A 262,048-nucleotide genomic window follows, 5' to 3' on the forward strand; every position below is an offset into this window, starting at 1 on the left:
GCAATTTCTTGTATGTGTGTATGTGTGTGTGTGTATTCGTTCCTGTGAATAATTGCCATAGTGTGTTGGTTCTTCACCATGGAGTCCTTGTGAGTCCATTTCTCGCTAGTTAATGAAACAGTGTGTTCGCATTATCCCCTGTAGTTCCACATAGAAAACATCCTCTGGAAAAGAGGTGCAGTCCGACTGAAAAACGAGACAAACCACGTCCAGGAACCTGCTGTACCTCCATGACTAGCTGCCGGAGCCATACGAATCCAAATGCTTTTTTGCCGTAATCACAACCTCGAACTGCGTTCCTAAGAACTGCCAGACTGTAACCTCGTCATGTCTGACGCTGACTGATCTTCCTAAAGCTGGCGCCGAGTCTGCTTGCCATTACCAGATGACGCTGGAGATGCTGGTTTCCCTGGGCAGCAGAGGGAGCATGGCGTTGTTGGCGTGCCCCTCCTCCAGGCTGTGCTCTCGGCTCTTCCCGGGTGGCCTCTGTCCGTTCAGCAGTGTCAGTGGGATGTTGCAGTAGGTGTGCTGGTTTCCCAGAGATGAGAGAGGTGGCAAGGTCCCTCCTGGGGGCATGTCATACTCGTAACTGCGGTAGTAGTGTTTCTGCCTCATGGTGGTGTGGTAGGTGCTGTGGAACGAGGAGCGCAGCTCTGGGTGGGCGGTGGCCATGGCCGTGGAAGTGGCCGCCGCCATGGACATGGCAGAAACAGTCTGCAGCTCTCCAAATGGGCCCTGCTCGCTGACGTCTAGTGCCGCCTCATGCGTGAGCATGGGCTCCGTGCGTCTGAAGGGCATCTCATACTGCAGCTGCTTCCAGAACTTGGAGTTGAGCTTGTTGCTCTTGGTTCCACGCCATTTGATGACAGTAAGGGTCTTAATGGTGTGTTTAAGTGCCTCCACTTCCTGGTAGTTCATGATTCCGCGCAACTCGGCACATTCGATCAGGATGACTTTGATCTCACCCGTCACCAGCATGTTGCGCAGTCGCGTCTCCAGCTCAAAGATGCTCCAGCCTCGCCGCACTACGTAGTTGGGTGTCATAACTATGATGAGGCGTTTGCTCTGGTCTACACAGCGGGCCACGTCCTCTATGTAGGCTGCGGGAAAGAAGCGGTAAGGAAAGAGAAGAGCAAAAATTTATGTGGCACAAGTCTGGCAAAACATTGCAGTGAGCATTGTTTTCACCTAATGAGAACAGGGCCACAACACGGTGATGGATGAACACACAAACAGCATCAGACACAAAACACAAGACAGTGACAGGTATCTGGTCTACTAACACCCGTTTAATATGGAGCTTTAAGTGTGCACAAAGGTGCAGCTTATAAATTAACATTTTATGCACATAGAGCAGATCCATATGGCTCTAACTGCAAACCAGTGATTGATAAAGCTGCACACTCTATAGGATTAGGGCTGAGCTCGCTATTGAATCGGGCCTGATGTTTCAGATCACACAATGGTGCCACTCTAAGCATGAAAGCAGCTGATGCAAGAGGAAAAGACCGAAGGCGAGTACCTCTAAAGAGCCGCGTGTCATCCTGGTAATGCTCATTGGTGAGACCTAAACATAAACATTTTAACATTCAGGTCACAGGCAGAACACATTACAGACACAGAAACATGCTCAACACTGTCAGAAGCGTGGCTGCGTCCCCTCTCAGTCATCTTTTTATTTCACATACGATTAATCACATACCATGTTTCCCTGATTGGACATTCATCTGCAATGATTTTACTTGGCAGTGGTGCTGGCGGCAATTTTCTTTTGATTAAAGGATAGAAGCGGCTCAGTCAGCAGGGCTCAGAGCCTTCACACATTACCCACTGATGTTTAATTCTGTCTGGACCAACTAGGACGTGTTTGCGTTTTATCTTTTTCACATGAAGCCTACAGTAGAAACACACAGCATCGCTACTAACTAGAGCACACTGTGTACCGCTGGCAAAGACAGACTGCTAAACAGAGTTAGCACGCATGAGAATATGTTCAGACAGAATTTTCATGGATTTATTAATGCATGGATAAAAACCAGCGAGGATGATAAATTTGTTCAATATATCGGCTCCCAGTACACACCGCATACTGTATTCCCATATCTGTAGTACACAGTATGGGAACAGCTAGTGAGAAATGCTATGATCTAGTGCTTTAATCCAGAGAGGTTTGAGAGGATACAAGAAAAAAAAGGGTTCTTGTTGACAGTATTGCATTGAATATTGCATTTCCCTCCTTTTCCCTTATTTTAACTTTGAAATATGCATCTATTCATCACTTGTGAGCGTGGATATCCTCTGCTTGAATCTGCCCTGACAGCACCAGACATTGAAACACAAGACAGTGACAGTGGAAAAACAATGGTGAAAACAAACAACACAGACCAAAGAGACTGTGACAATCTATGTATATGTATATATATATACATATACCCTGCTTCCAAAGAAATGACCAATCTCCAATTATGGTAATTTAATTTTAATGAAAAGACAGAACATCAACCAAATTCCAGAAAAAAGACATTATATAAAAGTCACAGATTGAAAGAAGTATTTGATGCCCAAGCAAAACATGATTTGGTGCTCTGTAGAGAAAGCCTTGTTGGTAAGCACCAGAGAGATGTGGGATGGATATTGGCCCGCTCCTCTTTATAGAAACTTTAAATCCTTTACATTTCTTGGCTGCTGCTTGGCAACTCTAAGCTCCCTCCACAGTTTGTTTATAGGTCTGGAGATTGGCTAGGCCTCTCCATGACCTTAATGTGCTTCTTCTTTAGCTCCATTGTTGCCTTGGTGGCATGTTTTGGGTCATTCTCATGCTGGAAGACCCATCCATGACCCACCTTCAGTGTTCTGGCTGAGCAGGCAAACAGCCCCAAAGTATAATGTTTCCACTTTAGTGGAGGATGGTGATCCTTTGGTTATACTCAGTATTTCTCTTCCTCCAAACACGGCGGGTCGAGTTGATACCAAAGAGCTTGATTTAGGTTTCATCTGACCACAGCACTTTCATGCATGCCTTCTCTGAATTATTTAGATGCTCAGTAGCAAACTCATTACAATGTCGTATGCTATCAGTGATGTTCTTGGTGACTTTGGTCCCAACTGCCTTCAGGTCATTAACAAGCACCTCCTGTGTATTTTGACTTGATCTATCACCTTTCTCATGATCATCCTCACCCAATGAGGGAAGATCTTGTATAGACTGAGGTTGACACATGGTTTTGTATTTCTTCCATTTCTGAATCACGCCAGCAGCTGTCACCTTGTCACCAAGATTCTTGCTGATGGTCTTGTCGCCCATTGTGGCCTTGTGCAGGTCTACAGGCTGCTCCCTGACATCCTTTAACAGCTGTTTGTCTTAGCAAATTTCTTGATCTTTCCAAGAAATTGATTCTGTGCTTTATGCACATAATCGTTTGATATCACAAGTATCTGTAATTGATTGATTGTAATCTGTGTGCCATGTGGGCACACAGCCAGTCTGTGGGAGCCAGAATTCTAGCGTGTTGGTCTGGAATCAAATACTTATTTCACTCAGTGTCACTCAATATTTCAATGTCTTTCTCCATTAAAATGAGACTATCATAAAATTAGAGACTGGTCATTTCTTTGTAAGTGAGCAAATGTACAAATTCAGCAGGGTATAGTAGAAACAAACAAACACCTATACAACTGTTTACAGTATGGCACAAACATTTCAGACGTGTGCAAGCATGCATACATACAAACACACACAGTCTTACTTCCTGATGGGATGAGGTCTCGATCTGGGATGAAGAGTTTGTAGCCATAATGTTTCTCCAGAACATCAGGGAGGATCTCCAAGGCAAAGCGCTCCTCTTCCCGGGTCTCCTGACTCCACTGGTCAGGGTCCACTTTGGTGTAAGACAAATATGCATCATAGTCTTTATTTTCTGAAGAACAGGAAGAAAGAGTGGAGAGTCAGTCATGAAATATGCAGACTAAATGCCATGGCATTTTCACTGAACACTGCACGCATATTCTCTGATGAACATTTTATTCCAAACAACTGACTTTACACATTTCTTGCAATTGCGTTGGCTAACTTCTACTATAGTTACAACTTTTAAAGCTACTTCTAAAACCAAAATTACACACTCCTTATTATAGTTTCAAAATAATAAAATAACTTTGGCTTTTCTTACACTTATTGGCTCTATCCATAAACATTCACATTTAATGTCATGTGATGTCATAGTTATGACAGTGCCATTTAACCCTTATGCACGGCGCCTGAAATAGTTACCAGTTATTTTCATCCAAACAGAATATGCATCAGAAATTTCTGCAAATTTATAGACAAAAGGCATGAAAGTAAAATGGTGAAAGTCAGAAGTTATACCTTTTGTGTAATTCTTATACAGTGTTTAACACAATTATTAGACCACCTGCCATAAAAACAGGAAAACACAAATATTGTAGAAATTTGTCAAAAACTTTTTGAAAGCTAGAAACTACTGAATTTACTGAACTGACCATTTAACCACTAAAACATTTTTTTCTGTTCAGGAATACATGTAAGCAACTTAATCAAATAATAATAATAATGATGTGATTTATTATTTTTTATAGTTTTTTTGTAAAACAGCAAATGTGAAGATTCATAGGTAACATTAATTATAAAACTGAAAAATAGAATTTTGATTAAAATGTTTGTTCATGCTGGAGGATTTATCATTATAGAAACATAATTTTTTTGATGATTACCAATACTGGTAACTTAGGGCAGCTGTGGGAAAAAAACTTGCACTTAATGGTGTTTTAATAAATTTGTTAAGCACTGTAGTATGTTGTAGAACTGTAAACACGGGTAATAGAGTCTATAGTCTAATTTGAAACTATAGTGTAACTTTCTACAGGACACATGATTGTGCTTTGCTGTGTCAGTTTACATTTTCTGTTCGGTACTTTGTTTTCTATAAAAAACTGTTAAATTTTATAATTTGCCTACATGGATTTCCTTCCAGTGAGTCACAAGATTGTTCATGAAGTTAGCTACTTATGATTAAGTAGAAGGCCTTTCTTGCAAATGCTGTTCCCAATAACTGTCTCTGGTACGCAGTCAAATTCTTCCACACCAAACTCAGAAAACCATTTCTTTTCTTGTCTATTGTATGTATTTTTTGCTTATCATTCTTGTTTGGAAAAGTACGGAAGAGGATTAGGGCCACTGGAAAAAAAAAAAGTGGGCACGTCTTTTTTTTTTCTTCTTTTCCTGAATTCTGATGAAAAAGTCAGAATTCTGAGAAAAAAGTAAGAATTCTGAGATTAAAGTCAGAATTATTTTTTTCTCAGAATTCTGACTTTAAACTCAGAATTCTGAGAAAAAAAAGTCAGAATTCTGAGATTAAAGTCAGAATTATGAGAAAAAAGTCAGAATTCTGACTTTTTCATCAGAATTATTTTTTCTCAGAATTCTGACTTTAAACTCAGAAATCTGAGAAAAAAGTCAGAATTCTGTGTTTAATCTCAGAATTCTTACTTTAATTTCAGAATTCTGACTTTTTTCTCAGAATTCTGGAAAAGAAGAAAAAAAAAGATGTGCCCACTGGTTTTTTCCCAGTGGCCCCAATCCTCTTCTGTAGAAAAGAGAAGAACACTTTTCTAGTGGTGTCAAATTTTTTTGGCCATGTAGTGTATACAAGAAATAAATTAGGGTAGATACAAAAATACCCAAAACAATGCCGAAGCAATACTCTCTTCCCACCTCAAAATGATTTCCCAGAAGAGAGTGGGAAGAACTGAGAAGGTAGAAAATAGATAACAGGGAAAAGAACAGTGCTGGTGACATGTTTGCTAAGTCCTACTCATTATGCTCTGTGGAAACCGGAATGTGGGCCAGTCAGAAAGTGAAGAAGGGTTGCTTCAGAAACTCTTTTGAGGAGCATGCGCAGCTTTGAAACTTACTGGAAGGGCCATGGCTGTGCTCGATAGGATCCAAACATCAAACAAAGCTTTCAAATTAGCAACCAACCTCGCAAATTAACCACCTAGCAAAGTTGGAAAAATCAAAAACAGCTTGTATCAGCGGTCCCTGACGGCATGACTTAATCATGTAGAAGTTTGAGTCTACAGTCTTGGGCGTAATGGATAATTTATGCTACTGTAGAAACAATCCGGTGACTTCTGTCTTTCCAGAATTCTTGAAAAGAGAGCAAAAATGCAAAACACAGAGGAATCACACTGGGACACAAACAGACAAATCCTTAAGTGAAGTACAAGTTAACTATGTTCTGTAGAGAAAGCAGAAAGTTGCTTTCCAATTTGAGGATTGTTACGCTCCTATTTGTTGCTCAGGGATGGTGCTTCAAGCCTGCCTTGTTGTTGTGGATCACTATCTGGCAGCAGAGGGTGGGCTTCATTCCATGACATACTGAGATTGATCTCTTTTTAAATGGGCAACAAATTGAAAAACTGTCTCCTCCTTTCCCGGTAAAGTCACTGCATCATGCACCTCTTTACCAACAGCAGCGGAAATGCTGTCACTGAGATAGCAAACATCTGTAACTACTAGTGAGTAGTTACTTTTAAACAAAATAGCACGTTCATTGGATCTATGAAAACAAGCCCGCAAAGGCACATATAGAGTCATCGTGGCTTGCTTGATTTTGAGTTTTTGGATAAAAAAGTCCTGGTGAAAAAAAGTGTGAAGAAGATAATGGTTAAAAGGCTAAAAGACAATTTTTTAGACGCATTCTTCTGTCTTTACCTCCGTCTACATCTTCACTGCCAAAGTGCCTCCTGTAGAAAAGCATCAGCTCAATCTTGTAGCATTTGTAGAGTGAGATGAGAAAGATGAGTAGCAGCAGGATTGCTCCCAGCCCTCCTGCCAGCTCCACAGTGTACATGAGCTCTGCTGAGGACAACACATACAGACAAGAAAATAAGCAAAACTGCTGAGACAGTCGTGGTTAAAACGCCAGTTACAGTTTTGTCTGGCCACTTACAGTCACTGCAAATAGATAAACATCCTCACATCTCTAAGGTTTTACTTATTGGGATAAAATAAAAAAATGATCTAGTCCCTACCAGGTCTAACAAAAACACATGAAATATTACACTGAGTCATTTTTTTATTCAATAGAAACTAAGACAAACCCCAGAAACAGTGTGTAAGTACACCACATAATTCAATAGTTTGTTGAAATACCTTTAGCTGCAATAACTTGAAGTAATAATTTTTTGTATGACTTTATCAATCGCTTACATCACTGTAGAGGAATTTGGGCCTTTCTTCTTTACAACATTGCTCTAGTTTATTGAGGTCTGCAGGCATTTGTTGATGTTCAGATCTCCAATGGTTCCTCCACAACATATTCAGCCAGTTTGAGGTTTGATTATTTTCTTTTTCAGCCATCCTGTTGTAGATTTGCTGCTGTGCTTGGGGCCATTGTTCTGATGTAAAACCCAGTTTGGGGCAAGCGTTAGCTATGGGACACATTGCTTTACATTCGACTCTAGAATACTTTGGTATACAGAGGAGTTCATAGGCAAGTCAAACACTGCATGGTGTCCAGGTCCTGTGCCTACAAAAGAAACTCAAATCATCACTCCTCCACCACCGTGCCTGAAAGTTGGTATGAAGTTTTTGCTAATATGCTCTGTTTTTTAATTAAGCTACATTGGATTATAGCCAAACATCACCACTCCAAAGGACATTGCTCTAGAAGTCTTATGGTTCATTCAAATGCAACTTTGCAAATCTTAACCATGCTACCAGATTATTATTAACCAGGTATTTTTTTAAACTAGCTACAGATATTCAGTCTATCACTAATTGTACTGTAATGAACTTAGCCTGTAGAGCCTGAACTGTCACTTTTTGGGTGTTTCTTTGCAGATTACACATTCTGAACTTGTAAGTTTGCTGGTATATTCACTGCTAAGAAGGAATGGGAACTGTCGTCCCAGTTTTCCAATACTCTTTCTGTAGGATGATGGAAATCTTCCCAATTGCTTCTCTAAGGTCATTGATGAAGTTTTTCTCCTAGTCATTGCATTAAAACACACCTAAATGCTCCAGACCTGCAAACAGTCAAAAACATATGCTTTTATAGAGGTGCTCAGACTTGCTGATTATCAGTTAATTAGCTGCATTTGATTAGCAGCACCTCTTACCCTCTTAACTGTTATGGAAGCAGTAGGGTGTACTCAGTTTTCACACACTGATTCTGCAACTTGGTTAATTTATTTCTTAAATAAATAATGACACAGTGTACTACGTCATGTATTGTTGTTCATCTGAGTTTGTATTGCGTTAAAGGCCAGACTTTTAAGGACTAGATTATTTTTATTATGTCCTGATGTGTCAAACTTTAGAAAAAAAAAGTGTTTGCTTTCTTTTTACACACACTCTTATGACGGTATTCATCAGGCTGGCCTCAAACACTGGCCTCTTTGTTTCATTATTTCAGGTAAACTCACAGAATGAGGCACTTTTACACGTTTACATTTGCCTAAAATCTGCACGATCATCAGCATTTTCAGTGCTCGGCTCAGAGCGGAGCAGAATCAATCTTCAGAGACACGAGTCTCATAATGAGTTTGAGAAAAATGAGAGGGCACATAGCAGAGAGACACAGGGAAAAAAAGGAGATAATGAGAAACTGGGTTCATTTCTTTGGAGCAGTGCAGCAATGACACAGCTTTGCACTTTGGCTGTCATCCATAGCGGGACTGGGACAATTCTGGACATGGATGGAGGCTTTTTCAAAACAAGAGGCTTTAGTTTACTCATCACACTGTCACTCACCTCGCCATCATAACCCACTCTCTTCAGAGTTCTCTTACTTCTCCTTGCCCACTTTTCTTGCTGTCTCTCCATTCATTTCTCCTCTCCATTATCTCCTTCTCATCTCCCCAGAGACCTAGCTTGGGGAAGGATGAATTATGGTGTGTATTAAAGCCGCATTTACCTGGTAGGCTCAGCTAGAGCAGGTTCACTTTATTTCTCTGTCACACTGTGGGCTGTAATGCTGCACAGTGGCCCTACGTTCTCTAGGCTGCATGCCAATTTACTCTCTATATAACCCCACACACAGCAAAGGTACATATTAAAGTCATAACAGAAATACTGTGAAGTTATAAAATCTTATTTTTATTAAAAGTCACTTAACTTTAGCTACACTTTCTGGATCTAATGATTATTTATTCTAAAATAGGTTTAACCGAAGATATAGTAGGTTATGAGAAATTACAAAATGATTACTAATTAAATATGTGTTGGTGAGAGTAAAAGAAAAAGACCAACACTCATGATCAGCAGCCAGTTAGCTTAGCTTAGCCAAACAGCTAAAAACAGGAAAAGATGCTTTCTGAGAGTAACAAAATCTGCCCTCAAGCACATCTAAACATTCATTTACCAGTCATGTCTTGTTTTCTAATAAATACAAGAAACAAAATGTAAAAGTTATAAAAGAAGCTATGTGGGTGGATATGATTTGGCTAATTTTCAACAATTTTCAACTCACTGTTTCCAGTCTTTATGCTAAGCTTTGTATTTACCTTAGAGCCATGGGAATTAAGAGTATATGGCAAATCTCAAAACAGCTCTTTAACTTGTAAAGACAGATCTTTGATGTTGGCTTGTGCATTATATTTGATGTTTTTTCATTTCAGCAGCAGTCGACAGTGTGTTGCAGGAAAACAGCTATGTTTTCCCGGGCTTCTAATTGGCTATTTACCGGCCTTTTCCAACTGTAACCAAATGTAATGCTTTTAACTCATTATCAGCAATAATCTTCACTCTTGAAGTTGTTTATGTTTCACTGACCCCCACTTCCTTTCTGCCTTCTCTGTTTTCATGTCTCTCTTTCTTTCGAGATGGAAGGAAAGGGAGCCTGCAGAGATATTAGACCTGCTGCAGGGCTTGTGAGTGATGCATTCTTGGAGCAGAGAACATGAAATAAACATCAGATGTGGATGAGAAGCAAGAGAGTGAGAGAGAGAGAGAGAGAGAAGGAGGGGGGTGTTGCCTTGAAGTCTTTTTGTAGCATCCTTTTTTTTTGCAACTGCTTTTACAAAGAGAGCTAAATGAAGTTGTCTGCAGTCTGTGAAAACTGCTAAAATGGCTGTCTACAAAAGATGATTGCAGAGACAGAGATTAAAGTGGGGAAACAGACATATAACGGCATAAAATGTAATTGTATGCTGGACTTATTGGCCTGTTGGGAGAAGCTGAGGACCAATTTGCTGTTTAAACAACCATCAAATTACCTCTCTTTTAGGATGACAACCAGTGCGTGAAAAGAGCTTCTGACAAGTCATACTAGAGCACCAAAATAGCTACACAGCCGATGGGAAACATGAAAAAAACAAACATACAAATCAATTAGAATATTTCTGTTTGATGAAATGATGTAGCTAGGCTTCGATTATTTCATATGTCACGAGGCTTTACTGTCAGGGAAACAGAAAAAAATAATATCATGCTTTCTAATGTAAAGCGACTAGATATAAAGAAAAAAGAAAAAAGGATGATTTTCCCCCAAATCTAACACACATTTTCCTTCAGCCTACAGGGATTTTAACCAATCAAGATTATTTTAATACCCAGTTTTGGGTTAAGTGTAGAAATATCTGCATACTCTTGACTATAATAAAACTACATGGCACTGATCTAATGCTCAAACTGATATAAACAACGAGAAACCTAGAAGAGGCATAAAGGTGTATCATGTTCAGCTGTAACGTTGGAAAATTAAATTAAAAAAGTAAGAAATAAACCCATCTAACAGACCAGCATGCCACCGTATGCCTTTTACTGTCCTCCCAACTCTCTACCATACAAATGACAAACTGGACAAACACAGGTTAAGAACTTTGGGACAATCTGTGACACAAATTTGAAATTTGACAGACAAATAAATGCCGTGGTCAAGAGCAGTTTCTTCCAACAATCTCCAGACTAAAAACATAACCCAAACCCCTTTGTTATGTCTAAAGCAGGCTACTGGAATGCACTGTATAGTGGAGTTACTCATCTCTTGCCCACTTACAATTAGTCCAGTGTTAGCAGCCTTGCACTAAGCTCCCTGTGCATTGCATAATCTAGTACAAAGCGGCACTGTTTGTGTTTGAAGCTTTAAATGGTCTTGCACCTGCATATGTGGTAGATATATTGCGTCCATGTACTCAGATCATTATGACCTGATTCTCACTCCCGATTATCCCACAGTTGAACCTTAGTTCCAAAGTGACCCTGGACAAGCATCAACTCTAACTGTTTTTCAATTTAAACTTAAAAATTGCTAATTTCTGGAACTTTGTTGGATTGGTTGCCGATAGGAACCTGTTTATTCTATTTTATTTTAGTGTAAAGCACTTTAGTTTTAAATGTGCTATAGAAATAAAATGCACTTACTTACTTCTGTCCCATCACACAGCCATTTAACCAACAAATTGGATTTCAATCTGTCAGTTAAACGGCTGGTATGTTAGTATTTGTGTAATGTTAGAGAGGACTGTGCAAACACCCCAGCTCAGCAAGAGGAAACATTTCTACAACTGCAAGATCTGAAAAGAATTAAGAAAACTTCTATAGGACTCATCGTTATAAGTAGGAAGAGACAGCGAATACCAATATGACTCTTAATATGCTGTTGCTGGACCTCATTTCTATCTTTCTTAAAAGCACACACACACACACACACACGCGCACACACACACACACACTGGAGATATCACTCATGTTTCAATCAGAAATATGAGTGCACACCAGGAGTAGACAAATTGCATTCTTCTTACTCAAGACAACTTTTCATATGAAGTGTTAATAGACTTGTTCACTGAATGTAATTACTTGTTCATTGTGAAACTTGTTAGATGTTAATATTATATAATCCATTCAGGCTTGTTAAACTTTAATTATCACAATGCCTGAAACTCCTGACTTAAAAATGAGTTAATTGAGGAATATGAAATTTAATAATCAAACCAGTATTTCACTTCTTGTTGTAAATGTTGGAAGTGATGTTATGTTGATTAGTCATCCATATAATACACTCTGCTGATGCTGTCTATAAACCTTCGAAATACGCTTCCTGTTTTAATCCCATTTTCTCTTCATATACACCTGAACACGTCCATATTTCTGAACAAACTCTATTGCCTTTATTTATGTGGTTGGAAGGAAGATTGTTGTTGGATCTGTCCAAATAAAAGTTGAACAAAATTCATTATTTAAACAACAATTGTGGCCCCAGAATTCATAGCGGTGCAAATAATCTTGGCCACACCTTAGAGGACATCCCAGTGAGACTCACACCATATTCAACTCTATTTACATCTTTTATAATATTCAGTTTCATTTAGCTCACCAAGTTGTTTTTTTCAGTCAGGTGTAATTTTTATTTTGGTAATTGCATATGGAAAGCCGTTCCTTATTCTAAAATGAATGTTAAAGCCATAAAACTTGCTATTTCAGAATCCAGTCGACATCAGCTCTAAAAGACTGAGGGCCAACATCAGCTGCTGAGGTCTGTTTGCATCACATGCTCAAGATTTCACGGCTGCGCCCTTCTGAACCTACTCCGTTATTAGGCTGTTGGATGACCTGAAAAGTCCCGCTTGTGAACTGAACGGACCCAGCCTGTAACTACAATCAATAGGAAATCAAGCTTAAGTTCAACTGCCTCAGAGTTAATGTCTCCCATTCATCATTACCCATTTGTTCATCAATTCTGATTCTGGTATTATCTTTATTTAAAGCATTCTTGCTCCTGCTACTTCTAGCTATAGCTGTTCACTAAGGATTTGAAGTGTGTTCCTTTCCTTGCAGCAAGCCCCTAAATTAGCAAAGAACCCTGTCCGGAGACATGGAAGCAGATACTTTGAGCTACACATGCTTCTTTTCATTCTGAAGTAAATAAAAACATAGTTTAACAATAACCTGATCATAGCAACATTTGTAGTCATCATTTTTGAAAAGCTATATTGCTTTGAAATGTGTTCTTTCTTTGGACCACAAGGCGAATCCTGTTTACTTCAGTTACACTGAAGGGAAGGCAGACATCTTTACAGCCAATATGTGAAAAGTTAGGAAAGTCATACCATAATGATGTACATGGATGAACAACACTACATGCCAGAGGAAAAATCAGTATTTTTATTTTTTTATTTGGGGGGGGGGGGGGGTGGTTGAACTGTCCCTTTAAGTTTGTAGTGGGAAATGTAAAAAAGCACTTACCCCGCCTGAAAAGCTGGATGGTAGCTTGGCGACGGCCGTTGCCATTTTCCACATAACAGGAATAATTTCCCAGGTCTTCCTCCTCTAAAGAGTCAATAGTTAGTGAAATGGCTACTTCCTGTTCTCCAAGATGCTCCTTGATGACCCTGCAAGACAAACAATGCAAACGGTACTGAACAGTTCCTCTCCATATCAAAAACAATAGGTGGATGGGGAGTGACTTGCAGTTGATGGAATTAAAAAAACTAAAAAAACTCTCATGTTCAGATTGTGATGGGGCTTCAGGAGTAATGACCCGAAGCACATCAGTCAGCGCTGTTAACCAGATACCGTGTTATTACAAATCCCAAGGGTTAAGCTATACAAAATAGTGTTCCTGTGGCACAAATGTATCTTGATCAAGGCCCTTTTGCGTTACATTAAGTACTTCATGGTATGTTAATTTCTTTCTTTGCACTCAAACATATGAGAAATGAAAATCAATAAGGGATCTTCCTCAGCTTGTGCGGGAGGAAATCAAATAATAGCGATGAGGAGAAAATCTTTTTATAGCAGCTGCCATGGTAACGGCGAGAAGGAGAGAAAGTAATATTCCATAAAGTAAATGAGTGTCCCCCGCTGGGCTGGTTGAGCCTGATGGAGGAGAGAATAGGGAGATAATGCTCCCTCATACCTTGGACACACTACTTAGCCTACTTTTACAGCACCCTCAGCACAAATGACTCTTTGGAGGAAACAAAGTGCAAATGAGAAAAAGATCCCTTCTGTTTGTATGTGAGTGTGTTTATCATTACTCTGCTGAGAAGGAGTGGGACGAGGAAAAAGGAGAGAGAGTGTTTGCATGTGTGAGTTTGTGTTTAAATATGTAGGGGGGGGATAATGACTCTCAAGCATCTCACTTCTCTCTCACCTTCAAACTGATAAACTGCACATAGGAAAGCTTGTTGGGAGAATTGGCATCGGTAATTGAAAGTGCATCATGGGCTGTGTGCGAAGAGGCAGCGGCAGCACTGATGATTCAGAGTTTGTTTTGTTGTAGGATAGGCGCAGTGAGAAGGAGGCATGAGAATAAATCAGGTCTATCCAGAAAGCAGTGGTGACCCTAACCATAACTGTGTATTGTTTACTCAAGCAGTGTACTGTGGGACTGTGGCTCAACACTTAGGGTGGATCATCCACTTTGCATGCCAAAACGTCCTCGGTTAAGATGCTGAAGTCCCAAAATCATGTTTCCTGAATGCATTTTACTATTTACTTTGCAAGTCAAGACTTTTGCATAAAAAAAAAAATCCATGAAAAAAAAAAAAGGTAACTATTTTGATTATTGTTCAGAGCACTTGTGAAAACATTACTCACTATTCTAAAAATTATTTATTAACCACTCACCTAATGGAAAAAATAATCAGATCAGTTCAGTAGGAAATAATCTTTAATTTGACGTGGAAATGAAATGTTCACAATGAGCACCACCTCTACCAAGTACAACAGCAGAATTCTGCTTCAATGGATTAATGTTACACGAAGTCACATGGCAGCTGAGTGAATATAGGCAAGTAGGCACGGTCAAAACGAGGTGCTAAAATTTAAACTGAGATTCATAATTGTGAAGAAAAGTGATTCTGAATGTGGTGTGGTTGGTCTACTGGGATTTTCCCACACAATCATGTCGATGGTTTACAAAGACTGGTCTGAAAAAGAGAAAATATCCAGTAAGGGGCAGTTCTCTGGGCAAAAATATCTTTTTCATGCCAGATGTCAGATAAAATCACCAGAGTGTTGCGTTCCAGCTGATAGGAGGGCAACAGTAACTCAAATAATGACTCATTACAACCAAAGAAGAGCATCTGTGAATACACAACATGCCCAACCTTGATGCAGATGGGCTACAGCAGGAGAAGAGAACACCTGATGCCACTCTTGTTAACTAAGAAAAGGAAATTGAGGCTATATTTTACATGGGATCACCAAAATTGGACAATAGTCTTGATTTCTGCTGTGACATTTAGATGTTAGGGTCAGAATTTGGTGTAAACAACATGAAAGCATAGCTCCATCCTGTTATGTTCATATTTACTTGCACACTTAGGGCCACTTAATACCAACTGAGCATTGCTTAAACACCACAGCCTGAGTATTGTTACTGACCTTGCCCATTCCTTTATAACTAAAGTCACTGCCAGGGGTGCATGTGAAGAAATAAATGGGATCGGACATTAAATGTTCTTTAACACGCCAACTCCCTGGTCAAGGTCTTAATGTCTGGTAGCATGTGCATGAGAATAGCTCAGATAATAGTCAGGTGAATTCACAGCAAGCCCGTGTCTCCTGCATGCTCCGTCTGGGCAGCACCAGTATTTCCTGAAGTGAGAATGTGACTGAAGTCGACCGTCTCCTGCTGCGTGCCCCTTGTGGGAAAGTGCAAACTCAGACTCCAGACAGCATCTCAACCCAGCTTACCCCCAACACTGTCTGGGGTTCATGTGAAAACAGTAATAGTGGGCATATTTCTCCAATCAGTACTTCTAGCTTTAACACTTGCAGTTTTACAGAGCAGTTTTACAGCGTAGTGTTATTCATTTTTAAGTGTAGCGTGTGAGTGGTGCCTTCTGTTTCACAAAACATGACTATGTGAACCTTGAATGGAGTTCACACTTGGTTTTAAAATGTGGACAATGATAAATAAACAACATTGTGAAAGGGGCTGCTTTGATCCGGTCATTCAGGCCACTTTGCTGAGGTGATTTTAAATGCACTTGGCCTCATATCACTGTACTGTAAATGCTAATGTGTCCTAACATGAGCGACGTATCAGGATGTAGTAGTAAATATGCCAACACTGAAGGACAAACATGTTTGTTCTCTTTGCTAGCTGATCTTGCGCTTGAATGGCAACAGACAGACAAAATAATGCTGTCCCTTCACCTTCTAGTGGAATTTGCACTGACAGTAACAAAGTCTGAACTTGTGGTTAGCTGGAAACCTTAGAGGCTAATGAAATGATGACACATCTTGGCTCTCTATTTGTGACCCAGTCACCCAGCATACATTTTAAAACCAAGTGTAAAGAGGGTCATAGTCACAAATGTGAGCTGAAGGACACATAACGGCTGGGATACAGATACACAGGAAGTTATTCCTACTTTGGTACATCAGGGTTGGATTTGCAGGATGCCCTCTGCTTTTTCATGAGTGATCGAGTTTATTGATGTAGCCTCAGCAGAAGGAGTAAACTGCAAACTTCTTCTCAAGCTATGGCTTTTTCTTTATCCCTTATACATCCACTCCCCTCCTCATTGATAAAACCTCCGTGTTTGCTCATTTAGTGATCAATTTCCAGCATATTCATTTCTTTCATATATTCAAGTGCACGTACACCTGCAAAACATCAACTGAAGCCACTCAATAACATATTGATCACCTATTTTTTTTATGCTGAGACGCGTTTGTTTTGTTAATTTATTAATCTCTGCATACAATGCTGATGTCTAGTCATCCATGCCATGATAACAGCAACAGCCCAGTCCCAATGGCGCAAATGAGAATTTATGGGCTTTGCCACAGAAATGAACTCCACCAAATCAATAGGCTGAGAGTTGGGTAAATAAAAGCCTGCAGTAAGTCTGTTCTCAAGGTATGAGTGCTCTTCTCTAAGCTTAAGTTTGGCTGCTGATGCATTAGTTATAAAAGTATGTGGGTGGCAGGCTGACAAAGCGAGGTAACCCTGAGAAAACATGCCCAGTGTATCATTTAAAGGGGAGCAAGAGCTTGACTGCAGGGGAAGGACTGATTAGTTTGTGTTTAGTTTCTTGTATACTTGTTTTTTTCCCGTCATTTTTTGTGCCTCGTCCATGTCTGGCTGTGTGCGTAAAGTAAAGTAAAATCAAGTCGTTTGCTGAATCCTTCGAGAGCAGCACCAGTAGAAGAAAGTGGATAATCGAATATATTATTGATCTGCTGCATGAAATATGTTTTAAATTATTAAAATGATCACCCCTCAGCCAGCGAGTGGAGGAATCCTGGTGACAAAGGGAGGGGCAGAGAGGGGTTGGTTAAACAGCGATCCGTTTCTTTTGCATGCTCATACCAGTGTGCGAAACAACTCATGATAACATCCCTCTTCACTTTACTCTTCATTGATTTGTGAATATTTCTCGACTCGTTCCACTCGTCTTTCCTGTTTGCTTCCTCCCTATTTTCTCCCGCTCTTTCTCTCTTTCCCTTCTAGCCCTCCTCCTCAGCTCCCCATGGCCCATCTGCATGCTGCTATAGGTGGGTGCAGCGGGGGAGATAGCATAGTGGTGGCGGTGTGAAAAATGGCAGTTGTTAACCATCTGACAGGGCTGTCTCCCAGGAGCTGCAGCCTCTCCAAACAGCTCTAATGGGAAACATGCACATGGACCAGAGAATGGACTTGTTTAAATGTGCTACACCACTAGGAGGGGAGCGACACGAAGATGGGCTTGTTTTAAATGTCTGAAAGCCTCCGGAGCGAGGCTCGTCAGTGGAGTCTTTGCAATGTTGCACAAAGCCTTAAGCGAGGTGAAGGTACAAAAACTGCTTTTTACAAATGTGTTCAGTATCATCTAAATCTATTCTCAGGGCATGAGCTGCATCCTGCTCTGTCAGAGATAAGCAGAGGGAAAAGCGCTGGTCATGGAGAGAAAGCAGCTCCCAGTAAGACACAGGCAACCATTTTAATACTCCACGATTTCTTTCCAGATTTCAAATCAAAACTTTTTTCTTCTTCTTCTTTTTTGTTCTTTTTTTTCTAAACTAACAGAAAGAGTTTATAACTGCACATTTCTATTATGAGGAACCTTTAAATGTTGGATGTTTCAGTCATACATTTTTATTACTATTCATAATTATCATAAATAACACCCCAATTACAATAAGAGAGATCAAGATGAAGCTGCATGGCTGCATGGCTGAGAGCCATGAGAGTCATCGTACCAAATATCGATTTGATCAGGGTTGCTTTTTTCTTTTTGTAGCACTTTGACTGAAATTACTTGATTCATAGGCCAACTTTTGAAGGTGTCCTCACATTGGTTTTTACATTCATCTACATTTTTTTTGTACAGCAGTGTTTGTGTCCACAGGACAATAATGTATTTTAACTGACAAAAAAATATATCACAGGTGATAAAACAAATAAATGATAGTTTATTTCAAATTTCAAGCCTCTGCATCGTGTTCATACTGTAGCGTAATTAATTGAAAAGAGCAGCTGCTTAGAAGGCAGGGAATACATCTCTGGAAAATGGTTGGTTTAGTGTATGCAATTTGGAGTTAATGGGCTAAGAGATGCAAAACCATTTTGATCGTCCTTTAATATTATGGGGTAAATTTATCTACATCTGCTATTAATTCCTCATTACTGCCAAGTCCAGGGAAGTGATTTGTAGCCCTGTGTTCCTTACTTGATGTCGCTCTCCTGGACTCTCTCTTCATCCAGGTCCTCTATGAATTTCTCCCCCCTTCATCCAGTAGATGAGGGGGCTGACATCGCCGCTGTAGCCAAAAAATGCCCGGCAGGTAAGGTTCAGGGCGCTTCCTGCAAAAAACCCCAAAACAAAACAGGAGATGACACGCTGTCATGCTCGATAGTCCTGCTGTTTGTGTTAAAGGCATACAGCTCACATGCACAACCTGAAACAATATTGTGTCAAATCCTATGCAGGGCTTTAAAGTCAGTGATATCGCACAGATACTCCAATTCTACCAATTCTTTTTATTTTATGCATCATACACACATAGACTGCGACACACACTTCGCACATTCATAGACTCACAAATGCACACTTTGCAAATCTGCACACAAATGTCGTCTGATGAGAGAAAGTGAAAATACGCCCATCCTCAACTACTTTGGGGGATGTGCGTCTGCTATTTAAGGAGACAGTCTTTGCTTTCAACGTCAGCTTTAAATGCTCATTTGGCCGCACAAAAAGCACACTGATCATAAAGCAAGTAATGAACACATGAGGGCACTCAAGAGCTTTCCAGAATCCCCCTGGAGACAGTGCAATGGAGAAAATAAGGCAAAAGGAAGTGAGCGGAGACAGACACATTATTTTATTTAGAGCTGCTGCTGGGTATGAAGGGAGGTCAGGAGTCAACAACTACAGTTTGCAGCGGGTTGATATGTGGAGGGAAGAAGTAATTGTCACTGGGGAGCTGATGGATTCTTGGTTCTGTGAATGAAAGGATTATCTCTGTGGTTCAACACAGAGGGCAAGTATTTGCATGGAAGAAAAGGTGATACTTCACTACCAATTAAAAAAGTTTCCGTTGAAATCTACCGCACTAAAGCTGCTGGCAGCATTTTTATAATTTGAGAAAGCCCAGAGATAAATCATAAATGAATCAGAGATAAAAAGCAAAAAATAAATAAATTAAATAAAAAAATATATATATGCATATATACATAATGAATCAAATATTACAAGCAGCACAACTGTGAGCTGATAAAAAGTGGCAACACATCACCCCTCATGCAAGAACTTCAGTGTCCATGAGCTTTGCATGTATTAAGCTAAAGCTAAAGCGTGGCTGGCATACACTGTAAATGCATCTGTTTTTCGTTCCAGCGAAGTGGCATTCACTAAACGCCTAGAGTGCAGTAATCTTGGCAACGTGTAAATAATATACATATGATTTGATCCCGTAGCACATACTGTAAACTGGGTGGAGACTCCTCTGGGGAGAGTCGGTGCCGTGATTTGGGAAGCGCTGGGAGAAAGACGTGAAGAGGCTGGGGGGATGACGGAGATGCTTTTTGCCTGTTTCGCAGCAGGATTTACAAGCCGCAGTGCAAGGTTTGCATTTGTTAATCCTGATTAGTATGTTACAGCACTTGTGTTGGGAATCCAAGGGAAACTCTGCTACTTAACACCAACTTCAAAAGCAACTACGTCTAAGTCAGATCTTTTTTGTAAGAGTCAAAACTAAATATTTAAGGATTTACTGCAAGGCTGTTCTCTTGCATTACACAAGGATTTTTTTTCTGCTCCCTTACTGCTGTGATCTTTGAACCCACTGCACACCACTGTGTAGCCCAGCACCTTTTTCTGGGATGCCCCGGCTGTGCCACCGGTCACACATCTTCAGAGCTGTGCCGGCAAGGGTTATTCTTTAAAAGATTGTTTGTGTTTGAACTAAGAGCTCGTTTTCTCTGTGCTCCTCCTGTCAACAACCGAGACACAGCTACAAAAGATTTCAGCGGGTCTCTCTCTCTCACCATAAGGAAAGTTTTGTGGCGTGCAGGGAAGGAGGATGGGAGGACACCCAGGAATGAACTGATAGCGCTGTCTGTGAGGAGCCGTGTCTGACATTTCCAAAGTTCAACAGCCTCTCTCAGCTTGGTATTTGTGCACAGCCGGGCTCTACAAAGGCTACACGCTTTACCTACAAAATAGGAACCTCCTGCGTGCAACGCACACACACAAACACAACCACGCACATGCACATGTACAGAGAACTTGGTACAAAAATACTTTGCCATATAATCAGATCCGATTTTTTAACATGCACATTACACATTACAGGCAACTCCGTGTCTCTGTGTGTCACCCAGATGCAGTATCTACCTTTTCCTCTGTTTATAAATCTGCCCCCTGCTGTTCGTATATCCCTCAGATCAATTGTAAACTAGGAATGTCAAGCGGCCAGCAGCCGCTGCCTGGAGAGGAAGTCTCCACTGAGCTGCCTGGGAATCACAGGAAACACTTGAAGGCCTCCTGCTGTCTTATTCTAATCCAAATGCAGCACTCCCTGAAACGCTCTCACAGCCACCTTTGTTACTTCCAGAATGCTGGTGGGTGGTGTTGCACCTGCAACATCATCGTCACAGTCGATACAGTGTAAAGCTGGACATTTTGTTACAGGATGGTGGCCAATTATTCTGAGAAAGTGCTCATACGGCACATGTGTGGCCTCTTGCATTATCAGCTCATCCTGTACATTTAAGTAATACATAAAAAAATTGCTTTTCTAAGGCTCTGTGCACTACACAGCTTTTTGGAGCTTTTGATGATATATGATTTTTGTTAACTGATGGAGTTCTTCTAGTTTATTTTGGCTTAAAAGTCAAGACTGAAAGTTTATCCTTTAATATGAATAAAGATTTACAAATCTTTATTATCATTATTATTAAAAATAAAGAAGATTGGTTAATAAATCATAAACTAAAGATCGTCTGCGCCATTTAAAACATCTGATTTGTACGCATGTTTGAAGTTGGATATTTGAATATAATTTCATCCCGACTGATTATTACGTGGCGTTCAGCACTGTCTGCAGGGTCACACGCACCACCTTCTCTGCCTGCATTGAACACTGAACAGCTTTTTTTTATACCTTTAGAGGCTTATTTTCTTCCCAGAGCACTTCAGTGTGCAGCTGAAATAACACCCAAGTTATTTGAAATGACACTTACTCTCCCCTGGTGCTACATGTGCAATGCATACCTCCAGCTGTGTTTTAATTGGCAAGGTGAAGAGAAAGGTGGATGACTCTTAGCAAGGCAGCAGAGAAATGTATATAAGTATTACCCAGGCATATATATATATATATATATATATATATATATATATATATATGGAGAGAGGGTCCTGATTAAGCTAGGCAAGATTGGCATAACTATTATGATGCTAAGCCAGCCAGACTTGGAGCAGATGGTAGGAAGACTATTAACCAGAACTGGAACAATGAGGTTGATCATTTGTACTAGCTGCAAAGAAGAAGGAACAGCTTTTTAAAATCTCTCCCATGCTGTCAAACCCCATAGCAGTATCATTATTATTCTAATCTGTTATTAGTCTCAGAGAGGTTTGTAACATTTGGAAACTTCCATTAATGATCTCTGTGTTGACTTTGACCTTGAGGATGAATTTTTAGGCAAAAGATAAGTGCAGGAAAACACTCCAAAGTTAAATTTGGCTTCAGAAAAGCTTTTAAGGGAACAGGTCGGGCAACAGAATTGTTTGGTCTAAAAATGTTCAAATAACGAAAGTGCTGATTATAAAAAAAGCATCACTTTCCTAATATAAGAAACAGATAGAAATCAGATACCTGTGACCAACCACCACCATCCATGTCTCCTGAATAATAAGCATTCTAGCTTTTGGTGAAAACTCAAAAATTCAAATCTCTTTTTAATTTATTGGAGTTCACAAATAAGTGTGCCATTACAAGACTTGGCAAGATTAGGCGTGAAAAATATCCCCCGCTGAGTGGATGCGCGTCTTGTACAGCACAAGAGCGTGATTAAGTGTTTGCCTGAGTGTGCGTTTCTATGTGCATGTCTTTGTGTGTTGTTTCTGCCTTCACACATGCGTGGGTGTGGAACAAATCCATGTAATCTGAGTGATTGACATCCTCCCCTCGGCTGAGAGTTGGTCACGGCGCTTGATGGAAATTAGACTTAAGAACCACCCCTTTTTTTTCACTTCTGCCCAATGTCTTCCACACAGACTACATCTTTGGTCCTCCTATAGCAACAAATAAATATTTGGTGGGGAATAGTATGATATAAGAATACATTTTGACCCTATTTATTACTATAGCTGGGTATATACTTGAGGCGATGGGATGTAGTTATACAAAGTGGACCCAGTGCCTTTATTAATCTAGCCTAATCTGGCTTTCTCAGAGATGGCTTCATTTATTTGTCTGTCTGAAAAACTTAAAATATGATGTTTTAAGCGGTCCTAGAATGTAGCCAAACCAGCAAACAGCTTAAATAAAGAAACAGTTGTACAAAACTTTTTAAGTTTGCATACACAATGTCTACTTTTCATTACTTTGGGTGTTGGTAATTCTTGTAGTCATGTCATCAGTAAAATTGGTACTGGTAAGAAGTTACCACTAAAATAACAAACCAGTTGTTTCTTTTTATTTTTGGGTTTCATTCAAACCTTTTATCAAGAGAATGGCTGCATTTATCATCCTTTTAAGAAGCTATTCTAACTATTCTAAACAGAGCCAATATAGGATGTTCTGAACTTATACTGATACGTCAACTCATATTTTTTTCTTTCAAACACACAAAACATTTGCCTAACATTTGGTATGTTTAGTTATTTAGGAATTCTTCCTAACAATGGAGTTTAAAAATAATCTTTAGTTCTGGCTTGACTCTCTGTTTAGCTGGCTGTTGTATTTGTTGTGTTTGAAACGCGTGTTGCTGATGTAACATATGTGTTAAATACTTGTGAATTTCACCCAAAACACCTTTTCTTTTTGGATTATATATGTCATTTTGCATCTCACTCTCCTACCTGTGTGACCTGAGTCTGTGTGCGTTCGTGTGTGTGTGCGCTGCGTAGTGACGTAGGCGCGTGCATGTGTGCCCCGGTCACAGCTCCTTTCAGCATGGCCGGAGGAAAGTCACTGCCACGTTGCTCTCTGCTAATTAAAGAGAGGTGCACTGGCAGACACATGACACACACGAAGATCACATCCTTATTTCTGTGTTGCAGATGTACAGTAAAGAGCCAAAGACCCAGTACTGTCTCCTGCCTCTTACTTTTACGCCAGAACACAACGCAAGAACAACAGGCGTAACACTTGAACGGGTTACATTGGTGCCGTGACCCTTTGGATTCATCAAGCATCGACGTCATCTCGATCACCGTGGGGAGCTCTTCGCGATTTCCTTTGTTCCAAGTTGGTTGCTTTTCCTAACTTGTGTGGGACTTTTTGAATGAGCTTGGACATTTAATCTGCTCAATTCTGATCCTGATTAACATTAAGTTTTTGCTTTTGTACAGTTACACTGTTTTGAATCTTGTGTTTTTTTGAGATTGTGCTTTATTCATCATTATGGAGTCGGCATCTGGTTCAGAGGCAACTGGTGTTCCTGATGGGGAGGTTTCCTCTAATGTTGGTTTGGGGCGAGGGTGGTTTCTTGGGGATGGGTTTCAGACACCTAAAGTTGGTGTGTCATTTGCTCCCAAGTTTTGTTCCACTCGTCTCCAGGTTCCTCCCTGTGACATTCAGACCCCGCAGACAGCTGCCAATGCTGAGTTGAGTACGCTGATCTCAGATTTGGCCAATCAGATTGGTCAGTCCATTGTAGCCCAGCTGCAAGGTGATAAGGGGACCAGTATGCCTACTGAAGCCTCTAAGGCTGAGCAGGGACCTCCTGAGCTGAATTTGTCTGGGGTGAAACTTGTCTTGCAATCAGACGTCAAGGAGCCGCCAGTTTTCAGGGGTGACGGCAGTGATAAATTCTCTATTCATGAATGGGTGGAAATGATGGAAATGTACTTTGTAAAACGCAACACACCAACAGATCAGCAATCACGTGACATATTGGCTAGGTTGATGGGGAGGGCTAAGGATGTAGTGAAGGTCACCCTACGTCACAACCCCTCACTTGACCATGTCCAGGTTCCTGAACTGATCTTTGACATTCTGAAACAGCACTTTAGTGTGTTGACTTACTCTTCTATGCCTATGGCTGACTTCTATAACACTAAACCATTACAACATGAGGGAGTGATGGAATATTGGATAAGGTTAAACAATGCTATTGACGTTGCTGACGAGTGCTTGCGTAGGCAGGGGCGTAATGTTGAGGATCCGGGACGTGAGGTCTCGATGATGTTCATCAAGTATTGCCCTGACCCCATCCTCTTGAACAGGCTCAGCATCAAAGCAGCTGAGGAGTGGACAACCACTGAGGTTCAAGAACGCATTGATAGCTTCCAGCGTGAACTCAGGGCACGCAGTCAGGGCAGTTTCCACAGCTCACAGAGGCAAGAGGTTAGCCACAACTGCTCTATTGTGCCTCAAGAAGTGATGGCATCACAGCCTGTGCAGGCCAGTTTCGCCTTGCAGTCTCAGCCTACAGCACCAGTCTCAAACCTTGCTTGTCAGCTTTCGCCCACAGCAGCTTGCTTCACTCCTGTTCTAACTGATGTTTCGACAACCTGTCTCTCTGGGACATCAGTGTCTTCTTGCCCGGTGTCTACGCCTACTCCTCAGTTCCAGCAGTCTCCAACATGTCCTGTGACCACTCAGTCTATTCAGCAGTCAGTTGGTTGCGAGCTTGGTTCGACTAACACCCAAGCTTTTGATGTGACTGGCATGCGCGCTCTGATCAGCCTCTTGGATCGCGTGATGGCATGTCAGAATGTGCAGTCTGCAGCCCCGGCGTCTGCACCTTCGCAGCGTTTTAACCGCGGGCCCTTCCTTAAGAAGAGTTGTCAGGTCTGTGGCAACACTGGTCATTCCACTCACATGCACTGCAGGAGAGAGAATCTCTGTCTTGCATGCTTTGCTCCTGGTCATTGGAAAAAGGACTGTCACAGTCGTCGTGAGGGACGGGAGGCCGGAGCTGCCGCGAGGCAGAGTTGGCCTTCGGAAAACTGAGTCACCCACACTTGGAGAGGGGCAGTGTGGGGGATGAACCTAATACCCTCAATCCTGATGAATCGGATCTTGAACTTCTTTATGTCAACACCTGTTCGACAACGCCAGAGGGATACCGTGTCGTAGTTCAGGGACCAGCAGTAGTGCCTACATTCAGTGAATTATTCTACACCCAAGTTGCCGTGAATGACAAGGTTAACTTGAGGGGCATGATGGATTCCGGGTCCATGGCTTGCACTATGAGTGAGGAGGCTGAGAAGTCGCTTAGAGAAGCTGGAGCTCTTGTGAGTGAACCGCAGTCGGCAGAACGTATTGTGCTGGTTGGCTGTGGTGGGAAGCAGACCCACCCAAAGTGCGTTTATGACTTGACACTTACTGTCCACAGTGTGAAATGCATTGTGCCAGTTTTGGTGGTGTCGGGCCAGCGTGATGAGCTCATCATTGGCTCCAATGTCCTGAAGTACCTGATGCGAGTTATGAAACATTCTGGTGACTATTGGAAGCTTGTGTCTATGGGGAGCAAGCACTCACTCCTTGACTATGAGCACCTCTTGGACATGATGTCGTGCACCACCAGATGGAGGGGTGAGGAGGTTCCTGACAAAATTGGCACTGTGAAACTGCCTCGTGCTGTGACACTACTCCCACAGTGTGAGCATCTGGTATGGGGCAGGCTGCCCAGCAATGTGCCAGTCTCTCCAGGCAGCACGGTCATTGTGGAACCTTGCACCTCTGGGTCTGGGCCGAGAGACGTTCTTGTTGGCCGGGTGATCACATCCATGTGGGGTGATCGGTGGGTGCCGTTGAAGATGACCAATCTCTCCGCAAAACCAGTGACCTTGAAACGCAACTCAAGGGTTGCTGTTGTTTCGTCTTGCCTTGCGGTGGAGGACCTTGATTTCCCACAGGACTCCTGCAAGATGGCGAGTATGGCCCAGATACCAGTCAGTGGGCCAGCCGCTACCGAGGCTGACTTGAATGGCAGGTTGTGTTCCCTCGGTTTGGGTGATCTTGACATTGACTCATGCCATGCCAGCTTACATTCAAAGAGAGAGCTTGTTGAGCTAGTTGAGCAGTATGAGGACATCTTCTCTAGACACCCGCTTGACTGTGGCGAAGCTAAGCGCTTTGTACATCGGATCCACCTGACTGATGAACGCCCATTCCGCATGCCTTACAGAAGAGTGCCCCCTGCTCATTACCAACAACTAAGGCAGGTACTCACTGACATGGAGGAGAGAGGGATTATTCGCAAATCCATCAGCGAGTATGCATCCCCCCTCGTCATGGTCTGGAAGAAGGACGGTGGATTGCGGATTTGTACAGACTTCAGGTGGTTGAATGCACGAACTCTTAAGGATGCGCACCCACTCCCTCACCAAGCGGATTGCCTTGCCGCGCTTGGGGGCAATGCCTTCTTCAGCACGATGGATCTAACTTCCGGGTTTTACAACATTTCAATGTGTGAGGAGGATAAGAAGTACACCGCTTTCACGACGCCTGTTGGCCTGTACGAATACAACCGGATGCCACAAGGGCTCTGCAATAGCCCGGCTTCATTTATGCGCATGATGCTGAACATCTTTGGTGACCTCAACTTCACCAGTCTGCTCTGCTACTTGGATGACCTTCTGGTCTTTGCTCCCACTGAAGAGGAAGCCCTGTGCCGGCTCCGAGCTGTTTTTCAAAGGTTGAGAGACAACAATCTCAAGCTGAGTCCAAAGAAGTGTCATCTGCTGCGGAAGTCAGTCAAGTTTCTTGGTCATGTCATCGACCAGACCGGAGTCGCTGTGGACCCAGCTAAGGTGGAAGTGATTTCTAAGATGCCAAAGGAAGCTCTGATGGAAAAGGATGGTTGCACTCCTTCTGTGAAAAGGATTAAGTCCTTTTTAGGAATGGTCTTTTTCTATCAGTGCTTCATTCCTGGTTGCTCAGCCATTGCCAAGCCTCTGTTTGCTCTGACGGCTGGCCAGAAGAGGAAGGGACGGACTAGTCAGGCTGGGAGGGGTGCTGGCATGTTCAGGAAGTTGACTGCTGCAGATTGGAGCCCTGCGTGTGACAAGGCCTTTCACAAACTGAAGGACGACCTCCTTAACTGTGCCGTGTTGGCTCATCCTGACTTTTCACGACCGTTCATTCTGTCTGTGGATGCTTCTCTGGATGGACTGGGAGCGGTTTTATCACAATTGCCTATCGACGGGGATAAGGCACGCCCTATTGCTTTCGCGAGCAAAGCGTTAAGCAGGTCACAGCAGAGATACCCAGCCCATCGCCTAGAGTTCATGGCCCTGAAGTGGAGCATCTCTGAAAAGTTCAGCCACTGGTTGAAGGGGCACGAGTTCACAGTGTGGACTGACAACAACCCGCTCGTTCATATATTGACCAAGCCCAAGCTGGACGCTTATGAACAAAGGTGGGTGGCCAAGCTGTCATCCTACAACTTTGATTTGAGGTACATCCCAGGTCGAAAGAATGTTGTAGCGGATGCACTCAGTCGTGACCCCTTCACCTATTCTATTGGTGGGCGCTTACTTCAAGAGCCCTATGAGCACTTGGTGCGGAATGCAGAAGGTGCGGCGGCTCATGAGGTGCAGGACGCTTTCAGGTTTGGTGTCCAAAATCTTCAGGTTGCCCAACAACCTGCTCCAGCTCTGACCTCAGAAGATTCCTACAGCTTGTCGGAAGTCAAGGCTACCTTGGTTCACCATGATTACTGGGAAACCGCTGCGGAGAATAGAGCTGTCTTCCTTCTCCACCTTGCTCAGCAGTTGCAACCAGTTGGCAACGATGTACTGCCATCACTTACCTTGCATGAGCTGGAAGACCACCAACTTCAAGATCCTGTCATCTCCGCTGTCCTGCCACTCATAGCCCGCAGGAGGCGCCCTTCCAGGCGTGAGAGACATGATATGGATTCCAGGGCACTGGCCTTATTGAAGCACTGGGAGAGGTTCAAGATTCGGGATGGCATTCTCTACAGGGAGACGAGAGACCCTGTGAGCAAAACAAAGAGACTCCAGTTGGTGTTGCCAGCGAATTTACGGGCGCAGGCCTTGAAAGGTGTCCACGATTTGGCAGGGCACCAGGGTCAAGTTCGGACCCTCCACCTAGCAAGGCAACGTTTTTTCTGGCCCAATATGGAGAGGGATGTGAAGGAGCATGTTCGGTGTTGTGGAAGGTGCATACTCGCCAAGACTCCAGAGCCTGCAGCACGAGCCCCATTAGAGAGCATTAAGACCTCTGCTCCCATGGAGCTCATCTGCATTGACTTTTGGTCAGCAGAGGACAAAAAGAAGCGCTCTGTCGATGTGCTTGTGGCGACTGACCACTTCACGAAGATGGCCTTTGCTTTCCCGTGCAAGAATCAGACTGCCAAGCAGGTTGCCAGAAAGTTGTGGGACTTTGTTTTTTGTGTATATGGTTTCCCTGAGCGTATTCACTCAGACCAAGGTCCCAGCTTTGAAAGTGAATTGTTTTCTGAGCTTCTGCAGATTTCGGGCGTTGCCAAGTCTCACACTACTGCTTATCACCCTATGGGCAATGGTGGCACGGAGCGGTTCAACCGCACACTTGGCAATATGCTGCGAGCTCTCCCTCTCAGAGCCAAACAGGAATGGCCGCAGCAGATTCAGACATTGACCTTTGCCTATAACGCAACTGTTCACGAGACTACTGGATATGCCCCATTCTACTTGATGTTCGGCCGTGTCCCAAGACTACCGGTCGACGTTATGTTCAAGTCTGTTTTGCATGATCCCATTGTGGTGGACTTTGACAGCTACTCCAAGCTTCTTATGTCATACTTGTCTGAGGCTGCCAAGATCGCCCAGGAGCACACCGGCAATGAGCAGGAGCATCAGGCTCGTCAGTACAATAAGAAAATCAAGGGTGTGTCTCTGAAGGTTGGGGATCGCGTGCTGCTTGCCAATAAAGGTGAGCGGGGCAAGAAGAAGCTTGCAGACAAGTGGGAACCTCGGGTTTATACTGTTGTGGAGAGGCATCCCAGGACCCACATTTACAGGATCAGTGACTCTTCAGGCCAGAGTAAGGTTGTACACAGAAACCTTCTGTTGGACGTGAGTTTCCTTCCTGTTCAGGATTCATTGGGAAGTCAGTCTCTGGACGTTTTCTCCAGTGAGGGGGATCTCAGTGCTTGTGGGGATCTGGAGGACCCTGGCAGTCTAGAGACGGAGTCTACCGCAACAAGGACTTCCTTGTGGGTCCTTTCGGATTTGAGCCATGGGGTGGATGTGGATTCTGTGGCAGGAGAGCATGCCTCACAGTCTACGGATCGTCAGCACGGTTCATGTGATGGTGCAGACGTGGACAATACCTTACCTGACTCTCAGACTTGCACGACTCACACTTCAGCGAGCCCTTCTGGTCAGGCCCAGCACTTTGCTCTTCCTACTCCGGTTGACTGTTCCGCTACCTCTGATGTGACACAGTCTGGCACAGTTTCTGCTCTAGGTGCCTGTCATGGGGACGCTGTTGTTCCGCAGACTGTTCCTGTTTCTGGCTCGGACATGAATCAGACCTCTGGTCGGCCGTATCCTGGGCAGCCATCCAACTTGCCAAGACATGACCCTGACCGTGCCAGTGTTCGAGGCAGAGTGGTTACCAGAGCAGGTCGGGTGGTAAAGTCAGTCAACAGGCTGATAGAAAACATGGTCCAGAAGCCTATTACATGGGGCCTGCTACTGCCACGGGAGGCTCGGCCTCTGGCATAGACTGTTTTTTGGTCATCCCATTGCGTATTATGAATGTGTATTTCCTTGAGGCATCATGACGCACTCACTGTGCGTGTTTAATGGGACCACGTTTGATGAGGTGTAGGCTGCACCTTTGTGTTCTGAAAGAGTTGGAGGCCTGATCAACCTATCCAACTTCTTTTAATCCGTCTTACGGATAGTTTTTTAACTGAACTATGGATAAGATCCTTGGGTTGCCTGGTCCGGAGGTGATGGTAGTTCAGCATCGTTGTGCCTCTTGGTATTGCAGTACCATTCAGATGTGTAGTGATTTTGGTGAAATTCAGGGGGGGTGAATGTAACATATGTGTTAAATACTTGTGAATTTCACCCAAAACACCTTTTCTTTTTGGATTATATATGTCATTTTGCATCTCACTCTCCTACCTGTGTGACCTGAGTCTGTGTGCGTTCGTGTGTGTGTGCGCTGCGTAGTGACGTAGGCGCGTGCATGTGTGCCCCGGTCACAGCTCCTTTCAGCATGGCCGGAGGAAAGTCACTGCCACGTTGCTCTCTGCTAATTAAAGAGAGGTGCACTGGCAGACACATGACACACACGAAGATCACATCCTTATTTCTGTGTTGCAGATGTACAGTAAAGAGCCAAAGACCCAGTACTGTCTCCTGCCTCTTACTTTTACGCCAGAACACAACGCAAGAACAACAGGCGTAACACTTGAACGGGTTACACTGACAGGGAAATTGCAGAGCGCTCTCTGGTGGACAAACTATGCAACATGAAAACAAAACACGAATGAAGAGTGTTTCTACCAACTTTTCTTTACTTTTTTAAATGTTGATTTATTGGGCGTTGTCAATGCTGATACTGATATGGCAAATAGCTAATAATGGCCAGTATATATGCTATACAACTGCAATTAAACAGTTTGGGTTCAAACTACAAATTATTCTTCTGGAGAAATTAAATCAATTTTCATTTGATCTAAATGTTTAATTTTATATGGTAGCTGGCATAGGCTCCACACCCCTGTGACCCTGAACTGTATAAGCGAAAGTGGATGGATGGATGCATAGTGCCAATTTGTGAAAACATCGGCGCTTTATATCACAGGGTAAAGACCCTAAAATATCAAAACCCCAACAATCACGTGACCCCCTACGAGCAAGCACTTGGCAACAGGGAAAAAGAAAAACTCCCATTTAACAGGAAGAAAACTTCGGCAGAATTGGGGTCAGTGAGGGGCCGCCATCTGCCGTGACTGGTTCGGGGTGAGGGAATTAATAGCAGCTTTAATTTTTCGTTTTCTGTCTTCTGTGGTTTAAATATCTACTTTATCGGCACATTGTGACAAAACCTCTGTAAAGTAACAAGCTGTTCAGTTTTTACCAGCCACTAGAATTTATAATGCCCATTATACTACATTACATTTATTTGGGAAACACTTATGTCTACAGCAACTTGAATGAATGTGCTTTTTGAATGCTTTTAGAGCACACTAAACATATTCATGCCAAATAAGGATAGGTACACATTTTACTTTTCAAAGGGATCACAAAAGAAGCTCTTTATTAGACAATATAGTGGAATGAAACCTAGCAGCCAAAAAACAAGCCAAGCCTCATGCTGGGCAGGCCTTTAGTGTGAAATGCAGTAAATGATTGAGTGAGACCAGAAATGGTGATCGAATTTTTAAAGACTATAAAATAATGTGTGCTGCACAGGGTCATAAATTTGATTTGCATCAACTCTTGGTGCATGTTTAGCTGATTTCACAGTATTTGGGATAATTAGGCCTCACAGAGCTGGCACTCAGATTCACACAGAGGAATACTTTCCAAGCCAGAGGAGAGGAAAACAAACCTTGCACAGAAAACACTCCACAGATGCTGTCCAAACTCAGCACAGATGCACAGAGCACACAGCGAGATTGACAGATACGCCGACAGAGGGGCAGATGAATGAACAGACAGACAGACAGAAAACCCCCCAACAATAACACTATGCATACACGAACATGATTAGAAACTAACAGACACACGCATGCACATCGTGTCAGTTCTTTCTTTTCTGTCTCAACTCTTTCTCCTTGAATACACTTGTCGTTCTCGTGCCACTGCTTAGAGCAGAGTTGTGTGCTGTTACTGCGTGTGACAGCCACCATCATGTTTTATTTGTAGGATAAGAAACAATCTGGAGAGCCTTTTGAAAAAGTCATAGTCAGAGTGGGTTTGATGTTTCATAACACACTCTAGTCCTCAGCACAATTGTTCTCTCGGTACTTCGTTTTCAAGGTAAGGCACAGTCTTGCACATCACACGTGAGTGTTTTTTCTCACCCTGAAGATGCACTTTGCCCATTTTTTTGGAAGGGGTGGCCCTAAAATAATAAATAGAGTATCTGTGTAGGGCAAACAAGAAAAAGGAAACAGCTACATGTATAATTTTCTTTCATACATCTTGTTCACTGGAAGGAGGACTTTTAATTACAATGTTATACAAGAACTGCTATAAAGCTCAGCTGCTCCGTTATTCACAAGGGGTCCACAGCGGGTAGCTCCACATATTTGATTTGGCAGCTTTTTACACCAGATGCCCTTCCTGACGCAACCCCAAAGGGGCACGCTGTCCATAACAGGTTCCCAACAAATATTATTCACTTAAAAACAGAAGAGCACTCTCAAACACACCTGCTCATTCTCTCGCATAAAAAAATAAAGGGCCCTACGCATTGTATTGCGCACTAAAGATTTCAATTTTACACTTGCGCTTGTGTAATTTGTTTTTTTGGGTAGCCATCACTGGCTTTCACGTCGGTTGTGATGTCACAAGCACTGGCCCATATGTGCATGTGGAGCAGATGAACGTGAAAACAGCTTTCTACAAACTCAACATACTGTCGATCAATCTGTACAGTGAAAGTCAAGGATCCAAAAGAAGAAGCCGCATCAACACTTTGGCAATATTTGCTGCTATATTCGAACCCACCCGACCTAAATACAGCCTTAATAAGCTGCGCACCTTCCAGGGGTTAAATATCATAGCACACGTGTTGTTTGATTGCCACCACAGGCTGATATTTAATTCTTGTCAGACCCTCGATGAAGATTTAGAGCGCATACACACTAGTCTGTTTTCCCTCAAAGAATAAACTTGAACTATATCATTTTACCTGAAATAAGAGGGCCTCTACAACCGTTTTTTTTTTAAAGATTTCACCTGCTGCCCTGAAAAGCACCTGTCAGATAAGCCCTCTGAGCCATGCAGTGTTTCCCATCTTTTCTTTTTGCTGTACAATATCATTGTTGCAATATATTTTTCTCCTGAGATATTAATAGTATTGTTCTGCTTTCCACTGTTATATAGGTCCTTGTAATCCATCCGAATGGACAAACCACCAAAAGCTGAGTTATTGTACAAGGTCTTTATGGCAAACAGCAATATCCCACAGCCTAGTTTTAGACACAGACTTAAATTTCAGAGTCTGGGTATTTTAAGCTTTCAATAAAATGGCCAAGAAGAAAGTGTTAGTGTGTGCATATGCATATATGAGGGGGAGGGAGGGAAGGGGAGAGAGAGCGCGAGAGAGAGCGGGAGAAAGAGAGAGAGAGAAATAAGGGTTTGTGAAGATTTCCTGTGGATAACTCTGCAGGAGAATCTGATACAAGTCCTGTCAGTCATGATTCTTCCCCCACAAGGTGTGAAACAAGCATGAAAAAGTGCACACAGTACTGTGTAATCCTTTTTTGCACACAGAGAGGATAAGAGAGTGAACAAGTTGGAAAACAACAAAACTACGATACATGTCAAACCTTCTTTGGCTGGTGCATTGTGATGTATATGTGTATCGTGTGTGTGCACGTGTTGCACGTGTAATAACGTCCTTTTGAGTAGTTAAAAATGGATAGGCCATACATTTTCTGAGCGCTCCTGCTCTGTAAACTATATCCAGCTTCAGATTCACCCCACACTCACATTGTAGAATGCCTTAAACACGTGCTTTTTTCAAGGCTAGGACGGGAGACAGAGGAAGAGTAAGGGGAGCCGGAAAGTAACGACAACAGCGGCATTGAGAAAAGAAGGTGAATGACAGCTATTCAGCATTCCCGGGTGACTCCTTGAAATTCTCATTCCAGTTCCCTTTGCTAAAAATACCTGATCCCGCTTCTTGTCCGTGCTCATCTCTCGATGCAGGAGGTGAAATCTCTAGAGAACCGTAAGCAGGCAGGTGTGTTTACTGTTTCAGGAGTGGGGAGTTGGAGCACAGGAAAGTCCAAATCTGTCTGTCAACATTTCTATTCTTTAGCTGCCTGCAGGTTACCATGACTACACCTACCGTGCGAGGTAGCAGCAGCTCTGCAGGCTCTGTCAGGACAGAGAATACAGTAAAGATACGTACTGTAATGACATCAGGATGCTGGTGGATATATTGACAGCGAGCAGCAATCAAAGTTGGCTCTGCTTGGAGGAGGGTCAAAACAAAATTCTGACTGCCGACAAACTGAAAAGTCCTCCGCTTGTTTGTGCAGCTTTTCGGAGATCTTGGAATCTGTGAAAAAAACCCCCACTGTATGTAAAGATGTGGCTTTTTTTCCGTAGTACACTGGTGAGCTGATGTGGAACGATGACGTTGGCTGAACTGATTACTTTTGCTCTGCATTGCGGAAGTCGGTGTGAGGTGGGGGATATCGAGGGGTGAGAAGTACAGTAAAAAGGTGGATTGGAGGATTTGGGGCAGAATAAGTGGAGGAATGAGTAAGGGCAATGAGAACATAAAAGAGTTAGGGCCCACCCCTCCGCCACCTCAGCTTCTCTGCAGCTCTAATATCGTCCCCTCTCCAGAGACAAGCCCTTAATTACCATTACAAGCCTGAGAGCTTTTAACAGAGGAGAATCCTGCGTCTTTCCCTCTCTGTTGCTCCTTCTCCTCGTTTGTTCTGTGGCCCCCGACGATCCATCAGGGAAATGTAAGCCTTTAATTACCGGTAAAAATTACGGCCTTTGTGAACAGGTAGTTGGTGCCCTCGCTTTCATCTCCCCTTTCGTCTGCTAAGCGTCCCTTTTTGATGACATAATAGGTGCTCTGTCCGCAACCTGTCCGAGGAAGGGGAACACAGAGGCCCATTATACCACAAGAGGCACTGTGGGGGATTATATGATTATGTGATAGCGAACTTAATAAATGTTCTTTTATCTTTCTCCAAATTCACACTGAATGAGGGATCAGTGTGGCAACAAGTGCCCGTGCCCCAACTTTTTCTCAAAAATCAGCTTCTTCAATGTTCTGATGATCCAGTATGAAACTGTCCACCGTGGGAACAGACATAAAATTTCACAAAACACGCCGACTCACCCACGTTTTGAACCTTTGGTCTTCTAACCTTTCTGCACACTCGATTTTGAATTGCTTTCTCACAAAGTGCCTTTATTACCCATGTCTTATTATTTCTAACGGCCCCACATCTCCCCTTTAGATTTTACGCCAGAGGGTTTTTGGAATCGCTTTTCCTACTAATCTGAGTTCATGTAAAATCTCCTTTTATAGTCAAAAAGAGACCAAAATAAATGCAATTTTCATTCAGTGTCAGTGGGTGTCATAAACTGCCTTCTAGATACCTCGAGAAAGCTTTCCTTCGTTTATTTTTAAAGATAAAATTGAAGGTGTTGGGACGACAATAATGTAAAGAAACAAAAGGAAGAAAGGGGCAGGAAGGAAAATGATAGCAAGAACTTTGCAGCTAATGGACAAGCACAGAGATACAGAGTCAAAGATAGAGGGATCTGTAATTGGCTCCTATCCAGGGAACTGGAGGCCAATTAAATGGTGTGATTTGAACACTTGACGAAGAACATCACTTTAACGAATGGCCCAAGAGGGGCCTGGCTGCAGGCACTGACCCACTGACCGGAATACCAACCGGGGTCTGACTAACTCAATTAAAACCGGAGCTCAGTATCCAAGGCTAGGTCACACCAGCACAGACCATCACTGTTAACCAACCGTATCCCGGTGGACTTGATCAAATCCTATTCAAACATTTGTGTCATCCAACTTATGTCAACAGAAAAGCCCTCTATTCCCGTACTGACATCCATATATCCAGCCTGAAATAAAAAGCACTGCCTCAAGAAAGTTTAGAATGTATAAAAATGTATTTTAAACAGACTAAAGAAAGCTTAATTTTTATATGATCACATTTTTAAAAATATGTTTTAAGTGAAAGGCTGTCTGGGCTTTGAGAAAGCTCAATAAGAATCATCGAAGGCGTGTAAAATGATTGCAAAACATGGTTATTCTACTCTTGTACAAACCAGCTATAAGAGCTCTGTTTGGAATTAATGACAGCTATAAGAAATAATCTGTAACACAGTAGGTGTACTACAGTAGTTTAAAGTTAAGACAAGTGCGTGTGTGTGGAGGAGGGGGGTAAAATTCTGTGTGCGTGGGAAGGGTAGTAAACCTGCTGAGGTATTAATGGGACAGGAAAGGCACGTGTTAATGAGTTAAAACAAGAAAAAACTAAATATGGATAAAGTGCAGAAAAAAAAGAACCATTCTGTAACAGTGTAAATTTTTATTTTAACAGAAATGATCAAACAAATTGAGGCCTAAATTTAAATGTAAGGTTTGCTGTGCTGAGTCCAGATTGCTTTTAGGGATTTTGAAGAGACAAGTGGAAGACCAAAGTCGGGGAATAGATGCAATGTTAAATGCCTCTTCACCAAAGTCCACAGTAATGCAGCAGTGGATTTTTCAGTGGGTAGCAGGACATATACAGAAAAGGTCACTGAGTTAGAAATAACTCTATTAGGACTCTCAGGCTATTCAGCAAACCAAGAAAGTACACCATTATAGCATATTTTCAAGACGCACACATCCTAAAAGAAAAGCAGGGTAGAGAAGAAAGTGACTGTAATGGCTGAAACATTGTTCAGAGTCCATAAAAGTAAGACAAATTATTTTTAGCAGTTGCAGATATGCAACTTTGTGCTGACCCCGTGGTAAGGAGAGTTCACTCTTTTCTGCAGATGTAATTATATGACCAGGTGCAAATGATTTTCAGTATAGTGTTGTGAACTCAAACTTTTCAGTATAAAGCCTGTGTAAAAACATGCAGATTATACACCTGCAAAAAGAAATATAACACATTTCCAAAACCTGAAACAGGCCATAAACATAAAAATACTTTCACTGATCCACTCTGAAAATATCCACTTTATTTTTGGTCAGTTTTTATTCACACGAATGTCATGAAATCAACATTCATAGCAAGAATAACAGATGAAAGACCCGGAGGTATTTATGCATGCTCCAAATTTCCATTTTAAATTTTTGTTTTAATTATAGCTGAACACAGTAAAACAGAATAATGTAATGATCCCCAAGAACATCTGCTGCTATATCAGATGAGTTGAAGCTAGTTAGGAAATCAAAGCTTTGTAATGTTGCTATAGAAAAAAAGGGTTTGTTGCCTTGACACAAAAAGAGGTTAATACTATTTCTTTTATTTCCCACATGTCCACTTCCTGAAGAAATAAACCTTCTGTTTGTCATTCTTTTGTAGTCTTTCTCTGAGTTTTCTTCTAAAGCTTTCACTCATCTTCTCAACATCACCAAAATCCCATTTTTCCTTTACCTGCCCTCTTTTTATGCACCTGTCAAAGCACATCCACACACATCCACAAATATACATTCACGCACACACACACACACACACACACACACACACACACACACACACACACTCCTTCCTATAACAAAGCAGTGCCCTCCTCTCGTCACTTCCACACCTCTGCCTCTTATCACACCTCTAGCACTCCATACTCTTTCTCACCCTCTCATTTTGTAGCCTAACCCTGAAATCTCAACGTACCACTTGAGTCAAAACCACCGCACAGACTTCACTACCCCTCCTCACTTTCTTCGCCCCCCCCTCACGCTTCTCTCTATTGTCCACTCTTTCTCTGTGTTTCAATTTATGACTCATCATCCAGCTCTTCACACCAACCCTCCCCTGCCTCGCCAAGACCATGTCCGGTAAATTTTGGGCTTTCGAGTAGGAGTGCAGATTGAGCTTCGGCCGCAGGAGGCCTATGTGTTGAGAAATCTAAATCAAGGCTGACAAATGACTTGTGCCGTGTGGGCTGGAGACACTGGGACAGGGGCACTGGGGAAAACAGAAATGTTTACACACTAACACAGGCTGATGGTGTCCCATGGTACTTGGCAAGCACTGGGATAATTTCACTCTTGCAAAATACCTGAGGGATCTGTGCCGAGCTGCTTCTTAGCCAATCAGAATCGCAATGAGGGAGCGCGCTAGGACGTTAATTACTGCAATGATTTCCTGTGAGAGGCAGGATGTGTTTGATTTGTGTGTGTATTTGCATGTGTGTGTGTGTGTGTCTACCTACAAGAATACACATGCTCCATCACACGATGGGGTGAGCACAGCATCAATCAGTGCCTCCTTTTCTCTAAAAGAGATTAAATGACTTGCACTGCATAAATCCTTATCATGATGGCTCATCAGTCATTCTTCTTCAGTTTCTGTCAATTTGACCATGACCTTTAACTGTAACAATGTCACTTGTTCACTGTCAGAAATCTAACAGATTATTCTCTCGACGATCCAAACTACAAGTCCTTGCCAGGACTTTGTTTGGAAGGCATCTAAACACATTGTATGATATCCTATTTTCACTTTTTAGGTCCTTGGGGATCAATACTTTTGAAGAATGCAACTGGGATCTGGTTTCTATAGTAACAGCAGAGTGCACTTTGCTTATCCACAATCTGGGAAAAAAAAAGTCTTTCAATTATCACCAAAAAATGAACATTGTTTGCTTGCATGAGTGCTCATCCGCATGCAAATAAATGCGTGTAAATTAGGTCAACTGGTTAAGCAAACTAAACAGCATATTGCATGCATTCATGCTCTGCATGTGCTTGGAACAACTGTTTATTTCATAAAGATACAAATTTACAATGCATAAAATAGACAACGTAGATTAACATCGTGTCCTATATTTCTAAAATCTGGCTTAGAGTCGGGCTGTTAATCAGAAATTACCCATGTTCCGGTTATATTTTGATTAAACACATTACACCACAGCAAGTGCAATTCATGCTCATATCTAGAAAATCTTTATTTAAAAAGCACCTTTCTTTCTATTAATCTAATAGTGATACTCATCTGTTTCCTGACTATGTGAATATGTGTTTTAACTCTAAGACAGGCATGTTTATACTGGAGCACTGTAACCAAAAATAATTTCCCCTAGGGATCAATAAAGTATTCTGATTCTGATTCTGGTTATATGATCTAAATATTTGCTAACTACATAGAGATTTTAGTTGTCATGAAGATGCTCAGCACAAAGGTCAAGCAGCCAACCTAACAATAATGAGAATGCAGTGCCACAGCCCAATGAAATACACTAAATATAATATAGTTAAGCTTTTTAATTGTTTTTATGTGCAATGACTCTAGTTAATGGATTAGAGTCGTTAAAGCTGGGAAGCTGTCATCATTTTTACTGTATGCTGTCAAACAAAAAAGTCATTTGTTTTGTATTCAACACCCAAATAAATGCTTTTCCAAAGAAAAATTCAACACATAGTTTGTATATCACAAAGTTTTTGCTATGAACCAACAGGCAGCCAGTCATAAACAAACACATGAACAGCAGATTAAAAAAATGTAGATTTTTTTGCCATGCTGATGTGGACGTGCAAACTACTATCTGGGATCATGTGGCAACAAATCAACTGTTACTTACTGCGTTTGTGTAATTTGAAGCTCAGGTGCTTTTGATACCTTTGTCCTGATATCGGTGGCTAATGCTAACCATTTATTTGACAAATTAACTTTACGTGCTACTATTTTAAACAGCATATATGATTAAAACATCCAATAAATGGTTAATTTACTGGATATTTTATCAGCTTTCCCCCCAAATATATTTGTTTTTTTAAATACTTTTGTTTTTTTTTATAGTGAATAGAGCATTTTAAATGAGGCTGTGAGCTTTACTGTTAATAAAAACTCATGGCTTGGTTTATTCAGAAAAAGTCCAGAGTGATTTAATGTGTTTATCAATATTCAAACAATATCATGTTGTTGTTTTTTCAACATTAACCCAAAAGCTTTGTCACCTAAATTTTATCCAAGCACAGTTAAGACGTGAACGCCGGTTTATGGTTCTGCTGTACATAAAAACTGTCGTCTCTGAATGTTGCTAAAACAAATAATGTCACAACTTGGAAAACTATTTAGTAATAAGGTAAATACACTTACAATACAAGTGTATGTAATATAATTTATATAATACGAAGTAATTAATACTGGTAAAGTAAGCTAGAGCAGAACTGAATAATATTTTTTTCATCAGTTAGGGAAATATTGTTAAGAGGTAGACATACACTTCAACCTTTTTATTGAGATGGAATTTTGTATTTCATATTTTGTGTCCTACACCTCCTACACTCCCTTTAAAAAAAATTATAATATAGAGCCAAGCAAGAATTACTAAGCACATTATTCATTAACCTTTTTGGGTAACACTATTTATTTGCACTGAATTTGCACTGTGTGATTTGCTTCAAATTGCTAAAGGACGTTGTTTTATTTTAAAGTTATTTAACTTTAATTACCTACATTTATAAAGTAAGTACTCGCTGATTTATAAGGCAAAGTTTCTTTGATTCCAAATGAGTCACCCCAGAAGTTTGGCAACAACCACTGCAATGCAGATCTGCGTGATGGATGACCTGTTGTACCTTCGTTATTCATGAGTGCACACAGTTTTGTTTGTAGTACTGTGGGGAAAAAAGTAAAAGAAAATGTAAGAGGAATTAAGGCGGAGCTGGGAATGGGACATCGAAAGTCAAAAGGACGTTTAAAAAGAAAGCACAGGACGTAAAGTTTGTGTATGATGCTGGTCTGCAAAATGCATGGTCGACCCAGCTATTCACATGAAATAATATGAATAATAAATAAGACACTGGGAACAGGTTAATTTCTGGATGCTACTCTTAGCAGACACTCTAGTCTGCAGTGTCATATCATAGTGTGACTCAGTGAATCAGTGCTTTACAGAAAATATGGTTAATGTGTCTTTTCTTCTTCTGTTAATATAAAGACTGACTGCTGAAGTCCACTGATTAAACATCTATACATGTTTAATTAATTGTAATCCTTAATGTGGATGTATATTAACCTCATATTCAGTCCAAATCAGGAGGTGAGTCCTAAAAGATGGCTTGCATCATAGTTAGATCACATGTTTTTAACCACTTCTGGCTTGTGCCCAATGCATGAGTTCTTATCACTCTATCAAACAATGTCATCACCCCTGTTAGGAAAATGTTAGAAATCTGTGGGTGCTGCACATTCATGAAGGCCTAGAACATGCACAAGGAAAAAAAACAAAAGAAAAAGAAAAGACAATAAATGCTGCAGCATGTTTACTATTTTTAGAAAAGGTTAGAACTGAGGCTAAACAATTCTAAGGTTGTGTAGGTTTGATGTCATATCTGTCGCTTTCACAATTCATTAATTTCTTTGTTTTATTATCAGAACTGACTGCAGCGATGGTCAAAATGATTAAACTCTCGATGGAAAAAACAACAACAACAAAAAAACCAAAACAATTTTCCCTTAATAGTTTTGAGTGGGCCAGTCGTTCAATGTTGTCATTATTTCCAACAAACCATCTGCTGCTTGCTCACACCCACAGCAAATGTAAATCTGAGTGAAAGATTCAAGACGGAGGCCCACTAAAAAGCTGCTCGCTAAACTTCGTAATTACTAGAAGATGCTGCACTTTCAAATCCTCCATCACGTAAATGACAACTGGAGGCGTTTTAGCGTTTGAAACTTCAGACAATATCATAGATCAAAGAGTCTACCATCATTGAAAATAGAAACAGGTGAAAAGTACCATGAAGCAGGATCTACACTCGATTTAAAAAAAAAGAAATGGTTAGAGGCACTTCTCGTGTGCAATAAGGAGAGCATAAAACCTCTGCTTATGTGTTTGTGTTTTTGTGATTCGCGCTGCGGGCAGTGCAGGGCCATCTGCATTGAAATGCCAGTGGCTTTAAAAAGAAAGAAAATCAATAAAATTACATAAAGTTCAGTGGAACTTTAATATCAGCCACCCAGTGTAGCTGTGGTGCAGGGAATGTCACTTACATTTCTTTCAATGGAGAAGATGCAAATCAGTTCCTAGCATGCGGTTTCAAACACAGGCTTGCAGAGAGAAGGATTCTATAACGCACGCCAGAAAACACGCATGCAGCAAACGTGGAAATCCTGACACAAGAAAGAAGCAGCCTTTCACACATATTCAGTCTTTTTTGCTTCTTTCCTGTCCACCAGTCCTATTTTCTTCCTCTTTCCCATCCTATGAACTGCAGGGATTTACTTGGTATGGAATCTTGCCGCAGTGCTTTCTCAGAATGCTAATATGCTCAGCTGATGTGGGTCAGGACTTAATCCTGTAGAAGTGATTATCACTGCACGACTGGAACTTCTCTATCATTACCACTTGGTACTTTTCAGTCATGTCATTACCATTCCCAGAAAGACAAACACATCACTTTGGCAAAACTGGAACAATTAAAGGGAAAATTATACGTTGTAGAACTGCACCCAGCAAGATTACTTTTTAAATCTGTGTGTATTCATTACCAAAGTGTGTGTAAAACAACTTTTGTGTCCCAGTTTAAGAATCATTTTAAGCTTTCTTTTAACACTCTATCTGATTAGTCCAGGACAAGACCACTTATTTATGTGAATATTAAAAAAAAGAAAAACAAAGCCAGCTAAGGCCCCGAGTGGATTCCTCCTTCTGCAAAAAGTAACGCCCAGAAAGAAGATGCCAAGATGCAATATCAGAGGAACTGGCCCTCACCTGCATCGGGTTGACGTAAGGGGGACCTGAGACCCTACCACACCAAAACAACAACAGTGCTATACAATAGCACTGAATATGAAAGACACACACAGGCCAGAAGGTAAATGACAAAGAAACACAAAAGTAAAAAGTAACTTGAGATCACAGACAACATCTTGTCATGAAATGTCTAATCTTGCCTTCCTCTTCTTGAGCGTAACCAGTGGTTTCCACCATGTTGTAAACACACTGTGTTTTAATCCATGAAGCTACGTCTTGACTTTTAGACTTTGACAGTGATGCAGCAGCCTCCTCAACAGTGTTCCTAAGTTGAAGGGATTTTTCTTAACCAAGGAAGGAATTCTGTAATATATAGTTCAGCTTTCTTCTTTGGTTGTTCAGGTATCTTTGGTGTTACTGAGCTGGTGAGAGCATTAAAAATGCACTGGATTGTAGATTTGGTCACTGCATTAATTTCTGCAGTCTCTTTGATTGGTTTATTTTTATTTTATTGATGTATTTTTTGCCTAATGATGGCACTCTTCATTTGCACTGACATCTCTTTGGACCTCATATTGAGAGCGCCAAATGGAAGTTTAGTTTTTGGAATCAGCTCCACATCTTTCATATGCTTAATTTGTCATGGACTAATGAGGGAACAGGAACTACTTTTCAGTCAACTTCCAATTACTTTTCAGCCTCTGAAAATGGGGGACTGGGTATAAAAAATGGCTTTAATTCCTCAACAGTTAATCCAGTACTTCTGTTAAATCCCTTGAATTAAAGCTCAAAGTCTGTACCTCAATCACACATTTACTATTTGATTTAAGATCCACTGTGGTGGTGTACAGAAGTAAAATTACAAATTTTGTAAATTCTGTCACTGTCCAAAAATCTACCTGGCAGGGTTGGAAATATATTATGGTGTTACCTATACATTTAGAGCCTGAATTTTTCACTAGGGACAGACTATCAGGTAAAAATATATGTGGGATGAACTTCAGAAGAGAACTCCACACACACAGAAAAGGGTGAATGTAAATCTACAATACAATTCTGCAATCATGCACGGCAGTTTTGCTCAATTACATGCTTGCGTGTATGTATTTTGTTTGTTCACCAGTGCGTGTACATGCTGCTCATTCACACAGGTGAAAAGCCAAGTTACCTGCAGAGCATGGGGAATTTAAGTAATGGAAAAGTTATATGTTTCCCAAACAGAGTTAAAGCCAAAAGGGAATACTGTTGTTCTGCTGGAAATAACATTAGTGCATGCTTGAGCAACCACATTCACAAAGAAACAGGGAGCCTGATTGAGGGAAAGACACCATTTGATAGCACTGTGTGGATGCAGTGCCCATATATATTGAAATTCAGCTTTTTCCGCTGCTATTTCTAACCAGCTGCTGAATATTAACTATAATAACAAAAAGATGTGTGCCAAAAGGCGAAAACATATGCTTCTTACTAAAGTACTTTTAATATTATTTACTCAGTCCTTGAGAAAATTATATACAAGGGGGGTGACAAAGAAAGGATAACTAACAATGAGTTACAAATAATGAGCATTTCCATTTCCAAAAAATCAATTCAAAAATTTCCTTTAAGAACAGGACTCACATAGGAAAGAGATAAACTAAAGAGTGATGGCACCGGAGATACAAAACAGATACAGGAGTTCAAAACCAATGAGTGGTAAAGAAAGTGATGAGGAGGAACACCGCAAAAGAGTGAAAGTGACAGATTACTTGGGAAACATGGCCTGATAAGGTGGGTCTGTTCTACTAAAGGGAACAAGGCCAGAGAAGTCCTTGTACGCTTGGCTACACTTGCACGTACGTAAAGGTGACTAATTTTCTCATTTTACAGTTGAGGACAAAATGTTGTAATGGCCTATTTTGGCTGAATCAGTGATGGAATCCACTTTAGCTACACATTACGTTCCACTCGATCCACATCTGTTCTCAGTCTGCCTTATTCTTAAAGGTCACACAGGAAACTGCCAACACACAAAAGGTCATGTTATCTCTAATAGGGCAGCGCATGCGATTAGAAAAGCCACTGAGTGGAGAAGAAATTAAGTAAGAAGAGGTCAAAAAGGTTATTAGCAGGTAGCAAACCAGCAGTGCGAAGTTGTTAGCTTTATAATAACTGCCAGCCACACTTCATATAGAAAAAAAAGCTGGAGCTATGTAATGACACAGTAAATAGGTGCATGAATAACAGAAAGAACAGTTCAGACAGACAACAAAAATCTAGTAGGACTATAACAAGCTGTTATAGTGTTAAAACAAGCTGTTTCTACAATAAACAATAGGATCTAATCCTGGCAGCATGGGATAGAAGAACTCTATAAGAAATTAAAGAACACATGTCCTGACTATTAAAAAAGTTTAAAGTAAAAAAAACAAAACAAAAAAACCCAACTTGATGTTATAATAAAAAATGAGAAATTGCAGGCCAGGAAACTTGTATTATGTTCATTGTCAGGCCTGGTTATTACGCAACTAAGACTAGTACAAAAGAAATGCTGCTTATAGGGTTAAAGGAAAGGATTTCATAGGTAACTAAATTGGACTAAATGTAATATTTTATTGCAATGAAAGCTGTTTTCTTACATAACACCATACTACAGCACCATGATCCAGTAGAAGAGTAGTTGGACACCTATTGGAGGTTCCAATAGTTATGAAAAAGTAAGCCATTTCTGGTTTGGTTTGAATCACATATTGCACAGCTAATGTGCTTCTGAGATGAAATGGGGGGAATGTATTCAAATAATCCTGGAGACAAAATTGCTTCTTTTGCTGTGTTCGGCAAAAAACAGAGACAAAAAAATTCTACTATAGTAATTTTGTAATATGTTGTGTTGTTCATCTGATGTGGTATTTAGATCATTTTAAGACCTGGAAGGACCAAATGATTTTTAAAACCTTGTGAAACCTTGAATTGAAAGCGGGTGTATTTTCTTTTTACTATGGCTGTAAATGATGCTAGTCTGGCTTTAAATGTGCACGAGAGACACTTGAGTAACTTCCAGCAGCACCACGTTATTTCTTTTGTTTACTTTAATGTTTAATATTAGTAAAAAATAGCTAGCATGCATTGCCTAGCATTAACATGGCCTTTTCCAGTTGAAGACTAATGTTTTAGCCATTGTTTGATAGATCTGTTGTTCTTGGTGTTTTGTCAGATTTATAACATACTGAATGCTAATTGGAAGAATTTTTGCCAAGGTTTCCGACAGACCCTAAAACTGCCCCTGGAAATGAGCACACAATGTCCCTAGTTTTTCCACCTGTCTTTATCTTTGTAGGAGTTGCTTTGAGTCAGTTGCTAGTCACTAGCCTTGTTCTGTTCAATAAGTTAGCACTAGCTGCTTTACAGTTGTTAAAAAAGGGGTTTGTAAAATTAAGTCCCATTCATCCTGCGATGTTGTAATTTTCTTTTTCATATGCTTAACACAATAACAAAATTCACAACTTTTATCATGTGCAGAAGTGCATTACACTGCAAAACACACATGCAAATGCAAAATGATTGTTTCGTTTTGTTCCATTCGGTTCTTTGGCCTAATAAATCAAGCTAGCTGTCACTGAAGAGGATAACAACGCCAACAACAAAAAAGAGAGTGAGTAAAAAAGTGTGATATCTTTAACGATGTGCTATATACAGTATGCAACAGTAAACAGGCACCCCCACAAATACATAAAACAGTTGCAGCTGCATGCTAACTGCCTAGTAACGCAAGAAGAATTTTTCCTTTTGTTTCAAAGGGGGCAATTATTACCATAGAGGGTGGTTATTAAGGAAAGGAAAGCTACTACTTAGCATGCCTATTCTTCCATTGTTTAATACTAATAACACTTTTCAGAGGTTGAAGGGAGCAGTTAAGGCAGGAAGAAGAGAATCTGGGAGGAGGAAAGTGCAGAAAAGAAGGCAAGAGCAGGCTAAAATAGTTAAAGGAAATGAGGCTCGGTCTCATCCCATGAATGGATAAATTACAGTTAAAAAAAGATTTGTCAGTTTTTTTTTTATTTCAAATTTACAAACTTCAATTTCATCTTAGACACTTCCTTGAACAGTAGCAAGAATAGCCTCAGTAAATTTTAGCTGACTGTACTCTGCCCTAATTTTCCCCCACCTCTCCAGACTAGCGCCGGCTAGCACCCGTTAACGCCAATTTTACAGAATAAAACAAGCCAATCACAGTCAGTCTGACAGCGTTTATGGTAATGGAAAAAAATCGAAGATAATTATCTGACTATGTGTTTATTCATAAAATTATGCAAATCATACACAAACCACTTTTATAACGTCTTCGTTCTGCTGCTCTGCAATATATTTTGAGCTGCATGTGTGACTGTGGAGAGAAAAAGAGAAAGGGACACCCGAAAGACAAAGACAGAGAAAGTCCATTAACACACTTGTAAATGAGTCTCAGCTATTTACCACATGCTGGGCCTCTTGAATTACTGACTGTGTTCAGGATACAGATTGCAGATGGCAATTAAAGATGAACCGTGTGTGCACAGACAGAAAGATGCACACACGCGCAAACAGAAGACGCGCGCGCACACGCACACACGAACGCATGCACTAATGTAAGCCTGCATACGCTCTCCCTAAGGCAGTAGTTCAGTGCAGATCTACTGATCTCCATAGCAACATTCACTGCCATGGGCGATGGTGACATCATGAAGATTGATTGTCATAAAAAAGCAAAACTGGAGCTGGTATAAAGGTGTTAGCTAAAGTGCAAAACTGCTCCTGATTGCCGGGTGAAGTTGTGGCCTCCAGCCAGAGGTCTTCTTTAGTTAACAGAGAACAGACATACGTGAAGTGCCTCATCTGGTCTCCAAAGAGATCTGCTTATGTAACACAGAAACAGAGAAGAAGAAGAAGAAGAAGAAAGAGAGTTACTGTAGCTAGATCTCTCGGGTTGAAACGCTCAGTGTGGTCCTTCTCCTCTGCTTTCTGTTTATACCTCCTCCTCCTCCTCTTTCTCTCCTCTCCCTCCTTATCGTTTTCTGTCCGACCGCCTCCTCTCAAGCCTCCTTTCTTGTCTCTCTTCACACCACCGACTGATCTCCCTCTTTTTCTGCTAACTCTTTTACCCCTCACTCAACACCAAGGCTTGGTGCAGCACGGTGACTAACCCCATCGTCCGAATACAGCCACTCGCCTGCCGGAAACATCAGAGCGCTGAAGTTTAGAAGTTCTGTCTTGCCTTCTTCGTCTTTTTTTCCCCTCCCTCTCTCACCACCCTGCCTAGTTTTTTGGCACTTGTTTTTCTTCATTTTTCTGTTACATAACACAGACAGAAGTGGAGCAAGCTTCAAAGTGAATGGCAAAGCCGCCTTTTCCCCTGCTCGCTTTGCTGTTCATGCATGTCATTCCAGTGCCAGCTCCCTCCCCACTTCCCCCCGCCTATCTCTCCCCATCCTTGTCATTATTTTTTTTTCTCCACTACTTCATCCTTGCTCCATCCTTTCTTGTTAGCCTACATCACTTTCTTTCTGGCTAATTCTTTTTTAGTCACATTTTGTTGATGTAGTCTGTATTTCAAGTTCCTCTCTTACATCATGCCCCCTGACCTTGCCATTGGTGCTTTGACCAAATAGAGGAGGCAGTGACTGGAAGAGGATGAAAGGGCAATTTCTGAAAGAAGAGACCCTCTAATAAGGAGACAGGTCTCATTATGTCTGCCTCCTCACCCTGTCTACCCTTGTTGTGTCAAATACAGAGTGATGCCGGGATGAGTGGGGTGCTTCTTTCCTTTGATTACCTGTCACTGAACTTGAGCATCAGCAGCCCGATGAGGTAAAAGCCACCATTATCTAAATAGTCTCTCTTTAAAGACATCTTTGGGCTTAAATGTGGAGAAACTCTTACTGGTGACTGACTTAGCACGAGTGCTTGGGATTGCCTGGATAATGATTGTGCTTTAGTCCTAGCAGACACACATGCACAAACACAAACACATGACTGACTGCCTGAGTGAATACGCACACTGACAGTAAGCAGAAAGTTGAGCTCACGGCAGGCAGTGAAGGCAATCTGTGGCTCTCGTCAGGGCTAGACCCGGTGGACGTGGCACGCCGAGTTGAAACTAAAGCTGACTGAAGCGTCAAGTCACAATGCCTCACGTCTTCTAAGCAGCGCTTTACAAGACCACAACAGAGGGTCACCTGTCAGCTGACATGAAAGCACATGGTGAAAGTAACAGAAAATAACACGCTAGTTCGTGTATTCTGCTCCAGAAAGTAACACAGACAAACACCTTAGCGATTGAGCCAAAACTCTTTTCACAGCCATATTTTGCCTTTTATTAAGGTTCACACAACCATTACTATATCGTATATTTTGAGTAGTGCATAACAGATGGACTCTAGTGAGGTCATATTTGTATTTGCTTTTATTCTGTCTCGTAAGCTATATATAACAGTTGGACTTGAAGCCTTGAGGTGAGTGTTTTAACCATCATCATGTTGGTGTTTTGAAACTGACTGTGACAAGCAAGGTAGAGATCTGACTGAGAACCTGAGGGGCAGTGTTCGCTCACACAACAGTGATTTATGAATCACAAGGTTACCATGCTCTGAAACATATACTGCTTAAGAGTCTTTTTTCCACATAAAAGTACATCATATAGTATCATATAAGATGTGAAACAAGTGACTGAGAGCATAAATTTATTAGGAAGGTTTTTGCTGAGGCCACAGATCGGTGCAGCAGAAGGGTCCCTTTCACACCGACAATCAGACACATTCATGCACTTTTCATATGCCTATCCCCTATATCCAGTCTCGCTTTTAGAAAATACATGGAGTTCATAGAATATAGATAAGTCTGCATATTTTGGATGGGTATATGTGGTGTTACATAATGAAACACCCCATTGCAGCCAGCCTAGGTAGGACCTGACCTGAGAAAAGTATTGATTAAAAGAGCTGTTTCATGCTCTTCTACCATCATAGAAAGAGAATACAAAATTAAGGGGACACTGCATTAAATAGGCAGGCGGTCAGATAGCCTCTTCTCACACCAATTCAGCATGCTGAATTAGCTGCTGAGATTGGTACCTCAGCAGCCGGGTATGAATCAAGAGTGTGTCCACACCTTTCTCGCGACTCTTGGCCTCGCTTCAGCCGTGGTGAGCAATTGAAAGTCAGCAGTAAACAAACCCCTGTGTATGATGCACAGTAGGGTGTTGTGTTTGACTTTCTAGCATAAGTGTGTGGCGCTGCTTATGGCTATGTCTCTGTACAGTTTCGCGTTTGTCTGCTCACCCTCCCTCTCCCTTTACGGTTAGGCATGAGAGAAGCAGTTAGTTCATTTATCATACTGCAGTCTCCTGCTCTGTGCCCCAGACTTGGTGATTAATGACGACCGTTCACACACTTAAACATTCAGCTTTGTTTCGCTGACACACTACTTACCATACCGGTCACCATGGGTTACTTAACACTGGGTCACTGTGGGGCTACAACCAAATATAATGACATATCTGCGGGGTGACCTTTAAGGGTTCTCAGTGTGTGATTTTTATCTCTGTGCTGTAATATAAATATGTCATTTATCACAAAACATTAACATAACTAAAGGGGCATCTTTAGAAAGTGCTGCATAGTCCTTTTCTTTACTCAAAAGCTGCACTTAAAAGTTTTGACGTGCTATTTACACGAGCATTTGCTTTTCTGCTGCTACTGTATGTCTCCTCACACATCATTTCAGGAGGATTGCAACCCCCTTTTTTCTTCACTACATTTATTTGATAACTATCGTTACTCTAGATACAATAAATGCAATATTGCAAAAATGTAATATTATTTTCTCTAAATAAGATGAGATTAGGACACGACTTTATTGATCTCTAGGGAAATACAAAAAATTATTACTTCATCAGGTGAAAAAGTTAAAGTAATCTACCCACAAATGGTACAGGAATGATAATAAAACATCATTCTGAAATGGTTCATTATAAAGACTATTCTTAATGTAAATGCATTTTAATAACAATATTTTACACTTAAAAAAATAAAGAAAGAATTTAATTCAGTTTTTTACTTTAAATTAGTTAAAAGATTTCAATACTTCTTCTTTGCATTATTATAGTGATGCAATTGAAACATAACAACATGTCGGGTGATCACGAATGCTGGAGCTGAAAATCAGAAAAGTGGCACGAACAGAGGTAAAAGGGAGCAAAGAAACTGTCAAAGATGTATCATTTAAGTCCGGAAATTAAAGTGTGTGTATGTGTGTGTTTGTAAGACACGGACAAAAAAAAGAAGCAGACAGAGACAGAAAGTAATTTAATGAAGTGAATCTCCTTTGACCTCCAGTAACTCTCCAGAGCAATGTCAACTTCAATTTCACCCTCTCCGAGGAAAAGCGGCATGTTTGTTGTCAAGGCTAGGTGTCGAAGCTTAAGAATGTCCTCACTAATGTGGAGTTCTGTACAATCCTCAAATCTCCGAGCAAGCAGAGGTCAACAGGTGAGGCCGCGAGGACAGAAGAGATGTAATGGATGAAAAGATGTAGAAATAGACATAGACGGAAGGGAGAGGTGAGCAGAACACGGATGAGATAAAGCATGAACTCGGAAGAAAAGGATGCTATATGTTATGTTTTATATATAAAGACATTAAAGAAAAAACTAACATTTTTTACGGAACATCATTTTAACTTTGAGTGTTCAATCTAGCCCTAAAAGGTTTGATAAATTTTGGTTCCCTCTATCTGTTGTTATGGATAGAGGAACATGAATATTTAATCTATCAAGACCCAATATGGGATTTTCCTTGTTTTTTGGTTTTTTTGGCAGTATATACTGCCTTTGGAAATTGGTCACATTTCTGATGACTTCATTGTTTGCTTTACAACCCAAAAGATTAAGGATACTGTGTAAAATGTGTAAAATGTATACATGGAATGATGAGCAAATCATTTAAGCTTGAGAGATCCAGAAAACACAACTTTATTTCTGCTGGGCCCACCTCATTACAAGATGGACTGAACTGAAGTGGATAATTGTCTTGTGGCCTGACCAAAATATTAAATTCTTGGAAAAAATTGCAGACACTGCACCCTCTGGGCTAAAGTGGAGAGGTGTGCTTTGGCTTTTGGTACATAAATTAAAATGCGGGACCTGCGATGGAGACCTGCAGTAGCCTTGCAACCTGTTCAAACCATACCCACCTCTTGCCACATGACAGCTTGGATGGGCTCCAGCTCTCCATGACCCTAAATTGGGTACGCAGCTATGAAATGTATGAATAGTGGTGCTGTTTGTTGAACTAGTGGCATCTGGAAGGGTAACCTGTATAATCACAATTCAGTATTACAAGTGCAAGCTAGCTGAATGCCAGATCATGTGTTTTATGGCCACGTCAACAGCATTACAACGAGCTAACATGGGTTTTCAAGATTAATATTTACCCTCAGTTCTTTCTCGGCTCACAACAACAAAACATGATGTATCTCTTTCAGTCAGTGCATTTAAACTAAACATAACCAGCTGTTTCCAAAAGGTCACGAAAGAAGCTGAACATCCACGCTGGCTTTTTCTTTGAGCTTTTCAAAATTGCATTGCTGAATTACTTGCTAAATTGGGAACGTCAGCATTTTGAGTGTCAGTCTATTACAGCTCTAAACACCCCTGAGGGTGTACAGCGTGAGAAGATGTGCGCACACATACAGGTGCATGGATGTGCGTGCATGTGTGTAGACTCGTCTCTGTTTAAATGAAGTAGGTAGAAGAGCCTTCTCCCTCTTGCTGCCCATCCTCTGCTCTTGGTTCCTGCTCTCTGAAATAATGGATTCTAATTCCTTTCCACAAGAGTGCACCCATCTGCTGGCTTTGGGGGATAGTAAAATCCTCTATCAGTTACAATTATCCCACGGTTGCAGAGGTCTGCGCTGCAAGCGTGTGTGTGACCTATCCACCTCAAGTAGTGCCGGGTTGTTTGAATATTTGCAAGTGCATGTTTGTACGTATTGCGATGAAGAGGGTGAGCTGGGGAGACAGAAAAATGCTCTCACTGAAGTGCTGTCTAAGCGTGAGCTGAATCTTTAACCCCCACCCTCTGAACTCCATGACAAATCATCCCAAGGGAGTCAACACCAATCCTGCATGTGAGTCTGTGTGTGTGTGTTTCTGCTAGGCTATGTGTAATGTGTCATATTACTGTACTGTGATTATATGTATTTTGTGCATTTCCCTCTCACCAACCCCAGCACCTACACAGATTTAAACCCATTAATGTAATGAATCATCCTCCTAATTCTGGAAGAACTGGGAGTGGACTTCACCAACTCACCACTGGGGGACAGTAGTAAATCTGGCAAAAGAATAGCTGTGTGGCTAATGGTAAAAATCCAACATTATACACAGACTGAAAATGTCAAGTTGTCCAAAAGTAATGTTTCTGATGCAGTGCAGGCCGGCTTTCAGCAGATGCACAGTCACATATCCCTGAGGATTCCTGATGCCCTAAAGAAGAGATTTGTGAATCTGTGAGCAACACACACACACGCACACACACACACACACACATTTGGTGGTAGAATTGGGGCTTAATGTATGTAGTCCTGAGTGACAGAATCTGTAGCTGTGGGATTTCGGTCCATCAGCAGAAAGGGATGTAGTGGCAGAAACATCCAGGAAGAGGGAACCTGAAGAGAGAAGGGGAAGGCACGCTCTGACAAAACCCCCTTTGGACGAAAACAGTTTCTAATCCCGCGTGTGTATTCCCTCTCAACCATCCTGTCTTGTCTCTGAGTCCCCACTTGCCTATGATGATTCTGAGGCCTGAGTTTCTCACATTCATCTTCTTAGACTTTCCAGAACACCTCTGCTGCAGGTCTTCTGTGAGAGTTTATGTAACATATGTGTTTTATTTATGCCTGCCAGTGTGTGCGCCGTGTAAAGCTAGCTGGGATGTAGGATGTCTAAGATCTGCACTGGTTGCAACAGCAGAGGAGATAAAGTTGGTCTGTGTTTCCCGGCAGTGTTGCAGATTTATCTCTCTGCTTACAGCTCCGGTTTTACTGCCCATCCACCGGCTTCCACTGGCTCCTGTGTCTTTTTTCCTCTCCCTCTCTATTTCGCGCTTGCCATAAGAGACCGGCCTCTTTCTGTGCACGTTCTAGCTACCATAAATCTGCCACAATGCCCCATAAAGCTGCTTAGGGCATGGCTCAACAAATATTAAGGAAGAAGAGAATAAATAAATAAAACTAAATAAAAGAGAAACTCTCGTCTAGAGGGAGAGACAACTATTCTGCACACAAAATGGAGCCAGACTGTAAAATATTTACATCAGTGTCTCTCTGTTTTAGATACTCCTCTGGGAGTCTGTGGGGTCTTACTGCAAGACACTAGACTTAATTGTTATTTTTTTTCTCTGTCTTGCTTAGATATCTCACAGTGTTCCCTATTTATACTTTCATTTATTTGTAGATGTACCAAACCTTTGGTTACCATGTTATTAAAAGTAATTCCCCCTTATTTTGTGCATCTAGATAGATTAGAGTTAGTTTATAACTAGCCGAGCAACCTTGCTTTTACTTAGTTATGATAACTAGATAAAAGCAAGCTTTCAGAGTGCCTTTGTGACTGTGCAGTTAAATTATATTCCTGCACTCTTTGCAGAGGAAATTCTGAATTGTTATGTCAAGTTCATGAGGTTCTGGCTGTGCTCTAAAAGTCCATCCATTTCTTCCAATTATCCAATTCAGGGGTCACCCAGGGGCTTCAGCCTATCCCGGCTGCCAAAGGGTACACTCTGGACAGGTTGCCAAACTGTTGCAGGGTTTACACAGAGATATTTTACGTTTACACTTACACCTAGAGCCAAATTCGAATGACCAATGAAGCTAACCCAAATAATTGCATGTGTTTGGACCGGGAGTACCCGGAGAGAACCCGTGCAGACATTAGAGAACTCAGGACCTTCTTGCTGTGGGGCAACAGTCCTAACCACCGTGCTGCCCCCTGAATGTCAGGGGCAGATTTGCAATTTTTGACAATTTATCACAGTTAATTTCAGTATCATTGCAAACAGATTGTATGTAATTACTAACAACTGAATGGGGTCAATTACTAACTTGAGCCCATTCATTCGCAAACTGTAAGCAGACTGTCTTCATCGTATTGGCTTTTTAGTGTTTCAATTCAATTCAATTTTATTTACATAGCACAGAATCACAACAAAAGTTGCCTCAAAGTGCTTCCCATCAACAAAGTTGCTCTAAAAGGTGGTAACTGACTGTTAGTGGTTGCAGACTACAGTGACCCTGGTCTTCAAAGCAACAATTACAAAAGGAACGAGATCTCATGTTCATTGAGCTAAGTTTCGTCACACTACTGTCTCCAACCACCATTTTCTCCAGTGTGACTGTGACATTAAAGTTGCACTGCATTTCAGACAAGAGGTATGGGTGCATGTATTTACCAGCCATAGAAGGATTACCAAAGAGATGAATCATAAAATAGGAGTAAGGACCCAGATCTTTTCTAGCTTAAGGCATAGCAGAGCCTAAAATCATGATATTTCAATCTGTTATCCAATAATTTACACCATTCTTCTTTTAAAGGATTTTCTTTCAAAGTCTCTCTCTCTCACACACCCACACACAAACACACACACACACACACACACACACTGTACAGTACTCACACAGCAAATGCAAGAAGGAACTGACGTGAGGCTATAAATATGAGTGAGTCACTTCTGAGGGTGAAGTCTTTCCTCACAATCTCACTGGAATCAAGATAGAGACAAATGAGACAAATAGCTGAAGGGCCAACATTGTGCAACCTGTTCATGCATGGGTGTGAGTAGACTGACATGTGAGGCTGTGCCTGTCAGTTTATCAACAGCAGCAATTTTTCACTCTTGATCAGCCAACCGTGGAGGCATTTTTAAATTAACTACCTGCATTCCAGTAGCATCAGATGGAAGACAAAAGGCAAGCACTCAATGAATCATTGCAACTCTTTGTCTTTGTCCTCACCCTGTCTTTCTGTCAAATACTCTTCCAATCCTTTTCTGCTTTTCAGACCCCTCCGTCTTGTCTGACCGGCTTCAGCATGACAGACACATTAGCCATTCATAGAGCGGCAAGCACCATGTGGACAACGGACTGTGCCCAGAAATCAAGCAATATGCTGCTGTAGAAAAAAACAAACAAACAAACAACCCAAACCATACTCCCTCGTGCACACACGCGCACACGCTTGGTCCATCGTGACCCCACGTCAAAGAAGACAAACAACGGCAACAGAAAGTGGCTGCGTCTCCATGCGGCAAGCCAGTGTATGGATCTCTGGCAGCATATGGGCTCTCCATTGTTGACAAAACAGCCTAAGGGACATTAGTGGCGACTATTTGCATATATGGCAAACACTTTTACAGTTTTTTTTTCTGTTTTGCTGTTTTCCCAGCGAGAGAGAACCATCATCAATCTGCGATCAGTGCCTGTAGGTGTGCTGGGCGGGATTGGTACAGTTATCCATTTGCTTTCATTTAAAAATGACACAGATAACACTGAGTGCAGAGGGAAGAAATCCCACAAAGGTCTTACCGAGCTGAAGCTCCATATTGCTAATCTTGTTTTCCGAGGGGAACAGGATCTTTGGTGGCTTGTCCGTCAAAGGAGCTGAAAAGGAAAAAAAAAGGGATGATTCATTTTTGGATAAAGCAGAAATACAGACAAATAACTTTTTAATGAAGTACTTCTGTAGTTTTCAGTGGGACAAACACTATAAACGCTACGTCCAGATGAACATAATCCACTTTTTGGTACTTCTGAATGTTGAAAATTTAGTTGTATGCCATGCCATTACAGAGATTTATCATCTGGTTTTTTATTCATTTATTTTTTTAATATTTATTTTATATTTTTATTAAATACATGCCCATTCCATTTTGTATATTAACCCCCATTCTTCTTCACTCTTTGCTTTTTTGTGGCCACATTGCTTTTAAGTGCTTATCGACCTTGGGCTTCATTTATATTGTTTAACTCATCATAATGGAATGACTACATAGCCTAGAACATTTCACAATTTAATCTGTATGCATGATAGATAGATATCAGAAAAACCACAATCCAATGATTAATTTGTTCAGGATAGACTGACAGTTGGTTGATCAGCTGCCCAGATATTATTAAAATGAATAAACTACAATCTTTCAGCTATATATGTTTGTGCCTCAATACAACCCTGGAACTCAAGAAGGGATATATAGGTACCTTAAGCACCTCCACAGAATAATGTGTTCATTGGTGTGACCTAAAATGAATATTTAATTTGACAGGTAAACGGCTACTCTTTGACCTTTACCGAAGCAGCTATGTGCTAACCTGCCTAAGATCCACTGCAAAGTAAGTAAACACAGATGTCAAAAAGTCCAGTTAGCATCAATAGCTGCATCACAAACTCTGATACGCAACTTCACACAGGCATAGCAGTGTAGCTTGTTAGCGTCAAAAGACTTGATCTGTAAGGAAAATGCAGGAATGACCAATTTTTCTTAAGAACATAAAATAGAAAAGACTGTATTCAACACTGGAATCACAGTTCTTCACAGCTTGGCTCAGTGATGTCCATGTTGTAGTGGAAGCACAGGTGATAAAGCAGCACACCAAGAACCCTCTTCTCTGACAATATTTTATATCGTATATACTTTGTACTGTGTAAAGCCTTTTTCTTGGGTATGTCAGAACATGTGTCACTTTGTCTCATTTGTGTCTTCTCGTTTCTCTTTAGTGTTTTTTTAAAGTGTCACAATGAAGGAGTGGGGAAAGCTAAAGAAATGCCTATAAATATAAATGCCCACTGTCATTATGCTGAGAGATGCCCAGTAAACACAGTTTGATGTTTTGTACTTGGTTAAAAAAATGTTTAAATTCACAACTTTAAAGGTCATTGGCAATTGCACAATGAAGGGAATTTTTCATTGTAGTTATGGTTACTTTGACGCTTACTCCTCCAGTATGGGACAATACACATTTACCTTCGTAAGCATTCTCCTATGCTACAACTATTCTTTCTGTAAAGTTCAAGTCAATTCAATTTTATTTATACAGCACCTCAGCACCTCAAGGTAAGGTAAACCCACAATAATACATACAGAGAAAACCCAACAATCATATGACCCCCTATGAGCAAGCACTTTGGTGACAGTGGGAAGGAAGAACTCCCTTTTAACAGGAAGAAACCTCTGGCAGAAACAGGCTCAGGGAGAGAAGGAAGACAGGTTAGGAAGTTCACAAATCTCCAAGTTCATGGCACAGTATGTGTTACTATTTAGGAATAGGTGCCAATATATTTTTCAGTGTTTGAGATTTGCTAGTTTACTGTAATTAAATATGGTCACATTCTTAAACCTGGAGTTTCCACCTTTTGTGCATCCTGGATGTGAGATACTTGGACTCTACCATTTTACACAATATGCTAAGCCACCATTCTGCTTTATTTAATGCATGTAGTGTGAGTCAAATCATAAATTATGTATTGAGTCACACCTTACATTAAATGTAATTTACTTGGAATGTGCAGAAAATTCTTGCATTAAGGCCACAGCAAATGCTAATCTGTGACCAGCTACTTTTAAACTTACATGCAACAATTCTTTAGCAGTTGTGTAACTACCTTTCTGTTTGTGCTCCCCTGTAGAGAAAACGGACACTCTCAAGTTTTGGACACATTCTTTCCATCCTAATTTTGACAAATGAAAGTTCTGTGTGGTTGGTAATCCAGTCACAACTCTGACACATTTAGTTGTTGCTGTGGCATTACATCATGAGAAAAAAACGGTGGCATATTAAGCGCATTATAACCCACGTTTCTCTGCTAGCAAGCATGACATGTTTGATATCATCCCAGACTCTAACATTTCTTTTTCTGTAGTGAGATGAGTGCAGAGCTCTACTGGGTTTATATTATTCCTGATGCTAATGATAAAAATGCGGTTATCTGGAATAAAAAGGTTTGATATACATGATCGGCCACAACATTAAAACTGACAGGTGAAACTGATAACATTGTTCTCCTCATTGCAACTCCATGTTCTGTGGGAAACCTTCGGTCTTGATATTCATGTGGAGACTTTTCTGACATGTACCGCTTAAGTACATGCTGTCGCAGACCAAGCACACCTAAGAACAGTGTTATATTATGAGTGCAGTGGACTCAAACAGCAAAACACCATGCCCACAGTAAAATAAATTGCTTAGGAATTGTGCAAGGTACATGACAAAGAGCCTAAGATGATGACCTGACCTCAAAAGCCTCAAGATGCCAACTTGATTAACCATCTCTGGGCTAAACTGGATTGTGTCCCACAGGACATCCTTACTGATAGGTATGTTGTTGTAATATTGTGGCTGATTGGTCTATATTGTAAATCTCCATGTGCAGTGATCTAATTGTATTCATTCATGTATTACATTTTGCAGTAAGTCAGACAGAAAAACACAATGTTTGACCATATTAAACAACTCTGCACACAGATGCAGAGCCAAATCAAGCATATTTTGTACAATCAAATGAACTAAAGAGAATTCTTCATTTTCTAAATCAGATGAAAAAAAAAAAATCAACATAATACCTCCAACTACCAGCAGCTTTTCAGGCATTCCTAATTATTTCGCTGTGAATTTGTAAAGCTGTAGTGATGTGTATTCATTAAGATGTTTCCTTAGAGTGTGCACACTTGACTTCTTTTTTTAGTCTTATGATGAGGTTTCCAGCAAGCTGTTTGAAAGCCCTATTCTGTTTTTGGGAGCAACATAATGTTGCTGCATTGACTAAATTGTTGGGCAAGACTGAAGTACTGAAGTAAAGCTTTGTGTTAACATGTTCAGCAGTTACTGAAAGAACTACTCATGTGATCATACAAAGACCAAAATGTAAACATCGGCTCTATTTTGTTCTGATTTTGTATTTATTTTTTGCTCAGCTATAACACCTGCTGATACGTAAATACTGACAGAAAAGCACATTGACATCTGTGAGAGGGGCGGTCACGGGCTTTTAGGCACGACTGTTTGCACTGTTAATAGGTAATCACACAGCACAAATTACACTGGATACTGATACAGTTTTAATTACATATCAAACTGCTATACATAATTACACAATGGGTGATCCTATAGCTAATTATACACTGGGCAAACAAATGAGGACGAGCTGTGTATGGGAGACAAAAGGGAAAGCAGATGTGGTAAGGACTGTAGACAGAGAGGTAATGCTGGTAAGACAAAAGAGGGAAAATTTAGAAAGCTAAAATAAAAAAGATATGAAACGTGCCCCCCCTCCCTCTTCATTTTGGCATGCTACACTTGGTTCTGAAAATCTCATTATCTTAATTACCATTCCTTCATGGGAAATACATCAATTATCATGGGTTGGGAGGGGGGGACACCATTTAAAATATGGAAGAGAGGGAGCAAACAAAGGAAAGAGTCTCTGTTTGCCAGTAAAAAGGAAACGTATGAAATCAAGCAATCAAAGCTATAAAAGGTAATTAAACATGCAAATACATTAAGCGATGGGTTGTTAATGCAATGACAGATTGTGTGAGCATCATGACAAAAGAATCAGATGATTTATGTATTTGTTATATAAAAAAGGGTTTATTTTTTTGGTTAATTTCAAGGTTACAATAAGCTTGGATTTCAACCTAAGTATGCACATCTGCTACTTGAAAATCCACTTGAAAAATAATCCAAATGAAAAATAACTCCTGGTCCAAGAACAAATGGGCAAACTTTTGGTCAGATTTGTACTATAATGGTTTGTGGTGGTTGCAGATTGTTAAGTGTAGAAGCCCAAAATCACCATGTGGCGCTTTGGCGTGCTTGCAGGATTCTTTTGATCTGGCGCATTCACAAAACAATGAAGTATCACACATGCAAATGAATTATATGCTACGCACTCAAATCAAATAGGCCATACTATACCTTCAGTAATACACTTATTGAAACGTAATTTTGTTAAGAAGAAAAATTTTCAGTCAACTTTCCCAAAAAACACCATAGCCACGTCCACCCAATGAGAACAAATGTTTTTCTTTTCACTAAAAGACACTTAAACATGTAGGAAGGAGAAATTTGAGACCACACTATCAATCCTAAAGCTACTGCACATCTCTCTTCACCTTTCGAGCCACAGCTGCCCCACAGAATCACACTCTGAGAGGAACTTCTTTTAAGTTTACATAAAACGTTAAATGGCCTGTTTGTGTATGAGCAGAGCAAGTGTCTCCAGGGTGAATTTGTGTCTTTAGGGGACCTGAATGGCTTGCCCGGTATGCCTGTGCAAGTTTTACTCTCTGAAATCGATGAGTCACTATAAAACATTGATGTCCCAGGGCAGAAAGGTTGTCTGTTCTCAGCAGCAAATCAGGCTGAATTAATTTTCGGAGGAGACACAAAGCATCTGTAATAAAACTTTTCAACAACACGACACTAGCATTGTGGTCCATTTAGTTTGTGTATACTTTACAACTTCTAATGTGCGATTTACAAAAATGACTGTGTGAAAATGTATGATGTAGTGTCTAATATGCAAAGTAATTAAAAACATTGCTGGATTTGTGTTTTAGTTCCTTTAACACTAGATAGTCAGACTGCATACCTGCAAGCAAGTATTAAGCTCTACTGAAGAGGACTGAATCAACCTTTGTGTGTCAGTGTGTGGTGGCCTACATGTGAATATATTAACGTAGCACAGGACTTTGTGGATGTAAGCTTTGTGATCAGTCATCCACAATCCCATTTGTGCTTGGTGGTAGAAAAGCTCACTGGACTTTCCAGATGGATTATTCTGGGTGACTGACTGTAGGCAAACAGCAAATTAACGAATTACAGATGGAGCTGAGATTCTTGGATCACTGGGCTTTTTCTGTTCTGTCCCATTTGTAAGAAAAAATATGCTGTTGGCACATTAGTAGCAAAGGTGAAAATGAGAAGAAATCAATGTACAAATGACTGCCATATGCTTTACACGGGCGCACGTGCTTGTGCAGGCGTAGCCACGGACATTCACGAACACGAAAAGACTTTGTTAGAGCGTGTCCGTGCATGGACGCGCTCTCGCGCACGCAAAGTTGCGAGCAGAGCCCGGCGTTCTCCTTCGGTTTAACAAAATTAGCTCCCAAAGGTTTTAGTTTTAACCAACAAAGGCAGTCACGCTGAAGAAGAAAAGCAAAAAAAAACTGAAGGAAAGAGGCTTGAAAAATATGAAGTCCCTGTGAGTCTCCCAACACTGCTAAGCTTCACTAGAGAAGTCTCAGTTCTCCGCTACAGCTGGCAGAATCCTATATGGTACTGCAGGAGATCACTATATATTACCATTGACCTTCCTCTGCAGTGTGGTCACCTTTGAGCCAGTTTCATTTCATTCCTAATGGTGCAATAACCAGTGTGTATGACTCTCTTATAAAGTCACCTCAGAGTATACAGAATTCACTTCCTGATCTGACCATTTCCCACATGAGAGAAGCTGTATGGGGAGCTTGTCTGTGTCATCCAGAGGAAGCTAATAAAAGCATCCAAAACCACTTCATGCTCCCCCGCTGTGCACCAGTGTTGTGCTCTCTAAAAGCCCTGCCTCTGGCAAAGCTGAAATACTTCAACATCAAAGCAACAGGAGTGCGCATTCTGTCCAGCAAATAAGGCCAGACAGGTTCCTACATCATTGTCACTGGCACAGTCAAATGGCTATCATCGCAAAAAGTGAAAACAATTGGCCTCTTGTGGCCAAGTAGGCAGTCGAGCTTTTCTGACTAAGCAGCTCTCTAAGAGAGACAATGTGATGATGCAACATGGCAGTGACCAAGCTGTTCAAAGCAGGGCTCCAGCTGCGAGGCCTCAATAATCCATATCTTTGTTAAATAAGAAGAAAGAGCAAATTAAAAGTGCCCGCCTGTCAGTTCCCTGCTTGTTTGAAGAATATACGAGCCATTAGAAACTACATTCAGCGATTTATTACCTATTAGGTACAGCATTGCTTAAAAAATGCATTGCTGATTTCTAGTTTCACCTCCTCTCTGCTCTCTCAGCAGGTGTGTTTATGCGTAGTGGGTTACACATGTATACTCATGTGTGTGGCCACAGATCTGTGGCCCCTTATAGAAGCTGTTCCTTATTTCAATGATCTTCCCATTAACTCCTTGTGCAGGAGAGCTACTCACACACTTCATCAGGTTTTTTTTACTTAACATCACTTAACTAAAGCACCTTCTTGAGTAAAAAAAGGATGCTCAGCAAGTCTCAAGTATCCACCTCCACACAATATCATATTGTTTTCCCTCAAACTTTATCTACTATTTAAAGAGCACCCTAATTAAGACTTTGTCTTTTCATTCTCTCAGCACAGGATTTATGGAGGCTGATAGAATAATGTGTGTTTCACACTAAGAGATACAGTTAAGCATTCAGGGAATATGAAGAGTACTTGAAATGAACGAGGAGGATTTTTATTGGCCTATTGTTTGCAGAACAAACAGTGAGCAGAAAGTGAAGATGCTAAGGTGAGGGGAGAAGAGAGTCAGAGGTAACCACAATGTTTAATTGTCTCCCTTGTGTGTGACAGAGCAGGAAAAAAAGGAGAACGCTCAATAAAATTCTTGTGTTTATAAATGTAAGTTCTCAGATACAGAAAAAACATAATTCATCTTCAAATTCTTGAACCACATAGAAAGAAACATTTTGAACGGGACTTGCTTCACTGTTGAACTGACAACACTTACTTCGTTTGTAGATCTAATTAAATTAAGCAGAAGTAATTACACTGATAAAGCAGGTACTGTACGGGCAAAACTAGTGCAACAAATGCAGTCACTCTTTCCCACCTCTCACTTGCATGTGCACAAAAATAAAATACCACCAAACACACACACACACGTGTGCAGCCTGCCCAATCCACTTTCCACACGTTCCTTAGGGATGTGTGACACATATGGTGTGCCGAACTCTGCTGTGTTACAGTTTGAGATATGACTGTTTCAGCGCTACACAGATGCTCTGTGTCAAACTAACTTGGACTTGGAGCAAAGACTAACAAGGCAGAGTTCGATCCATTTTGATAATCTTTAAATGAAACATTGAGTTATACAACGAAGGCAACAAGGTAAATCCTAATAAACTGACCACAGTGAATACAGGAGGAGGGAATTTTGTTTGTGTGCAAACTTTATCCATGCTCTTCTGTAAAACCCATGCAAGTGTGCCCTTCAACGCACTCATGTTTATTTGAACTTACTGGTAAAGAGGACAGGCAACTACTACTAGCAAGAAAAAGTTAGTATAGAGTTATGCAAGTGCTTCTGTGATATGAAAAGTTTAAATGAGTATGAATAAAATGGAGGGCACATAAAAAGTGCGTGTGCATGCCTGTGCTTACTTAATACGTTTCTGCTGAACTGTTGTTGAAACCTTTATCAGGTATGAAGTAGAAAGGGACAAAGATGAAGAAAAACAAAGAATGACAACACCAAGATCGAGGAGAATTGAGCGGAAGAGGTGAAAGTAGGAGATGGCGAAAATAAAGAGGGTAGAAAGAAGTCACACTTGATGAAGAGACTGCCAAGATGCTGGTTTCAGTCATGCAGTACTGCTGATGAAGTATCAACACACCAGAAATCTATGTGGGTGTTGCTTAGCATAGTCTGCTTTGTGCCCCCCTCTCAGCTCACATTCCTGCTCTTTTCATCTCTGTCTGATCTTCTGCGCTCTTAACCTCTGTCGCTGTAGCACGGCGTTATTTTCCTTTATTCCACCTCACTAAGGAGCGTGGCCCTTTCTTCCCCCACTGTCATCTTTTCATCCATTTGTCACTGTCCCACAATTGGCCCCCACCCCACTCTTTTTACCCTTTCAGCAAGCCTTGTCAGTTCTTTTCTTAGCTCCTCTGCACTCAACTCAGCTTGTGCCTGTACCTCTGCCTCTCCCCGCAGCATGTATAGGACCTGTGTGCCCGTGCAGTGTATCTTGGATGATATCAGTGTGAACTTTAACGTTTCCCAATGGGTAAGAGTACACTGTACTGTTCTTCTATTAGTGCGCGGCTCACAGACAGTGTTTATGTATTCAATATTGCAAGTCAGCGCATACGTCTGCCATTATGCAACCTAAACACGCACTAATTAACACACAGAAACACACGCACATGCACACACAACTGCCTATGTACCTCAAATGGTACATACACCTTCCTGCTAGCCTCAGATAACAAAACCCAGTGGGTGACCTGTGATAAAGGAGCCATTTTTATTAAATGACAGAGCAAAATGTACAAAATACACCTGTGTGGAGCTTATGCAGATAGGCAGAGGAGGGATTCAACAAGGGAGACATGTGACAACACAAAGAGAGAGAGATGAAACATTGTCAGCCAAGACAGATACTGACCATCAAAACATCCGGCAGCTTCTCCTAGTAGGCAGTGACAGAGGATTAGCTTCTAATCAGTGGCGATCTCTGTGGGTGATTCAGAGGGAAACCCTAGTGGTCTGGTATCCATTCTGTTATTCTGTTAGAGCAGAAGGACAAGGCTAACCCAGTCAACTGCAGGGGAGGGCCAGTGCAGGTTGATATACACCTGAGGGACAGGATTAACACAGTCCTGGCACATTACAAGCAGCATGCACAGAGCAAAATCCCAATGGAAGGATGCGTTTTTGCCACGCAGTACACCAACCTCAGGTCTGTCCAGGTGTGTAAACACATTGGTAGTGCCAACAGGCTACCTGCGACGACACATATAGACCTGAGATTTACATGAAGTAACAGAGGAACAGACAGGCAGCCTGCAGGGTCGCCTCGCTGCCATCTGCTTCATCAACTCCCTTTGACCCATCTCCACGGCATACTCGGCAGCTCCCAGAATCTACTGTTGCCCCTAATCTGTGTATTTTAACACAGCCACAAATGTGCACAATTACTGCATAGCACCCTGCTTCAAAAAAAAATTGCGAGGTCGCATTACATATAAATATACACATAATTTAATTCATTTGCAAATCATTTAAATCTTATATTTAACTGAAAACTGTTCAGTTGAGAAAGTACACATTTTTTACAGTTGGTACATAATAAGTGACTGAAAATGTTGTGTAATAACATGTAATAACATAAAAAAATATTCATGTGGTTTTGTGGTCAGTTAATTTAAGGTGAAGAGGTTATTTGGAACCATTCAGCAGTCCTGCATTTTCATTAAACTTTGCTTAAACGGACACGGCCCTCATGTTTTCATTTGTTTAATTTTATTCTTGCCTGTTACATCAGTTATGGTGGCTCCATAGTATAGTGCTTTACACATTTCCCTAACATATGAAAGGTGCCCTGTTTGAGACCAGGAGGAGAGACAAACACCTTTGGGGTTGCGTCAGGAAGGGCATCTGGTGTAAAAATCTGCCAAATCAAATATGTAGAGCTATCAGCTGCGCTGAAAGAAGCTTCTTGCAGTACTATTTAGTCATCTAAATTTGTGGCAAAAATAAAAAGACAGGAGGCAGAGCTGAAGATGTTAAGATTTTCACTGGGAGTGGCCAGAATAGAAACATTTAGAAACTGGAATGTCAGACTGACGCTCAGGTCGAGAACTTTGGAGCCAGCTAGAGAAGCAAGGCTGAGATGGTTTGGACATGTGCTGAAGAGTTAAAGTAGATATATTGGACAAAGGGTGCTGAACACAGAGCTGCCAGGCAGGAGTAAAAGCAGAAGGCCACAGACAAGATTAGAGAGGTGTAGTAAAGGACATGCATAGGGTTGGTGTTACAGAGGAGGATGTTAGGAATAGGGTCAGATGGAGGCAGACAGTCCACTGTTGTGAAAACCTCTAAAAGGAGCAGACGAAAGAAAAAGAGGACTTAGCCATCTAAATTTTTTAGTGCTAGATGCCCAGTTTTAAAGACATTTGCTGAGATGTTGCCATCCTTTGAGTATAATGGAAACTTGTAGTGCTCAATGCACTAAAATAATATAAATGATACTCATAACGAAAAAAGAAACAAACATAAAAAAACCTTTTTGTTGGCAGTTTCTTGTAGGCACTATTTTATTTGAAACTACACTCATCAAATGTATCGCTCTTACTCACAGGAGTGGACCTTTTGTCTGCTAGTGATGAACGGCCCATGCAGGTGACTCCATGATGAGATATAAACATTAAGGGCCTCTTCATCAGCTTAGCTGTAACGCTAGATAGCTGCTATTTCTGACTGGGACACCAGCAGGCTGGTCATCTGGCCATCTGGTTTCATTATATTCAAAAGAAGGACATGTCTACAGCCAGGCCAGATTTACTAACAGTCTGTGCCAAGACAAAAGCCTATTATATTAATAAAAAACTATTCTCTTCACAGTGTCCGTTTTAAAAATGAAAGGCCAGGACATTTCAGCAGCTGGCCTTATTGTAATTTCCTTTAAGAGTGTAAAAGTTTCAGAGAAGCATATTTGAAAGCATGACTGTTCATTTATTTGGAGTTTATCGGAACGAGTGCCTAATTAGTGTGGGTGAACGGCTCAAAGGGTGTGTTCCATAACTCTTCTGTGTAGAGTTTACCTTGACGTATTGCTGCTCCTCAGAAACACTGGTATTTTGACAAAACATCCACATTGTACTGGTCATTTGACACACAGATTCAGGTTTCTCTGTTGGAACAGTTTGTAATGATGCATCCCTCTTTTCTCTGACTCCTGTGCTCCACCTTCGCTGTCCAGAGCATGGCTGTCTCCACCTACAATCCACACACAGTCCAATTTCTAACAGAAGAGTTTGCCTTTATATCAAAAAATATTGATTCTTCTCCAGCTGCCTCACACTGCCACACTGTTTCCAGACAGAAAGGTTTCACAGGTGTGTGAAACCTGTGCTTATATTGTATTATTTTAGCTAGCAACAGTACTCTATCTCCCTCCTCCTTGGGTTTGCCTGTTTTTCACCTGCTGATTTGCACTGGTCTCAGTCAAACTTACTTTGATTATAAAATTGCACATTGTAAATCTGACTCCAAATCTCTTGACTATTGCCATGACTGGTTTGTCTCCACGGGTTTTTGTGAGCTGGTCGTATTTTTTTAGAACCAAGTTTCAATTTACTTTCCAACCAAAAGCAACATTTTTCTTAACTAATGCCAGTTGATTTCCTATTGTCACAGCTGCCGTGAATTCACGGGTTACTGTCAAGATATAATTTAAAATGGTGTGTGCGCAGCACCCCGATGATGTAGTTTGCCATAGACTTGGCATATTAAAGTCGCATGTTTGTTGTTCACACACTGTTCAAGTGATAAGAAAAGACAAGCGGAGATGAGTAGAAAGCAGCCACTCAAATCAAAAACATGAATATTTAATTTCAACCTGTCCATATGTTTATTTGAGAGTGTCCCTTTGATGAAAGTCCACATTGTTATTCATCCTGACAGAAGTGTTTGTCAGCAGAACCAATTGTCTCAGAGGAATAAGTGATTTTTACATCTCTCTCCAAGCGCTCAACTATTTATCAGCATCCTGCTCTTTCTTGATAGGGCAGGCATGCAAAATGGATTCTGCTTAGGTGGAAACAGGTGATGATGTTAGACTAGCTGATGAGTACATGCGGACAAAGGGGAGAGAAGCTGAGCAGCTGGAAGGGGAGAGAGAGACAACTTGCCAGGCTCTCAGATTCTTTTGACTCTGCACACCACACAACTTAAAAGAAGTATGTCTCTGAAAAATTGCTTGACACACAGAACAGCAGCAGAGCAATATCCCAAAATATGCCAAGGTACTATTCCCATGGAATACTGAATACTTTGTTGATAGAACTGATGATTCTTACCACACATCTGTCTTCTTTCTTTTTTCTATTCTACTGCAGAGAGGTTTCAAAATGTAACACCTACACGCCAAGAGATGTTTGCCGAAGTAAAACTGACTTAAAGGAACAGTCCTCCTAAGAGGAATGATAGCATGGGTTGTTGCAATAAGTCCCCTCCAAAAGCAACTAGATATATAGTACCTCCTCAACTATCTAGTGTTTGTCAGCTAATCACATGGCAGTAACTCAATGCATTTAGGCATGTAGATATGGATGAAAATACTGACTGGAAAAAATGCTGCCTGGTCTGACGAGTTTCATTTCCTGCTGTGACATTTGGATGGTAGGGTCTTAATTTGACATAAACAACATGAAAACATCCATCCTGCCTTGTATCAACAGTGCAGGCTGATAGACTAGTGGTGCTGTTTTCTTGGCAGAGTTTGGGCTCATTTATACCAATTAAGAATCATTTAAACTCCACAGCCTACCTGAGTATTGTTTTTGATCTAGTCCATCCGTTTATTGACCACAGTGTACCCATCTACTGATGACTGTTTCCAGCACAATAATGCACCATTTCACAAAGTTCAAATTATTCGAACTGCTGTCTTGAATATGACAATCAGTTCTCAAATGACCTCCACAGTCTCCAGGTGCCACTGCAACATAGCACCTTTGGTATATGGTAGAGTGACTGACTGACTTCTATGATGCATGTGCTGCAAGTTTGTTTACAGGACAATCAAGACTGCCAACGTGCTCATATGTCACTGCCTGATCTGCACTTCATACCTACAGTATGTTCTGTGCATGTGCAAAAATGCATGCACTTCTGGTCATTTTTAGTCTTTGTATTTCCAATCTAGCATTGATGTTAATGTCATCTGACATCTGTGTTTAATGTAAGTAATGTGGAGGCTATATAGTTTTGTTTGCTTCTGCAAAGAGGTCTTCTACACTTACTTCGTGTTTACTAGCAGGACACACAATTGAAACTGCCACAGAAAAACAAAACAAATGAAAGCCTAACTGGACGAAGCAGAAGTAAGAGAATAAAACACATAGGCTGGAGGATGAGTGGCTCCTCTAATGCTGCACAAACTCCCTCTCCATGATGTTTGAGTCACTGTGGAGTGGCTGTGCCAGATTCTAATTAGAGCTTCATTAGTTTCGTCTGTGTTCACAAGCACAAGATGCGCACATAGATGCACTTTCAATACGGCTGAACATATATTAACATGGACACACAGACAAAAGCTGAAAACTCACAGTGGCTTGGCATTTATACAGTAAACACACATACTGTTACACAAACACTCCGACTGGAGAGCGCCGATCATTACCATGACACATGTTTCTGAGTTATGTTTCACCAGCTGACACAAATAAAAACACTCATATAATACAGTGCAAATCATGCATTTGCTTGCTTCCCCTTATTCAAAAAGCCCAATAAAGGTCTTCTCGCCTAGTCTTCTAAGACATATGGGATCATTACCCCCCCCACCCACTCTCTTGTTTGTCATGTCTACATCCACAGGTGATTTTTATGTCTTTCCTTTTCACTCATTCGCTTGTCTGTCTGCCACTCACTCAATGTCTCTAACCATCTCCCTCTACATAGATTTATATCTATAGGTTTTCAACTCCAGCACAATCTTACAACTTTAACAAGTGCTTCATCACTCTTGTCAGAAGTAGTTACAGGAGTCATGACACACACTTCCCTAGACAGGAGGAATTGATGGGAAGCCATTAGACTCTGCTGATCCTAGAGTGAACAGAAAGGCCTACATCACTGCATTCATCTGCTCCTTGACATTGGAAGCATGGCCACCAGTGGCTGTTTAGACAATAATCGAATGCACATTTCTTTACAGGCATCGCTTTATATGTTTTTAGTGCTTTGAGCAGTTGTTAAAGGAGCAAATGTTAATGATGAACTTAACAGCTGTGACTGCCTCAACATCTGCCCACAGTTTTAATTTACAATCAGAAAATCTGCCAAAAGGCATGCAGACTCTAAAATTTGTTAATGAAGTTCTGTCATTAATGGCATTATTAGGAGATGCATATGGCTACGTAAACACCAGAATGGATCTATAGCTTTATTGTTGGTAGTGTTACAGTTTTAGCTGTGCGCCTGTTTGTAGTAGTGTTGAAATGTGTTAACAGAGCTCCTGCTGTCCTGCCTGCACTGGTGACCATCTGGACTGAATCCATTACTTCGTTCTGCACTTCCTTTGTGGCCCTGACTCCTAATTTCTCATTATGGCACCACGGTTGTGAGACCAGGAATCGGAGAGGCAACTGTGCCAAAAGTCAATACCATTTCCAGGTTGTGTTTCCTGTACATAAAATACTTTATTTTTTAATTGCATATCATTCTTTTCCATGTGAAAAGAGTATACTTTGCAGTAAACAAAGTTATAAAACCTAATCTAATGTTTGTTGATATGGTAGTATCTTTTATAAAGGAAACTATTTCTCATAAAAGTACAGTATTTATGAAGTGGAAAAAACAAACTGTTAAGTTACTTTAAAGAAATATTCTATCACTATTTTTAATAATATCATTTAATGTGTTTTAATAAGCCATGTGGCTTTACGGCAGTTGATGACTGTCTTTATAGTTTCGCCCTTAGAATATTATTGGTACAATGACAGGGAAGGAACATCTGTTGCACGCTGTCATTTTGGCGTGCTATTTGGATGAATTATGGCACAGGGTCACTGTTCTTGAACTTCCATTCATAAAAACGTCTGAGCAGTCTTCTGCACTCAGTGCTCTACATAATGTTTCAGTACTCTGAATCAGGGTTGAATTAGGTCACTTTTGAGGCAACAAGTCTATTTGTTATTCCAAAACAAAACATCTGAACTGAAAAATTACAGAATTTTACTGTAGAACTGTTTAAAACAGTGGTGTGGTAACCTTAATGAGACTTGGAAAAGGTGTCTTTAATTTAGTCCACTTTGCAGTCTTCAGTAACCGAACACAAACAAGGCTAAAATGACTGAGACTGTTATGTGAACATCACTGAAAATTCCAATTAGAAAGCTAGGATCAAAATTTGTGATATTGAGCCCTACTCCCAGCCTTTGTATCTCTAATGAAATCTCGCAAGCTGTGCTCTTGATCTTTTGCAATTAAAGCCAAACTATGTAACATTCTGTTGTGATTTTTTTCCCCACAAAAACAACATTTTTATTCCAAGAAATAAAAAGGATGTATCATTCATCGTGAGGTTTATTGTTATATTTTCTAAAATTGGCTGGATAAAACAGCATGTAGCAGCTGAAAGAAAGCATGATGTGTGTCATCAGAAGATTTCAGTTATATTTTACGACCAGTGAGAATTCATAACTTCATAACAGACACCAGCAAACACACTGTAAATAATACTGTTAGTTTCCTGACCTTTTATGGCTTTCCTTATTTTCTGTCATATATAAAATATCACAAAGGTGGACAGTCATATTAAACATCTCCAACAACTCTTTATAAGCCAATTGATGGATCTAAATGCTTTTCTTTATTTTGTCATAATCTGGTCCTCACAAAAAATAGACTTAAAGCTAGAGGAGCTAAAACACTTGGTTTCAGACAAATGATGAACTAAGGGCCTGCACTAAGGCCCAGTATAAATATATAGGGATTATTTTAGACTTTGTACTAGCTTTGCATAATTCAGAGTACACAAATAAATATATGGAGTCAGAAAAAAGCATTAAAAAGTCCCATTTAAGGTTTTGCCCCACTGAAGGAAGGTAGTACAGTAGTGTTACAGCTCGCCTCTTAGGCTGCATCATAATGCTGGTTTGCATAAGGCATTTTTTTATTTTGTTGCATGCATGACTGATGTTCCTTTCCACACTCTTTCATAGAACCCAACTGAATTCCACAGTGTGCGATTATCATGCTAAGGCTGCTGTTGTTGCTGCTCATAAAAGGTAAGTCTCAAGGTAAGTAATGGCTAATGCAAATGTCAAACACTACATGCATTCACAAACGCATACAAACAACCAAGTGCATACATGCACTAGATCAAGAGTCACCCTCCTGTTAGCATTTTTACACTGAATTCAAAGCTAATAAAGGTAGAAGTGCTGATTGAGTGCTTTGCCCTCCCTGGAGGTTAAATGGTTGCAAGCTGGAGTCTTTTTCTCTGCTTTTAAAGACCTGACATGTTCCCTGCAGGATGTCTGATGCTCTGTGACCACAAATCAACCATCAATTACAATCGAACAAAAACTCATGCACACACCATTACCAACACCACAGTGCTAAAAATCTGGGACAATATATTTGTGCAAAGAGGGTAACGTTAGCAGAAGCTCAACAAGGCATACTGTTAAGCAGAAAGTAGAACAAGAGAAGGAAAAATATGCGCGCAAATGGGAGTCGTGTGCTTGACATGTGAGCAAAGGAGACTGCAAGCATGTTTGAAGAGCTACTCATCTCTGCAGTCCTTCAACAAATGCATTTATTAGCAAGCAAAAGCTCTGAAGATTTAAAACACGAGTGGCAATTGCGTTTAGCTGTTTAATTCTATAGCCTCGTACGGCTTTACTTCGAGATTAAAGGACCTTTTTTGTCCACTCAGAATAACTTGTTACAGCATAGCTGGAACCAAGGTGCCACCCTCACTTACAAAGGCAAAACTGTTGGTGAAACTGGCAAATGTATAAAAAGGAGGATGGTTGGCAGTTTTTTGGGGATAAATGATTCTCTGATGTTCAAATGCAAAAAAGGAAAAATCTATTGGTGAATGCAACACTTTATACAAACTATATATACATATATACAAAGATTTAATGGTGGCATATGAAGTCCCAAGGCAAAAGGTTTGTTCTCTTCAAAACACAACCAGTCATTCAGAAGCACATGTTGGGATTTTGAGCTAAACACTTACTGAATATTGTCTTTAATACTGAGGCTTTCAGAACTTTTATCAGTGTTTATTTAGGCATTATTATAGTACATAAATACAGATTTTAAGACCACATTTTTAGGGCTTTTCATCTTACCTCATCGAAAAATATTAAAAGCCAAATTACCCTCCTTTTTTGTATATATAATTCACAAAACTCTTGTGTCAAAGACAACAAATTATTCAGCTTTGATAAAAGGGAATAATCTGGCAGCCACTCCATACAGTGACGTCTCCTAGAGAAGCACCATCGACATCACATTCCCTAAAAATGAGGCGACATGAGATATCGATAGCTGCATTATTTGCATTTTGAATATGCCCACCTTCAAAGCATAGCAACAGAGGGGAACACTGAGGATTTGACAGTAATGACTAATCATGGACCAGTGATACAAAGCGGGCCTCTTCACAGGGAGCCTTTGATGCAGGTGAATCACATCCTAAACATACTTATTAGCAAGAGTGAGGGAGGAAGGGTGAGGTGGGGAGAGAGAAATTTGTTCCGCACGTTAGCTGGCATGCTTGGGTGCACGAGAACAGAAGGTTGGCATAATGAATTTTGGCGTGCAAGCGGCTGTTAATGAAATAAAGAACCCCACCCCAACAGAGGCGTGAATGTGTGTGTGTGGGTGCCTGAGACTCTATTCATGTTTGTATAAAGTGAGGGCTGGTGAGAGCTGTGTGAGTTTACTACAGAGGAGAAGATGAAGAGGGAGGTAGAAGAGTGAAGGAGCAAAGTTTACTACTATACAGAACATAGAGGGGCAGGTTGTTGGACTTGTGTGGGCTGTGCAAAGAAAAAAATCTGCATGAACATTCAAGTACAAGTACTGTGGCTCAAGGCCTGCTGCGTTTTGCCTCACAGCAAGCTGGTCCTGGGTTCAAAACCCAGGCAGGCCCTCTTTGTGAAGTTTATGAATGTTCTTGAGGCTACCTATTATAAAACAATATAGTGCTGAAGCAATATCATGATGCAAGCACTGAATGTGGATGTGTGCCACAATGTGAAGGCGTTGAAGTTGCAAACACAAACAAGTGATGACAGGTGGATGAAAGGAAGACACTGGCTGATCACATATGGCAGTTTTTACAGCCTGGAAGACCCAGAGGTGAGATGCTTTAGCTTAGGGCGCTAACATGTCAGTGAATTTCCCTACAATATATGCTAGAATGGCCTTCCAGACAGTGGGAGGATTGTCACCGGGGAGCAAAAGTATCATAATGTACCTGGTTTGAAGTGGCTCAGTTTATGAATCAAAGATTTTTGCTGAAACAGCATAAAATACATCCTACTCATACCGGCCCATTTCCATTCCAGGTCATCAAACACTACGGTTTTGTCAAAGCCGTTAGCCACTCTGATATGCACAGGGTTTGCTTAGTAGTAGTGAGAGCGGGTCTGTCATTCCCATTTTGTCACATACAGCTTGTAAAGGACCACTTTGCGCCACATTTAAATGCACGAGATAAGCATTATATTTCAGCATGCAGGGTTCATGTATTCTAACCCAAACCTTGATCTTCTTCTCTTTAAGCAGTATTTTGTACTTACAGCTTAATACAAAAGTGAAAAGTTGGTGCACACAAGAAATTAGTGAGTGAAAACAAAGTAAAACACAAAGATTCAACAACAGAATATTAATCCCAGTATCCCCAAGCTAGAGACTTGCGCAAGTGTGCAAAGTACACCACCCCCGCACTTCTAACCACCTGATGTCGCTGAATATTGCAGCATAGCTGTTTAAATAGTTAGGATATATTTAGGATATTGTAGTTTTATATTCATGTGGCATATAGTGCGTTCTCAGTAGGCCAGGTGGTGGTGGCTCTGATGTGATTTTGAAACTCTCTGAAGATAGTCTGTCCCCACCCTCTCAACACGGGTTCTCTAATTGAGTGTTAATTTGGTGCTAATTATGTAACATGTTATCCCAGTGAGACGCCCCAGATGCCACGAGACGAAGGCGTGTGGAAGAGTGTGCAGAACTGCAAAGAAAAGCATTTAGGGAGACGCGATATGATGCCGGTTCTGCATCTGCTTCGTGAACTCAGTAAATCACAATGCAGAAAAAAACAAAACAAATACACACACTCATACATCCCACATAAGGAAGCATTCAATCAATCCAGTAGTGAAAAGTGTGCTCTTTAAAAAGGCCATCCTCACACGAACTGCAGCTGCTTGTTAAACAAATATTCTTCTCTCTACAAGCGAGGGTTTGAATAAATCATTCAGCAAACATTTCCCTGTGAAAATGTGGATCTTTAAACACTTTTTCTTTTCTTTCACTATGAAAGTAATAAACACTGATTCTGGGCTGTTTTTTTGAGTGGTCGGGCCCGGGGTTGCACTTTTCTCCCTCTGTTCTGTTTGCTCTTCAGCATACAGTAAATATAACATGATTAGGAAGAAGATCTTTCTGGTCTTTTATTCATCAAAGTTGGAGAGCTTCATGCAACATACACCACTGAATATTCTGCACGGGCACCGATGGAGGCTGTTATGATTTAGGAATATGTGTGTAGTGCTTGCTTATTACATGAGAATGCAAAGGTATGCACTTGACTGTGAGCCTGCTGCTTTGATCAAAGGATAATGCTATCATATTTTAACCAGCTCTGGGAAAAGACCAAAAACATCTATACATTTCTCAGTGCTTATAAAATAGTCTGCCTTACACTATCTCTAGAACTCTACAGACCTAAATCTTTAAGAGAGGTAATTTTAGATCTAGTCAATTTAGTTTATTGTAAACATTCTTTGAACAACATTAACTGTTATATTTACAGGAAACTAAATTAGGAACAGAAAAATACATGTTTAATAGGGTATTGAATTTTTAATCTATTTTGAGGACTGTTAGTGTAATTGACTCAAACTAAGCTATGTTGTGGTAAATCAATTGAGGTCAACTAGAGATGCACTGTACTTTTTATAACTATTCCCTGTTTCTTATTAATGATTTTCTTGCAGTAAGAAGAAGGATTTATCCTCTAGTGGGCTTTTTCTTTTTTCTTTTTTTGGTACAGTCTAATGATGCAGTCACATATGGAACTCGCCCAGATACACTATTACTAAACTCCACTAATGATGCTATGCATCTTAACTCAGTGTCATGGCTTACTGCAACTTTGCTATTAGTAACGTGAGTATACCCACTGCCCATAAAGACCCTTTTCCATAAGTACGTACTTGGATCGACTCTGCACGTTTCACCATGGTTTTCAGGGTTTTCCATTAGTTTAGTTACACCTTGACAAGTTACACCTTACTAGTACTGGGTTGGATCACTGTTGCCTCCAGAAATGGCTTGGTTCTACATGACAGTGATGGAAATATTGCTCAGCATTTGGGATATACTGACATCATAGCATCAAGCAGTTTTTGCAGATTTGTTGGCTATACTGATCTGCAGGCTTTTGTGGTCATTTGGGTAAAGTGAATTCATTACTATGTTCAAGAAACCAACTTAAGATGCTTTGGGCTCTGTGACCCAAAGAGAATATGACCACCTCATTACACCACCACAACCAGCCTAAAGTATTAATGCAAGGCAGGATGGATCCATGTGTTCGTGCTGTTTACACCACATCCTGATCTTACCATCTAAATGTTGCAGCAAAAATCATGGCTCATCTTCTATTGTCCAATTTTGGTGAGCCGGTGTGAATTTTAGCCTCAGTTTCCTGTTTTTAGCTGACAGGAGTGACACCCGATGTGGTCTTCTGAAGCATTCCTCTTAAACCCTTGAGATGGCATATAGGGATATCCCAGTGCACAAGCAGTTTCTGGAATGCTCAAACAAGCCCATCTGGCTCCAACAATCACTTCAACAGGTTACCTTGACGATGTCTGCATATCTAAATGCATTTTGATGCAGCAATGTGACTGGCTGATATTTGCATAAACCAGTAATTGAATGGGAGGACCTAATGAAGTGGCCAGTGAGTGCAAGTCTTTTAAAATGACAAGTCAGAAAAGGTAACTTGCCAAAAAAGGTATGGCTGCAATTAGTGTTACAATACTGATGTACCATTAGCTTTATTAATTTGCTGCAAGTTATTTATCTGCAACAATATAGCAAACTGATAATGTGGATTTATTTTCACCAAATATGGAACACATCTCTTAGAGAAAGAAAGAGAGCACATCACCCATTTCCTTTTGAATGCAATAATGGCAGGGGAGATGACTGTAGTTAGTTTAGCACTAACAGAACTCAGCAATCCCTCATTCAGCACTCAGCCTTGTCTGCATTCACTAATAGATTTCCTATTCTTGTCTAATTAATAAGGGAAGCCTTTTCCCCCTGAAAGGCTCCCAGAGCTATATTGAGGGGTGGAGAGGTCGCTGGGAATCCATCAGATGTGATGCAGTTAATCAGCATAAAGCCTGCTTCAGTGCACTGCTAAACAACGACTGTAGGAATGGACCCAGCCTTCATAATGCACCACACCGGGACAGGGAAGTACAGAGATAATTCATAAACAGTATTGTGCACTGTCAAGTTTTTAGAGAAACTGCACTTACTTACTTTCTTTATTATCTGTTAAGCAGTTTTTCTAGTCAGAATTTAAAATGACTAGCTGAGGAAAAGCAGCATTGTAAGAGGGAGTGAATGCTAAAGTATTTGTAGGAGAGAATATAAAAAATTTAGAATGTGGGGGAAAAAGCCCACAAAACCACTCGCATCCTACCTTTCTGAGCAACAACAACAGCAGCAGAGAGAAAATGCACAACTCAGGGAGAGAGGAATAAAGGAGACCAGAGAGCAGGACCATATACAGGACAAGAAAAAAATGCTATGACACTCCTCACACCCACATCATTCTGCAGCAAACTGGCAAGTCAGTAATAAAAGCTGACTCAGTCTCCTTCTGCAGTGCACATTTTACTTCATTGTTCCACGCATTTGATTAAAGTACAAAAAAAAATATCTGTTCCTGACACAGTGGGGAGCAGAGATGGTCATAAAGACAACAGATGAGTCAGGGAGGGCACTTCCTATTGATGTTGAGCATCTGACTAGATAGACAGAAGTGCCAGATTGTAATCTCACTAAGGTCAATCTAAAGCGTTAATCAGCATAATATCACCTGCACCTACAGCCCACATATCTGCTGGCTACCTGGAGCCTGGCAACATCCGTCAAAGAAAACTGCCATTTGGGTGCTGCTGGCACCCGCTACCATCATCTAATCAGTCTCATTGGTACCTGATTCAGAGAAATCAGCTCTTCTTTACCTGATACAAGCAAGGAGACTTGGACTGTGTGTCCAAGTGGCAATTGGTTTATGCAAGGAACAGGTGGATCAGAAACGCATTCATTTGCAGTTACTGCAGCTGGGCATGTATTCATGAGTGGGAATATGCAGTTCACACGTAGGGATGTGCAGCAGTTACATGGATGCAGTGATGTGCACAAACACACTGTACTGGTGTACAAAGTATGCACACATACACACACTGTAGATGCTGACACTGGCATCTTGGACAGCCTCTCAAACTGTGTAGTGATGCCAGAAGAGGAGGAGAGCGAGAGAGCAGGAAAAACATCAGTGCTGCTGTAAAGACATCATTTTCATTGTGTAGCAGGGAAAGTGGTGGCACCATAAAATGGTAATGACAGTTAAGGCGTTTAGTCACGGACTTACTGAAAGGTGCTGAAAAAACCCACACACCCATATTTTGACATACATAACATTCTTTGAAGCGTCAATCCTTAAAAACCTTATGACCTCATTAGTCGGCATCCGTATACCTTCACCTGTCAAGATGGAGTGAATAAAATTGATCTCTTCATTACAATGCAACGTTCAGCTGGAAAACCTTGGGTCATGGCATTCATATGGATGGTACTTTGACACCTACCGCCCACATAAAAACATAGCAGTGCTCACGCCAAGTGGGAAAATGAATCCTACCACCCTTGCAAGGCTTTGATGTGGCCTCCAAACCCCACTGATCCCAATCTGATCGATCATCTGAAAGATGCTCTGGAACGAGCCTGATACACAGAGGCCCAGAGGACTCGATGCCAACTTCCCAGCGCCAGACACCACAAGACACCAGCAGAGACACAATGATTAGCAGTTCCACATCTGATACATAGCTCTTTGTGTGTGTGTCTATGGAGACAGAGATGCTTTGATTGGGCACTGTGTGTGTGTGTGTGTGTGTGTGTCAAAGGTGTATAGGTCAAGGGAGACATAAATCTTATGAAGATCATTAACTCCAGGGAGGTAAAAAAAGGTGATGGTAGTTACAAAAGATACACACAGATTATTTACCCTTGTATTTTTGCTATTTTTTAGCTTGGTTTGTACCGTATTGACAAGAAAATCATTTCACTCAAAATGACATTGTCATACTGCCAAACTCTCTGAATAACGGAAAATTTTAAGCTTCCAGATTTTTCTTGGAGCAACCTACAAGGTCTTTTGGCACCCTGAAATGTTGCATTATCAGATTTACCTGCAGGCTTGTAAATTCACAGACAGTCTCTCCACTCACTTTTTAACTGTTCTTTGTCCTGCATCTGTATGCAGTTGGGTAGATGTGCATATTAATCACATTAAGTGTTTGAAAATATGCCAACAGATGCTCAAAAACACCTTTCTTATCCCCTTATTACTGACATCAGGGCGTGTCCATGAAGGCGTCCACAGTCACTGCGAAGTTTAGATCAAGTGTGTGGTGATTTCTCTGTTTTGTATTGTCAGCGTTCCCTGTGGTTGTTAATGGTCATACTTCCTATCATTTAATTGGACCAAAGCCTTTCTTGAGTTTCTTTTCTTGAGGACAGTGTATAATGAGAGGGTTATTCAGAGTCCTCTAACTGACCTTCAGCCATTACATACTCTGTCATAAGAACTGTGCTGCAGCTCTTCTTGAATATAAAAGAACTGTGAGCACTTTCCTTTTTTCTCACAAGGACAAGAAAGGAACATGTCTGCAAACTAAAAGGTCTGCAACATCAAAAGTCACAACATAATCAAATCAAAATACTGTTGCCTACATAGCAATGAAATGTCATTAGTGAACACATAAAAGGGAGGAAGACAGAGAATTTAAAAAAAAAATGACACTAATCTAAGTACAACATTATACTATAAGCAAGATGCTAACCGACAAAACTTCCCTGCTAGTTGTTCAAATTAAACTTCACACTGAGGCCATTTGCACTGCTGCAGCTACTGCTGGGTTTAAAAATGAAACTACAGGAGCTCCAACCTTGCTGTAAGGTATGAAATTGTACAATAATTCACATGTAGACTTCAAAATTGAGAAAGGAGCACGCTATCTCAGTGTTCAGTTCAAAAGGACATTGTCTTTCATAGCAGGGCAGGACACAAAATGGAAGAAAAATTATAGCTTTGGAGTGACTGCGCGAACATGCACATTGTAAGGTACAAAAAAGAGAGAGAGAAAGTGTCAAAGAGCGAGAGAAAGCCTAGATCTGTCTTCTGGAGAAAGCGAGGATTAAACAAACAAACATGTGATTTGCATCCGGAGGAGAGTGCGTGACAGCAGAGCTTTGTTTTTCTATTCCCCAACAGTTCACGTACAGTGCCGGGCATAGCAGCAGCCTTGTAAGGACAGCAATTTCATTCTTGAGAAGTAAACTTCAAAATAGAGCCAGCTGCGGTAACATTTCTAGATTCCTGAAGAGTTTCATGCATTTTAAGCACCAAAAGGCCTTCGTTCTCATCCTTGATGAACAAAAGGTGGTTCTGGATGAAATTGAAATGTTTGTGCTCTGTCTTTCACCAAAATGATTTTGTGGTTTAAGTGAACTATCCAAGAAATTACTGCAAAAATAAATAATGAAATGTTCTGATAAAAAGCACAAAAAGGCCAAATACACTTTATAAGTACTTCTCATCCAACTCCTAACAAGAGTTTGATGACAAGATTGTTACCACTTATATATGTGACTACCTGTAACTATCTGTAGGTTAGCCAGGCTATTGCTTGACCCTGTAAGAGTAGAAGCCATTATACTCAATAATGACGATCATCATCATTAGACTTGTCATTAATTTGTAGGGCAAACTGCTACACAAAAGACATTAAATGTTCTGTGTTGTTTGATGACTTCTTAAAGGTGACAGCAGGTCCTTCACCTCAGACATCTGACAAGGTGATAAACTGCAGACAAGTTGTACAAACACACAGTTTGTGCCAACACCAGATCAGTTCAAGCCTTATAGACAAGAAGCTCAACCTCAAGAACTGGAGGACTTGATAAAATGTTGTTGTAGTCAACCTGGGAACAACTCTGATAGAAAGGATCATACTTTGGACTTTATGTGATATAAGGGGAATTTGCTCTAGTTGGTTTTGTATTCATTCTATCTATCTATCTATCTATCTATCTATCTATCGATCTATCCATCTATCCATCCATCCATCCATCCTAGTCTGAAGTACTCATGTTATTAGGAGGAGCTATATAAGTTCAGTGTCATTCATCTTGCTATTTTAAGTAATATCAGTGTTATGAACGTTATCACCGGCTGAATGACTTATCCTTACCATAGAGGACACTTTCAGTGAAAGGAGACCATTTCACTGGACTCAAAAATATAACAGTAACAGGTCTTTTTAGACGTACTTCATCAGCCACTACATAACACTGTTTAATTATTGACCCAGACTTCAAAAGGCTTCAAAAGACAGAATAATAATTTTAATTTCACTCATGCTCTTGTACTTACCCTATAGGCCTAGATAATGATAATAACCACAGACAGAGGGTGTGTATGTGGGTAGTGTGGGGTAGGTCAGGCAAGATTAATTGTGTAGTATGTAAATTTCATTCGTCACATGCAGACTGATGTCGATTTTAATTGAATTAAAACAATGTGAACTCTGGCCTGCTCAGACTCTAAGAGGACAGCTGGTGAATAGTGATGAAGTGAGTTGGAGAGACAGGAGGAGGAGAGGGCGGGGAGGTGAGGGGTGAGGTAGATATGGCAAGGGGCACAGATTAGTTAATGATGAGAGTGATAGTTGACCCTAAACTAATGAGCCATTCTCTTCCATCCTATACAGTGTTATTGTTTCACTAGTAACTGAGCTGCTCTGTAAATTTATAGGCTCTGAAAAGCATGTGGATTTATCTGTATCAGCAGGTTGTGACAGATAGTAGGTTGCACTGCACATCTCACATATAAAGCAATTTTATATTGGGTGTGCCATCCCCTCATGGGTGTGATTGATGTAAGTGTGTGTGTACACAAGTGCACTGGTGTGTAAGTGAAGTTGGGAAAAGTCAACTGCTGGCGTAACACTTATCTCAGGTGTGATTTTATCATCTCGTCTCCAAGGACATGTACAGTAACCGAGGCTGAGAGTCGATCATGGCAGGCCAGCACACAACAGGCATCAGAGTTACAACGTATTCACGCAAGCACATAGACTCGGAGATGGAGAAGGTTTCAGCTGAGGCTAAACCCATCTCTTTTTCTCACCCCACACCTCTTATCTCTCACCACTCATTCCTCATATTCCCACTCTATGGGATAATATCATAGCTAATCGCTGCCTCTCCATCCATCTATCCTCCTTCGGCCTGATAGATGAGGACAGAAAACAGACGGAGGAGGTGTGGATACCACACTCCTCTTTCACGTCTCTGCTGACTGCTTCTGCCTCCGCTTTTTTTTCCCTTGCTGCATCCACGGAGGCAACATCCAGCTGGCAAAGTAAAAGTCAAGTCATCGCCTTGATAAATAAATATATAAATACATCACACAGTCATGCTCACACATGTGCGTGTCGCCAGTTACATTTTATAAGGCTGTGAAGTGCACGCGCTTCTGAAGGTGACCCTGTGGTGGAAGAACGGTAAGAAACCTTTTACTGCAATGAGACAATGTCCCAGCTCACCTCTCCCCACCTCAGCTCCTCATTACACACACAAATACACTCGGTTTCTGTGAACTCTGATGGAGGAATCTTAGGTATAACACTGCCTGCTGAGTGAATAAAAATCAGACACAATGCATGCCTATACAGCGAGCACACAAACAGTCACATATTTTATCCTCACAAATAAATATATTCATTCACTGTACATAAAGTGAGTTTTCCAAGCATCGCCCCTCTCGCGCTGTGGACATTCTACAAGCGGTAATGTAAGGTAGACGATTCCTCTCCTCCCCTCGATTTCCTCTTGCCCTCTGCACCTCCAATTCACTGTGCCAAATGGTACATTTACATTGGCCATAACCTCAATCACCATGCTTGCAGGCTATGCTGAATGTGCAGGCAGACATTTCTACAGTGAAGGGATGCAGACAGTGGTATAATGGGAGCAATAGATAGAAACCCACGCCCGAGGCATCCATCAAACCAAACGACTCCATTACAGTAAGTCCGACAGAGGCAAACGGTAATGTGCACTGTGATAAACACTAGGATAATAGTCTGTTTATAGTCCTGGACACACTGTTTCTGCTGGGAAACACTGGCTAGGAATACAGATAAGATACACGAGCACCAACCTCTATCTTTTTCACTCTGTTCTATCGCTTTTCCCTCTCCCTCTTTTTGCTGTTATCAGTCACTTTCGCTCCCTTGTTCTCTTTATCCTTTTCTGCTCTCCCTGTATAATATTTTCCTTCCTGCAGAACACAGAGCAGGCTGCATACATCAGCTGAACCGAGCTTTATCTGGTGTTTTACTGTTGTAGCATTACCATCACAGTACTGGAATGAGGCCTAAGAGAGCCATAAAAATTTAACAGAAATGATTCAGACGTAGAATGAAACATCACACAAAATTCCCACAAGTATGTATGTTTAACGTAAAAAGACAAACTCGCAGGCACGCACAGATAAAGTGGCCTGTGCTCGTATCGGTTCATATCATAGGTGGGTTGCAGTTTCGGCTCGGAGACTGCTTCGTGTGTCTGTGAAAGTGGGAAGGGGTAAACACAGTTGTAGACAAATCTGACCACACTCAGCATTCCCCAGAGGAACCGGGGAATGGCCAACCTGCTGCTGCTATGAATCAATTATAACAGTACACAAAAAGGCACTCTCTTTTAAAGATGGGAGGTGGAGGTGAAGGCCTACGGGGGGGCGGGGAAAAGGAAAATCTTTCCATCTGTTGATAATGGTGCATTTGCACGGGCTGTACCTCCCTGCGTCTGCACGCTCAGAATGAGATAAGAAAATTTCAATGCACCGTGACATAAACATAAAATGAGGCGAGGGGCTGTTGTTTGTTTTACATTTCGATTAACCCGAAGAGCATCAGAGCTTGATTAAGGGGCTCCTGGATCAGCCTGATCTGTGAGGGCCTGTGTTTATGCTCATAGTTAACCTCTATTACACGACTTACTTTATTCCAGATAGCAGCTCCTCTACTGCTTCTAATGGAAGTCATTACATAGTGGAGTAGGGTCAGAACACACACACACACACACACACACACACACACACACACACACACACACACACAGTCTGCAGTGAGGCAGGGTCACAGCAAAGGCCAGTATCTATTGCGCTATATTTAAGATCAGTTAAACTTAATGACCTCCTTCGTCCTCTTGGCCTATCAAATAAACTACAACATTAGCCCTTGGACGTAGTTTGGCCTTTTATGTTTGCTGTCCAGGCAATGTCGGTTTTAACAGGATGTGATAAAATGTGGATAATCGCACACCCACTTGAGGGGATGATGGTGTAGGTTTATTAAAGGAAATGAGCCCATGGTGAGAGGGAGCTAATCTGATTCTAACAGGAGACTACGGCTTTAAAAGAGGAGGTATCCCACTAAGGCTAAATCAAGTGGTACTACAGTATTTAGAGTATCTCCATATTTTTTTCTTTTACAACAGAACAATCAGAGTAGAGAATAGAGAAGAGGACACAGGCATTTACATTACTGCATTTTCCTGTCAAAAGAATCTCGCTAAACTGTTGTCATGGTTGATAGTTTTCTGCTGCATTAATGCTGAAAAGCATCGTGTCCCGAGTGTAAACTTTCTCTGTTTTCATGACAAATGCTGGCACTTTATGTTCTGATGAATGTGATTAAGTGTAAAATAGGTTCAGAGTGAGAAAAAAATGATTCATTTTTATCCTCTTGCACTCACTGGCTCATTATTGTTATTCACTGTTACTTTACCCTAAAAGCTTGCTCTTCCCAGTGATTTACCATTTCTCTTGTACTGACTCTCATACCTCACTCTGCATGGAGGCAACATGTTGAGTTCACATATGGAAAGATAAGGGAAAGTAAATATGAATTTCACATGACTGTTGTTTCTTCTTTTTCTTTCTACCTCTGTTCAAATCTCACCCTCTCCTTTCTGTTGTCTCTTTTGTTGATTTACAGTTCAGTAAAGGTATTATGACATCATCATTACAGAACATGAAGGTCACCTGACAACACACAAAGATATTGCTAAAGTACTTAGAGTGCACAACCAGCATGGGATTCACTCATGAAGCCTACACATTTTATAGCATTCAATTAAACACACCAACAGTATTATTAGACCATATACTCACTGGGCAGTTTATTAGGTACACCTTTCTAGTACTGGGGTTGACCCCCTTTTGTATTTGGAAATGCTTTAATTCTTTGTGGCATAGACTAAACAAGGTGCTGGAAACTTTTCTCAGATATTTAGGTCCATATTAACATAGCAGCATCAAACAGTTGCTGCAGATTTGACCACATCTGTGACGTGAATCTGAACTCTTGGACATGGTGCACCTTTCAGATCATGGGTGGCAGTGGTCATAAAGGGATGGATGTGATCAGCAACAACACTCAAGTAGGTTGTGGTGTCCAAACAATGCTCCGCTGGTACTAATGTGCCCAAAGTGTGGCAAGAAAATATCCCCCACACCATTACACCACTACCAGCAGCCTGAACAAGGCAGGATGGATCCATGCTTTCATGTTGTTTACGCCAGATTCTGGCCCTATCATCTCAATGTTGCAGCAGTAATCAGCACTCATTTTTCCAGTCTTATACTGTAGTGCATCTGGAAAGTATTCACAGCGCTTCACTTGTCCCACATTTTTCACCACAAAATTTTACACTCAGTCCCCCATTATGACAAAATGAAATAGGTTTGCTTGAAATTCTGGCAAATTTGTTAATTGTACATAAGTATTTATAGGCTTTGCTCAGTACTTTATTGAAGCACCTTTGGCAGCAAGTACAGCCTCAAGCCTTTTTGAGTATGATGCTACAAGCTTGGCACACTTCTTTCGCCTGTTTGGGGCTTTCTCCCATTCTTCTACAAAGAAGAATGGGAGAAAGCCCCATCAGGTTGGATGGAAAGCATTGGTGCACAGTCATTTTCAGAGTTGTTGCTGCCATGTGATTGGATAATTAGAGGGTTTTTTTTTAATGTGCACTTGAACAGGTATGCTAAACAAAGTGGCTAAGTGCACTATGAATTCAAAACAACTTAAAACAAAATCTATCAAAAACAATTTAAAAAGTAAATCTAGCCAAGGTGAATTTTTGTGGCACCAAAAGGTGAAGAGATTTAATTCATCTTTCACTGGCAAGGTAAAGTCCTCAGAGTTTGCTATTACTTTTTCTCCAAAAAGTTGAATAAATAAATAAATAGTTCTCAGCATGCCACATTACCTTGAACTTTCTTTTGGATTGCTCCAAAATTATTTAAATGTATTCAATTTATTATCTAAATGCTTAGAGAACCTGTAAATTCTGCTCATATCAATTGTAGATACCACAATATCTAGGGAGGGGAAAAAAGTTACTTTCAGCACTGGTGATGTGACCTTGGAGCTATGGAACAAAAACCCAAACTGGTTAACAAACTACATGACCCACAACTGAGGGGTACTCACGTACTAGAGTAATGAGCCTACCAAGCTGGGAAGGCTCTCCCAGCGATAGTAATGGCGATAATGCCAAATCTAATGTGTCTGCCTGTTGAACCCTGCCGTGCATAAAATGATAGCCCATCAGTCACAACCACAGCCAATCTCAAAACCACACCTCCAGGATCACTTTTAATCTTATCCAACAGCACACTCTGCTCAGGTTAAGACATGTAGCTTTATCTCTATCTCTGCCAGACAACAGTCTGTGCACTTCAAATGCATAAACGCCTTCATATTACATAACAACAATGACCAATCACTCAAAGAAGTGCCACTAAAGATATCACAAATATTCAGTGTGGGGAAAAAATCCAAACATGCCCATGAAAAATATATGTGGACACCTTTAATAAGGAAATCATCTGAAATATTTGTATTTATCATACCACTATCCTAAGCATCATCAAAAAGATGTGCTGAGTAATTGCTTGTAATTGCTACATCACAACTGAAAACAAAGAAACCACTCAATATAGCAGTGTTAGTACACCATATACTGTAGCAGTCAGTATCAGACAGATCAGTATTCTTTAGGCGGGAACATTGAGTATAAAAGGGCAAGGGAAAAACTAGATTCACCCTCAATCCTCATCAGAGCAGTTAACCTGGCAGAACACACAAGCCAGAGCATCCAATTCCCAGGTTTCAACAGATGAATGCGTTTATTTGTCACACGCTCACCTTGCAGCTGTGCAAGGTAAAGAGAAAAAAAAGGAGTGAGAGATGGATAGAAACAAAGAGTAAGTGCACTGTAAATCTACTGACCTTGGTCGTGGCTCTTTAGCTCTCTGTGTGAACGAGTTTAGCCTATAGCCTTAAATATTTCAACACTGCTTAGCTGACTGGAAAGTGCTGAGTTAGAAGGAGGGATAGATGCCAGGCCACAGCATTCAACCTCCCTCCAACAATTAACACAACAGCAGGACATCATTGCCATACCCTGTGGTATTTGTGTGTGCGTGTGTGTGTGTCTGTGTGTGTGTGTGTGTGTGTGTGTGTGTGCCTACGTGTGTATCTTTGTTACAATCCGCTCCTTTTATTCAACTGTCTACTATAATTACTACTCTGCTCATTCTTAAAACATGTGCTACTATGTGGAGAATTTGTATAAATGGTGCCTCAACACGCAGAAAAACACATCTTCAGTTTCCCTGAGAACTTACCAGTTACTGTGAGTTCAGTCGTCCTTCTGACCACAAAACCACCAAACTGGACTTCGCAGGTGTAATTCCCAATGTCGTCTTCTGTTACCTCTTGGATAGACAGAATGTCTCTCTTCTGGATGATGCTTGCACGCCACTGCTTTGGACGGCACTCCTGTGTACCAAAAAACAGGCAGGTCAGAACTGTAAAAATCTATTTACTGATATATCATGTGAGGTGTCAGATGTCATATAAGTAACAAATGTAAAGATGCTGTGGAGTCTGTTTGGCCAGAGATGCAATATTCTGGGAAAGCAAGGCCTTGAGAAATTTAAGACCTCCACAGTGCCTTTTAACAAATATACATTCATGAGATTTCAAACACTTTAACAATGCTGAGTGTAAAAAAAGTGAATGAAGTGGTAAAAACACATAGCTCGCCACTCTGATATAATAATTTTATAGGCTAAAATGATAAAACTAAGCTATTGTCCTACTTATCTGATCAAGATTTATTGCACTGAACGGAATATTCTCCATTCAATATTCTACAAAGGCCACAGAGAGACAGAGAATTTTATTTACACTACTCTCTGCTGACAAAATAAGTGCGTTTGTGCTACATCCGTGCGAATGCGAGTATACGTGAGCAGGCAAAGTGAGTGACTTCATGACATGATACTTTCTTCAGCTCCTTGGTGCTCAGCCAGGGACAGCGGTGGCTCGGTGGATTCTATTCTACCATTGCTCTCGGCAACCTTCGAATTCAATCACGGAGGCTCCGCAGTGGTCCAAATAACTCTGGGTTCCAGCACTCCCAGTCATTACCAAGATCGTAATTGAATTCTGGAAAAACCTAGAGGTCAAGCCCGGCCAGCTAATCTACTGCTGATCTGCCTGTGATTAGTCTGGCATGAGCCTTTCTCCGGGATGCACTCCGTTGTCCGCAGGCCATGCCTGACCTAGGAAAGGCAAGAACCCAGGTGATGGAGGCGGAGGTGCATGCTGAATAAAGATCAGGGACCAGGAGCATTTGGAGGGTATCCACTCTTTCCACAGGGCACAGAATGACATTGCACAATTTTCTTCTCATAGAGGTTTTGTGTTCATTATAAAAGCCATCTCTGTGGCTGCCCTCTGCTCCCTCCTCACTCTCTTTCGACGACTCTCAAAATGGTGTGGCACACTGCGAATGTAGCTTAAGGATTTCATTGTCATCATTTGCCTTTATACATAATCTGCCTAAGTAATCTGGAACCACAATTCCAATAAGGCTTTAAACATAAACAGATGAGAAATTAGATGAAAACAAACCAATGAAGCACTGAAGAATATTTCTCGGTTGTATAATTACAAAGACAGACGCCCCCTTCTTTCTGACAAATAAGAGGATTCAGGAAACAAAAATATCACTGAGCCTCCAGGCAAGGATAAAATAATGATGCAAAGATCATATGGCAGAAGAAACATAATCACATATTAACAAGCACGCTCAGTCGAACAGCGAGCTCACCTTGGACCAGGTGATGTCTGGCTCTTTGCCAGGTTCAACATAGTCATCTATGTCAGGGCAGAGGATGTCTTTACTCTTGCTGAGCTCAGCCTTCTCCATTCGTCTCATTTTAGAGTTGTAGCACAGGTTTGTGTCATTTTCCGCCACAGTCAGAGACATGGAAACCTTCATGCAGTATGTAGAGTTTCTGTCGGCACAGAAGAACAGTGCAAGGAGTTTAAGAATGAGTTTGATTATAATAACGCTCTTATTTAGTCTTCTTTTATTGTCAGCTCAATAAAAACATATCTGCAAAGAATAAGAAAGAAAAAGGAAACTTTTTATATGATTTTTCTTTTTCACGAACCAAAAATGAACCATGTTTTTTTTCCTTTGATACCTTTGTAGTTATTATTCTTTTCCTTTTTACCCCCCTCTGCCTCACTTGCCCTCTTTTTGTGTTTGTAGTGCTAGCAATAATGGAAAATCAGTGGAAAACTGATGACTACATTCTGAAATGTTTTTTTTTTGGGGGGGGGGACGACTGACAGTTAATCTGAAAAAACGAGAAATGCAAAAATGGTCTCACAACAGGACAGTGAAAGATTCATGGTCTCGCAAGGACTCAACCCTCCCCCTTTTTCTCAGCAACCACCTGAGCTACGACCCGAGCTTTGATATTCGAGAAAGAAAGATGACTCTGTCTTTAAATTAATGTTATAAAAACGATCATCAAAGCCACATTCATTACAGTCCCCATCACCACTGACACATTGCTAAGAACTGACTGTAACAAAGTGTTCCCTGGTAAGCCTATGATACATGGCCGAAAATCTGTGGACACCCTTGCCGCTGTAATAGTTTCTACTATTTTTGGAGGTCTCTCCACAAGATTTTGGACCTCAATCGCAGGAATTTTCCGGCATTCAGCTTCAGTGCTCCGGTTCCTTTCAGACTTTAGGAGGGCTGTGAGGTTGTAAAAAGTTGTAAAAATATGTTTCTAGTTTGAAAGCACTTTGTATAGATACTTACATGAAATCATCTCTAAAAACATATATCTGTTTGTGAATATGCAGTCTTTGAAAGGGATAAGACTGATAATCTTATCCCTTAATTCTGTCCTGAAGCTTTGTAGCTTGGTGCAGTTTGCTTGTAGTCTGATTACTACATTGCGAATACTTTATAAACAGAGGAATAAAGAGAAAGAGAAAAAGGGGGAAATCATTTGATGAAATGCAATTTCCAAAATACTGTCTATCAATTAAATACAGTTTAAGACAGTGATGCAGTTCTCAATGTATCTGGGGAAGGAGCTCAGGGCAGGAGGAGGGAGTATGGTGACGGTTGTGTAGGGGTCTGTGCCTGAAAAAATGAAAGACACTTTTCCACATAAGTTGCAAACAATGTTGGGAAAATCAAAGTGGGATATTTCTGCAGGTGCCTTTCTCACCTGTAGAACACAACAGGAAGTAGCCTGGATCAGACAAACTATCATTACTCCACTTGATTTAGGTGACCTTCTTATCTGGGCAGAGTGTGAAGGAGACATAGCACATGATGTCCACTTGCTCTGTGTGAATTCACCACACAATTACCTGAGCTACTCTCATAAGGGCGCAAGTACTTTGTACTAGGAAGCTGGTAAAAGACTGCTAAATGTCCAATCCGACTGATTTAGACATTCAGGTTCTCTAGCTAATGGAAAGTTAAAGGCTACGTGCATGTACCAAAAGGGCTGTAGCTTCACTTAATGTGGAACAGCAAGCCAGGAGAGGTGCTTGTGGTCAAGAAAAAGTGCGCGAATGAGTGAGTAAACCAGTAAACACATCAAGAGTTTGTTAGGAACTTCCGATGACATAAAGAATGGCATTGCAGTAATTGAGTCTGGGGGTCACGAAGGCATGGATCCACGTGTCTGTGAGACTAGCCTGATCCAAACCATGACAAATGGCCTCACCCCAAAAGTCCACATTCTTTTTAATGTGTGTCTGTCTGGGATAGCTCTCACTTGGTCAGTCACCTTGTTGGAAGGCTGGTTGTACAGGCCATATGGGCTTTTATTTCATTACATTACATTTATGGCTGGCCAGATGCTCCCATTCACTGTAAATGACGGAGTTTCATATGATCTACTCAGGTTATGGAAGCAATAAGGGAGTCCCCTCTCTCATATAAACACCTCTGACCCCCTGGTGCCATAAAACACAGACGCAGACATGCACGTGTGCACCCACGCATCCATGTATGCTTAAAAGACATGTGTGGCTACGTGCTGCTATGGAAGGCTAGCAACAGATAGTACTAAGAGGGACAAAATGAGAATACACTGTAACTACTCCGAATCAGAGAAAAAAAAAAAACACTGCATATTTCTCCTACATAAAAATGACCAAAAGGGCATCTAGAAGACGCTGTAGGAAGCTAAAGCAAGATGCAAGATAGCCCCACAGAGCTATGCCCTCTTGGTGCAGAAAACTAACATTATTGACTCAATATCTCCTATCTGGAGGGAACAGAGTGGGAAGATGTGTTGCTCGAGGCTTACAGAGTACACACGAACAATACGCTGTATTTGTCTGCTGTACAAATACAACTATGCAAACATATACTCAATGGCACAAACACGAGCGTGTACATCACATTTGCATGTAAGCAAATTTATACATATACAAAGTCAAGCCAGAACCTGTATCAACCATTGAAGTGCCCAAGAAGCCAACAGAAGACATCTCTGCATGTTAAATATTCACAGCAGGCACCCTGTGGCATTGTGGGAAGGTGTTGGTGCTTACGCTTGATTGATGGACAGCCGGAGGTCGATGCACACTCCTATGGTGTCGTTCACGTCTGTCACATTCTATTTAAGTATAGCAGCTTTAGATATTTGTCTGCAGCTCGTGGTAGCTGTAATTCTCCACATATTATTATCTAACATGTTGGACAGCGTAATCATGGGAAGTAAATGCACCATTTTTCACGTACTCTAGAACACAGGTTCATTACTGGAATTATTATAAAATACTTTATCCACCAAAAGTAGAGAGACTGTGGCAGTGAGAAAGTGAAAAAGAGTGGGAAAAAAAAGCCTGTTGGCTCAGTGACTCTGACGATGATATGCAGAGGAAAGAGAGGCGGAGAAAGAGCAAAGGAATAAAAGAGAGAGAGTCAAAGAGAGAACATGGAGATTGGTATGTAAATTAAGTCACCTTGACATGAAAACTGGCAATTGGACTTAAATTTCCAGACAGAGAAGGACAAATAATCATTCACACACACACACACAGACACACACACACACACGCACACAATAAATGTACGCACAATCTATCCACAGAGACACAGTGTGGTGTGCCTCAGTATCTCTTTCTGAGAAAAACACCTGGAGGGCTTTAGCGAAAAGCTGGACTTAGAACAAATTTACCTACATTTATAGACATTACACAACATACACATAGCTATAGGATAATGTGTTATGTATACAGTACAGGAAGGGGGTGTTAGGACAGTGACACATTTTTGTTGTGTCAGCTTTAGCCCGTTAAATTACAACACTGACTTTGAACTTTACAATGACAAGGACTTAAAAGTACTGACCAACAGTTTTGACAAGAGAGTGGTCATTATAGGATATATAATCATCAGTGGTTTCATGTTATAAAACTTGTCCTGACTGCAGATAACAACCCAGCCTGACCAATTTCAGTCATTTTGGTATAAAAGCTTATATATGTATCATAAATATGTAATATTTATACTATAATAAAAATAATTTTCCATCTCTCTCTCCATAATCAGCTTTCTGCGTGATCTAAAGCTGAGCACGCAAACTTGGCATACAGGTACAGCTAAGGTCCTTAAAGGTTCTCATCTATATCTCACAACAGGAGGTTAGCGTCATTATGTTGCCTGGCAAATGGGCTAAAATGACCCAGTTATACCATTTATGCACCTTATAAAAGATTGTATCATATTAATTAATAATAAATAACATTTAATTTTTATAAATGTTGCAAATACTTATATTGCCTAGTAAATACCTAACAATGGACTAACTCTCAGACTAAACAATCCTGTAGCATGGGCATGTGTTATACTATACAAATAGTCTTAAGAGACCCCTCATTACGTCTGCCAAGGAGGTTATGTTTTGGTAGAATACGCATGCATGTCATCATTCTGTCTGCAAACACAATAGCTCGAAAAGATTTGAATGAATTCTTATAAAATTTTGTAAGAGTGTACAGTGGATTCATGTTGGCTTATATCCAACAAGTTCTTCAAGGCCCGTGTAATGATTTATTGGTAGAAAAATGACAAAACCCTTAACATAAAGAGAACGATATACACATTGAGATTATACTGTAATTTATTTTATTATCTACATTACAGTAAAAGGTTATAACTGGTTAAACACGTAACAATTTGTATACATAAGGTTTTTTTTGGAAAGCAACATATACTAAATGTGTATTACTAAATATTTAGTTCTATAGTAGATGTGTAATTCTACACATCTACTAAAGCCGCATAAATAAAAAGTTATTAAGTTAAGTTATTATTAGTAGTTATTTTAAAGTAAACTACTAAAAAACTACAAAGTCAGTATTTAATATGACCACCTTATACTTCAACACGACCTGAACTCTCTTAGGGAAGACTTTTTGTAATTTTTTATGATTTTCTGTACATTTGTTTAAGTATTCTTCAGGATAGCTTTCCAAGCTTCTTGCAGGACGTTTAAAACTGTTCTTGGGATGTTGGCTGCCTTTGCTCTGTTCTCTTTTAAGATGATGCAATGTTAAGGTATATCTTTGCTACATTGTGTGGCAGTGTGCTTGGGAACACTGTCATGCTGATAAATGAAGCCAGTGATTGAAGTTTTCAATCAGAGGTTTTCCAGTTAGTAGTGGATGGTGGATCAAAATATGTACATTACAATATATGCCCTCTAATTGTCTATTTTTGATAACATTTTTTAAAAATCGTAGTTAACCCAAGTGTACATGAATATAACCTTACAAGTGCTAACTGTTCAGTAGATACTAGCGTCTCCATTAACAACTATTTTCTATCAAGGACGTTACTGATATAGCACTGACACACTGTAAGTTGAAAACTTTCCATGTTGTAGAAAAAAAAGAAATTCTCTTTGAGCAAGCACTTTGTGCAAACACTAAAAATTAATTATTTGCTATTAATTAATGGCTAAATACAGATTTTGGAAAAAGCAAATAATCTAAGAGAAAATAAAACAGAGAAGCAAAGCTCTGTCTACAATAAATTATAAATGCCATACTGTACCAGTGGCACATATTGTGATTTTAATTGAATACATTAATTATAAGAGTCAACAAACCAAGCAAATCATTATGGTTTATTAGCCAGATTATTAACTTTATATATTATATATAGAAAGCCAAACTATAAATCTAACCTTATATATTCTATTTTCGAAAATGTTAGAGAAGTTGTTTCTAATATACAGTTGCATGGTTATGTCATTTTTTATTCATCCCAAAGAAAATCAGTTTGGCTTATTATGATAATAGGGTTGTTTGAGATGTCTCCAGATAAATTAAGGTATACTGAAACTCCTATTTGTAATCTAGAGGGGGTGAAGAAAAGACTCCTCTTTGCCTGCAGGGAGTTTTAGGGGAGAATGTTTGGGTCATATGTGCTACAGTGTGTGACTCAAAAGCTTACACTCTAACAAAAAGACAATTGATTTCAGCTCTGAGGCAAATCTCTTGCAGTGTTCTGATTAGGGTATCTGAGAAGTTCGAAATCCTCTCAGCTCAACACAAGCAGAGAGGAAAACACAGCTGGGGGCACTTTGTTACGATTGCACTATTCTGCAGAATTATAGCATTCGCAGAATTTCAGACACAGTGTATACAGTTGTGGCCAGAAGTTTATCAACAGTCATCATGGACATGATTGTTTTGACCTGTTCTTTATCCAAGGTGCAATGATTATACAGCATCCATCTTAAATCACTTTAAAAAGCATGGCTCAGATATATACATACACTCACTTTAATCTTTTAATAAGTGGTGCTGAAGGTTTACAATGTCTTCACATGGCCAAGGCCCATTAACTTCTCATTAGTGAGCATGATTGACTACAACTGGTAGTTTCTCTTTGTTGTTTGACAGCATTCATTGAATTGAATAATACTCAGAACAATGGGGAAGTTGGGAAAGAACTCAGGGAAGATCTAAGGAGAATATAGATTAGCACAAGTTGGGAAGGTCTCTTGGAGGCATTTCTGAATGACTAATGATTCCAAAATGATCAGTTCAAACAACTGTACATAAGTACGAGTTCTACAAGATAAATCACCACTTTGACAAAGTCTGGAAAAATTGGCAAAGAAAACAGTTTTGAATGCTCAGAAAGCATTTGTGCTCAAGTTTGCCAGGAACTGGTAACCAGTGGAACACCAGCATGACTGTCCACAGTGAAGTGAGTTTTAAATCGCCATTAACTAAGAAGGTTCCAAGCAAGAAAGAAGCCTTTGCTTCCAAAATCAACACCTTCAAACTTAATTGAAATTTGCGGTTGCCTACATGGACAAGACAATTACATTCTGGGGAAAAGTTTCTTGGTTAGACAAGATAAAGATTGAGCTGTTTGGCCACGATAACAAGAGGTATATTTGGAGGAGTAAAGATGGAGCTTTCAAACATAATAACACTTTGTCAGCTGTTTAGCATGGTGGTGGTAGCATCGTGCCTTGGGGCTGTTTTGTTGTCAGTGGTGCTGGAATATTGCACAAAGTATAATAATTAAGAAGGAGGACTACCTCCAAATTCTTCAACTTCATCTCACATCAAGAGCTAAACAGTCAGACTTTCAGTCTGTGAAGGTTCTCAGTCATCCAGGTCATCATAGTCAAAGGAGTTTGCAAAGAAAAGCGTCTGGACTTCTTTAAGTTGCTTGAAGACGTTTCACCTCTCATCCGAGAAGCTTCTTCAGTTCTAGGGTCAAATGGACGAGAGTCCCAGATTTAAACCAAGTGGGAGTATCCCCCCAAAGAGGGACAAAGGACCCCCTGGTGATCCTCTAATCACATGAGCCAAGGTGTGAAAGCGGGTGTGGGACCTAATCAGCCAGGGTTTCGGGTGTGCTCATTGTGACACCTGGCCCCACCTTGTCATGTGAATTCCTGAGGTCAGATGGCCCAGGATGTGAGTGGGCATTAAGGCGTCTGGGGAGGGAACTCAAAACTGGATTATAAATGGCAGACAGTTGGTGTCGTAAACCACCGCCTCTGTTCAAAGAGGCGGTGATATGATATGATATGATATGATATGAAAAATTTGAGATTATGTTCTAGGGTCCATTTGACCCTAGAACTGAAGAAGCTTCTCGGATGAGAGGTGAAACGTCTTCAAGCAACTTAAAGAAGTCCAGACGCTTTTCTTTGCAAACTCCTTTGACCAGTCAGACTTTCAGCACAACTGAATGCTTCAACAGGTCAAACACACATTGGTTTTGGAATGAGCAAAGCAGACAAACATTAAACTTTAGGAATGGTCTCACCAAACCACTCAACCCTATTGAAAACATGGTCTATGCTGGGTCAAAGCCAGGAAAAAACTCATTTAAATTGCACGTCGGCCAAAAAGAGGGGGAAATATCCAACAAGAGTCATGCTAGAATTTTGTTAATGGCTACCAAGCATCTAGTTTCTAAGGTACATGTAACCAAATATTAGTGGGGTTGTAAAAATTTACTTAAGCTTGTATATATGCTTTTGAACCCGTGTAGATTGAATTTATTTTGGGTTTTCTCAAAACTTGTGCACCAAATTCTTGTTTTTTAAAATAATTAAAGATATATAAGATGTAAAGTTCCGATTGCAACTATAAATAAGAGCATGTACTAAATTGTTAATAATAAAAGACGATATTAACTGAGAGTAAAACAGCACTTGAAAGTGTCTGTGCAAAACTGTAACTACAGCATGCAATAATGAAATGCAGGTATAGCTCAGGGTATCATTGCACACAAAAACACTCCCCCTGGTCACACTCCATGTATCCTGCCTCTTTGGGTCTTTATGAGGCCTTTAACGGGGTTTATTAAAATCTCTCTGAAATGAAGAACTGCAATGAGGCGTTTATTGAGGGATGTTCTCCACTGTAAAGGTTAATAAGTTACTGCCACATGATTATGCATCTTGTATTATGAAAAGTCTCTATGTAACAACCCACTGAAGTCTGACTGTGGGATTTATTTATTTATTTATGTTTTTGCCTATATTCGGTTGCATCTCTGTGTCTGTAAATGTTCATATGCAAAACCAAATGGAGAATTTGGTATTTTAATTTTAAGTGAAAACAAAGTATGTATACCTCCTCTACTAAACACACAAATACAACTCCATTTTGCCTCTGTCACAAGTTGATAAAGTTGATAATGTGGTCAATGACAAACTTCCATTTACTTACATTTAATGGTTACAGAACTTGATTTTAAAAGAGAGTCACTCTACCTTATCTAAATGTAACCTTTAGAGATGAGCGTGCATGCAGACCTTTGCCTGCGTTTTCACACTGATTTATAGTTCACTGCACTTCTTGTCCCCCAACACTCATACAAAGACAGCTATATAAGAGTCATGTCATGTAATCTTTGAGATGTTTTAGGATTTAAGACATATTTGCTCATGAAAAGAGACAGTTTAATTTGACTTGATATGAAAAATTTGAGATTATGTCGCCTTTGAGTATATGCCCTGCCACTTATTCTTAAGTGTGAAAATGAATATGTGCTGATTTAATTTGAAATATTAATATTTCTGAACAAACCGTTTCTGTTCTATTTGGATAATATTAGCTTAGTATATAAACTAAATCATTTCAGGTACATTTGAATTTAATCAGTCATAGAGTTTTGAGTTTTTTTATTCTAAATAAACCCTGTCAGTAATAATCAACCTTTAAGTATGTCTCGACAAATATGTTTTGTAGGTGCTTTTTTTAATGCTCCAGTGATTTAGAGGTTGACACACTCCTTGTTGAGTGCTTCACCAAACAAACAAACAAACAAAAATTCTTCTGAAATTGGTGAGGTACAAGGACTGAAAATGGGTAAAACTGCAGCAAATGTCCAAAGAAAAACTTTTAAAGACCTTCAGAAGGCCTGCTCAAAACCGCTTGAAAAAACAAACAAGTCTGGTTCTTCGGAAACAAAATATTTTTAAAATAATGAGGAGTCGAGTCATATGGTCGTGGCAGGCACAGTACAGAAATAGACTCTGCAGCTTTGACTACTTTTATCACTGCATGTGCATAACAGATTTGCATCTATCTAGGTATGTAACCCTTGAAGTCCTCTCCTCTTCTGCAGTAGCTACATTGTATTTAGTGTAATATTATTATTGTTGGATACTAAGATTTATAGAGCACTGCATTTTCCCGGTGCTGCTAGTCCTGTGCGCTCTCCAGGAGCACCATCATGCACAGTATGTCTGGGAAATGAAATGGCTATAACATGCTTATTATTTCCCTTGACAACACTTATAGGTATCACAATACAAAAACTTCTATCAATATGGTTCGTATGATTCTAAGCATAATGCAATCTCACCTCAATGGTAGAGATTTGTGGAAATGTTAAGTTGCCAATTAATCTAACCACATGCATGATAATCTGCACTTTTAACCACATTTAAAGAGACGGTAGTTCATTTTGATAGATGTTTCCTACTTGAAACATCTCTACTGTCATAGAGATAGAAGTCCATTCTGGTAGATACTTTCTGCTAAAAAGAATAAGAACCCCATTTCTTTTTCTTAATCACATTTAGAAGTTGTAGTTTCAATTCACAGAATGACCTACCCTACTTTTAAAAACATAATTAAAGGAAGCTTCTCACTCTTACTGTATGTGACCTTGGTAGCTTCTAGATAATGTTTTTCAAAGGTAGTTCGTTGTAAGTAAGAGGCTTAGTTCATCTGCCTTACTGTAGGAACAGGTTCTTCCATATTTCCATGTTCCATATTTCCATATGCCTCTCCATATGAATAGACATCACTCAAACTTACCGTAAGACACAAGAGTAAAGGCCCACATCCTGAAGGTCAGCAGGTCTGAACCAAATTGCGTCCTCCTCTTTGCTCATGCGCACACCATCAAAAGAGATGGGCTCCTCAAAGTCACTGTGGCCAAGGCCAGAGCTGCGGTACCACATGAGGCTAAGGCCCACACTCTGTGCCTGGCTGTAGTTGGCTCGGATGTAACCATAAAACAGTGCACATTTTATCCGTACCGGCTCACCCTGAAGGACCCGGTACTTCAGGTAGTCCACTGACCAGTCTGTACAGCCATCCACTACAAAGAAGCAGAAAGAGAAGGAACAAGACATGCATCATTACCAAAGTGAATTCATAAAATTAGTCATAAAATCATAAATCATGCATAAGCATTAGTACTGCAATTGCAGTATGCAGTATATTCAAAGATCTATTATGTAACAACAAGCAACACATCGGTATTTTGCATTCTCGCATTGCTTTAGGACAGGAGGGAAGATTGCTGGGTCATAAACAACAATGTCCTGTGTGTATTTGGAAACACTCTCTCAAATAGCTCTATTAGTAATGAGACAATAAGCTATGTATACAGTATGCAAGTATACCATTATTTCATTGTGTATGCTGAATAGATAGTCATATAGCAGAGGACTTTTACCTCCATAGTGTGTGTGTATGTCTGTGTGTTTTTTGAAGATTGCAATTAAATTTGTTACGTCAGTGCTAGACAACTCTTCCCTCCTCACCTGCTATGTTGACATTGCTCATCCAGGGCACATGTGCTACGATGTCCTCTGCAAAGGAAGCTTTGACTATCTCATATAAACACTGTGACATTTGGAATTAACCATAAAATATCTTCATAAATGATGTCATGCACCTTCAAGTGCTGTGGGTGCACCACAGCTCCAGTGCAACACAGTACAAGACTAGCTCGTTGTTGGGAATAAACCCTTCAACACGTTTTGTGCCTTGTTCAACAGTTCTACAGCCCTGCTATCTGACTAAGTTTGTGTATATAGTGCAATTCAGAAGAAAACAGTTTAAAAAATTAAACCTAACATGTGCAGCACAGATGAGAACTGGACCTTAAAGCCTTATCTATGAAATGTATAGGGCAACTCAACTCGCAACAAAATCAAAGAAACTGGCACAGCCTACCAGGCACGCTGGTCTGTTCTACTTCTGGCAAGCACATCTCTCCTAGTTCCCAAGCTTCTGGATTTTAACCTATGGCCAGCTATCCGTCTCTGACTAATTAGGTAACATTTGTTTATCCAGCAGGTGTATATTTGAAAGCATGTGTGTGCATGTGTAACCAGCGACTGAGAGAAAGAGACAGAGAGAAGTAGTGATGGTGTGGTGAGATAAAGTAATAAGAACCCTGCTGCGTGCCAGTCTGTGAGTGATACGGAGCCTCACAGGGACAGCTATGCTTGTAATTAATACTCTTAATTACCAGGGAAGTAATGTGTGTCTTTCTGTGGGCGCGCGCGTGTGTGTGTAGGTGTGTGCGTGTGTGTGTTTTTATGAGTGTGCATTCCCTATACGAATGGTTGTCTACCTAATTATGTCAGTAATTAGCAGCGTGCTTAGCCACAAATGTGTGTGCACTTACGTACATTTGAATGTGAGAGAATTAGAAGGTGTGTGCATGGAATAAAATGCGAAGCCCTGTCTAATTATCACTCTGCCCACATGCCCTAATACATGCAAACAGGCATAACTGTACTCTCATATGTGTTTACGTACACACCTCAGAACTTCAGACTTGATTACTTTAACTGTCAAGCATCTTAATGATGAGCACAGTTAAGGTTACACTAAATCTTTTTGTTGAAGATTTCGATACACTATTAGATACTTTAATAATTCTAAAAAGCCACAAGACATTATAATTTAAGAAAAAAAGGATAAAAACCTCAGAGAAAAACTAAACAATAGACTGGGGTGAATCTCCTCTACGTTTGTTATGACATAAATATCATTCCATAGAAGTACAAAGTAGATCTTCTCCCTTCTCTGAATATCAATCTACTAATCAACAGGGACAGCAGAGGCTTCATTTATCCTTATTTTTATGCACCTTCTACACCTCTAATGGATATGACCTCTGCATTGCTCTCACAATATCCATTTCTGCCCCCTGTGCCACAACAAAAACTGTTTACTCTAACAAGCTTGCCTGAATGAAGCAATGAAAGAAAACACTTTATTCAGAAGCACCATGCCTGTCTTTTCCTTTCACCGTGCAGACATGAGCTGTCTGAGAAACAAACTCCACATGCATAAAAGTATGTATATGTAAACACACACACGCGCACGCACACACACACACACACAAGGAGACCTTTCATTCCTTACAGACATCCCAATGGGAGTTGTCTAATGCGGTGGCCTTTTGTGGGGGAAACCATATTTACGTCTGAGACTCAAAACGGTTTTATCAACTCAATTAGAGGCTGACATTTCCCACATCCCCACGCTGGGCCGGAAAATCAATGCTTCCCGCTGGAGGAATACTGCAGTCCCCACCTCTCACTCTCTCACACTGACAGCACCACACATATCTACACGCACATACAGAAGCTCTCTCTTTTCTTCACTGCTCCTCTGGGACGTCGCGCATTTGTACTGATTCTGTTCGGCCACTCTTAAACAAGCCCATACTGTAAAGGATCTTTCCATATGGACACATTCCCACATGGCTGTCAGTCTGAAGAAAGGTGGCCTCTGCTCCTCCTTTACTGCAATACCACGAGCTGCAGTACTCCTTTACTGGCTAGTGCTAGTCTGCTGCTGTTGCCCTAGCACTACTACAGCACATGATATAGAGGGTATAGGTATGGCTGGTGCAAGAAAATAGCAAGGGGGAGGGATGTCAGGCTGTGGGATGTGTGTCGTGTATGTGTGTGCGTCTCAGAGAAACCTTATTACATTCTGTGTTGAGGTCCAGACCTGTCCGTCTTCATGTGACACTAAAGCAAGGCAATAAATACAGACCCCTGAGCTAGAATAAATTTACTGGCACTCATGCATACACACTCCTGGAGCCACACAAACAAGCAAACGCACACTTGGAAACCAAACCCAACCTCCTAACATAAAATCACAGATTGGGCTACGTGCAACCCGAGTCAACTCCTGCTTTGTTTCTCCCATAATCAAATTCCTGTGATCCTTTCACAACATCATATTCCTCCAGTGGGCTTCCATGTTTCTCACTCGCTCTCACATTGCTCTCAGTTATCGGACTCGCTTCTCTCATCACTACCTGCTCTCTTAATGAAGTGTAATTATCAAACGTTAGGTGGGCGGCAGGGTTCTTGCAGGCCAGAAAGACATTCAGTGATCATATGTGGATAAGGATACTTAATAACTTTCTGTCTCTCTCATTCTCTTTCTCTTTTTCTCAGTTTACACCCACGCCACATGGATGACTCCATTCCTATCTCCCTATGCACCTATGACTTGTAGCTTGGCCTGCTCGTTTTTCCTCCTCCACTGGTGATTTGGGACTTTTTTCTTTTTCTTTATAACAATAAATAATTGCTTCGTTGTTTAACCGGTGACTGAAAAGGGAAACAGATGACCAACAAAGTCTCCTAAATTCGCCTATATCTAAGGATAATTATGAACTACAGTATCTCTCGATGGCTTTCAGGCCCTACAAATGTTTGTGTGTGTGTCTCTGTTTGTGTGTGTGGAGGGGAGTGGGGGGTGTAATGGTGCATAATCTATAATAAAACATGCACTATTCTATAAAGCATCCATAAGCTTTCTTCAAATGACTTAAATCTACTGTGTTGCACACATTAGTACTATAAGTCCTTTATATTCAGCTAATGGGATGAATAAATATACAGAGTAGTAAATACAGAGAAAACATTCACACATTAGTCTTTAAAATGGGCTTAGGTACCAATCACAATGTGTCCTTTAGGCTCATTACTGGGCCTTAATTCTCTATCTCCCCATCTAGCCTCCAGATTATTAAATCAAGGAACAATATAGTCAGCCACTACCCGAGTCTTAACCTGTGGTGATAGAATCCCAGCTGTCTCTGTAAATCACTGACTTTGTCTTTTTAGCCAACTGTTCCTCTGCGTGTCCCTGAATGTGCCCTGAATCTGAATGCTTCTTCCAGGCTTGCCGGCCTTGAATCAGAGGTAGGTTAACATTGGATCTCCACATAAATAAAAAGCCCAGAATGAGGGACATACTGTGTTGGAGGGATGGCATAAATGTATAACCCAAGTAATAGCAAGATATTTGCAGTTATTATCGTTCTTCTGTACACCTGCATGAATATGATTGGATATAACAAGTCAGATAATAGCTGAGAGCTGTGAGTAAGCGTGTTTGTGAAGTATGAATGCAGGAGCTGGTGCCAGTACACTAATGCAGTCAGTGCTCTGCTTAAAATAACACAGTCCTTTTTAATGTTGTTATGTGCAATGTTTGTTCTGATTCTTTGCTATAAAAATGTACTCTAAGAACTGAACCTCTTATAAGTAGGGGACCCACATCAACCAGGTCTGCATATGTTAACTGTCAGCTGATTAGCTTCTGCCATCTGTCTTAATTATTTAGTATTTACAGAACAAGAACATCTTCAAATAATGCAGCTTGGTTTTGTTTTGATCCTCCGCTATTGCAGTGAAACAAGCTACTTTCTAACAGCACCTCACATAGCCTCAGTTGGCATTTGCATTGTACATACTGCAGTACACACCTCCCCTATTTCTGTGAATAATACAAAATTCTAAGTTTTATAAATTTGTCTGTCGGAAGCTATTCCAACGTGAGCTAATTTTGCAACCTGCAATTACAAACAGATCATTTATACTGAAACCTTTGCAATTATGCAATTGAGGCCAGTACCCATAGACCCAGTGTCAACATTTTTAAACATCCAGTTGTGCAACCACTAAACACACACGGTTCCTATTATTTGTAGGAAAACCCGTCCGATTCCTTGTCCCTCTCCTGTTAAAACTCCACAAAAACCTCCAGCATGGACAAATAACGTGATGTCTGCTTTTTTTTTTTGGCTTATCTCTCCCCCTTGTGCTGTGCCACTCTGTTTTTCTCTGTCTCTAAATCGTTCTCTTTCACTACCAGTTTACCATTGTTCATTTATATGCAAATGTGAAGAAATACTGATAATTTCTCTCTTAAGATGGCGAACTGCATTTGCTCTGAAAAAAGTTAGATGAACATCACTCTTCTTTGAATAAATCTGCCTCCGTGCTCTTTCTGTCACGACTGAATTAAAAAACAACCCAGTTGCAACAACAAAGATTTCATTTTAAATAAATAATAGTCTAAATCGCACATAACGCATTATCAACCTGTTATACACTAATTTACAGACTAAAATGATGAAGAAAATGTTTTCACTGTTAGTCAATCTATACCAACTGGCTATTGTTTTTAAACCCCTTTAATCACTCTCAGCGTATGTCACATCCAGATTCTCTTCTATCATTAATCTGATTTTTCCACAGTCCACCATTTAACTTGTATAAAGTTGCTACTGGGTACCAGAGAAAACCTGTTATCATCTTCCTAATTGGCTGCACCATTAGGTTCCACTTTTCCTGGACGACTCTGTAACCAATCGCAAAGAGAACTGCATGATTCACGTTTGCGGTCCTGAACTGTGCAGCACTTAACTGATAATGATACTGAAAAAGTAAAAAAAAAAAAAAAATCACCACTATCACAACTGTCCGGTTTCTTCAAATAAATATCGCTACAATTCCTGATTATGTTACAAATGTTGCATCTGCAGTAACAAATCGTTCAAACGTAAACTATTTTCTTATTTCGTGGTTTCCAGTTGAAGGTTTAAATTTATGTGTTATAACTTATTTATCTCATTAGATTTAGAAAATGGGCCTTTTATTCTAACAAACATTGGAGTCTGAACATTGGAGTCTCTTTTCAAAACCACCTTAAGACTGTAAATGGCCACCATTATTGCAAACCAACCTTATGTAACCTTATATGTGACTCTGAGATAATGACCTTCCTTAATCTCTGCCGCAATAGCTGAAATAGCTATTATCCATTATTTGTTATTGAATTACATTTTTTCTGTGTTATTTTATATGGTTACTGTTCTGTGGAAAATTGTATACACATTATCACAAGCATAGGAGATCATCCCCTGTAAACTGAGACAATTACACACATTAATGGACTGCTAAAAGGTGACCACACCTATACTTCACATGTGTCTTCACATAAGCATAAGCAAAATATAATACTGTATGTGAAATACACTGGGTGTAGCATTTTTCTGCAGCTTATTTCTGTAGTTTTTTTTCTCTATGTGATAATATTTGCAGCGCTTGCTCTGTAAAATGTGATGTAATAAACAGCAGTGCAGCATTAAACTACTGAAGCTTCACCTGAGGACCACAGGAAGAATAGTGAAATTAAGTAAATCTAATTTATAACAGTAGATGTTTGCATTTGCATATATATTGGCAGAGATGTTTCAAAGGCAACGTGGATTTTTGAGAGATAAACAAAAAATAAGATCCTCAAAAATGAGATTTACCCCACAGAATCTGCTCCGAAAGAAACAAATACATCTGTGGATGAAATAATGACAGTAGGCTAGAATCTGAAAGTAAACATACTTACAGTATTCAGTAATGTATCAAAAGTGTTTTATGGGTGAATCACAGAAACTTTCAAGTTTGCCTGAAGGTGAGTCCTGTTTCTATTGTTCATACAGAAACCAGGGTGGGTTTGTTGCCCTTGACCAAGTTCAGCACAGCTCACTCAGATCCTTTTAATAACTCTCCAATTGACTTCAAATTAACCAGAACCCTTTATAGAACAGAAATTTCCCCTGTTGTGTGCAAAAGGGTGTCACTGAGACATTAGCTTTTTGACTTTCTCTCTCTCTCTCTCTCTCTCTCCCGCTCTCGCCTTTCCTCTCTCATCCTTTCTTCCTTTCTCTTGATGATAAAGGGGCTCTTTTTAAGGAGAACAGAAAGCTTGTCAGGATTTGGCCAGCTGGAGAAAGTCATTTGAGGCCCAAATTGATGTGGCCGGGACTCTCAATAGTATCTCTCCAATAGTGGGGGCAGGATAGAGGGAGATGTGGTGGCCGGGACATTGTTCCTCGTAAATGGCTCTTTATTTCATAGGCGAACTTGGGAAATGAGCAGCACCGTTCACCGTTTCTGCTGGGGGAGGACGGCCATGCGTAAAATAGAACACTAAGAAACAGGAGGCCCTAATATCTTAACAACTAAGAAGTCGGTGGCTCTCCTACATCATGTGCAGTTTTACTGGCAATGAGAGTACATGCAAATAAAGTCCCTATAAGATATAAAGTCAAGGCTGTGTGTGAACACCATCCATCATGCTGACAGGGTGTGGGCAGCCCACATGGACATGAATCCATACACAGGCTGACTGACTGAGCCAGGTCCCTTGGACCATAACTAGGAAAAAAGGCCAAGGAAGAGAAGCACTTCAAATAACACAATCCTCAAATGCAAACCTTGTGTGCAGACTTGCTTTTTTTCCTTCTGTGGGGAAGTCTTTGTGTTTGTCTATGCAGGTGTCAGTCTGCAGTGTTGTATTAAAATGCCAGCTATTTCTTCACTCTCTGTCTCTGTGTGTGTGTATGTGTATGTGTGTGCCGGCGCTCTCCATTGTGCAGCTGTGATCCATGTGATTCAGGCTGAGCTGTCACTCTGCTAATCTTCCCCAGTAGAAATACAGCTTGGAAAATGTCATCTGAACATTCCGAATTGTGTTTACACTCGCTGCAGGTTCCATCGCTTCTAATTTGACAAGTCATTATCACCCATGCTCCTCTCCCTCTTCCCTCTTGCGGCCCGAGACACAAAAATAAAGAGGAGGTGGAAGAACGGAGGGAGCAAAACAAGGCAATAAATTCCACTCACAGGCAAACAACTGTGCTCTCGGTAATCAGTTAACACAAAAACCTTAGCTAAAATGGTGAGCATTATTGTTATTTTCAGTCATTTACATCGGCTATTCGGCTTCAGATCTGTGTAAACTCCACATCATTCCCTTAGGCCTGTTTATATTTATAAAATGCAAAAACTAGACAGAAAGCCCTGACGGAGAAGTTTCTTGGCTGTCTCGTGAAAAAGAAGCAGCTGGTGGATATGTGCGCTGGGAAAAGCACATGGCTTTCCACACCCTCAGGCCCACAGCAAAGCTAGCTTTGACAAGGGCTGCACAATGGGAATTCAGTATTAAAGAAAACAAGGTGAAAAGCCTCATACAGCAAGTCCTAGAAATAAAACAAGAAAATACGTTGTTATTCCAACACCCCATATGAGCAATGCATCATCTGACGTCTCTATCAACAGGACAGGCTTTCAAAGATACAAATGTTCTGAGCTTACTGCTACCTTTAGGGAAATGACTGCACATATACTGCAGCTCTAGATCTTAAACTCCCATCAATTGCATAGTGATGTCTAGGTTAGATAATAAATCTGCAAACAAAACTGTAGAGCCCCCTCCTCCCCTTTCCAAAAACTTTGTGAATCTGGGTTAGACATGTCTCTAGACATTTTGTGGACCATTGGACTTTGTATCCTCAGGCTGTGTGAAGCAGCATTTTTTGAGACCTCTATTACCGGAAGGAGGGAGCTGGGGTGGAGGCCAACAAAATCCACAGACATTCCCACTAATAATTGAGAGAAGTTAACTGTGCCTATACTTGAAGATAAGCCCTTCAGTGTAGATTTGTACTCCAGTCATGTGCACGAGGTAATCTAAAGCAGATCACAGAGTACAGCTTTTGTGGCCACTGTACCAGTCTTACTCGATTGTCAAGTTGTGTTACTCAGGTGCGCTTATTAAATTTTGGGCCACTTGTAGCTACAACATGGCATAAATAACAAATCAAAACACTAAATAGCATGATAATTATGGAGGAGTAATAAATGTGACGTTAAATCAAGGTGACAGCAGAAGAACTGATAATGACAAAGCAGGTGGGAGAGGAAAGGAAGCAATGATCCATCCATCCATCCATCTGTAAGTCTGTCCAGTCGTTAAACAGACATCTCCAGTGAGAGCTGGCACTCGGGGCCATGGGAGTTAATGACACACTGCCTTAGGCCTAGATCCAGGCACTGTTCCTCTGACAAACTCATACAAACACAAGAGCTGAAATTATTTTAACGTAAATGTGTGTATTTCACCATCAAAAGACAGAAGCTTGCCATTTAGTGCTGTTATGCTACAAGAGCAAGGTCTATACATCATCAGCCAATAGCATCTGATCCTGGTTGTTGACTGATGGCACAAAGTAGAACGAGTCAATAGAAACCTGTTTTTGATATCATCACTCCTGCTGAAGTGTGATCAGCGCTCTGTCTGCACATGTCCTTAAATATTTACCCCTGTTTAATCTTCTGTCCTCTCTGCCCCCAACTTTCGATCTACTCCTCATGCTAAGATGTGATGCCTGTCCTCCTACCATGTTTTTCTCCCCCCAACTATATTGAAGTTACACCTCCTGGATTTTACCCAGCCCCTTTGATCACTGTGCTTTTGGCTCTACTTAACATTTGAAATGTACCGGCATATGATATTCTCTAACTTTCTCTCAGTTATTACTCGTTCCCTGGTTAACCCCCACCTTTCCTGAGTTGTAGTTAGTCATTTAAATTAATATGTTTGCAGAAAAGAGCACACAACAAACAATCCAAATCACAATACAAAGCCAGCAAAAAGTCTTCAGTGAGAGAAAAGGTGAATTGGGAGATAAAAAAGCTCATATATTACAGGACTTTCAGCATGGAGAGGACAAACGAGCATGTGCTGAAGATAAAAGAACATTTTCAATTAAGATGAGTATGAAGCTTGGTTCATTAATAATGCAAAAATCATTACCCCAATTATCTTAGCGTCCCAGTTTAAAGACACCGTATACGTGCGTGTGTGTTTGCTTGCCCGTTTTTTGCATGCAAGAGTTTGTCTAGTGTGTAAGTAAAATGGATTTCTTAAGTGAGCTGAAGCCAAAAATGTGTTCCTTTTAATGACCACAAGAAAAAAGAAGAGAACTATAACTTTTACAAAACTTGTGCAAGCATATACATCCAGAGAGTGCTTTCAGGTGCACCTGTATGCATGCACAGCACAAAGGGAATGACAAAGACAGAGACTAGCGACAGAGATAGGAGCGACTGTTTGATGCGTTCCTCTAAAATATTTATGCAGCTGGAGATTTGTGTCCCTGATTCTGTGTCCAATTAAGTGTTTTTTTTCCCCTCCAAATGGATGGGAATTAGATGGGAAAGTCTATGAGAAACACCATGCAGTAAATGCATACACAATAAGAATAAATGCTCATGAATGGAATGCAATCCAATACAACAAAATCATGCCCCTTTCTTTGCTTCTTGCATTGACTGACCTGACATTACAAATTACTGCATCCATTTAATGCAACAGCAGACTCCCAACATTAACCTGCTAGCCAGAAGCGAAAGCAATCCCATTCACGTTTCAAACTTCTGAATTATTCAGTGGCTTGCCAATAAGGAGTGGTGCTTGTGAGGATTGGGCTTTTGGGTGTTCACTTCCACGACAAATGACACAGATGCTAACATGCATCGCTCCCTAGTGACACTCACACATTAGTCTCATGAACTTAATATCCAGAAAAAATAGTAGAGTGATTTATGAGGACTTCACAGATGAAATCACTGACACAAATTAACAGAAATGATTCTGACTAACAAAACGTGGATTCGTCCTCGCTCTGTCTCTGAGCTGCCTGCTCTCCCTCGGCCTGGAGAGTAGGGAGGGCAGTGGCTCTGCGCGAGCTTTAAATAGGAATTAGCAGCATTTCATTGTGATAGTGATTGAGTATGGGTCCCTGGGGTGGGTCTACTCATTGTTACCAGGCCTTGTAAATCTACAGTAATCCTCTCAGTGGAGGAGAAAAACAAACACACACACAAATATTATACATATACACATGCATATAAACGTGTGTGCACATGCATGCTTATTTTTCACTGGCAGAACAATATATGCATAAAAAGTATCTGCTGGCACTCAAACCCAGTACTTGTAAGGTTTGAATGTCAATCAAAACAATCATATCCCTCCTCAAGATTTTCCGAGAATGATTTAAAAAACTTTGTTGCCGAGACACTGGTTCCTTATATGAACTACTGCCCATGCTGCTTACTCCTCTAACATTTGTCCTCCGCCCACTCAATCACCCACACAGACCCACGGACACATGGTTGGGAAGACACGGTGAGAGTGCAAAAACTAGCTCACAGCTTGCTGACTCTTGCTTTTGAAAGCTTCCCACAGTCAGGGTTCACCTGTCCCTGCACTTTACATATTTTCAAATCTTGCACCATTTTGCGAACTTCACTTTGCCGTGCACAAAATAACCCTAGTCGAGACTATTAAGCATTTCAGACTAAGCTGGAGAGGCTAGAAGAGGCAGCTCTGTGTGGTCCTTGTTCAAAGAAGATGTCACTTTAAGAGGTACAAAAACCCTTTTAATTAATCCTTAGAGGTTTGGACATGCAATGATTATTCCAAGTTTAAATACTAAATTCCTCAGGTATACCACCTTAAATCAAGTTGGCACCTTGTGATGTTGAAGTGACTTGTGTCATTAGTGAATTTTGTCATTTTAAATTCGGGTTGCCAACTCTAACAAGAAATCCATTTCTCCACAAAATAGAAAACAGGAATGTACAAAATTAGACACACATATGCAACATGGACACCATAAGATAAAAAATAAAGTAAATCCAATGCGATCAGTAGTGGAAGAAGCATTAATAGAACCACTTATATGCTCTGCTATAAATAACTATAACTATTATATTGATATAGTAATAAATTGTTATTACTACAATTTTGATGTTGCAGCAGGTAGAGGCAAACAGTTATTGTGTAACAATGTGCATCTATGATAAATTGAAAGAACTCTTTCAGATTGTGGTAAAGCAGTGGGGATTCCAGTATCACTTACTAAATGGCAGCGGGGTGAACAGGCTATGATTAGGGTGGGTATTGACTTTTGGTATCCTTTGGGCTTTGATCAGACACCTCACCGATTATGTTCTGGCAGTTTCAATCACTCGCTGCAGAGACCTCTGGTCTTGGTCTTATACATTTCCAGATGTTTCCAGACATTTCCGATTGCACTTAGGGCTGTAGGATTATTTGAGTTTTAATCTCAATCATGATTTTGGCTTCCCACAATTAAATGAGCATGATCGTGCAATATTTAAAATGCAAGCTCCACCAATTGGAACGCAAATTAAAAGCAAATAAGGCGCTCCCTTAAATTGACGTTTGAACATGTGCCTGCATGTGCCAATCACAGCTGTTCCCTGCATCATGTAGCTTGAAGTTTGAAGGGTTTATTGGGTAATATTATCTTAAAAGATACAATTACAATAAAATTCAAATGTCTGGAATAGCAAAAAGCAAAGAAACTGTCCTTAAAAGCAGGTCATCATCCGTTGCTTGGAAATACTTTGGATTTAGAACATGTGATGTTAGCCAAGGACAAATCATATGTAAAGAGTGCTGTGCCTCTGAACTGCAAAGCAACACAACTCATTAAACCACATGAAAACACACCATAAAGTGCAGTACAATTAAAGCATGAAGGCCAACGAAAATAATGAAATGCTGGAGCAGTTTCCCTTTGACTTCACTTTATTAAGTCAACAGGACTGTCATTAAGAGATGTGCTTTAAGTGAATAATATGTCAATGCAAAGATTTGTACAGATGTGAAAAAGTAAAAACAGTAAATATTGCACTCTTATTTAAACAATGCAATAAAAATTGTCTTAGTAAAATCAATGAATAATGTTACAAATAATCCCAATCTCAACATTGAACAAACTAGCATGGTTAGCATTGTGGATATAATTGTGCAGCCGTTCTTATACTATTAAAGTTTGTTATGCTACAGTAAATCTGAAAATGCTATCACATATGGAACTTTCTCAGAAGTGTATTTAAAATCTGTTAAAGTTCAGTCATGTATATAATGCAGTAAACACAACAACTACGTGAGTTCTGTTAGACAGGTAAACACATAGTTTCCTAACCTCACATTATACCTGTCATTCTGTTAGACAATACCTCAAACATTGCTTTCACTAAAGTGAAATCAAGTGAATAATAAAGAAATGCATACAGCAATATGTAGACCAGTGTCATTTCGCCCCAGCTGGATTAATGTATTATACTGTGTTAACTTCAAGTATATAAGAAAGTAACAAACCAAGCAGTCATATGTTGCCCTGCCCTCAGTATTATTTGCATGTACTCATCTGTGCCCACAGCACAGGAGCCCACACTGAGAAATAGTATCTGCTGCTCTCTCAGGCATGTACTTTATAGACTATTTTCATATTTAAGCACGCTGTGAGTAAAGGCTCCTCTAGTGCACAGTAGGTGTTGTGGAAATAAATATTTTATACTAGAATCTAATTGCATTTTGTGGCCTTGAGCACCCTACAAGACAATCTGCAGCGCTGGTCTAATGGCTATCTTCCGTACTGTCTGCTGGGGGACCACTGACACACATGCACACTTTTTATGATGTAGTTTATAGACTCAGATTTGTGAAGCTCTCACACATCTGTGTTTAACGTATGTACACTAGAAACTACAGAAGATACAATATGTATTCTAACTACATGGGGTTCTATAAAATATTAAAGGATGAAGGAATATCATAAATCTATGGCAAAATCTGTGATGCATGCCGTCATGTCACAGAGGACTGTGTGTACCCTTTCTGTTTCTGCCCATTGACCATAAAATCCCACATGAAGGGCTTTTAAGGGTAAGGCGTATGCACATAAAAACACACAGACATGCACAAAAATTCAATAATGAACGTCAATATGCTTTGAACATCATACAAAATGAGGTTACAGTATTTGTGCATTAGTAAGAGATATCTCTATAGCCCAAAAATCTCTACCATTTAGCTTGAGAAGCCACAAAAATATAAAAAATATAGAAATATCTAAATACCGATTGGGCTACAGGCCACAGAGTTAAGTGTTGTACTAAATGATGGCTTTATTGAAGATCAGCATCGCCAGAAATGTATAATCTGACAGGAAGACCAAATCAATATCAGCGCAGGATCCAGCACCTACCACTCTGATGAGGGTTTAGCACTCAAACAGAAGCCCACTAGGTCAACTACCAGACAAATCCCAATAAGGGAATCAACATAATCATGAGGGTCCGGGCCAGCCTTAGCTTTGTTTCCTATCCTTTTAGTCTGTGCTGATGGATAGTATACAAAGAGGATGCGGGACCAGCATCCCTCTCTATACAGAGAGAGCAAACACGCAGATGGTCATAGTTCTAAAAGTTGGCTTTTAAAACAAAAGAACTCAAAATACTTAAAAAATGCAGTCTCCTGCAGTCTCCTGCATCCCTGCCTACTGCAGGGCTGCAGAGGTTCACAGAAATCTCTTTAGGATTAACCGGTGCGGCTGTGTGTATTGGTGATGCACATTCACAGGGTGAAGCTCAGAAAGCCTGATGTGGTTTTCTGCTGGCACACAGCCAGAATTTACATATGAATAAATATGAGGGAAAATCAAATAAATAAAAGGACAGCAGGGAAAAAAATAATCCTGTTAAAGATCAAACAGCAGGCTCCCTTTCCCCTCCTCCTGCCATTCTCTCTTGCCTTGATTTTTCTCCAATTTATACCTATATTCCTCGGGTCATCTGTGCTTCCACCGTGCCCTCTCACTTTCCTCACTTTTCTCACCCGTCTTCTCGGCAACTACACCTTAACTCGCTATATAAATTTCAGGTTCCCGTCATCTTCTTTTTCTCCATCTTTTCTCCATCTCCCCCATCCGCCATCTCCTTTTCGATTTCATGGCCGGTCATATCTTTAATCTTGCTCCTCTTTCCCCCCTGTCCGATGCTCCCTTGCTGGCTTCGCTCCCTCCTCCCCCCCTCTCCTTCCCTCACTCCCTCCAGTGCAGAACTAAATGGAGATTAATGAAGGGAGGAAGATGTGTCTGTCATCCAGACAGTCTGATGCAGCCACCACAGCAAGTAAAGTACTGGATCTATTCAAAACACACTAGACATAGCTCTAATACTGCTCCAGCTGAGAAGAACGACAGATTAGCATGCCGCTTCTATTTAGATAATTTGTAAATACTAACCGTACCGCTGGAGCATGCATTCCTTTCTATAGTGATATAAAGTATTTAGTGTGTGGGTTTTCTTTCCCTTCTCTCTCTCATTTCTTTCCTATCATTAAAGGATATTCAAAGCACACCCCAGCATCTCATTTCCTCCCCAAGTTTAAATCCTGACAACTGACGGCCACTCGCTGCTCACACGCCAGTCAAGCAGCTCTGATAAGCCTCGCAGGAAATTGACTCGTATTTTAGAGCTACATCTCCCATATCATATCCGTCTACCACCCATCACGCCCTTGGTTAGAGGTCAAGCAGCTTTCACTAATCTCACATGCAAATTTGTGCATGCTACAGTGTGAACGTGAGGGTGATATATGAACCATGTCTATAATTCATGGTTCATTACCGGCGACAAGTCACGCTTACGTCCGCACACAACTTCATACTGATATTAGGTTAGTGCTGGGTTAAAGCATAAAAACTGTTTTAAAAATAAGCTGTCATTTGAATACAGAGCATCTGTGTCAGTCTGTGCGTACATTTCTTATTCCTTCATTCCCCTGGTGCATTCAGAAACAGAAGGGCAGGAGCATGCTGAATGCTGTGTGAAATATTTAGCACAAGTAGCGATAAAATTCTCCGAACTTGGTTGGTTGTCTTCTTAAATATCCAAACCTTTCCCCTTTTATAGTCCCTTGATATTACTATGCTTTTTTTAATACTGAAATGATGCAAGACTGCAGTATGTGTGTGTTTGTGCGTATGCTTACCAGCACAGGGAGCGCTCTCATCTCTAAACACTAGACAAACACATTCGATTAAAAGCAAACATTCTGATTAAGATGATGCATTAGCTCACGAGGTTACAAGCACCAAAACCCATCTATAAAGAAAAAAGGGCCTCTGTATGCCACATTTAACACTAGACTCAGCTGCTTATACCCACACACTTAGGCACTCGTCAAGACTCGCACAGCCATGTGTGGATTAGCTGCTGTTTATGTGTGGCATATATTCATCTATCTGTTGTGTTCCTTCTCTCAGCCCGGCTGGATGTTGCTTTCAAAGCGCAGACATTTCCTCTAGTTTTTCTGTAGCACTGTGCACAGCAGCCAGGGGAACACAGCAGGGGGGAACAGGGCTCATGTGACTCTACTACTGGTGAGAAGGAGGCTGAAAACTAACAGGCTGGCATACACGACTGGGACTGCAGTTAAGTCGACTGGAAGACTCCTGCGAGGCCATTGCAGATATGGTTGGAGGAACTGCATTAAATGAGAGCATCTGCCCAGTTAAAATTGATTCCAATTTCTGCATCTGTTTCTCGGATCACAACAAAAGCAGTCCCGTACTGGGTGGACTGAAATGACCTGAAATCAAAGACAAAGCTTTATTGAACAGCTCAGCTAAGCTTAGATAGATAAGATACTGACCTAAAAAAGCTACAGGACGGTTAGTGCTTCAAGGCAGGAGATGGCTGTAATTGTCCTCCTAACCTTCTATCTGTAATTAAAAAAAACAGCTCTGACATTCACGAGCATTTGAACAGCTGGTTTTGACCTTCCTTACTGCCCACGTTATTGAAAATGACAAACAATGAATATTTCAGCTTTGAGGGAAGGACTGTTTTCAGCATCACTTTATTTTCCAACATCAGCACCCCACCACACTTACCAACACTAATACACGTGAACCTTTTTCTCATAAATTTCTCCTAACCCGCCTCCTAATACCTTGCCTCCAAAATGCATCGACAAACCACATCAGTAACATTGACATCATTGATTACTCTGGTTACTTAACAGTATGTTTTTTAAAGAAGCACAAATAATGGAACTAATTCATAGGGAATTTCTGTAACTATAAATAATAAAATGTAATGTTTTTTTAAACATCCAATTCCTGTATATAACTGTTATACTCCTATCACTATTGTTGATTCTCTAATAATGGATTAATCATTACTAACAATGGGTTGTAAGGATGCTGAGAGGAAGACTAAAATTGGCATTAATACCACACACAGGGACGGCTAGTTAAACACTGGATGTTTTTTTATGAGCGTTATCTGTGGGAACCCGATCTTCCCATTCAGCTTCACATAAGTATTTACCTTATTTGTTTTTGCTCATTGTGCAGTCGTAGTGCTCTCTGTCTGTCAGTTTCTGCATCATAATGCTGCACTATTTTGTCTGTCACTCTGCATATACTTCTACCTCATTCACATGCTAATATTCTCATTTTAATTCTTTTTGCCCTCCCCTTTACTTGCAGTGTTCACTTTCTCATTCACTGCGTTAATATCGGCATTCTTCTTATTTCCCTCCCCCCCATCCTCTTTTTTTCTCTTCTTCCCCTCCTCTTTTGATCTGTGTGCTGAATTATTCAATCTTACCCGGGCTTTTAATTCTCTTGATTGAGCCAATTACCTTCTGGCTGGATCAATGTGGGGAAGGTAATGATTTAAATGGCTGCCGCATAAAGCCACATAACCACTTCAACTGGTGCAGAAGGGAAAAAGGAGGGAGAGGGGGAAGAGCACATGGAGGAGGAGGAGGACTGAGCAAAGGAAGGTGGTTTAACTGAGGTAGGGAAATGAATATCCTCTCTTTAACACAACCGTGCATGATTCAGCATGTACGTTTAAGTGCTTCATTTTGTGTCCCTGACTCTACCTGCTGTATGCTACAATGTGAAATCATGCAGGGGAGGCAGACTGTGCAAACCCAGTTTCCTTAGGGATTATCTAAAATGTATGGGCTCTGTGGAAACTGGGTCAGTCTGATCCTAAATGGTGCCATCGTAGCAGAAATCCACTAAGTCGATACCGCCCAGTATCCGACAGACCTTCTCTCTCTCTTGTCATCTCATCTCTCACATGCGCCTCTTGTTCGTGTAGCATGTCCAGTCCTATGCACATACAAACACACACTTTCCCCCCCATCATTGCAACTCGTCATCTCCTGTTGAGTGAGCTGTCCCATCCTATTTGGCCTGCCTCCTTCATCCTCCTATCTATTATTGATGTAATGGAGCATTGTATCTAAATGCAGCTCTGCTTGTGACAAGCTCTTCAGCCAGGAGGGAATCAGGGAAGCAGGCCAGCGGCGGTGTGCTCCTACTGGGTTTGCTTTAGGGGCAAGTCAGAGAGGAGACAGATGAATGATTGGGCAGGTAGTTATCTTGGTCTTGGACTTGGACTGACATAGATATCTGTGGCAGTCCATGGATAATGCCACTAGCTGCACCAGACAGTGATCAAGCATGAAGTGATAACAGTCCTCTTTGCGAAATATGTAAAGAATTGTGGTTGCAGCCATGCAGTTGACATAATTGAAAGCTGAAAATATGAGCATGAAAACTCTATGTTCCATCTCAATAGCAATTTATGTCCTTCTTTTATCATCCAACAGACACCACATTAACAGTATCACTCTAGAATTGTCTTTTGTCTCTAATTCAGATTTATTAGGAACTAAGACTTGAATCCTGTCCCTGTTTTTGAATGCACACTAGTTAAAGTACATCCTCTTTGTGGGCCATTTGAAGTCCATATGAAGCACTTAACTAAAAACAAAGAGACCAGCATTAGATTTCGTTACCACAGCAACTACAATTGGGTTCTGGTGGAGGGGTCAGTGGTGATCAGTTCCCTTTAAGAATGATAATGTTGAAGAAGCAGCAGAGACTCAGGATGAACCACAGCATAGCTGCCTCTCTAAACCAGTTTCTCCCTCTACCTCTGTTGAACGGGACTTGCTTCTTATACAATGATAGAATCTGCTTTATATATCTATGCCTGTCACAGGAAACAGTCAGCCTTTTTAAGCTTAGAATATGTATAATTACATGACTCATAAAATTAAGTGGCAACAGTTTAAATTTAACAGACAGCACACTGTGCTGCACCGAATCACAAATAGCTGACATGGTGATGTTTTGCTTTTCAGGATTTAGCTGATGATTAACACCAGATTAAATAATTTCTTTTAAACATCATACTGATACTTAAAACTTGTATTTCATTTTCTATGTATCACATTACGTGATACAAACTAGTAGATTTTATTTAATTATACATGAATTAGTCAGATATGCTCATTTTCATCTGCTGCTCAGTTCAGTTTTTAAAACAGCGACCTAAAATATACTGAAAAACAGACAAATGAACTGTCAAGAAGGCAGAAGAAAAGGCCAGTAAGCAGTTACTATTCTAACGATCACTTGTTGGATTGTTAAAAACCTTCAAGAGCTCGACAGCAGTATAATAAGTGTTGATCCTAGTAATATGTTCTACAGTAAAATCCCTTCTTTAGATGCTCACTAACTGTAAGAAACCTCTTCAAATGAAAAACACACAGTATATAGTATATAATATAGCTGTCTCAGAGATCACAAGTTACAGTATGAATTACACTATAGATTTGCTTTTGACAGTTTTGCTAGATTCTTGAACTTTAACTATAACCAACTCACGAAACAACCAACCAACAGCTGAACTATTCTTGTTCCCAGGATCACATACAGCCACCGAGTTATGGCAGGTATGGCATTGCTTGGTGAACTTGATGCATGTGCATGAAAAATAAAATCATTAAAAAAAAAAAAAAGCAAGGGAAGATCAAAGACCAAAAGAATAAAAACTGACTGCACCACAATACAAAAAAACAAACAGAAATCATAATGTGAAAGGCAAATACTTTTATCAACTTATGGTGGAAAAAAAACAGAGGCTGTGCTTATTGCCTAGCAACCCAGCGATTCTCCTTATACTGCAACAGTTGCATACGTAATAGGATCATAAACCACCGCAGCACACAATATTCACTTGGAAAGATGTCAAGGCCTAAATACTTAGTAGGTGTTCTTGAATCAGACTATAGGGGGTTAGTGTTCTGCTCCCTCGCCTTGTGTTTGCTTCTTTTTCCCCCTCTCTCTCCTCCCTCACTCATCTCCTCGCCCTCTCTCTCTCAGGTGCATCAGGTGGAGTAACTGATGATCGCCCTGCTCTGATTTAAAGGAGGCTGGGAAAAGAGTTTCTCTTTCTCTCCCAGACTACCCAACTCTCCCGCATAAGGTTCTAAGGTCCCTGATTCTTTGTGGGGATTTATCTCCTTTCCTTTTAGGACTGAGGTCCAAGTAGTCTGTTTCTTTTTTTAAAAATAAACAATATAAAAGATGGATGTAGCTGTAGAAGTCCCGAGCTAAAACTTCGAGGCAAGCGTCTTCACGTGGCCAGGAGAGGGTCTGACTGGGAACTAATTGCTCATTGGCTAACCACTCATCAGTGAGCATACCACGGACAATCTTCCAGTTTGCAGCATAGTATGACCAAGATTTGGTAAATAGACTTATTTTTTTATTCAGTATGACCCAAAAGGACTGACTGAGACCATGAACTCAGCAGTTCACAGACTCAGATCAGAAGCCTTTTTGCAACCACAGCTATTGTCTTCTGGTGGCAATTGTGTATTAGTTTCATGTTCCTGATCCTGAAGCAACATCCATGATCTACGGGTTTCTTTCTTTCTTTGTTTTTTTCATATTTTCTGTTTAAATAAACATCTTGAGTGTGGCATCCTTTTGATATGTTGCAGTCACTGAGATGAGTTGAGCCTTAGTGTAGCTTTTTAAAAAAAATTCATTTATTCACTAAATTTCAAACACGTTGTAAGTTACGTTGTTGTGGAGAAAGTTCATGTAGTAAAAATGAAAATACCAGCAGAAGAATTCTTCAGAGAGAAAAAGACCTTCATTACAGAGAAACAGACGCTATGAGCCACCTCCTGTGGCGAATGACTGAAGACATACACAAACAGATACCTTTTAGGCCTGTTCATTAATAAAGGATATTTCAAATACACTACAGGCTTCACAGAAATGTGCAACAAAACATTTGCAGAAATGTGTAAACATAAGGCAGAGGAACACATGAGAAATAAAATGATGACTTCTGTATCACAATTTTACTAAATGAGCATGAAGGTGATCGACTGTTGGTTGGTTGAAGGAAATGTATTCATATTAAAATGAGTAATTTCAATAAAGATGTTCCACCTCTCTTATACTAAACTAATTGTGTTTGGCTATATATTCTCAACAAACCATTTTATAACTGGTATTTTCAGTAATTGAATGTTTTATTCATCAAACAGTTAACAAAAGATTTAGCAGTTGAATCAATGTGTCCACAGTTGCACATTTATTAATATTTATACTGTACGTCCTTAGAATTGATGATGGGACCAATAAAAATATAGTCAATCCCCTTCGTTCTTGTGTTTGCCTTTGAAAGAAAAATGTACACAATAGATCAATGGTCTAGGAGGAATTTAAAATTAAAATCTGCACAAGTTTATAACCCAACAATACCTTTTCTTCTTACGTCTGCACAAATGCAATTGTTTACTTTCATTAATTCAGGATTCTGCTCTTTGCATAATCATGTTTCGTCTCCCACCCAATCTCCCATTTTCTGTCCATTCTGCACCTTCAGGCTGTTCACTCTTTTAGCTCTTTTTCTCTCTATTCAGCATCCAATAATCCTTTACTCACACCTCCCCACCTTCCTGACTCCTAGTTTTGCATTTTACCCCACCTCACAGCTTTCTCCTCTCTTGCTGTCTGCTCCTGCCACTCGCCCTCAGATGGAATAATCCATGTCATATTGTCACATTACAGGAGTTCAGATGCTAATAGCTGCACTGCTAATCCAGCTGCTGGCGAGTCTGGACCGGTGCCCGACTGCGCTCTGCCCTGCTCTGCAACAGCTGTGCCTTGCTCAGTCATGCCAGTGATATGCTGGGGATCTCAGACACAGCGGTCCGGCTGGTAATGGTGACTGCATGTTAAAATGACCCTCAAAAGAAAGAAAAGGAGACCTCGAGACTACAATCAAAGATGTGTGCTGGACAAGAGGCGCATGTGTATCTTTCCAGTAGTAATAGAGTCCAAGATCCCAGGCTACAAACAGCACTGCCTTTTGGAAAGTCCTCATAGGACACAATATTGGAAAAACTGTGGTCATGCCCTCAAACAACATTCGGTTATTTTAACAAAGAAGAGCGTGAATGTGACTGAAAGTCGGGATTCACCAGTGAGACGCTGATACAACAAAATGTATTGAGCTGTGGATGTGAATAAGCCTTGGCAGGCAATTATGGTCATTACTGTCTCTTACAATCTTTCAGAAAAAAGAAATTTGCCATTCTATGGGAAGTAGGGAATGTACTTAAGCTCCAGAGCGTTTGCTATTTGTTGTGAAGTTGTTCCAACAGCTCTCCCATCCATTAGAGGGGGAAAATCGGTTTGCCTATAATCTAAGTATAACACTACTTATCAAAAATTTAAAGTGAATTAAAACCTCCTCCTTTTCAATAAAACATCTGCCCAAAAGCACCATCCCATTAGTCAAAAGCAGGCATGCAGCTACTTCAAAATAATTCTGCTAATTTGGCTTGCACCTCTGGGTTCAATTATTGATGAATGAAGCCCACAAGAGCAGGGGTTGGAGTGGGACACCAAAGTGGAATGATCGGGGACATGAGAGCACTTTTGAAAAGGGTGACGTGTACCTGTGCAGAGGTATTGTCCTTCACCCTCTCGCTTCCAATATTTCACAAATCACTTTCCCACCTATTCCCTCTCATCCACAGACAATAATGACAAGCTTTATGGGGCCGATAAGTGTTTTCTCTGATTCCAACAAGTGTATGTGTGCATTAGGAGTACTTTAGCTGTATGATGGATGGCAACAGCAGGGCAAATGTCCTGTTAATAGATGAGTATATTGCATCAAAATCAACTCTGAATCACATTGAGCTACAATATAGGCTGAACTGCTCTGTTAATTTGATTGGTGTGTTTTTGGGCAAAGGCAAATCTAAAACAGGGACGGACAAATTAAATTGTAAAACTGAAACAGAATTGTTAGAAATGATTAGCAATAAAACAGGATACAGGGCCTTGCAATCTCTAATTTCAAGATGGGCCTGCGAGAATGGATAGCAGCTCTTCTCATCTCTTCCAGTGTTTAAAGAGGGAGACCTTTGACCTTCAAACACGGCAGAGAGTGGATTCAGAGCATGTGTACTAAGCTCTTCTGTGTACAATGATTCCCTGCTTTCTGTGTGTTCATGCTGTTTACATTTAATTTGATTAAGATATGTGTGTATTATAGTGAATGCCTTTGAGTTATGGCGTACTGTTATCAGTTGTTAGTCCCAACTCACACAAATTGACGAATAATAGTTTCTTGTTTGTTTTTGTACATTAATGGAAAATATACAGCTGAAAAAACAGTAAGGCAGTGGGCCACCACATCTTCGGTGCGCTTCGGCTTTAATTCTACAAATTCCTAGAAATCAATCGGAGGAGTTAAAAATAATTCTTCCAAAAGTTACTCCCTCATTTGACTTTGATGATGATGTTGGAGAGATGAGCCCAACATGCTAATCCAAAATCTCCCATAGGTGTTCAAATGGCTTGAGATGTGGTGACAGCAAAGGCCATAGCATGTCATCAAATTCTTTTCATACTCATCAAGCCGTTCAATGACCCATCGTGCCCTTTGGATTGGGGCACTGTCATCCTGGAGGGAGACCGCTCCAGTCGGCATAGAAATGTTTTTTCATACGATAAAGGTTACCACTCAGAACAACTTTGTATGGATTTGCAGTAACTCTTCTTTCTAGCGAAAAGCCACCACATCCCCTCACTTGACTGTAGCCCAGAGTTCAGGGTTTTTACTTTAATTCATTTAAGGAGTGAATATGTGCTGTGAAGCTTCCATATGACTCTAAAACGTCCCCATTTTAAAAGAGGAACAGAAAATCTGCAACTGAATCATTTACATTTATCATCATAATATAACAGTTCCTATTTACAACACTATACAGCAGTATATATGTGTACATTACAAGGAGACAGCAGTATGTAGCACAGAGTTAGAGTGTGCAAAATACCCCTGCTAGATGTCAGATGTTTGCAGACTGCAGTAAATTGAATACGTTTTCTTACCCCCGGCAAATTCAAGTGCATACCACTAGCTATAGAGGCTGGTGTAGAACAAACAACTCTGGCCGCCATTCATCTGTTGTTAGTGTAGGCCAGGAGTGGGAAACTGCAGGTTTTAGATGTATCCTCGATCCAACACAGCTGATTTAAATGGCTAAATTACCTCCAGATGAACTAATCATTTGATTCAGATGTGTTGACCCAGGGTGATATCTAAAACCTCCAGGACACTGGCCTTTGAGGCCTGGAGTTCCCCACCCCAGTGTAGGCTATCAGTCTACTGTTTATCCTAACGGTCATATGTCCACATCTGTTTATTCTGGAGGAGGCTGTAAAATTTTGTGAAAGGAGTCCGATACGAATCGACGAGTCAGTGAAGCTCAGCTCTGTCCAGTCACAGTGATACTGCGGTGAGCTGTTGAGGATATCCTGAACGTTTCTATCAGTAAGAGCTGCTGTTCTTGCTAATGTTAGCGGCTGTTAGCTGACGTCAGTGAAACTTTCTCTGAAGAGAATCAAACATTGCTGGACACTTATATGATACGAGAATGTAATCCAGCTGTTTATCAGAGGAAAAGTGTGATTTTCATGATACTGAAGCCTAAGATTAGCTAGTATAATGTTAGCTTATAACCAGCTGGCATTGCTGTTTAGCCAACTTGTTGTGTGCTGTTTGCAGTCCCATGACTAATCTGCTGACAACAGGTAGTTGTTGCATAACACACATAAGCATAACAGGTAGTTATGCTTATGTGTGTTAGAGCCCTGGCTTCAGTTTAGGAGATGAGGCTTGAGGTGAGAGAGAAGTGGATGATGGACACGTTGTCTCTTTGCAATTTTGCTTCTTTGGTGATAAGATGATAAAACAGATGATGAAACATTGGTATGATGCTTTATATCTTGAGCCTAAAGGTGAAGATACAAATTAAAACTTCTCTTCTCCTTCATTTCTGGTGTACTACATATGTGGCCGGTTTCTAACCACATATATAAAACTCAGTTAGGTTCAATAGAGATGTACATCTCAGCCACTCAAGATGGCAGGACAACATGGTGGATTCCATAAACTGGCACCTGATCCTATATATTTTTCAAGTTTAAGTTTATGAGAATACATCAGTTTGTTGGAAGACGTACTAACACAGTAATAAATGTATATTTATGAGTACAACATACTTTTTTCTATTAAATAATCTACAAAAAAAATGTGATTGTACCTTTAAGGAAATAAGCTATTTCTGTTGTGTTTACTGAGACTTTCTTCCTTGTTAACATTTTCATCCAAGGATCACTCTGAACCACTGAGAGGGCCCTAAGCACACTGGTGATCAGTTCACCCAACACACAACATTAACAAGTGAGAACGAAAGATTTTAAATAGAAAATTTATTCCTGAGAAAATTTCAAAAAAAAGGAACTGAGGAAGAAAAGGGGGGAACTAGAGTTCTTTCCTGTTATTGTTGAGTCTTTATTTCTAGCTTGAAGAGAGGGTCTCAAGGTCGCAGCGGTTGAAAATGCGCACTTAGTGGTTTAAAAGAGAGAAAAGGGTGATTGGCTGAGATTGGCAAAGGATAATAGGTGAGGATTGAGGAAGCCCCCGAGGCTAATCTATCATTAGCATTCTAAAGGAACTACTGGGGCTTGGAGACAAACGCACAAAACACAACAACATTTGCCTGACTGACACAAGTATACATTTGGAAAAAAGAAAAACAAAACAATGCACTTGAAAGTGAACACACATAATCCTTCATCATTATCTAACTCGGGGCTCTTAAACTTTTTGTGGCCCTCCTCAGAAGCAGAATAAATTTCATGCCCCTCGGTTTTCAAATCTATCATTAGCCAATTTATTAAAATGAAGACTGGGAAAGTCTTGTTAATTTTCCTTATAAAAATCACATTATTTCAACTGTGTTTTAACTTTTTCAAATGTGGTAAAAATTTAATGGTAACTGCTTCAAGATGCCATCTTGAGCTTTGTCATTTGAAACAATTTGTTGATCATTTATACACTAAACCTAGACAGATGTGTTCAAAAGGTGAGGACGTTGGGAAAACTGCTCATCCACACGACACCAAGCTATAAATGAGCATGACCAGAGATTTAAACAAGAAAAGAAAGTGTTGTAGGAGAAAGAGAAAAATGGGAAGAAAATTAAGAAATGCACTTCAACACTTGAATTTTATGCCACCGGTCCACTGTATGGTAACTACAATGAGATCTGTTGCAGTAATGAGGTAAGCCAGAGCTGTATTGATCACATGCAGTGGATCAGAGGACCTCTGCCAGTCCCTCAGAGCCCACTTTATGCAGCCGAAAAACCACCACAATCCCATCTCATTTACAATGTACATCTGTCTTTCCCACCGCTCCCTGCCTCTGCATCCCATCTTGTCCTCTCGATACATTTTAGAGGTCCTCCTTCCTTTTGCACTTTTTTCTCCTCATCTACTGTTGTCTCATCTTACTCTCTGCCTCCATGTATCAGCCTCCTTATTCATGTAAATCCATTTGCTGTGAGAATGAAGCTTGTCTAATGTCCTGAACACTGTTGGATTTCATGCCATTTCTTCCTGGTAACGGTAGAATAATGAAAATGTAAATAGCGTTAAGCTGGGTAGCTTAAGACAACCTCTTAATGAAGGCAGAGAGTGAGAGGGGGAAAGCACGAGAGAAAGAAGGAAGAAAAGAAAGAGACGTTGAGAGAGAAAGTGCAGACATTTTTAGCTTCAAAAGAGTCCTGTCGTCACTGGCTACAACATCACATGCAGCAAATCACTGAGGCGTGTGTATGGGAACCAGCTAGAAAAGGGACACTATAGGAATTCAAGATGTGTGGTAAGAATTGCCACCACATAAAGCCAAAGTGTATCCTTTCAACATTTCAACTGGTATACGCCAAACACCATTCAACCTTTTTCTCATGTCTGCTTCTTCAGCCTTTCCCTTCGGTTGCCCGTCGACCTCAAGAGAAAAATCCCAGCCTGTAATCTGAGGAGACGTTAATCAAGCTTTCGTGTTTGTCTCCCTCCGATACGGCTATCTCTAAGAGGGATAAACCTAATATTTTGTGAGAATTGATGATATCAATATTCCCTCTGCCTTAGCGCTCACATTGCTTTTTACACATGCGCAACTGAGGGGGAGGCAGTTATGTAAGAAGGGATACAAGAGGGCTTCCCTTGAGCTTTAGATATATTGAGAGAAAGGAAAGAGCAAAGCAGAGGAGCACTGTATGTGAACAGAGGAAAAACACCAGAAACTGGGCAGAGGTGCACAAAGTTGACCTCACGTGCTGCTGATGAAAAGATTAAGTTAGGGAAACAAAGTGGGGGGACTGAATAAACCAGAATAATTAGCTATTTCAAAGAGTGATTACATGAGAGAGTGAGGAACATTTTTAACAATAGAGGCATAGAAAAGAATGCAAAATATGAGATGACTCAACTGAAAGAGGGCTTTTGCTTTTGTTTCATAAGTACCTTTTGGCTGTCACCTTTCTAAATGTCCTGCGCCTCTTTATAGATTGTAGATCTACTTAGACCACAAAACAGCATGTGCGTCCTTGCTATCCCGCTCAACCTTGGGATAACTCTGCATTAGCACATCAGGCTGTTAAGTCAATCCCAGAGCTACTCAGCCAAACAGACCATTGGCTTGATCTTTGATTGTAAAAGCCTGCCAGGCTGGCAAGTTAATCCCGGAGCGTAGAAGGCCAATCAAGTTGTCAGGCCAGGCTCACCGTCAATAACACATTTAGGTCAAACAAAAAAGGCGTGGAGCAGCCTTGAGCTTCTAAAGACATACCTCCATCAAATTGGTTAAATGTCAAACAGTCCAAGTATGGCTTATAGGTATACATATGTGCAAAAAAAGGATGCTGTTAAAAGTATAAAATCAATAAAGGATTGGGGGTTTTGTTGGATAACTCGTTCTGCCTGCCTTTTTTTATTGATCGCCAAGTGAACTCAGGCACTTGACAATGTGAAGCAGTAGAAAGGTTATTGTGCAGTCACCAGAACCACCCACATCTGCAGTGGCACAGAAAAATGAACTCCCAACACAACAACTAGACAGTAAGAGAAGAAGAAAAAAAGCGGCAAAGATCGAGGGAGGTGACGTGGCAACAAGAGGAGTGGAGTGAAAGAGAGAAATGCGGAAAACACTGAAAGAAATAAAGAATGATGGAAAGAAAAAGCGAAAGAAAGAGACAGGCAGACAGGGAGACAGCACTATTTACGGTAGATTAGTTGTTATGGTGATAGGGAAAGGAAGGGATGTAGTTGTCAGGGTGATGGGGCTGCACTGGGCTACTAATGATATGTAAAAATAACTGTGCTTAGAAATCACCCTACCTTTGAAAAAAACCATACTTACACACACATACACACACAAACATTCTCAGATGAATATGCACAAAGCAGTTTGTTGAAGCAGGCTCCTTTCATTAGCATATGGAGACATACTCAGATTCCTCCCCCACATTCCCAGCATGGAGATCAATTTTTTGTAAGTTTTTGCTTAATGAGGGATGGTAGAAAGATACACACCAACACTGGGAATGTAAATGTTTAGTTCTATGTGTGACAGCTGTAGTTCTGTTCTTCTAAAGGTCTAATACCAGAGTCTGAGTGTGTATAATTTCTTTGCAGAAGGACCTAGAAGTGCTGGTAATTGTAATTTAAATGCCCTGAAGGGCTTTCTAGAACCGTGGTCTTTGTAGCTTTTGCCGCCTGCAGTGTAAGCTCTGGGTTTTCCAAAGCATCTGATGTAATCTCTGTCAAATAATAATCAAACACACCTCAGTGGCATGTGCCACATAATATTTTCAATTATGTCAACAACTGTTTTGCCCACTGGTGAACGCAGCTAACTGCATTTAGTAGTTAGTGCTTCATATTTTGAAAGAAATGTAATAGTTTTTAAAATGGGAGAGACACAAACCCAGCCTCTGGGAGTCACAAGCTAGTGTACTGCTAGTGCTGGTCCCAAGCCTGGATAAATGGGAGGGTTGCATCAGGAGGGGCATCAGACATGCAGATCCATCCGCTGTGGTGACCACTTGGGAAATAAATGAGCAGGTGAAAGCAGTATAGCACAAAGCACCTTAAGAAAGCTTATATTCTCACCTGCTGCTCATGAAACACTGCTGTTTACATGAAAGTAACAACAAGAGTTTAATGAAACTGCTGCAAGAAAAAGTGTGATCTTCACAATCGTGAATCGTGCTATTATGAGGATCTTCTGAAAAAAAAAAGTTTTTGTGCAAGCAAAAAAATTGTGACAAAATGGAAGAAACTCACTTGCGTTTTTATCCACCTTGAGTGCACAACCAGCAAAGATCACTCCAAGAGGAAAGTGGATAATAACAGGGTCTCCTCTAAGTAAATAAAATCCTCTCTCACACTGGCTAATGTTAATGCTCATAACTTGACTATTAGGTCAACTGCAATTTTGGACAAGGCAGGCTGCTATCCAAAAAGAACGTAGCTGCCTTTCTGCAGTTTACTGAGGTTTACTGTACAAATCAGCAGGCTGTTGAAAAGATGTTTTGTGGACAGAGACCAAATTTTTTTTTAGTTAAAGTAGAAGCATTACATTTGGAGGAAGTAAAATATTGCAATCCACCAGAATAAACTTATCCCAGTTGTGAAACATGATTGTGGAAGTGTTACAGTTTGGCCCTGTTTTGCTGCATCTGGGCCAGGGTGGTTTGTCATTATTGATGGAGTAATGAATTTTGCATTATACCAGGGATTTAAAAATCAAAACATTGGGGCATTTGTTTGAGAACTAAATCTAAAGAAAAAAGTGGGTCATGCAGCAAGACAAGAACCGACACATAAGTGATTGTAGAAAATAAAGCTAATGCTCTGGAATGGCCCAGTGAACATCCTCAGCTTCATTAAAAATGTTTAGGAAGGATACGAGAATTGAAGCTGTCCTGAACAGATGAATGACCCCAGGCGATATTAATGAATGAGCGACAGTTACCGAAAATGTTAGCTGCAGCAAATAGGGGTGCGCACTTTTTCTTGAATTAATTTGCAACTACCAGGTATACAACAGTATCTGGTGTTTAAAAACACAATTCACTGTTTTTATCTTAGTAATTTGTGCAATCAGAGGTTTCAATAAGATGAATTGCTACAGATTATGCTTCACTAGGCAAATTTTTTGCTAATATACATTTGTGATTTTCTAAATTATGGCATTTGTACTTCAATAAACAATGTGACTTACTAATCTAACAGCTGTGTCCAATGTTGTAGAAGCACTAATACACTCATAACTAATTTAGGGAATTTCAAACCCACCATGAAAACCTTTAATTTACTCATGTGCAACAGCCACTCAAGGTTCTGAGAAATTACATATCACAACTTAAAGAGAGCAAAGTGCTGCTATATCACAGCTATCTAATTCGAACTTAACTGCTCTGATGCCAATCAAAGTGTCTAGTGGTACTTATCCTTTGCCAGCACTTGATTACCTGGGAGATTATTACTGTAGTAGATATAAACACACTCATTTAAACATACGCACACAGTAACAGCACTGCACATGTTGAATATTATATTATTTACTTGTGTCACTAACATGAAAGGTTCTCCAGCATAATTGCTTCAATGTCAGCGGAGGCCATCATGCACGTATTACTCTGTGCATCCCTAATCACGTGTTCACATTGGAGTAAACTGCCTTCACAACGCATTGCAGTGCCACCAAAATAGACACACAAATCACACGTGGCATCACACAAACACACCGACATACACATAAATGAAATGTGCTTGAGCAGACATCAAATAAAGGGAATAATTTCCCTTTTGAAAACTTTGAATAGCTACAGAGGGAATTTAATCCTCAAGCAACCATGCTGTTTTAGCAAATAAAATGACTGAGTGGAGTTATTTATGACCCCATTATGTTTAATACAGGCATTCTTATTTATTGGCACCATTTGTGTTTCGCATATATGTTTTTGAGATTTCTGACACATATTCTCATGTAGTAATCAGGTTTTTAAAAAAAAAATGATTTCTATATGAAAGGAGATAAAACAAAAATCATACTAACAAAATCATATTTAGAAAATCTGTTACTGTTCCTACCTTCTACAAAAACAAACTTTCTTTGTTTCAATTATACTAGAAAAAAAGAACTAAGATAATAAATAGTGAGGTGTCAGTGAATTAACTGGTGACACCATTGTACTTTTTACAATTAGATCATCCTTTTTTTAACTTCAGTAAATAGAATTTTATTTCATTTTACTTGTATTTTATGTTGTTTTTATTTGATGTGAAGCAACTTGTGATTTGAATCTTCAAACACTCTTTCTAAATAAATCTACTTACTTCCTACCTACTTACAGGTTGAAGACCTACTGAATGAAAGGTACTTAAAATCTCCCGAAGTGAAACCAAATACCTAGCTCTTGACAAAACATTTAGACACAAGAAGAGAAAAGGGCAACCAGAATTCGTGGGGTGACAATGAAATTTGTCAACTTGTAGTTACGACAGGCCACATGACACACACTAACAGGAGCAAAGAATACTACTGACTGACATGTGAACCAATGGGAAATGAACAAGTCGGCTGTCTATGGATGTTCACTTGTGACCAAATGTCACACCGGAAAGTGATGGGTGACAAGGAAATCGCTTTTCACGTGCACGGCTGTGTATGACTAAAAACATTCAGAAGTCGTCCTTAGTTTTCTGAAAGCCTCTTATCTCCACACCACCGAACACTGATGGCTTACATCAAAGGCAAAACCTAAAATGCATTTCCAATTTCACTGATGATACAATCAACCGCTCTTTCTGTTTTAGTGTAGTAAGTAAAAATAATTGTGTAGTCAAATGCAATCTTTTTCCTCTCCATAAAAATATGACATTATGGCTCGGTTGCCAGCATGTTGTCCTATCCTAAGGCTATGCAGCTTTTATAAACTAAGCAAAGAAAACAGGCTTCCTATCTGCACAATGCACCATCCAGGGGCAGTCTGGCTTTCCACAAGAAAGCCATTTAATCTCCAGTAGTCTGCATGTGATCAATCTCCTAGCACAGTGTTACTGCAGCGCAGGCCATTCCTCATCATTTAGAGAGAGAGGTATTGACCAGGCCAGGACAGCCTCCGTAGTGCATCTGCATGTTGTGAGCCAACAGGAAACAATAAAAAAAAAATTTCCACGGTATACATTGTGTGTTTTTCTCTTCTCCATTATGTGCATTATGTATATTCACCAAATGAGAATGTTTGAGTATGACAAAGAAGCAAAAACAGCTGGTTAACAAAACCATATATTTACAAATGCTCACACATCTTCCAGTTTGTCGGCTTGCTTTTGTATTAATGTCTTGTGGGTTAATGCAGTCGGCTGTATTTTCTGTTTATCATCAATACATCCTTAGTTCGACATTCCTGCTTAGTGGCTCACACCAGGGAAATGCACCGAGAACGAGCACAGCATTGTTAATGAGCATCAAATGCAACTGGCTGAGCACGCTGATGCAAAGAAAGGGAGCCTGAAACTAGTTTTGAGTTGGTAACATCACTTTAGACCCGTTAAATTAAAGGTTTAGACTGCTCAGTTGTTAAACTCGGCTGCAGACATATATTACTGTGTACGGATGTCAAAGTGGACAGCTGATCTTCCAGCCCTAGAAATGAGAGGAATGAATGTTCAATACAAGCATCCAGGAAGCCTCTGGGGTATGAGACAGGCATGACAAGTAGAGACAAGGTTTCACTACATCTTATTTGTGTACGTCATTTAGCTCATCTTCTTGACAGAGGAAATGTATAGACAGGCACATTTCAGTTTTCAAGTGTCAGAGAAATTGCGGCAGTATGATTTGTGAAATGAAAGGAGTGCACCTTGACAAATAAATTAACTGACTGACAGACTGGCTGGATTGTGTATTCCTGCCCTCACACTTATCGAGTGGTTTATTCAGGCATCAACTCCACGGACTTCATCCCTCACACTGCCTTGGGGCCATGTCAGATTTACAGTTATCCATGACGGGCTCTTATCAGGGATTTGGAGCAGGACTTTGCAGACTCATCTAGAATATTGGCTGTATCATTTTTGTGTTGTTTTTTTTTGTTTTTTTTATCCCTGCTTGGAGACACAGCGAGAAGCCAAGGTTGGGATATCACAAGTCACATGGATAGAGTCACACAGTGCTACATGCACATACGCACATCCCTGATGTCTCCTGCTGGGATTGCTCCATAGCAATACCCCGACATATCAGAGTATGTTGACAGCGAGCCGACTGCAGTGGTTTCTGCTGTAGTCACAAGTAGCAGCACTCTCGGCTGGTCTATGAAAGTCTTATTTGTACCGACAAAGACATCAGGTATGGAATAATGTTCATTCTGTGAAGTCACAATCCACCGTTTTCTCCCTTACTATTTAGAGCAATTTTAGATTTCTTTACATTTCTTTAGTGTTTGATTTAATGATAAAAACAATCATCATTATGTGCTTTTCAATAGCAAGAGAGCAAGCAAGAGAGATTAAATACCATTTTCACTCCATAATCAACCTTTAAAAAGCTCATACTGTCTTTTAATATCTATTTTTGGCTTTGTTTTGCTTCATTCACAGCTCCTCTGTATCTCGCTTAAAACTGAAAAGTATTTTGTTTACTTGGATTACATGCTTTCATGATTGAAACAAAAGTACCAATACTACACAATCAGGATGATAAGAGTTTTTCTTAATGTGCTGATAGCAAACAATATTTCCAATGTTTGGTAGTAAAAAGTTTTGAATGCGTTTGAACAGCTTTTAATGTGAACACACTGTAATCAATGTATTTAAATTGAAAGGAAATATTGAAAGAATTCTTTCTATTTACATACTTGTGTATATGCATGTTATAATATTTAATATAATTTATATAATATACAATTTGCATGCTATCTGTATGATTGTGACCTCTATCATGCATGATTTGGACATGTCAAGTGATACACTTTGATTAAAGGACTTTCCATTCACATGCATACTTTGAAGTAAGGCTACCCATTTACATACTGCACTAAGTCACAATAACACACACACACACACACACACACACACACACACACATATATATATATATATATATATATATGTGTGTGTGTATAATGGAAGATGGTGTTTTTACTGAGTTAAGTGGAAGAAACTGAGAGGATACCATTCCTGTATTTAGTTGAGTGCAGAGTGTTGTTTTTCACTGCAGCATGTTCATTCATCCCTGCCCGCTGTATTTAAAAGCCATTATTCCGGCTAACAGACCGGTCAGCAGGCCTTGGATGTGTTTAGAGATGTGTATTGTCTGTCTCTCTCATGACATTTGGAGTGTATAAATGGACAGTGTGTTCAAACAGCATATTATTTTGTGTCTCTGTATGGGACAGCAGAGGCAGCATAGGGTGTGATGATGCAGAGACGCAGCTGTGAGCAATTCATAATCAGAGCTTTTGTCTGTTTATGGCTGACTCAGGGGCAAAAGATAACACAAACTGTGCCCTGTAGGATGATACATTACGTTCCTCCTTTGATTGGGTGACATTGATTGATGCATATGTAGTGCACAGTTCTCAGCACAGAATTTTTTTGTGTTTCTTTAGCAATTTGGGCAGTTTTAAGTCTTAAAATGTGATGAAAAAAATATGGGGAAATTTAGCTAATCAACAACCTTGTGTTCTTATACGGGTGAGCTGTCAGGTTGGTGACTTAGTAACAGGGACTGACTGAAATGATTATTTAGGCCAGGATTATTTTCCATTTTGGCTACCCTGTGTGATCTTCACTGATGCAAATTACTGAATAAATTTGGCCTCATTGGGAAGAAAAGATTTACAGATTACAAAATCAAAACTATCCCAATTGTTCAGTTTTAAAAGTACTTTGGTTGTGTCATCAAAAACTGACTAGCAATACAGTGGGGAATAAATCAACTCTGTTTAATTGAATTTTATTCATTTAGCATCAAATCACAACAGCAGTTGCTCCAAGGTGCTTTATATTGTAAGGTAAAGACCTACAAGAAAACAGAGACTACCCCAACAATCATATGACCCCTATGAGCAAGCGGTTTGGCGACAGTTGGAAGGAAAAACTCCCTTTTAACAGGAAGAAACCTCACATGTCTAAAACACATAGTGAGTGAAAAAAAGTTTGTGAAGAAGAAACACTTTTCACACAGTGCATCATGTGAAGCCCCCATCAGTCTACACATATTGCAGGATAACTAAGGGAGGATTCAGAGTCACCTGATCCTATGCTAACAGTATTTTTTAGCAAAAAGGAAAGTTTTAAGCTTAATCTTAAAGGTAGAGAGGGTGTCTGTTTCCCGAATCCAAACTAGAAGCTGGTTCCACATAAGAAGGGCCTGAAAGCTGAAGGCTCTGCTTCCCATTCTACTTTTGGTTCCTAGAATATTTTAAAGTAAACCAGCAGTCTGAGACCAAAGTGCTGTATTGGGATGATACAGTACTATGAGGTCTTTAAGAGAAGATTAACAGAAGATTATTAAAGACCTAGTATGTGAGGTGAAGGGTTTAAAATTTGATTCTGGATTTATCAGGGAGCCAATATGGGGAAAAAAATCCTCTCATTTTCTAGTCCCTGTCAGTACTCTTGCTGCAGCATTTTGGATCAACTGAAGGGTTTTCAGGGAGTTTTTAGGACATCCTGGTAATAACAAATCACAATAGTCAGGCCTACAAGCAATAAATGCATGAACTACTTTTTCAGCATCACTCTGTGACAGAATGTTTCTCATTTTGGAGACGTGCAAATGGAAGAAAGCAGTCCTACATATTTGTTAAATATGTGCTTTGAAGGACATATCCTGCTCAAAACAACTCCAACATTCCTCACAGTGTTACTGGAGGCCAAGGTAATGCCATCCAGAGTAAGAATCTGATTAGATACCATATTTCTAAGAATTACTGAACTTAATTATCTGCTGAATTTTTTAAGTTTGCTCAATTTTTTTTAAAATGTAGTTTAATTTGTAGTTTAATTTTAATGTCTCTCATACTGGGCCTCCCCAGCCGGCGGTTAATATCCAAGAATAATAGGAGATTGTACTGTGTTCTCACCTATGCGGCGAGGAAGAATATACTACTCCAATGGATTAATGAAAAAGCACCAACTATTAAAGGTTGGCAAAGAGTAGTGTTGGATCTAGTGCCATTGGAATATCTTACATGTGTACTGCATTCAAAAACAGATCAATTCTTTAAGGTGTGGGAACCATACTTGAATTATGTGGAACCTGATGTTTCTAATATTATGTTACAAGGATTCTCTTGAGTGTTCAAATTTCAACGTACTACTGGGACTACAGGTATTGCACTGTATTGTAGTCTCTTTTTATTTATTTATTTATTTATTTATTTTTAGATGGACCTGAGCTGGTGTTTTGTGCTTTTGTGCTTAGTTATCAGTCTGTTTATTTGTTTGTTTTTGTTCTGTTTTGTTTACTTGTTTGTTTATGTTTTTTATTTATTTATTTTTGGTTCTGAATTGTATACTTTATTATGTTATGCAATTATGTACTATTTGTGAAAACAGGAAAAACTAATAAAAAACATTAAAAAAATTTTTTTTAAAAAGATACCATATTTCTAAGAGTTACTGAACTTAATTATCTGCTGAATTTTTTAAGTTTGCTCAATTTTTTTTAAAATGTAGTTTAATTTTAATGGAGAGAGACAGAGGCACTCCTTTGCTGCATTGGTGGTATGTTTTTAGTCACTGTCATGCTGAAAGACCCATCCACGGCCCATCTTCACTGCTCTGACTTTGGAAGTTATTGTCCAAGGTTTAGCAGTATGTGGTCCAGTCCATTGGCGCCTTAATGTGTTGAGGTCCTGTTGAAAAACAGCCCCAAAGAATAATGTTTCCACCTCCATGCTTGACTGTGATGGTGGTGTTCTTTAGGTCATATTCAGCATTTCTCTTCCTCCAAACACAGTGGGTTGAATTGATGCCAAAGAACTAATTTTCTGTTTTATCTGACCATAGCACTTTCTCTGAATCTTTTAGATATTCACTGGCAAACCTATGAAGGGCCTCTACATGTGCCTTATTGAGCAGGGGGATCTTCCAGGTACTGAAAGGTTTCAGTCCATTATGGTATAAACACCTTCAGGCGGCCACTCTTCAGAACCAACTGAACCAATTCCTGAGTCCTCATTGTTTGAAATGTCACATCCTCCTTGATAATGCCATACATATTGTCACCTTGAAAAGCGAATGTTTGGAATGGTGTCCTTATGGGGTGGCTGTGGTCCCAACTGCCTTCAAAGCTTCCTCCATGTAGTTTTGGGCTGACCCACCACCTTTCTCATGATCATCGTGGCACACAGCCAGTCTGTGGCTTGGTTGTAGGGGATCAAATCTGTATTCACACTTTATTATGATTATTACTACTATTTCATCCAATAACATGCAAATCAATTTATATAATGTTTCTGTAGTGTGGGGAGTTTTTCTGGCATTTCGGTTGATATATTTGCTCTCTGCATTAACAATGAAACTACCATAAAAATTACAGACTGTTCATTTCTTTGTAAGTGAACAAACCTTCAAATTCAGCAGAGAATCAAATAATTATTTCCCCCCACTGTAGATCAGTCACATCAATGAGCAATATGCAAAGCAAGCCACAAAAACAATAAGCCCACAAGAAAAAGAGAATAACAGGGGACAGTGCACCCAGAGTGAGTTGAGTGCGATGCATGGATTCTGAGACGTCTGCTGGCTCATTCCTGCTTGCTATATTATCGCTGATTAGGTTGACTGTTCACAGGAGGGCAAAATCCCCAAAATGTCGAGATGCTCAGACATCTTACTCTGACATTTTCTAATCTTGTCAGGCATACTGAGTCAGAAAATATTCATTTCTTTTGTGTTATGATTTTGTAAAACTGGGCACAGTGAAAGTAGATGGCCATGTTGACCTGGAGCCAATACAGACCAATGCAAAATTGGCATTAAATACAGGAATGAAGACCTTGTGAGAGACTTGCTAATTGGAATTCCACATCTAATAAGGCATCTAGTTCTCTTAGTAAATCTATGATTAAAGTCAAAATTATAATTATGACTCAGTTAATTTCCTCCCATTTACCTGTTTTGAATCAACCCAGAGCAAACATGCCAAAGTGTATTAAACTATATGTCATGCCTGCAAAGTTATTTTATATAACCATCCCAAAAAGCAACAGTAGCCTGTTTTTGACTAAGAAATATTGATAGACAATAACCAAAGACCTCGAATGTTGGCTTTAATGTATAGTAATAGAATTATTGGGCAAAGTCACTGAAAAACCACACGGACTGCAAAGCTTGTGAAAATATTATGAATTCAACATTAATTTTGAATTGGATGTTGGTCGTATTCAAAGCGCAACCTTTCTAGCATTCAGCATTGCTAATATACATAATTTGTAAATCAGGAAGACCTGTCTGTCCTTCTTTATCCCACAAAGCGCATGTACACTTTCAGGCAGCCACTCTTCAGAACCAACTGAACCAATTCCTGAGTCCCCATTGTTTGAAATGTCACATCATCCTTGATAATGCCATACCTTTACCTCATAACTATATTGTCACCCTGAAAAGTGAATATTTGGAAGGATATTTCTTTGGACGAGAGCAAGCATGTTTATAAAACACTTAGGAAACATTATATGTCCAAGGCCCAAAACTGAAGAGGTTCATTTGGTTTATTTGGCCAACTTCAACCGCTGCCCATTCATCCTCAGCCTCTCAGTTTCCTCAGTTGTCATTTTCTTGACTGTTCGCTGCTGCAACTCTGATTCAGTCCAGTGGACAGTGCAGTGCCACAAGGTCTTTGAGGGGATCAACAGAGAAATGTCTAAATTAGCATTTTGTTTTCAGTCCAGACGTGCCCAAAATTCACTCAGTGCACACTACTTTGGATGCTCCCTGGAAAGATAATGCTAGATAGTGATCATCTCACTACACAAAGTATATAGTTTCACCAGCGAGGATATGTAAATGGTAAAAATTATCCAACAACATAACAGCATAAAGTCCACTAGAAATATCTGAAGTGCCATTGTCGGTCAAAGGAAATTAAACACCCCACTGCATTGTTTTCCAGTAGAAAACGGTGGGTTACATCATTTTCACCAAATACAGAGAGTATTTTCTTTCTATGAAAATACAAGCAATATGGCCAATAAACCAATAACTTGGTATTTCCCTATAAACTAGATGTATATAAGATGTCTACTTGATTTCTACGTTATGGATTATGTTTTTGGATCCATTTTACATGTACAGTGTTGTAATAAATCAAGGAATAAATTACATGTTCCTATGGGACGCTTCCATGATCCAAAATGTTAAATTTAGAACTATTTTGCATGACAACAACCTTTAAAAAAGAGCCACTTTATATGCCTGAGAAGTCTAATTAAAGGAAAAAGATATAGTCGAATATAGTTGACTGATTACCAATGTCACAATTCTACTTTTCCAGTGACTTAATCCGTCTATCCTTTCAGCAATACTCAGACACCATGTGTAATTTTGACTATCCCCATTCTCTTACTTTACTTTTACACAGTTTAACAATGTATTGTGTTGCAGTGTGCAGACCAAGGGGTTTGTTGTTTTGTCTATAAATTTGTTATCCATATTCCACAGTGTTCAGTGTCTCTTTCGCCGAGCTTCAAACTGATAATTGGGTTTGTAAGAAGACTAAGACCCCAGTTAAAGAGTCCCTGTCTTCTCTGATTAAAGTCTGGATCTTTACGGGCCGACAGAGACAACTGGAGCTTGATGGACAGCTTGTTTCTGTCACCAGTATTGACTCTCAGGCAGAGTCAGCATTACTTTGGTCATTCCAGTGCAAAATAACACCTAGGTGAGCACAATGCCTGGAGTAACAAACCCTCATTTGCAGGAGCACAGCATGTGTGGGTCAAAAAAATAAGATCTGTGTATAAACAGCTCATAGTTGCTTGCACATGTTAACTATTGTTTTGGGGTAGACTATTGTTTCTGGTTGGGGAGTTTGGTTTGTGTGGTGTGCACACCACACAAACCAAAAACAATAGTCTACCCCAATTGATATCTAATTCTTCTGAGCTTGAAGGGTCATTAAAAGCATGAGTAGTACCAAGTGTGTCATAAAGAGCAAGGGAAAAACAGCTTTCAGACCTTTGGGAAACTCATTATTCTGGGAAATTCAGGCTTAAGCAGACTTCACATTGGATAATTATAGGATTTTGGGGAACGCTGGGAATGACATCCAGACATTGGGAGGGAAAAATCAATTGTATTGTTGCTTCATACAGTATCTCTTGAGGGCTAATCAAGCCCTCAGAACTGATTCTTACCCGAAACTATTCAAGGTTGTGGAGTCAAATTCTTCTTTCTGTAACTCTATGAAAACAATAGAGTTTTCCCATTGGAAAGAGAATGCCCCACAAACAATTCATTAGAAGAGTAGCCCCAGCTTTTCTTTCTTTGTCTCAAACTTTATCTTCCAAAATTTCTGTTTTGGACTGGTTTGGAAAACCCAGTTCAGGGATGGTGATTTGTTAATTTTTTGAGCAGCCATGGAAGTCCACGTGCTCAATCTCTTCATCTCCAGCACAAGAAGATAAATATCCCAAACCTCTGAGCCAGAAAACAATCACCTATCATGTGGCTTTATCGGCAAATTAATCTCCTGTACCACTACATTTCATCTTTAACCTCAATTCTCTTCAGTTTGTCAGCAGCCAGTGATCAAAGCTGAAGGTGCAGGAAAATACATTTTTCAATTAAACCATTTTTGAGCTAATTGTCTTCGGGCAAAATCAATTATTCAAAATAAAACAATAAATAAATAGGTAAGTAAAAAGATTAATTTTTCAGGACCATTTCCCATTTAGAGAAACAGATGCAAAAACAACAAAATTTTGCTCAGGGTAAATAATGAATGGAATGTTAATTTCATGCAAACAACTACACTAATACTATCCTTACAAACTTGCAGCACTGAGTTATTTACTCTTTTTCATTATTCTTTTTGATCACAAATAAAAAAGGCATTATTTATTGATGGATTTACCGTCCAAATTCAGTACTGCTGGATGTTCCATTAGTTTGTGTGAGACAGAGAAAGAAATGGAGCTAAAATGACAGTGTCCATTATGTGAGCTTGATTTTTCCCATGACTTAATTGATAATCTTTTTATAATCTTTCAGGCTTCCCTTTGTGCTGCTGGCAGAGAGGCGAGGGCAGTCTTTCAAAGAAGGCTAGCTTACCTTCATTGTGTCAGTCAGATGTCTGTGACCCCACACTTGAGAGGTAATATTGACTTTACCACCATCAATAATTGACCGAAGGACCCAGAGGACCTACTCGATTGACCGGATGTGTTATCCTGACTCTGATCTATGCCAAAATCCTCCACAGACCAAATCATACAAACACACAGGTACTAGTGTATGTGGATAGGGTCATACAAAACGGACACACAAGCAAAAACATGGAGTTAAGCAATTTCAACTTAGTCACTTAATGACTGACTGTACTCTAAGCATAACACAGAGAATTCATTGTAGTCTAAGCCATCATATTTTTGACTTGTTCGTAATTATGTACAAGACAGAAAAATGATTGATAATAATAACACAGAATAATTTTTTGTGCACTTACAAAACTGATTAAAGGATCAAATTGATGACTGAAATTCATTTACCCTACTGTCTAACATGCATTTTTTAAACAACATTTAAACAATGGCTTTGTGGGCGTGGTCTTTATCCAGTCAAAGGTGAACTGCGAAACACATCACTAGCAATGCATAAGTGCTCTCCCCTTGACCTACAAGGTATACTTTGAATGTCTGAGACACTGGCTGTATTTTGAATAGACTATTTTATTATCATTTTCATACTCATTTGCATGTAAGTAAGGTCACCACTTCTACGAGGCCAAGCACCACTTTTACATGTTATAGATCTAAAGTTCAGTGTAGTTTAATGGCTGCATTTACCATTGCCTTTAACGCAACACGACCATAAAAGAATGTACAATTTTTATCATTTTTACTCTGCCGACTCATAAAATGTGCATCGTATATTTTCAAGGGGCGTTTACAAAGTTGGCAAACTTTCTAGATCTTATTTTCCCTGCCTATTTCCTTCAGAGATGTTCAACAGCCATTGTGTGGGTCTGCATTGAAATAATGTGCTCCTGTTAATTGTGGGAGTGTAGTAGTTTAGTGTCATCTATTTAAATGGCCATGATCAGTTGTTATCACTCCCATAGATACTGCAAATAGGTACTTTTCTACTGGTAAGTTGCGACAGGGGTATTTAATAGTGGAAATCTTGTATAATGTTGATGGCGGCAGCACATAAATGAGATGATATACGAGACCCTGTAGTTGATTAGTTAAGTAGGTATAGTTGATACACTGGCTTTACGACACCAGTTTTACACCTAAATGATCACAAAGTGTGATACAGAACTTCTGGTCAATGAGCAGGTGAAGGACAGCACCTATGCTATCCATATTAATGTGGTATTGAGCCATTTAAAGGGTTGATGACATTCAAATCCACTTTGGGAGAACCTAGACGCTCAGTCTGAAGGAACAGAGATCCATAGACATTTAATCAATGAGATGCATAATTCATACAAGTTAACACAATGGCACATTTAACCAACAAGCAGACACAATTTTCTTATATGACCTTCATAAATGTTTTTTGATTAACTTGGATACTTTTTTCTTGTAGAATTTAAAAAATGTGAACAATCCACCGGGCCACAACAGCAAGTTAAAATATTCTTACTATCAAAATGGCAAAATCATTATTTTGAATAGACTGTGCATACCTGTGATGACACTATAACAAGTGTACTTATGTGGAGTGGTTTTTCAGTCCACAAATTTTTATTGAGTGAAATGATTCAATTCTGAGAACGGCCTAATTATGCATAAAATATAAGCAAGTTATTAGATTGTTACTGTAACTCGTGCTGGCCCGTCTGGCTAGCTAACATGTTGGTGATTAGTCAAATATGCCAACAAGCTTCTAAAATAACTCCTTTTGCAAAAACACACATTTGAATTCTAATCAGGATTTTACTTGGTACCACTAACAGCAATGTGGTTTGCATAGTAAAGATTGCATCCTGTTTTTATTCTTAATATTTTTTCTTTATATTAGTAGGTTAGTGTTTTTGCATTCTGTGTCACTGACAATCACTGTCACTGGATATTAAAGCACATAAACTCATTGATAAGTTGCCCTTTCACTCCAGGGAGTGTGCTTTCCTATAAATATAGAAGCTAAAGGTCATGTTTTAAATCTTCAGACATGCCTGCGTGGCTGCAGTACATCCACACAGAGGTAAACAGAAGCACACAAAGACCAACAGATTACAGTTCCTCGCGGACATGCACACAGACAGCTGTGGACACCATCAACATGGTGTTCATGCTATACTAAGAGACATTTCATACTTTCACAGTAGGTCAGAGACAGAACCAAAGAATTTCTTCTTCTCTCAAATCCTAAAGATTCATTCACTGAATGTTTGCATAAGTAGCATGCATATGAAACAAATATGTTTCTGGATTCAAGCAAGGATTAATGTTAGATTACTACCTACAATAGAAAAGTATTTTGTTTTATGTAGAAATGACATAAAATAAATATTTGAAAGGATTTTCTGACCATCACCAACAAGCTCTACATTGAGTGTTGAGTGTCAGCTGTTTTCCTTACACCCCAGACTTCATGTCATGAAAAGTTTCTACTTTCAGTCTTTTTGCTCTCTATTTTCTTTTTTGACCTTTGCATTTGCTCACAATTGATGTTCAATTTGCTGGCATTTAGAGCCATAATGAGTTTCACATTAACCCTTGGTGACCCAGTCACTGAGCAGTTGGATCATTTGGAAGCTGTCACTCTTTTTTTATTGAGGTAGATCTTGCTAATTCTCCATTACGCTATAAATCTGTGTGTCAAGTCACATGCTCCTCACCTTAGAGACAAATACAAAAAAATAAAAAACTGCAGTAACAGGTGAACTGCTTTCCATTGTTACATTCTTAGCAATTACTTATATACCCGTTTTTGACAACTGCAGAATTATGTGGTGGATTATTATCAATTATTGTCAAGAAACAATACATTTTCACAGGCTAAACACAGTCTAATAGTCATAATAACTGCAACATAAATTCTAGACTATTGATATTTAGCACCGACAGAACTTAACAAACAACTACACAAAACAGTTTAATCATTAAAATTGACTACAAGTCTTCAAATTACATCAGCCAGTGGCGCCAACCATTAATATTAGCAGTTGTAAACATTGGAGTCTACTCACACACATGCATGAAAACAGCTACACAGAGGATGTGCATGCACATAAGAAGTAGGAGTAAAATACCTGAGCCTCTCTTAGAGACCACCTTTACACTCTTGGACAGGGTGATGTACAGCAGGATCATCAGAGGGCTGGGAGGTCTCATCTTCCCCCCGTCCTCACAGCCTAAAAAGAGCGAAGGAGGGAGAATAGGGATGGCAGGAGAGAGAGAAAGAGCCATCAGTCACTGCCATTACATGAGATCAAGTACCTCTTTGTACTACTAGACAAGAGTAAGTGTCAGTGCGGAGGGATGTTCTGCAAAAACTACAGAGAGCGCGCACACACACACACTTTTGTGCAAATATTTGCACACCAACTTAAACATACTCAGACACTTAGATCAACATACCAATTTCCACATTCCCCTGGGGGGGTGCGGGGGGTCATTCTTAGAATGATTTTCTTTCGTGGTTGAAATTCAGACGAGTTATCATTAACGGGATATATTTCATGAAACACCATTCCATAAGATGCTGACAAATCAATAAAGAAATAATTACACGTGTAAGAACGACCAGTTTAATCGCCGTTTTCATTAAAAACCGAGGGGGTTGGGAGGAGGTGGGACCTTGAGGGAATTTAAAATGATCACCTTCTGACTCAAAGTGATGTAGCAAATATCCCACCTATACCCCTTATATCGACGCTTATTATATTAATTAATGGAGGTGACTCACTCTCTACCTCTCATCTTCTCTGAGTAAATGACATAATCTAACATGTAGTAATTACCCCTTAATAGCCAGGTCCTGAAATAGTGCTGCAGCTGCTGTATAAATTTAAGAAGAAACTGTTTATTAGCTTAAAGGTTATGCTCATGGCAATATCCATCTATGTAATAAATTTTTCAAGACATCAAACAAGAATCACAATTGGGAAGTAAATTAGTTACCATTTAACCTGTTAGCATCACCCAATTTGCCACTGACATGTTTAGGATTAGGATAATCTTAAGACCCCTTTGTTGCATGCCTAAATATGAATGCTTACAGAACTGTGGTAAATATGCAGTGTGCAAATAGAGTACATTTGCAGGGTCTCAAAATGTGCTTGTTTAGCTTCTGGCTAAAATGTAATTTGACTCAAACCCTCAGCAGGTTGCTGCTGACCTGATGGCTGTTAGGAGGGTGAAATTTTGGACAAGAAAGCCTTGTTGAAATTATAATTTCCTTTCAAGTATTAGGTCAAAACACCCATATACATTATACACTGTCATTAGTTGTTTTGGATCACTTAGCATTAGCGGTGTAAATCATTAGCCTGGTGCTGCTCAACTTTCTTGTCAGTGCTTAAGATCAACATTGTTTTAGACCAGAAGCTTCTAAAGTGTCTATTTCCATTCGTTTTAGACTTTTTAATGGCATGACATAAGATAAAACATATTTATGAACCGTTAATCAACTGTTAGTGAAATATAAAGGAGCTTATGCCTTATTTTAAGTCTAGTGCTAAGTTAGCCAGCTGCTGGCTTCTGCTTCCCTATTACTATGTCTGCTCAATTTCTTTCACGTCTAAGATTTTTTTTTTTTTTTTATTCCTTGCTAGTTCCTTTTTCCTATGTTTTATCCAAAGGTAGACAGAAATCCCTTGTGTTGTTTCTTTTGAAGCACGGATAACAAAGGAGGGGCGAGAGTTGACTCTGTGGTGCAAAGAAACTCTTATATCTACTTGTGTAGGAGTATGTCTTTAGTACCAGATAACCAAAATTCTTTAGGACAAGAGGGGAAGATTGAGCAATAGCTCGATAATGTTCCTTTCAATCAAACTGCATAGAAATGAATAAAACAACACACACAGAACTGACCCAATGAACCCGAAATGAAAAGATAGGCTCTTTGAAGACAAAAACTAAGAGAGACAGAGCCAGGAGGGACCTTGGAATCCACAGCTAGTCACGTGCCCTGCAGATTAGCATAGCTAATGAAAGGGGCCTCTCTCAGCGTGTGTTTACACGGCACTCACAGCTCCTACTTTAAAAAAGAACCCTTTCTCTGCTCCTCAATCACATTCTGCTAGGAAACAACTCTCAGTCAATAAACACCATTATGCCAATAAAATTCCTGTGAAACACCACAGCTGATTTGCTCCTCCTTTTTTCTTTTCTTTAATGGCAATAAGCTGGAGAGTTGTGAATGTGTTTTTAGCCTCAGCTGTAACTCCATGATGGTTTATGGTTATGTAATCACCTATCAGAAATATCCCCAGACTATAGAAGTCTTAATGACTATATACCTCTTTAAAGATAAACATACTCCACAACTAATGTAGCGATACTGTTTAAGTTCAAACCGGCAAGGGAGACGAAGCTAAAAAATAGACAAAAAAGGTAAAAAACTGAAAAGTCAAGGGACCACATGCACAGAGAAAGATTTCAATACTGTCACAGCGTGGTAGTTTATTTACATACTGTACCTTTCTTTTTTCTACTCTATAGTTAGCTTGCCGTCTCTCTTTCGTTTAGTGTCCTCACTGTATTTCTGCGGTCTGTAAATGTCAGGACGTCATGTGATCAGCCTGGTATTCAGTGTTAAAGCATTCTGCTATATCAACTGTCATGGAGGCTAAAATGAGCACCGTGTAACCATAAAATGAGCAGTTTAACTCTGGTCTCTATCTTCCCATAATTCCTGTTAATATTTTTGCTTTAAGCTCTCAATCGTTGGCATCGGGCACAAAAAAGAAAACAAAACTGTAATTAGTTGTGAAAAGTTGATTCACTAAACAAAATGATTGGCAGGCGGGTTTGTGCAGGATGGGAAGCTGCCCCTCCGTTACAGCCTAATTCAACAGAACAATGTTAGTGACCCTGCTCTGAATCCCGGTCGCGTTACGCCTTCACAATCTCAGTTTGGGCCTTGCCAGCCATGACATCACCAGCCTGCTATCCTCGCACACAGAGAAGGATTGTGCACTTCACATGCAGCCGCTAACAAACCATACAAACACCCAAAACCCACCTCATTTCCTGTCACCTCTGTTTAACCCAACACAAAAGAGCTAAAAAAGGAACTTAAAAACAAGAACGGTCCACAGGACAGATTCTCAGCGTACTTTTTAGGACAGACTGAGTAAAGCTACACACATTAGACATCCGCATGTAAACTCAATAAAGCAGCTCTTTGACTACCTTAGTGTAGACTTTATTAAATGTTTTTGCATTCCTCGACGCTTCATTCATCATTTTATAATGCTCAGTGGAAGCGTACACCATATTATCTTTATGGTTAGTGTCCCAAAACAAAGAAAGCTTGAGTTTGACTTAAACATACAAGGTAGACGTTTCTTAGGTATTAAACTATATAAAATCCAGGACAAGAAAAAAATTCCCAAAAGGCAATTTCAAAGTGTCCAATAAAAAGGATTTCATGCTTTTAAAAATTAAAAATATATAAAAGTACTGCATGTAAGTGAATCGCAATATGTACTATATCCGTTTATTCTAATATGACACTGCTCTGTTGCTTGTATAGTTAAGAGCCAAGCTTTTTCTCTGAGGCGTCAGGAGCAGGTGTGTTTGAGGAGGCACACACAGAGGCATGGCGTGAGATCCACGCTTCAGCGATGCATGAAGCATGCACACATCATCACCCACAGTAGCACACATGCCGTTTGCCTGCTGTTTTTTACCAGAAAATGAGGGGCATGGCCCACCACCGCCTGCTGACTCGCCCCTGACAAAGTAGCAGAGGAATTTAGTGTCTGTTGCCATTGTTACGGGACTGTATCTTACGGGATAGCAGTATCTCCTCCCAAATTCAATTATCACCTCAGGCTATTGGTTGCTCACACACCCCCATTGCTCTGTTCATGTTGTCTATGTGTGTGTGCTTCCATCGGACCTGAGTATGTTATTCTCATTTCCAATTTTTTCTTATCTCTCAAGGCAGTGCACGCAAATTCACGCAATTACAGGCCAAAAACACCTTGCTGATATAGGATGAAGTTGTGCCATCTTAAGAGAGAGAAGGAAAACGCCGCCATCTTGGCATAGAAAGCCATGGGTGATTGATCATGTGATTTAGAGATTTAATCTAATTTGAAGGCAGACCATGCTGTGGTCTTAGGTAAAGTACATCGTAAGACGTGACTCTGACCTAAAAAGAATTTATCCAAATCTTGCTGCGTCCATGGAGTTATCCCTGCTGCTTCCTTTTAGCTCTAACTTCTACATTATGTCGTCTACTGTTTCTAATATAACAAAATAGTCGGTCCAAGTGAAAATGTGAAACAGATAACAGACGTAAAAGTGAACATTTAAAGAGGCAAATTCAACCTAGACTATTTATCCAACAAGGTATGACGTTCATTACGACGAGTGCTTCAAGAAAGAGCACAAGGGTCTCTCATTAGCTGTCTCTGCTAAGTGCAGGTAGGACAATTTATTCTCAGGAATAGATGATGAGTGTATCCCATTGCTGCAAATACAAGGGTTTAATCTTTCTCACACACACACACAAACAGGCCAAGTGCTTTTTGATCAATATTACATGAGTAATAACTGCGGAATATTAAATGAGATTTCAACAGATTTTTCTTATCTGTATACAGATCATAACCCTGATGTTGTGTATGGAAATGTGTACATACAAATATATATATATACGGTATTTGTATACCACCATCTATTCTATAAAACTCTGCATTATTTATGAGCATCAGCAGCCAGTGACTGTAAAATTACCTTTGAAGCTACCCTCTTAGAGATAAATAAACCGACTGACATTACTGATAACAGAACGCAGGTTCAACAGTGAATTCAATCAAATTAAAGAGAAAATCTAAATTATTCAAAAATGAATGTGAACTTGTGTGCAGATGCAGCTCTCTAACTTTCATCGTTATTTCTCTTCATCTGTAGATTTAGCTACGCTAACATCAAATGCGACACCAGCAAGCAGAGCAGTCACAGATGAAGATGAACAAGACAAGCACAAGCAAACACACACTCAGCCGAATGAGTCATAGGTGTTTCTATGTGTCACTGTGTCAAAGAGATTCATGCTGGGATAGCTAGTAAATGGCACAGCATACTGTAACTATGCTTACTGTATGTTTACCTGTTCCTCATGCTGCTCAATGTGGCATCTGCGCGCACATGTGTGTTTGCTCTGCTGTTTGCCAGATGTGTCACAGTGTGAGTCAGGCCCCATGAGCGGCATTGTGCAGTTGTAATGTGAATCACTGCCTCGGAATAAAAAATAAGTTTGGTGGTACACCGGGTGAGCTTTCGTTAAAACACATTTGACCGCTTTTGACCATGACCAGCCCTCGTTAATCTCCAGAGGCTGGCCATAGGTGGTTAGAGCTAACGAGCAAGGTGCTGTGAACTATGCCCTGCCTCAGTCCCAACACGCACCTCTTCACTGAGTGAGATTAATTACCACACGATCCTGAGCCAATCCACACCCCTGCTGTTCTCTGAACTTCGAACATAAACACACGGAGACCGCGCATGCACGTAAAGAACACATTCAAGCACATAAAATGCAGTGCTGTGTACATAATTAATTAGAAGAGCTTCAAGGCAAACTAAAGCCGTTTGCTCATGATCGGTCAAGAGCAAAGGCCGTGGGTTGTTGAGGTCTGACTTCACACACATTCCACCAGCAGTGAAGCATTTTCCTGCAGTTGTTGATTGCTTTCAGCCAGGTCTCCCGTGCCCAGGCCATTGTCAGCTGTCCAAGGATGACTGGCCACAGAGACGCCCTTATGCTTCTAGTCGATGCTGCCTTTGATGGAGAGCAGGGGCCAACGCGCTCCTCACCCATTTAGTGTACACACCCCACTGGGGCTGCTGGACCACAACTGACACACAGGTAGACTAAAAACAATGGCAAATGCAAGCACACCACTTCCACAGAATGGTAAATAAACTGGAGTGTGCACACAAACATAGAACATTTTAAATATGGATGAATGTTGTGCCTTTATGTTTTGATGTCATATTTGACAAGTTTCATCTAAAGCACTTTTTACTCTGCACCATAGACTGGCAACCTGTCCGGGTTGTGGATGGATGGGTGGCTATTATATTATTCTGATTTGTTATTGCTCTAATTGCTACATTGCAAGAACAAGCTCAAATGTGCACAGTTTGTTCTGGCACCAATGAAGATTCAGCGCAGTTCAGTGAACTCTGTAGGCATTATGCTATATTTAACATATTCTTTACTCATTGCAAACATGTTTTTAGTTTATTATAGTAAATATGCATGCTGAAATGTAATGTATACAACAATACAGAATTTGTAGCCAGGGGAACAAGATATTTGATATATCATATTTGGTTTCTATTTATAGTTTCCTTATAGTCCAACTTTTATTGACCAGTTGCACTATTGTACATTTAGTTGCATGTGGTTAGCGAAGAGCAAAGGGCGGAATGAATTTGCTGAAGTGCAATACCGAAACTATTAACTGTACTCAAAAAAAGATTTAAGGTTTTTCTTTCTTCTTTTTTTTCATTTTAATTAGCTTTTAAAAATTTGTTTCCATTTATAAAAAAGTGACTGGTGCACAAAGGAGAAGGCCTTGGCCTGGCTACCCCAGAGGCTTAGTCAGCAGATTAGCTGATATGTTCCCTGGTTGCAAAAGATCTAAAACACACAATAGGACACTAACCTGGTAACTAGCCAGCTTAAAAGAGACCTTTAACTTGAATAAGATCCCTCCAGTCTGCATGTAAGGAATTAATAAAGTTCTTCATATTATTAGTATTATTATCATCATTATTATCATTATTATTATTATTATTGTTATTGTATAATCAACACAAAAATATACAGTTATTATATACACATTGTAATTTACACATCAATTTCTCATGATACCCGAGTCATGTAGCCAGGCAACAGCAATAGATTCTAGTCAAGTACCTGCTAAATTGTATCCTCTCATCAACTTAAGTGAATAAAAATATCCCCAAATGGTTATTGATTTGTTTAAATTGATTCAGATTTTTTTTAGGCGTGGAGCATAATATCCTTCATCTGCCAAACTGCAGTCTGATATTGACATCTGAAGTTAGAGGACATCCAAGTATATATTAAAGTGTCAACACACTTGTCTAAAAGTGCGACAACTCAAACAAAACACTTTCTCCTCTAGGTAAAAGACTTTGAGAATTATGACAGAGTGACAGTCATAGAAGTTTTTCTCAAATTCAACTTTTTTTTCTGTTTCTCAGTGTTAAAAACAAAAGTGTGAAGGAAAACATGCAAGTTGGGACTCTATTACACAATCCAGGACATGTCTTGGATAAACCTTGACTATATTCGACCTTCTGACTTGGCATGTACAGTAATGATGGTTGAATTCCAAATAAGCGAGGTGCTGATTTTGTGCATGCTGGTTCACTGTCATGAACTATGAGGACAATTAATGGAAGTGAGGGATTGTTAATTCCATGTGCTCTCTTCACTGTGACGAGTTAAAACGTCTGTCATGAAAAAGGTCTGCTGCAGAAGCTTTCATGGAAACTTTCAATCCGAGATAGAAAATGAGGACTTTGATTGGATCTGCACGCTTCAGCTGCCTGACAGACATACAGCTGCTGTACAGGAGCGCAGCATGCCTGATGAGGAATCAGCAGCCGCTGCAGTAGAAACACATCACCATATGTTGCAATTCCACAAAAACTAAGCCAGCGCTGGAAAAGTAAAAAGGTAGCTTGCAGCGTGGAAAAAAAGACTATACATTTGCTATATTCCCATCCTATCTTGCTTTCGATTGTGACATGGGGTGTAGAGAGGCATTGCAGTCGTCTAAAAAAGACTGTGTATGTCTGTTTTTTTTCCTTTAAAACAAAGCTCCTTGAGGAAAGGAAATGCTGGCCTGAGCAGTTTTCACCTGGAATGTGCATTTACGATTTGGTATCCATGACAGTCTGTCCTATTGTCTGGAGAAGCCATCGTAGTAGCAATGGAGCCTAAACGAGGCCAATAATGGTTCTCTGCTCGGTCCCCAGAGTCCTGCCTGTTTAAAAATCGATTCTCTGCTTGACTAAGGACAGGCTGGGAATAGAGAGAACTAAAAGAAATGGAGAGGAAAGTGGAGGAAATAAGGAAGCAGGGGTTGAGAAGAGTTACAACAGATAAGAAAGATACCTCCAATGAAAAATCCAACTGTAAGTTGCATAATCAATTGTATTTGGATCAGAGCATCATAAATTAAGACAAGCACGCTGTTGCGAAAAACATTTCAAGAAACATCTAGCCATGGTTGTTTTCCAACATGCTTGTGTGTTTATCCTGCTATTTAAAAGTAATATCAAACACTTTTTATTGGAAGAACATTTTTTATGTGTACGTATGCAAGGTCGTCACAGCTGCATAAACATACACTTCATCTCATCATCTCTGTATGTTTTAAATCTGTCAAGGTATTCTGAAAAGTTTCCAGTTCGTTCTCTGAATGGCATCTTGCTTTGATTTATATGCTCACTGGCCACTTTTTTAGATACGCTGCTCATTAATGCAAAATCAGTCAATCATACACAGGAACTCAATGCGAAATTAGTATTTCAGAAACTGCTGATCTACTGAGGTTTTTCCACACAACCATCTCTGCGGTTTACAGAAAATGGTCTGAAAAAGAGAAAATGTCCACTGAGCAGCAGTTCTCTATATGATGTCAGAGGTCTGATGAGGCGAGACTGCTTTGCGCTGATGGCCGGTGTTTCAACTTATTTATTATTATTTTTATTCACAACATCGGAACGACTGCAGGTGTCCATAAGTTACGGTTACGGTACTTCAGCATTTAGCTAGCCCTACTGAAGAGGAGCAAACATAAAGTGAGTAACATTTTTTAAGTAGGTCATTTGCAAAGTTTCTATCAGTTCAAAAAACATCAGCAAACACACAAACTGTGTCTACAGCTTGCTGCACAGTGTGTTGCTAGCTTAAAGGTCCAGCTGCTATATTTCACAGGAAGAGAAAAACCTAACTTCCTAACCTAACCTGAGACCTAACTTCACTCCGTGAAGGAGAAAGAAAGAGGAAGAAGGGAGGTCATATTTAAAGGTAAGGACTGCTCAGTGGTATTTGAAAAACTGGAAATGTAAAGCTTACATGTAAGTCCTCTTGTTTTAAAATAAGATATTGGGTCTGTACATGTGATATGTTTTTTCATGTTGTGAAACTTGCTGCAAAATAGAGCTGGGCGATAAAACGATAACGATATGTATTGCGAAATAACTTTTTCTTGATAGAAAAATGAAACTATTGCGATAGACCTCATCTCTCTCTTCCTGTCTTATAAAAAAAACCAATAGCCAATAAAAATTAAGTAGCGCAGAGCCGAACCAATCACAGCCGCAGCGTCACGTCACGTAACTTGTTACGTACAGCTCAAGTGCCAAGGCGCACGTGTGTATTTGTTTGAGAAGCAGCCAGCCGCCGTGCCGGGTTTTTGGTGACCAGAATACCGAAGGGAACACAGATGACGGTTCCAATGTCGGAGAGATTGTCGAAAGGAAAGGCCAGAGAAGTTCCGTAGTGTGGAGGTATTTCGGCTATTTGAAGTCTGACAAAAAACAGCGTAACGCGCACTGTAAATTGTGCTGAAAGCATGTTCCCACAAAGTCTGGAAATACAACAAACCTTTTTTATCACCTGAAGCAGTGCCACCCACTGGAGCACGCTCAATCTCTGACTGAAAGCGCTAATTCGTCATCGAAAACAACCAGGGGAATCCCTGTGAAGCAGCAACAGTCAATTGAGTCGGCTTTCGCCAGCGTCTTACCATATGACAAAAAAGGTAAGAGCCATAGCAACATAACGAATGCCATAGCTTACTGTCTTGCTAAAGACATGCTACCAATAAACACGGTCGAAAATGAAGGATTCAAGCAGCTAATTAAGGTAATGGATCCTCGTTACCAACTCCCTGGACATAAACATTTCTCTCAGACAGCGCTTCCAAAGCAATATTATGTAAGTTGGTCAATTTTGTCTCTTTTTCTGTAAAATAAACTAAGATTTATTTTTAGAATTAATATTTTGTTTCTAAGTGGAACTGACAATTTAGTAGTCTATTTTGTTTGTTCTATTTTGAAACTTAAACGCTTTAGCGGCTGCCTTTTGTGTAGATTGTAATATTTGCCTTTATTTTGCATAAAACTGGTGGTGGTCAGACGGCCCGGTGGCGCCAGTGTCCGGCAGCCTCGCCTCTGTCAGTGCGCCCCAGGGCAGCTGTGGCTACAACGTAGCTTGCCATTGCCAGTGTGTGAATGTGTGCGTGAATGGGTGAATGACTGAATGTAGTGTAAAGCGCTTTGGGGTCCTTAGGGACTGAGTAAAGCGCTATACAAATGCAGGCCATTTACCATTTTTACCATAAAACTGAAGCCTCATTTTAAGTACATCTGCCCTGTTGAACTTATTATGGAAAATGAATATTTAAATCAAAACAAGCTGCTGATTATTTCACATTTTATTTGTGAGCAACATCACATTTAAATCTTACATATATAGTTATTTGGCTTATATCGTGATATATATCGTTATCGCCTGAAATGAAAAAAGGATATCGTGATATGAAAAAATCTTATATCGCCCAGCTCTACTGCAAAACAACCTGTTGGTTACTATTTGTGCTATTTAAAGGTTGCATGAAAAACTCTGCAGGTTAGCGCAGGATAAACAGGTTAGTTTGCAGTACTGTGGTTATTCACAGTAAAGGACTGTGTGTGACTGGTGGACAGTGGCTGTGGTTTCATGGTCAGAGTTAGATCACATCAAGTGTAGCAGAGATGAATTTGAAGTTAAGCTGACGTTGCTTAGATTCATTCACTGAATTCCACCTTCATACTAACTTTATAGTGTCTAATATAAAGACAGCATAAACAATGTACTGTCTATCTGTATTGTGTAAATCCACAAAGAGCAGCAGGTCAGCTCATCACAGCCTGTACACAAAGAAAGTCTACTGGAGCACACCCATTCAGAAGGTTTCAAGTGATAAACTGCTTCCTCATCTCAACACAACCTTTAAAGAAATGTTTCCACTGATGTGAATGAATTAACTCTTTCGATTATTACAGTATCAGCTATCGAAATGAAAATAACTGACTTTGCTCAGTCTAAATGGAACCAGATTGCACACCACAAAAACAAAAAAAGGAACTTACCAAGGTGTGAGTTACCAAAACTACTGGCAGTATGTCACAGAGTTGAACTTGTCTTGTTTCCTCGAGCCTACAAAGAGCCTGAGGTACTGTCAGTTTTGACAGAGAAAGATATATGTGCAGCAGCATTAAGTGAACCAATGACAGCCATCTGGGTGTTGCAGTAAAATACCTGCAGCCAACCAGACCTAAATACACACACAAAGGAGGTATCACACTTACTAGGGATGGATCAATGGATGGTATATGTTTAATTGAACATGTGCTCCCATTGTTATCTCTTGCTGTACACCAACACTCCACCTTGTATTACCCCAGCTGTTTTATGTGAGCGATGCCCCATAAGCACATCTCAGTGACCTTCACTCTCTCGTCTATAGAATCCCAACATGCTCACCTGACTGTCTCCACCTGGCCACAGTGCACTATATGATGCAATGGGACTCTAAAATCAATGTTTTGGATGCTGTACAATATTCAGCTAAACCAAAGTGGACATTGCACTCCTGTATACTTTTTGTTCTTTGTCTGAATGCACACATCCTACATCCTTTTCTTTTTTCAAGAAAATAAGAGATTAATTACCATATATATATGTTATGCAAATGGTGCAGTGTTTTCAGATATAGTGATCCACATATCTAATGAAGCATGGAAATGTTTAGACCTGGCTTTTAAAAAAAACTGTTTAGGTTACTGGAAATTCAAGGTTGCCGTTAAAATTTAATATCTAGTATGTGCTTTCTCTGGTGATTCATGAAGAGTATTTAAAATCCATGTTACAACCACACACACGGACACACACACACACACACACAGAGTCAGTAGCATTGATTGTTCTCTGACCGCAGCTGTATCCATTCTATAGTGCTGTGGGTCTCCAAGAGGGGAAAGGGCCCTGTGGGGAGCACTCCACTTATCTCAGATGGAATCTTATTACAGGATTTATGTGAACTGAAACAGAAAGTTAAGACAGGGTATTCTTATATGTGTGTTGGTACATGTGTCTATCCCTGCTGTGGGGTTATCTAGGTTTTGTCAAAGGAGTAATGAATGGACTTTGTTTATTGCAGCTCCAGCCTGTAACTAGTCACGGCTCTTCACAGTCCATGTGTTCAACATCTTTTGAGTGGCATATTGTATTTTGGGTACATAATGCTGCCATATTACCATCACATGATAGCAAAGCATTAAAAACTCAGCCAGAAATGAGGAAGCATACCGGGAGAGCTGGGGTGAAAGTCCAGTCAGCTCTCTTTCTTTTATTTCTTTTTTTTTTTTCTGACACCCTGCAAGGCCCGGGCAGGCTGATCTGCACTGGTGTGTGGATGGAGGGAGAAAAGAGGGATGGGAGGAGGAGAGGCAGCAGGAGAAAGGGAGGGAGAGAGGGATGCATGGCAGGGGCTGCAGGACTAGGAGAAGTGCCAGATCACTGCTGGAGCCAAGAACAGGACTGACTCGGCCTGTGTGTGTGTGTGTGTGTGTGTGTGTGTGTGTGTGTGTGTGTGTGTGTCTCTATGTGTGTGCAGACAGACACACACACACACACACAAGCATATCCAGGATGAACAGACCCATAGATGTCATTGACCTTCGACAAAACACACTGCAATGTCAGCTCCAACAAACACTAGTGGCCCTTCACTATAACACAGCACACATTAAAACAACCCAGCATCCTTTGTTTGTGTTTGTTTATTATGAGTTCTCTACATCCCAAAGTTTAAATGTTTGCTCATCATCTGACAAGGAGGCTGTCTGTTGCGCTAGCCCTGTTTGTGCGTCTGCGTGAACTCAACTGGAAAACTATTTTAAAGACCCTGGTGCCCACTCATTACTGACCAACAGCACTAATGGCCAGCATCCGGTGCACAATGTGAGCCCACATCAGAGACGGCTGCTCAGAACAGTGCAATATTTATGGCAGTCCCCACTCCCTGGGGTCTCATTGCACCATAACACAGACCATTGCAGCTGACAAAACAACAGGGCAGAGCGTTTCAGCTTTAGGAAACAGTAGAAACACCTCGAGTTCTCTTTTCCTCTCTCGGCGTCTTTCTCTGTCTCCCCCGTGCCAATTCTTGCATGACCTTGTCTGTTTTTGTCTTCCCATCTTTATAGCTCAGAGCTAGGGCCATCAGAGTGGATTTGAGAGGGAAGATGACAAGCCAAGCAGCAGAAAATTGACATAAAGTCACCCCCTCCCCCCCCTCCCCCCACCGTCTATTTTTTGTGGGCCAGTCCACCGAGAGATCGCGGCTTACAATTACACTGTTGTGAGCAAATCTGATCTTGAAAATTCGAACCACTTTCTTACAAGTACCTGCCAGCTCTGAGACTTCCAACATCCACGTCTCTAAGGAGCGCTACAACTGTGATTCACTTTCCGCACAAATTCTACAAAAGCAAAATGATTAAATTACACCTTTAAATACAATTTCATCAGACATCAAGACAAGTCAATTTGCCAGGCTTAATCTTGTGCGCGCCACTCTATGTGAGCATTTCTCTGTTTTACATCCCTGCACTCCTTTCATTTATGTGCCCTGTATGAGCACATGTGTTGGAAGCGTTCACATTGCATATCTTACATGTTCACCCATGGGACACTGGTGAGATTTGCCCAGGACCAATGCAAAGTGACAGCTGAGAGATTGATTCCATTACAGCCGGTGTGGTCGACCCTCTGTATTTTATGGCAGGGCCAAAGGCAGCGTGCAAACAGTAAAAGAGAAACCTAATATGTTTAAAGTCAGGAATAGGATTTATTCAAGCATGTTCTCATGACAGACATAATCATAAGGGAAATAATTAACAATGTCCAGACCAAGTTTCTTTTTTTACTGATGGAGACTGAGAGGGCAACACGTCCTTTTAAATCATATGATGAAAAAGGTCATTTGTCATTTTGCAAAATGAGCCATATGAATGTTGTCTAATCTCTTCTATCGAGTCTTATTTTGGCTCTCTGAGATGAAGTGTTTTTAGGTTTAGGGAAACTCAAACAGCTGGTTAAGTCTGAAACCAGATTGTGCTCATGGTTTAAAATCAAACCTTGGTTTTGCTCAGAGAGAGTGTTAAGAAAAAATAAAGGGTGAATGATTGCACTATAACATCTTCCCTAAAAGGTTTTGCACCACTATAACAAAGTCTAAATCCTTCAAATATTTGCATAGCCCCAATTCTTCCTCTTCTTTTTAAAGAAACAACTAGTTTTACAGTTTTCTTAAATCCCTTAGACTTCTTCCTTAAATCCTAACATTTCCATCAAATATATGATTAAAAGAGTAAAAACTGAAGCTAAAGCTAACACGTTTAAATAATAGTTTAAACATTCTGATAATCTGCCTTCATTCAGCTGATCAGATTTGATTGACAGCGTCCTGGAACACAATCTCACTCCAATTATTGCATTTTAATTAAAATGTTAGAAATCCTGATTGGCTCCATTATGGTCCAGCCCCCATCAAAAGAGAGAAAAAAGCCTAATCCAAAACACAAATAAAGACTTTTTAAATGAAATAATAAAACTCTTTAAACTTCTATCTGGCAAAAACTGTGCACTGATGTAGTCATAATATGTTTGGGGGTTAAGAGCTAAAACAACAACAACTGTAAATCTTATGAAAATAGTTTTAAATAATTCATTTTTGGTGTTACACCCTCCAGAAAGATCCAACCTTCAGGCACAATTAAAACCATCTGCCTGTGCTAAGTTAGGGCTGTCTCGAGCCACAAAAACACAGCTGACCCATCAGGGCATGAAGACTTTCTGGGTGTCCTGTAGGGTCTGGCACTGGAACATTGGCAGGACTGGATCAGCCCTTTGGATCCTGTGGATTACGGGGAGGGGTCTGCATGGATCAGGCTTTTTCAGGTGTATCCTGTGGGTGCTCTACGGGATTTTAGTTTGTAAGCTAAATGAACTGCTTGGTCTCATTGTTGTGTTCCTCATGGTCTAAAGGCAACACCAGAGCACTACATTCTAATGAGACGATCACAGATCACTTCACCTGTCAGTGGTTTTAATTTTGTGGCTGATTTATGTAGATATTTAATCGGCTTTCATACTTGCATTCCAGCCTTCGAGCTTAAAGAGTCTGGTTCTATAGCAATTGAAAGCAAGTCTGAGTACCTCTCTTTAACTTTTATATATCCAAACCCCCACATCGCCACCCCTCAGTGACTCCTCTCTGCACATCAAGCCTCCAGATAATGCAGATTTTTTCCCCGTTTCCTTAAATCACTACCTGCCTTCCTCATTTTTTCTACCCCACATTCATCTCCTTCTCCGGTCGATTTAGAAGTACAGGCCATTTTCCATTAGTCTTCTCTATAAATGTCTAAACATAAAGGCATTTTTATCTGGTGAGCAAAGTGACTTGAAGGTACAAAATCGACACCACTTTAATCTAAATACTGTAAGAGCTGGCAGCTTATGCTTCCGAGTGACTGAATTAAAGAGCCAAGCTCTTGAAAGCAACCTTGACAGGCCTAACTTTGTTTACATTGACAGCTTTCAAAGTACAGTGAAAGTAAGAAGTTAAGTTTTCTAAAAATGTGCTCCTGAAAGAAACTTGAGGCAGACAGACCAAAGTTACAGCATGAAGGAAAGATGAGGGAATCAGTGAAGTGGGATCTGTGCCAAGTGCTGTGAGAGCGATAATGTTGGAGAGGTTATCAGGGAGGTGATATCAGTACAGGTGTTCAAGCATCCACTGTCAAGGATCCTGCGGTGTGCTGTATTACTGTCTTTCTGTTCTCTGATGTGAATGTTAAATTTTGTTTTATTCAGAGAAAGTAAAGAAAAAATAATACTAATTTCAAAAAACACACTATAACTTTATAATGAGGTCCATGATTAAGGACATAATTCCCCTACAATTAAATGAAATTTCAGTTTTTTATTTGATTATCTTTACCTGCAAATACATACTGGTAGTAGAATAAGGAGGTAACAGTTCAAATGAGTTTTTGCATAAAACCAAACAATATTTCCCAGCCTACACTGCAAATATGCCATACTTTCAGGACTGCTGCAGTGGCTAAACTTCCTAATCTGATTGCATAATCATGCATTGTTTTGGTGTCGACTAAGGACTTTTACTATTCACCTGTATAAAAATGTGATAAGGACTTTTCTTCATCTCCTATTTATAAAAAAACAACAAATTTATTTATGTTTTTTTTTCTTTTGTTCTTGTAAAATACCTCAATTTCTGCACCCTCATTCTTGTTTACCTACCATTAAGTATTAGTAAGTAAATATAATTACATCATGATGTCTGATAAAATACATTGAAGTTTCATTAAAATTGCAGGGGAATTACACCCTTAGTTGTGCGCCGTATTACCAAAATCACCACATATATTTAAACTGCCATGAAAATAAGGAAGGGTAAATGTGCCATGGTCCTCTTAAACAAAACAAGTTAATGGAGTAAATAAAAAATCAGTTTTAACAATTTTAACCTCAAATTTGGTACATGCCTACTGAAACTCTTTATGAACTGACACTGAAAATGCAACATCAAATCTATTCATTTTTAAATAATCTTTACCCGTTTTTGCTTTTACAAGATTGTCCTGGGTAAAGAGGCAGCACCAACTCAGCATTTTTATGGTGGGAGAAACTGGAGCAACTGGAAAAAAATGGTATAATTACAAGAAAGGGCTGTAAATGACTGGCTGATAGAAAAAACATTTGGCATTCTTAAAAACTCAGTACAACACTGCAGTTGCCCAGTCCGGCCATAGAACTAAAGATGCTTGAATACCATGCTGTATTGTCAAGATGCATCAGCTTGGCCTCGTCATCCTTCACCACGCCCAAGCCGATATGAATGATAAATGAATTAATGCTATCTTGACTATTATCATCTTACTGATATTTGATCTGGGAGTGCATTTTACAATGAAAATATATCAGAGGCAAAATGTATATTCTAATGTGTCATAAATACTGTCAATATCTGTGGTATTATTTCACATTATGTTTTATTGCATTTTCAAACCCCAGCCTCATTTTCTCCCTCCTTTTTCAAACACTGCATACACAATAACAGTGGATCATTTATAATAATATCACATAAATATATAAATTACTGCTCTTAAACTCTTCATGGGATTTGACATTACCAGTTAGACCTATGAGCAGGAATGTCATGAGTTCAAGCTGGAAGGTCTTCAAACCGGCATCTAAATGCCATCATCCTAATTTGTGAGATGAAAACGTGATTTATTGTCCATGTATGGTGCCTTTGAAGGCTAGTTAATCAAGCAGTATTCTCTCTGAGATGTTTATTGTTCCTTTATTGTCAATCAATGTGACAGGAAGAAGGTGGCTCTTTAAAACATGACCCTTCCCCCAGATATCAATTCCAATAGTCCAGTGACTAAAACAGCATGCAAGTACATGCGTGCATGTGCATGTGTGCACACTCCAGTGGGTGAATTAATGAATTGGCTCGCAACCTTTACTCAACCTTTTCTGCAGCAGGGACACAAATCACTGACCTGTCCTTTCTGCTGTGATGTGGCGAACAGACAGGCTAAAAGCTCCGGTTCCCTGACACTACTCTGTACGCTACATCTATGTGTTATTATGCTGTGATTTTGTGTGTGTGTAAGGATATAATTGAACATTTTGAACCTTAGAGCCAATATGCCTCAAATGAATCCTCAGCTCCCACATCAAAATGATTATTCCTAAACAAACCGTGTTTAATCGACTGCGTGCCTCTGCGGCTCTCTCCATCTGGAGGATGCTGTGTGACAGCTTCCCTTAAATTACAAATATCAATCTGCCACAGTGGGAGCTCAGCTGCCAGTGGCCTCATGGGGGTCCACATCAAAGCAACCAGCCTTCAAAACAAAGCCATCAAAATGCTGCGCTTGCTAGACGCTTTGTTCTGAATCAACCATGTTCATCACCTGATCACAACTGTGGTAAATTGACCGAATATTTTGTGATAAACAAACACCGAAAAATGCTTCCAAAAAAAGAAAACCACAAAGAAAAAGAAAAACAGCTAAACTGAGCTGCCTTCACCCAGGATGCTGACCTGAAGTTGGCCCAGTGTGTGGTTCTAGGTCAGCTCTGTGTGGCTCCACTGCTCACTCTTCCCCTACGGCAGGGACCGACAGACGCTAGCACCAAGGGCTCCCAATCTGCCGTGTGATCAGTGGGACTCTCCCTAAGCGTGTTCCCCCTCCTCATGACCGGCTGTCTGCCCCCGGCAACACTACCACTTACACTCCATCCACCCGCTTATTGATAAACTTCACTGCAGGATCGCCTTTGCTCCTAGGGAAAGCAATGGGACTGCAGGGTGGCCTAATTCAATCAGCGTTAGGGGAAAACACACACGCCATTCATCACCAACGAAAGACCACTTCAGGAAGTCTGTACTAGCGATTCCCCCCAAACCAGATGACCATTAACACGCAAACAAATTGGCTTGCTGTGGTCCCACTGGGCACTGATCAGCATGTCTTTATTGAACTTGGTAGGGGTTATCGAGATTGTTATCACATAATGACATTTTGAAACACTGATGTGAATATTATTAGTAATCACAGCTAAACAGTACAGTCAATCATTCAGCGCACACTAGATGTCACAACACCCCCCATCCCCACCAGAGATAATCGGATTTCCACTTGGGCTGTATATCAGCGCCACAACTGTGTTTATAACACATTTTAGCACCAAATGTGTCGTAAGAGACATTGTGTGCTTAGCTCTGTGGAATCCAAAAAGAAAATAAAGCAGGAGAAATGCTGTTTTTCCCCCAAGAACACAATCATCTGTGTTATAAAGAAAGTACTTCATTTTTGGAAAAACTGATAAAACTGGCTCAAAAATAAAAGTTTTATTTGAATGCATATTTTGTGTGTGTATGTGTTGCAAACATGAAAAGACTAAGAAGAGATTATTTCTTTGAAATTGACATTTTACAGTTACAGCACCATAGTGAGGCATAATTGCTCTTTGTGCCTGCTTTTAGTGTTGGGCTTATTTCTGGTGTCAATAGCTGTTATTTTCATTTAAAAAAAGAAAGAAAAACAATTGTTCACATGGCCAAGAGAAGCCCCACTTTATGGTGATCAGCTAATGGATTGTAACACCACTCAGCAGACACGATGATGCCATTTAAAGCAAAGGCTGTGATCCTGTCCCAATCTATGATAGATAGATAGATAGATAGATAGATAGATAGATAGATAGATAGATAGATAGATACAACATGTGTGTGTGACTCACTAGCTGCCCAAGTATTTAACACACAAAATGTGACACAAGCCGAGGAGAGTTAGCCTACAGCAGCAACCGAACATTTCTGCCCAGAGTTGAACAAAGGAGCTGTCTGTTTCAGCACCACGGACAGTTCCTGTCATCTCTCCTATGACGAGGTGCTGCTGGCAAGAGCGACGGCCTGCCATTTTTATCTGCTGCACCGTGAAACATCAGACAGAAGTGACTTTACGAATTTATTAGCGAGGCCCTGTGCTCACACAAACTACACTGAAAATTCAGCGTGACGCGGAGACGGTTCAGTTTCACGACTTTCTTTGCTAACAGCGTGAATTGGAAATGAGGCTCACCTCAGTCCCACTGATGATATCGTCCCTGCCAGCATCAATAGATAAAGGTTATCTGAAAAACTTCAAAAGACAAAAAATTCTGCTCTGATTAACGATACATGAGTCCGGCTTGGTGTCACCTCAAACTGCAGCCTGGCGACGAACCAGCAAGGCAGCACTGGTTGTTTGACAGCGAGAGAAAGGGGGGTGGGGGCTTAATACGAGCGTATGCGTATTCACTTGAAGAACACGGTTGCGATGAGTCCAAGAGCCACTGACCACCCACAGTCTCTCCTCATATCTGCCTGTAGTGAGGTTTAAAACACACACACACACACACACACACACACACAGCATGGAAAACAATAAATAAGACTGGCGATTCCTGATGTTTCCACTAGCACTTAAATTGCTCAGGCATTTATAATCCAGGCGCACTTCCAGAAATAGGATCATCATCTATCACTCATGTCCCTGCGTCATGCGTCGGTATTTGTACGTTTCCACCCAATGGGCCGCGCTGTTCGTCCCTCATGGGTAACTCGTACAGTAGGTCAAAATGGCAAGAAACCCAATCCGATTAAGCTGTCATTTCAATACGGTTACATTTGCGTAATGACGCGGATAAGCTTTGTTCGGGCAGTAAAATAATGACAGCATGTGCGCGAGCTTTGGCATTCAAATATGTCTCCAATTTAAGCTTTACAGGCTAAGTACAGTGACGCACTCTCTCTCACACATACACAGTCATTTCAAACTATCACTGAGAGTGTGTGGGTGTGCACGTGACACACATGAGAGAGAGAGAGAGAGAGCATAATAAGTTTTGTGTTTTTTTGAGGCTCTCTTTTATGGCTAAATCATTGCCTCGGTACAACCAGCAGCCCATATCCCTCCGTATAAAGACAGGATTGTGCATATAATAAGGCTTACTGGTAGACTGCCTTCAGGAAAAGCTGCTGCTTCGTTTACACCTTTATCTAAATCCTCTCCTTTGTGAGCTCCAGTGAGCCCGGCGGCCCGATGTATGAGACTGCACTGCAGAGGGTTTCTCCGGAATCTCCATGATTGAGCTCATGAGCAAACATATCGTGAGCCAAATACACAAAAACAGGAACACTCAGTCCAAAAAAAAAGAAAAAACTAAACAAAAAAGGCAGGCACTGAGGTTGCCTCTCACATTGCGACGCATATCTTTAGTTTAATTATTTATCTTTTGGCTTCCTGAATGTTTGAAGCCCTTTGTAATCTATATTCGAAGTCAATTACATCGTTTCCACAGCATGTGCTGAACTTCTCCCCTTAAAAGCGTTTGACTGACTCAGAGCTTTATAAAACTGATGTATATTAGCCTTTCTCCACCTTGTATTTTTTCCAGAATAACTACTGCAACTGTCCGACAGAACCACAGACCAGGGGCGATCAATCTGTGGTCGTAATATTAGAAGAGTCGGTTAAAATGAGGTCTGCGAACTTTATCAGATGGTCAGAAAAACCGTGCTGTGTCGAAAAGCCAAAAAAAAGAAAATAGAAAACTGGCCTACCTTCAACTCGATTCCAAAAATGGTACGACGCCGTTTGTCAGTCAGTGAGGAAGGCTTTGGACATCACAACTCCAGGTCAATGGAGAAAACAGGTTTCCATATAGTGGGTGCAAGCTCGTGATAGTCTGTGTCTCGGCGAGGTCACCCATTCAGCCGATCGTCCGGTTTAAATCCAAACAGAAGAATGGAGATTTTTGTCTCTGTCCTTTGGGGAAGAAGTGCGCCAAGTGCTCTCCTACGCAGATGTGACTTTGCGCGCTTGAAATAAAACGGATGATGGGTAGAAGAAGAAGAAAAAAAATACGATTTTACTACAGCAAATAAAACATAACATCTAAACGAGTTGGGGCTAAGCTGCCAAACGACTAACCCGTCCGAAAAAAATATCTGACAGCTGACTTTTACGCAAATAGTGCTCGGTTAGCCTGCTAATCCTCTCCTGGGTGCTTGACCATCCTAGGCTCGCTGATTGGTGCGATCCCCACTCAGCCGCGGCGCGGTGGAGATGTGGAAAAGAAATGTATGGATATAATGGCCAGATCCGATGGGGGGGTTTCCTCCACAGCTCCTCTGTAGTTGCAATGCACACGACGAGAGGAATCGCTCCCTGGTCCTAGTGCACCACACACCGTCCCTGCTGTCTCCAACACATGCTGCACCTGCACTCTGGCACCATCATCGCCGACTGAACGGCAAAATAGACGAGGGGATGGCGCGGGAGAGAAATTCCAGCAGACATCGATAACTCAATTCAAAGCGCCAAAGACGACGTGCAACAAAAACGCTCTTCACTTGTTGGAAGAGGGGAAAAGGTGGACAGGGTTAAGAAAGGGAAATACGGGGGTGGGAGGTGCGGAAAAGGAGAGATCAACAGGGAAGAGAGAAGGGACTTAAAACTGCATGCTTCAGCCTCACGCTAGAGAGGAGCTTGAAATAAAGTGTGAGTTCAAAGTATTATTATGTCCGTTCAAATGGAAATTACAAACAGCCTACTGTTTAATCTTGTTATTACTTTGTTTTACGGCTGCGATTAAAAGGAGTTATCCAGACACCTGTCGAATTTGAAACACCGACATCACAATCTCAGAGACATCAGGGAGCTCCCAGGCTACCCGCTGCCTTCTTTTATAACATCCTTATTTACAACTGTTTGAAGTCTGACTGAAATTAGAAAATATTTACCTCTTTATATTAGTGATTATGTAGCAGCTCTATTTTCTATATCTTTATTAGCTCTCCGGTTTCTGTTAAAAACCAAAAGGTCGGTGGAGGCTGAAGAAATACAGTTTGTTGGTTTTGCAGTAAAATAGTAGCATCTTCAGCTTTTACATTCATGTTTTTCCTGTTGCACTTGTTTCCAGAAGCCTATGAAATCTACATGAGGCAATAATGTTGTCATTGCGTCATGCAGTTCTAAGCAAAGACACACTGGTGAACAGACAGACAACAATATACACAACAACAGAGGGACTGTTTCTAATTGAGTAATGATCTTTAGCTTGAAGATTAGTCCACCAAGTAAACACCACACATTAATCAGAATCGTGTAAGCTTCACTGTGAAAGTCACTTAGAAGTTAGTTCATTCTTTGGCAACCATGCTACCAACAAACTGCCAATGAATAATAAGATTTCTCCAAGTTTGTTGGACTAAACTTGTTCTCAGGTCTGGATATGTAGACTTTGCTTGATTGGCAACTCTCTGACTCATCTGTTAGTTTGTTACACCCATTTTGTCAGGACAAATTACACCTTTTCAGCATCTTATCGGTACCTGGACTGTAGTTATGCCACACACTACGTCTGCCCACATTTAACACCAGCATGTAATCCGGCAGAATACATGAAAACACCTGTGTGGGTGTACAAATCCAATAGAGAATGATTCACTTCTTGTACTCATCTCCAATTTTGGGTTAGCATGAGCCATCAGTGGTGATGAGACACATCCTACTAATTCATGTAATAGCGGTCTGAAAAAGAAAAAAAAATCTCAACTCAGCTGAAATCTCACAGCCAAATGCACTCTCAGTGGTGAATTGTTGTTGAATTGTTTGCTCTGTGCGTAATATTTAACACTTTGCCCCCTGTCTCCCTCGCACCATTCTGTGCGAATGCCTTCTATTTTAAGCTGGTTTGACATTTTTGCTGGATAAAAATGGTCCTGGTATATTCTTTCTATGTATTTGTTTTTATGGTAAATGATTAATCAGGGAGTTCAGATCAGATCAAAGCCAAGATGAAACCAACACATACTAAATTGAGTAGCCCAACTATCACCATGAGTAATAAGCTAAATTCAGACCTGTATTTTAATCAGTGCCTTAAATGCACCTCTTCTATATCAATATTAGGCATCTGACTCAAAGGCCATGTTACCGGAGGCATATTTATTGATTTTTATTGAAACATTTGAAACCTTAAATTGTTTTTCTTAAAAAGAGATTCAGCATTTAAATGTAATAACATTGCCCAAACAGCTGTCTTGTATATGGTGTATGATGGAGCTCCAGTGCATGCCTTACTACAACTTAATCATCTATCCATCACAGGAAAATGTGAAATGAATAAAGCTCTAAGCAGCTCACAAAAACAAATCTCCTTTTCTTGAAAAACTCTCTATAGCATCTCTTCTTGGTCAAGTTTCAACAGTGCTGTAAGCCCCACAAACAAAATCCCATATACCATTCACCAACTTGTGTCAGCTAGGGGAGCGGGGATATGGGATCTACTATGGGCAGATGTAATTGTTTTAGAAAAAGCATGATCATCCATCATGTCAGACCCATCATCATAGTTTCTCACTTTAAACATTCATTTGAGCAGATCCGTAACAGCTGTTGGAAGTCATAAAACTGCATCTCCATCCACCCACCTGTAAGGATTGTCTTAACTCTTTGGTGAAATTCAGTTATGCATTTCATTTAGCATTTTTTCACATTGCTGTATTGATTATTGGGTGACCGTGGCTCAGGGGGTTGGGAAGGGCACCTGTAACCGGAAGGTCGCCGGTTCGATCCCCGGCCTCTCTGTCCTGGTCGTTGTGTCCTTGGGCAAGACACTTTACCCTACCGCCTACTGGTGTTGGCCAGAGGGGCCGATGGCGCGATATGGCAGCCTCGCTTCTGTCAGTCTGCCCCAGGGCAGCTGTGGCTACAACCGTAGCTTGCCTCCACCAGTGTGTGAATGTGAGCGTGAATGAATAATGTCATTGTAAAGCGCTTTGGGTGCCTTGAAAAACGCTATATAAATCCAATGCATTATTATTATTATCATATGATGTAATCCAGGATTACAGGTATATTGTCCACTTTGCTAAACAAATACTTTTCATTGTCATTTGTCATTTCTCAACCACTTAACATAGCAACCCTTTTTAAATAGTGGTCATCTCAGTTGTAGGGATTATACAGCAATCTTCATAGTATACTGCCCTCAAGAAAACAAGAGCAACACTGAAGCTGAGGTTGCAGAATAAAGGGAATGCTAAAGCAGCACGTGGGCATTTTTATGCACACAACAATTACACTGCATGTGTTTGTGTCTTGTCCACCTTTCATTGTGAAATCCCAAAAGGATCTGCGGCGTCCGTGAACGAGGGGAAGGAAGAGGGCTGTCTTGTATAACTGCACTGGCCCAGGGCTCAGGAAACTCGTCACAGACGTATCTGCCTCCGCAGTTTTCCTTTCAGAGTATGAGTAGGTACCTGACCATTATTCCGCCTGCAGAAAATATAGAGGCTGACTGATATGACATAAACCCTCCTCTTCATTCTCCATAAAAAATATACTCACTCACTCACTCACTCACTCACTCACTCATGGCTAGTTCCTCCATATTCGGTAGATAAATGGTGCATGAGTGATGCCATAGAAACTGCTTAGAGATCACAGGACTCCATCACAGCTTACTCCCACACTTCTTTTTTTTCTTGCTGCTGCATTGTCCAGTCTCCTTCTGCTCAGTGGCACTGCACGGAGGCTACTTTGACTGGATGGGAACGGCTCCATATGGACTCTTTCACTAATTTAAAAAAAAAATCACCAACTTTGCTTTTAAATTGGCGATATCTTGAATTAACATCATGTCCCACTTTCCTGAGCAGACAGAAATAGACAATGCATATGAATGCAACCAGATAAAGAAACAATTAATTCTTTGGTTCAAATTGAAAATAAGAAGAAAATAATGTGTGTCCTAGTGGGCCACAGGAAACACAAGAACAGATGTAGCCATGGACTTTTAAAACACAGCAGTACTACTGCAATGTGAATTCACACACAGACAAATTGATCATAATATTGAGGTCTTCTCTCCATTGGTTTCTACTTGAACATTTCTCAAAGTTTTAACGTAATAAGATGAAGCCGTTTTCCACTTGCTGTGGGTTTGATTCAAAGTGCTTAAATCCACCAGTGAATCTTGCTTGTAGCAGTGCGTGTATGAACCCCATCTTTAATTCTTTTCTGTCCACTTACACATAGCGCTGTCATAGATTTGATAGCACACAAACATGGTGTAACCTTAGCCTCCAACAAATGAGTGATGTCACAGTATCAGTCTAATATTCACTCTTCCTTTAGCTCTGTTTTGCTTTTCATCATCTCCTGGGAGCAATATCTGTCTCATTAGTTTATATATCTGTCACTGTCTGGTCTGTCTGCTGTCCATCAGTTGTCGTCATCTCATCTCCCTCCTGTTTCTGTGCCTTCCGCCATTTCTTGTTTCTCCCCCTTCCCTCTCTGAGTTACGCTTGTTCTTGGTGCTGTTGGATATTTTCTGCCAACTCTTAGAAGCATTTTGTGTAAAGCATATGTTTAGATTAAAGATACTTTAATTTTACCACCTACAGTGCTGTGGAAAAGTATTTGCTCCCTTTCTTTTGAGTTTTTTTTGCATATTTGTCACTTTCATGTTTCAGATCATGAAACAAATTTTAATATTTCACAAAGATAACAGTTTTTTATTAAGAAATCAGTAGATCATGCCTCAATCTAAAGAAACTCAACAACAGCGGAGAAACAAAGTCATTGACATCTATCAGTCTGAAAAAGGTCACAAAGCAATTTCTAAGGGTTTATTGGATCATGAACACTGACCTTAACTCAGACACGTGAACTACAGTGAGAGTCATAATCCACAAAACTTGAAACAGTGGTGAACCTTCCCAGGAGGGGCCAGCTTCCAAAATTATTCCAAGAGCACCTTGATGACTCATCCAGGAGATCCCAAAAGAACCAAAAACATCGTCTAAAGAACTGCAGGCGTCACCTGCCTCATTTAAGGTCAGAGTTCCTGATTTAACAATGAGAAAGAGAGTTGGCAGAAATGGCATCAATGGGAGAGTTCAAAGAGAAAACCACTGCCAACCAAAGAGAGTGCAAAGCTCATCTTACATTTGCCAAAATAAACAAAAACTTCTTGATGAACCACAAGACTATTGGGACAATATTCTGTTGAATAACAGAATAAAAGCTGAACTTTTTGGAAGTTCAGTGCTGTGTTAGTTTTACATCTGGCCTAACACGGATACAGCATTTCATAAAAAGGGCATCACACCAACAGCCAAACATGGTGGAGGTAGACTGTTGGTCTGGAGCTGCTTTGCTACTTCAGGAAGACGTGCCATTATTGATGAAATCATGAATTCTGAAGGAGAATGTTTTCCCTTCAGTTCATGTCCTGAAGGTCAACCACACTTATGTTATGTCAAAAAACATACCAGAAAATCTGCCTCCAAATGACTCCAGAAAGAAAAACACTAGTGGACTAGTCAAAATCTGGACTTAAATCAGATTTAGGTGCTTTGGGATGAACTCACACAGGCCGTTCATGCTTGAACATACTCCAGTGTGTCTGAATTAAAACAATTCTTCAAAGAACAGCGGGCCAAAATTCCTCAACAGTGATGTGAAAAGCACTTGATTGCAGTTCTTGCTGCCAAAGGTGGCACAACCAGTTATTAGGTTTAGGGAGCAATTGCTTTTCCACACACAGCCAAGTAGCTTTACACAACTTTTCCCCTTAATAAATGCAATCACTCATTTAAAAACTGCATTTTGTATTTATTCATACTATCTTTATCTAATATTAAAATCTGCTGGATGATTTGAATGTCAGTGTGACAAATATGCAAAAAGACATCAGGAAGAAGCCATTTCTTTTCCCCAACTGTTTAGGAATTTGCTGTCATAAAAGAGAAATAACGCTTCTTTATCTCCAAGAGACTATACTGGATGTCCCCTCACCTTCCACTTCTGAGGCTCCAATGAGAGATTTTTTATAATTTGCAGCTTTCTGTGGCTCACAACATGTACATCCACAAAACACACAAAGTCAACAAAGCTCTTCTCCATGCAAATCAATGTACTTTGCTATTTTTTCCTAAACTTATTGCACGGCATATTAACTTTTCTTGCAAGCCTCTCCTTCAGTTTTGTGCTGATTTGGACATTTGGGACAAAATGTCTCCTGTTAGCTTGTGTCCATCGTCCATCATTTCTAATTCTTTCTGTGATATGCACACATGCTGAAAATGGACAGACGAACACATACACACACACGCTCAGACACACGCAGTAACACACACCCACAGACAAGCAGATGTTTCACAGAGTGTGCTGACTGATACATGCCCATTGCCTAATTGCAGGTTTATGAAATCTGCAGGTTGCGGGTGCCAAGCAGTTTCTAAACGGATGCCAAGCGGTTGCTGTGACAGCAGGTCGTGACCTTCCTGTAATTGTAGAGATGATGCCATTTCCCCTGCTCATCTGGTATGCACATCTGTGCCAGCACAAAACCACTGACAGCCAGAGCACACAACTGAATTAAAACCAACACATCAGAATGAGAGTCGTTTTATTGTTACCGGTCCCTCAGAGGTTTACTTTTCAAAATGCCATTTCCTTTTTCGAAACCTTCAGTTAGAAGTGATTTAACCTCTTTATAACTGATACTGACGCTGCCAGCAGATTCATGTGCAACCTTGGGAAAAGCAATTGCTCACACGTACAAGAAATCTAATAGTTCTAAAACTTTTGGACACCTTTTCTTGTCCTTGATTATGTCATCGTTTTGGCCAGTTCATGTGCTGAATGCTGTGAACAGCCTTTTTGATTAAAGTGGCATCTTTCCGAATCACAGTGCCACTGCCTTTGAATTTGACGGTCCGGCATACGTGTTTGATCATAGCGTGTGAAAAGGCATCAACATCTAATTAACCTCGCCAAGTGATCCACTTCCAGAGAAGTCAAAGGCTGGGTTTCATTTTAAAATGCAGAGCAGGAGAGGAGGGGGTTAAAACAAAGTTGAAGAGTACAAGTGGTGGATTCAGAATAACTTCTCTGTCTGGGCTTTTATAAGAATGTACCACCCACTGCTGGATGATCATGATCTAAAACCACTCATCATCTAACAGCTATTGTTGCATTGTGGAGAGTTTTATTTCAGTCACAGAAAGTCTTGGACATCAACCTACATATTTGATGCTTTCATTTGTTTTTTAAAATATATATACAAAAAAAGAAGGACATTTCACCTTCTGACCCAAAATTGAAGCCATTCCTTTTGATGTCGGTCACACACTGACAATTTCTTCTCTAAAACAGCAAAAGCTCCTTGTTTTGTGACATGACCTTGTATGAATAATCACTGCATTACTCTGAGGTTTTTTCCACCGCTGTGTTAAATAACTTTTTGCAAAAAGCTAGTTTATTATTCATAGCTTTGGTTGTTTTTTTCACATTTTGAGTAGTGCTGAATATTTCAACTGGGAACTACATTTTCTCCTTTTGCAACTTGCCAACAAACCATTGACTAAATTATCACAAGAACTTAAAAAAAAGTGAAAACTGAATCTCTTGAAAACACTGAGAAAAGGAGGAAAAGAGAGCTTTGTGAGTGGTACTCTGAACTTCTGCTAGTAATATGCATTTGGGAATGTTTGGGGTGGCAATGCAGGAACTTTTAAGAGTTTAGTCCTACATATGTCACTGGTACCGTGGGTGTATAGCTGTTTGAAAATGGCTGTAGATCCACAAATTCATTTAGAGAAACAAGGCTGCAGTTGTCAAAAGAAAATAATCTAAACCCAGACACAAAAAGCAGACAGTCTGTGTGGTAACAGGTGTGAGTAAACCATTGACCATGCCTAGGATGACAAGCATCTGAAAGCAAATACTACAAATAAAGTATGAAATTAAAAAAGCAAAACAAAAAAGGGAAAAATCATAGCAATAGAAAAACAGCTGCAGTGAAGACAAACATCAAAACATGTGTGATGGGGAAAATATAACAAAATAAACAACTCCATAATTATTAGAAGTTAATATCTAAGAAGCTTAAAATACAAGCTGTTTTGCAGACTTGGTGCAGACCCGTTTGTATCTAGAGCATGAAGAATTTGACAGTACATGAATGTTATAAACGCGACTTTATACTCTGACTTTGACGAACATTTGATGTCATCTGTTTAAATAAATTTGTGAGTGTGCAGGCATTACTTTTCCCCCCTTTTCCACGCTGAGACACGTGTCAACATCATTAGTCAGTCTCATTAAGATCTCCCATCTAATCTGAATTATACATCAAGCAGCCAATCAAGAGCTTGCATCTGGAGCCGTCATGGGAGCGTTCCTGATGATTCCCAGTCGAGGTTTTTCCTTTTAATCAGAAGACTGGAGCAGGATCACTGTTTTCCATCTAAAAAGGAATACATGGTAAGGTGCAGCAAAATAGAAAGATAGTAAGAGATGGGAAGAAAAAAATAGAGGGCGGGAGAGTGGGAAGTCTCAGATGTGCAGGAGTGGAGAGATTTACATTTAATAACCGCGTGCCATGAATTTGTGCAAAGGGGAAAAAAAACATGGTTACACTGTGTATAAATATATGTAAGTATGGCTTTTTTCTCAAAAATGTAGATGAATTCATATCGAATTTCAAAAACCTAAAAAGCCTAAACAATTTCTGTGCTGTTTCACTGCCATTATACCATGACGCTGTAGTACCAGGTATGAAACAACGCTCCTGCCCACACCCATCGGTGATTTGGAGCACAGCGGTGTTTTGTCCTCGTTTCATCTTATCCAGCTGTTAGTAATTTTTGTAATTTTTGACACGTAATTTTAAACAGCTTCAGCATCTGCTTCACTTACACCTCTACTGTTACGCCTCTGTGTAGCTGTCACTGCAGTCGACAGTTTGCATTAGCGGTTTTCCTGAACTCCAGTGTTAGAAAAATCAAGTCTGGGCAAAGTCGTTCTCCTCACTTTTACCACAGAGCAGGAGGCATAGCACATGACACCCACTCGCCCACTTGAATTCACAACACAATTACCTGCTTTATTCTCACATGGCCTGAACAGAACTTTGTCAAGGAACCTGGTGGTGAGAATTTCTAACCAAGAGACACAAGCTAGCTCAGTTAGGAAGCTCACATGGTGGACTACGAACACAATGCTACCCTTATATTTGTTCTACAGAATTCAAACTCAGGGGGGGACAATAACTATTTCCGTCACATCCATGAACTCTTCTGTAGGTCAAAGTTTATATGACACAGGAAATGACTGCCTAAGTTATTTTTTTGTTGGGTTTTTTTGCTGGCTGGTTGGTGGACTTATATGAGAAAACTAGTACAAAGGGGTTTTGCAGAGGGTAGCAACAGGATGCCACCACATATAAATGGGAACCAAATCTAAGAGTAAGGGAAAAGTGAGGACTTATTCAGATGTAAGATTTAAGCCCCCACTTACTTGTGATGTTCTCAAAGCTGGTGTTTGACAAATAGCACTTCTTATGTGACACTAAGTACAGCAGCTAAGTGCATTTGTAATCCAATGTCTTTTATTTTTCACTCTCTTAATACAAGGTTACTTAACAATATTTTAATCACATAACTCCTCTGCCGAACATCAACTTCTTCTGAAAACAATTGTCCTCTCCCTGTCCCTCCCTGCGCCTCTAGTATTCATTAACATAGAAATTGACAAGCCACAATTGAGGCTCTAAAGTGAAGTGCAGACAGCAAGGTCAGCCAAGAATCAGTAATTAAGCAAGTTCTTAAAGTGTGGTGGATCTGCTTATTAGCAGTGCAGGCCTGGACTCATCCATATAGAACTGAAAATGGAAATATAACCCATCTCATTCCAAGAGACGCCCGCAGGACGTCAGCACTCAGCATGCAAAACAATTACAGACTATTACGTAGGGCATACTGGGTTGAACATGGTCTCCTTGCCTCTAACTGCCTTTTACCTGTCTTTTGAGAGACACAACTTCTCCAAGTGTGCTTTTATAAATTATATAATGTCTAAATCTGTCTTTCAAAAGTTTTCATCCAGAGAAAGCAATCATAAGAGTAAGGGTCTGGTAAATGGTGCTGAAATTTCCTCGAGGAAATCTACAACCCTGAGACCCAGTCAGAACAAAGTCTCACTCCACATTTGCTCAATTATCTATCATTTCAAGGCCAATTTAGGCCAAATAAGATAAAGAGAGACAAAAGATACATTCTTCTGCTAACTTTTCGTATCTGCTAGGTCTCACTTCCTACTGCTTTCTCACATTAAACAGCAATAAAAGCAAGTGTTGGAATGGTCTGAAGGATAAAAGGGGTGCTATTAAGTGCAGTAGAGATGATTTATTCATTGTTTTTAGTTCCATCATATCAGAAGCCCTACTGCATTAGGTAGAGGCTGGCTAGATCTACACTTGATTTGTGTGGCAGAGATGTAGGCAGGAGAACTACAGTCACTCCTTTTCTTTCTGTGTATCTTTCCGTACTTAAGCATGCAGCCGTAGAATTTCCCACCATACTTCTTCTTAATTTAGATTTTAGGGCCAGGGGCTCTAACTTGGCTTGCTCTCCTGTTGAAATAAGACTGCTATTATTACCAGTTTAATCCACTCTGACCCCTGCATACAGAAAGAAGGAACATGAAGACGGTGAATTATTTAGCTGTAATATGGTAATCATGCAGAGAGCAAACACATTTTAACTCCCTGATAATTTTAGACTTGTATCATTTCTATTTATGCTGTACTTCTACAAACAAAACAAAAAAGGCAAGTGAAGCAGTTCACGAGTACTAAATCCACCTACTCTAATAGGTTAACACTTTGTGTGTATGACACCAGTTTATAATTACACTTAAGAGGGGAAGTTTAAACCTTTACCACTTATATTTTTCTAATTTGGGATTTAATTTTAGGTATTTTATCCCAGTAATCCTAAATTAAAATCCATCTTTGACTCTCAGGCTTCACAATGATGTTCATCTCATTCTAATAAAATCATTTATTTTTATTTTATTTTCATTTAAATTTTTTTCCCAGATGTTAATGTTGTCAGAACCAATTCTTAAGATATCTTTCAATGCCAAAATTCAGAAAACATGACAGAATTTTTTCTTTTTATTAAAATCCTTTTAACACTTGGTACCAAGGCTTCAATTGGACGACTGGGGCAGGATAAACCTACAGGTGTTCTAGTCTATCCTTACATGCTGAACAAGAAGACGGACACCCGCAGGCACAAAACTACACATGGTACAGCAAAAACAACGCACTGAAGATGATGACAAGCAAAGCTGCAGTGCAACTCATTTTTATTGTGAAATACGCGTTACAAGAGCTGGCATTCGCATTGTAAGAGCAACCATGTTTCACACTGATGTAACTAACATTATACTTTGTAGTAATGTTACTAGGCTTCACTACCACCACTCTGCCACCACAGGTCACTGAGTTCAAATGACTTTTTAATCAAGGAGTATGTTTAAGTATATGGGATTATGAATATTTTTTGTATTAAATCGGGTATTAAAAATCATGCATTTCTACTGGTATTGATACTGGCTACTATATTTCTATTGTCATACTTTCTGGGTCCTACTTAGTGCAACTTCTATGGTATACCTTGAGTTAGGCAGTTGGTGTTACATAGTATCTAGGAAGTAGCACTCAACCAATAAGATCAACACCAATACTGATACTTATTTAGAGCGCCTTCCTAAGATAATGCAAGAATGCAGTTTAAAGATAATCTTGTCTTATTGTCATAAAAGGTTATAGATTAGTCCTTTACGCTCTGCTCAAATCTGTTCAAATCAGCTGAATGTCGTGTTGAGTGTGTGTCAGCTTTTTTTACAGAGTAATATTAATGTAAAGAGTGGCATAACAAACTGCATTACTTTTAAGAAGGATGTTCTGTGTAATATGTCTAATAACGACTTTTTTGAGTAACAGCTCCAACACTGATCACAAGAAAGAGGGGAAATACATCATCAAACATGCACAAACATTTGACCCACAGCCTGCAATTAATTAGCATGAATGTAACTTCTTTGCTCCTGTTTAGCATCGGTGGTTATTCTCAAAATGAAGTCAAAGAGAATCGATAAAAGTGGCTGTGTGATGACATTACCGGCAGTGCGGAAAGCAACAAATGCGGTGAGACCTTTAGCCAAACTCATTAAAATCTTTATTTCTCACTCTTAATACTGACAAAAAGAAATAAGAATCTTGACTGTGTTAATTCATGTGAAACAAATGATCATGTGGAAAACATTTACAAGCAATTTATTCATGCATGTAGAGCTTTAGTTTATCCTGGGTTCATGGGTCAAAAAGATAAACCAAACTACATTATCCATGTACTGAAAATGTGTGATTTCTGCGATTTCTATAACAGAGCAGAAAGTGGTTGGTGAATTCTCTTTTTGTCACTGCTCTGCAACTTTGTAATCTCTTTTCACGAGTTGTTGTTGCCTCGTTTCACTAAGATTAAAAAAGTTACGGATGTGGCTGAGACATCCAAACACCCGTATTTGGTCATTCAGCGTGTATGTGACCACTCCAATCAAGATTCGAACCAGACAAACGGCAATCAGGCTCCAACTCTTATCGTGAGAAATTTCTTCATCACACCATTATTAGATTTCAACATTATTGTTTTTTAAGAACATCAAATTATGGAATTTATCTAAAATAGCCCTTTCCCTGCCATCAATAAAAGACAGCCCTGCATCTAATTACAGTGGAAATAGGCTTATCTTCCATCTCTCTTTAATATAAGCAGGCAAAAACATTGAAGGGCACTGAGGCTGTGTCACTGAAGGGGAATGAGAGCATCAGCATGGTGGCATGGCGAAAAGAAAACCATCAGCCAACCATAAAAAAACACACACAGAGGACAATTGCAAACAAAACAACAAAACGAAGCATGGTGTGGTAGCGGAAGACAGCAAGTTACTGAAGGTCACAAAACAGACTGAGTGAGAAAAGGACGGAAGAAGAGCACTGTTAGCCTGGAGTGACAAAAAGAGGAGTGTTAAATGTTTGCCACTTCATCATTTTGCTCTGAATGATTTTGCATGAATTTGTGTGATGATTCATGATATGCCGTGATTGATTTGCTCTGCAGCAAAATGTTTGTAATTAGTATTGAAAGTGAAAAAAATAAAACAAAAATCTTATGGGAAAAATATCCATAAAAAGCAGCCATGTGAATGACTTTCTTTTAAAGTTCAAGCTTGCTTCACTCTTTCTTTTCAAGTTATTTTGGATTATCCTACATTATCAGCATGGCTGCATTTATGGCAATGACACACATGCCATTCATCGGTCACCATACAACAATTCGGCCATAACCGCCTTACGTCTGGTCAGTCGTGCCGCGTTTGCTGTGTTTGTATGATGGGTTAGAAATCAGGAGTGGGTGTGTCATTAGTAGTAAGCTGATCTGGAGTGAGGGAGCAGGAGTATCCCCTGGCTCGCTCATGTCTGACAGCTGGAAGATTAGTATGAAGGATGTTCTTCATTTGTTAAGTGCTGATACTAATCCTGTCTGTCCAGGTTATGAAGTGACACTCAGTCTTTATGCAGCATGGACAGCATCTCTAAGATCAACACTGGCGGAAATTAAAACCAGAACCTGCCTCCCTTATTCAGCCATCAGTTATTCATGTCTGCGTGAACTCTGCTACAGCTGAAGTGATGTGTTTTTCAAAGCACAGGGACACAATCACATTACACCAGGCTTCAAAGGAAGACAATATAACTTTTTAAATGTAAATACAAAGCTCTTATTGCAATAAGTTCAGCCATTTTTATGTACAGCTTTACTTCGGATATAACTAATGCATAGCAGCTTATGATTGCTAATTTTAGCAGCTTTTAGATAAATGTAATTGTCTTTTTAAAATGATTGCTGAACATTTTGGGTTTTTTTTTCATGGCTCTGCTTACATGGAGCCTAATGTTCTGAGTATAATTGGTTTAAAAGCCCACACAAATAGAAATGTTCCATATAAACAACTCAGTCAGGCCAGAATTGATTGGTTTCAGAGGGATGTTTTAAAACTTCTTCATCAGCCATTCAGATATATAAAGTGAACAATGTAAATGACTTTCCTGATTACTTTATGACTCTACTGTGCATGCCATCTATCTTGATGTAAACCTGTTAGGATGTGTTTTTTTCTATTTTAAAAAGCAGCTTCCGACGTTAACTGGGCACTGGGGAGAGTCTGTTTTTAATATAAACTCTTAACCCGGACTAAAGGATTAAGGCCAACACAATAACAGCAACTCCTGTGCAAAACAGATGATAGATATCCATCCATCAGGGAGTTTATCAAACACATTGGAAAGACTGAAGCGTTTCAACATTTTCGTGTCACACTAACATATAAAGACCATTAACATCTGAAGTACACAGTTAAATCATGTATTATATTCTGCACTATTAATCAAAATGAATTTTTTAACCATTTTTATGGTAACATTTAAGTTCTCAACAAGATTCACAAAAAATGTTTGTGTTTAGTTGCATTTATTGTCTTGCATTGTTCCTTAACCTCCTAAGACCCGAACTCCTCCACGGCATGCATTTTTAATTTCTCTTTGATATTTAGTCATATTGGGGCCCAATGAATGTAAAAACAAAGAATTACCAGATTTTTTTCTTTTACCTTATTTTTGTTTTTATGAAAAATCAGAGCCACATATGAGGATATTTGTTTAAAATTTTGATAGAACAGTAGCCTTTTCCTGCAAAAGGTGGAAGCCACTTGAGGCAAAAAACATGCTATTAATTACAACCAGTATATGAAAGATGAAATACTAGCATAGACCATATAACTTCACTGAGCATTGCTGGCGCACTCACTAGTTTCGCTTGCTAGCTGCACTTCATATGACAGGAAGATCAACCGGTGGTTGGAAATAACTGATGTGTTTACATGATGGTTAAGGAGGGCTTTGAGCAGTTGTTTTAAAAGCGCGATCTAAGCCACAAAATCCCTGTTTGAAAATATTTTTCAGTTTTGTTATGCGGCAGCATTGTGCAGCTTTTGTTATTATGAAACTAACATGTTAAGTATTTTATAGTTTTAAGTAAAATTTCCAGGTAAAACAGTACCTGGGCTACGTCTGTGCTTACATCTGACTTACGCTGTATCACTGGAAAAAAAAAAAATACTGTGTCTCTACTATAGCACTATAATGCTCAGCTGCTGGTAATTTGTTTCCAACACTTTAAATGAGGTAGCCTGTCATCAAGGACAGTAGCTCATTAGGAAAGAAGGATGTAAAATGCTCTTCATTTACTGACACTTTTTAAATGCTGCTGCCTGCAAACTACAAGCATCATCAGAACTATTATTGCAGTTTTTTTAATATTGGGATGTCATTTAAAGCCTATATTACCTACCCCGTGTGCAAACCTTTTGACAACTCTTATGAGCTGTGCAGGTTTTCATTGAATTTGACTGTGTAAGTGTTAGTGAAGTTATAATGTTAGACTTTAACCTGCCATGAGCCCTGCACAAATGCAGAAAAATGCACAAAAAGGCAAATACTACGGACTTAATCTTCACCCACAGTTTATACTGACACTCATATTTGTTGACATTAATGGCTTTGTACAAACAAATGGTTAACCAGAGTTCATCAGAAAACAATATATCAATATAGCTGCTTCCTCTGTTCATGTTCATGCTTGAGTCTGTGACCTAGGATTAGGTAATCTAAGGCAAAGATTGTTTTTGCTTTAGAGAAAAAAAGAGCCATTGAAAATGTCACAATGAGCTGAAAGTGTGAAAACCTGAAGTGAGAAAACCAAATTTCCTGGCGCATTATGACATCTATAAAGAGAGATCTGACATTGTTGCAAAAACATTATAAATGCACCAACCTAATTTGCCACTGGTGACAGACAGATAACCCCTCCTGCGTCAGTGGCCCGTAATTTTATCAACTAAGTGCAAAGAATTCATTACTGACAACAAAGACAAACTGTCAGTTCCTCCATGTCACGTAAAGGGTCTGTATTGTCCCTGTGAAATGTGCAGCATTTCACTTTTTAAGGCTTTAAGAAATTTTTAAACTGAACATCATCAGATCTTCTGAAAAGCTACTGGCTAGAGGGAAATACTACAATACTACTATAAAAACTACAACTGTTTGGTTTAAATCTTACAAGTAAATGAAGGACAGGGGCTACTGAGTTAGTCTGAAATTACAAGAGCAAATCACATACGAAGTTCTCCAGAGGTTATTCTGTTCAATGAGCTCAACTAAAGTCTGATAAATTGTGGCTTATGGCTCAATCACTCTAAAGTAACAACAGAACAGATCGGGGAGTGCACTGTTACTGTTGGTGAGCAATTGCAAGTAGTGGAAGGCAACCTGTCTCCAAATAATTGCGGTCCAACTCTGACTGTCTTAGACAGGTTGCCAAGACATTGCATTCACTGTAAGTAAGTCTGCCCCAATGAGCACAAGAGACCTGGTTCCAGTTGGTTTCAAGGTTGCCAAACACCAGTTATATTTTGCAGTTAAATTTTTGTCCAGCAGCAGCTACGCTACCAAAGTTTGGACGCACCTTCTCATTTAATGGTTCTTCTTTATTTTTACTACTTTCTAGATTGTAGATACATACTGAAGTCATCAGTTATATGAAGCCAGATATATGGAATTATGTAGCAAAGAACAAAGTGATAAATAACTCTAAATATGTCTGATATTTTAGATTCCTCAAAGTAGCCACCCTTTACTTTGTTGACAGTGCTGCAAACCCTTAGACTTTTCTCACTGAGCTTCATGATGTAGTCCCCTGAAATGGTTTTCACTTCACAGGTGTGCCTTGTCAGGGTTCATTTGTGTAATTTCTTTCCTTCTTAATGGGGTTGGGCCCATCAGCTGTGTTGTGCAGAACAGCTGACAGTCCTGTTTGACAACTGTTAGACTTCATATTATGGCAAGAACCAATCAGCTAAGTCAAGAGAAACGACAGTCCATCATTACTTTAAGAACTGAAGGTCAGTCAGTCCAGAAAATTACTAAAATTTTGAACGTGTCCCCAAGTGCAGTCACAAAAACCATCAAGTGCTACAACAAAAGTGGCTCGCACGAGGACTGCCCCAGGAAAGGAAGCCCAAGAGTCAACTCTGCTGCTGAGGATGGATTCATCCGAGTCACCATCCTCAGAAATCTTAGAATCTACAATGTAAATAGTCATGAAAATAAAGAATTAAATCAGGTGTCTCCAAACGTTTGACTTTTTGTCGAGGGCTTTCTAAATTTCCGCTTCAAATCTATGAGAAGACTCAATGAGCAGGTTCTGGCTGGACTCTCAATGTAAGTACTTAATGTGAATTTCTGTGTATGTGCATGGCCACAGATATGAAGCAGGCTTCAAGAAATGTGCTATTTTTGCAGATTTATCACAGATAATTGCTGTATTATCAAAAACAGATCGTATCTAATTCTCAACTTTACCCCATTCAATGACAAACTGACTCTGTATTATTGCCATCTTATTCCTTATTGCTGTGAATGGTCACAGAGCTGGTCTCTATCTTGCAACCATTTCAAAGGCATTGAGATCACACAGTCACTGTATACGGTTGCACTAATATTAGTGTGCCACCGTTTCCAACATCTGTTTTCCCTAGTGTACAAATTTAAGGTGTGAATGTAGCATTATGTAGACGTTCCCCAGGAAGACAAGACATGGAAATTATGGAGGATAGGAAATACATTTTAGAATTTTTTTGATTTTATATGTGGTATTTTGTTAGTAAATGGGCATAAGATTGTAGTCACTATATAAACTCTATAGACTCTATTACATGGCATTACTGAGTTGGATTACTTCCATCTTTCATAAAGCAGCGGCTCTTCTCTACTTATGCTACATTGTTTTTAAACGTAACAACTGTGGCCTTAGTGGTTGCAGGTCATTTAATTTCTTTTTTTATGGCTTTTTCCACTTTGGCACAGTGGATAAAATGCTATTATAATTGTATTTCAGAAACAATTAGCCAAAGAGAACATTTATAGTCTCTCTAAAATGAGAATTATCATTGTGATTTAAATACATTTGGCATTTTAGCTGTTCCAAAAAACTGCTATAATTTTGAAAATGTCAGTTTGGGCTCAGTTCACCCTGGGAAATTATCATTTGAATAAGTGATGATTTAAAAAAAAAAAGAGGTTAAACCAAAGTCAGACAATGACAAACACAGACAAGCAGAAACTAAACAATGCTGGCAGAAGACAAAACAGCAGGGCATCCATTACCCCGAAATGTTCCAGAGGGACCATAATATTTAAACAACAGAGTGTGCTGGGACGTTAATGTGACTTGCAATGGAAGTGGGTTCATAAATAGTCTTGAGCGCCGACACGGTGGACTCGCTGAGGAGGTTCGTCAGGCTGCTGAACTTAGAAGCTCCTTAGTGAATGAAAGTTCACAAAGTGGTGAGGCCCACCTCCACTCGGCAGCCCACACTGCCGGGCCTTCACATCATTTTACGTAACCGTGCAAGGAGAAGAAGAGAGGAAACAAGAGAGGCAGAGATGTAGAGAGGCGGCAAAAGAAAGAGGCAGGAAGAGAGAAAAAAAAGATGGAGTCACAGAGGCGAGTGAAAAAAAAGTATATATAGAAAATAATGAATAAGATGAACCTTAAACCTAAATAGCATTATAACATTACTGGTTCAGAAAACGGATGAGGCCGACGTATGTATACACACATATTTTTAATGTCCTTGAATCCCACAATAAGACCAAAACCAATAATGCATTAGCCTGGCTCTCTTTCCTGATCTTTTTCTGTTCATTACTCCTAACAAAGCTGCAAATCTTAAATGCCTCATAAATGCATAGCTTCCTTTGTGAGTAATTTCCTCCAACAGCTGTTCACTGTTTAGCAAACATTACTCAATAAGGAGTAAAAAGCACATTTGTTGAGCACTACTTTCAGCAGTGGATTAATCCATATTTGGTGCACTACAGTGTATATAAAAATGACAGTGTACGTGGGCTGATTTAAAAAAAAATATCTACAGTGTCATTGTAATGAAACAAAAGCAATGTAATGGCTCATTAATGTTGTATGGGCTATGGCACAAAGAGAAATCTGTATCAGGCTTTGGCTACACATGTAATACTTGTTAGTGGTATTACTAAGTTACTCTTTTTTTAAAGTGTTTGTTGGAAATAAGAAATAAGTCATATCTTTTTTTTTTCTAACGGATCAGTCTCATGTATTTCTGAAAGGATTTATCGTGTTAAATACAGTATTATATAATAATAAATATAATAAAAGCATAAACACATGTCCTGAAGATATCAACCAAAGATTAATAATGTCACATGTGTGGTCATTTCCAGAGTAAGAGCACAGTGTTTGGAAAGCTCTCTCACACAAAGTTATACACACTCATGCCAACTCACACTCGCACTGCCTAAGTGGTGATAGGAGTGCTGGGACTGGACTAAATGCCAGGCAGCTCTCTGCCTGAGGAGATAAAATTTTCTGCTCATGGTCTCTCCACTTACTCATCAAATAGTCCTAATGATCCCGCTGCAGGTGAAGTGAGATTATGAGTGTGTGTGTGCTTGCATGCATGCGCCTATGCGTGGGACAGATGGTAGTTAGGGGAATAATTTGGGCTTTGCTCAGAGTACCAGTGGTGTATGTGTCTAGCTTCTTCCAGGCTGAAGCCTGTGCAGGAAGTCAAAAGGAATGCTCTGACATTTTTTATATCATTTGGTCGGTTTTTCCATGGATACTCTAGTTTTGTCTCCATTACCCCTACCCTTCAGGACTTCTGTTTCAGTATTCCCAGGCATGCAGGTGATGCTGTAACTAATATTAGTCTTTGAGTTTTAATTATAGATTATAAAGCTGTATATAAGGCCCTAAAGCAAGCCTGTATTATAACATTGAGCAAAAGTATTTTTCTTTGCAGGATGTTGGTTTGTTTAAGTGCAGCACTTTTAAAGATTTTAAGTTCTAAGTATCAAACTTGTACCTGCTAGCTTTTTGTTTTAATGGAACTGCTTAATACGATGCCTACAGAGACGTTGATACAAGTGAAGGATTCCAGTGGCACAAACCGCTGGTTACGCTTAAACAAGGCCAGATTGGACTTTGCCAGAAAGATCCTTCACAGTTCAGGAAAAAAAAAATCTTTGGGCAGAGAAAACTAAGATTAACTTGCGCCAGAAAGATGGGAAGGTCTCGATTATTCAAGACCTTGTATGCGAGGAGAAAGATTTTAAGTTCAGTTCTGGATTTAACAGTGAGCCAATGAAGAGAAGCCAACATGTAAAAACAGTCCTTATATTTTTCATTATGTTAGTTTATCCAGTCACTTTTGTGATACTGAATTTGCTTTTATTCTTTCTTCTTGAGTTTATAGTGTCCTTGACGCGTCCCTGTCTTGTCTCCCGGATACTGCTGTCTTCTTGTGTTGCCCTGTCTCTGTCATCTTGTTTAGTGTTAGTCTCTCCCTGTTCTTTATATTTTGTTTATTTCCTGTTTGGTTTTCTCATGTGTCTTTTTCAAATGTTCCTTTCTTGCCCTGCCCTCATTGTTTTCACCTGTTCCCACCTGTGTCTCAGTGAGCAGTCACTTAACTATGCATATAATGTCGTTCTGTGTTGCTCCAATGTTCTACTACTCATTATTTTGGGTTTCAGTTTTTGTTTTCTTTTAGGCTCTCTCAATTTTTTAACTTTTGCATCAGCATTTTGTTCACTTTGTCTGCCTTTTGTCCTGGAACTCGCTGCTCTGATCTGACATTTAACAGTTAATATCTTGAAAGAGCATATTTTAACCCAAACCATGATTTTTTTTCCCAAAACCTGACCAAGATGTTTAAAATTAACACAAAAACTCACAAACAAAAGAAGAAAAATCCCAGTACTCCTGTGTGCTTTGGTTGGTTTTCATACATCATAATCCATCAAGAGGCTTTATAGATCACACAGCACCACCATGCATATCCAAAAAATAACACATTGAGGTATACAGTGCAGTAAAATGTGACGCCTGAGATCAGTATGCATTGAGCTGAGTGAGAATGTGTCGGGTTTCTAGCGTATGGAACAGAAACATTGTCTCAGTGGAGGCCTAAAAATAGGTCATGCTCTGCTCTCTGATCTACTTTGCACTGTTACATAAAATACACTGTTTTGTATCAAATCTCCATTTCTTAACCTCACTTTTACACAGGCCTGCAGTACACAAACAAATGCATACACTGAAAGTGTTTCTATAGATGTAATTACATGTTAAGACTTTAAATAAGGAAATGACTGATATACATTGCACATATGCCTCACCCATGGTACGGGAGGTTACTGAAATTACCTTCAGATATGCAACACTGTACGATAATCCCTTTTTCATTGGGATTGTGTTGCATGGCAGTAATGATAGCTGCTATGACCGTGATGTGAAGAATTCTTATGAACTTTTTAAAGAATAATTCTTTCTTTGTCCTAATTTATAAATATGATCCTCTCTTTTGCTTGTGTTTGTCTTGCACAAATAAGGTCTGTATACTAATTAAAGCTCTAATTGGTGATAATGCCATTGTTTGTTTTCAGATGAAAGCAGCTGAGATGAGAGGTCGGCTTAATGCCACTGAGAAAAGATCATCTGAACCTTTCAACCTTTCCTATTGATTGCCGAGCAACATGATGCCATTGACTGTCAACTCTCTGATAAACAAACACAGCTTGATGCCAAGAAGCTAAAATACAGAGGAATTAGTTTTCTTATACAGAACAGGCCTAAAATACTACTGTTGTTGTGTAATCCTAACTACACGGTGCTACAAATACTAAGGCAGTAAGGAGAACTTTCTTTCCAACATCTAAAAATATGTAATAACTTTGTTATTAGAATATAAAATAAAGATTAAAAAACACAACAAAAAGTGATTGAAATTTGGCCCCATTAAGATTTCATAAATTAAATAAATATAACTTAAACATTACAATGTAGATCCAAGTTATATTGTAATGAGTGAAATTTAATTAAGGTTTTTTAACATCAAATTAACATGACAGGAGTCCAGAAAAGGGAAGTCAACTCCAGCTTTACAAGAAAATAAACTGAAAAGCTGTTTAATAATCTAAACTCAACTTCCAGTCAGGATGTGTGACTGTGCTACTTATTCTGTTCCCTGTGAAGTCCACGGAAATAGCAAACATAACAGCTAACAAACTACACTTGCAGCACCTGGAATGAGATGCCAATTTGGCAACCCAAAAATTATGCTCACTCACTACACAGATTTAAAAGCTGTAATTTATTGATTAATGTGTTTTGAAAGCTAAATGAGGCATATTTGAAAAATGACAACACGTAGCCGGTAATGTGTGTTGTCTCTGTCAGCTGTCTAGTCACTTTTCTGTTGGGTATGATTCACTGGGCCATGTAATACTCCAAATTTTCCCTTGCAAACTGTCTACAACCATAATCACTTCTCTAAGGTTATTCTCTAAAAGTGGATGCCTTTACAGTAGTGCTCTGACTGAACTATACAGATCATTTTGGGAACACGTAGAGGGAGGTGTTTCCAAAGATAGGATTTAAAGATTCGCCACTATAGTCCCATAATGGGGCCAGTTACTCCGTTCTTGTTTGTGTTTACTGGACAAATCTTTGTAAAACAACTGTTCATGTTCATATCCAGCTTAGGCCATGCTAAGAGTAAGCCTGAAATATAGCTTGTGCTATTTGTGATCATATTTATTCTGAACCATGAGATTTACAAAGTTGCACTTAAAGGATTTAATGTTTTCTGTGGTCCAGAATAAGACATGCAGAAATGCCTGACTGAATGTTTGCATCCATTAAAATATTAGTTGTACAGGTTCAAGCGTGTATCTCGAATTTTTAAGCCTAACAAACCTTCGCACCAGCTCTGTTTTATTTTGACACAAATACACCACAAATATCTCAATGTAAACTGTAGATCACAATTTGAAGTTCATCCTTAAGCCATTCATCCATCCATCAGTCTTCTTCTACTTACCCCATTTGTGCCTAATCCAGCTGTCCAGAAATGTAGGGTACACCCTGGGAAGGACACTAGTCCCAGTCTGTTGCAGGGGCATATTCATACCTACGTTCAATTTCAAATTTCAATTTTGTCCTTGGACTATGGGAAAAAGTTGGAGTGTTCATCTTCAATATTATATTAAACACATCTTTATTTAATCCCACATTAAATGCCTTAATACTTTAAATCCACACAATCCCAGAAATGTACTCAGTTGAGTTGAGCACATTCAAAATAAATAAAAAATGCACACTCTGTAAAGGCTGATAAAAATGTAAGTGTAAAAACTCATTTCTGTTAGATAAATGGAGCACACTCCACTTTGTTACAAATTGTTCTATCTTGTTGAACCTCCATCAGCACTGTGTCTTAGCCTGCTGAAGGGTATCCACCCCAAGCCCCTCCCCATATGTCTCTCCTTCTCTTCTCGCCACAGGTTCGATTAACAGTGCACGCTTTGTTCTGACCCCCCGGGGTTACCCCATTGTAGCGTGCCTGCATGTGTATGTGTGCAAGAAGGTGAATGGAGTAAGATGCAAGAGCAGTGAGTCTTTGAAGAGCGAAAAGGAAAGGAAGAGTGCCAGAAATGTGAAAAGCGCAAGAATATCAAGGGACAAAATAAACTCATGATGTTGAAGGTATTTTACACAGAATATGGAGATGTGATGAAAAGTTTAGAGAGAATATGAGCACGATGACAAGGGTGTAAAGATCAAAAGGATAGGAAAAAAGGTGACATATATACATTGATGACAACTCAAGCTCTTATGTGAAGACTCTGTTAAAGGTTAAAAACTACCATAATACTCAGTGGTTGCTCGTGTATATGCATGTGTAGTAATGCTTTTAAGATCTTAGAAATATGTTCTGAATGTTCAGTGAAACAGCTGACGTGTTATCGCATAACTTGAGCTGAAGTGAATGTGTGTGAGAGCAGCTGATGTAATAACTTGTAAGACTAAGTGTTGTTTACTGGTAATGCTATTCACACACTATCTGCATAGGGTATTTCATAGGAATACTGCATCCTTATGGAAAACTCTACAGACCTGCTTCCTAAGAAGCCACTAGCAAGTCATGAGAGCGTGTACTAAATATGTGATTTAGTGTATATTACGTGTGTCCACAACAGTTGGGTCAATAAATGATGCTCTGATTGACTGAATGTTGGACGTTTAATGCTTTTGCAGATTTAAGAGGCATATGGCAGCTTTTAAAACGTATTCAAGCATATTTACAGCTATTTCGGAGGGCATTTGGATGCTTTGACTTCGAAAGAAATTTCAGATCAAATCAAGTGAAGTGAAACAGCTGAAATAGTTTTTGTAATTTTATTAAAAATGAAAATTATTCATTAAGTATTCAGACCTTTTATGAAATAGTATGAAGAAGACCTATTGGCAGCAATTATATGTTTAAGTTTTCTCTAATTTCTACAGGCTTTGCAGCAAGCTTTGTTTGCACAGTCAGTCCCACTGACAAGTTCAGGTCTAACAGATGTTCTATGGAGTTAGATTCTGGCCTTTGGGTGGGTAATACAAGGATAGCCAGAGACTGGTCCTGAAGCATTTATTTCCTAGAGTGCTGAAAGATCAACCGTTGTCCAAGTCTTACGTTGAGTGTCCTGAAACAGGTTTTTTTCCTCAAAGACCTTTAGGATGCTTTTTTATTTAGCTTTATTCGTCTTTCTGATGCTGACAAGCAGTGATGACATTAGCCAGGCGCTAAAGAATTCCTTTTATTAACCTGGAGGGGCCTGTCTTGATACCAAAGGAGCCCATCGCAGGAATGCTTGCTGAACTTAAGCACTTTAAAAAATAATAATTCAACAGTACAAATACTCTTCACCTCTTTGTTTTATTCTGTACACACTAGCACAGTCAAGGAGAGGACTACAGACTTGACAGTTGTTCCGATGACGACCATCAGCACCCTCAGTAAGGAGGGTAAGCCTCAGAATGTCATTGTTGGAAAGGCTGACTGTTTACAGAGTACTCCATCTTTTCAAAGCTTGAACATAAGCCATGATTATCCAAATTTTAAAAAGAAGGCTTTAAATATTTCACCTAACATGCAATGAATATAAAATACATTAAAGTTCACTACTTTTTTTTTTTTTTGTTTGTTTTTTTTACACATATAGATAGATCTTCAAAATAAATAAAAGTGCAACCTTAACATACAAATGCGGTGCATTGACATTCATTCAGTTATCATTCAATACAGTAAACAATTAAATGTATTGAAGTAGTCCAACCTGATCGTGTTAATGATTAATTATTGTGTTCAGCTTTGTTTCAGTCACATCAGTACTGCAGCCTCAATTGGATCTGATCTGGTTCCTTTTTGCATACTTTGTTCAGATCCATGGTTGTAGAGTCAGTAATTAAATGACTTTGATGACCTGGCTTTCAAATGATTAAAATCCAGATCAATAAATTGAGTTACAGTTTGAAAAAGAAATTAGAAGATTTAAATGTGTGTTTTAACCACATACAGTCAAACTGATGAACATGTTTTTTCTTACACTTTGAGGATGATTGAAGTTATCTAAACAATTTGTAAATGAGTCTGGAAATGCCAAGCTTAATTAAAAAAAATTCTCCTTTAGTTAGTTCACTCAGCTACTTGGCTTAGAGCATGTAACCCTAAAGCACCTGCTCCTTGATTCCTTCCCTCCTTTTTGATACTTCTTCCTCTTTCTTCCTCCACTGTCCTCATCATCACCTGCAGAATACTAGTGAATCAGTCACTTTAACACACTTTTATGTGTTAGCCAACAAAGCCTTTTTTCTTTGTCTTGCAACACCTTCTGGCTCGGGGAGTCTCTATTTCTATGATTGTTTCGAAACAAGTGCTGGATATTTTTAAGGACTGCTAGATTCTAACAGCCAGAGTGACACATTTTCTCTAGTTGAGATGAAAACTGCTATCTGATTGCACTGCTTTAATTCCCACATTTCCAAATGTGACTATTAAAGTAAACAAGGATGTACCTGAATATAAATGTTGAATTCTCTATGAATTGGATTGAATACTTTTGTACATTAGAGAGTAAAATATTGGTTTTCACATATTCATCAAGGGTTATTGAGTGTAGCTTAATGGACAAAAACAATGTATATGTTTAAAATGAAATCAGCAGCGTACAGAGTGTTCATATAGAGTGAAAGTGAACAGAAGCAGCTGATTAGTGCAGCTTTCTAGTCATTAAGAGTGATTGTTACATTGGGAAGGAGTGCTGGGTAAAATGGAAAACCAAAGTTGGTAAACGTAAAAGCAAACTGGAAACCAAGGCCTCAACACCTCACCTGTTTTCTTTTGCCTATCCGCGTGGCATTTTGTTGACTACCATAAAGTGTGGACTGAAAAATGAGGTGGGAGAGTACAAACATGTTGGAGGCTTAATTAAATCATGTAGTTGTTTTGGGGGTTTTTTTTGTTATTTTTTAGCTGCTGATTTGTTCACACTCTGCACCATCTAGATAGCAACAGGTGTCACGATCCTTTGCTTTAGGCAGAGAACGGTCCAACACACAAAGTCCATAATGTAACTATAATAAACAAAGAGAAAGGCAAACAGAATCTTAACAGGCTGGGAGCGCACAAAGATGACAAACAGATAATCTGACAGTTAACAAAGTTAATACTCACACACAGACAATGAGGGCTAATCATGTGAATGGGACACAGGAGGGTAACAAGACACAGCTGAACATAATCAAGGAAAATGACAGAAGGTAAGACTAAAGACATGACACGAGAGACAAAGTACAACAAAATAGGTCAGGAAATAATTAAACCAGGTGGTAAATAAAGGGAAATTGACACACAAGTGTGGAATAGAAGGGTCTGATGGCTATAATAACAGAAACTCAGTAACCACACTTAAACGTAATAGGACCTGGGAACATAGAATGCCTTTGAGGACAAGAAAATACTTAAACATTAAAATACCTGGAACTAAGAAACCATGCAGAATAGTGAATTAAAGGAAATCTTTCCCAGAACAATATACACAATAAGGACCATAAATCAGAAAATAGAATAGGTAGAAGTATAATAAATCTAATCTTCAAAAAACCACAAAACGACACAACAAAAACCCACAGATCATGACAACTGGAACTGCTGGAAAAGCTCATCCTTTATTTTTTAAGCTATTGAAGTGTGATCGGCTCAGGTTCCATGACAATGATGATATGTTTGCGCGGGAATATATATATTAATCGCAGTTATTAATCTGCATTCAACTTCACCCTTTCCTTTTGTATTTGCAGTGCTGTACACACACTAACCTGAGTGCGCACTAATAAAATAAAAACTCACAAAGCTCCCCATTTCATTGTAATCCATTTTAAAACCTGTATTTAATATAAACCAACATCTTAATTCAGCTATTTATATCTCTCCTAAGCTTTTCCTGTCAAACTGAGTAACATGATCCATTTGTTATGTACTATTAATCAGATCAGCTGCTAAATTATCCATGTATAGATTGTTTGATATCACTAAATTTCTTTTTGGTTCATAAATGTCACAGTCTTTAAGGTCATTGTCATTTGATATATTTTTGAAGTATTAATCAATGATGATTTTATGTGACTTGTGTTTATTTTCGAATGAAAAGTACATGAATGATTTGCCCTCTGTCTCGGTCTGACGCAGTCTTCACTACATGACTCATATATTTATTATAACATACATAATGTAACATATATCTTTCCACCTATTTTATTTGCAGCAGAAACCCTTGTATCCTCATTATACTGATGCAAAGATAACTCAATATAAAAGGAGTAAAAAAGCAATAATGTTCAGGTATACACACAGTAATGCAGGCTTGGGTCTGTATTCATTTCAAATCACCTCATATTATTTTCATCTCTTCCTGTCATTCTATGATTCTGTGGAGAGGCGAGCCTCCTCAGACTGCGTTTGACAGAGAGATAATGAGGCACCGGTTACAGAAACATGCTCTAAGGTACACACACACACACACACACACACACACACACACACACACACACACACACACACACACACACACACACAGAGTAATTCCATCTGTGTTCATAAAAAACTTTGTTTACCCCGAGTGATTATCAGGGGCATGTGATTAACCTGTGTTCATTACACTGTCCTCATGCTACTCAATATGCCTTATATTACAATAAATGGGTGTATAGGCACACATTAAGACAATTCCTCGGGCAAGATCTCATTAACGTGCTCCCCCACTCGTAAACACCAAAGTAGAACCATGCAGTAAAAGTGTCCATATTGTACCTGTAGGTAGACACACAGTGCAGTTACATGGGCAGACAAAGAAAACCGGAGAATTGCAGAGTATGTAATTTTAAATGTCTTTAAATAGATTAAAAACACTTTATTTATACTTTTGGTTTTGAAAGCAAATGTGATTAAACTACAAGGACAATGGCTAATTTTGGAGTCACCAATTAACCTAATAAACATGTCTCTGGACTGTGGGAGGTGGTTGGAGTGCCAGAACCCATGGAGTAAAGAGGTGAACATGTAAACTCCACCAAGAAACCACACAAAATCAAAGCACTTCCTGAATTGTTTGTCAGCTGATGTATAGTAAACAGAGCTTTGAGATAGAGATACAAATTCTAAATTGGTCACATATGTGAGGTATATAAAGTGTTAAAGTGTATAGAATTAAGCATAGTTAAACATAGGTTGTAGTCACCAAACAACATTTTAAAAGCTTTGAGTGGTCAGTAAGACCAGAAAAGCACTACACTTTTTTTTCCATATTATTAGGTTATCAACCTAGGTACTTGCTGGAGACTGGAGAATGGAAAACACTGCATGAGATATGACAGTGAGTGGGGAGGTCTGTACACAGATTCAAAGTATTTGATTTTTAAATAATTTCTGAAGAGTAATAATAAAAGAAATCAAGTAACAAAGTAACAAAAAGTAATAAAGAAAATATGAAAATAAACTGTGCAGTACATTTTTTCAAATCTATTTACAGCTAACTCATTATTATTGCATAAACTGAAGCAGACAGAACATTTCGATAGAGAGTTACTGTTGAAAATAGGATGGTAGCATTGTTATTGTTCATAGCTTTTTAACAGTCTGAAAGCACTCAATATTATCTGCATATCAAGCATTTGCCACTAAAAATAATGAAAACAAGGCATTTTTGTCTTTGTGCTTAAAGGTACAAATGGCACTACTGTAAAGTAAAACACTACTGACCTGGAAGTTTCTGGCTCAGAGTATGAAACAAAAAACAGTCATGTTCACAGCCTTTAAAGCTATTTTAAAATGTTATTATATTGAAATTGAATACAGTATATATAAGAAAAAATATCACTTTAAAAATGTAACAATTTAAATGAATAAAATTCTATTTGGTAATTCAGATTCTCTGAAATTTCTAATTTAAACAAGCAAATATGTTGTTATCTCATTAATATGCATTAATTTGCTCGAAACACCCTGTGTGCATTTTTGGGTTTCTTTTTTGGACTCTTTTTTTTGCCCATTAGTCTGAAAAAAGATGCTCTGAAACCAAAATACCTCAATATATCAAATTGTTCAGTCCCTGAAAGAACCACATTTTTCACCGCAGTGTCTCCCATTTAAGGATCATTACTGTCCATTTTGTTAGTCTCTGGGACAATGCAACAAGCCCCCTCAGTCACCTGTAAAGCAGAGAGAGCCACAGCACGGTGTATCATCTTTTGTTGGTGCATGGCCTTTATATAACGCAATGCTCAGCCTACATTTGGATTGGCTGAATCATGCAACTCATTTACATTTTCCCAGTGACCTTCCTTGCTCCCTGCAAACCCACGCATTCCTAAATCCAGAGTGCTGTGTCCACGCATTGAAGGGGCGTTGCTGAAGTCTCACTCAGATCTGCGCGCAGACTTCGGCACTCACTGTTGCACACAGGAAAGCGTAAATTGTGAACATATGCTTTTCCTATACATTTGCTCAGTGTCTTGTTTTATGGTATGAGCCAGAGCATCTACATTACTTGAACAGGGTGAATGTCTACGCCCAACCAGATATGTTCTGTGCTGTACAGGTATGTTATCACTTTAGGGTCAGACTGGCAAACCTTGTCATGGACTGACACTGTGTGGATAGCAGAGTAATCCCTGATTGTGTAGGTGCAGTTACGTTTGAAAAGTGTTCTTTTTTCCTCTTCAGCTCCAACTGTCGAATGAAATGAGAGTGCTAAGCCCTTTCTGGTGGAGCGCTTTGTGTGTGTGTGTGTGTCCTTTTGATTTCCATGTTCTCCCCTCCCTCTTACCTTGGATTTTCTCTCTCATGCCTCCAGTATGTGATAGTATGTGATTATTGACATACAAACGTGCTTTTCTGTTATTTCCTTTGTGTGTCACTGAATGTCTACTGCTCCCCTCAGATCTACCTCACTTTGCATTCAACCCCCTACCCCCCCAACTACTCAGCTGAATCCTTTGCATTAGAGACTGTGAGAGGGAGACTAGTGTTGTATCAGTGTGTGTATGAGTGTGCCTTTGGGGTGGAGGGCTGGGAGAAAGGATTTCCGAGGCTTTCTTGGTAACAGTAAGACGACAACCAGGAATACCATTATTGTCCAAAAGGGTTGGAGGGGGATGGGAGCGATGCTTTATTTATATCCATAGTGTCACACCCGTTATATATCAACTCTGTCATACTATGTAACATTACCCATATATAATATATCATCATTTTCTGTTACCATGAGCCTACTTCTGCTTCTACTCAATTGTGCAAATCAAATGCTGTGTGAGAACAAAAGAAACTCCCAGGCATACAGGTTTGCAAATCTCAATTAAATCCACAGGGAAGTGAAGCCTTTATGCACACACACGCACACACACACACGCTTCTGCATCTGCAGGGGCCATCAGTGCTGGGACACGTGTGTTGCTTAGAGACCAAGAGGTCATCCGCACAACAGAGATCACACAAACCAGGTGTGACATCTGTTCCAGTGTGGTGGCCACAGCTAGCAAGGGAGCCGTGCCTGCTTGGAGCATGCAAATGTAGAACAGCTGGTCATGAGAAGACATTTGACAGTGAATACATTTGGAAGGACTGAAGGGCCTTTTTTCAGGTGTTAGTGTTGGTGCCTCCAGATCAAAAGGTACCTGGCAAATCACAAAAAAGTAAAGGGGATCTAATGCTACCTCTGATGCTACCAATTTTTTTTAACATACATAGATAGATAGATAGATAGAAAGAAAGAAAGAAAGAAAGAAAGAAAGAAAGAAAGAAAGAAAGAAAGAAAAAGTAGATAATAGGATGCTTTCTCACCTCAGCTAAGAATAAAAACATTTTCATGCGTATTGTCTTATGAACTGAATTGGCACAAAAGCTTCTAGAATCCCTGTGAGGCTGGAATGTCCATTTTTATAGAAATAATTATAAAAAAAAATGCTAAATGGATGAACTACGGAAAGGAAACTGTTATTATGTAACGTTAATATCAAATTCAATTAATTTTATTCTCTGTAATTTGCCTGTTTTAAGACTCCTCGGTCTGCTGAGCTAAGCTCTGCGTTTTGTCATTTCATTCGATTCTGCTGCACATCACTGGAAACAAGCATAGTTAGGCTTAAATTTTAACTGAAAATTGTGCATTTACTTAAATTCAATGGGGCTGAATACATAGAGAGTGTCATATATAGGTTTTCAGCCATGGTGAATTTGAGATCATGATCTCAATCATCTGTCATTTTAACATGTTTAGTTCCTAAACATTATTACATGTTTTTTAGCTCATTACTTGTGGCGCGTCTAACACTGAGTAAGCTTTCATCTCATACGGAGCTGATCAGAAGTGAGCAATTAGTTATGTCGTGGATTACAGAGGTAGACATTATGGAGGCACATTTATCTTCTGTTAAATATGAATACAAGTACAAAATGTAAAGGGCATCAGATTATTATGGTAGCTGGTCAAGTGCAAGACCAACAACCCGAACCTGACATCCGATTTTTCTCAGTAACATGGCGTTAAAGGCGAACAGACTGTATTTTACTTATGAGAGTTTCCTGTGAGAATGCACGATCATCAAAGTTAGGCAAATAGCAGTTACAGCTTATATCTGCATTTAGCATCTGTTTGAGCTGTTGAATTGGCATGCTCACTGAAGCATTTGAGAGACATCCATCTGCAGTGCCACTCCAAAGCGGTGGAGTGCGACTGCAGTGACAAACGTGCTGTCATCCAATTTCCCACACGCAAACAAATACAAGGCACACACACACACATTAGACACACACAGATGTGCCCTCTCATAAACATTTGCTCAGATGCTCTCTTCCTCTCAGTCTTCCCATTCTGTTCTATCACTCTGTCTTGATTTCTGACATAATTATAGACAGTAGTGCAGTGAAACATAAAGGAAACACAGTAGTAGTAGCTTTAATACACTTTAAAAAGTTTTAAAAAGAAGTGTTGACTATCATGAGCCCTGTCACAAAGCCTAACAACCTATAAGCATAACTGGTGTTTAGAAATACTCACTAAAGTGAGGTACAGTGAATAGTTGTAGAGTAACATATCGTAGATATTTACACTCACTGCTCCATATGACAAAGTCTGACCCTACCATTTAAATATCGCAGAAGAAACTGAAAGCACATTTTTGTGAGCCTTTGCAAACCGTAGCATCAGTTTCCTGCTCTTAGCAGACAGAATTAACAGCCGGTGTGGTCTTCTGCTGCTGTAGTCCATCTGCTTCAAGATTCAGTGTGATTTGATTCACTGTTGGAGTGAACAGGTCAGAGATCGAGCAGCTCATCTACTAATTGAAGATTGGTGGGTCGATCCTTGGGTTAGTTACTGAACGTTAAGTTGCTCTCCGATGCGCCCATTGGAGTATGAATGTGTGTGAATGTTAAACAGAAAGACAAAAGTGCTTGTATGAATGGGTGTGAATGGGGCATGTTGCATAGAGTGCTCCAGTAGAATAGAAAAGTGCTTTATAAGAACCAGTCCATTGACCATTTCCTATATTTCTGAAGAAATACTGACCTCTGGCATCAACAAGGCATTTTTGCCCAGAAAAATGCCACTCCCTGAACGTTTTCTCTTTTTCTGACCCTTCTCTGTAAACCCTTGCGATGGCTGTATGGGGAAATTTCAGTAGATCAGCAGTTTCTGAAACCCTCAGACCAGCCTGTCTGGCACCAACAACAATGCAACATTCATACAAATCACTTTTCTTCCTTATTCTGATGCTCGGCTTGAAGTTCAGCAGGTCATCTTGACCATGTCTGGATTCCTAAATGCAGTTTGTGTTTTTCCCATGTGATTGGCTGATAGATATTTGCATTAACCAGCAGCTGAACAAGAAACCTGTAAGTAATATTAATAATTCATTAAGCTGTGGTCTCTGCGACTATAGTGAGCACTTCTTCTTGCCCCTATGCTCACCACCTTAAGCAGTTCAGAACAGATGTAAGCAGGCAACTTCAATCTATGCCGATGCTTCTTTTTCCATCTCTTCCATGAGCCTCTCTTGCATATGCACCCTCTGCTCATCTTTTATAAAAAACATTGTGAGAAGTTCAGTCTCTTCTTTGTTCCCAAACATGCTGAGTGTTTTGACCTCCCTGCCACTTCTTTCTCTTTTATAGTTTCTTTCGTTCTTGTTCCCTCTCCCTTCTTTTGCATGTTTCTTCCGGCACTCGCCATGACACCAGACCAGGGCCACCAGGTGACCCCACAGATGGCACTTTGACACTCAGATGTGAAATCAGGTGTTGTGCTGTACAGATCTGCATATTTAGTGTCAAATTATACGGTATATTAACACACAATGTTTACAATTCAAGGTAATGTCTAAGTCAACAGAGCCAGGGTAAGGAAGGAGAGAGGGGAAAACAAAGAACAACTTTGTGAATAAACTGCTCCACTGCGCCTCTCTGTTCACTTTTCAAGGGTAAAGCTGGCTTTGGTGTCAGGGAAACAGGAAGTCTTGCTGCTTCTTGAGGAATTGTTTATAGATTTCTAATCTAGGCCAACAAGTTGTAATTCTCGCTGTCTTACTCCTGCTGTGCATTTTCTCATTAACTGCATCAACGCTATGCTCAGCAAGCCACAGCAAGAACAAGAGGCCATGCAGGAGACGATTCATTTTTGTGAAAGCAGAAGATTGAGTAGCCTTGACATTAAGGCCACACTGTATATGCTGACACATAAGCAGCAGGGGGTTTGTCTACACGTCACACAGTGATCAAAAATGTCTAGACTTGGCAATTACCCCTCAACGAACGGCCGAGAAAGAAAAAAAGAGTGAGACGCGAGGCAGAGAAGGGAGAAAAAGGAAAGAAGGGAGAGAAAGGAATGAGTGACACACTGATGAACGACCATAAACTGGTAAATCTTTTCAAGTGAACCTGACATCCCATTATACGTAGCAAAAAGTAAATTGGCTCTGTGATTAAATGCAGCCAGAGCTCCTATAATAATAATGCAAATACGAGCAGCTTTTGTTAAGCTTACAGTGCTTGCACTTGACTTTAGAATTTCTAACATTATGCCAATCCAAAACTACAAATGTGAGCCTCATAGTTGAATAAATTCGGGCGGTTACCAAAGTATTAGGATTTGTCTGCGGGGAAGCGTGAATGTCTTTATTAGAAAACCATCCAGTACTTCTTAAGATATTTCACACAGCAATACGGCTGTCAGTCTGAATAAAAGTACACTATTAGATCTTAACCTACATCTTTTTTTTAAATGAAAGTGTAACATTAGCAATTCTTCATAGTAAATAAATGGTATATAGCTACAGCAGCATCTTTTGTCTATCACTATCAGCTCTTCTTTCCACTGTGTTTACTTCATGAAACTGCACAGTTGTTATACTAGCTGCTTACTTGTTTTACCTGTAATTTTGTAACTTTAGGCCTATTATGCGTTCTCTGGTGTTTTCCAGGTAAAGACACGAGTGAATCAGGGGTATCACTGAACCATTTACTGCTACCATTACCATTTGACAACTAGGAACTGTTCGTCTCAGTAAAGCTTTTCTAATGTGTCTGTCTCAGAATTAAAGATTTGCCAATGGCAACAAACCAAAGCTTGTCAGTCCAACAAACCTCATCCTGTTGTTGCCCTAATAAGTTTTTCCACAGCTGCATAACAGGGATTTTTGAGATGCAGCTAGGAGACTAATTTTCCCTGGAGCTTACCCCAGAGATAACAGCGTGATGCATGTGTGTCTCTGTGAGTGTATGTGCGTGTGCTGTGCACTTGTCTGAGCAGTGCCTATGCCAAACTGACTGTCGGTAAAACTCGAGTGGATATGCATAGGAATTTTTTTTTTTACTGCACTTGATTGCTTCAATTTTCCTCTTTGCCTTTTTTAAGCAGACATTAATTTGTGGCGGTATTAATTTGTAAAACACTGACATATTGCTTTAGCTCTAACAATATACTTGAATGGCTTGAACACCGGATATTAGGGGTGTAATAATACCACAAAACCACAATTAATACCTCAATTACTGGGCCACAATCTTTGTTGATACCTTGGTTTATATTTAGAGTGAAGGAAGAAAAAAAATGTGGCGGGGCACAAAACCCCCCCAACAATGTTTAAGCTAAGTTTCTCTGCATCCTCATCCACTTACTTATTTTGGAATTCTTTAAGTTATTATAAAATATCCTTAGAACACACACACACACACACACACACACACACACATATATATATACATACATATGTATAGGCAATGTGTTTTTATATGTGTGTGTGTTGTGAATAAAACTTCCAGCTCCCTGAAAATCAAACCTAATAAAAAGCCAGTGGAGATAACTTTGTGATTTAGAGACTGAAAAGAATATGTTTCTGCTTCAATTAGAAACTGTAAAGTGAGCCAAAGATTGATGAGATGATAGTCCTCTGGCCATTCTCCATTGTCTTCTTCTGGCAAGCTGTATATTCCTCTCTCCCTATGGGGTTGTAGGAGGTTTCAGAAGATTTAGATGAGAAGGCAAGCTGTTGAAAACACCTCACAATCGCACTCCCACTGGGTGCCCCATCAACAGCAACATTAATCTATATTCACTATATCGTCACACTACCTGAGGTGATGCTTTTAATAGGAGATATGCTCGACAATGTGACACGGAAAGAATGAAAATGCTGTGATACTGTGATCTGAAATCGATAGCTCTTTAGATCTCATGCACAAGTGCCTCAAGCCTGTGAACAGTCTGCAACAGAGTAGCTTCTGCTTCTGCTTCTTTCCTTGGCTCCACAAAATAAGAATAAAGCAAGATGACTGTTATCCCTCGCTGTAGACATTTATTTGTGGGCTTTGACAGCCAACTGGTAAGACAAAGCCATCTGTACTTTATACTCCAAGGATAGCACTTTTTGACAAAATCCATCTGAGTCAGTGTTTTCCTAATCCAACTCTAGATTCAGAATAGCTCTGCAGCTGGTTTAAGAAAAAGATAAAACTACTGTATCAGCAAACAGTCGTTAATTCCCTCAAAGCATTGCCTCCGCCATACATCATGCTACCCAGCCACCAGCCACACTGACAGTTAGCGATTGGTTTGATTGGAACCTGTCCCTGCCATGCTGAACTGTACAATCATGTCACACTCTGATTCATGGGTTTGTGCCTGCTGTCGCTTAAGTTTTATGGCCGGTATTGGCAGGGTACTTTTTCACACATTCAGAGCCATTTTAGGGCCTCTTCTCTCTCTGTCTCTCTTTCTCTTCAGCTTGGTCCATTTCTGCCAGCGTGAATCAGCATCCCAGTCTCTTTTACTAGCATACACATGGTAATACACGACAGGGTGAGGACTAGGGAGATGAAGAGGTAACCTGCTGTCTACTCCTCGCTCTCCATCATCAACAATCTATATTGTGCCTTCGCAGTTTGAGGCTGACCTTTTTCTTGCCTGTAAAACATGTCCATGTCTGTGTAAAGCAGGGATGTTGAAACAGGTATGCTGCTGTGTATCTCTGTCCTTGTACAAACACTCCAAAGGCCCACTCAGCTTTGACCTGCATTTGGGCTTTAACTGCTGTGTAAATCTAAGCAGCACTTTAATGGCTTGTTTACCTCTGATGCTTCTGAGACACATCACCTCGGCGGGACAGTGTCGGTCTATGTGTTGCTGGCACATTGCAGCATCCAGTAACCCTAATGATTATTATTTTGTTCACTCATCCGTACGTCTTTGACGACAGCGAATCACAACTTCTTTCACCCTTTGCATTTTGTATGCAGGAAGACTGCTACTGTAAGACTGAAATTTAAGGTCGTTACCCATGTACGATAACACTTTAACACAAGCGTTAGATATTACTTAAAAAATAGTGGAATTGGACTTACATCAGGGGTTATCGTCATGTACGAAACTGAACACAAAAATCAGATGATAAACAATACTCGGTGTTCGGTGTTCGTTTCTGTCTGCCAACTTATCCAAGTAATAATCTGCCTGCCTATGGATTCTGCTTACCAGTTTCATTTGTACTACAATCAGGTGATTTCAGTTTATGTGCTGGAGGAGGAAAATAGTGACGTAGTCTACTTGGACATATGGATATGGACATTTTACTTTTATTTTTACAGCACCAAAAGAAGAGATTGAGATGATAAAGTGGAAACTGCATCCAGGACAGAAACAATAGCATGATGCTGCTAACACACTTTGGCTCTTTGCACAGACAGAATGCTAATGCTAAGCTAGCTAAGAAACCAGCGTAATGATAAAGCTGAGTGAATGCCGACCCCAGCCCAACGGTGAGACCCTGAACTTTAACAGGTAACAAAAGCAGTGATCAGCAGTCAGGCTGCAGCTTTCCACGACTGCAAACAGTTTCTACCTTTTCATGTTTCCAAAGTAGAATCACCGTGGTGATCGTTTTGAAGTCTCTTTGAGCTGGTTTTCATCTTTGCTTTGTGCTGTCAGCTTTGTGTTCATACCTAAATACTAAGAAAAACATCATATGAAATGCTGCTTAGAGATGGTCATGACTCTCAAAGTGGAGCCAATGAGAACCTACTGAGAACTGGCAAGGGATTCCATAACAAATTGAATCAATAACTGATATCAATCACTAAATTCTTATCCAATCCCATTCCTGCTGATACACAATATACATTTTTAGTCAGTATGTAAGGGTGAGGCAGTTGTTTCAACCATCAGGCCCGTGTGTATTGTTCAGTGGCCTCCACTCCCACTATTGTTTACAAGAGCGGCAATCATCACTCACAGACGCCAAGAGAGAAGTTTAAAATGCTAAATCTACCGAACATCACAGTGATGTAAAACCTAATGCACTGAATGTGCACGGATCATTCTGTGACCGGACAGAAAGTCAATTTTTACCGTCACTAATCAGAAAACGCATGGACGAAGAGGGGGTGGGGAAGTGATAACCTGTTTGTCTCTGTGCACTCTCATGGAGGGAAAAAGGCTCTGCCACCACAGATCAATGACCTCCCCCCTCGTGGAGCTTAAGCTCCAGCACCACAAGCCATAAGTCTTCAGACTGCATACCGATTCCTTAACCCTGATCCGTGTCACACATAGGTTCATTTCCAATATATTACAAAATGGCTATAAATGTACGCGGCTGTGAGATTGCGCATAGTGCATTCTGATACGCAAGTGCTTTGTAACCAGATTACTTAAAAAGCTACCTGCACTTAGAATGGGCAGTGATTAAAGTGGTGACAGTGAACCACAACTGTAAAGTTTTAGGTTAAAAAAACCAACAACAACAAAAATCTGAACAACACACCATAAACCTGAACATAATCCACAGAGCAGCAGATGAAATGCAGTGAGCTTAGCCGAGTCTTTAGGGACTCTGAAATCACTTCTGAAAAATATCAGCTGGATATTCCAAACTTATTTACAAAAAAGCAAAACTGCACTATGTTTAATGTGATAGGTTTCAAAAGTAAATGGATTGTGCCGGCAGGCTATAATTTTGAGATTGATTGGATCCGCTCATTCTGGGATTGGGTTTCTGAAAGGGAATCCACACATGGAGCGTTTTGCAAACCATGATGAAGCTTGAAGCTGTGGAGAAATGTTTGCCTGCAGCCACTCCTCCCCACTCTGTGTTGTTCTAACAGCTGGCCCGTGATAGTGCACATTTCTGTAACCAACATACAGACAGTACATGTAAGCACATGGCATCTGGGATTGGTAATTATTACCTTATAGCGAGATGTAATGGAGATGAGGAACCCTCGGCTGGCAGAATACATTCATCCCCATGTAGCAAATAGCCATCAAACAACAGCCAGGGGCAAAATATTGTTGACTAAACAATGAACAGATATCACCCTGCATTTTTGCAACATAGCGATTAGAATTTAATTACTGAGAGTAAAGAAGAGATGAATTCAGATGTATCAAATACGTCACACACAGTTTAAATTGATCTGAATTGGTCCTTCAAGGGGGGGTTGAAAAATATCTTCAATGCTGATAAATAAGACAGATAAAGAAAAGGATTACAAAGTCTTAAGAAAGACCACACACATAGACACACACACAGTGAAAAAAGCAAATCAGCCTCACAAGTTAACACCACATGGTGCTGAAATTTTAAAATCTTAGGCACTTGGGATGCTTAGATTGTTATGCAAAAATCCTTGAAACAACTGCAAAGGACCTTAAATGCACTCAAGTACTAGTGCTGTTCATGAGGACACAGCGAAGACTGAACAGATATAGTTATTCATGCTTTATTGCCTTTTGTAGGAAGTTGTTCATTAAAACTTTTCATTTTCATTTCAAAGCAGTCACACTTTATATTTTCTTTACATCTTATAAATAAAAGGAAAAACTATCAAAGTGCGTTTCTAACCAATCAAAGCAAACTGTAACATGACACCGCTCGCATCAGGATAGAAATATTTTGTCACTATACGAAGATGATTACTCAATTCAATTCAGTTGTATTTATATAGCTCCAAATCACAACAGCAGTCAACTCAGCAGCTTTGTATTGTCGGGTAAAGACCCTACAACAATGCAGAGAAAAACCCAACAATCAAACAAACCCCTATGAGCAAACACTTGGTGACAGCAGGAAGGAAAAGCTCTCTTTTAACAGGAAGAAATCTTGGGTAGAACAAGAACCAGGCTCAGGAAGGGGCAGCTATGATGGGAGTAGTGTTGATGGGAGAAAGACAAGACAAAAGAAACTCGGTATATCTTTGTAGCGGTCCTTCATTCTAAGGCAGGTTTGGGCAATTCGTTTTCTCAGGGGGCCACACGAAAAACTGGGGCTACTGTGGAGGCCCACATCAATATGTTTATAAGGAGATAAAAATTTATATTGGGCAGAATAGTCCAGTTTCAACAGTCCCAGTTTTTTTTATGTGGTCCCTTGGGAAAGGTCTAAGGTAACAAGTGGACCTAAAGCATTCTGGCAAAATTCCATGCAAAACTTAAAAACAGGGGTTGAGATTTAAGCTTTTTCCTCTAATTTGTTACGTCAGTATCTTGTGCATGTTAAGAAATGGATCAGCAGCTTATTCTGGGTTTGTATAATTAATATTCCAGTGGGACTCGTAGTCTAGTAATTAGGAGCTGAAACTCCACAGGACTCCATTAATGAAAAGTCAGTCTCATAGCTAATAAAAGATTGATCATCTCTTACTTTGTCAAGCATGTTATCCAGCATTTTTACTTGGTTTGCCCTTTAAAATCTCCCTTGCTTAGAAGCACCTGTGTGTCCTTGACAAATTCCTTCACAGGCCACAAAAAAGTGCCTGGACCTTGAACAGTGGGGCAGAGAAGGAGTGCGTGAAGAGAGCAGTGAAAAATGCCCCTTGTCGTCAGACACTCCATCTTGCCTCGTTTATGTTGACATATTAAAGCATGGACCATCGAGAGCCTATAAATACAGTGGCCGTATCCTAACCCATCACTGCTAACCCTTGACCCTTCCAATATCAACCAAGGGAATGGAAACAGCAGCTAAAGGAAAAGCAACTATAAACCAAATAGAAAATTATGATATACTTCTTTACAAAGAATAATCCATAACAGGAAAACAGGAATATTAACATTCATTAAATTCAGCGGCATTCCCAAAACGTATAAGCAGGTTTAACAAAAGATACAGCAATGCGTATCCCCAATCAGCTACAACATTGTGCAAAAGTCTTGAGTTGCTCCTAATTTCTTTATTTGTTGCCAGGAAAAAATGGGCAAACAAACATTGAAACACAGCAGGTAAGACAAAGCAGGTCCCCCCCCCCAGTCCTCTGGAAAAGGATTAGGGATTAGGGACACTGTCTTTTTGGTCAGTGGCCCTAATCCTCTTCCATACAAGCTTGAAAGTCAACATCATCAGTATGGTCACCTTTATTCTTAAACAGTAGATGGATCAACTGAAGGACCAGATCCATTTCTCTGGTCCTGTGTTGTATCTTTGCTGGGCTTTTCCTATTTTTTGAGAACTATCCGATATTTTATGTCTGCTGTAGATAGTTTTTTGCACCTACCACTTCTTCTTTTGTCTTCTACTTGTTTAGTTTCCTTAAATGTTTTAAGAACTCACTGCCCACCATGCTGAGATATGCCTAGACTTTGGCTAGTAGCTCTTTGGGGATCATCTTATTGGTGCAATAATACTATTTACTATCTCTGTGAAACTGATTCAACTAAAGAAATAGCAACAAATGTTTTTTCAACAGGCGGCTAATAACAAAGAAAAACTTTGAAAGACCTTCAGAAAGGCAAGATAACCTTTGTGCAAGACTACCTTATAAAAATACAAGAAGCTTTGGCTCCTTGGAAGAAAAATGTAAGAAATGAATGGTGGCTCATGACTTTTTACAGTACTTACATATCCTAAGAAGACATTTTGTACAGTTAAATGCAGTAACTGAGCAGCTTTTATGAATGATTCCACAGTTGGTGTGAGGTATAAACAGACTTTGAAAATCCACAAATGTTGAAAAATGTCTTAACCTCTCTTTAGAAAAGATTTCCTTACAAACCACCAAACATGTGAACATTAGCTAGAACAAAGCTTCTTGGTGTTTTGTCAGATTTTGAAGAATGCAATGACTTAATATGTACTGGATGTTTGATTAGCTTTTTGACCACATTGTTATGTGTGGTAAGTCATGCAATGCAGTGAACTCTAATAGGAAATGACAGCTAGTAGCAATATAAACCCTAATCCGGATTACACCAATAGGTTTCTTCCTGCAGGTGGTGTGAAATTGTTTGAGTCCTACAATTCCCAGACCACAAGATTAAAGACCTTGACATACAAAGCCAGCTACAAAGAGCTGGCCCAGACAATGTCCAACTAATGCACCGACTCTCATTTTCTCTCATTTTCTTCTCTTAAAGGTTGCAAATGGAAGTGCTGCAAAAGATACCGGCAGCTCATCACTGAGCAGAGCCTTTCCTGCATTGGAAGGAATAAGTACTATGTTGTATTCATTCTAAATAGAAACATCAGTCAACTATTAATGGCTCACCAGACAAATGTCAGCTCGGTGTGTTAGGTCTCCCCTCACCCTCTGAACTAGCACCCATGTAAAATCTGCAGAGTTGAACGAATGTGCTTAAAAAGCGACAGATCTTCCCTTCAGCACAGCTGGTTAGACAACTCTGCCTCACATAAATTCAAACTCGGTAGCAGATGTTGAAAGGAGCACATTTAACACGCAGTCACTGTCCAACAAAAATAAAACAACCCGAGCTTGTCAACTCAACCGTTTCTGGATAGAATACTACAAAACAATAAATCCATGACTAAACAATGCACGAGCTAGCAGCCAAAGACAGGGCTGAGAACGCTGCCAAATAACTGATGTTTGTTGATCCTCTTTAAACATGTCCCTCCTGAGAAAACAAGCACTCCCTTAAAATTGTTGACTAGCTAATCTTTACTTTATAGTTCGCCACATTAGACAAATTAGATTGGACTTGCACAACATGAAGCCCAGTAGCAGTGTCAAGCTACACTATATGGACAAAAGTAATGGCCCACCTACACATTACACCTTCAGCAGCTTTTATGACAGTGAAATCCAATAAATACATAAATCCATGGGCATCAATATAGAGCTCGACCCCCTTTCGGAGCTTCTGCTCTTTGGAGAAAGTTTTCTACAAGATTTTGGAGTGTGTCTGTGGGAATTTTAGCCCATTCTTTCAAAACGGTATTCATGAGGTCAGGCGCTGTTGTTACATGGGAGAGCTTGGCTCATAATGTCCATTCTAGTTCATCCACATTGTTTGAGAGGAGGTTTTGAACTCTGCAGTCACTGAGTCAGCAGAGCTTTGGAGACCTTGATGCACTTTGCACCTCAGCGCTCTGTAACTTTATGTAGTTTGCCACTTTGTGGTTGAGTTTCTTTCAGTAATACCACCTACAGTTGAATATTTAGGGGAAAAGAAAGCAAACTAGCTTTTTGCATCCTGTTACAGTACCACACTCAAACTAAGTGAACGTTTTAAAATAGAACAAAACATTCGTTCACAAATGTTTGTAGAAGCTGACTGCATGCCTAGGTGCTTGATTTTATACACATGGGACTGACTGAATGACCTGAATTCAATGATCAGGAGGTATAGGCCAATAATTCCATCCATATAGTGCAGGGGTGTCCAACGTAAGGCCTAGGGACCAGAATCGGTCTGGCAAAGACTCCAATCTGGCCACTGGACAGCTTTGGAAAATATAATCAAAGTCATACATTATTGGATCTTTTATTGACCTCCACACAGCCATTCATACTACAGTAAAGTAGTTACGCAATACATAATGTCATGGTCCAATCGTGCCAGGAGTGTTTCCGGATGGCTCTCCGGCTACACCTTCTGGTGGGGCCACCAGCGTTGCACCTGAATTCCATCCACAGGCAATCACAGGAGGACTACTTCAGCCAGCACGGTCTGCTGCTCCACGCCAGTCCGTTCAATCACTCGTAGTGGTAACTAAGTCTTGCCTGTGCTCTGTTCTCATTTTGGTTTTGGCTCGTGCTTAATTTTGCTCCCAAATTTTTGGAATTACTTCCTGCCTGCTCTGCACGCTGGATAACACTCCCCGTTACTTCATCTCGCTAGATTCTCCCATGGACATCTTTCCCCTCCAAGCTCCACGGTTTGGCTCTGACAGTAAGCCTGCAGCACCAATATCCTGTTTTGTCCTCACACCCCTGCTTCCCCGCAGTTAAATACTTGTTTCCTCTTCTGTTGCAGTTTTCCCACAGTCCCGATTACAGCTTCTCCTGGTACTCACCTCCATAGTTGCTCCCGTTTCCTCTGGCCTGAGTTAGGCTTTCACTTTCTTAGTTTGCTCTTGTTTCCTAGTGAAACTTTGTACATGCTGCAAAATTTGTGTTGAGTCTGCTTTTGGGTCCAGAATATATACTGAGAACATTTTTTTTTATCAATGAACAAAAAATTCACACAGGACAGTCTGGGTGGTGAGCTACCAGAATCTTTTCTGTAATATTGAACATTTATCATGTAGAAAAACTGAGCTGGTCTTTACAGGTCTGGCCCATTTAATATCAAAGTGGGCTGTATGTGACCCTCGATGTGAAATGAGTTTGACATTCCTGACATACTGTGTACATAACTAAACTGATGCTATCGTTTTTGCAAACTCTCCAGCTTGCATTTTTACTGTCAGTGTCTTGTGCCATTTTTCTCTGAAGCTTCCTGTCTCTGAAAAATTCACTTTCTTTCAGCCATATGGCTTTACTCGAGACCGTACAGTGACAGATGTTTGTCCGTTCAAAGTGTGAGGTATCTGTCTGTAACACACTGGGTGGCTCAGGAGGTGGAGACAGGATGGCACAGATGAGGGAATTCACCACAGGCACTGATAATCCCAAAGCATTTAACAGAGCTTTTGAGAGCTGGTCAGCGCCGCAAAAGCAAGAAAAAAAAAAGGAAAAACAGAAAAGGATACGGACAGCTGGGGAGAAGAAAAGCAAAAATGTCTGCAATTTATGCCCCCAAATCAATTTTCAGTCAACACTGTCTCTGGCATGGGGACAGGTTTATTCAATAAGAGTTGTTATGATCTATAAAACCTGCAATTTATAAATTATCCCTTTCAGCACTTTATCATCTGAAAGAGTCCAGAAAGAGGGAAATACCAAAATGAACTTTTAGAAACTCAGCTTCTTCCTTGCCTTATCATGAAAATGAGACCAACTATATCCAATCTATAATAATCATAAAGTAATTTACAATTTACATTGCATTTTGCTATATCACTACATCGACAACATGAATAAACAAACCATATACCAGCATCCAAAATTTAGCCTTTCTCTTAATAAACAGTTTTTTCGGGTTTTTTCTTTAATAATGAGTCTTTAGGGGGAAAATAAGGAAGAAGTCGGCTGTGATGACTTGACAGACTCATGGGAAGGCTGAAAAAGCCTGCTGAGGAATCTCTTTGAAGAACCACTCTAACCAAGTGGGGGTCCTCTGCTAGCATCCAGAGTGCGTCCTGTCTTCTCAGTGTTTTTTGTTTTTATTACCTTACTTGAGATCTCTTTTATGCACCCTCTGGTTTCAGCCGCCACAGAAGTACGCTTTGGAAAATGAATAGCCTTTACGCTTTATGTTCAAGACATCCTTGAACTCACCAGGAAATCTCACCAGTGTGTATAAACTAAATAACAGCAACGTGACAATAAAATGGAAAGTTTTTGACTTCCTCCTTTATTCACAAATTTCACTAAAATTATAGATTTTTTGGGATGTGTAATAAAAAAACAAATGTCACATTTTCATCAAAATACTTGCTTTTTTAACATTTTTGTTAAGTTAATAATAGTTTATTATAGTTTTTATCATGCATATATACCCATGTCAATATAAGCATGTGTACATTGTGTACATTTCGCAAGCACATGTATACAGACTCATACAAGCAGTGGTGGCCTAAAACTCTAAGTTGTAGGCCAACTCTACATGTTAAGGATCCCACAAAATGTATTCCACATTATTATCAAGAATTCACATTAATGTGCAGTAGAGGAAATAACTTGATTGATAATTATATTTCAGTCAGGGGCGCTGTAAGGGGGAGAAAAGCGATGACGATTCTAAGGGCCCTTGACTGACAGGTGCCCAAAAAACTGCCAGTTAGTAATTTTTTGAATGGAAATTATTAACCTGTCACCATAACATAATTCTTGCTTCACAAGGTACTTATAAAGTTTCCTAGCATTAGTTTTATGTCTTTTTGGCAACAAATAATAAATCCCCTCCTCCCCCTCTTTATTTTATGATTTGGTTTGGTCCAACTGCTCCTAGCTGATGCTGAGCACTGGAGTCGTACCTCTGCAGGAGAAAGAGACAGAAGAATGGGTCCGTGAAGAGACATCTGAGACACAGATGGAAATTAAATTCATAGTGAAATTCACATGAAACGACGTTCCTAGTAGTAGTTAGTTTACTTCATTTCTAACAGAAAATGAATTTAATCCATGCAGCCAGACCCTTTGTACATATATATACTAGATTACTTATCTGATGACCTGTTTCCAAATCCTTAGTGTCACTCCTGATTATGGTTATCCTCAATACCTGTCAGTGTAATGTGATGTCTGAAATCAGTATCCTATGTTCCTCTGGAGTTTATAAACAATTGGGACTGAATCACCCAAACACACCAAGGCTATCGCTGAACCCTTGAGCCCTGAAATTCACACCAAAACCCCCCCAAAACTTTCTAAAAATGAGCTTGAGATGCGAAATAATTATCTTTACATTCACACAGGAAGCAAAATTTGAAATGTCTAGTACACTGGGCAACTTGTCAAATATTATACGTGCAGATGGAGGTACAGAGACAGTCATCACCAGTGGCTGCATGGAGTTTGATATGGGCTGTGGTGAGAACATGCAGTTGATGAAGAGGGTGATAGAGTTGTGAATAGTTATTTGTGGAGTTCTTTCAAATTATTCCTTTTTTATATAATATCGTCCAAATGTTCCTGCCACTAAACACAAACTGGAAAAGGTGTACGTGTACATATTTGAACTGATGCCAGAACGGTTTTATAGTTTTAGATGGTTACATGATTTTATTTGTGTACATAATTTGTGGTTTTAGGGGAGATGAGAAGATCTATAGGTACTAAACAAAACTGGTTTGTTTTTCTCTTTTATTAATGCAGTTAGTTCACATGGGTATGCACTGTTTGCAGACCGAGCCAGTGGTTTGTTTAAGATTTTTGTTTCTTATCAATGTAGCCTTGTTTTTTAGGGACTCTTCACCAAGTTGAATGGTTATGACCCAAAGTGTTTTGTGTGTGAAGATGCCGAGAGCATGGGGAATCATTAATGACATTTTCTGTAAGATCTGAACAACAATATTTGTGAGTCTTTAAGTGAATGCTTAAAAAATGCACTTAGACTTGGATGTATACTTATTGCTGCTTGCTGGTTGATGTTATAGTCATGAGCAATGCCCATAATCCATTTTTCAGTTTGTGCTACTGGCCTGTCTGTGGATATTATTTATATTTTAGTGGGAATAAATTCTTGTTGATGGAGGGGAGAGCTGTATTTGTTTAGAGCCCTGTGGTTAATTTTTTTCTTTTAATTTGTCTTACTTTATATATTTAAAAATAAACAAAACAAAAACCATATTATGTAGCTTGACCGTATTATGTAGCTTGACTAAATAAGAGAGATTAACAATCGCCATCATCTAGGCTGGGTACTCATCTCTGATCCATGTTAGAAAGGGAATGGTTTTATTATTGATTTAAACCACTGCTTCTTGATATAGTGGTATAAAATAAAAAGGGGTTTATTTATTTTGATCTGTTTAGAAGAAATCCAGATCCAGATCCAGTGTACAAGACCCTAGAGATTTGTCTTTGGGGACAGAGTCAAACAGATCACACAGTATATTTTGCTAAGAGTGTAAAAACAAACAGCATTTTTGCCTTTAATAGCTTTTCATTCTCAGGCCTAATGCCTGCTATTACATATGCACATCACACGTACATGCATCTGGCCGAGTGCATTCAGACACAACTCTACTGATTGCACGCATTTCCAGGGCTTGTCGATTGTTTATTTCTGTGGCCCTGACAGCTCAATAGCTAAGTAAGAGAAGCTCTTCAGCAACTTGACAACACCTACACATGCATAGTGAGGAAACAACTACATACTGAAATGAACTGCATTAAAAACTTCTAAACACACCTGGGATGTGCTCGCCGTTGCCATGATAACTAGTAAAGTCGCTGAAGTCAACTAGATGATGGTGATGTTGGAAAAAATGAAAAAGCTAAAACGAAATTTAGTTTGTTTCTTTAAACATTTGGATAAAATGATTCATATTTTATTCCAGATTCCTGCTGTCTGCCTCGAGCGTTCCTGTAATTGCTGGGTTGTAATTCCCCCCTTTTCAGATTTTTTTTTTAAAAATTTATCACACATAAATACAGATAATTTCACATTTTTGAAGCTGTTTTGCTGGTTTACATTAACCTATTTGCATGCAGTCACACTGAATCCAAAACAAAAGTACAAGTATATCAGAGCACAACACTAGCACAGGTAAAACTACTGAATTCTCAAATACTTCTTCACAAAACTGAAAAGCTCCAGTAATAAATGCCCAGTAATAACTACACACTCTCTTTTGCTTCTGTTGCTAAGAAACTTGTGAGCTTTCAGACCTACCTGTCAGTCTTCGCAATCACTTAGCAACCACTCAGCATGATCCACGGTTATTAATTTTTCCAGGACCTCAACATATTTGTTGACAGCTAGGAAATTTTACTTTCGAACTGTGCACACTTTTTATAATATTCTGATGAAAGTTGCATCATCCTGTTGGGGGCTGATATGCTACGGTAGCTGATACGCTATGACATGAGCATGGCTTTAGAGTTTAATAAAAGAACGATAGCTATAGTTGATGTAAGATTTGAAATGACTGACTGAATGATCCCAGATTATTTATGCTGTGATAACCTATTTTTAAAACCAGAAATACAAAGATAGTTTCGTCATCTGAAACGGTAGAGCCCAGAATCTGACTCCTCAGCTGCCATTGTACAAACTGTGTCATTCTCAACCTGACATTTTGACTTTGTCTTCATCTTATCTACTGAATATTGCAAAGACCCGATGTTTGACCCAGATGCTTCAACTCTTCATCACTCCGAGTCAGTAAACTGTGCAAGAATTGCAAAGTGAGACTGATGCTGTGACATTTCCTCTTCCTGACTGCTACTTGTATGGTTAGTTTTGCGTTCCTGGTTCAGGAGCCTTTTTCTTCCTAAGTGACATAATTTATGTTATCTTCTATTTAAATGTCATGCAAGTTTGTTATAAATGTTTCTTCCAAATGTTGTCACTGACCTTAGCCAGTTTACAACAACGCCAATGAGTAAGCATTACATTGCAGAACGAATGGACAAAAGTGCAAATACATGACTTTTTCCAGTCTTCCTGCCCTCCAAAATCCTTGCTTCATCATCTCTCCTCAGTAAGCCTGGTGATTTGTGACAGATGCTGTTAGCACTTGCTCTGATGGCTTTGGTTCAGTTGTCAAAGCCTGATTGAAGTTTGTACCGGAGAGGGCCAACATAACGCTGGGCGGGCACACAGGTGTCACAGCCCCGACCAGCTGTTCACCGTTGTCAGGACAATGTTTGCCCTTTTCTGGTGCCTCATCATCTCTCCAAACACCTGCTATCCTGTCATAACCACAGAAATGGCTCTAAACACAGCTTTGATCTAATTATGATACAGCTATCATAATTCTTAATGAATTTTTACCCTTACGAATGTGCAAGTATCTAAACAGACAGCAATTTTGGAACTGCTTTCTTTGTGAAACTAACTTTCTCAAATGTAGAACAAGTTATTTTTAAAAAAAAATCATTAAATTGTTTGCTGTAAATTACTATCTCGTCACTCACATTTATACAGGCCCACAGGAGAAATTCAATTGTACTGTTTTATAATTTAGCCTATAAATACATTATGGTTTGTTGTTTGTTTTAAACAATTAAATGGTTAAATTAAACTAACTGTCTCTGGAAATTGTGAAGAAATACATATACAGCGTTAATATATACCTATACTGAAGTTGAATTTCTTTTCAAACATTTTCACTGATTTACGTTCATGTGTAAACCGTGGGGAATGATGCACGCGAGTAAGGAAGAGACAGATTAAGACAAAAACACGTTAAGGTAGAAGAAACATTTTTTATTCAGTTTGAAAAGTGTTTACAGGGCCTGCGATAGCTGAAGTGTAACCAGACTGTGACACAGAGCATTAAACAATGTCGGAGTGTTTCAGGCATTGCAGAATTTCTATTATCTTCATGTGTCTGCACACATTTCCTGCTGCACTTGTAAACTGAACCGACGTGTAAACCATAAACTTCAGTGAAATAAAAACAACACCTTCTCAAAGTTCTTGAAAGCTGAGTATATGTTATTTATGTTGTTCGTGTTGAGTTACAGCTCAATATAGGAGACAAAATTCTTTAAGAAAGTAAGTTATACCAAAATCCTTCTCTTTTTTTTCTTGAAAAATCATGTCCTGATCTGGAAGCTCTGCATAATCATTTTTACCTATGCAAACTTATTATATGACCCAAAAATAAAGCTCTTTTTTTTTTATTTAGACTGAAAAACAACCCTACCAACTTCTAAATATGTGACATCATAGAAGATAAAAAAAATCACTTTGATTCTGTTTCACTGTGAATTTAAATACCTGCTGGGACCTAATGCTTTAGAGGCATTAAATTCTCTCAGAACTGTGGCTCAGTATTTTTGCGAATTAATATTGCCCAACATACATATATATACATATATATCTATACATATATAAATAATTATTATTCTTATTGTTTACTGTTGTCCAGCATTTCGTAGGCTGGGCACGGTCAGTGTCATGCCACATACAGGGTTAGTTTTTTACTTCTGGTGACTGCATTTCTGTGAACTGTTTTAAGATTCTCTTGCTGAACAAAATGTGCAATGTGTAATAAACTGTCTTTTTCTCACTGAGCTTATTTTTCTCATTGATTACAAAAAACCAAAAACCGAGGGCAACGCTGACATCCTGCAAAAGAAAATGTCATTCTTGCAGCATTTTTCTCTTTTTATTCCCAGTCTCTGTTATTTAATTAACCTTCTCGAGATTGAATGAACTTTTTGTTTTTACATGGTGCACTGAAATTATGAAGAAATACACATCTGAAAAAGGAAATATGGTCTAGTCACTTAAATTCTGCTTTTAAGACTCCACTAATTCTAATCTGTCAGTAATTTTTCCAACGTTAGTTATTTTGGTATATATTGTATCAATCTGAGACAGGCTTATTTACATTATGTGTTCTAGTAGACAGACATATGCTTCAACATAATGTTTTAGATTTGCAAAAAGCATGCTGACAGATCCATTTTAGTTTTATTTTATGATATTTGTTCTTTTTAAACGATTGTTCTCCTCTTCAGAAGCCAAACAAAGTTGAATTTCAGTCAGTTGAACTTCCAAGCACCAAGAAACACTTACTTCTTTTCCCTCCAAAAATCACATTTATTCCACTTAGTTTCTCTCAATTTTTCCCTCCACTCCACCTGCAGTGGCTCTATGCCCCAGACGTTTGTCTAACATATGCTAGACCACATGGTTATTATAGCAGTAAATGACATGAGTCAACTAACCGTTTATAAATACCCAATTAGGGACTTTCTTCATGGTGTGGGGATTAATAAACAATTTTGTGTTCACTGTATTGTTGCAGTAGGCACATCAATATATTCCAACTGTTCTTTGCCATGTGTACTGTTTTTCAGTCATTGTTTTATACAGAACTGTGTTTTTAATATTTGAGGGTGCTACCAGTTTAGAATAGGGTTGTGAATTACATACATCCTTTCTGTTTGTTATAATAAGGTGATTAACAGTGATAAATTGGCAATATATTGCAAATCTGTTGCCATCTATATTCAGAGAATCTCATATTAAACATGAATTTATATCAACTACTTACACTCAGATTCCAGCCAGAACCTTGTAGATTTGAAAGGGAAATTTAGAAACTCCTCCACAAATAGTGGTGTGAGTAATTGTTGCAGGACACCAATTTAACTGCAAAACAACACAGGCACTCAGCAGCCTTGCTCTTACATAGGGACATAACTGGAATACAACTAGTTGAGTCAAGTCCATTATTGCAAAAAGACATGCTTGAGACGAGATGCACTCACTGGCACAGCCTGACTCAGACTGACTACAATGTGTTGGCATTCTTAAGTTACGCAGCATTTATTTGCAAACCTTTGCCAATCTGTTTGAGAGTGATTGCAGTCAATCTGAGTCAGGCAACCTGTGCAATCACCTTGCAAGCTGGTCATCACAACAGCCCACATTTCCTGAATTTGACAAAGTTCAGTGAAGTAGGTACAACAACAAATCAGGCAATCATTAGATGATAAAAAAATAAAATCAAATGGTTATTCACTGCCTCATATACATCTTTTTGATTCTGACTGAGTTCTCAGGTTTTGTGGTAAACATTCTGTGTTTCTGTATATTATATAAAAATGTTCAGAGCCAACATTTCAAACTAAAATCATCATTCAGTCCAGCAAGTAGAACTGCGCATGAGATCAATGCATCTTTCTTCAAAAAAGCAAGTTTTAAATATTTTTTAAAGATTTAGATATTATAAAGGATTCACTTATATTATATATATATATATATGATTTTATACATTTACTATAATACAGTGTCTATGATTTGCATGTATTTCTGCTGAATAATGTATCACTGTCACAATTTTATATCCCAGTTACTGTTTTCCTGCTCATAACTTTCCAACCCCTCTCACTTGGTACACTTTCTTGACAGTTGGATCATCATCTACCCTGCCCTCTTACTCACCTGCCTCCACTTCGTTCATTTACCTCAGCATATACACCAGCAGGCCACAGTTCACTGCCTGTATTTAGAACTAAGTAAGCTACATAAAAACAACAACAATTTGAGCAAAAGATGACCCAACAGCTCTGAATGCAAATCTAAAAAGAAGGCAGTGTTAAGTAGTTCATAATACCAGTAGCTGAAAATTACTTGGGTCTCACAATATTTGTTCGCCCCCATCTTCCCTCTCTTGTTACCTTCAGCTTGAACATAGTGCTTTTACCACACTGCAAGGAAACTAGTAATCGAGTTAGAGAGAGAAAAGTACGACTGTGCGTGTTAACATCAGAGATTCGCTGTCTGCTGTTCCTGTGGCTAAAAAATAAAAGCTTTCCAGGGAAGCTGCTCCTTGTCAGCGAAGACATAAGAAGCTAAGCTGAAGGAGTCTGTTGACACGTGAGACATAAGACAGGGTCACACCACTACACGGATGCAGGCAGATAAAAGGAGGGAGAGTGAGAGCTCATGAGAACCCCAGGGGAGCAGAGAATATGCAGGCTTGAATATCAACTTACAGAGGCCCCAGAGCTTCGACAGAGATGATGCTGCCAGCTCCACATTGGCTGGAGAACACAACAGCTGTCCAATAAGACTCCAGATAGGATCTCCTTTTGACATGAGTCAGTAATCTCATTCATCGCTTATTATTCACACACTGCACATTCTGTCAAGATTACCAAAACTATATGTGATATAATCACATATGGTATTCTCAGCGGCCTGTTTTTTTTTTGGATATTAACCGGTCAGAATGTGGAAATGAATGTGGTTACACCCTAAAGAAGGTGATGACAGCCATGCTGTATTGTCTGCTTGTCTGAGAGCCTCACATTCTGAGATTTCTGAGAAAAAAACAACAACTGTGTATTATTTGGTGTGCTGTCTCTTTGGGCAACCTCTAAAAAGCATCAGCTGCAAAAAAAAATGTCAAAAATGACACGACAACTTATCAGTTTATTGATATGCTACGTAGTATATGTGGCATGAAAGTCTTATCTAAAATATTCCTGAATGTATTTTGGGAAAGCTGTCTACCAGATAAAATTCACAAATGTGATTATGATCGCCAGTTTTTCATTTGCTGTAAATTGTTACCTTTAGACATGCCTAGAGTGTTTTCTTTGAAGCAAAGAATGGGTGTATGTGGAGTCTATATGTGTCTTATTTTCACAAAGAAGCTTGATTTAATGTTTATTTCCAATTTTTTGGGTGAGTAAAACACAAAAACAGCACACACCAACAAAAGCAGAAACTAAGAAAGCTGCACTCATATGTCGGATGCATTTATTTCAGCCAGTAGAGATCAACAGTTGGCTGGTAGATAATCCTTTAATAAAAGCACACCTGCTGCTAAGACACTAGCTTGTAAGCAACTCTTTTGGGTTTGGTATTGCAGAAAGGCATCTTGCAAGCTGCCTATAATTCTAAACAACATGTTGTTTTGGATTTCTTAAATCCAGTGGTGTCATTCTTTTAGAATTACGTTTACATGTATAAAAAATTTAAGAACTGATTCTTTACTGAAGTAAAAGTGAAAAGGTAAGGGCCCTGAAATGTGCTCAAAGTTAGACAGTAAAAAATGAGTCTTTGAAGGATTTTTCTACCAGCTATTTTTGTGCAATGATAACTGAACCTCATGCTATATTAATATAATACTTAGATAATATGAGTACATGGTGATACAAACTTCTTTTGGACTTTGATTCCACAGCTAAAAAGAAAAATGAGCACAGTCGGGGGTTAAAGTGCGATTCGGCAGGTGAGGGAACCCTGAAATCAGCCCATCACAACTCACAATCAGCTCCAGTAGGTTTTTTCTTTGTGTGCAGGCTGTGATCAGCTGACCTGATGCTCTTTGTGGAATTACACAACAGAATTCAGCAAGATGTAAGCAGATGTTAGACCAGCTACCTTGGCTGATTTCCATCCCCTACACTGACAGTATTCTGTCTTTATACTAGACAGTACAGAGTTGGTATAAAGGCTGAATTCAGTGAATGAATGTAAGCATCATCAGCTTCAGATTCATCTCTTCTACAACTGACCATGAGCACCACAGCCGCTGTACTTAAGCACAGTAATGAAGTATTTGCACTGTGTTACTTCCCACCTCTGGTTAAATTGAGCAAACAAAGCATAAACTCAGTGTCTCAAAACTGTGTGTTGCAGATTCTTGGGAGGAAGAAGTTAAAAATGCCTTCACATAACCTTTTTTTTTTTTTTTTTAAGAAAAACAACTTTTTAATTTATAAGTTATATTTATGTTATTCAGCCACCTCTGTTCAGTCTGTCTGAAAAAAGTTGTTTTAGATCTTATGTCTTCAAGGCCCTCCTTTCTGCAGCCTTCTTTCTTCTGATTGGCTGTCTGTCCCTTACCTGGCTTTAACCATCATCTTCTGTCTTGCCTTTGTGGAGCTCCTGAAGACAAACTCTAAACCTACAAAAACAAATACTGCCAACAACCAGTGCTACCCCTCAGCCTCCTAGTAGACACAAATATTCTATTAATTTCAAAATCTTACATTGCCTCACTCTCGAGTTATCGCATTTTAATTTAAAACTTGACCTGACTTTGACCTTAATCTCAGGTCACTGAGATTAACAATTTTTAGTAGACACATCTATGGTATTGAACTCATATGTCACCTTGTTCTCGAGTTATCATATTCACCCCACCCAGCGGGGTTACGACAATGCTGCATCAGACTTTTGTGACTTTTGAGGGGTTACAAATAAATTTTAATAATTATCCCGAGCCGATTAAAGCAGTGAAAAAGTGACGAAAGAATTAAAAGTGTAGAATGAATCTTTCATTCACAAGCCTGACATTTATATAGATACATTTTTTCTCTATATATTTTTTCTATACAACAATCTAATTCCATTTACAGTCGATCTATAGACATTATGAGAGGGAGATTTTAGCATCGCACCCTTAGTTGATGGAATGATAAACACTCAAAGTGTGTGACCAAAATCAAATACCTATATTCATCTGAGTAGGAGCAGCTCTCTGAAGATGATAAACCTATTGAACTGTACATGAATCCTCTGTGGGGAGTAGTTATTTCAAGCACCATAAAGTGTTTAAAGTCCCTCCACATTTCTGAGACTGTTGATCATTAAAAAGAACAACTTAAAGCTCAAACAACTCAAACAGCTATGACCGTGTTGAATGGCAGTATGGACAAACTGAAGTGTAATTATAGCTTGGGCTGCGAAATAATTTTCATCGCCACAGAAAGCATTGCCTTCAAATGATTCAGGTTGGAGAACCGGAGAGAGTGAGAGTCTACAGTTTTTTAAAAAAAAACAACTGAGATATTCATCATCAGACGTCTGAAGAGCGGGAAACATTTGCAGAAAGGATCCCTGGAGAGGCTCGTATTTGGAAAAACAAGAGAGACTTCCAGGACAGAGTGATAAACATGTAACAATCAGATAAGCCTCTTGCATAGCACGTTGGTGATATCCTCCCCAACTTTCAAACACTAATCACACATCAAACAGCTTCATAACAAATTAAATACATCATTTATCAGTGAGGCTGAAAATATTAGTAATAAAAAAGAGTCAACGCTTTCTTCTATCTCAAAAGAAATGAGAGATGATAAATTAGACTTGACCAAATAGTAACTAAAATAAATTTTTATTCTATTGTAAGTTTTATAAAACAGAATAAAAGATGCAGTTTAACTCTCGCTATTTTAATAATAGTAGTAGTAGTAATGAACTGATTATAATGATTATAGTCACTGATATATTAAAGTTAAAATATAAAATATAGCTTATGTCATTTGCTTTAGAAAGTTATTGACTGAAAACATTTTGCAGGCTGTAGTACTCAAGAAAGTTCAACTTTTAATAGCATAAGGGAAACAATCATTGTCTGATTGTAATAAGGGAATAATCAGGTAATGTGGAAGAAGGTAACAATAAAATGGTTGTATCAGTACAATATTTGGATTAAAGGTAACATGGTAAGATTAATAGGATATTGAGCTGGTAGGATGATGGTTTTACATGATGAGCTATCAGCATAATACCTTTGAAATCCCATGAAGGTCAAAAAAGGTAACTGACTTTATAATTATCAAGTTAACTTCCTGTTATGTTCCGAACAAACACACGCTTTTGTTTCTCCACATTACTCGACCCTGAGGGGAGTAAGTGTTACCAGAATTTCCAGAAATAAGCATAAATAATGAAGTTACTAGTGCAGGGGAAAAATGGATGTGTTACAAGAAATCAGCCCTTCTTTTTTAGACTTTGTATTCTAATTACAATTTGAAGCTAAAACACACAAAAAAAAAGGAAGAAAAGAAGTAGGTATAGTAGAAACAGTGAGTGACATGTTTCCTGAGATCTCCAAATTCAGGCTGCAGCTATTCTCTGGTGAGTGAGCACAAGGAAAGAAAAGGGGAGATAAATCTAGTGTCTGTGCTTTCTTGCACATCTTGTACTGACACATTTAGTTGGTGTGCTATTTTGCCAGCGTGTCTGTTTAACATGTGGTAAGATTATCCTAAGAATAAGCGCCTATGAAGTTGCTAGGTAAGGAACAGACAAAAACTGAGATGTATAGTGGAACAGTGGGGATAGTTGGAGCTGGAAAGAAAGAAATGGTCTTTGACTTCTCAAAGACTGCAAAAGATACAGACCTAAATATCAACTCAGGCACTAGTTTTAATTATTGATTATCAATTATCAAGTTTGCTGACAAAGCCTACATGTGATCCATGAACAGTCAGCTGACAATCGTGTTTCCATTTATGTTTGCACATTTCAAAAGTCAATGCCCCAATTTCCCATTTTTGCTAGCATATACAGAAATAAGACGCGGCTCAAGACTTTTACCGTATATGCCATATATATCGCTTGTCTAGCCTTACAGACCACTTAAAGTGCTTTAAATTACAAGCCACATATATTAGACTACTAGTCATTCATACAATTCATTTCAATTCAGTTTTATTTATATAGCACCAAATTACAACAGTCGCCATCTGCTGCGACCGGTTGGGGAGAAAGAAGGACGACAGGATTAAAGACATGCTGTGGAAGAGAGCCAGAGATTAATAACAAGCGTGATTCAATGAAGAGAGATGTCTATTAACACATAGTGAGTGAGAAATGTGACTGAAGAAGAAACACTTCCTTCTATGTATGTTCTGTATCTACTTTACAGCCCACCTTTGGCCCTGTGACAGCTGCAATAGACTCCATAAGGATAACATGCAAACCTCATATAGAAAAGTCCCAGCAGGATGTTAAACTTCTTGCTGTAAGTTGTAGTGTTAGCCACTACGCCACCACCAACAAGACACAGTCACTGTTTCCATCTCCTATTCCTGCATCTCATTAGCCTACTGGTCCTGTCATGCTGCACTGTGGCAGATGATTACTAACGCTTAATTTCATTTGTATAATTGGAAGCTAATTCTCACACGCTGCAGATGAAGTCTGAGAGACAGTGCAGTGGCCCCGAGGTAACTTAGTAGTAGCCTCTCCTCCCTATTCTGTGTTCAAATTCAACTTAGCTCCCATGACTTCATTTCATACTTCACCTCCCTTCCAGTCACATCTACTCATGCACATAAACACACAAGTACAAACAGAAGCATGCGAGCATCCTTCATGGTCACACACAAACACTCTGGCATAGACTCGAGCACACAGGAGAGTCCAGCGACAATTTGAGACATTTCCACAGAATCTTTAAATCTCAAAACAATCAACCTACACAAATTAGGCCGCTATGCATGGCGGAGTAGAGCCTGATGCATGCATGATTGCATTAAACAGCTGTGAGTATGTTTTCTCTGCTGATATTTTCCTCTTGCACGGTGACTGCTTTTACAATTACCCTTACAATTGAAATCACACAGTAACGATATGACATGGGATTTTGAAGCCACTTTAGTTCGTGGTGTTCAAGGCAGATACATGACACACTGTCGACCTTTGATTGGTTTGGCACAATATTTTGTTTAAAATGAGTGAAATCTACAAACTGGGAAACTAATGCTTTGTATTCCCATCCCATCTGTTAGGGAGCTCAGAGTAGCAGGCACTTGGACTCTTTCTTTCATGACGATGAGTGGCTTTAGAACAACTTGTTCATGTTAAGCCTGACCTCAGTGTGGCCAAGTCGGTATGGAGCCACTCAGAAGTCAGATAGCCAAGCAGATGAAAAAAAAATGTAGGAGGTAGACAGGATTGGAAAAAAAAAAGGAGAAATCTGATAATGTCATACTGACATCACAGTTATTATTTTACAGACCTATTTTTGTGTCATTGCTACAGTATCACCATATCTAAAACTCAAAAAAGTGAAGAGGACTTTTGAATCTCTGGAACTGATTATTAAAAAATAAGTTAAAAGAAACTGAAGCATCATTAGAGAGGGTAAAAAAAAACATGTTAAAAATGAAGTACTCTTACTCTCCAAATGCTGTGACCCAGTAAATCTCCTGACAATGGAAATTAGGCTTTTAAAGGTATGACTAATTATTGAAGCCTCAATATTAGCTAGGTTAATGTGTATCCCTTTAAGGTAAGAGTTTCTTGCACAGCCTCTTACTGTTGGCCTCTCTGTGGTGGGATGAGCTTTAGAGGTAGTCATATGGTGCCCGTGGTGTGTGTGTGTCCTTCAGGCAGGTTGTGTGAATGTGTGTTTATTTTGTGTATATGGTGCAATCTGGTCACCCGCCCAGTTTTTCTGCCAAAAGCTCCCTCAAAGGAAGACTTTTAGTGATGCATGTTTGAGAGTCATTCTTGACACCCCCCATTTTTAGCCAAGCTACTGCACTGATCAAGTAAAGATTTTGATGGATTGCAAGGGGAGCCTTTACATTTGAATATTAATTTGGAAATCAGTGCATGTGATGAATTGCATCAGTGACACAAACACTCAGAACTGAAGTTGTATTTATTTCCTGTTCATCTGTTTTTGCTTTTCATTCCCCTTTTCCTCCCGTCTCCCCGCCTCTTTTCTTTTCTTTCCGTTATACGCTGCCAAATCTCAGTGGTAGACTGAAACGTTGAAGTTTGAACCCAAGTGCCTCTTTCAGATCAAAGAGATGAATATGAGCTTTTAAAAGAGCTCAGTCCCTTCAATCCAACTTCAGTGTTACAGTTTTCCTGACAACTTTGAGGCTGAGGAAGTGTTTTGCTGAAAAACGGGCCCCCCAAATTTTTCTCTCACTATGCTGGCCCATAAATAATGAAGCACTGTAAACAACTCCCTCTATTGTTTTACTGTAGAGTGGAGAACATTTACAGTATTATACATGTTAGGGAGAACGCAGATATCCTATTGTTACGATGTGCCGGAGGCTTCAATGCTGTAATGAGAGCGGCCCCTGCCTAGTGTTGAGTTGTGCTACACTACATGATAATGGCCATCTGTTGGTAGCGCAGCAGTGCAGTAAACTACCTCTAATGGTCACACAAGATTAGACATGCATATACTAACACGTGCAAAGCTTCAAACAAAGCAAACTCTTCAAACAAACACAGTTCAAGTGTGACTTCACTCTAGTCATAGCGATACGTGAGTGAGATTGTGTGTTTGTATTTCAAAGGCTTGTCTATAATGCTCTGGGGTGAGTCATCGAGGGGACAGAAGAGGATTGAGCTTCGGCATGAGAGTCAGGGTTGTATTGTTGATGCCGTATAACGTGTTTGGAGGACACATACTCTCTATCCCTGGCATGCACAAGATGTCCTTTTCCCAGGGAACTATATTTATATATACTTGCCATCTTGACATGCTTGAGATGCTTGAATGCCTAACGAAACCCTGGAACTCGTCGAACAGGAGAGAACTGGAGAGATCGAGACGATAGAGGCCCAAGAAAGTGCAGCCCATTAGTTCCCAGTCTTGGGATAGGCTCCTAGTCTCATCAAAAGTTGTTAACATCAGTAGTGTGACTCAGAATGAGTATACTGACAAGAACTCAAGAACTTCAAATGTAAGACTGGGATCATCTTTGGGAACATGTCGACCATGTATGAGGCAAGGAAACTGGCCAAGTATGAAAATAAAAAGCTGTGAGGACCATCTGTAAGCGCAAACAGGCAGTATCAGGTATGCACAAGACCAACACATAGAGGACACAGTACTTTAATCTTTTGAGGATGAGTACCAAGATCATGGAGGTGTAGCTATCATTCTGAAGAAAGGAAATGATTGTAGAAATAGACTAGAAATCTGTCAAGGTTATACCATGGATATTTTACCAATTCCAACAAAATTCATCATATGAACTGATTTGCTGAAGTTATTGTAGAGTTATGTCAGGTATAAATGACTACACATTCAGGAAAGAACCGGTATTCACACAGACAGTCTGGCATATACTTGCACATCTTGTCAAAAGTATCCATGGGAGATATCTAGACTGTATCTAAGATAACTAGACTTCACTGGTAAAGTGTCTGTGGTCTCTGTAAAAGCAGAAGCCTTAAAGATCGACCAGAATAGAGATATTTATAAAGAAATTTCAAAACCTGTAATCAGTCTTCTGAAGAATTTACCCATCAGGTTTGGAGGTGCAGATAGTAATATTGCAAGCTGATTCACCAAGGCCAGAAGCATGTTACAAAAGCTAAACAATAATATAGAAGAGTAAATGACCACACCAAAATGAGACTGAACTACTGCTGTGGAAACTCTGCCTTCTATATGGCTCTGAATGCTTGAGGATGACAGAAAGTCACTTCCGTGAGTTGTCCATCATCTACACAAAAAAGCCAAGAAAAAATACTGAACATAGAGGGATTTTTTTTTGTCTGAAGCAGGTCTTTCTCTATTTAGTAAAGTCTTAAAGGTCATTCAGAGTTGAGTCAATCATAAGAATTTAATGAGCATGTGCAGAGGCTCCAAGGCCTGAGTGGAGCTTTTGTCATCTCTCAGAGAATTGACAGGATGTTTCAAACATCACATTCCTACTCTTCATTTAGACTGAAGGTAAGGTAATGTGCAAGCATTATTTAGATGGATGAGTAGACATGAATAAATAAGAATAAACTGAAGACATATAGAAATGGCATATATAATTGCTATTAAGAAATCACCTTCAGAGCTATGTACCACTTTGTGTCGACACATGTGACCGTCCTTGTTTTCCTTTCACCACCACTGAGTTACTGAGCTTGCTTCAGACATAAGACTTCTGATTTCTTTGAATGATCTGCCTGCAGTGCAAAGGAGAAAACGTTGCATTCATTATCATGAGAAGGTGATACGGACGGACTGGGGATGTCGGAAGTCATGTGTCACAAAGAGCAAAAAATGATCATACTAACAGCAGAAGGAGCTGAAGATCGGGCACCACACCTGGGGTACCTGGCCTTTGCATTGATCAGCAAATCCATAAATTTTAGAATTTTCAGATATAACCTTAGTTTTTTGTTTTAAGTCCATTAGATCTTGTGTTTGAGGCGATTTATGAAGGGACCAGATCACCACTGTGTTTTCAAAAGTAGCAAATCCACATTTTAAAAAATACCCATGTTCAAGTGTATTTAGCCTAAAATATTCCAAATCAAACACGTTCACATGCTGTGCTACTTTAAAAACAAGGCTGCATGACATCACATTTTAACAAATTAATTTCAGCAGTTTCCCCATATTGTCAATAAAAGCTCTTGTACTAGTGAGAATTATCTTTATAGTATTGGTAGGTAGATATTAGTTATCAGCTGGAGATAACTGAGTCAAACACTGAATTAAGAAGATGAAAGCATATCCTATGAATATATGTAAAATATTGCTGTGTTTGTATAAAGATGGAAATAAATTAAACAATATGCCGCTGACATAATGCTTCTTTTTATTTATTTCCATAGTTGCACTTCCTAATACTCTTGCTTTCTCTCTCTCACACACACATATATGTATACACACACACGCATACATATATATATATATAAGAAAGAAAGAAAAGAGACACAGAAGATAAACCACTGCCACTTTATGTTATTTGATCCAAAAGACTCGAGGTCAGTTGGAATCGTCTCATGTCTCTATCTGTAGCCCTCAGATGAGAGGGATGGGCGCTTTGCTCTGATTCAATACTTCAGCTTTTGTACCGTGAACTCCACACAGACAAATCCCAATTACTATGCCTTTGATATAGCTTGACAGTTGCCAGAATGTCATGAGGGTTTTGCCTCATAGTGTGATGTTAGATGCATGTTAAATGGGGGGAAAGAAAATCAAGTCCATGCACATGGAAATCAAACACACACACAAACATACACACACACACAAACATACACACACATACATACATACACACACGTGCATGCTGAGACTTACAAAAACACACGTCCTCTGTTATTATGTTTTAATGATCTTTTGGCAGCAGTAAGAGCATTAGCGGATACTATTTTTATCTTTACGATTTCAAAATCTAACAATATCATTTGACTGTCTATGCCCTCAAGATCAGTAAAAAAAAAAAAAAGTTACGTTTTATGGTATAATGATCATTTGTTCTGTATTTGTCTTGTTTCTTAGTTTCAAACCAAACTAGATTAAATTATAAAACGCAAAAACTTCCCAAAACACAGCGAGGTCCATTCTCCCTTTGTCTTCCTTGCTTGGAAAAGTTTTTGATGCTTTTTCAGACAAGTCAATCAAAGCTTGCTTCAGGTTTTGCTGCATTTCCAAAACAAAAGGCGCACCAGTGAAGCATGATATGACCTGATGGCGTGTGGTTCCTGTCATGTTTTTTTTTTTTTTCATCTTTTCAGCGCCACACTGCAGCTGGTGTTCATTGCACACTCTGACAAACCTGCAAACCAGCACATTTTTACACTCATCTCACACACAGTGACATGCAGAAGGCTTGCATGACCATTGTTGCCACCCAAACTGAAGAATAAAATGTTGACTTGCACCTTTTCTGCTCTTCACTCAGTACAGCGTTTTAACCGATAAGAAGTCCAATGTAAAACACAAAGACATTCCTCCGGGTGGGATGTCAAGACTTCAGAAAGAAGCCAGATTGAGTTAGTGAGGGCTTTATTGCAAACCATGCAATCATCTTCACAGTAGTTGCTCTATTAGTGGTTTGTACTTAAACGCTGTGCAGCGAGTCAAGTCTGTTGTCTGCAATTAGACTCTGCACTGCACCAGTGCCCACAAATTGTTCACACATGAAACAAGATGCTCATTAACCAGAATTCCCGCATCATGCAAATGCAGCTTTCTGAAGTATTAGCATCTAACTATTAATATGTCAAATTAGCTCAAGTGCTACTGTTGTTCTGTTGTATAAAAGCCCCCACCCTTTTTTAGTGTTCAGAGCAACTCTTTGCATCTTCCATATTCCAAGGGATTACAGATCTGAGACCTCTAATTGTATCTGTATTGACTGCATGATGCCAGCAGTAACTGCAAAAAAAAAAAAAAAAAAAAATCTAAGGAAAGCTTATATCATGAATTTGCAACAGTAAATGCTCTATTTTCAGGGCTCTCCCATGTGTGCATTCACAAAAAAAAGGCCAAGGAGCACAAGCTGTAATTTAGATTTTTCTCAGTATCTAGAGCATTTTCCGACCTTACTTTTTGCAGTTCTCTGAGGATGAATGGCTCTTTTTATATAAATGCCACAAGATGATTGCTTGTACGGGCTCTCAGTGAATTCTGTCCCCCATACAATACCCTCCACCTCATTCAGAAAGTGTCTACAATGCAAGCTCAGTCAGTTCCTTAAGGCTCAACTGTGTCTAAACATCTTTAAACTAAACAAGCAAGACACAGAAAGGAAATGTGCGGTTACAAGAAATCTAAGAAAACCACCCAGCAGGGCAGCGGGAGAAATAGAGGGCAGTGTAAGTCTAATTTCCCATGGCAGACGTGTGGTCTGCATGTTGCAGGTTTTGTTGCTGTTGACTGATGATGCCTGATTCTGGTCTACCTGCAATGGCTTTCTCACCAAGGTCCTGAGCAATCACTCCCTCAGCTCAGCCAGCCAGCTACAGCATTTACTATAATACATTGTATTAGAGTATTATACAACCCCATTTACTACCTCGTACTCTCATTACCATTATGAGCTCTTCCTGTGAAGAAGAACACATCCTTCCATGTGACGCCGTCTTTACCATCTGTGCTATAGTTTTGCTTTTCTGGTGACTAGTCATTTGATAAATTTAACTAAGCAACAAGAAATGTATTAATAAACTTTTTTACCAAAACAAATATAATTCCAACTGCTGGTAAATTAATCAAACAATAATAATAAGCTGGCAGAGTAGAATATGTGGGAGGGATCAACTAACACATATTTAACTCCAAGAATAATATTCATAGTGAGCATTTCAGGTGTTTAAGGTAAGACATATTTTTAAGAGTTTGTCTCATAATGAAATTGTGATTTGGAGCGAAGACTTCTTTTACAATAGGAGAGCACTAATAACTTAAATGTAATCTGTGTTTTCGGATGCTTAATGTATTAGGGGTCCCATGGGAGGGCCACTGGTTTATAGTAGGCTTACTCTTTGCATTAAATGTTATTGGTGGGATTATCATTCTGTCTGCAATACAGAAACTTTCCATTTCAGATTGCTAGCCACTCTGCTGCTTAGCCTGGCTCCAGGGGTCTGTATCCCAGCGAGAGTGATGCAATTTAATCTGGTTCTCTGGGGCTCTCTGGCTTAACTCTGGACAGGCTCAGTTAACTCAATTTTCCAATCAAGCAACAAGAGCGTTCAAATAAAAGAAGAAAAGTTATTAGTTATGAGAAGTACTTAGTATAAAACAAAAGGAAACTGTGGTAGCAGCCACAAAACAGTTCAAAGCTTATCTAAACAGTGTCTTTACACACACATATATATATATACATATACATATATATATATATATATAATATATATATATACATATATATATATAGAAGAAAAGCTATTCTGCAAATATGATAGAACAACTGCCCCATTTTTCTTATGAATGCAGGATAAGCACATTTAGCCTCAGAAAAAGAAAGGAGAGAAGACAAATACTTCATATCTGATGGCTGTAACGGTTCATTTATAATCATATATGCTGATTAACATCTTTGATCACATTTTTAATAGAAGACAACAGAGGGATTAGTTTTTATTTCCAAAGATCATCACAAAGTGTCAGTCACATTAAGAATGAGATCGTCTGAACAGAATTTAAATCTCGCTAACATCGTTATGTTTAGTGTGATAAATGCTCTGTTCTAAAACCAGACCTGTGGACAAGCAATGCTATATGACTAATGTAGAAAAATATTGATTGCTCTTTATTATTTGTCAATTTGTTGTACACTCTGAAATCTGACTTGCCAGTAGCTGCTTGTTTAATGCTTGTGAGCTCATCTGCTGAATTTTAGCCTTCTCCGGAGCGAATTAGTTGAGCAACTTACTGTAGATTACCAGTTTGATCCTGGGATAGCGCTCTCACACCTATTAAATTTAGCCAGTATAAACTCCAACCAAACTTTTGGCCAAAATAAATAACCTTTTGCTTTATGTGTGAAGTCTCTGGAACAATTCTTCAATGAAATAAGTCTTGCGTGAGAGTTAGTGTGTAGTACTTCAATAAAAATGGCTGATGATCTGTTATTAAAGAGTGAACATCACCTGAGATGATGCTTAATCCCCACAGACACACTGTGAATGGGTCAGCATCTGTGAGAGTAAGCAGTCAAGAGGAGACTGGGAATAAAGTGGAGGTATCCTTTCATCCAGCACCATTCCTCTCCCAGTAAATATTCCCGACTTCTCTCTGTTCTGACAAGCGCAATTATGCATACATAATCACTGGTGTTATGCAACTAAATGGGTTACTGGTACATGAATAATTTGTATTTGATACTCAGCCATCTGAAGCCTCTGAGTTTTCTTTTCTTTTTTTTACCCATTGTTTCAGTCTCATTTCTGCCCTGTTATTATTTTCAAAAGTTTTAGTGTTGTTGGTGTGCACTTTGGTCGTATACTGTACTTTCTGTTTGATTGTGGGCAATTAAGGAAAGATCATTCTGCCGGGAATAACTCTTTATTTTAAGATGACAGATCGTGTGTTGTTACGTGCTGGTGTGCGGGGAGGGGAGGGCAGTAAGGCGTAAATACGTGGTTCTGAATTCTATGGAATTTATTGCAAAGCAGCTGTAGTAGAGTCGTGTACAAAACTAAAGTCGCTCATACTGATAAACCGATAAAGAGCATCTCGCTAGAACCACTCCCTGTGTGTACGTTCTGTAATTAACCTTCAGTGTTAGATACGTTTCCAAGCTGGATTCAATTTGCCTGCCTACATTTGAGGGATTCATGCAAAATCAGCCCACAAAGCACGACGACAGTCACTCTCAGCATTTCTTAGGAAGCGGATGAGTTTTAAATATTGTAGTGAGTAATGGAACAAGAAGGAGCAGCCACTGTGAGCTGTTAGATGAAGAGCTGCTGGCTGCACACCTCCAACTCCAGATTGTGTTTGCATTTTTAATCTACTGACTTCTTTATTGTGTTCTTTACAACACAGGTTGGACTGGCTGATTAGGTACACCATTTGCTCCTCTGTTGCATTTGGAATAAAATAGATGTCTGCTGGAGTTTTAACCCTGTTTTTTTTATTATATTTATCCAACATATCAGCTCCTGTTAGACAACTTTAGATCTCCCCATGCAGAACTTTATTCTACCTCGCCTTTCACATGTACCCAAAGCGCACATGTGCAGTGTTGTGCTTTTAGACACCAAACGTCGTTGTGTATTTTTTGCGCGCGTTTGTCCCTCCGTCTGTTTGGACACTAATGAGATGTCCAACTGCGGCAGTCATCTGAAATGGTTCTCCCTTTATCACAAAGACACGAGACAGTTTTAGCAGCTAAAAAGACACATGTCAGCAAGACAGCTGAAGAAAGCGCACAAACGTGCACGAAAACGAGCACACTTGCATCGTTTAGATTTAGATTTTGCCGAGCGAGAAAGCAGAAGCTGCCCCTCTCCCTTTGCAGTGTGTAATTAGCAGTGCCATCTGTATGCTGTGGGCTGTCAGAGACTCAGAAGTGAGGACAGCACAGGAGGAGCACGGCTGTCCATCCTCATTTACACTCAAATCATCACTTCGGCCTATTCATCGCCTTTATTCATTACTCCTCTGCTCTTTTCCCTGGAAAATGCTCTCCCAGATTAAGCCATCAGTGCCAAACGTCTCTATTTACTCCGCAGTGCCACGCCACCTCTCTGTCGTCTTTGTGTGGTATTCAACCTCTCAAATGTCAGTTCACGACTGAGGTTGTTTCACCATGCTGCACTCTACTCTTCTAATCCTCTCGGCCCAATCCGGCACACAAGCATCTGCTGATTTCACATCTTTCTCCTTGTCTGTCCTGTTGTCTGTCACTGTGTCTGTCTCCTCGCTCTCTATCCGTCTTTATGCGTCTTTTTTATTCAATCATTTACGCTCTTCCTCCCCTCCCTCTCTTTGGGCTCCAGGCAGAAGTGTTGGACTCTCAGAGGAGAAGTACAGGTTTAAATGACGGGCTTGTTAACGGGGTCACTGATAATTCTGCTAATTAGCTGCCATATCACCTTCAGCTGCCGTCCCAGCAGCTAGATAAGAGAAGCAGTGGATGCGAGTGGAAGCGAGAGCGAGGCAGAGAGGAGATGGAAAAGAAGCAAAACCCCGCACCTTAAATGTGCACCATTCACTTCGTTTGCACATTTCAGAAAGTGCAGAGCAGGAGCACAAAGTCTAAAGGATGATTAATAAGAAAATGAAGACTATATTAAATCACATTTTATAATTAACTATCTTTTAAAGTTTTGCAAAAAAAAAAAAAAAGAAAGAAAAGTTAATTATGTCTGCAGTGAGCAAATTACATGCAGCCTCTCCTTTTAAAGTTGTCTTGGAGAAAATAATGAATCACTTTAATCACCATGAAAAGAATCTTGTGTTAGTTACTATTAAAAACACTGGGGTGTCGTGAGATCTGTTTTTTGTGCGTGCAATAGATTTGTCTAATAAAATCCACGTAGCTATTTGCATTACGGCTGACGATGCATCACAGGTTGGCACGAAGGAAGAAATTAACGTGTGTCCCCATGTTGGAAGGCAAAACTTCACACAGTTAGCCTGATTAAAATCAATTAACTGCAGACTACAATGCATAATGAGAGGCCATGTTCCCTATTAGCTAAGATGTCAAAGTAGATCCCTCTGTTGTACTATTGGCTGCTCAGGGAGTCAACAAACCCGCTATCGGTCCCGCTACTTGCTAATAAACCTCAGATGTCCACTTCACCTAGTGGGATTATACTGGTGTTTAATATTTATAACAGCTGCGCTAATTACACTCTATTAATTATGGAATAAATAATTGGAAGTAAAAACTATACTCCAGTTAGTGTAATTAAAGACTACTAATTAATGTATTAATTGATTTTATGCTAATTTAATTTTCCATGAAGAATCAAAAAGAATCTTGGGAGAATAATGCAGAGCGAAGTACGGAGCCCTTGGACGAGGTCGATCATATCTGACACGCTTAGAAATACTTGATGAAATATCAGCCATGCTCCAACAAACCAGGAGAAAGTTCCAGAGAGCAGTTTGATTAAAGGGGAACTTTCTGTCTTATAGACCCGCTCATATGCATACTCGCCAAGTGTACTTGTGTTTTTTTTTTTTCCTTATATTTTTTCCTAATTGGAGAGCATGCTAAAACCGGATAGCACCCTTTCGTCAATTAGACTCCGGAGAGCATCCTCATCCACCACAGGGACTTTATCTCAAAGAATCCAAAAACACAGAAATAGTAGAAAATGGTGGAAATGCACAAATGAGTGGAATGGAGGCATATATCTGAGGGCTAGATGAGCCTTTGTTCTAAAAAGAGAGAGAGGGAGAAGATGAAAAACCGTCTTCGTCTCGGATCTGGGTCAGAGCTCTGTGTTGCGGCGCAGTGTTTCTCCGTGGTTCTGTGCTGCACTGTAATGACTGTATCTGTCTCTGGATAGGCTCTGAGATGAATCTCCCCGGTGAACCGTCGCCGAGTCGATAGGCGATAGCACCCACATTCCCCCCCGTCTACAGTAATACGCAAACAGCAATCAGAATTAAAATACTGTTTCGCACTCTTACATGCACAAGCGCTCAGCCCCGGTCGTGATATGCGGTGATGCAGAGCCAATGAGGCGAGAAGCCATATGAGGTTATGAGACAGCGAGTAGGCCAGCTGTGACAGACTGTTCCCGCCGTGAAAATCTGCTCCCCCTCTCTGCTCGCCTGATCCGTTTTACACTTAAAATACCACAGGAACTGTTCTCAGAGTGAGCAGCCATACTGATTTCTTACCCCCCCCACACACACACACACACACACAAGTTTTACCTCCCAACCAGACTCAGACTTGCCTGCCGTCAGCATGAATGAGCTCTATTAGATTAGCAGCACGGTGAGCTAGCCAAGCCCCCTACTCCAAACTGCATTACAAGGTAGCATGTCTTTGTACGACCTTCCCTTTGCAGGTCACTGCACTCTTTTTGCGAGCACAGAGCTGCAGCAAACACACACTCAACTCACTAACATATGCCGACACATAAACGCACGGAAACACTCGAGACGCTTGCACAAAAACAGCCGCTGCCGTACAATGGATGCACCAGAGGCATTTTGATTGACATTAGCACAGTGACTGTAGATCTAATTTTCTCGGCTTGGTGGAGAGGAACAGCAATGGAGAATGCACCAAATCAGCATGTCAGTCAAAGCGGCTACCTGCTCCAGCTAGGGCGCTGAGCAGTCTCCGCAGCAGAGCAAACACAGCAGGAATAACGGCAGCAACAACAGGTACATCAGTCATGTCGCTCAAGCAGAAAGGATCCATCCACAAGTTGTTTTCGCTAATATATTGTTTTAATTGCGCCAATAATTTATGGCAATTATCATGTCTTGAAGACGACAGTAGTATTTTTTGGTGAATCGGAGCAAACAGGAAGCACTTCTCACTGGGCCTCTGACAACAGCGTGCCCTGTTTTACAGAGAAATCTCGCAAATGTACTTTGCAAACAAATCTAGAACAGCATCAGACCGTGTGCACACAGGAGTGATGAATGCCCGGTTGTCTTAGAAAATGTAAACATGCATCTTTCAAGTAAATGCTTGGCAACTGTATTCATTTAAAAGGTTTTTAACAGAAGACAATATTTAATACCGTCAATTTACTAATGTGTTGGCTAAATGCATTAAAATAACCATGAAATTATGCCCTTTCATCCATGCTGGATTACATCACTTTCCGCCACATTTCTTGTTAAAAGGCTATCCCACTTATGGATGCTTGTCCAGTAATTGTGGTGAGTTTCTCATCTTGGCCTGACGGATCAGATGGTCCTTTTCCTCTAGCTTCTTCATCTGCTGCCTTTTTCCATCAAATTTGATTTTTAAAAAATGTCTTTCTGTTTTTTTAAACCCGAGCTAGACTTGGTGCATGTGTCAGGGGACATACTCACCGTCTTGTGTATATCAGCACATAAATTTCAGCCATCATCAGTCCCCCATGGAATACTTGTCTCTCTGCGCCTGTTTTGTATTTTACGACCTTGAAGACTATTGTTTCAGTTTCTTCAGTTGCCATTTTTGCTTTAGTGGACACACATCTCTTCGTTTCTCTATAATACAGTACCAGGCAAATGTATACACACTCCCTGACCACCTTTTAAGGTATGGCTTGCTATGGCTTGGATCCCTTTTGCCTTTGGAATTGCCTAATTCAATTACTTTTGTTTTCCTACCATTGCAAAGCAGACTGGCTATTCTGGCTATTCACTGGACGTTTGCTCTTCGGCTTCTCACTTTAACCTTATCCCTTGAATCATCTTATGTCACACCAACCATCTCCGTGTCCTCCTTCACTCCATTCTTAAACCTTTTCTGTGGTCGTCCTCTTTCCGCGCCATCTTCAGCATCCTTTGTCCAATATATCCACATCCCTCCTCTCCTCATGTCCACACTATCTGAGCGTTGCCTCTTTAACTCTAAACTGCTCAAGTTGGGTTGTCCCTGTGACGTCCTGCTAACTCCTAGTTAAAATCTTAACATCGTTAACTCTGCCACCTCCAACAGTGCCTTCTGTCTTTTTGTCAGTGCCACCATCTTCAAACCATACATCATAGTCCCACAGCTATCTCCTATACCTTCCCTTTCACTCTTGCTCCTGGAGACAAGTGTCGCCCCTGACACTCATCTCCACCCACTTTCCCCTGAATGCACTCTTTTTCACCTCTCATGTGGTGTCTGTTGCTTTGGATGGTTGGCCCTAGGTATTTTAACTCATCTACCTTCATCTCTGCTCCTTGCATCTAGATTATCAGTTACTCAGATCCTCAGATCAGCCCATCTGGCACCAACAGCCACACATTTAAATCACAGTTCTTCCCTATTCTGATGCTCACTTCGACCTTCATTGCTGCCATATGACTGGCTAATTAGATTTGAATAATTAGACCTATTAAAGTGGCCGGTAATTAAATAAAATGAGAAAATTGGTTGGTGATGGTAAGAACAAAGCACTCATCAGGAATCTGATTGTACATTCCTGCACACATACAAAAACACATAAATACTGTTCTGTTATTATTTTCTTTGAAAGAAAATAAAGTAGTAAGTACAAACAGCAAGCAAAAAAACAGAATTTGTTTAAGTATGGGGACTTTAAGATCTCTTGATAAAGTCAAATCCCCTTCAGCAATGAAAAACATTCCCCCACAAGCTATTAACCAGAGTGTTGCTTTAACAGTGCGTTCCTTTTCTTCCCTGGAAATGAGGTTATCATCTGGGTTCACTTTTGAATGGATTGTTGGGTAATATCATCAGTTCATTCTTAATCTAACAGATCCTTCAGGGGGTTAAACAAGGTGTATCAGATCAATTTAGCTGCTTATAGAGGAGGATTTAGCCAGAGAAAGGTGGTTGTGTGGGGCCTGAGGCAGAGAGAATAAGATCTCAGCTAGGTATCTGCTGTATCTTTATTTCGCTGGTGGGAAGGAGGTAGGTGTCATATATGCTGTTATCAGCAGAGTAGGACTGCTTCCCATATCTCTGATATCTATGTTTCATCATCGGTATAAACAAAAGAACCTTTGAACAATGAAAAAAAAAATGGCCTTAGGCCGAGTATGGCCGTGTAACTGTCTTCTTTTCTTCCCATTCGTGTTTCCTTTCTTTCCCCCCAGTTGTCACAGTGAAGAGACCGAAAAGGAAATGGACCCACTCGACACTGACAGCCCACTCAGATTCTAATCTTTTCTCATTTGTCCGCCCCTGTTTAAAGAGCCTTTGTCACGGGTGAGCACAGGTGAAGGACATCAGCGTCTCGGCTCTATCTTGCCTTGTTCTTTCGCGTCTTCTCTTTTATTAACCGATGAAAGGTGAGGATGGACCTTGCAGTGGATTCGGCCACACAAGGGGACCACACAGAGGGTTTTTGAAAAATCTCATTTAAAATCTTTTGTGCTGTCAGTTTTAAAAGGATCCAGAATAGCTTCCGGTTTTATTCACAGCAAAAACGGTAAGAAGAAACCTCGTCTGGACTGTATGGAGCGTGCGGGTGCATGTGATTCTTGACGCTATCAATAATCCACCTTTGTTCCTTTGCCTCTTTTGTTCTCCGTTACAGTAGGATGTTCTCAAAACCTGCACTTCCCTCTGCATGTACAGACATCTCCTTGACTTCTGTTTTCATTAACCTCTCAGTGTACTCTATCAGAAAGAGGCGAATGTGCTACAGTAATATCCCGGTGACGACACACGGGTCAGGACCCCTCTGATCCAGAGAGGGGAGAATATCTCATTAAGAGAGAAAGCCTCTGGGACATCAAAGCAATTTGGCTTGCCCTCTGTTCTCGGGAACCAATTAAAACATTAGCCTAAACTATCGCAGCACTCACAGATGTTGACGCAGCCATGACAGTTCTTTGCATAACACCGAAAAGTCAAAGCTGTAGCCGTGACTCCCAAGGCTATAATGGTAATCAGAGAAGGTGACAAATGTGCCGCATAATGCAAATTAAAACAGCAATCAAGAGAAAATGAGAAATGTGCCGCAATTATAATAAATATGTTTAAATAGCTTGTGCACCCATACTGTGCATATCTTTGTCCCAAAGTTCAGAAAGTTGTGTGTGCATTTCTTTTCGGAGCAAATGCGAGCGGAGTAATATAAATGCAGTCAATGAACTTTGATTCAGACTTGAAAAGTTGCTCCCCGACTGTTCTCTCCCACAGAGCTTTCTCACATTTTCTACCCTTCGATTTGATTCCAGTCTATTAACGTGTGCTTCCAGGCCAGCTGAGAAACTCTCAACAGCTTCATTCTGTGCTAATGAAGCACATTCTGTCCATAACCAAATCTGAGTCTATGAGATTCCTCGATAAAGCTGGCCAGTGCGGCGACCTTCCCTCAGATCTCTAACTCAATTCAACAATTACATGCAAATGATCCACAGATTCTTAAACTGCACTGGTGTGAAAGAAGAAAGTTCAGGTCAGGAACATCCATAGTTAAACGCAAATTAAATGATACAAAATAGAAAGAAGGACAACTCAATTGACGAAGGCAGATTTTGTCCGTAAGCCACTTTTTCATGCAATCTGGTTCGGGTTCTTTCTCCAAAATCTCTCAAAAATATCTGATTACTCATGAATACTCTTCCTGGAGCGAGTAGGCTTCAATGCTGTGCCTTTCACAAGTTATAATCAGAGCTGAAATCTGTCTTCCAGAGGAAAGATACGAGCGAATGCAGAGTCCTTGAGTTAACTCAGCTACCAAACCATGAGGATGTTATTTTCTCAAGTCAAAACAATATTTACAAGTATTCAGACAAGGTGCTGACAGAGTGCGGCAAAAAGAAAACATTTAAGTGTCACCTCTGACCGCGGGTCCCCCTCCTAGCCGATATGACTGACAGAAGATGGGTGCTGATATGCTGAGTCCACAGGCCATATCCCACAGCGATGTCACTGCGAGGTCATGTGGTGACAGTTCAGAGTAGTGGGTCATCACCTCCCCCTGAACGCTTAAAAGCGAATAAACAGAGGAAACGTCCGGTGAATCTCAGCAGTTTACTTCAGAAAATAACAGACAGATGCCGGGGCTCTGTAAATGGGTTATCTCTGCAAGAATGACTTCTCGGGAGAGTTACAAAATAAGTGCAGTCCACTGTTTCTGAACTTTAAACACTCCATCAAACTCCTAAATCCAGCCAAAAGGTTACAGATTTCAGCTACTTGTCAGTTTTGATCGCTTCACTAACCACATTCACATTAAATGCAGATGGATGATGCCTCTTTATCCCTGCACTTATACAGGCTGATCATCACTCTGCAGGTCAGTGGTCCAATCACCCCCTTGACCTCGAGGGTGTTGGTTGGATGCAGGCCAGCACTTAGAGACAGACTGGCATTTCACCCACAGCACCTAACATCACTGCCAAAAGCATGCCTTTGTGCGAGGCCCTTAACAGTTACAGATCAGCGCTCCAGACATTGTGGTTTTTGGCTGACCCAGTGTACTGTGACCCTGCAATAGAGGATACTGTGTATGTGTGTGTGTGTCTATGAAAATGTTTTTATTAGCGAGAACCCAATATCCCTAGACGAGTAAACCAACCTTGATGAAAGTTTGCATAAACATTGCCTAAGGGACTGTGAGCGCCAACATCTACATGGCGTATACAAATATTTAACACAAATCCCGCAATCGTACACATTTGTAAATTTGACAGTTCAGCGTGACCTTACGACTGCATTCACCATTCGCACATGCGGCTGAGCGGCCGCTGATTATCGATTGAGTTAACAAAACAAGCAAGTTAACAAAGTTTGGGTGACCATCATCGTGTCTCGAGACATTTTATGAAGCTGTTCACTTTACATGTGTATATTGTACATCTAACAAAGTCAGCATTGTTCTGGTAAACTTACCAGTATACAGGTCTTGATTTAACACCAAAGCAAAGACTCTGCTTGTTAGTATGCATAAAAATGTTCATTGCAGTTCTTTAACCATTATAAACTCAGTAATAGAGCGAGGTACTGAACTCGGTACGCTTGCACTGAATCAGTGAGTGACAAAGTTTGAGCACATCTGGATTAGAAGAAGAAAAGGACCGAGATCATGTCCCGTTATTCCTGTGAGGTGTTGAAGAACAACAAAAACACATTGCAGGGACAGCGGTGGTGAGCTGGAAGCAGTCTCTGGTGTGCTTACACTTTTCAAATCTTGATGCAAACAACATTCGCTGCAACCTTTAAAGTGCAAAATGCAAATCTGGCTTTGGCAACACCTTTAATCAAAGAACACCTGACCAAACGTAACATACAGCTGAAGCCGAAGAGTGTGCCGTATTTAATAGCATGAAAGGACCGGGAGCTAACGTTAGCATGTCTGTTTCCAGTGGTTAAGAATCTGAAGTCTTGGATGATGATGATGCTGATGAAACATTTAGGGACTCATTGATAGCTTCATCAACATTTCTTCAGATAATTAGGTTGTAGAATAAGTTGTCAGAGAAACTGTGCTTTTTCTTTCCACTGTGGTTTTAGTCGACATTTTAATATCACATTTATACACAGGCTGCACTGAAATATCTCATGAGGGTGCAAACCTAACATGTCATAAAGTAAACCACAAATTTAGTATTTAAAATGAGTAAAGTACTAAAACAAGGTGTTGTTGGGTACGAGCATCGGTTCAAAGTTCAGAGGTACCCGATTCGACTCAGTAATGAATGCCAATCACAGGAGTGGACGTACCACCAGCCAACACTGCACAGATGTCTAAAACTGATTTTGAAATATATGTTTAAAATAAAATGACGCTGAGCTTAAATAACTATAATAATTTATTGCCCCCATTAAATTGTCCCATGTGTTTGCCTTTGCGAAAAACAGAAAAAAACAGTATTAAAAGCATAATCTTTTTTAGCAAGGACTCGGTTGTGTAACCGATACAGGGAAATGTGAGAGCACCCAAAGACATAAAAAAACGTAAACATACACGTTCACACATTCTGACACACACACACACACACACATACACACACAATAGGATCCCTCTTGGCAATCTATGACCCAAATCCTCTATGAACCTCCTCCCTCTTGGCTCCTCTAGTTCTGTTTTCTCTCAGTCTGTCTTTCTGGCAAGGGATTGGGACCTCGTACATACAGTTGTGATTTTTTTCCAATCGGTTTCGAGTAGAAATACAGGTTGTTTGTAAGTAAAACAGCATCTTAACTTGTGTCTGAGCAGTATTCGTCTTTTTTGCCCCTCGCTGGTAATTATACTGATAATAAATCTATTTCTTGCCTGAGATCTCTTTTCTATAGTCACTCAGAAATATAATACCTGTGTCTTTGTTTTCTCTTTCAAAAATATCTTTACCTTTGGTACTATATCACCTCTGAGTGAGACGCTGGATCCCAGTATGAAAAAAGAGCAGGTGTCCAGGAGAGAGAGTGGCTACTAAGGCTACAGAGGGTTAAATGCTGGCTCTGACCCCCACCGATCACCCTGCGGAGTCTATAATGCCCCCCATAGAGTGAGGTCACATAGAGACACGTGGCTATGCTTTGGGAATATAAACTAGGCAAGACTTGTGCAGTTATAGAGAAAACGGAGGGAAGGGATTTCAAAGAAAGTCTTCTGAGAGTTGCCATATGCTCAATAAGCCCTTTAACGCCTTCTCTCTTTACCATAAGCTGTCATAAGGATGATGTTCACACACTCAGCAGACAGCTCCATCCCTCAGAGCATTCCTCTTTTTAAGTACATTGAGAGCCTCAACAAGATACTAATTTAAAGTACTAATTTAACAATATGAATATTATAAATTGCGAATAAAATTCTATGTTCATAATCGTATTCAGGTAGAATTAAGTCTGTTACACACAACCCTATGCAATCTGCAGACAAATTAAAGTGAACACCTATCAGCTGCAGGGAGAATTTCATGGTTTTATCCATGAGCTGAAGCTGCATCGTGGCCGCTTTCGTACATATTTGAGGATGTCAGTGGGGCAGTTTGAGCTCTTGTTGGCAGAGTTGGGAGCACATCTGAGGAGGCAGAGAAATTATTTCAGAGAGCCGTTTGACCCCGAGCAATGTCTGGCTGTGTGTCTGAAGTAAAATAGTGTTATTTAATTTTTTGTATAATCAGTACCGGTTTGTGTTTCGAGCTACAGCGCACTTGTTGCCAAATGCAGTGGTCTGATTGATCAGATCTGTTTATTTGGAAAAATCAGTTTGGTTCGAAAAAATAAATGCCCCAAATTAAAAACGTGCAAAATATTTGGGACAGATTTTACACATGACAAAAGCGCTGTGGGTTCAAAAACAGGCAACTGCAAGCACTTGCCACATTTTGGGGTCATTTAGGCCGGCTGTGGCCTCAATTTTGGTGACCTCATAGTTGGTCTACACAAGAACTAATGTTATGACCATTATCAGGGACCAAGTAGCCATGAACATACAGGCACAGGTGTAATCTTCAAAAAATGTGTTTTATTATACCCCAAAAAGGACAAATTTTTTACAAAAATTGAAAATGACAAAAACAAACTATTTTAAGAACCAAGTGGGTCCATAAAAGAGGTCAATTCAAGAGGAACCCCATTCCCCCCTGCATGGTCAAAGCAGATAGTTAAGTCTATTTTATTGGCTTCTGCATTTAAACCAGCTCCACCCTTAGCCTTAGTTGTTGTCTTTTTTTATAACTAGTTACTATAGCTTAGCCCACTGCTTTCAGTTAGTGCTATTAACTTCATTTTTAAAGTAATATATAATATTTCACCTGTCTACAAACACATACCCCGTAACAAACCAAAGTGCTAAAAAATTCAACATAAAGCTGATCGAGCTTATCGTTAATATTATTTAGATTTATTTATTTATCACACTGAAGGATCCTCAATCGTGAGCAGCGTGGTGGAGGCAACTCAGGACACTGTTTTCAGCCTCTCAACTCCACACAACATCAAAGTCACTGGACTGCTGAACCCCCATAGAGAGACTCCCTCCGCAGGGTCTGGGGGCTGTTTTGGAAGGGGTCATGCAACGGTACGGGGGTGACTCAGAGCTCCATAATAAAAGCCCAAGCTACAAAAGTAAATGACAGGTATGGTAAAATAAAAACACAGAGAAAAAGTTAACTGTATTAACTGGAAAACAATAACATTGCTGACCTGACCAATCCTGCTAAACCGCTGCAGGACCCCTGACAGTGACCTGATCTTGTTCACTCCAGTGTCAGTGGCCTGGGGCATATACATGGACCTGCCAATACCTTCCCAGCACCGTAGCTTTACACACACCACTGTTTTTGCCTTCCTTTACATGAATAAATGTAAACCACCCTGCACACACTACACTTATTTTAATGTCTATTAATGTCAGAAAATATTCCATATCCATGTCTTGTCCTATGTTTACTTGTAATCCTTATATACCAAGTGCCCCAGCAGTCTGCTTGGTAATGCACCGTGTATAAGTGTCTTTATTGGAGAGCTGCTGGAGTGCACCCTGATTCTATTGTTGCATAATACCTATCATTCTTCAGCTATCCCTGTCAAACATCAAAAACATCTTTAAAAAATGCTCATATATTTGTTGTTGCTCATGTTGAAGTGTCTTTTAATTATATATACACTTCAAAGGGTCGCACATCTCTGGAGGGCTGTGAAGATTTTAGAAAGTGCAGGGAAAAAAATTGTTTTAAATAGATTTAAATGTTTTATTTTCCAAAAAATCTCACATTTGAAATTTTATTTTTTTCGTGAATGAAATTAACATAAAATTGACGTTTGGAGAGAAAATGCCTTTCTCAACAATCAGTAACTCAAAAGCACCTGAAACATGACTTTAATCACATATTTCTTGTAATATTTCATTCATATTGTTGCTAGGTAAAGTAAAAAGTATATTTCCCTCTGAAATAAGTCAAATGGAAATTTAAATCACGCTTGAGTAAAGCTCATCGTATTCTACCTGAGTGCTTACACGCATTAGGTCACACCAGTTCACCGCGAACTATGACAGAAAAGGTCAGCGTGGATCAACACAATGCCTCGCAAGCAAACATGGCCAGACCAACAACAAAGCGTTAATCAGCTTTCAGCTCTTTGTGGAAATTACTCCATTACATGGACAACTGTGTGATGAAGTCAGGAGACAAGCAGCAGGCTGATAATACACTCGCGCACACTGTTGCGAGGTTACTAATATCCACTCGGGTCTGGCATTGATGAATGAGATTCCCGGGTTAGCGTGGAGGTGTATTAACTGTGAGGTGAGAGAGAAAAGGATGCGGTGAATGGACAAAAGCAGTTGGGTGATTAACCAAAGTTTGTGTGAATGGCCCCTCTGATAGTTTCTCAAACGCGCATTGTTACGTTGGTGCTCGACCACGTTCGAATGTGGGGTCTTATTATTCTCATGGCAGATATTGAGAGGGAGGGAATTCTTTATGCAGACACTGTTTCACTAGGCAATCTTTTTCATGCTCTGCTATCCTATTGAGTTCTTCTTTGTGGTTTCAACAAAGCTATTTTTTTATATAACCACACAGCAGCAATCAATATTTTATCACTCATCTGAATTAAACTAACTCGTGAAAATCTCCACAAGGTTTTAGAGACTGTCACAGAAAGGTTCAGCACCTTCATTTCGTGATACAGCCAACCCAACAATTTAAAGCAACAATACATTTACTTGAAAACACAATTAAACATCATTTTAAGAAACTCGTATTGATAGATTTTGGTCTATATCCTCATTTTAGCATGAATAAAAAGGTCAGTTGATAAAATACAATTCTGTGCAACATGATAGGGAAGATAAACCAAAGAAAAGGAAAAGAAAAAATAACAATTTCACAACTTTTTGCCTGTTCCCCTCTAACAGATGTAGATACATGGGTGTGTTTGTGTTACTGTTTGATTGACTAGAGGCCTTTTCAGACACTCGGTCCATTGCCTGTTTATCTACACTCATTAAAAAGACAGAAAACAAAAACACAAAAAGCAATTTTCACTTTTGGTTCAGTTGGAACCAGCCGGGAACCAGTAGTTGTTTCTATCAATGTGCCCTGCTCTTAATATTGTCATAACAGCAGTGGATTGAAAGCAACATTAATTCACAGTTTATATTTGCACATTTTCTTGCGATTTGATTGCAGTTTGTGTTGTCCTGCTGTAATATCTGGATAGATGTCTAAAATAAGAGTCATTAGTAATTACAGTAGCTCTGGGAGAAGAAAAGCAAAGTGCCTACCAAACACCTTCAGCGAGTGTCTTACAGTGTACAATAAAAGGGTGAATTAAACAAATGTGTCATCTGAAGCACAAATGTCAGTGCATTACAAAGAACAGAACATACTGTGTGAAATGCTGCGGATTTCAGATCCGGCACACTTCTGCCTGTTTAAAGTAAAACTCCTCTCAATTTGACCTCATGGCTATTCTAAGGATGTGAGAGCACCTTCTCAGATCTATAAATGGGTGACTTATAATGAGTATGATGACACCAAGCAGAAATACTTTTCTGTTTCATCAGGGAACTCACACAATCTGATTTACTCTATTCTTCTGTTTCAGATGTAATATATAGGATTGTCCTTTGTTCAAAAAGACGGTTAAGTCTGCTCTGGAAAAATCTGGAAAACCTTAGAATTAGAGCCAACCTATTGTGTTACGTTATATTTAAAATTTACTGTGGCACACACTGTCATTAGACTCTAATGTGTCTAAAACGATAGATGTTAGGATGTAAGCAAGAATTAAGAATTTATGTGAAGAAAGCCGACATCCTTATTCTACTTTGCAGTGGGATTAAGCAATAAGGAAATGTTATTGGCTTTAGCTAAGAATTACCATATTTTCATAAGCACCTGGACTTTGAAGGGAAAGCCTTAAGAAAACAACATAACAGTCACTTTCAAACCAAAGGAAACCTTAGACAGCTCTTATAAGTCATAAAGGAAGTCCCCTGTTTTTTGTGTCCATAATGCAGTAACTCTATTAAACTCCATCTTTTATAGTTTAGGTATTGGCACTCTCCAGCAGGATTTAAAGGCAACTGCCATGTATTAATTAAAAAAACAAAACATGTAAACATCAGCAGAGACGTTACAGACATCATAGAATAACTAGAAAGACTGTCTTTTGCAACCCACTGCATTAATGCCAGCACACGTGATTCATTTGCACCGGGCTTGTGGGACTTGTAGTCTGTCTGAGGAAGATTCTGTCTAATGCCTGCTTAACAACACAACAAGTTTGTGTTTTCAATAAACTTTCTAGACCAACACTTCTAGTGTATGTGCAGTACATACAAGAAGTTTAATGTAAGGTATGACCTCTTCTAGATGTGAGGCAACCCGTCACACATCTGCACATGGACTGCACAAGTTTCCAGATCAGTTGTTGAGGAACGTCCCTCCATTCCTGGATGAGTGCGGCCTGTAGCTGCACTCATCCCCCTCAATCCCCATTGTCCTGTTGAAAAAGCTGGAGGAAGGGGTGCTGCTGCAAGAAAAGCACAAGTACAAGTTGGAGCAGTCAGATTGGCACCAAGAACAATTGGATCGAAGACGGACATGCAAAGCTGCTAATGCCAGCACATACCGTGCAAATGCGATCTTGGTGTGTTTTAGTCAGTCACAGCATGGTGGCACTGATGACAGTGCAATATATCCACCAACCATTTTTTTGTGTTCTGAGACCACTGGCTTGAGATTCCAGTAAATTGAACCAATTCTGAGGTTTACAAGTGAGTTGATTTGTCCCTGGCAGAGAACCAACCCGCCACTGACTAAAACCAGTCGACCGGAACCATGAACTACTCACAGAATTTGTTTGGGTTGTCTAAGAAATTAAAATTACGCACTGAGGAAGAGTGAAAATGTTTTTCGTGACATAAAACTTTTTAAAAATAGTCACTTGTCATGTTATTTAATTCAAAAGATCACAGTTTTCTTACCAAGCCATGAAAACAAACAAAACAAACCAATACCTCCAAGCAGGGCAACTTGTTGCTGTGGTTGTAGCCTGTAGCTTTTACTTCACCCTCCACCAGGTGGGTAATGTGACACATTAGCATGTTTGTAAAAATGCAGTTTTTCTTTCTAAATGTCGCACTCTAATTTTAAGAAATATTCAAGTCATTTTGTTTTTAAATTTAAATCTTTGGTCTCAGAAATTCTGAATGTTTTCTTGAATTGTAACTCAATCCCTAGGCTCCAGTTTCTAACTTTTGTTTTTGTTACCTGTAATGACCTTAATCATATCTGGTTTTCACTGCAGTGGCCCAGACAATGACGCACTGTTTCCCACTTAATTAAAGGAGCTACACTTATTGATAGATTGGGTTTTGGTAAATGATCATCAGAGTATGTTTTATTTTCATTACTGCTGTTTGTGCATGAGGGGAAGGTTGTGGTGATTAATATTACCTCTGCATGTGCCTGAATGATGGACCTTGGGAAGCAGAAAGACAAGGACAAGACATGAATGCTCCACTGCACGTCGGGCTCAGTTAACACTGCAGCCACACAGGTTGTGGCAGAGAGTGAATATAAATGGGCTAATAGGTCCCTCCTGTGTAGTGTTGTCAAGGTTTTACCCTTTTCTGTCAGATAATATATGTTGTATCCATACTAGCTACTAAAAGGAATGATTCTTATAGTTCACATATTACTACTTTGGGATTCACTATTTCCAGATGCAATGCTTTAAAGCATACGAACAACTTAGAATTGCTTTAAGACCTGCTCTCTGACGCAGAGTAAGCAATATTTTTGATGCACTTTTCTACGCGGAACACAAATTTACTTTCCTGCGAGAAAAAATACTTGTTCGTGAATAAGCTTTGGCTTGTATATTTTCCATTTTTAAAATGAGATTTCTCTACCAACTTAATGCTGCAGTTTGCAGGGATCTGACTAAATGCACCAGTCAAGATATAACTTTTCTCACTGAGTTTAAGTCCTTCCTGTGGCACAAGTCATTGGCCAAGAAATCAATTTAATCTTTTTCCTTTAATGAAAACTTATTTGTTATAATTAATTGATAACTGTAACTGCTGCTGGCTCTAAGCATTGATACACAATTCTTCTATATAATAACCCAATTCCTAAAAAAGTTGGAATACTGTGGAAAGTGTCAACAAAAACAAAATGCAAGGATCTGCAAATCTGAGTGAGGGTTACAGAAAAGAGACATCTGGATTAGGTTAATTGGCAACAGATCAGTAACATGATTGGGTGTAAAAAAGAGCATCTTAGAGAGAGAGAGTTGCTCACATCTCAGTAAAGATGGGCACAAGTTCACCACCCTATAAAAAAAACACTATGAGAACCATTTCAGAATGATGTTGCTCATTGTAAAATTGTGCGAATTATCTACGGCACATAACATCCTCAAAGGAGAATCTGGAGAAATCTGGAGAATCTGGAAAAAGGGTGAAAATCAGGATTGGATGTGACTTTCGGCCTTTAGGTGGCACTGCATTAAAACGCTTTGAACTTTCTAGAAATCATGGTCTGTGAACACACAATCCACAAATGCAGGTTAAAGCTCCATCATGCAAAGAAGATGGCCTGTCTCAACGTGGTCCAGAACTACTGCTGTCTTCTGTGGGCCAAAGCACATTTTAAAAGGATTCCAAACTTTACAAAAAGTTTGGACTTACGGCTCAAATACTTCTGAATACTCGAATACTTATTTCTTGAAACAACAATACATTCTGTGATGTGTTGTTCATACTCTTCATGTAGTTCTGCACACTTGTAGCTGAATTTGTGCACAAAGACTCGTAGACTGTAAAAACGATAACTGAATACTTGTTTGAACTAATATCATTTCGTGAGAATGTATTTTCATGTTTCCAAATAATGACAGGAATATGATGAACTCCATCTACTTCTCCAACCCCTAAACGCTCGGTCTACGCTATAAAAGCAAAGAGAATAAACAAGACAGTACAGTTGTGGACCAGTCAGTGAAGCAATGAGTTGAAATGCTCTACAAAGTTTGAAAAAGCACAGGGGGGTTGTTGATTTGATTTGTTTTCAGTTCTTTGTACGCTATTTTGAACTATTGATGCCTGCAACATGGAAGTAGACAGCAACAGATGAGAGACTGAAGTTCAAGTTGAACCATCCTTTGGCTGTGTACAGAGGTCTGCTTACATGTGTCAGATTATCTCCCCCTGCACATGTACGCCTGCGTCGGCTCGCTCTTACATATCTTTCTTTCTCTAAATCCTTTCTTCTTAACACAGCCTCTTCTCCATTCTACATTCCTCCCTGTGTGTCTCTCCATCTTTCGTGGTGCAGTCGTTTGTTTCTGGCTGTCTTTGATCATGAGCTGAGGAGGACAGTAATCTACTGGAAGCCAAGTGTTTATATCTAGGACGGCTAAGAACTGGGTCACACGTGACTCCTTCTGCCCTCGGCCCACATGGGCGCTACCTCGAAGTTTCCTCATGGTTGTCTCACTACTGTGCCCGAGTTTGCCAGCAGTAACTCAGCAGAATGGATTGAAGTGTTCATCCAAGTGTCAAGGTGATACCATGACAAAGGACAGACGTCCTGTACAACATGCAGTACTTTCCTGCCATTTAAATCAATAATGTGGCATCAGGCCAATTCAAAGAAGATTACAGTGATTTAAAGCTACAGCCTATTACTGCTGTCAGCATCTGGTTTATGTTACATTTTTAAAAATGAAATACATTAAAATAAATTTATCACTAGTACTGCTTATGAACTTTGGCATTCAGTATAAGTAAATGCTGGCCTGCTAAACTAAATGCTTTAGCATTAAACATTATACTTGCTCAGCACCCGCATGTTTGCACTGATATTGTGAGCACGTTAGCAGACTGACTTTAGCTTTTAGATCAAAGCACCACTATAACACAGTTTGCCTTTGTAGGTCACCTTTAGATGGAACTGGGGAAGGCTGTGTCATCTGGGGCTGATGGGCTTAACGTATAAAGATCAGACCTGGTCAGTTTCTCTCTGTTTTTCCTTTCCATATGGCTGACACGTAGTCTCCTAGCATACATGCCTATTCCTCATTCAACAAGCTACTACTACTATATGAAACAGATTTTCATATTATTTTGAGCAGATAATCTAGTTAAATCATGGACTTTTGTAGACTTGTATGTATAGAGCTTTTAGCCTGAAAAGAGCTTGACTCCTTTTGTCTTTCCTGCATGTCTCACATGTCATTATTTTTGGCCGGACACCAACAGCAGGGGCAATCCTTAAACAGCAGGGCGGCTGCTGGCTGTGCAGACTGGTAAAATGGACCCAGGGAGTCTCTTTTATCTGTGTTGGCGCACCAGTTGGTTAAGGTGTGCTATATCGTGGCTGTGCTCGCTGCTGCATATCAACCATTGTGTTATGTATCCATCACAGTTGATCAAAGCTGGAGGAGACATATATCTGTGACCACTGCAGAGGCATCAGATGCTGATTCGAAAGCTCCCCACTGAAGACAAAACTGACTTGTCAGTGGAGGGTTTTTTTTTTTCTGTGACTCTAGATTATATAACCTCACTGTTGAGACTCTTTTTGAAAACACAAACATCGTAGTGTAAACCAAACTGAAAAATGTCTCAGACATTAAACAAGAACATGATGTGATAGCGCGATTTCTAAGCTGTTTTCATGGGGTTTTATTCCAAGACGATGACTGACTGAAAGTAAGCAGAGTGTAATGCCATTACAGACATCCTCGGTGATTGCATTACGCTCTGTTTAGGATATCAGGGATAAAGTTGTCAGTGATGATGCAAGTGATGAAAAGCTTTATCTGAATTTATCTTTGCAGTGTTTTGTTTATCCGATCAGAGAGACTATAATGATCCAATAATACTGCAGATCTTTGAATACAAACTCTGTATTCACTGTGTTTATCCAGCACAGGCTCTTTCAAGACTGAAAACTCTGTTCCTTTAAAACTGTACATAAAACCGATGGGATGCTGCAAAAGGTGGGGGAAACAAAACAGGAATTTTGCATAGGTATTAGGCAAATAGGACAAATATGCAGCTGGAAGAAAAAAATATTTTCTGTTTTTACTGCTGAACCTTTTTTAACCTACAAAATGAAGACTAAGGGGTGTAGTTGTACACTTTGCTTGCTTAGAGCTGCAAATATGAGGCTATATAGTTGCCTTTCTCGCTGACAGTTCCCTTTTTCAAAGTCACCAGAAAATACTCCAAAACATTAAAAAAAATCTATTGCAGTGTCTCATCAAAGACAACGCAAAAACGCAGATGTGCAGCCATTACCCTCTCTGGGGTTTTGTCAAATTCATATATTAGAATAGTGCTTTGAAATTTGCCAGGAGACACAACACAGCAGGATGTCTAGTTGGCTTTTTTTGGAAAGGTAATGCCACTGCGGATCAGTAATGGAGTGGCTAGGAAGGAATGAAATTTGAGACTTTAAGTAAAGGAAATTTACACATATAATGCTGTTCTTTCCTTGCTTTCATTAGGCCACTGACAGAAAGCAGCACTCGGGGCCAGGAAGACTGCACGGTGATGTCAGAGAGGACGGAGGCACGTGTGCTCCCACAGATGTTCCGGTAATTACAGGGGAATGAATAGTGATGTTTTAAGAGGAGATCTGGGGCAATTACAGTGATTTAAAGCAATGGAGCCGGGCCCCGAACGCACACCTTCTAATTACCAGGCGAAATCTCGCAGTGAGCACGACAGATTTGGCATGTTTGCATAATCAAACAAAGGCTGCTGTATGATGTTTATCTTTCAATATTTAAAGGTCTCGATTCTGCTGCTGCTCGATAGTGCACTTGCGCCGTGATGTGTTTGTTTCCGCTGCCGCTGTTGTCGCTGTTAATGACTTTGAAGGAGCTTGGTGATATATTTAGCTGCTAATCAGACGAAATTAATCTAAAGTAATTTGGAAATTTTGTTGCATTGCAATAGCTTGGGGGAATGCATTAGATAGGAGTGTGTGTGAGGGGGTTGCCCACAAGAGGCTAAAACAGGGATATAATTTCATTTGATTGCCACACTCATCAAGTCCAAATGAAGATTAATGAACACATGATGGAGGATTGAAAATAATAATATTCCCGTTGTCTTTAGGGCTCTAATTTGTTTGAGAACATGCTGTCACGCTACAGAGGGCTTATTGGCATTTGCTAATGGACTGCTCATTGCAATGGAGACAAGGAGGGGGGCATCTGTATACACTAGTGAGACCACGAGCCATGAAGAGTGAAAAGGGAATGGGCAGTGGATGTGTTTTTAAGCACTATCTGAGGAGACTGTTATTAAGAACAACTTTGCATAAAAGTGTGTGAGAAGGATAGAGTTAGTGCACTGGGGGGAGGCGGGGCAATTCCCTAAATAACTTGTTCATTGATCGCAGCGAGTAGATGCAGTATTGAGTGTTGTTCACCCAAAGGTCCCAGATCCACTAATAATTAATTGCAATAGAATGAGGAGGGAGAGCGTCTATACTGCATTGCAGTTCTACACAGTACATTGGAGATCCAGTGTGTAACAGTCTACGTTCAACCCTGTCTCCTTACTGATTTGCACAGCAGTTACTTTTTGAAGGAATAGTGATGCTGATTTATTTATGCATTTATACTAATAATAGGAAAAATGTTTTAGTGGCCATCTCCTTTGTTTTTCTGCAATATTTTCTGTTGCATCTGAAGAATAAAAGATTGTTTTTATTATTATGTGCATTTATTTAAAGGCAGAATAAATGCACTGTTTGTTTGAAATTCAGAGAATACAAAGTGACTTGGATCAGACGACAGGATAAGTTGGATTGCGGACTTTTAATCAAGACCATTGTTTAAACTGACTTTTATTTAAACTAATTACACTCTGAATGAACTCATACCTTATATTTACATTTCCAGCCTGCCTTCTTTAAGATCTGTTTCAGAACTTCATTCTTTGAAAAATAAGTATGCAGCAACTACAGCCTGAGAATTTTTTTCCAGCCTTCCAACATGAAGTCATTTAATGGGAAAGTAAACAACAGTTGTTTTATTTGCCATAGCAGTAGTTTGAAGTCTAATGATGTGATGCACCATCCTTCACTATAAGAAAAAAAGTGTCATGCTTGAAGTCAGAGCTTTGACAAGTTGGAAAAATCTGCAAAATGCATTATTTCTTTTAAGGGCACAACTTGTCTTGTTCATGCATTCCTCAAGCCAGTACATAGTGCACTGTACAGTACACAGTATACTGAGGGAAGTATCAACAAACGTTCACAGTGCCAGTATTGTAAGTTTGTAACTAGCCGATGGTTTGAGAGATTAATGAATTGATTTTTTTTTCTAGATGTTCATAAACTGAGCAGCTTTGCATGTGAGATAAATCTAGCAAAATGCTTCAGGCTGTCATACCTCTCTTAACAAAATTACTGTTAATAGTTCAGTGTGCTTCACTGCATCAACGTTGGTTTGAGCTAAGTGTGTCACAAAAATGATTTGTTTAGGCCTCAGTTACACTGGCCTAGAGAACCTCCCAAGTGAAAGTTGTGCCTTATTGCTGTAACCAACACATTTAAAAAGGCACAACTTTTACTTTGAAGGCTAACCATCTCTTTCTGGTTTGCATCACATTTTTTCAGTTTCCATTGTTTGCAGACAAGTTGGTGCCTTCCATTCAAACTATAGGCAACCTCAGCAATCAGCTTTTGACCAAAGCAATCAAAAAGTTGTTAGTGCTGTTAGTACTGTTAGTGCAACTTGCCAACTGGTTGAGGAATATACATTTTTCCCTTGAAAGTGACAGCTTCCAGGCGGTCACTCTCCCTGCGTCAGGGTAACTAAGGTCTAAATAAATAATTTGTGTGACTCTTAACTCACATCAACACCAAAGAAATCACAAGGTTTCCTGTGTATGCCTCTTTACTACTGATTTCACACAAGTGACTCCAGAAACCACTCACCAATTGGTGCTGGACTGTACACTTGTCCATAGTAACAGGTGGTTGCCAGGGGCACAGAGACTGGTTTCTTGGCCTGTTAGACTGGAGCTTTATTGGTCAGCATCACAACAATCTCCATCAACCACTTGCAACCAGTGATTGTGACCCACATGACTAGTGATTACCAGATGGTCACTAACCAGTCTCTAGGCCTATGTGACTAAGTGGGTCTATCACACATACTACCTTATTTTGCCAATGCTGTCAGCTTTCTTTACATATTTTAAGTTGAAGTAGGTTAATGCAAACTTAGTGACTTATATCTGAATTGCTTATGTTGTGTTAATTACATCAGTGTGTGTGCATTCTGCAAATCTAAGGAGATGCATAGCCAGTAGAAGTTGTTTATTATGCATATCTTGAAGCCATCTTCACAGTTGAATCATTTTTAGCATTAACACATTAAAGACCACTATTTATATATTTGTGTAGTAGTTGTCAGTCCCTGCTGGCGCAGTGAAAGAAACAAAACAGAAGGGAACAACTGGGCATTTTATTGAGAATGAAAGCATATAACTCTCACACATAAAGTACAGTACACATCTGGGAAAAGCACATTTTGGGACATAAGATGTTGACTATAGCCTTGTTTACAAAGTCATTCAAAAGAGTGAAAGGGGGATGAACAATTATTGCTTCATATGACATACTTTGGTCTTTAGTGTTTGAATAAAGGTTGAATGAGTTTAACCAGCCCTGCATTGTACCTTGTCATTACAACACATTGTCATGTCATGTTAAAAAACATTACCAATATGATTTAATTAATTAAATAACCTAGTTGTTATTTTAATCATGTTAATATTACATGGAAACAGTATACAGGCTTTAATATGCACTCTGTCGATGAGGCTGATTGTTGCCATGTAGTGTTAACCTTTATTCTTCATCATGGCAAAAAGTGATTTTTGTTCTTTGTTTTTTGCCATTTCAGATTTGTTCTTATCGCATGCTTCAGTTCTACAAATGCAAATTTAAATGGCTGCAGTAACATTCAGTGCAGTGACTGTATAAACAATTTTTTTACGGTTATTGATTCAGCTGTAGAAAATCAGTACAGCAGCAACTTCGGTGACCTATGTTAAGTTATATTTTCACGTTTACAAAAAAGGATCCAGTTTTGATTGACTCAGGCTGCCAAACGTACTACCCACACAAAGTGATATGCTCTCTATACAAGAGGCAGAGAGCACGTAATCACTCCAGTATTACAATTATATTTACACACTTGAAATAAATAATAACAAAAGTAATGTAATAATAATTATAAGGTCATTACATGTAACGCTCCATCAGTTTACGAGTACAAAACCCTCCTTACGTAAAGTAACGCCACACTGAGAGGACTAACCTGAGACCCAACCAGGATGATTCACAGAAATAATGATCTGTATAATGGGCCAGAGTCATTGTCTCCCATATCCTTATCTGTTTAACAGTTATAGAGATCTTGAACATCAATATAACAGCTGTCTTTAAAGACAAGAGAATGTAGTCCTCAGGAGAAATTCAAGTCACTCTTTCTTCACATGCTAAATTAAGCTTCTCCATTCTGCATTTTAGTGGCCTGTCCGGTGACTCCCTAATGCATGTAAGTCTCTCCATCATTCTGCATCACCATGCACCCAACAGTACCCCCATGAAACAGGAAAATTTGGAAAATAAATGTATTCATATACCTAATTTTTGTTATGTGTGTAATTTCATGTGGACTTCTTTTATTCCAGCTCAGTGTGAGAGTCTCCACAAAGGTTTTGCCGCGTTCCTCTGCTCTCTGTTTTACTATGTGCGTCTAGTTTGTGAGTTTTTGTGGTGAAAAACACACATATGTCAGAACTTTTTGCATTGCTGTGTTAAAAGTCTAATAAGTACAGACATCAACGTATTAAACCAAGGCTACAGTGTCTACTTTGCTTTAATACATTCGACATGAATCTGGTGACCAAAAAAAGAAAAGCCAACAAAGGAAGCACCACTGAAAGCTGGTGGGCTTACTGTAACATTTAATGGCCATTCAGTGTATTTTACACTGTTGCTGTGGGTTAATGGTTGTGCCTGGATTTTTTTTTCTTTCTGATTGTAAGTGAAACACAAAGAAGGGGAGGACATGTGGCTGACATGATAGTCTGCTGTGGTCTGAGATGCTGGTGCTCTAGCGGAGCATGAAGTCGTGTAGAATGTAGTATAGCAACTTTAAAGCAAGTGTTTGTTAGCTCCACGGCTCAATAACACAGTGCGTTTGCATGTGAGTTATTAATAACTGCGTGCTCACGCTCTCAGCTCTCATCGGCTGACACTGCAGCTACCCAACATCTTATTCCAAGCACCGCTGTCTAAATTGAAAGTACGGAGATGCCTGAGGTTTATGAGTTCTGTCGCAGTCAGGGCTGGGGGATCACGTGCAACATGCAGCTCAAATGAAATGTGTGATTCGAAAGGAGAGAGATGACATTCCTATTTCCTGAGTCATCAAGTATCCACTCTAATGCCTTCTATCTGTCTTTCATCTCGTCTCCTTTCACTTCCCGCAATGTGTTAAAAAAATGCAAGCCTAAGTCGGCTGCAACTTTATTAACTTTTCTGTATAAAATAAGTTGGAGAAATAGGGGAAGGCTTATCTGTTGGGAATTGAGTACGATATGCAGTACAGTATCTGTGCCGTATTTTCATCCTGTCCCAGCTAAAGGTTCGTATAGGTGGGCTTACGCTTAAGCGCATTCACATTTATGCACAAACAGCAAGATTTCTCCTGCTACCTCATGCAGAGGAATAATGTGTAGGTGTGCCCTCTAGGCACTTTCTGATCCTTTGCAAAAACTGAAACAGAAGTAGGAGGTGGAGGGGGGAGCGTGAGGGGAGGGGGGGAGCAAAAGAGAAAAGAAAGCTTTGTAAGGAATGCCATAAAAATGTCAGACACTGACATCTCGCATGACCTTTGGAAATACAGCTCTCTTGTTAAGTAGACTCACTGTCTATAAAAAAATAAATAATGATTAAACTACTTAGTAAAATCTTTTTAAGCTGATTGACATTAATTAGTAGGATAAAAGTATGTTTTTGCATTTGTATTTTTTATTTGGGTTCAAATTCTAATCTCATAGTAAAGATGCCTCCATCACAGACACTTTTTTATTTAATGTATAAAATAAACTTTTACAAGACAGCAAACATTGCTGGGAATATGCTGTCTGTTGCACTGAATGTTCCTTCTTCGCTCACCTTCTTTCACTTGCTATGTGTTTATGCAGCACTTTGAATTTAATCAATAGGTATTATTAATCTGTGGCTCCCTTCCCCAATGTGTCTTTTGACGTATCTTCCCCGCTCACCTTTAATCGGTCGTAGCAGATGGCTGCTGAAGGCTTCTTCCTGTTAAAAGGAAGTTTTTCCTTCCCGCTGTCACCAAGTGCTTGCTCACAGGAAGTCAGATTGTTGGGTTCCTCTCTATTATTGTAGGGTCTTTAACTTGCAATATAAAGCGCCTTGAGCAAACTGTTGTTGTGGTTTGGCGCTATGTAAATAAAACTGAATTAAATTATTAGTTGACATGTTTTTAAAAATAACTGCTAACAACAAGTGATACAAAAATGAGACATTAAAAGGCAATTTAAGAAAATTAAATAAAAACATTGTAGCAACATTGGAGGATATGGAAGACATGTTTTACGGAAGAGGATTAGGGCCACTGGAAAAAAAAGTGGACACATCTTTTTTTTCTTCTTTTCCAGAATTCTGAGAAAAAAGTCAGTGTTTCATTGAACATTGTAAAAAAGGTTTTTTTTAGCAAAGCTATCATCTTTCCTCAACCTGACATGTATCTCTGTGTCTTAACTTAACCAAAGTGCTAAGCTAAGGCTGCTATGAACCAAATGTGGTCCCACAGAAGAAGCTCCATGCTTATGGCAGAAGAGCAGGTGGGTTTGTCTTATCTCCTTATTTGGCCGTTTTAAGCAAAGTGCTCCTGTATCACATTTCAACAGCAGTAACAAATGATCGATATGGCCGGCGGTCAGACCGCCTACTGGGAACACAGAGAATCTCCTGGTGGCCTGAGGGTTACTTTAGCCTTTTTACTTGGAACAAACAGGGATTATTATAGCAAACAGGAGTTAACAGACCTCCAGTCTTTAAAGTGCATGCTCTTGCTGGATTGCCCACAGTTGCCTAAAGATGCAGCTGAATCCTGTGCACATAGCTTCTCCCTCTTTCATCTCTTCATATCTTTCTCAGTGTGTCACACATTCACTTAGCCTGTTTGTTTTGTTCTATATGTACATAAATGTTTTTAGATATTTTATGCATGAACATATATATAGCCATTTGGAAAGTCGATTCAATGGTTCCCTTTTCTTTAATTCTCTTTTTAAAAATCTAAATTTGTTTCATGTGTCTGGCTTTGTAGGTTTATAGCTGCTGTGACTGGTGTCCTGCTGTTGAGCTAAAGGTGAACCTATAGCTATACCAACTCTATGCAGAAGGCATAATATTGTGAGAGCCCTGATAAACACGTACTGTAAGCCTACAAAATTAGCACTTTATGATAATTTGTCGATATATAAAAGGCTTGGACAAGTCACTGGAAAAATGTAAACAATTACTAATCAGTTATGACCTTTTTTTTTTATTATTGCACTCTGAAAGTTAAGCCACTAGTATGTTTAGCCTTCTAGTTCCAAACCAACTGTGAAATCCAAGTTGTGCATCCTTTTTATTATTTACAAATGCAAGCGTTTGGAATAACAGATGTAGTTAAAGTGGTCACAGAGGACTTCTTGGGAGTGGCAGCCAATCAAATCAAAATCAGGTATGTTTTTTTTTATTATTATGAGCCAAGGCACAGTTTGGTGTAATCTCAACTTGCGATGAGTTGACTTGTGCTGTGATAAGGTGCTGCATAAGTAAAATGAAACCGAATGAAATTATTGTAGGTTATTATAAAGAAGATAATTAAATCTATTTGACATTTTGAGGGTAAAATCCTGAGGAAACTTTTGTCATACCTTAAAGAGAAATCAGAAAGCCCCAGTTCTGTCCTCATTCAGGCCACTATTATTCATCATCTGTCTAACAGATTGTCTCTCATTATCTGAGTTTGTAGGTCTTTTTGTAGGTTACGAATATATTGGAATATGAGCTAAAGTAGGTGATGGTGATAATGGATCTTTTAAGAATGCAGAACAGTTTGGAAAATAACGTACTGGTGCTCAGT

The 262,048-nt window shown here is 39.8% G+C and overlaps 1 protein-coding gene and 1 long non-coding RNA gene across 2 annotated transcripts; one reads left to right on the top strand and one right to left on the bottom strand.

Annotated features, from left to right (window-relative positions):
• Positions 1-378: 378 nt before the first annotated feature.
• Positions 379-167,319, bottom strand: il1rapl1a (interleukin 1 receptor accessory protein-like 1a). The gene is given in 12 exon segments (XM_019353318.2): positions 379-1,100; positions 3,747-3,917; positions 6,734-6,877; positions 13,211-13,356; positions 18,634-18,689; positions 18,691-18,767; positions 56,797-56,871; positions 89,020-89,173; positions 90,513-90,699; positions 100,547-100,832; positions 145,216-145,317; positions 166,453-167,319. Coding segments are annotated over 11 exon segments (2,100 nt in total). The 5' UTR covers positions 145,298-145,317; positions 166,453-167,319.
• On the top strand, positions 120,455-123,559 carry LOC112844159 (uncharacterized). Its single transcript, XR_003216799.1, has 3 exons — positions 120,455-120,590; positions 120,708-121,074; positions 122,415-123,559. It is a non-coding gene; the product is annotated as an uncharacterized LOC112844159 (long non-coding RNA).
• Positions 167,320-262,048: the final 94,729 nt, after the last annotated feature.

Source organism: Oreochromis niloticus, linkage group LG16 (genome assembly GCF_001858045.2).
Source record: "Oreochromis niloticus isolate F11D_XX linkage group LG16, O_niloticus_UMD_NMBU, whole genome shotgun sequence".
Lineage (NCBI taxonomy): Eukaryota > Metazoa > Chordata > Actinopteri > Cichliformes > Cichlidae > Oreochromis > Oreochromis niloticus.